Source organism: Pinus tabuliformis, chromosome J (genome assembly GCF_031772625.1).
Source record: "Pinus tabuliformis cultivar Carrire ecotype Pingquan chromosome J, CPIR1, whole genome shotgun sequence".
Taxonomy (NCBI): domain Eukaryota; kingdom Viridiplantae; phylum Streptophyta; class Pinopsida; order Pinales; family Pinaceae; genus Pinus; species Pinus tabuliformis.
The window spans coordinates 1,274,069,474-1,274,357,831 of NC_142295.1; positions in this window are offsets into that span (position 1 = coordinate 1,274,069,474).

The window sequence follows — 288,358 nt, forward strand, 5'->3', positions numbered from 1 at the left end:
GCTACAACTCCTCGAGCTTCCTTCTCTAATTTTATCAACCCGGTAGTTCGTAACAAACTTGGAAGCGACGGTGCTGTATGCACAAGTACTAGCTCTTGTCGCAGTTGTCACTTGGTCAGCTGGCACAAGTCCGCTAGGGCTCAAGCCAACTTCTATATGTTCTCAGAAGAATCTTTTTAAGTGATGAACGAAAGCTATCTCAAAGGAAATTAACCTACTTTGCAAGAATGAACTGAAAGCCAACAAAACATGGAAACCCTAGTAAACCCTAATTTTACCAGCTTAATCCTTATGTTGCAATGGTGGGAATGCAACTTCTAAAAGTGATGCCATTACTTCTATTGGGATGAGATGCATGTGTTTGAACTACTTTCATCTGAAGAGAACATGTTTTTGTATTTTTGCTCAAGTTGTTGGAGTTATTATGACTGTGCTTCTTACTGGGTCTTGACTGTGCAGGGGTAGATCAAGGGGAGGAAGGCTCAGAGAGGGTCTAAGGGATCCCTAGCATCATTCCATAGAAGTTCACAAAGTTCAGATGCCTGGCAACCGTGTTTGCAAGTTTCTACAGGATGTCTGTAGGGGATTCTACAGGAAGTTCAGGATTTCTACAGGAAGTCTGCTAACTTCTACAGGATGTTCTGCAATAGGATTTTTGGGTGATGGATGAGTGAATGAGCTGTGTGGGTTGATAGAGATGTAGGAGGGGAGCTTGTGATGGCTTATGGACAGAGAGATGAGATGGAGAGGGAGTGTGTAAAGCTGGTTGATCTAGAGGAGGGTAGAGGCAATGGAAGGCCGAAAAGATAAACCAATGTGGATGATAGAAGAGTTGGGAGGCAAATGATCTAACTGGGAGATAAGGAGATGGCTTAGGCACGGCTCAGAAGGATAAGGAAATGATAGAGTGGTGCTGCGCAGTGTAAATGAAACAAATCACCCGTGTTTTGCACAAAACCGAGAATTCATCAACCTATTCTAACTGCTTTTATAAAATCATAGAACAACAATGTCGTTTTTAAGGGAAAGTCGTGTAAGGTGATGAAACAACGAATTATTTCTCAAGATATAAATGCATTATATTACGTTAAAGCTTTCATGAACATGTAAAACTGTGTCTTTTTGGTGGTTGGCACGGTCTGCACTCCCAATCTCTAAACAGAGGTGGAAGTAAGTGTGCAATCAACCTTTTCTTGGAACTCTGATGGATTCTAACCCTATTACTCTAACTTAAACTACTGAAAGCACTTTATCCATAAAACTAACCTACTTAATCACATCAAGAAATTTGAATCAGCAAACTGTGTTCCCAAGTGCATGTAAAGGCAAAGAAATGAAATGCTGAAGGGAAAGACAAGTAACAGTACAAAGGAAGGAAGCCTTAGGCTCTCAGGTTGGGCCCAACCCTGAGAGCTTAAGCTCCTTTAAGAACTCAGAGCTGCCTCAAATCTGTCTGCTTATTCATTAAGAGATAATAGTCAAAAGTCTGATAACATGCCAAAAATGGCTTACAAAAAGCAAAACAGAGCTATCAGCTCATAGGCTAGAATGGACAACAAAGTTTCAAAAGTTTCCATCGAAGGCTACAGCCTCAATATTTATACATTATGAGAGCCAAGCTGGCTTCCTAGATTAGTGGGGCTTGGCTGACCAACTAAAAGTAAACTGTTGTTCCCTTAGAATCCGTTGGCTGCCTTCTAGCTCGGTGGTGATAGCTGTTGGAGCTCGGAGTTGGGGTGGAGATCACGAGGAAGGCCATTCAAGGTTGTGGACAACCTTCCTACAAAATCGCAATGCCACCTTGGCTGTCTCCTTGCCTCCATCTGCGTGGTTTTGCTCCATCTAATGTCAAAAACCTGAAATAAACATGTATTAGCCACCTAGGAATAGTGACTGCCCTCCCTCCTACAAATAACATGAATATACCAAGAAATGATGCACAAGTGATAAAAAATGAAGGCTTGAGCAAGGGTAAGTAGGCCAAATGAGCCCAAAATGTTACCAAATTTGGGGCTCATCAGCATGCAACAAAGATATTACCTATTGATGAATTCCATCACTATCTCAACCATCAATCATATGACCATCTTAGAATAATGGCTTCAAAGAAACAATAACATAATCATTAATTCCCACACACTGCCATTATCATTGTTCAATTTCCACATAATACTGACATATAACTTAGCAGCAAGATCCACCCCCTCAAGCAAGATGTATAGAATAGATGCTTCATGTCAAGTGACTTACAAAATATGTGCATGTGTGCTACTTCAAGCATAGTTGTTCACCATCAAATAACACATAGAAAAAGGTAACAACGTATCCATTATTGCATTAAGTTCACATAATCTAATCCTCTACTAATTTTAACATGGGCTTCATTAATTTGCCATAATTTCCACATGCTACCATAAAATTAGTTCATGAAATCCATTAACACCGATAATCTATAAGAGTCACATACAATTCCTTTAATCATTCTCATAGCCAAGAAACAAATGCAATTTCCTTAATAATCTAGCTAAATCTATAACAGAAAGGTGAGAAACCAACATACAGAACATCCTTCACAATGGATCTAACTAGATCAGTAAGGAGAGAAAGGACATCACTTGGAGAGCAGAGCACCACCACCCAACCATGAATCACCTTTGATTCCCCCAGACCCGAGGTTCTTTCCATGGATCAACTGCCTCCAATTTATCTATGCAATGGGTATTTAATACCTTCTTTCATGATATAGTTTCCATTAGCGGCGTCCCGCTTTTATGGATTTTTCCATTTGTCTAGGTCTTTTTCCAGAAAAGTTGGTCTTTATCTCCCACGAGGCTTTTCCTCATAAAATCCTGTCGTTATCTCCCACAAATATTTTATGTTTTCCTTGATGGAATTTTATCTCCAATCCATCCAATGGAAATTTATCTCCAATCCATCCAAGCTTATCTATAATCACATCTAGAAGATAAAAGATTTATCTCTATCCCTTTCCTCAATGGGATTTGGCAAGAATCTCATCTCTTAGTGTCTCTCTTTTCAAAGTCATTCATTTATTAATTTATTTAATAATATTTTTGCTTTCCATATTACATATCACCCTAGATTTCCTCATCTTAGGTTTACAATAGTTTAACACACAACGGAGGGGTGTTACATACTCCCTCCCTTACACTTTACATCATCCTCGGTGTATTACTACATCATGTCCTCGTCCACAGGTAGTTTTTTCTGAATCCACAACTCTTAGGGCCTTGCCATCTGATGCAAATCTTCTGATGTATATCGGTTACAAGGAGTGCTCCCAGCACATCTCCTTCCATAGCTACCTGTAACATTGTTTTCAACAATTTGTAAGAAATTTTAGATGTCGAATGTAACTTCATATTTTGTTTCTCAATATTACTTAAAATAGTTACGGCTTATATTGCCCATTATTCATTTTATTCAAAGAATTCATGTTCTGCCTCTGCATTCTTCCAAGGCTTTGTGTTCTTTCTAAACACTTGCTTCCTGCAGTTTTCTTTGCTTACAACAAGTCAGCTAATATGTGTAAAACATTATAACAGGTTAGCTCATATACCATCATAACTACATATACTCATCATAATCATATGTATGCCAAACTGCAACTAACCATGGTTACTTATCCTTGAACCACTTCTTAGTTTCCTTTTTCTATGCAACCTCCAGGTCAGTTTCCCTGTCAGACACCCACCCAATGTCTTTATGTATACCTGCACACAAGGTGTATTATACACATAGTTATACATATCATGTTTCAATCATGTAACACATGTAGTCATATAGGTACCATATGTACTGCTTGTACATAGTACCATTTGTGCTACTGCCCATCATACCATGCTCATGGAATCACCTGCATGACATAAACTTTATCCACATGTTTTCCACTATGTTAGTATCATGCCAAACATTCCTTTATCTATTTCTGGTAAATAGAACAACTGTGCTCAGTTTATAAGGAATTTTCATGAACATGGTTCATTTCTGCAACCAATTGGAAGTTTATATCATATTGTTCAAGTGCCATTATTTAGCAATCATTTTCCTATGTTATGTGGTTGCAACATAATAGTATCATAATAGTCATCCTACCTACTATCACTCAATCATACCCATAACTCTTAGTTTTGGGTTTTAATCTGTCACCTGTACCAGGTTTGAATAAAAATGAAATACATCATAAAACAGACTATGATATTCTGTCTATCATAGATACTTAAAGTCTCATGCCCATCAGAACAAATTTGGTTAGTTCTTAATTAATCAGGCCATAGAATTTCCTTCTTCCAACACCTTGTTGGTTCATGTAGGTCTAAACATTATGGTTAAATATTATGCACCTGCATATAACTCCCATGCTAACATCAAATTTTTAGATCATTATGAGTGATAATTCTGCAAAAATCTTTTGCTATACCCATATCCATCATGACTTGCATGTGCACTAATTAATGCAGTCATATTAAATTTGAAAGATAGTTTTTAAGATATTTAGTCTCATATTCAACCCAGCATTGTCCTTTACATCTCCCATCCCTTCTTAGGATCTTTTAGCATGACTTCATGGCCTTAATTTATGTACTTCCTTAGCTAATCATACAAATCATAATTTGATTTCAAGTATAGATAGGATAACATAACTTATCTCTATGTTACATTCATGAGTTGATATTTTATTTAGGTTTTTCCCTTTCATGGCAACCTTACCATTTAAAAACTTTAAATATGTTAGGCTCATAATGTCATCTATCTATAGAAATTATCATTGTAGATCACCTTATAATGAAATGTAACTAAAGAAAAATACTTGATCTACTTCTACAATCAAACTTTGTGGAAGCTTAATCAACTTGAGCAAGATCAATTGGAACACATATAACAGAGAAGATGAATTCATACACATGAAACAAAGAAGAATACTTTGGGGAATGCCTCAGCTAAAAACCTCACTATCTGTATTATCATACAAGTGGAAATATCTCAGGATTACACACAACTTTAGCTCTCACAATTATCCATCTCTTAGTACAATCCCTCACTTATGCTCATAGATATAATATACAACTCATATGAGTTTCCTTTGCCCTCCAAGCCTCTTATTTCCTTGTGCAGTTTTCCCTGGCTACTCCAATTGTAATCTTGTGTGACATTGATCTCACACACTGCTCCAACACATTGTAAAATTGCGGAAATCTCAAGGAATGAATTCATTCTGCATGCAAGAGATTTTCTTATAGGAAAATCTTGCAACTAATAGTACATTGTCCCTGCCTTTAATCTCAACTAGGTCTTTGTCTATACTAACATGCATGAGTTATTTATGAGAGAATATTCAGTTATCTGGAGTACACTAGTTTCATGCATGCATGCATTAACTAACTAAACTCACAATTAGTTCCAAAAAGTGTTTGGAACTAATATAATTGGATTTAACTCAGTTAACTGAGCTAACTAATTACAACTCAAATACAACTCATCCTTATCTCCTTAATTAAGGGATAACTTCCTCAATCAAAGGGATAATTGTTACATGACTTCACAAACACTTCATGTTTGAATTTATCCAACTAATTAATCCAAGATGAATTAATTAATTATTTATTCGAATTTTAATTCAAGGACAAATTAAAATTGGAATATTCTTGTTACCACATTTCAACACTCCCTCTCAATAGGAAATGGATTATCTACCACCGCAATCCTGTCTCTATGGAACTCGAATTTACACTTTGACAATGCGTTAGTCAAAATATCTGCATCTTGCTCCTCAATCGAAACATACTGCAACAACATGATCCTCCTCACCATAAAATCTCTGAGACAATGGTACCGAATGTCGATGTGCTTGGACCTGTCATGAAATACTAGATTCTCAAAGAGTTTGATACAACTTTGATTATCGCAATAGATCACAATTAGATCCATCCTCTGATCAAACAAACCAACTAGAATTTTCCGCATCCAAATGGCCTCACATGCTGCCTAACTTACAACCATGTATTCAGCCTTTGCTGGGCTGAGTGCAACTGACCTTTGTTTCCTGTTGTACCAAGAAACTGCAGCTGACCCAAGGTTGAAAATTCCTCCTGATGTGCTCTTCCGATCTGATGGACTCCTTGCCCAATCTACATCGGTGAAGCCCTGTAGCTTCACTCCCTTTGTCCATCTGTACCATAATCCATATTGAGATGTGCCTCTAAGGTATCTCAAAACATGCTTAGCTTCCTTCCAAAATAACTTGGTAGGTTGAACCATAGCTTGACTCAGCTAGTTCACGGCATAGCACAAATCTAGTCATGCGTTCACTAAATGGATCAGTGGACCCACAAGCTACCGATACATAGTATTTTCTACTACTTCTCCTAAAGTAGCATCCTCCTTCTTCCAGTTACTCGCTAGAGGAGTCTGCATGGGCTTGCACTTCTCCATGTGGAACCTCCTGCGTATCTCATTGTCATACTTGCCTTGAGACATAAACACTTCCCCATCCTTCTGCCACACTTCCATGCCTAGAAAGTATTGCATGAGACCCATGTCTTTCATCTCGAATTTTCTTGCAAGGTCCTCCTTGTAAGACATGATCAATTGATCATCACTTGTTAATATCAAATCATAAACATAAAGAACAATGATCAACTGCTTACCTTCCATCATGATGTGGTACAAGTTCGTATCTACTTCACTCTTTGTGAAGCCCAACCCGGTGAAGTAGTTTTCGATCCTAGTGTACCAAGCACGAGGTGATTGCTTCAGCCTGTACAAATCTCTCTTGAGTCGACACACATGCAACTCACAATCGAAGGTCTCAAAACTTTCTGGCTACTCTATGTACACCTCTTCCTCAATCTTGCCATTAAGGAATGCAGTCTTCACATCCGTCTGATGGACCTTCAAACCCATCTGTGCTGATAGTGCCAACATTGATCTGATAGATGAGTACCTTGCTACAGAAACAAAAGTCTCATCATAGTCGATCCCCTCGACCTGTGAGAAACCACAGGCAAGAAACCTTGCCTTATGCTTTTCCACACTACTATCACCAACTTGCTTTACCGTGTAAAGCCAATGGGAACTCACAACTGACTTGTTCTCTAGTCTTCGAACCACATCCCAAACATTGTTCCGAACTATGAATTCATACTCCTCTACCATAGCATCAACCAAAATTGGCTGCTACACCACTTCCTGAAAGGAAGATGGCTTGGTGTCAACACATTCGCCAACAAGGACCATGTATCCAGTGTACTGATCAGGTGACCTCCTCTATCTGTGCTGAGAAGATGGTTCTCCCACATTCTCTCTCACATTTGACAACAATTTGTCAGCTTCTCTTGTGTGCTACCGCCCCTCTCTAGAAGACTCTGCTTGAGTGGATGTCTCCACTCCCAAAACCTTTGCATGCGACTGCTCTGCATCAGTATGAGGCTCCTCCTCATTAGGAACCAAAAGTTCCTCCACAGCCTATAGTTGGAGCTCCCTCTCAAGGGAAGCTCGCATTGCCTTCTACTCATAAAACTTTAGATCTCTACATACCACTGTCCTCTAAGTGGTAAGCATGTACATCTGATAGTTGTGAGGTGTATCAGTGTAGCCCACAAGTATCCCCAACTCTGTTGTCAACTCAAGTTTCTTCCGGGCATCCTTGGTCACATAGAAAAATACCGATGAGCCAAAGATCTTGAAGTGACTCACATTTGGTCTCTTCCTCGAGAAAGCTTCTTCCAGTGTCTTCATCCCAAGTATGCAATCCAGGCTTCTATTATGCAAATAGACCACTGTGTTACATGCCTTAGCCCATAAATGAAGTGGTAGACCTTGGTCATGTAGCATTGCCTGAGCTTCCCCCACAATTATTCTGTTCTTCCTTTCGGTCACCCCATTCTACTGTGGGTTATGGGGTGTCGTCAAATCCCGTTTAATACCTTCCGCTGCACAGAAGCCCTTAAATTCTTGAGAGACATACTCTCCACCATTATCACTTCTCAAGGGCATGATCTTCTTCCCTGATTCTTTCTCAACCAAAGCTTTGAACTCACAAAAATTTGAGAAGGTTTGATCCTTCTTATACATGAAATAGATCTAGCATTTATGAGAAAAATCATCAATGAAAATCACACAGTACCTTTGTTTCACAGTGGATGCTATCGAGAATGGTCCACACACATCTATATGAACTCACTCCAAGATTGCTTCAGCTCGACTATCTTGATCATGAAAGGAAGATTTTACATACTTTCCCAAGGTACAACCTTTGCATGTGTCCACTTTCTCAAGTTTACCTTTGGGAAGTCCAGTAGAGATCTGTTGCATTATCTTCAAGACCCCATGATGCAAGTGACCCAACCTCCTATGCCATAACTTGCCAATGTCTTGGCTTTGCACCAATTTTGCTTTCAAACTCAATGCAGCATAGTCATCTACCTCAAGTTTGTAGAGGTTCTTCACTCAAATACCAATCCTCTTGGTCTGACCTGTGGCTATGTGTCTCAAGAATGCCTTTCCTTTACTGAAAACTACATCATGTCCTTTGTCTTCCAACATCATGTCTGATACCAGATTCTTCTTCAGTCCAGGCACATAATTTACATCAGTCAGGGTGAGAAGAGCTCCATGCTCCCTCTGAAAAACAACCTTGCCTTCACCTGAAACACGGTACTTTCCATCATCACTCATCTCTATGTGCATCTTGAGGTCTTTCTCCTCCAAGGTATTGAATAAACTCTTATCGTCGGTCATGTGGAAAGAGGCTCCACTATGTAGATACCAAACACAACCCACCATTGATGAAACCATACATGCGAAGAGGGTAAAATCCAATTCGAACTGAGAGGCTAATGCCTCACCTTCTCATCCCTTCGAGGATTCCTTCTTGGATTTATTCAATGGACAATTAGTTCCATAATGGTCGACCACATAAAAATTAAAGAATATCACTTTAGATTTGTCAATCTTCTTGCCACCATGAGAAGAACTTGATTTTAAATGCGAAGCCTTCCCTTTCCCTTTCCTTGCCTTACTGGCTAAGGCTAGATTTTCTTCATCATCATGCTTAGATGAAGAACCATCTCTGGTGCTTCTCCTAACCTCCTCCTACATCAGATCTGACCACAGTCGTTCCCAATCTGGCAGTTTCTCTCTTCCCTTCACCAAGTCCTAGTAGCTATGCCAACTCTTTGGAAGACTTAGGAGACCAAGACTCACCATGTCATCATCGGTAGTCATTATTCCTACACTACCAAGATCATCTCTATAGGTGGTGAGCTTGTTCAAATATGTAGAAATAGTGTTGCCCTTTTCACACTTGACTTTCCAAAGCTTGTCCTTGACTGCCAATTTCCTTTGTTCGATGTTGTTATGATATAGGTCCTTCAATGTCTTCCACATTGAATACAGAGTCTCCTTCCCATGGAGACTCGAGACAATATGGTCTCGAACTCCCTCCAGAAGAATCCTTCTCGGCTTCGCCACAGACTTCTTCCATTCAGCCAATTCTTGGGCATTAGCTACTATTGGCTTGGGGATTCCTTGACCAATGAAATCCTTCAAACCATTGTCTTCTAATACCACTTCCATGCGATCCTTCCATGCTATGTAATTTGAGCTCCCATCCAGCACATACTCAAGTCTCAAGCCATTAAATGCCATTGGTGAAATTTGAGGTGTGATAAGAAGTCGATTTTGTACCTGCAATCGAGAACTTCAAACTTCAAATTTTCCCTTCTTTAGTATATTGTTCACTGCTTTGATCACCTTCGCTCTGATACCATGTAGAAATTCTCACTGTAGATCACCTAATAATGCAATGTAACTAAGGAAAAATAGTTGATCTACTTCTACAATCAAACTTTGCGGAAGCTTAATCAATTTGAGCAAGATCAAGCGGAACACATAAAACAGAGAAGAAGAATTCATACACATGAAACACAGAAGAATACTCTAGGGAAAGCCTCAACTAAAAACCATGCTATTTGTATTATCATACAAGTGGTAATATCTCAGGATTATACACAGATTTATCTCTCATAGCTATCCAGCTCTCAGTACAATCCCTCACTATTGCTCATAGACAAAATAGACAACTCATATGCATTTCCTCTACCCTCCAAGCCTCCTATTTCCTTTTACTGTTTTCCCTGGGTGCTCCAGCTATAACCTTGTGTGACACCGATCTCACACACTACTCCAAAACACTATAAAACTGCGCAAATCTCAAGGAATGAATTCCTTCTACATGCAAGAGATTTTCTTATAGGAAAATTCTTGCAACTGATGGTACACTATCCCTTCCTTTAATCTCAACTGGGTCTTTTTCTATACTGACATGCATGAGTTATTTATGAGAGAATATTCAGTTATTCTGAGTACACTATTTTCATGCATGCATTCATTAACTAACTAAACTCACAATCAGTTCCACAAATTGTTTAGAACTAATCTAACTTGACTTAACTCAATTAACTGAGCTAACTATTAAAATACAAAGACAACTCATCCTTGTCTCCTTAATTAAGGGATAACCTCCTCAATCAAAGGGTTGACTATTGCATGACTTCACAAAGACTTCATGTTTGAATTTCTCCAACTAATTAATCCAAGATGAATTAATTAATTATTTTTCAAACAGCTAGTGAGACTAAATTCGAATTTTAATTCTCAATTTTAATTCAAGGACAAATTAAAATTGGAATATTCTTGTTGCCACATTTCAACACTATCAACCACTTATTTCTTACTCAAATAATTGTTTTTTGACTTTATTTCAAATAATGTTTTTCCAGGGAGTCTCTCTTCCCCATACCATACTAATTGGTATGTTTATAATTGGTGTAATGATTAGTTTTTTTCTGTTTTGCTCATATATTCATTTAATGATTGTTAATACATCATAGTTTAATATTTGATTCCTTATCCAAACCCATTTACACCCCCATTTCTCCAACATACAGGGTAACTTCTTCTTCACTTTGATCATAGTTTAACTATGAGAATTTGTGATTCCTTCACATTTTAAGGCACAACCATGCAACTCATTATATTTCCCCAAGGAGTCCTTCCTATAAGCCACACAGGAATACTCTTCTCCTATATGCATTACTTGTTTAACAGGATTAGTTTTGTGTAAACCCTGATGACTATGCTTTGTTCATCACTGTCAATTATTAAATTATCATGTTATAAGCCTCTCCTTCCAATCCTGTCATTGTATCCACATAAGAATGTTTATCCATAGTTTAAATTTTTGTACACTTTTAATATTACTAACCAAGTTATTTTCCCACTTTAACACTGCTTTAGGTAACACATCTAAGTACTTTTTCGTACCGATATACCAAATATTCTCCTTCCTAGAGAATCACCTTGCCATCAATATAAAATCACAACAATTTTGTGGATTTTTCTATATGATGGTAGTATTAGGTTAAAAATTACCTTCATGACTTTATATCATCGTCATTCTTAGAGAAATAATATTATTTATCTAATTTCAATCACATTTTAATAGCCATATGCATCATCACATACCATCCCTGCTTATTTTTGGCACATAACATCCCATGCATATATGCAAAAATATAACCTCAAATATAGTTCAAGTAACTCAAATCCATACATGGAGGAAAAATTCAAATCTCTACATGCTTGAATGGCATCCCAAGGAATAGACAACTCTTCAACAATTCAAGGTAGAAATAAATACCAAATTTTAATTATCTACTAGTACTAGCTTGTGAATAAGACTAGAACATAATCATTGCTGATTGTTAATTAGGAATATTGTTTAAATGAGAAGTTCAATGATGATTCTTCAATGTTATAGTCCAAGAGGTGTCTCAATTCCTTTTCCAAATTGGAAAGGTTCATGTTTGTTAGGTATTACCCACAGAACCTTATCTATATCTGCACATGTATGTACATTAAGGTACACCCTTCAGCTATAAAGTTTCATACTGTTAAGAAGGTACTTTATCTATATCTGCACATGTATGTACATTAAGGTACACCCTTCAGCTATAAAGTTTCATATTGTTAAGAAGGTACTTAACACGATAGAAGAATTAGGACTTGCTTCTTATTAATTACCGTGTTTTATATATTGTTGTACTCAAGGAAACTTATTGGTATAAGCATGCATAGGTTATGGTATATAATAACACGTTAAAAATAGATTCTCCTTGATCATTTTTCGAAGAACAAATCACACTTCAAAATGCATTCTATATAGATGCATTAACCAAAGGAATACATTGAAAAACAATTACCCATTTCATAATCTTATAATATAACATTTTTTTTATAATCTTAACAGTATTCATGGGAATCCTTACCATTGTATAACATATTACTATATTTTAGCATATCCTTTCAGGTATTAGGTGGGATTTTTATTTAGCCAAGCCCCTACATAGAAATTGTACCATTGAACTTTGCTTTTATGACCATATCACCAATCACTATTTGAAATTTTACTTTTTATAATAATCAATTTATTGCATTCCAATTTAGTTTTACAGGGGATTTTCTCTTCCCCTTTTCAAGTTAGTTATCTGAAAACTTGATCAGTTCAAGTTTGTTCATATTTATATGGATACTCATGTAAATTTTCACTTGATTGTAGCTTTAATTAAAATTCACATCGGAAAATTTGGCATGGGTGAAACTTATTTCATATCGGTGTTGAATATTCCGGTGAAGAATAATAACATGTGCGGGTAGATATTCATATTTCACTTTTGTCTGCGCATATTGACAGTCAATGTCAACAAGGAAAACAATTCCCAATCTGTACACCCAGTGCGCACAAAAAATGAACTCCCTATCTTGATATGGAGATAGAGTGAAACACGAAAACAACCTCTAACTCTGAAGATATGTATCTTGATTTTTCTACACATAATAATAGTTCATTTTACTGTGAAGTAAATGTATTGAACTTACTTTCTATAACCTACCCCATGATTATAATAACTTCGTATATGTAATCAAAAGGAAAATACAAATAATTAAAAGAATGGTGCCTTAGTAATTGGTCATACTTTGAACCGAGTTACATAGCTTTTACTGATGTAAATCTGTATATATACATGGTACTATTGTGTTGTGTTGTTCTGTTAGACCAATATTAATGCAAATAACGTGTTAAGCTTCGTCTTGGTTGAAGCTTTGCTTAGTAATGAAAATGAACATTGGGAAATCTGTAGAATAATTAACAATAAGAAATATCACTACAGATACATCCACCCTCATACAGCAGCTATGTCGTTCTCAGGATAGTAATGTGATGATTCCATGGACCATAGAACACTTATAGTTTCACCATCACTATGAAACCCAAATCCAGCATCTGGTTTCCTTTAATAAGTAAGTGGGATTCTAAGGACACACCCCACAGAACATGTGCTCCAGTCCTTCTCCTCTCTAACAACCCAGATTGGGTTTATGCTAAAACTGCGAGAATAGGTGAAACGATCCTCTTTCTCCAACCATGCTTAACTTTATGAGTAGTTGTAACGAGTTTACTCAATTCTCATACTTTTTGTGACATGTTCGGGTATGCTAAATTGTGGTGATAAAACGGATCTCTAGATATAACCATTTTAATAATCTTTACGATGGTGGAATTGTCTAATAACAACTATTTCACTGAAAACAATTGCTGACACATCAGTACATTGATGAGTGAAAGTGATCGGAAGGGATGAACGACTTACTCATTGTGGCTTGCCAATTTGTGAATCCTATCAGTTACAAAAATATGATAACGGAAACTTCATCATCATAGAGAACAAAGAGCTCGAATGCATTCTTAAGAAATTGTTTCTTGCGTTTGCGGCTTCAAGGGCTTCTTTTGGAAACCAAATCATTAGGTTCAATGATCAAACCCTCTATAGCTTAGAAAAGCTATGATTTTGTGAAAACACTTGAGCGTGTCTAGATTTTAGCGACATAACGAATCGAGGTTGCAGAAAGGGAGAATTTTCACCAAGTTAAATGCATATCACACTGATTTAATGCTTGGATTTCACAGCACAACAGAGCAAGATAATGAAACAATTGATAATCACAAGAAATTTTCAGAGCATCACAGATTTATTATGAACATTTGCACTATTCTAAATAAGTTTCCAATAGAAAAAACAAATATACTAGCTTACTCTTTTACCACTATAAATGACTCGGCCAAAACTGGGAGCTTTGGGTGGGTTAAAAAAAAAAAATTAGGACAAAAGAAACCCTCGACAAGTGGAATCTAGCAAGGAAATTTGCATAAGACGTTAAGGTCTTATCAAACTTATCACCTCTCATGGCAATATAAAGTACGGTGGTTGTTGTAGCAATGTTAACTCTATAAAAAACAATGCTACACCCTTTTCCATCATTAGTCAAGTACCATACCTGTCTTTCCTTTCCCTTAGAATATGAATGTAGATTATGAGGAATAAAATAACTACACAAAAGAAAAAGGAAGAAGGTGCATATACAAGCTCGTAGTGTTTGGGTTTTATAACCACTGGGTTGGTTTTACAGCAGATTTTGCCTAATTAGATGACTCAAAAACCTGCGACTTTTGCCATCACGTCGTGTTAAAACCGATATTCTCATACAACCGGCGTAAGAATTGGATTTGTCTATTCAGGATAATTATTATCCCAACTCAGCACTTACCCTAACAACGAACATTTGAATAAGGAAACAACAGTCGAGATTTTTGTGTGGTGATCTACACACTATCCTCATTGGTGTACATCCTTATTGATTCATTGCATGATACTCTCTCCCACACACGATGATAATGCCTCGGATGGTATTATCCACACCTTCATTTTTTTATTCCTTCACGCCTGTGGTAAAGAAAATAGAAAACAAGAAATAGCACTACTACTTTTCTATGACCCCTCCTAGAAACCTTATCATTTGTTTTGGCTAACTCGCATATTTCCTCACTATAATAAAGCAGACACGAAAGCAGTATTTAGAAAGGAAACATCAGTCTAGAAAGGAAATATTTTCTGGTGATGTTTCTAAAAGCTACAATAGGCATAGGCAACCTTTGATGGTGTGGATGTTATAGGACAAATTGACCTTCTAATCAACTCAGAGGTGAAAGATAAGATGACTGAAGAAATGACCACAATTGCAGGCCGAGAATCCACACTAACGCTCTTTATACACTGACAACCTGTTTTATAAATCTTGTTACCAAGCATAAAGGAGCATTAGTCATCTTGCTAACTCTTGTGGTTAGACTAGGGGGGAGCGTTAGTGAACTTAAGTGATGTTCAAAAGGTCATGCCAACGAATCTGCTCATAAATATATAAATATTAAATCCCTAAATTTGTGCAAGAAAAGTAAGGAAACTCCAAAAAACAAGATATTTGGAGAAATTCTATTCTGAGAATGAAGGCAAATGGGAAAAAGCTTGTAAACAAGGCAGGTTCATGGTTTTTACCCTAATGAACTCTAGATGGAGCTTGGAAGCCCTAATTCGATTGTTATATAAGCAACGAGAGGGTCATTGCAATAGGGATCAGAGCATTTGGAAGGATAGCCCATAGAGCTGTTGTGAACTGTCATATTCTTGAAGGAGATAGCTAAAAGAAGGAGAGAGAGAGAGAGGAAGAAGGGGTAAGGAAGGCTGATACAATGGATTGTTGTAATCACTCTTCCATTCTGAATATAGAACTGCAGTTTTGTTCCCTACTCCAAAGTGTTGGTGATATTGTGCATTTATTTGTTCAATCTGATGCTTATTGAATTGACTAGTTAAGTTATACATTTATACATGTTTGTTATGGATTCTTACATTAGTTTTCAGAAGTGTATGCTGTGATTGGTTTTCCTTGTCCTTTGTGCCAGAGCTGTCTTGGAGCTGGCTTATAAGGATTTCTTCTTGCCACACGGAGATCCCCAAGCGAATCTACAAGGAACCAAGGTGATCCTTTTCCATACTCTGTCAATTTATGTTTGATAGATGAACATGTGTGTAACTGGTAGCCTTTGCACATAATCTTACAGTCTGTCGAAGGTCTTGGGAAGGCCTTTGAGGGTAGTTTTCATCCTGTGAATTTTATCCCATAGCAGAATTGGCGACTCCGCTGGGGACCATACATCTAGTTCCCAGTTACCCAGACTCCTCTCATATATTCTCTTTCTTCTATGAGCTTCCCGCTTCTTCAAATCCTTTTTTGCTCCACCATCTATCTTGTTGCATCCTACAAATTTGCATTCTCCTCAGAAACTGATCCTAAAAGCCCTCTTTTTGAGCTATTTCCCTCACTAACGCAGGTTGTTAGTCTACACAGAGCTATAAAGCTCTTTGACTGTGCACAGTGAGTGTTAGTGTCCAAACTAACTCTTTGTTTACAAAGAAATAGAGCGTTAGTCTCCCATTTCCATGTTTTTCAAAAGATTTTGTGGACCAAAGGGGGGGGGGGGAACTTGTCTCAGGGACCAAAGTAAGATCTGCAATAGTATCATGTTAACAAATTTGGTGTCTTGAAAATTTGCTTTTAAGAAAATGTTTTCGTTTTTCTCTCTTAAAAGACATTTTTTTTTGAAAGAAAAGCTGATAAACTCTATATCTCCTTCTGTTGGAATAGTTGTAGGCTGCTTCATTTTGGTTTTCAATAGTTGTTAGGGAATATTGAGAAAAGAAACTTTTAGTTATGGAAGTTTTGAATGACTTTAGATGCACTGGTGAATCCATGAATATGTGAAATGATACATATGTAGAATAGGACTTGTTTGCATAAGAAATTGAAAAAAAAAAAAAAACAAAGCATTGTTCTACATGGTTTATTGAGTCGAGAGTCTCACCATATTCATACGTCAACGCCCCTCCAAAGACAAATAAGCAATTACACTAGAATTTACATTAAAATCAATCAGTTACTCTCTTTCAAAAGAGAAACATTAGCTAGATTAGGACCTTGGGATAAGCATGTTAGTGAACTTCCCAAGGTTGAAAATCAAAACCAGTGTCGTTAACGAGTGAAAAATCCTTCTTCACTCATATTACCAGGACAACTCCACTAACAACGGAGCGAAATATGAGACAACATCGCACTGTAATTGAACATAGCCCGCCTTCTCTTACAACTCCTTTGGACATTCTGTGTATTGGGGGTCCCTTCAGGAATTTCAGAACTGATCCGGCGACTCAGGTATCCTGCCCACACAGCATGCTGTCTACAACTATGTCCCCCTTGGTAATGTCTATGATTTGAGGTACCTCTAGTGGCCAAACCTTCTAGGTGCTTACACAAGGCGACTGGGACGGGCTGTCCTGGTACCTAAAATGGACGAATCTACTTTGTCTTCAGTTTTTGGGAGGGTGCTCATCTTCACGAGAGTACTTGGCCCCTCAATCTGAGGTTCGGGCGAAGCTCAAAAGTAACCGTAACCGTACATTTGGCCATCCTTCTTTTTTATTCATTGAGAGACTAGGTTTCATCTCCAGTAATCAGTTCTTATCAGACGAGGTATTTTCCCTATGATTTATTGATTCTCATATTTAGTCTATTCTTTTCTTTTTAGGTACGTGAGTCCTATCGTTTTTGAGACTTTAAATAATATCACATTAAAATCTATTTGATAAAACTTAACAGTCATTGTGGCTACATCTAGCCCTCATCGTCAATCCAAATGATTGTTAGGACTTCCTCCACTCGTTGTGGAGGATCCACCAAGTTCCATTGACTCAGATTCCTCATCTTCGAGGAATTAGTCTCCTAAATCGCACACGGATCTATGTGGATGACTCACGATTCTGGTTTGCCAAAGGATTTCTTTACGGAAGGATTTCTTCCTCATTTTAACACTCCTCTTACAGATCTATCAGAACCTATCATTACTCCCATAGTACTTATACTTCCTTCTTCAGTAGGTGGAACTTTCCCATCTATCCAGTCGACGCCTCAAGGGTTGTGGAATTATAGAGACCCTGTTGGTCCTCTACCACTTCCCCAGTCAACGGTCATTACAACACTGGTAATGTGGAATCCCGCTATCCCATTTGTCCCAGGTACTACAACCCACATAACACCCTCTATAAGTGGAACCCAACAGATGCTAGGTTCCACTCCTATGGTGCCACAAAGCATACCTTAGACTAGTGCCACATATGGTGCTCCATATAACACTCAATGTTGCACTATGGGCACGGTTACAGTTTACCAACACCAAGGTCAGCCGCCAATGTACATTTCCAACCCCTAGATTCAAATATCTGGGGCGGTTCCCAATATGCACATGTTGGCAGGGAATGTCACAGTTTCCCCGCCATTCTCAGGCATGCATGGACAGTCGTTGATTGACATGATTGTTCCTCTGTCAATCAAGGCCATACGGTTAGTCCTATGTCAGCTGGGAATCCACAAGAGATTCCTACCCAATCCATGGGGGCACCCTACTCACAAGCTCAGATGAGTCAAGGGGGCACCACTTATATTGGGGACAACTTCATACCCCTGTATCAAAATCTCATGGAAATCCAATCTACAACACCGTACTACAAAGCAACTGCTACACCATGCAGCCCATGTGCACCATGGGGGAAAAATGATGGGAGGAGCACAGAGCTCCTCAGGTCATCAGCCATCACCATGGTCCAAGTCGGGAACACCCACCAATTTTCCTTTTTTGGCAACATTGGATATTCCCAACTTATACAAGTTGAAAAATGACCCCATCTACCACAACTTACAATGGCTACTGATCCTGCATAAAATATCGATGGAAATTCCTATGTTCAACGGAAAACAAGGGGAGTATCCGGGCACTCATGTCACCACCTACCATCTCTGGTGTGTTTCTAACTCTATGGTGGATGACAATGTCTGGTTACGTCTTTTTCCCCGCACCCTCATTGGAAATGCATCAAAGTGGTATATTGAGTTACCACATGTGTCAGTAAATACCTTTGATGCTTCAGCGATGGAGTTCCTAAAGCACTTTCAGTTACCTATCCGTTGTGAAATAGGGACAGAGCTCCTTACCTCGTATCATCAGGATACTACCACCCACATCTCCAATCATATCCATGAATGGAGACGTAGGCAGAGGCTATTCAAAGCTCCCATCCTTCATTTTATCTTAACAGATTGGTTCTATAAGTCGTTACTCCCACAAATCGCTAGAGATGTCGCTCTAGGTGGTGCAGTCACAGAGGACCAACCCATATGTCATGCCCAGCACTTAGATTTGATTTATTCACAGTCTGGCACTCTCTATGACATTATCCCCTATGCTCCTAGTAACCCCAATCCTCCCACCAAGCAGCACCTTGGAGTGCACACTGATGAGATCGTCGGTGCAACCTCCAGGGTCACCATAAAAAAACTCAGTAGTTCTATTGCCAAGCTAGCAGTGGACCCCTCTACCAAAGCCACTACTCTTCCTGCCACCACGGTTAATTCTGTGCAGTCTACACAAAAATTTGGTAGCAAGAACAAGAAGAATAAGAACAAGACTTCTCCTTCTAAGGAGCAGTCATCTAAGCAGCCCAACCCAAAATAGAAGGCCACTACGCCTACTAATGCGGAAAAGGATAAAGGCACCAACTATTCATGCAAACTCTATCTTGAGGAACATGTAACCTGGCGTTGTCCACGTCTTCAAGAATGCACGGATTACCTTGCTAAGAATGATTCTGGTAAGGTCCCTGTTGTCCTTAGAAATCCTTTTCCTACTCAACAGCAGCAAAATCTCATTTCCAACCAACCACAACCACGTCAGGTGGCAGTGACAATTCGCAACATCCTTCAGTTGGTGAAAGAAGTTATACCATTTAAACATTTGAAACGGTAGAGAGCCAAATCTTATGGAGCTCCTGTCACTCCGATAGCAGAACCATCTGCAAGTCAAAACCCATCGCTGCCCAATGATTTGCATATCAAAAGGCCGGTTTAGGACTTTGTAATTCGACCCCCCAAGGGGGCACTTCAACGCACAACACACAACACATCTGGACGTGCCACCCAACACTGCAACATTGTAGAGGATTTGACGCAAGCGTCGTCAGCTATGTCAGCACTCAAAGTCTTACAAACATGCCCCAGCCAAAGGAAATCTTTGCTTTCGGTTATTGGGGGTATTGACCCTTCGGATTCCATGCTTTCTATCTTCGACATGGACAAGTGTAAACCTCCCCTTTCCCACCAGCTTGCATTTTAGGTGCATATCCCTTCAAAAAGTAAAGGTATGCATTGAACTGTCATCGAAGAAGGTGCTTCAACCTGCATCATGTCGGCTTCATGTTGGCTCGCCCTAGGTTCCCCAACCCTCTCCCTACCGTCGAACTCCCTTAAAGCTTTTGACGACCACACCTTTGACCCAAAAGGATACTTAGCCAGTTTTCCCATCACTTTGGCTGGGAAAACAGTAACAGTGGATGTAGAAGTCGTGAATAAGGAACTCAACTATAATCTGTTGCTGGGTCGTAGTTTGACATATTCCATGACAGTCATCGTGTCCATTGTCTTTCGTATCATCCAATTTCCATTGGATGGAAAGATCATTACCATGGATTAGTTGTCTTTCTACACCCCTAATTATTCCCCATTACCAAGTGGCTATGTACCCCTAGTAGGAGGTGGAACTGGCTGCTATGTCAGTTTAGGTACCAGTCTGTTGAAGGCTTCCTCCCTGATGGGTTTTTTTCCTCTACAGTTGCCCCAAGTCCCACAGTCAATCAATATTCTTTCATTTCTTCTTCATGAATAGACCGATCCATGGATCCTGCAAGCTCCTTCGGACCTTGACACATTAGGCCACCAGATGCTACTGTGACCAGCTGATTTGGCCTACCAAGCCATTCAATCCATATCCGAGCCTCCAGTCATGTTGGTTACGGCTCACGGTACCACCTCCCCTTCCACAAACACACCTTCTTTTGACCTCCTCGATCAAGTCCCACCTACAGATGAAGCTATCCGAGAGGTCATGAGTTTAGAAGATCGACCTTGGGAGGATCGGCATCATCGTGTTTCGATATCTTATTCAAACACTATGCCTCTTCAAATCCTGTCTCATGACATACCAGAAATCGTTTCCTCTCCTTATACCACCATCCAAACTTTGGATGCAGAAGGAAACATGGGCAATATTTGAAACACATTGCTCATCGATATTTCTGTCAAGGCAGACATCGTGGAAAACATCCAGGTTGGAGCAGATTGCAATCTTGAGGAAATTGCGAGCTTTACCTGCCTATTTAAGGAATTCCATGATGTATTCACCTGTTCTTATGATGAAATGTTTGGCATAGATCCTTCTATTATCGAGCATGAGATCAAGCTTTACGACAATGTAAAACCCATCCTTCAAAGACTTTGATTGGTCCATCCCTACAAAACAGTAGCAATCAAAACCGAAGTGGAAAAATTGTTACATGTTGGTTTCATTTATCTTGTTCCTTTAACAGAATGGGTTTCCAATCTGGTTTCTGTAGATAAAAAATAGGGAACCATTTGATTATGTGTCGATTACCGAGACTTGAATGCTGTGTGTCTAAAGGATAATTATCCCACACCGTTCATCGACCAAATCATTGACGACTGCGCAAGTTGTGAATCATTTTCTTTTATGGATGGATTCTCAGGTTATAACCAGATTGCTATAAAACCCAACGACCAGCATAAAACTGCCTTCGTGTGCCCATGGAGTGTCTTTGCTTATAGAAAACTCCCATTTTGTTTAAAGAATGTAGGAGCAAATTTTCAAAGAGCCATGGATTACACATTTCACGACATCGAGAATATCGTTCAAGCTTACTTGGATGACCTCCCAGCCCATTCCATGTTATGAATGGAGCACCTCAATCATTTAAGTGCCATCTTTCTAAGGTGTCGGTTTTACAACATCCGATTGAATCCACATAAATGTGTTTTCTTCATCAAATCTGGATGCTTACCTGGATTCATTGTCTCCAAGAATGGGATTAGGGTTGATCCTGATAAGGTAAAAGCAATTCTTCAATTTCCAGAACCACAATCCATCCTTTAGCTCCAACGTTTGTGAGGGAAAGCAAACTTTTTACGGTGATTCATCGTGAATTATGCCAAATTGAAGAAAGGATTCATGCGCCTACTCAAGAAAGAAGTGTCATATATATGGGATCAGAAAGCTCAACGATCATTTGATGCCTTTAAAAAGGCACTTATATCCGCTCCTCTCCTCAGCATTCCTGACTATAGTCACAACTTTCGTCTTTACCTGGCAACCTCGCCATCCTCTCCTCGAATGGTCTTGGTTGAAACACACAATGACCGGAGTGAACATGTGATTTATTATTTGTCCAAAGGCCTAGCTGGACCCGAGCTTAGATATTCACATGTGAGAAGCTGTCATTGGCAGTCATCTTTGTTGTCAACTTGTTCTAACACTATATTATGTTGCAACAGACTACTATCATTGCCTTGGAGAATCCCATGAGACATACTTTGTCTCGCCAAGTAATTGGAGGAAAATATTCAAAATGGATTATCATCCTTCAACAATTTGATTTGGTTTTCATAGCTACCAAGGCAATGAACTCATTAGTCTTCACCGAACTTTTGTCGGACCTGCCCATTGTTGATCCAAATAAGATAGCCCATGATCCTTTACCAAATGAAGCTATCTATCTTATCGACACCACTGATCCTTGGTATGGAGACATTCTTGTCTACCTCCAAGCACAAAGGTTCTGCCCCAAACACACGTCAGGGGGCCATCATTGCATCCATCACCAAGCGCGACACTATCTAGTGCTTAACAATACATTATATCGTCATAGTGCGGATACAGTTCTTCATTGGTGCCTCACCCATGAAGAGGCAGAGCACGTTTTAAATTACTGCCATGCTGGGGCATGTGGTGGTCATCTTTCTGGCATATCTACTGAATAGAAAATCCTGCACACTAGCTATTACTAGCCGACCTTGTTCAAAGATTGTGTTGAAGCCATTTGGCAATTCCATTGTTGTCAAGTATTCACAAAGAAAATGCGCACCCCTGCGGCCCTACTCCACCCAATGGTTTCCGCTAGCCCATTTGCCAAATGGGGGATCGACTTGGTCACCTGTAATACCATTTCCTCTACCGGACACAACTATATCATAGTAGATGTGGACTATTTTACGAAATGGGTCGAAGCCCTTCCTACCTACAGCGCCGATGGAGAAATTGCGTCTCTATTCCTATTTAATCAGGTTATCTATCATTTTGGTGTACCCATTACAATCGTTACAGACCATGGATCTCACTTCCAGATTCATATGATGTCTGATTTAATGTCGCTACTTGGTTTCCGTCAGGATCAATCTTCCTCCTACTACCCCCAGGCTAAAATGGCGTCTTCAAAAGCATGATCTGAAGGTTCGTAGGAAACCATAAAACCAACAAGGACCAAATGTTATATTCGGCGTTATGGGCATACCGAACTTCAGTGAAGACTGCCACAGGCTTTACACCGTTTCAACTGGTGTATGGCCTAGAAGCCATTCAACCCATTGAGTGTCAGATCCCTTCCCTGAAGCTAGCTGTTGAGCTTCTACCTGGCACTATTGTTGAAGAATAACACTTAATATACCTTGCTCATTTGGACGAAACTCATCGAGATGCCAAACTAGCACTGGAAGCTCACAAGCGCCAGGTCAAATCCTAATACAACAAAAAAGTTAAGCTTTGTTCTTACCAAGAGGGCAACCTTGTGTTAGTCTATGATCAAAAATACAATCTCTTAGGGGCAGGCACACTCCAACCATTATGGCTAGGTCCCTATATCATCAAGAAAGTCCTCTCAAAAGGGGCATACAAATTATAGGACTAGGAAAGAATCCTACTCAAGGAGCCTAAGAATGGGCTCTACCTAAAGAAGTATTATGCCTAATATTGCACTAGGCATATACTGTGTAATTTTAGGCAATAAAGCACTGTTAGGGATATTTTATTACTCTTTAAAAAATATAAACATCACCTAGTTTTCATCATTAAGCTCATTAAAATCTATCTAACAATGGTAGAGCACTTTTGGAGACATTTTATTGCTCTTTAAAAAATATAAACATCTTTGAGTTTTTGTAGTAGGGCTCATTAAACATCCATACCACAATCAGTAAAGCACTTTTAGGTACATTTTATCGCTCTTTAAACAATATGAACATCCCCGAGTTTTTCATCATTTGTACTCGTTAAGTATATGCAAACGAAGCTCTGAGCACCTCTTTCTTGATCTTGTTCCAGATCATAAACTAAAAAAGACCAATGAAGCATGCTTTTTTAGGCACTTTTTTCTCACTCTTTAAACTGAAAAAATCCTGAGCTGTGCCTTGTTGCTCGTTAAACATGTTAAAGATGACTCGAGCATTCTTCCAAGTACTTTTTCTTGCTCGTTAAAAAATGAAAAATCTTGAGTTTTTGTTACTGAGCTCGTTAAAGTGTCATGACAAAACATGATTTTAGTCCATCGCCTCGTGCTCGTAATAAAATGAGGTTGACATCTATTTGGAAAAGGTATCTCTTTATCCAGGTTCAATAGATTAAAATATGGAAAAGTAACTAATTCGGGTATACTATTAACTTTTTGTCTCCCCCAGTTAACAACTATGACAAAGGGACCACCATGGAGTCTCTCTTTGTGATCTTTTCAGACTCTCTAAATATGAAAAGACCACCGAGTTGTCTAGTCTGGAATCTTTAAATACATAGACAAGATATAGACCCCTTTGGGGTTTGAAATGTCGGCAGAATGAACTAGAAACTATGGATAATCCAGATCATGAGACTACAAGATATAGATTCGTTCTTTTTACGATACTTTTCGGACTCTTAAAAAATGAAAAAATCAACGAGTTTTCCTATCTGGACTCATTAAAATAATCAAATAGGGCAAAGAGTCATTCTTTTTGCGATCATTTTCAGACTCTTTAAACATGAAAAGATCGATGAGTTTACCCATCTAGACTCATTAAAGAATCAGACGGGGAAAGTGGACAATACAACTGTATCCTATATTCGAAAGTGTGGTTTCTTAGCATTCGTTCCCTTGAACATGGCACTCCCTCAGATAAACCGTCACTTTGATAACCTCTCAATATGAACCCTACCAACCTATGAGTTTTTAGCCTATATACCCTCATGTAATTGCATCTTTGTACATATCTTAAACACTTTGTAGCATTCATGAGTCTAGTGCTGTCTGGTTAAAACCGTTTTCATGCCTTCTATTGTTCAAGGGTTCCCATTTGTTTCCTCTATCAACCAATCCTGCATATCCTTTCATGATGCCCTTCGTTGTTTAGACCCAAAAGCTCAAAAAATTGTTCAAAAAACAAATTCATCCTTGTCCGGTTTCGTGTTGACTAATATAGGACATGTCATTGCCTACCTTTCGACAGGTTTCTTCCTATCGACTTCAACACTCTATCTAGGAAGATAACCCAAAAACACATTCAGTGCCTTGGTGCTTGCAGACATTAGTGGCAGGTTACCTTGTATTTGATCACAGGTTTTCATTATTGGCTCCTCGTTAAGCGATTCTATGATTGTTCGATGACAAAAAATCTTTCACACCCGTTAGTTTGCACTATGCATCTTGGAGACCATCACCATTATCGTTGGCCTTCCTAGCATCTGTTAACAGTCTCCATTATTGGTTGGTAATCAGATAATCAGATGATTTCGTGCATGTTCGACATCAACACATATTATCACATGTACCGATCTATGCTATTCGGTGAAGCGAGAATCAAGACCTTGGCTAGAGGCTTACATCATTCTGCCTTGTTTCCTCTCCCAAGCTGTGATATTATTCTTTGGAGATATCTATTTTAGGATGATCTATTATGACACTAGATCTGAACTGTGCCATATTGACGGCCAACATTGTTATATCTCCGAGGAGAAAATTACTCGGACATAGCTACTGAGCAACGGAATTCCCAACTCAGGACATGATTTTAGCAGTTTATATATATGTATCTTTGCTGTATTAAGTTTTCCTTGCCGCCCGAAACTTCTCTCTCTATACAAAGATTTTGACAGCAAATTACAGTGTCTTTTCATAAAGTATTTCGGCCATCCTCTCTACCTTTGATCTCATACTTTAGGGGGCATTTGTTATAGGACAAATTGACCTCCTAATCAACTCAGAGGTGAAATACAAGATGACTGAAGCAATGACCACAATTGTAGGCCTAGAATCCACACTAACGCTCTCCATACACTAACAACCTCCTTTATAAAGCTTGTTACCAAGTATAAAGGAGCGTTAGTCACCCTGCTAACTCTTGTGGTTAGACCAAGGGGTGTTAGTGAACTTAAGTGATGTTCAAAAGGTCATGCCAACGAATCTGCTCATAAATATATAGATATTAAATCCCTAAATTTGTGCAAGAAAAACAGGGAAACTCCAAAAATCAAGATATTTGGAGAAATTATATTCTGAGAATGAAGGAAAATGGGAAAAATCTTGTAAACAGGGCAGGTTCATGGTTTTTACCCTAATCAACTTTAGATGGAGCTTGGCATCCCTAATTTTATTGCTATATAAGCAACAAGAGGGCCATTGCAAAATGGATCAGAGCATTTGGAAGGATAGCCCATAGAGCTGTTGTGAACTGTCATATTCTTGAAGGAGCTAGCTGAAAGAAAGAGTGAGAGAGAGGAAGAAGGGGTAAGGAAGGCTGATACAATGGATTGTTGTAATCACTCTTCCATTCTGAATATAGAACTACAATTGTGTTCCCTACTCCAAAGTGTTGGTGATATTGTTCATTTATTCGTTCATTTTGATGCTTGTCAAGTTGAGTAGTTAAGTTTTACATTTATACATGTTTATTACGGATTCTTACATTAGTTTTCAAAAGCGTATGTTATGATTGGTTTTCCTTGTCCTTTTTGCAGGAATTGTCTTGGAGCGAGCTTAGAAGGAGTTCTTCTTGCCACATGGAGATCCCCAAGCGGATCTAGAAGGAACCAAAGGTGATCCTCTTTCCATACCTTGTCAATTTATTTTTGATAGATGAACATGTGTGTAACTGGTAGCTTTTGCAGATAATATTATAGTATGTCGAAGGTCCCGAGAAGGCCTCTGAGGGTAGCTTTCATCCTTTGAATTTTACCCCATAGCAGTGGAAATTATAGAAATCATCATTTCTTTTAGCATCCTTTCCTCGATTCATTAGTTTCCATGACTAAAAAAACGTAGTAGCTCGCCCACCGTGTCCTCTACGTCGGCATGGCTTTTAAACACCAATGACCATTAATCACTAAAGGTAGTTTAGTATTATCTAGGTCCTCTGACCCCTTACAATCATCGATATCTTTAACATGTTAGGCATGATCGTCTACACGTTTTATCCATAATCATAGGCAACAATCGATACAATTGGAGGTAATAATGTGGAAGGAGAAGAACGATAGTTGTATTGCATTATCCAAACTTAAAAATGATTGAACTTACTATTAAACCATCTCTTAAACATTCCTACTCCTTTATTTGTATATGGATTCTGATCTGATCCTTTCCACAAAATCCAATGATAGTCACTGTAAAACAGTAAGATGTTATTTCTCTCACCCACACAACTATATCGTTTCCTTGTACTCTGTCCACCTAATGTGTATACAAAACTAGTCAAAATAATTCGTCATCTTCAAAATATGATTGAAATCGTGAATTTAATAATATTTTTAATATTCTTTCCCCATAACGTTGTTCACTAAATTAAATAGTGAAATATGCTTTCCCTGGTAGGGTTCTAATAAGGTTCTGGTTTCCTTCCACTACCAACGGTTATCAATAAAGTAGGGTTAATTAATTTTCCCTTAAAGTTACAACTTTTGTTTTATACACTTTACTAGCACCAAACAAAGTGAAATTTCATATGCATGTTGTGTTGACCCGTTATAGATAACGGATATTCCAATAAACCCATTTTTATTGCCAACCCGAAAATTAGTTTCAATTAACCTTGCATGTATGATTAGTTGTTCGTATGAACCAGTTTTTAGTTTCTTACTTTCAATTTTTCTAGCGACATTATATAACTTAAATAGGAAAAAGCAAGAATTTATTTAGTTCTTAATCCCCATTCCTTTATCTAAACATTTTTAATATTTAGATTCCATCTTAAAAAATCCAGATTTAACACTTATACCTGGACCCTTTAGTAGACGTTGTGGTAATAAGGCCAAATTAGGGCTTAAACTTTTCCATACCCTATAGAAGCATATTGGCCCATAGGCTGCAAAGTTTGAACTAGAAGCTCCGATACCATTTTTAATGTACCTCTTGAGCCTAACCAGAGAAATAGCTATTAGGCTCCCATTCTTATAAAAAAAATCTTTGCTTATGGCTAATATTTGATCATTATCTTATGTAATATTTTTCTCGTGGCATAAACAAGTATTATTCCTGCCACTATACTCATTTCCTCAATAGTCAACCTGTATCAAGATATAGACTATTTGTAACATACCTCCTCTAAATTTTACCAAATCCATAATGGGGACCCTTACATCCATCTATATGAATTATAAGAGAGACACAATCATTAATCATGAATGACTAATCAGTCGCGCAACTTACAACATCCCTTGGATAATTTGTTAGGTCCCTATAATACTAATGATTCCCCCATTACTATTGTCATTATAGCCTTTCTTTTTATTATTGTGCCCCTATTGTCCCCATATTGTTATTAGTGTGGCCCATAGAAGCCCACTATTGTTATTGTTGTGCCTTTATATTATTATTGTTATGTCGGCTTTGATTATATTGTGGCCCCTTAGACTCCTATATATAGAAAGGAGGTTTAGTCATTTATATCATATAAGAATTGTTGATTTGTATAATGTAAAGGAGGTTCTCCCCTTGAAAAGGCTATTTTTGAAGTCTTTGATCTATATTTTCTATCCTTTTGTGAGTTAGTTCATAATGTTTGGTATCAGAGATTTGGATTATAGGGTTCTGCTACTCCAAACAGGTCATCGTGGAATTTTCACTATAACGTTTTTTTTGTGACATTTCACAAGACAAGAAAAAACCCATTTGATCTGAAATCTCAATGATCATTGGGTCCAAATTTCAGATCTTGTCTTGCTACATTATCAGCGATATGATCTAAGGAAGTTAGGGTTCTTTTAGGCTCCCGAATTACATGTAAAACAAATGACCTTGGGAAAATCCCCATAACTTTCTCTCTCAGTATCAAATTGAAGTTTCATAAGAAGTTACAGAAAGAGGACCAACTGTAGTTTTATGTGCAAAGTTTTCAAGTCTGAAGGTTGAAACATGGACACATGGTGCTTCATACAATTTCGCTCTACTGAACAAGTGTATAATCAAGTCATCTTGGGAGATTGGGCATAACACTTTCTTGGAGAATATAATTTCAGTCAAACTGGTGGCGTTCGAAATATAACTCAGAGGGCTACCACATTTCAAAATTTCAGACCTTGGAGATCCTAAATTTCATATATAAATAAGATTCAATATCGAGCTCATACAAAGTGAAAAAATGTCTGTAGCTTTTTTAAAAATTTAAGTAAGTTTTGGTTTGAAAAAATATTTTGAAGGAATTCAAAGGGTATAGTGAAGCATAATTATTATTAATTCATGCCCCGAAGAAAGAAAATGGAAGTACCTATTAAGAAACCTAATATCTCTAGCATGACTCATGAAGAAGAGGAAGAAATGCAACATGATATATCAAAATTATGATACCAGGTGCAACAAAATTCACTCTCACAAAAGGTAAAAGAAGCTAAGATGGATGGTTTAAAGAAAGGAATGGAAGTTAAGATGGATGGCATGGAAGATAAGATGGATGGTTTAAAAAATGCATGGAAACTAAGATGAATGACATGGAAGATAAGATTGATGGTTTAAAGAATGGCGTGGAAGATAATATGAATGACATGGAAGCTAAGATGGAAGGAAAAATGGAAGATTTGAAGATAGATTTGACAGAGTTGCTAAGAGAAATGTTTACTAATGGTGAAAGGGTAGTAAAGGAAACTCATGAAGAGAACAAAATAAATGTTAGATTTCATAGACTCTAACGTTGGATTGAAGACCCACCATGTTCCAAAGATTGATATGAGGAAGTTTGATGGCGAGGATCTTGTAACATGGATACTATAGATGGAGAAATATTTCAATCTACATAATTTACAAAACACAAAAAGGTACCTATTGCAACTTTACATTTGGAACCAAATCAGTTTGTATGATATCGATGGCTTTTTTCTCATAAACAAATTTCCACTTGGGCAATTTTTACAGAATAAATGATAGCACATAATTAGGATACAAAAAGAAACTCTTTTTAGCTAATTGATCAATCTCAAACAAAAGGGTTCAATGATGGAGCACGTTGAGGAATTCCAAAAATTGAATATAAGGGTAAAATATATTTCATAAGAGCATAGGATTGATGTGTCCATAGGGAATTTAAAGGATAACATCCAACATGAGGTTCACCTTTGGGAACTTGACTCATTGGAGAAGGCATTCAGGTTGGCAAGAAAAATGGAAAAAAACATTATGGAATAAGGAATCCTACCACTCACAAGTATAAAGATGGAAGTGTTGTTGCCACTAGCTTTCCACAACCTACAAGGTTGACAACACAACAATTGGAAGAAAAAAGAGCAAAAGGGTTTTGTTACAGTTGTGGTAGCAAATACACTAAAGTTCATAAGTGTGTTGAGAAGAAATTATTTTACATAGATTGTGAAGAGGAGGAAGAAAAGGAACAAGAAACATCAAAAGAAGAGGATATACACCAGGAACAAACCCAAGAGAAAGAAGAAATGAATCCATCCATATCTTGTAATGCATTAGATGGAATTACCACTCCTCAAACTATTAAGACGAAAAGGTAATAGTGTTGATTGATTCGGGAAGTACCCAACATTTTATTCATTGTAAGATAGCCAAGAAATTGAATTGATTCCTATATCCATCACCAGAGTGTCAAGTGATGGTTGCAAGTGGAGGAACCATAAATTTCTCTGGAAAGTGCCATAATATCAAGCTATTCATGGGAGAATATGTATTGAATAGCCCAATTCTTTCCATTCCAATGGGTGGTGCTAATGTTGTACTACGAGTCCAATGGCTACAATCCTTGGGTACTATAACTTTTAAAATTCAAGAACTTTTCATGAAATTTTGACCAGAAGGAAAATAAGTTGAATTAAGGGGTATCATAGAGAAACCAAGAAAGCTAATTAGCTCTAACAGAATGAAAAAACTTCTAAAGAAAGAACAATGAGCTGTAATTGCACAATTATGTTCGCTAGAGGTTCCCACATCGAAATCATCTATTTCTCCAGATCTCCAAACAGTATTGGACCATCATTCCAAGTTATTTGAGACTCCCAAAGGCCTCCCACCTATTTTTAATCATGATCATGCTATTCGTTTGATTCCAGGAAGTGCTCCTCCAAACATCAGGCCTTAAAGATATCCGTTACCCAAAAAAGTGAAATTGAACGTATGGTTGCAGAAATGCTAGAGGTTGGTATAATTCAACCTGGTCAAAGCTCTTTCTTTGCTACAGTAGTATTGGTGCACAAGAAATATGGATCATGGCGCATGTTTCTGGATTATAGGGAGCTCAAAAGGCTCACTATTAAAGATAAATTTCCCATTCATGTCACTAATGAATTATTGGATGAATTGCATGGATCAATTTACTTCACCAAGTTGGATCTTCATTTAGGATATCATCAAATCAGAATGAAGACTGAAGACATTCTAAAAATAACATTTAGAACTCATGAGTGTCATTATGAATTTTTGGTCATTCCTTTTGGCCTTACTAAGGCATGTTCTACATTTTAAGGTTTGATGAATTCCATTTTCAAACCCTTCCTTCTAAAATTTGTGTTATTATTTTTTGATGATATACTAATCCACAACAAATCTTGGAAGGATCATGTTCAACATGTTGATAGGGTTCTCAAACTATTGGTGGAGAAACAATTATATGAAAAAAATACAAATGTTTATTTGGAGTACAATAGGTGGAATATCCGGGTTATATTGTATCTCATGAAGGTGTTAAGGTACACCCTAAAAAAATTAAAGCAATTAAGGAATGGAAAATCCCCACATCCATAAAGCATATGCGAGGATTTCTTGGGTTGACAGGGTATTATCGCAAGTTTTTTAAGAATTCTGGGAGAATCGAAACACCTCTAAAATCTTTATTTAAGAAAGATGCATTTTCATGGACTCTAGAAGCAACAAATGCCTTTGAACATATTAAAGAGGCAATGTGTCAAGCACAGCTCTTAGCTACGTCGGACTTCACAAAAACCTTTATCATGGAATGTGATACCTCAAGAAATGGAATTGGTTCTGTTTTCAAGAAATACCCATTACTCTCGAAAGTCGTCCAATAAAATGAAATTATTTACATAAAGTTATTTATGAGAAAGAAATGTTTTCAATACTACATGCACTTTAGAAATGGCAACCCTACCTAATGGGATGACACTTCAAGGTAAAAATGGATCATGGTAGTCTTAAATAATTTTTAGAAAAAATATTATCTCCAAAAGAGCAGCAAAAATGGGTCAGAAAGATGTTGGGTTATGACTTTGAAATCATCTACAAAAAAGGGAAGAAAAATGTTGTGGTAGATGCACTCTCAAGAAAGGATGAGGATAATAATTTTATACAAAATCATCCAGAACTACTCAAGCAAAGGAGAGGGGAATGTTAGGTCCCTATAATACTAGTGATTCCCACATTACTATTGTCATTGTAGCCCTTATTGTTATTATTATGTCCCTATTGTCCCCATATTGTTATTAGTGTGCCCCATAGAAGCCCATTATTATTATTGTGGTGCCCTTATATTATTATTGTTATGTCGGCTTTGATTATATTATGACACCTTAGACTACTATATATAGAAAGAAGGTTTAGTCATTTGTATCATCCAAGAATTGTTCATTTGTGATGTATGAGCATTCGACTTAGAAATATCATTGCATTTTAGTAGACATAGGGGATCTTGTGTTTTAAGGAAGTTTGTTTCCTCAATATTAAATTAATGCAATTATTAAGGTTTTGAGTGATTTTAATGAGATGTATTTAGAATATTGTGAGGCATATTTGTAAGTGTTCTCGAATGTTGGAAAACATGAGAAATTTAGGCTAGTTAAGATTCCATAGGGATTGAGAGATTTGGAAATCAGTTGTAAATCTTAGATTAGGAATTAGATCATGATATTGGGGATTATAGAGGATCCTTAGAGATAAAGAAGAGATTTTAGGATTCTATTGAGAAGGTTATGGATCTAAACCAGGAAATGGGTTATAGAATCATTTTGTATAAATGTAAGCCTAAAAGGCATAAAAGAGGGTTAGCTAGTTAGAGAGTTACTAGTTAGTTAGTTAGAGAGTTTGACTATAAGCCTATGGGAAGGAAAGGGAAAAGGCCATTGATTATAAAATCAGGCCACAGAGAGAGAGAGAGAGAGAGAGAGAGAGAGAGACTCATTATGTAATTATTTTTTTATATATACATAGAGACTTCGATTCCTGAGTGTGTGATGTGTGTTGATTGATGGAATTATAGTTTGTGTGTGAATTAGAGTAATTCTGCATAATATTTGTATGCAGGTGGAATTGAAGTAGAATGCAAAGAAGAAGTGGAGGATGGAGGATAGTGTTGGATCGTTGAATACAATTGAAGGATCAAAGTTGAAGCTCAGGAGTGACAGCATTTGAAAGTACGTAGAAGTAAGTTTGGGAGGAAATTGTGTTGCAGAACAACCAAAGACCAAAAACTCTAGAGAACACCTAAACCACAGAAAAACAGAGAGAGGACAGTGCATAGAGGAGATAAATTTGAAGTGATTGAATAGTTTAGAAGGAACAAACGCACAAACGATAATATAGGCGAGTCAGGTAAATAGACCAGAACACTAAGAAATCACATAAAGACAAAGTAAAGGAAGGAAGGAGTAATGAAGTCTTCGATGTAATGTATGGATTGATCAAACGGAGCAAAGTCATTGAACAATCAAGTCACATACAGAAGATCAACGGTGTAGAAAGAATTAAATAGCAAAGAACATGAGTCGTTGGATCAGTCAGATCAACAGACGAGATTGTGTGCGATAGATGGTAGATATCTTATCATGCAAAATAAATTCAAGTGAAGGGATCAGATTAAGCTATGTGTTAGCTGAACAGTGGTGCGGTCTTCATAGGCAGTAATTAGTTTCTCGCGTGCCCTCAAAGCGTAAAATGGTATTTCTACGAGTTCACATGATTAACCTTATGGGCTGACATGTAACACACAAAGGAAAGAGAAAACCACTTTTCTTGTGTGCTCTTGGTCTAATATTAGTTGTTCATGTAATCTACACGAGATTATCTGATCACCGTTGAATTGAGATAGGAGAGATAAACGGTGAATATCGCTCGGGTAAGTTAATGATCAGGTGACACGATGACCATCGGATTAATGAATGACATCGACGACGAAGGTTGAACGCACTAAAGGTTGGGTGTCAGGAAATGTGTAAAGTCATGTGAATAAACAGAAAGGTAGGGTTTACATATTTTATGAAATATTTCTATTCTACAAGAGTTCTAATAGAAATAAGTGGGATTAGTGTATTATGGTCTAAGTTGAGTTAACCAAAGTATAAAGACTGTTAATATACGCAGGTAATAATAATTACCTAAAGGTTAAGAAAGAACCAAATATAAGGTTCCACTCAAAGGGTTATTAAAGTTTAGACTTTGCATAAGTTAAATAAAAAATTTCCACTTAAGGATTTAATTAAGGAATTAAACTTTGATAAAGTGATTTTTTATCAGATATTATATTTCCGCTGGTTAAACCTTGATTTGTGAAGGTTTCCCTAAGTATGGAATTTTAGAATTCCTGGGACATGTATATGACATGCATTTTATATGAATACTATGGGTATATGCAGCTTAGGCTAGCATCATTTGGTATCAGAGCTGAACAAATAAATTCTGTGTGAAAATTTCTTTGAGAAAATTTAGAAAAAAATTATGTTTTGAAGGTGTGTATATAGCTAAATGGTGATGAAAGCAGGCAAGAGGGGATCAGATTTTAAATCTAACAAATAGTAGCACACAGAGATAAAGTGTAGCAGAATATTGGGAGAATTTGCAGATGCAAAGGAAATAGAGAACAATCCATTCAAAGTGCAGGTGAATGGCAGAACAAGATCATGCAGAGATCTTGAAGGTGAGATGATATGTTCTTGTTTTAATTTGGTTTTAATATTGGAGAATTTGTGGTATTTATATTGTCACAAAGGTAGTGACATAAGAAGGTGAGAAGATTGCAGCAACCTAAAGCAAGAAGTGCTCATATGGTTCCATAGGAGAGAACCAGAGAGATGCCAAAAGACTAAGCTGATGGGATAAAATTTTAGTGAAGCATGTGTAGCAATAAGGAGACTTGTTAATGCAGAGGTTTTGTTGCAACTCATAGTAAGATCATATAGGCAATTCCACAGAGGATGTGGGTAGAATTTCTAAGGGACGAAGAAAGTTGGTAAGATTTTATGAGTGAAAGAAGAGGTGGTCATAACCTAGTATTTCATTTGTGATTGAAATACAAGAGGACAGTTGTGTTCTTAAAAGGTGCAGATGAGTTGAAGCCTAGAAGGAGCAGAGATAAGTGCTCAAAGAGGTTCTAGAGATAGAGAACCAAGTGCTTGCCAAAATACCAAGTACAGAGGAAAGCTTGGTGAGGTAAGTGGCAGCAGAGGGGAATTGCTATTGCAGAGGCTTTAATACAGCTCATATTCAATGCGTGAGGAGCTCATGAAGAGAGAGGAGAAAATGACTACTGATAGTCATACCAAAGGTTCTGAGGAAGATCACAGCAGAATAAAAGTGAAAAATGAGGATGCCAAGGCAAATGGAAAGAGAATGAGTCAAGAGAAGCTTGACAAGGAGATTGCACAGTTAAAATAACAACTCAATGTATTAAGGATGATACTAGAGGAAATCCAAAGACAAGGTTGGGTCTTGAGGAAAAAGGCATTGAAGTGGCATAAATTACAGAGAAGGCTACAACAGAGGCAAGTAAAGTGGCTATTGGAAAAACTCAGAGAAGCTGAGTTGGAAATGGAAGTTTCTATTTGTGAAGCAGAACAAGGGGGAAGTTCTGGGTGAAGATGAAGAATGGAGATCAGTGAACTATTGGGATAGTTCAAAAAAGCATGAGGAAATTTGGAGAAAGGTAGTAGAAGAGGCTATAAAACTTTGTATCTTTTAATCTAATAGTTTTCATGAGTTTGTAGATTCTGAAGAGGATTGGAAGTCTTATGAAGCTGTCATAAAAATTGATAAAAGTCACCATAGTTCAGAGGAGAACATGTATTAGCATATTGATGATCTGATAGAGGACGAAGAGTACTTCTCAGAAGATAAGTATTCTATAACAGAGTATGATGGATAATGCCTCTTGAATGAGGAAAATATTGAATTGTTGCAGTAGAAATGAATTATTGATGAATTGATATTTGGAGTTGTTACAAACAAGGACAATTCCTTGTGGAAGAAGGAGATGAAGTTCAACCTGAGGCACTGATATGTGAAAAATTAGTTGAGGCTGTTGATCCTTACATTTTTCAATCTGACAATTGTTGTATGAATCATTGAATACAGGGGTTATAAGTTTTGTAGGATGAGAGTTCTCAAATATTGTTACACAGCATGGAGTTGATGAAGTATTGATTTCTGAAAACATAAGGAGAGAACAGGAATTTATTTCTATGAAGATGAATGAGATAGAATTATCTATAGAAGAAAATCTAATTGAATCATTGGGAAATAGTTACCATGTAAAGGATCAAGCTAGAAATGAAGAGCATTGTGATAAAACACTTGCTAAATGTAAAGAGGAAATTGAATTGCTCGAGAACTTGCTAGGAGGAAATGGCAATAGAAAAGAAATGGTTATAACAGCACTTGACAGTAGCAGAGAGTCTCTAAAAGACATGGAGACAGAAGAGTGTTTTAATTCACAAACCAATAGTTTGTTTTCAGGAACAGTGAATAGAATGAATGAGTGTGATGTTGTGATTAAAGAAATTGAGCAGATGTTATTTGGAGATGAGTTGGAAGTTTAGAAGGAACAAGAGGGTAAGTATGTAAAGGTGGTAGTAAGGATCCAACAACTACAAAGTGAAGGTAACCATTAGAAGAATAAAGGAAAACTTGAAGAAGAGACTATGTTAGCTGAAAACATAGTAAAGGATCATCATTCCATCATGATGATAGGCACAATGAAGATAACCAGGGAAGTTGTTGAGGCAGTCAATAAAGAAGAAGGACTAAACTCTAATCAAAGGATCATTCGATGGGAGAAAGAATTGAAGTTACTAGAGAAATGGCTAAAATCACTAATAGGGAAGAAAGAGCCTGTTGAAGATTGCAAAGGATATGTAAGAGAGGAAGAGAAAAAATTCCAGCAAAGAATTGAGTTGAACATAGAAATTGAATTGATGATGGAATTGATGAGAAAAGTGTCTCAAAGGGAGAAGACAACAACAAGAAAGCAAAGCAACAAAAAGAAAAAGATAATAGCAGACTGTGAGAGAATAGCTAGTGGGAAACGCAACATAAAGTGTGGAGACCTAGAGAATAGAAACAAACAACAGCAGCAACCAAAGATAGACTACAGAACAAAGTTTGGGACCCTCGAGGTTTTCTATCAACATATGGGAACACATGATCAGGAGATCATGAATGTTTTCATCCTTGGGAGTTTGATGCAACAGCTTTCGGCTTAGGAATATCATTGTATTTTAGTAGACATAGGGGGTCTTGTGTTTTAAGGAAGTTGATTTCATGAGTATTAAATTAATGTAATTATTAAGGTTTTGAGTGATTTTAATGAAAGATATTTAGAATAGGGAATAATTAAGTATTGTGAGGCATATTTGTAAATTTTCTCGAATGTTCGAGAACATGTTGGGTCCCTATAATACTAGTGATTACCCCATTACTATTATAGTTGTATCCCTTATTAATATTGTTGTGCCCCTATTGTCCCCATATTGTTATTATTGTGCCCCATAGAATCCCTCTATTGTTATTTTTGTGGATTTATATTATTATTGTTAGGTCGACTAGGTTATATTATGACTCCTTAGACTCCTATATATACAAAGGAGGTTTCACCATTTGTATCATCCAAGAATTGTTCATTTATGTAATGTAAAGGAGGTTTCCCCCTCGAAGAGGCTAAATTATAAGGTGTTGATCTATCTTTTCTATCTTTTTTTTGAGCTGGTTCCATAACATTTGGTATCGGAGCTTTGGATTCTAAGGTTTCGCTGCTCCAAATAGGTCATCATGGCATTTTCACTATAACTTTTCTTTTGTGATGTTTCAGAAGCTAAAAAAAAACCATTTGAGAAGAAATCACGTTGAACCTCAGATCTGAATTTCGGAGCTTTTTGTGCTATATTTGCGGAGACATGATCTGAGGAAGTTGGTCTTTTTGCAAACTCCTAAATTACATTACAAACCGGTGACCTAGGGAAAATCGTCATAACTTTCTCTCTGAGCATCAGATTGAAATTTTGTAAGAAGGTACATAAAGAGGACAGACTATAGTTCATTTTATATATTTTTTTCGGAGCCAAAGGTTGAAACAGTGACTCGTGGCACATCGTACAAGTTCACTCTTTTGAACTAGTCTATAATCAAGACACTGTGGGAGATTTCGCATAACTATTCCTTGGAGAATCCAATTTGGATCAGACTAGTGGCATTGGAAAGAGGACACAGAGGGATACTACAAGTCACAATTTTAGAACTGGATGATCCAAAAGTACAGAGATACATCAGAGGCAATATCGAGCTCTTAAAAAGTGAAAAAAGGTGTGTAGATTTTTTTAAATTTTTACTTAAGCTTGGTTTGAAAATTTATTTTGAAGGAATTCAAAGGGCATAGTAGAGCATTATTATCAGTAACTGATACCCCGAGGAAAGAAAATGCAAACACCTAGTAAGTAACCTAAAAGCTCTAGCATGACTCATGAAGAAGAGGAAGAAATGCTACATGATATATCAAAATTACAAGACCAAGTGCAACAAATGTCACTCTCACAAAAGATAACAGAAGCTAAGATAAATGGCGTGGAATCTAAGATAAAGGGCATGGAAGCTAAGATGGATGATTTGAAGATAGATTTGAAGACATATTTGAAGAGAGACATGGCAAATTTGAAGACAAATTTGAAGACAGACATGGAAGATTTGAAGACAGATTTGACAAATTTTCTACAAGAAATACTTACTAATGGTGAAAAGGTAGTAAAGGAAACTCATGATGCGAACAAAAGAAATGTTAATTATGATTTCATAGACTCTAATGTGGGATCAAAGACCCACCATATTCCAAAAATCTTTATGAGGAAGTTTGATGGCAAGGATCCCGCAACATGGATATTACAGATGAAGCAATTTTTCGATCTCAATAATGTGCAAAACACACAAAAGGTACGTATTGCAACTTTATATTTGGAGCCGAATCAATTTTTATGGTATCAATGGCTTTGCTCTCGTAAACAAATTATCAATTGGGCAATTTTTTACATCAAAATTGACAGCACATTATGAGGATACAAAAAACAACACTTTGTTTAGCCAATTGATAAGTCTCAAACAAAAGGGTTCAATAATGTAGCACATTGAGGAGTTCCAAAAATTGAAAATAAGGGTAAAAAATATTCCAGAGGAGCATAGGATTGATGTGTTCATAGGGAATATAAAGGATAATATCCAACATGATGTTCGCCTTTGGGAACCTGATTCATTAGAGAAGGCATTCAGGTTAGCAAGAAAAATGGAAAGCAAAATTATGGCAACCAAGAAGCATACCACTCACAGCTATAAAGATGGAAGTGTTGTTGCCCCTAGTCTTCCACAACCTATAAGGTTGACACCACAACAATTGGAAGAAAAAAGAGCAAAAGGGCTTTGTTACAGTTGTGATAACAAATACACTAAAGGTCATAAGTGTGCTGAGAAGAAATTAATCTACATAGATTGTGAAGAGGAAGAAGAAAAGGAGCAAGAAAGGTCAAAAGAAAAGGATATACTCTAGGAACAAAGCCTAGATAAAGAAGAAATGAATCCGACCATATATTGTAATGCATTGGCATGAATTACCACTCCTCAAACCATCAACATAGAAGGACAAATCAAGAAGAAAAAGGTAATAGTGTTGATTGATTCAGGAAGTACCCACAATTTTATTCATTGTAAGGTAGCAAAAGAATTGAATTGCTTCTTATATCCAGCACCAGAGTGTCAAGTGATGGCTGAAAATGGAGGAACAATAAATTGATCTGAAAAATGCCATATTATCAAGCTATCCATGGGAGAATATGTATTTACTAGCCCAATGCTTTCCATTCCAATGGGAGGTGCTGATGTTGTACTAGGAGTCTAATGGCTACAATCCTTGGGTACAATAGTGTCACATGGAATGAGTCGATCTTGCGGACAAGATAGACCTTCCTAGAATCTAAAGAAGACCTAATGACAAGCAAGCTAATCACAAACTATCTTTCTGTAATATCCCTCCCCTTAATAATAAATAATAAATAATAAAAATAATAAATAATAAATAATAAAAATAATACAAAAATAATAATTAACCATAAAAATAATGAATAATAATAAATAAATCACTTAATAATAAATCATAAATATTAAATAATAAATAATATATATTAAAAATTATATAAAAAGAAATAAATAGTAATAACCATATTAAAGCTCTAAATAAGAATAAATAAAAATAAAACAAGAAAACTATCAAAAAGAAGGAAATAAAACAAGAAAGCTAAAAATCAAAAGAAAAGTAAAGAAATAAAACAAGAAAAAAAGTTGCATGCAGACACATGGAGTGTGTGCATGTGGTTCCCCTTCCAATGTTTTGTTCTATTTAATAGATGGTGAGGAAGATGAGAGGCATTTTGACATTCCATCTTTCCGAGATTCTGTCTTTCATTCTCTTGGGAGAATGGTATACTAAGACCTAGAAGTCACTGGCAGTAGAACGTTGATTGAGGGCTCAGCGGTGGCCAATTGTAGCAAGACGTTGCACAATTGAGCCTACGGTTGGGTGGAGAGTCGTCCCCAAAACCTTGTTGCAGATAGCAGACTTCAACCGAAATCACAGGTAAGTATTCTAATCATAGTTTTGAACTTGAAGTTAATCAGTTGAATTGCATGTTTAATATCAATTACTTGATTAATTACATGTGTTACTTCGGGCTGTTACATATGGTATCAGAGCGGAGGTTCAACCCTTAGGGCCTATGGGCATCTTAGAGAAAAAAAAAAAATTATGTGTTGGAATTTTTAACTTGACTTATTTTAAAGTTACAGGTTGATTACTTCCAGGAAGCCGCATATTTTTCTAAAAACCCTCACTATGCCATAAATTTTCTTATTTCAACTTTTTATTGGCTTGGTTATTATTTATAAGTGTTATGACTTAGAATACAAATGAAATACTATAACATGCTGATTGCACCTTTTAAAATATCGATGATAGATTTTGTTCTGTATCTTGTCTTTATTCAATATCATAAGGAAATTCCATAGTATTATCTTGAGGCAAGCTTTGGATTATGGTATGTACTTACCCTTGATTTTCCTCTGTTTCTTCCTTCTATTCCCATTTAAATTCAGCTTTTCCACTAATAGTGAGAAGAGATTCTTTTCATGAAATTGAATAAAGTGAACACTACTATATATAGGTGAACACTAGTACATGTTTATGGAAATTAACTTCCATGATAACTATTTTTCGCTTTGAAAGACAATCAGAATTAAAAATAGTTTATACAGTGAGAAGGTTCACTAAAAGCCGACCATATGATATAGAAAGACAATCAAAATTAAAATTTGTATTGTACAGAAGCAAGCCTGCCTGGGAATAATTAATTTTTTTTAAACAAGTATTTAGAGAACTGTTTCAGAGTCTTTTGGCTATTTCAAAAATGCAGATTCATGAGGGCTTCTATAAAAAAAAAATTGTCCAAATCCAGTAAAGAAAAGTCCAAATTCTTTGAACAGAAGTATACTAACTGTGCAAAGTCATGGAAATCCAAGACCATTGAAAATATACCATTGAATACTTAAATCTAATTTCTGTTGAATATATATATATATATATATATATATATATATATATATATATATATATATATATATATATATATATATATATATATATATATATATATATATATATATATATATATATATATATATATATATATATATATATATATATATATATATAATAAAGAACATAAAGCCCTCAAATTTAGAAGATCGTCTCAAATTTGGTTTTAGGGCATAATTCTCTTAATACTATTGTTTTGCGTTGGAAATTACAACCATACATATGTGACATTTAGTTTAAAATTTGAAGGAGATGTTCTTCTTTGGATGGTTGCCTGAATTGATTTATTTTATGCTAATATTTTCATAGTCTAAAATATATTCTAGTGGGTGATTTAGTGATTTATGGGTAACTACTGAAGAATTCAAATGACTGGCGCTTTATTTAGGAGTCACTACTTTTCTTTGTCGACTATACAAAATTCTCAAGAAGAGAAAAAGGTAAAATAATATATTGGTTGACTTGAAGCAAATGATTTCCTTGATCTTTGATTACTCTATATCCATTGATGTTTAGTTTCTACATCTGCTCATTGGTAACTAACATAACAAAGTTGTGTTTATATGGATAATTAATGCACTAAATAATGTAAATATTGTGCTATTGCATTTGTTTTATTTTATGCTCCACATTATTAACAATGATAAGAAAAAAATCATGAGATGCAATTAAAAGTATGAAATAATCGATCAACTTTTGTTAAGCTCTCTATAAAAAGTCAATTTTCATAAATAACGTAGGAAAATATTGAAATTCCCTTAGTAGATGTATCATTGATGAATTATGTAATTGGATATGTCAAAGTATTGGGAGTGAAACAATGTTTTATGGAACGTTGGTAAGGCTAGTAATAGCTTAATTAAAGGTTAAGGCTCTAGATGTTGAAACTTGCAAAAAAATAGACTACATCAGAATTGTAGCATACAAATTGTGTGATGAACTAATTAGGAGTGCTTACTTAGCTAAGACAGTTACCTTTATGGACAATCTAAATCATGTTTTATTGTTTAAACTTTATGATGCATCTAAATCGTACACTATGATTTTATTTTAGTTAATTGTTATGATGTTGAGTATAATGTTACATGAGGTAGTGATATAATCGTAGGAGGATATGACCTCTCTACACTGCTATACAACTGCTTTGTGTAACAACTAATAAAGTTGAATAATAAAGAAGATCATTTCAATGGCCTAAAGGGTATGATAACATTAGATTAAAGAAGAGAATCCATAATAAAAATGAGCAATTCAAGGACGATAAGTTATTATATTGGAAGAATAGTAGCAACATTTCAAGTGTAACATGTTTTAAATTGAGACTAAGGGAAAAATAAATTGTATCTATGAATATATGGTAGGAGGAAGTAAAGGATGTTTATGTCAAGAAGAAAATTCTCTTAATGATATTGATGAGTGAACCGAGCAACATGATTGGTAAGGTCAAAGTGATGGCCTATATAAGTGTCATTATAGGAAGTTCTAAGCACTTGTAATCGGTGAGAAAGGACAAATGATAAACTAGGAAAATGTTTCGAGGATGATAATTGTTTAACTTTTCGAAAAAGAAATACATGATGTAGACTAATGAGGAAACATTGAGCATGAAGTATAGGAAGAAATATTGTTGGAAATATAGTTGGAAATTCTATAATGAGACTTTGATAAGGATTACATATAAATTGGCAAAAGAAGTCAGATTCAACTAATAAAGGGTGCAATTGAATAAACTTCACTCACGAGGGGATTGATCATATATTGTTACCTCATACAAAACAACTTATTAGTGCACGTCATTAGTATTGAAAGAAGTTATGGTCAAAATACAATGGGCATACCAAATCATTCATAGATGATAATGATGGTAGTGGTTCCAGTCATTTCAAAGTCTAAACTGAATAATTAATGAGTGAAAATTAAAGTGGAAGAATCCCTATTCCAACTTGAACATGGGTGAATCTACGATAATAGAGATCAAGTGGAAACTTGATGAGAAAAGCAAATATTTTTAGGATGAACAATGAAAATTATGCAACTAATGAATAAATCATGAGGGGGCAACAAGCCCTCATGCAGGTAGATTAAGCATAAAATAAGACTTAAATAGGGATGACCTCTTGTATGTGCGCTATTTGGTTAAGAAAAATATGTATAGTGATCATGGAATTTTAACTTGATATTGATGATTTAAATGATTATACAAATGGGAAGGAAGAAAATATGACGAGAAATTAAGACTCAAGATGATGAGGCTCATGTGAAATTTAACAATGTATTTAGATAATTATACCTATGGTGTAAATGGTCAACTTCTTAGTTGAAAGAAGTGGAAATGGTTATTGAAAAAATAATTGGTGTCTTGATGAAAACGTCACACTAATAACATTGATGAGATAACATAAATCCTAGATGGATGTTGAATAACCTTAGTTCATAGTTGAATGTTTGTAAAGTAAATGAAATTCATTTTTCTAATGAATCATGATAAGAATGCTTATAGAGTATTATTCTATATTTGATAAGTATTGAGATGTTTCTCATATTGATGATGTTTCATAATATGATGGTATGAGGGTGATCATGCCCACGTGTTTCATATTTATATACTGGTTACAATAGTGATGATGTATACTTATGATGAGGCATTATGATGTTATGTCAAGGTAAATTGACATATACGTGATGATAGGTATTTAATGTTGAAAACTCATGATGGATATGATATGCATAACGTGGCATAGGAATTATGATGCTATAATATGAGGTTTATGGACATGTGGTTCATTTATTATGTGAAGTCATGATATATTTTTATATGTTGATGTTATAACTTATGATGGTATTTCATGAGGTGAAGCAGGTGATACTTCCGTAAAAATTTATGACATGCATGAGCATGTAGTTCGTTATTATTCATAATGTTACGATTAACAATGATGAATGTTACATGATGACATGCAAGACTTGGCATGTGGATTATTTTCTATGATACTATGATGGTAGAGCTAATGCATTGGTTGCATGTTGAGGTGTGATGATTCACAGGACTCCACAAATGGGTCGAGAGGGCCGGTTTATTTGATGATCTTGTGCGAGCCCATATGCACGAGGGAGAATAAGTAACACCATATGGGCTGGGGACAAACTCAATCAACACTACATATGCCAGTGGTTCCTTTGTCTTGTGTATAGCTCTTGATGGATAGCTCTAGAAGAGCTATGGGACCATCTTGAGGAGGCCAAGTGCCTGATGTTCTAGGCTTGGTGCCTGTTATTGGATTGGGATGCCGAAGTCTAGAAGGGATGTAAAGGACTTCGATGCCTGGAGCTGTGCGCCTTAGTAGTTGTGGAGGGAGTGGGCCAGCCTTGCTAGATGCCCGGGGTCATTGAGTACCGGACCGGATGCCTGCCTTGGGGCAGATGAGGTCTGAGTCAGGCGCGAGCCTTGGGGCGAGCCTTGGACTAGGATACAGACCGGGTTAGGCTTAGCCTGGTGCCGAAAGTAGGAAAAGGACAGAGATTCCTTGAGATTTCCCGGGGTGTTGGGGACTTTCGATGCCTGCTAGTTATATTAGTTCAGTAGAGGATGTTGGCAACATGAAGTTAATAAATAATAAATACTAAAAATAATAAGTAATAAATAATTCAACTTAACTTCGGGACGAAGTTCCTTAAAGTGGGAGAGTATGTAATATCCCTCCCCTTAATAATAAATAATAAAATAATAAATAATAAATAATAAAAATAATACAAAAATAATAATTAACAATAAAAATAATGAATAATAATAAATAAATCACTTAATAATAAATAATAAAAATAATAAATCATAAATATTAAATAATAAATAATATATATTAAAAATTATATAAAAAGAAATAAATAGTAATAACCATATTAAAGCTCTAAATAAGAATAAATAAAAATAAAACAAGAAAACTATCAAAAAGAAGGAAATAAAACAAGAAAGCTAAAAATCAAAAGAAAAGTAAAGAAATAAAACAAGAAAAAAAGTTGCATGAAGACACATGGAGTGTGTGCATGTGGTTCCCCTTCCAATGTTTTGTTCTATTTAATAAATGGTGAGGAAGATGAGAGGCATTTTGGCATTCCATCTTTCCGAGATTCTGTCTTTCATTCTCTTGGGAGAATGGTATACTAAGACCTAGGAGTCACTGGCAGTAGAACGTTGATTGAGGGCTCGGGGGTGGCCAGTTGTAGCAAGACGTTGCACAATTGAGCCTACGGTTGGGTGGAGAGTCGTCCCAAAAACCTTGTTGCAGATAACAGACTTCAACCGAAATCACAAGTAAGTATTCTAATCATAGTTTTGAACTTGAAGTTAATCAGTTGAATTGCATGTTGAATATAAATTACTTGATTAATTACATGTTTACTTCGGGTTGTTACACTTTCTCTAAATATGCATTTATAAACGAAGGCAAACAAGTGTTTTAGGCCTACCTTGGGTCCAACGCAAGTTTGTGGAAGCCTCGCTCCTTCGATCCAAATGAGCTCCCTTGTCGCGAGTCTTCAAACACAAACAAGCAAACAAATTAAATAGCACCTAAAAAGCCGATATCATAAAACATATTTAACGTGAAATTCAAGGAATTCATGAAACAAATGACATGAGACAATTTGTTGAGAAAAATGAATCTGATTGTATTAATTCAAATCAAAGAAGAACTTTACAACCTGTGCCTTGACGCTGTACAAGCTCCTCCCAGGGTCCAGCAAGAAGTCTCCTCTACTTTGACAAGTTTCACTCTCTTCTCAATGAAGCCAAAAAGGTATGTGATCTCTCCTCTTAAGCTCAACTAGGAAGTCTTAATTTCAGCGGCATTTACCCCCACAAATGTTCAGCTTCTAACCTCCCCAGCAACCAGCCCAATGCCTAAATTTATAGTGCAATGGAGGGAAGTTATTAGGTCCTCCTTCAAAGGGATAAAGCCCTCCTTCAAAGGGGTAGCTCCTCTCATCAAGGGATTAGCTCCTTCTCTTTTGGGATGCATGAACCACCTAAGAGCGGCCAATCCACGTCAAAATTCCTTCTAGAATCATCTAGAATTAACCCAAAGTGAGTTTTTTAGAATAAACTTGCGCCTTTTTTACTTTCACAGGGGTCCGCACCCACACCTTTAGGGACAGAGCGGGCAGGTCCGCAGTTTTTGTAAACAGAAGGTGCGGGACCGCAGGCAATAGTGAGAGAAAGTGCAAAACCAGAGCTTTATTGATTTTCAATGTCTTTCTCTCATTTTCAAAGCTTTACTTGAAGAGCTGAGGTCTGAGACTTGCTTAGGAGGTCAGTACAAGTGATGATAGACCCATACTGACTGCAAATAATCATGGTGACGATATTTTTGTGTAACAGATTTCCCCCTAAAGTGTGAAGTCTGTAGTAGATGAGGATTTCATTTATCATTTAAGAAGAGTGAAGTACTTTATCATTTCTAGGATCATCTTGTGGAGAGCCCAGTTGGAACCTGTAAAAACATTCAATGCAAGATATATATATGAGGTCATATCATCACTGAGGTAGGCATTCCCATACTCAGATCAAAACTGACTTAGAAAACTAACTACTGCTCTAATACATGAATGATATTGTAATACATCACAAGTATAGACTCATGTGGACACAGTATGGACGCAGCCATCTGCTTATGAATAGTCCATTATATAATGAATACAAAATTCCTCGCAGCCTGGATTATGGAAACTAGATCCAGGGTCTTCATTTCTACTTCCCGAAACAATACGATTCTATCTATGCGAATGAATGTGTTGTAGTCGAACATGGTAGAAACCACTTGATTACTAGTCAATGATTTAAAATGTTAACAAGTGTGATAGAAACCACCAGTGATGTCAATGGCTCTCAAAGTACCCAGTACAATCCATGAGATGTGAATAAATGTGTTGATGTCGAACATGTCACAGGATCCTTTGATCGAAGGTCAATGATGCAACCTATCGTCAAAGGCGAGAAACGTGACATTGAGGCATGCAGATCCCAAGCTAGTGACGATTTCTAGATCATCTTTCTAGATAATGAGTTGAAGTCGATAGAAAGTGATCCGTCGCAAGCAAGCCCACAACACGAAATCATAGATCCAGTTGAAGAAATTTAGTTGCAAGGACTAACTCAGGGATGGTCAAGATGGATGACAGATATTTTGCAGATGAATGGCTTATTGGTAGTGACCTCTTGAACACATAACGACACAACAGATGGCTTGGTGACAATTGACCCAAAGTTAATACCTAGAAACCTGCTGAAGACTTTCAATGTGCTTTGATCAACTGTTAGGCAAAGGATTTCCCAACCCAGGTGAAAAAAAGTTTCGTGTTCAAGAGTGGTTACAAAGTATGACAAACAGGCTCATTTTTTTCTCTTTTCCCCCACCATTTATGGCAAGTACCTCTTTATTTTTTACGAGCTTGAGGAGGATAACATTTGCTTGATTATAAGCTCATCCTTTGGATGAGTCCAACTTAGTTTAAATTCAAACCCTAAGGAGTGGTTCGTTGTTGTTTGTAATTGAACAGGTCCTTTACTATGAAATTTTAACGAGTCTAGTATAGGAGAAACTCGGCGTTTTTCAATTTTAGAGATACTGAAAAAACTTAAGAAGACTCCAGGGTTGACCTTCTTCGTAAATTTGTGTCTCCCAAGCTCGAAAAAGTATAAAATAATACTTGAGAGAACCGCTTGATCTTTACGACCAAGGAGTACTTTTCGTAATTAGTGCCGTTGATTCGAAAAAGTAAAAAAGCGATCAATGACACGTCATTTTATAACCAATATCGAATTTGAAACGACAAAAATCTGGCAATCTTTTCATTTTTTTACGGTCAGAAAAGAGTTGTAAGTGGATTGTCTTTTAGCTCCATTTTAACGAGTTTAAAAGAAAAACTTGGCAATCTTTTCATGTTTTAGGAGTCAGAAAAGAGCTTAAAGGTGACTCTAAATGTTTTTTCATCGAAAATGATAGATTTCGCCTCAATAATCCATTATCCTGAACAAAAATGCAAACATTACTCATACCTGTTTGAAATGGATAAAAATGCTGCAAAAATACCTTTCCAAAGTGAAACATAAACAAATTTGCAATTTATTTACTCAAAAAACTTATAAAAAGGGCTTTCGTCAATTCATTTTTACCGTTTGAGTTTTGGGTGAGAAAATATTGCTTTTGTTCAAAAAGCTTCCCGTGAAGATTGCGGAAAATCCAACCATCGGAATCAAATGTCGTCTTCTCCAGGTAATCCACATCATCCCACTCTTCATTTTTAACCATTTCATCTTTTGTTTTAGGTTTTTATTTCATTTTTTGGAGGGTTTTTAGGCTTAAAACCCGCGTGCGGGGGCCTGCAGGCGTAACATTGCCAACCCGCGGACCCTGACTTTTTCTCAATGGAGAAAAAGACAGGGGTCTGCACCTTCCATGTAGGCAAGGTGCGGACCCACGCACTGTGTCTAACCCAGAGGGTGCGGTCCCTGCCGCAAGGGTTTTTAACCCAAAATTTCTCAAAATTGACCCAAACAAATTAATTTCTAGCATTCTGATTTGTCTTTTTACTTGATGCAGAGAGTACATCATGCTAGATTGGCGTGAACGAGAGCATGAGGACATGGATCTAGCCACGTTGAATCACCAACCTTCGATCGATGCATTGAAGGCCTGCGGCTTGTACAAATTCTGGTCCATACCTGGCATGAGGGCGTAGGTGGATTTCTTACAGTGGCTGGTTGACAGATGGAGCGTACAGGACCAGTGCTTCTTCATTGGTAGCCACCAGCTCACAATCGAGCCGGCAGACATATATTTCTTCACCGGCTTCCCTAAGAGAGGCAAAGACTTGACTCTATTCGGGACTAGGCCAGGTGGCCAGTTTGTCGATAGCCTCCGGCTAGAGTTCTGCAACAGCCAGACTAGAGACAAATGGATAGACATAAAAACCATATCCCGTCCTGAACTCATGGTGATCGCGTTTACTGTCACCAGACTCTACGGGAGTGCCACATTACATATTGCCACCAGATCCCAGATGCGGATGGCATTTGACTACTTTCGAGGCACCATCTTCAACTGGTGCGATGCTGTGTTAGCCAATGTGAAAGGCCAACTGACCAGAGCCAAGAACGGACACCTAAAGACCTTTATTTATGGGGCTTTGGTTGTGAGATTTGGTCTGGAGAGGGTTCCCATGTTGATCCCGCAGCACCTTACTGTTGGAGCTGGGCTTCCTCGAGAGCCCAAACTGATGCGATGGGTCGCAGTTACGGCCCGTCATCCGGACGAGGGGACAGAGCTTGTTTGATTCAAACCTGAGTATTTCCAGTGGTTGGAAAACCAGGTTTTTTCTCTTCAGGACTTCCCTTATGCTGGGGTAGATTTTCGTGGTGACCCAGACATGGCTCTTCCACCAAGAGAGCAATGGGATGACTCAGGTAAAATCATTTTCAACATTTTTCCTATTTTAATTTTTTTTATTATTTTCCTATCGTCCCAAAATTGATAGTAAAAGTTTCAAATGCAGATGTGGGTCCACAGCAACTAGCCGCTCTCCGGCCTTACAAGAGGAAACAACCAGTTGTAGTCGTGCCAGCCCCACAGGACGAATCAGCAGAGGTTTTGGCCGAGTTGGAGAGTCATCTAGAGCGCTTGATAGGAGATATTCCGGAGACCACCATAGATGACATTCCTCGTCGACTTTAGCGCTGTGTGATTGGGGTCCCAGGACCTTTTAGGAGGTTCCTTTGCAAGGTGGCCCGTGTGGTTTCTTATCGAGATCATCACCAGTGATAGGATGATCGCCTATTGTGGGCACATATGACAATTTTTTTTTTGTACTTATCATTTTTGCCGATCATAAGGTGTTTTTCAACCTATGATCGAGGACGATGTATTTTTTGACACACTCCTATATATATATATATATATATATATATATATATATATATATATATATATATATATATATATATATATCACTATTACTGGCTTATCTTGTAAATCATGTTATGGAATGGTTTTAAATTTACATGTATGATTATTGCAAATGTCTACTTAACATTCGAGAAGCAATTGCATCTGCTAATGTATTTAAATATCTTAGAATATGCTGATATTCAATATAATCAAATTCACGTTCCAAGAGATGCACTCTCAAAAATAATCTCAATAACACTGGATTTCTAATGGCATACACTCTATTAAGTTGTAATACAACGAGTTCAGAATCTAACCTCACTATCAAACTCCGAATCCAAAATGAAATAGATTCAGATAATAACTCGATCACTGCACTATACTTGGCAATGTTGTTCATTGTTTGACCGAGGCTTACCCCATGCATAGCTACCAACTCTTCAGAGGGCGAATAGATAACCCAAGCTGCAGAAGTAATGTTCCATGTATTACGAAGAGCACCATCAGCGAAACCAATGTATGTTTGGAGAGGCATCGACATCTGCAATATCAAGAGTAAAACCAAGATAAGCAGGAATAATGACGAAAAACACTCTCTAAGCTAAGCACACTGTTTAAACTAAAACACACCAGTTAGAAATAAAAAACTATCCTAACTAAAAAATCTCCATACCCATTCTTTAAGCATAATACCTCTTCAAGTAAAGACCATTTCTGGGTTTACCCAAAGAGTCCCCGTCAAAGTATACCAATTCATAGGCCCCTTTTGCTAGCTTTCGCTTGACAACATAGGGACCATTCCACATAGGAACAAATTTTCCAGCACCTAACTTATCATTAGCTTGATCGTAAACTAAGACTAGATCTCCTTCCGAAAAATTTCGAGGGGTCACATTTTGATCATACTAAGCTTTCACATGTTTTGCGTGAGTCTCGATCGCCAATGCAGCATCACGTCGATTCTCATCTAATTGAGCCAAGTATAACAAATGCTTTTCCTCTTTAGAAGTGGCTGGAAGTAACTCGATGGCCATTTGCAATAACGGGATTTCGCATTCAATGGGTAACACAACTTCCAGACCATAAACTAGTTGAAAAGGAGTGAACCCTGTTGATGTTTTTACTGAAGTTCGATACGCCCAAAGCGCTGAAAATAGCATGTTATGCCAATTTGACCGATGAATCCCAATGATTCGTCGGATCATGATGACTAAAAATTTGTTGATGGATTCAACCAGACCATTATCTTGTGGATAATATGGAGTTGAACTATCGTGACGCAAACCAAGCTGGCCTGTAATTTCGGTCATCATAACGTTTCGAAAATGACGCCCATGATCAGTGATAATTTCTTGTGGGACACCAAACCTAGTAATTATATGATTGAACATGAAAATTGCAGCTATCTTGTCGTCTGCCTCTAATGTAGGCATCGCCTCGGCCCACTTGGTAAAATAATCTACCGCAAGGATGATATACACATGCCCCCCGGCCGAGTGAGGGTTACATGTAATAAAATCGATACCCCATTTGGCAAAAGGACCAACGACAATTATAGGGTGGAGAGGAGCAGGTGGAGCGCGCACCTTTCGATCAAAAATTTGGCAGTTGTGGCATTTTTGGACCGCGGTAATACAATCTTTAAACAAAGACGGCTAGAAGTAGCCAGCGCGCAATATCTTTTGGGTTGTGGCATACCCAGACATATGACCGCCACACGCTCCAGAGTGATAGTCATTGAGAACCCTTTCAGCTTCTTCATGAGTTAAACAACGTCAAAAAATAGAGTCCGCCCCACGGCGATAAAGAGTATCTCCAATAATCCTGAATTGTTGGGACTGGAATCGTATTTTCTGACGTTCCGACCTTGAAATTTCTGGCCGAAATGATTGGGTCTGGAGATAAACGATGATATCCCCATACCATGGATCTAAAGTGCTGATTAGAAACAAGGATTCGTCTGCAATTGGATCTTTCGCCACAGTTTCCATGTCAGCACGCGGGAAATCACACATTAACTCCGCAAAAACTAAAGATTTCTTAGACTTAGATTTTTCAAATTCCAAGTCGAACTCCTGCAAGATAACAATCCATTTAGAGTACTTAACCCGTAGCAATTGCTTGGTCAAAATGTATATCATAGGGTTGCAATCAGAAATTACTATAGTTTTATGTAGTAAAATGTAGTGACGAAAACGTTGGACATCTTGAACAGCTGTCAATGCCAATTCCTCCACATGTGAGTATTTTAGCTCAGTTGGATTTAAAGTGAGACTAAGGTAATATATCACATGTTCTTTACCGAATTCATCTTCCTGAATTAAGACCATTCCAATGGTGGAATGAGAGGCGGCGAGATACAAGAAGTAATCTTGGTTGTAGTTTGGAGGATGCAATAATGGTGCATGGGTCAACGCGTGTTTTAGTGCATCAAAAGATTTCTGAGCTATCTCATCCCAATAGAATGGAGTATTATGTTTTAACAACCGGGTAAAACCCTTTGTAACCTCAGCATAGTTAGGAATGAATCGTCGTAAAAAGTTTGCTTTCCCTTGCAAACTTTGGAGTTGGCGAAGACTCGAAGGAGGAGGCAATTTGACAATAGCTTTGACCTTCGAGGGATCGACGCGAATGCTGGCTTTCGAAACTACAAACCCCAACAATCGACCTATTTCTATATAGAAAAAACATTTGTGTGATTCAACCAAATCCGATAATGCCTACACCTCATAAATATTGCTCGTAAATGGACGAGGTGATCAGCTCAATGTAATGAATGAGCAGGCAAATCATCGAGATAGGGTTGCACAATGTGCTTGATGTCATGAAACGCATAAGACATGGCCCTTTGAAAAGTTATGTCGGTATTCTTGAGCCCAAAAGGTAATTTTCAATAAGCAAATTTCCCCCATGGACAAATGAAAGCCATTTTTGGTTGATCGGCAGGTAGAATATTGATTCGAATGTATCCGGAAAAACCATCCATGAAGGAGAATATTTCGCTGCCGGCACAATCATCAATGGTTTGATCGATATAGGGAGTTTGGTAATTGTCCTTTGGACAGGCTCGATTAATGTCCCTATAATCGATACATATTCTTATTGTCCCTTGCTTTTTGTTAACCGGAACAATATTCGATACCCAATCCGTTAACGGGATCGGATAAATGAAACCTGCTTTGAGTAATTTTTCAACTTCTGCTTTAATAGCAGCAACTTTTCTTGGGTGAATCTGACGCAAACATTGCCGGACGGTTTTAGCGTCCGGGTAAGTATTGATTTCATGAACAACAATCACGGGATCAATTCCTGGCATTTCCTCATAGGACCAGGCAAACACGTCGCGGAATTCTTGAAATAGGGCCTTATATATTTGAATTTCGTCATCTGTACACGAGGCACCTATATGAATGTTCTCAACAATTCCAGGTTTAACCGAAATTTCAATTGGAATAGTTCGAGAGATGTTTCCCAAATTTAACTCTGAATTAGGATGTTCCATTGGATTCTGAGGTTCCTTGACATATTCAGTCGTAAATATTGATGAAAAATCATTTTCAAAATGATCATTCTCGGGTAAAAATGAAGATCTGTGATGGAGATCTTCCCATGGCAAATCATCTACACATAGGATTTCACGAATTTTCTCATCAGAGTGAAAAAGTTCAGAAAACGTGATTGAATCCGAACTTGATGTGAAAAGTGATTCTTCAAGGACCACATTCATTAAGTCAATTTCGGTTGAAAATGGGTCGGTAAACGATTGCACGACCTCATACGCAATTTCATATGGACTCAAAGGCATGACATCACCAAATGAGTCTATCTCAGATTCAGAAGGAACGATCCAAGGATCATCATAAACAATGGTGTCTGATGTAATCATATGAATGGTTGCAAATGAAGACGATGCGTTAATCAGAGGAAAAGGAAAAGTTCCTAGTAAATCAGCATCTTTAACTAGTCCTACTCCAACATCCTTATACGGGATAGTCATGTTATCGACATGCTGAATACTTTCAGAAGAGGCTGGGTCGGATGAAAAGTAAGCCAGCTGGTCTATTGTTATGATCTTTCCATTATGAGGAAATTTTATAACCCGAAAGACCGATGAAACAACAGCTGTCATAGCATAAGACCAACTACGACCCAAGAGAAGGTTGTAATCTAGAGGGGCATCAACCACCTCCACATCTAGATTAACGGTTTTTCTTTCAACCCCTATAGGAAAATCCTGTATAATGCCAAAAGGATGAAACCCACAGCCATCAAAGGCCTTTAGAATCGTCGGGGATTGATTTAGCGAAGGAGAACCAAGCGATCTCCAACACTGTATCGACATAATACACGTTGAGGCTCCCTCATCAATCACAGTCCGATGAATAGGCCTGTTTTTTACTATCACTAGAATCTAGAAAGCCATTTGATGAGGTAAGCATGGTGTACTATTTTCTAGATTGAAAATTATTAGGTTCGAGTCCTGAACGTTAACAGCTCCTATAGCTGACAAAAGTAATTTACGCTGTGCTGGACATGATTGTAGCACTTCCAAAGGTGACATTGCTGAGGGTGAAATAGCTAAATCCTCAACAATGTTATAGTTATGAGCCGCTCTCGCATGTGGATTAAAAGCTGACTTTCGAAGTATACCCTTGGCGGGTGGTTTGATTACCAAGTCTGGATTAGGTTTCTCGATCTGTAGTGGATCGGAATCGGGAGTTGAGGTTGATGGATTAGAATGAGAAGATTCTGCTTCTTTACCATCAACAGGACTTTTACTACCATAATCATGTGATCGAGTCGCAATCCTAACATGGGAAATCATCAGTATGGGTTCTTCATTGGCACTCGAGGAAGAACCTATCATCTTACTGTCTTGACTTGGAAAAGGATCCTTCAAAATAGCAGGCGTTTGGGAACCTTTGACAATCTTCGCAACCTCTGCACGATGAGGGTAGTCTCTTGTAAAATGTTCGTCGTCACAAATGAGACAAGGATAACGAGGTTTGCGTTTTTCATCATTGGATTCCGATTTTTTAGGTTTCTCCTTCGAATTTTTGTCCGTTTTATTCTTCTTCTTCGCTTTCTTCTTCCCACCGGATTTTGATTTGGCTGTAGATGACTCTACAATGTGAATATCAGCGGAAATCTCCGTGGAAGAATCTCCTGTCGGGGAATCAGGCAAGGTTATAATAGGAGAATAATTCTTGGAAGACTTCTTCTTACTCTTAGTGTTAACCGTACCAATCATACCATCGGCGGCATGAGATCCCGAAGGAGCTGCAACGATTTGATTTTGCTTGGGAAGATCGGGGATTTTCTCATGTAACGTACCTGACTGAGTATAGAACAAGTCAAGGTAGTGTGCTTGAGTATTTACTTGCTCCTCAGTAACAACTCCGGCTTTAGCTACATCTTCAGTGATCTTTGGCAACAAAGACTTTACAAACCATTCGGCCAAGATCTGATCCGGAATAAAAACCTTCACTAAACGCCGGCGACATCTCCATTCATGAATATGATCTGAAATGTAAGTGGACGTCGATTGCTTTAATGAAGTTAGTAATTTCGTGCCATTGTCATATCGGACTGGCAACTGAAAATGAGTTAAAAACGAGGTAGCTAACTGACTAAAATTATAAAAAGTGCCTCGCGGTAACTCAATGTACCACTTGGCTGCAAGACCAATTAGAGTGCGCTGGAAAAGTCTTAGATGTATTGAATCGTCTGAAATGGAGTTAGACGCACACCAGAGGTGATAATTCATCACATGGTTCGACAGGTCCTCTCCTGATTTTCCTTCGAACTTAGGAATATCACTAGGCAACTTATTCAGCATTGGCGGCCAAAACGGAAGATAATTAATGGGATCGTTTGTTAGGCGCGACAAGTCAGGCAAGTCCAAAGTTGCGATAAATGGTAACTAATAATTAGGGTCTCGAAAACTCTGGGTCATGAGACCAGCCCCAGGAGGAGGATATCCAGGATAACTAGGAATAGGAATTGCATTTGGGATATTGTATCCTCCCGGAAAACCAGGATTAACCGGACCGTACTGGGGTTGTTGAGGTTGTTGATATGTGTACCCAGGGTACGGTTGATACTGATAGACTGGCTGTTGTACAGCAGGACCGAATTGGTAATGTCCCTGGTACGGTTGATAAGTAAATTGTGGTTGACTTGTGACAACCGTACTTGAACCAGGTTGTCCTACAAGCATCTGAACCAAAGTTTGAATCATAGATCCAGATGGAGGTAAAGATGTCTGAGGAGTAGATACAGGAACAGTAGAAACCGGAGCTATCGATACTCTGGAAGTAGGTGGGGTATATTGAACAGATGTTGCAGTAGTTGCAGTAGTCGTTTGAGGTGGAGTACGAGGTGTACTAGGCCGAGGCTGAGAAACTACCGAAGGTACAGAAGTTTGAATATTAGACTGGACAGGTTGTTGGGGTGTACCAGAAACTAATGGTTGTCTAGTTTGAGATGACAACTGTACATTTGGCTGCAACACCTGTTGAGTTTGCGATGGATCCCACACTAAATTCATTCCGGGGTACGAACCCATAACAGGTTGAGAATATTAAGGACCATAACCGAGTTGAGGCTAGAATTGATAATTCAAGGGTACATTTCCCGTTCCTTGAACACATGATTGACCGGAGGGTGGTTCGAAACCTTGGTACGAGTACTGACCTTGGGGTTGATACCCTTGAGGCACGTACTGATACTGGGGTTGACCTTGAGGTATAAATTGATACTGGGGTTGACCTTGGGGTACATATTGAGTCTGAGGTTGACCTTGAGGAATGTACTGTCCCGTAGGTATGCACTATCCTTGAGGTTGCCCCCCAGGCGCAAATTGGGTACCTTGAAGTTGCCCCCTAGGCGATGAGGATTTTCAGGCTGCCCCCCAGGCGGTAACCAGCCACCTTGAGGTTGAGGATTGGGAATAGATCCTGACATCATGAGAATATCTTCTACGCTCAACAGCTTAGTATCATTGCTTCCAGTTAATAACCCTTGTTCAATGGGTTGAGGAGATGCTCCCGAAAAAGTACCAAAAAGTGATTGATACCCAGAGGGAACAGAAGGACTGACATACAAAAACGATTCGGGCGATTGAGTAAACATGGATGACTGTCTTGACATATTCAATGGAGGATATTAACCTCTAGGTGTTGGGTGATAAGGAACACGAGGTGGTGAAAAACTTAACCCTGGGTTTTCTAAGAAATTATTCAAAGAAAGATACCAAGCATTGCTCCTAGGTGGAATGTAAAAAATTGATTCACGCTCCCTTATCTCAATAGTAGGTTGATTTTTAAGGATAGAGATGCCTACTTCTTCTTCCGGAGTAGCAAGTTCTTCGATAGCTATAAGTCCAGAAGGAATATTTTGGGTAATTATTCTTTCTACCATAGGTGAACCAGGACCACTAGAAGCTGGAGAAGCAAACCCTGATGTCAGAGTAGCAGCAAATTCACTTTCAGGTTCGGATATTTCAGGTTCCTCACCTATATCACTAGTAGACGAAAAGCTACCAGTAATTTCGGAAACAGACACTGATTGTGGATTAGAATTTGCTACTAAAGCTTGAAAATTAGGATGTACCACCAAAGAAGACTCTCCTTCTTCAGGTGACCCAACTCTATTGTCTCTAGGAGTTATGAGGACTTTCAACCCTTCAGGCTGGCTCAATGAAAACTCAGGAGGTTGGCCCCGAAGTCTACGAGACTTCCTCGGTAATTCAGCCACGGTTAAAAACTTTTAACTACTTCACATGCAAACAAAGTAAAATCTCAATGAAAACCACCTAAAGCCTCTAAAGAACCCAACAAATTTGAATCACACACCTAAAGAATATAGGAGATCAAACACGCACAAACAGTAACTTTCCGTACTGAAAACACTAGTTGGTGATGAAATCCAACATCGCAGAGTTCAATACAGAAATGGCGGTTGGAACAGTTACCCCGGCAACCTTCTTAATGAATAGACTAGCACAAGTTCCTCCACTTAACCGTCTCGAGTGAAGAGAACCCCCCAAAAAATCCAAGTGAGTCTAGCCGACGTCTGCTCCAGGTATAGTGGGATCTTCCCACCACTGTCACCTTAGTAAGAATCCTAAAGAATATGGTCACTAAGGCTACCAACTGAAATAAATATACCTGAGGGAACAGTCTACAATCCGATACGCACGCAATGGCAGAGTAGCAAGCTCAATCCCCTTGAAGGCTCCTTGACATAATCAAAGTTTTACCAACAAGTGACCCCAGTCTCCTCGACAATGGTTAATCCGAGGTTTACCGTTTTTAATATGTGAATATCTGGCGTCGTTCCCAATGAGGAAGGATTGATTCCCACACTGGTTCGGACATGATCTCATGCTTCTCCTTTAAGAGGAGCTTTCCCAGAGCATAAAAGAAACAACTGGATTTCTTCCCTACCACAAGATACAGCTACTTGTTTGTTTTTACTGTCTTTGAGAGTTAATTACTCTCCTACTCCAAGACACTAGCCTAAGCTATGTTGGTGCATCGGAGCCCTAGAAATAAAATGTTACTAGATGAATTTTACTTTAAGCATTATTTTTATTGGTTTTTGTTTGAGTCAAAAGGTGTCGAGATGAAACTCGTGGTGTGAAGACTCGACTCAAAATCACTAGAAATGCACCTAAGATGATTTAAACAATTTTTTCCCTTCAATGAAATTCTAGCTAGGAAAGAGTTTGAGAATGCAAATACTTTGTAAACACAAATATTTCTTAACAAACAAATTAAAAGAAGAGATTTTTTCCTTTCCAATGCACTCAAAACGAGACAACTAGTTATTTTCACAAAAATTTTCCTTTTCTTTTCAAAGCACTCAACCACTACAAAAACAAACTTTTGCCAAAAGATATTTTTTCTATTTTGCTTATAAAACACTCAAAATTATGAAAATGACTAACTTTGAGATTTATAAACTATAAAAACCTATGCGAAGTCAAAGCCTACAAGATGTCTTTTTTAAGGATGTTTTACTTAGCTAGATGTAAACTAAGGACAAATTTATGCATAATCACAAATCAGTCAAAAACAACCAATTTTGTTTTCTTTTTAAAAATGAAAATCCAAACTTTTAAACACAAGCTTTTTGAAGTTTTGGAAAGAGAAAACACAAAGTTGATTCCTCAACAAGGGTAGATTTCATAAATGGTCAGACTCATAAGAAGGCTGGTAGAGACCAAGGTGATCTAAGGTTCCTACAGCTTCTAAGCTCAGAGCTACTACAAGACCAAAATGAAAAACAAACCCAACAAGCAAAACTCCTAGGAATTTCTCCTAAAACCCTAACACCAATGAAATCAACCTAAGGAAAGCTTTTCACTGGTTATATGCAAGTCTAGGTAGCGGATAATAACTCTTAAACAAAAACTAAGCTGACTAACAGAGGAAATCTTAGGTTTTTCAAAATTTTGACAGGGTCCGCAGGCCCACAGTTAACACAGGTGCGGTACCGCTCTGTGCTAAAAGCAAAAGTGCGGATAAGTACGCACTGTGTCAAAAGGCTAGGGTGCGGTCCTCTCCCAAAGCTATGAAAAACGAAAAATAACCCTAGATCTACAAACTCTACCCAATTCCACACACAACAAGCCAAAAACAAAAACAAAAACACAGTTTCTCAGGTCAAAGTAAAAACAAGGAAAAAATCAAGTCCCCAGCGGAGTCGCCATTTTGTCACACGGAATGAGTCGATCTTACGGACAAGATAGACCTTCCTAGAATCTAAAGAAGACCTAATGACAAGCAAACCAATCACAAACTATCTTTCTCTAAATATGCATTTATAGACAAAGGCAAACAAGTGTTTTAGGCCTACCTTGGTCCAACACAAGTTTGCGGAAACCTCGCTCCTTCGATCCAAATGAGCTCCCATGTCGCGAGTCTGCAAACACAAACAAGAAAACAAATTAAATATCACTTGAAAATCCGATATCATAAAACATATTTAACATGAAAGTCAAGGAATTCATGAAACAAATGACATGAGACAATTTGTTGAGAAAAATGAATCTGATTGTATTAATTCAAATCAAAGAAGAACTTTACAACCTGTGCCTTGACGCTGTACAAGCTCCTCCCAGGGTCCAGCAAGAAGTCTCCTCTACTATGACAAGTTTCACTCTCTTCCCAATGAAGCCAAAAAGGTATGTGTTCTCTCCTCTTAAGCTCAACTAGGAAGTCTTAATTTCACCAGCATTTACCCTAAAAAAAATTCAGCTTCTAACCTCCCCAGCAACCAGCCCAATGCCTGAATTTATAGTGCAATGGAGGGAAGTTACTAGGTCCTCCTTCAAAGGGATAGCTCCTCTCAACAAGGGATTAGCTCCTTCTCTTTTGGGATGCATGAACCACCTAACAGCAGCCAATCCACGTCAAAATTCCTTCTAGAATCATCTAGAATTAACCCAAAGTGAGTTTTTTAGAATAAACTTGTGCCTTTTTGACTTTCACAGGGGTCTGCACCCACACCTTTAGGGACAGAGCGGGCAGGTCCGCAGTTTTTGTAAACAGAAGGTGCGGGACTGCAGGCAATAGTGAGAGAAAGTGCGAAACCATAGCTTTATTGATTTTCAATGTCTTTCTCTCATTTTCAAAGCTTGACTTGAAGAGTTGAGGTCTGAGACTTGCTTAGGCGGTCAGTACAAGTGATGATAGACCCATACTAACTGCAAATAATCATTGTGACGATATTTTTGTGTAACAAATAGCTTTTAATTTTCAAGAACTTTTCATGAAATTTTCTGTGGAAGGAAAAGAAGTTGAATTAAGGGGTATTGTAGGGAAACCAGGAAAGATAATCAGCTCTAACGATATGACAAAGCTTATAAAAAAGGAACAAAGAGGTGTAATTTCACAATTATGTTCGCTAGATGTTTCCACACCAAAATCGTCTATTTCGCATGATCTCGAAAAAGTCCTAGACAATCATTCCAAGGTATTTGAGACTCCCAAATGTCTCCTGCCTATTCACGATCATGATCATGCTATTCATCTGATTCCAGGAAGTGTTCCTCCAAAATCAGGCCATACAGATATCCCTATGCCCAAAAGAGTGAAATTGAACATATGGTTACAGAAATGCTAGAGGCTGGTATAATTCAACCTAGTCAAAGTTCTTTCTCTGCTCCAGTAGTGTTGGCACACAAGAAGGATGGATCATGGTGCATGTTTCCGGATTATAGGGAGCTTAACAAGCTCACTATTAAATATAAGTTTCCCATTCCTGTCATTGATGAATTGCATGGATCAATTTACTTCACCAAGTTGGATCTTCGTTCAGGATATCATCAAATCAGAATGAAGATTGAAGACATTCTGAAAACAACGTTTACAATTCATGAGGGTCATTATGAATTTTTGGTCATGCCTTTTGGCCTTACCAATGCACCTTATACATTTCAAGGTTTGATGAATTCCATTTTCAAACCCTTCCTTAGAAAATTTGTGTTAGTATTTTTTGATGATATACTAATCTACAGCAAGTCTTGGAAGGATCATGTTGAACATGTTGACAGGGTGCTACAACTATTGGAGGAGAAACAATTATATGCAAAAAGATTCAAATGTTTCTTTGGAGTACAGGAGGTGGAATATCTGGGTCATATTGTATCTCATGAAGGAGTTAAGGTAGACCCTAACAAAATTAAAGCCATTAAGGAATGGAAAGTCCCCACATCCATAAAGCATCTGCGAGGATTTCTTAGGTTGACGCAGTATTATCGCAAGTTTGTTAAGAATTATGGGAAAATAACAGCACCTCTAACAACATTATTGAATAAAGATGCATTTTCATGGACTCCAAAAGCAACAAAGGCCTTCGAACATCTTAAAGAGGCAATGTGACAAGCATCGGTCTTAGCTACCCAGACTTCACAAAAGCCTTTATTGTGGAATGTGATGCTTCAGGAAATGGAATTGGTGTTGTTTTAATGCAAGATGAAAGACCCATTACTTTTGAAAGTCGTCCAATCAAGGAAATGTTTTTACACAAAGCTATTTATGAGAAGGAAATGTTGGTAATACTACATGAAATTAAGAAATGGTGACCCTACCTAATGGGAAGACACTTCAAGGTAAAAATGGATCATGATAGCCTTAAATGCTTTTCGAACAAAGATTATCCTCTGAAGAGCAACAAAAGTGGGTCACAAAAATGTTGGGTTATGACTTTGAAATCATCTTCAAAAAAGGGAAGAAAAATGTGCTGGCAGATGCACTCTCAAGAAAGGATGAGGATGTGGAAGCATTGTTGTGCACCATTTCTATTATCCAACCAGATTGGATAAACGAAGCAAGGGAGGAATGGAAGAATGATGAAGTGTGGGTTCTTATTCGAAAGTTACAACAAGATTCCAGTACATTTGATACAATTAGCTGGCAAAATGATTCGTTATGGTACAAAGATCACTTATACCTCTGTAAGAATTCCCAACTCAAACAGAAGATTCTTATGGAATTGCACACTTCTCCCTCAGGAGGGCACTCAGGATTTTTAAAAACTTACCATAGGGTTAAGAAGGATTTTTTTTGGGATGGCCTTAAATTGGATATTCAAAAGTTTGTGGCGGAATGTTTCTTTGCCAACAAAATAAAGTTGAAACAATTAAGACCCTGGGTCTATTACAACCTTTATCCATTCCAAGCCAATGTTGGGAGGAGGTTTCAATGGATTTTGTCATAAGTTTACCCAAGTTTGAGGGAAAGAGTGTCATCATGGTGGTAGTTGAGATACTTACCAGGTATGCACACTTTTTTGCATTATCACATCCATTTAAAGCCAACACAGTTTCTACTGCATTTATGGAAATAATTCAAAAGCTACATGGAAACCCAAAGATTATTGTAAGTGATAGAGATCCCATTTTCATTGGAAATTTTTGGACAAAATTATTTTCTTGTCTTGGTACTCATTTAGCTCATAGCTCATCTTATCATCCTCAATCTGATGGGCAAACTGAGATAGTAAACAAATGTTTGGAAGGACATCTTCGTTGCTTTGTATTTGATAAACAGACACAATGGGTCAAATGGTTGCCTCTGGCTGAATGGTGGTATAACACTTCCTTCCAGACAGCAAAAAAAATGACCCCATTTATGGCACTTTATGGATATCATCCACCATCCATCACATCATATTGAAGAGAAAATTCTAAGGTTCAAGCAATGGAACATCACATCGAGCATTAACAAGAAGTCCTCCAACTCTTAAAGGATAACCTTGTGTTGGCACAGAATAGAATGAAACAACAGGGAGATCAACATCGCAGCAAAAGAAGTTTTGATGTAGGTGATTGGGTATTCCTACGGAGACAACCATATAAACAAATTTCCCTCAAGCAAGCTAAGAAGGATAATAAATTATCACCAAAGTATTATGGTCTATACAAAGTGTTGCAAAAGATTGGTATTATGGCATACAAATTGGAGCTTCCTGCAGCTTCTCGAGTGCATCTAGTTTTCCATGTTTCATGTTTAAAGAAGGTGATAGGCAACAAGCTCCCACTTCAAACAATCTTGCCAGTACTTGACGAGGAAGGAAAAATTATATTGGAACCGGAAGCAGTCATAGAAACAAGAACTCAACGGCTACGAAATCAATCAATTTTGGAGTATCTCATCAAGTGGAAGAACTTATCCGTTGAAGATTCCACATGGGAGGATGAGAAATTTATAGAGAATAATCCAGAACTACTCAAGCATTGAGGATAACAATTTTTTTGAAGGAAAGGGGCATGTTAGGTCCCTCTAATACTAGTGATTACCCCATTACTATTGTAGTTGTATCCCTTATTAATATTGTTGTGCCCCTATTGTCCCCATATTGTTATTATTGTGCCCCATAAAATCCCTCTATTGTTATTTTTGTGCCTTTATATTATTATTTTTAGGTCGGCTTTGTTATATTGTGACTCCTTAGACTCCTATATATAGAAAGGAGGTTTTATCATTTTAATCATCCAAGAATTTTTCATTTATGTAATGTATAGGAGGTTTCCCCCTCGAAGAGGCTGAATTCTAAGGCGTTAATCTATCTTTTCTATCTTTTGTGAGATGGTTTCATAACATTAGCCCAAGTATCATAATTTAGTAAGTGAGCAATCAGTGGGAAAGATATTGAATAACAAAATAATTTGGTAGACCCAGAATTAGGATATGGGAAAGTTTGTGTACAAAAAAATTTCAAGGACCTATAGGAGCCCAATAGGCTCATGTTGACTTTGAGCATAGGTTTGTTTGGGGTAGGGATTGGATGAATGGAAACCAATCAAATATGACAATAGAAATGGATATTTTTATAATGATAATAGCAACATGAAGTACAGGTGGTGGAATATGTGTGTGTGTGTGTGTGTGTGTGTGTGTGTGTGTGTGTGTGTGTAGTGTTCATGTGATATCTGATATGAGAACTAATCTAATAAGTGTTGATTTCTTGTAAATATCTTCTTCATTTTGTGTTATGATTACATGAATTAAGAATTATAACTCTTAGGAATAAAATGTTGTGAGTAGACTAATATATTTATGGCCATGTTTGATTTGTAATCAACTATCATAAATTTAGGATTCTACTTGATAAATGCAGCATTGAGGATGTTGATGGGTACTCAAAAGTGAAAGATAAGGACTAAGTAAATAAATAAACTCGTGCAATGGAATAGATTACATGTTGAAAAAACATGGTGTCTACCAAACTAGTACAGGATTATGATACTAAATGATATTCTTATGCAAGAATAACAAATGGCGAGGCTACAAGGGGGTGAAGATCGATATGAGAACTAATCTAATAAGTGTTGATTTCTTGTACATATCTTCTTCATTTTGTGTTACGATTACATGAATTAAGAATTATAACTCTTAGGAATAAAATGTTGTGAGTAGACTAATATATTTATGGGCATGTTTGATTTGTAATCAACTATCATAAATTTAGGATTCTACTTGATAAATGCAGCATTGAGGATGTTGATGGGTACTCAAAAGTGAAAGATAAGGACTAAGTAAATAAATAAACTCATGCAATGGAATAGATTACATGTTGAAAAAACATGGTGTCTACCAAACTAGTACAGGATTATGATACTAAATGATATTATTATGCAAGAATAACAAATGGCGAGGCTACAAGGGGGTGAAGATCGAAATTTTATGCAAAGAATTATATATAGGTTAGATTTCAAGAATAACAATGACATAATCAGGATCAGATGGTAATATGTTGACCAGTTAACAACTACCAAAGAGGACAGGCATATAACAAATTATAAGTTGATTTGATCACAAGTACCATCTAGATGTCACAGGCACCATGAGATGTCCCAAGATCTCAGCAGATTTGACACAATTTTAATAAAAATATTACAATATATTCATAACAACTATATGACAGGTTACCATAGTATGGTTTATCACTAGTGGGTAACCAAGTTGCAATGGATTATGACAAGTTATACTAGGTACATTACAACTATATCAAATTACTCAAAGGGAGGTGATAGGTCCCTTATAGGTTTCTGACCATCTTTTCATAGGTAGATGATGAGTATATTTATAGGTTGTGATAGAGTATTACAAGGAGGTTGACCAATGGTTAGTATCAGGATTATTTACAGGTTTATGATATACTATCATAGGTGGGTGAAAAACTTACTATAGGTACTACAACATTAATACCTATGTTGTCACAGGTGTGTTACATGTTAGTAACATAAATGATGGGTAATAATAGGGTTTTTTCATAGGTAGGTTTTAATATCATTGCAGGATACAACTGGGGAATTGGTCAAAAATGGTGACATGTTTTGAAATGGGTTTTATGATAGTTTTGTGATTGTGTTATCATAGGGTGAAAACATGATTGTAGTAGGTCTACAAAAGGATATCATGGTTCTATGGGAGATCCCAATAGATCTTCTGAAGAATCTTGTTGGTGTGATGATAGGACATAATAGGTGTAATGATTGGAGTATCATGTTACCATTTAAGATAAATTATGAATGGAAATTAAAATGCTAGTAGGTGTGAGACAAGTTATAATGATTTATAGCAGATTTGGTACAACTTTGGCAATAGAGTTGAATAAATTTTAGCTAGTAGTTCAACCTTTAATTAATCACCGCAATGAAGAAAATAGGCATCCTAGTAGGGATTTAGACAAAAAAAAATACTTAAACTTAAGCAAAAACAAAAAGAATTAGAGTAAATAGAAGTTCAAAGTGATTTTGAAAAGGATGGAAGATGAAAAGACAGATGTTTATAGAAAGAAAGAAAGCTTGCAAAGAGTTAATGAAAAATAGAAGCAAAATTAATGGAAATAATTAAAAGTGATTGAATTGCATGAGAAAATGAAACTTTTTCATTCAAGTAGACCAACAAAGGAATGATTGTTAAGGGAAATGTTCCCCTAGGGTTTTTGGGTTGAAACCCTAGCAGACTGAACGTTGTCTATACAGAGAAACACACATTCACACAGCCATTATGCTATTATAAGAAAATTCTATGATAAGGGGGCGTACCTTAGGTCCTTCTTCGAGTTCCTCTTGCTCCTTTGTCCTGCAAAACAACCAATTCTGGAGAACACAATAGTATATGGACAAAACCTTATAAAGAAACCATCTTCATGTTATAAAGAAAGGTAGTTAGTTATGAAATTTAAACAACCATTCACATATTAATTCCAACATGAATATAATAAACATAAAGAAGATTTATATCAGGAACCAAGACATGTGTTTCTTTTATTATAGACAAATAAAGTACAGAAAAGGAATAATTTCACCTGAGTCACCTTTCGTAGGCTCCAAGCAAAGCTTTCTTCCAGATTCATCCAACCTCAAGTCTTTAACAAAACTCCTTCCATGACTTACTCCATGATGTCACAAGTAGTGGATGAACATCAACACACAAGGAAACAAAGGTTTCCTGTACAAATCAAGGAAGTGCAGGAGGCACAAGGATCTTCATACCTGGTCAGGGAAAAATCTCAGCATAATAACCTTTCTCTCTCTTCTCTCTTCCCTTAGGCCTTCCCATTGAGGTCTTTTTATACCTCTCCCAAAGTATTTTTTTAGTTGGGAGTTGGTTGGAAACAGTTGGGCCACGGGCACTAATAGGTGATCAGCAGGTAAAACCCGCGATCTCCACCCAAAATTAAGGAGTTTTATATTTTTTTAAGTGTTTTAATACATAAACGCGGGTTGGGTATATGCCTACCCATGTATACACGCATTTAACTCAGGGAAATTTCGCGTATAAGGGATAACACACTATTTTTTTAATTTTGGACCAGGTCTGGAAGGAGGGGTTTCCCTCGGCCATGATTGCAACATCACAAACCATAAGAGTGAGATTTGGATCTATAACAGATGCCCCCTAATATATGAGATCAGAAGGGGTACATGATGGCCGAAATGTATTAAGCAAGTACATGTAAAGGAAATATGTCAAAAACCGAGAAGGACTTCACCAAAATCCAACCTACCAAGCCACAAAAGGAGATCAGAAAGAAAAATTGTCTGAGGAGGGCATACCCATGCTCAGAAAAAGTAAAGCATGTCTGCATAGTACAAGCGGATCCACTAGGTATACAAGTATAAATGACTGGAAATTACATAATGGATCATCTGGTCATGATCGAACAAGTACATGTCTGAATATCACATATGATACTGTCAATGATGCTGAAAGATCTAACGGATGATTGATACCAAAGGTTGATCCCAAAAGGTACCAACTGAACATGATGGAATAGGATGGTACTACACTACAAACTTAGGTGCCAGCATATAAAATGTCACCATGATTGACTGCAACATATAAGGTGGAGTAGTATCAACTAGCAGCAATAGGAGCAACTGTCAAGTGAACCAATGAATGCTGAGACAACCTGAGGTCTTCACTGACCACCGTGGTACATTTCTACACCATGGGAATAAATGATCTGAAGTCGACCATGTGAGAAATCGTTTGATTACCGGTCATTGATGTATACCATTAACAAACGCGATACTACTCACCGATAATGATAATGAGTGTCAAGGTACCCAGTACAATCTAACAAGTGTGAATAGATGAGCTGGAGTCTAACACATGTAAGAATCTATCGATCAGGAGACAATGATGGTTTCCCATTGTCGATAGTGAAGGATCTGCCACTAATGACTACAAACCCCAAGGTACTGCCAAATGGAATCTAGATCTTTGCCCCAGAGCAATGAGTCGGATTCGATAGGGAAAGATCCGCTAGAAGGAAGGCATTAAGGCATCCTTCATCAATCTAGCATGAGTGTAACCCGTAGGCCAATAATGTGGAAGGAATCAAATGAAAGAGATGTAGTAACCCAACCGAAGTACATTTCCGGCATACACAAGATGTGGCTAGCGCATGACAGAAACCCTCTGAACCAATCAATAATGGAAGCTGACATAGAGGCGAGGTATCAACCAATAGGGTCAAATGGAAACCAAGGTACTGCACGAATCATAATGTGTGATAATGTAAGCTGATGTCGAACACAAGGGAAACCACTTAGTCAAAGACCCATGATACTGATCGATGCTGAGCACAAGGTGACCTATTAATAATGAAAATAGGGCCAGGGTGCAGCTCTAGGCCTATCCTCAGAGCAAGGTGTCATCGTCGATAAGGACAAGACCCGCCATCAAGAAGTCAATGGAGACCTTCTCAAACCGGCACGAGTAAAGGACCAATATAGCTGATGTGATGATAGACATGATACTGACAACCATGGATGGCCGACTGAAAAACGAGTCAAGAGACACTGTAGAGAGGCCGACTTAGGTTAAATTTCTTTTAAAAAAAGCACAACTCAATGTGATTATGTGGCAGCATATGATGACTCTATATAAGTTCGTCATGTAGGAGGCACGAATGAACCCTCCATATGATTGGAAGAGATAACCGATCGGGGGAGAACTGACTCAATAACAAGGTTACAACATGCCTAAGTCAAACTAAATCCCACCCAAACGGAGGAGACTTTGCTTTGAGTGCTTTGTTCAAGGGCGACACGACTGACTCTAGCTGCCAACAATAAATGGAAATACTATCCCGTTCCTGCTCTTTTTGGAATATTTAATTTTTTTGTATTTTTCTATTAAGCTTGAAAAAGAATAAAATAATGCTATGGTATAGTGGAAATAACGAGTGTCGGTGAAACAGATGATCTAGTTCCTGGGAATGGAACATTCCTATGCTCAATGTAGGGAGGTGAAAACTGGTCAGTGACACTCAAAGGTGCATTCCTTCCATGGGTCAAGGAGTTTCAAGCTGCAGAAGTCAAAGGTATGCAAGGTTGATTTTGTAATCTTCATGGTCAAAAGTTGGCTTAAACATGAGTCCAAGTGAAGCTGGCTCCAGGCCAAAAGGTGCAAGTGGTCAACATGCAATGCAGTGGTACAACTCAACACAAAGGAGCCTCTAGGGTATAAGGCCAGAACGAAGCGAAGAAGAAAAGAGGAATGAGTCTTCAACACATAAGTCATGGTGGGCCTATAGAGGACTCCTGATCCTACTCAAATCGGAGCAGCATGGGCAAAAAATGTCAGTGAGGTGCTAACTACGATGCCCATGTAAAGGATGGCTCTACCATCGTGTCATGATTTAAAGAATCGGCGAGTGAATATGGCTTACGAACCATAACACGATGGGTTCGACCCTATGGCAGATGTATCGACAAATGGAGGCTAGTATGCATAATGCAACGGAAAAATGGTGTCCCTAACCTATATGCCAATGGGAAAACGATACCTGCATGACAGGTCGGCAGTCATGGAACCGTCTCGAAACTGTCGAAAAAACGTCCAAAATGTCCTGAAAAAAAACCATTCTCGACATTCCAAGCTCCCAAATTAAAAGTCACATGAGGCCAAACAAAATAAAATTTTGAAAAAATTTTGCATTTTCAAAACCTATAAAAGGGATTTTGGACTCACCATTTTCACCATTTGAGTTTGAGAGCAAAGAGTTGGAGCACAAGGAGCAAACTTTCCATACGCCAAATTCAACCATTCAAATTCTTAAAAAACCTCCATGTAACTCTTATACTTATCTTGCAATTGATTGTGACTAGTTTTAAGATTTTTTATTTGATGTTTCACCGTTGAATTTTTTGCCAAAAATTTCACCGTTGCGTATACGCGGGTTGGTAATATGAAACCCGTGTACACGCGGGCCCTATACGTGATTGTTTGCACAGGGACCCGTGTATACGCCGCGAACATTTTTAACCAAAAAATTAACGGTTGAAAATCATCTTTTTGCTCAGAATGTCAGTCACTTGGCGAGAAAGAGAGCATGCAGTGGTGGATAATGAAGTCATGAATGATTCTGATGCTTTGGAAGCCCTATGGGGATGTGGTTTTCTTAAATTCTTCAAACTGCCGAATATGAAAGCAAACACACGTCTGCTTGAGATGCTCATTGATTATTGGGATGTCGAGGAGGATGCCTTTATGATTGACCAGATGCCACTCAGGATAGAAGTGGAGGATATCTATTTGATCACAAGCCTTTCCCGAAGGGGAGAGGTAGTAATTCCCGAGGAAGGACACGGAGCAGTCTCATGATCGAGGACTACGTACAGATATATTGCCAGAGACATCCCAAGAAGGTTGGGAGCCGGATTTCCATCACACGCGTGGCGAGTTTATCACTGAGGATAATCTTGTTCACCATAGCTCGAGTGAATGGATCGGCCTCTCTGCATTAGGCATCACGGATAACCATGAGTGTTGCAGTTGACTGTCTCACCACTCTATTTGACTCGTGTACTCCTATTCTAGCCAACATGAAGAACCAGCTCACTTCTATCAAGAGGGGACAAACCAAAAACTTTGAATATGGGACTATCATGTGTTCTTTCTTTTTCGAGAAGGTCCCTGCACTCCGCCCTAGGGTAGCAGTTTCCGTCAGCACCCCACGAGATCCACGCATGGGCCGGTGGGCTGACCTAATGAAACGTCTAGGGGGTGGGGAGGTCCCACAGACTACATTTGATGATGACTTATTCACTTGGTGGGATCAGCAGATAATTGTCGTAGATGACTACCCCTATGTTGGGTTGGATTTCCGAGGAGATCCTGATCTAGCATTACCACCAAACGCAGCATGGGGCAACATTGGTAAGAATTTTTGATTTTATGATTTTTTTGGATTTTTCAAATATAATGATGAATTTTGAAAAATATTTTTGATGGGATTCAAATGACTAATATGATGATCATGTTCCAGATATTGGGCCGGTACGACCATATGGGTTCCCGCGGCATGGACGGCGCAGCCGAGGAGCCGAAGAGGCCGCTGCTGATACAGAACTAACTCTACATAACGTCCAGCGACACTTGGTGAGACTGAGTTGCCGAGTACCGATGGCTGCCATAGAGGACCTTCCTGAGGATATGCAGCATCATGTGGTTGGCATGCCACGTGACTGGGTTTGCACTTTTTGGCATCTGGCCAATGCGATAGTTACCTACTTAACCGCTCATCCTAAGCCGGGGCATTAGATATGCCGGACATGATTATGGGCATTTGAGCCCCAAGTTTGTATATTTTTTGGACAAACATATGTACACTTGAGATGCTTAATGATATACACACACACACACACACACACACACACAGATATATATATATATATATATATATATATATATATATATATATATATATATATATATATATATATATAGATATATATATATCTACAGTTCCACTTTTTGATGCTTGATTTTATTGTGATGAATGATAATGTGCCAGTCTAATGGTTGATTAGCGATAGAATTAGCTAACCAATTATGAGATCTTGGAATGTGAAAATAATTAATATAAGTAAATGATCTTTGCAGCAACCTCACCCTTAAATACTAGCGATATAAACATGGATCCCTTACCCGATAAATGTTGTTTAACTGTGACATTATCAATTGAGAATCAGGATAAACTACCGACGAGTCGATCTTGTGAGAAATTGCCTCGGATAGTAAATTAATAACGGTGGTATACTCAACCATATTATTTGAAGTGGGACTGATGCATATGCCTCTTGATACTATCAATTGACCAATTGGATAATAGAGTACCCAAGCTGCGGAAGTGAGATTCCAAGTGTGCCGACTAGCACTATCGACGAATCCAAAATAGACCAAGTCATCCATCAACACCTGCCACAGCAGACCAAAAAGTGCTGATATCAAAAAGCTCTCGATGATATATGTACAAATATACATAATGTAGAAAGAAGCCATTGCCTAACTCCTACTTAAGCAAAATACTTCTTTAGGTAGAGCCCGTTTCGGGGCTCCGCCAACTTGTTTCCCTCAAAATCAATTAACTCATACGACCCTTTTTCTAAAACTCGCTTAATAATGAAAGGACCGTACCACATAGGTTTAAACTTGCCTGCCCCCAAGGTGTCTTTATCTTGGTCATAGACCAAGACAAGGTCACCTTCAGAAAAAACTCGAGGACGGACAAATTTATCATACTGCGTTTTAACCCTTTTCTTATGAGCCTCATTCATCATGGCGGTATCTCAACGCCACTCATCGAGATGTTCCAAGTGAAGGAGGTGCTCTTCGAGACTCGAAGTCCCTAGAAGGAGCTCAATAGCTAACTTAAGAGATGGAATTTCACATTCAACCGGAAAGATAGATTCCATCACAAAAACCAACTGAAAGGGTGTAAAACCAATAGCAGTCTTTACGGAGGTTCGGTATGCCCAAAGAGCCGAATACAACATAACGTGCCAATTGGACCGATTTTTGTCGATTGTCCATTGGAGGATCGTCTTAGTAGTTTTATTGACTGCTTTGACCTGTCCATTGGCCTGAGGATAATAGGGAGATGAATGATCCTGTCAGAAACCCAATTTGAGGGCCAATTCAGACATCAGTTGATTCTGGAAATGACTACCATGATCAGTGAAAATCTCTCTCAGGATACCGAATCTTGAGATAACCTGATTAAAAAGGGACAACGCTGCCGTGTCACTATCATTTTTATAAGTGGGCATGGCCTCGGCCCACTTTGTAAAGTAGTCTACAGCCATGATAATGTACCTGTGATTCGTCGTTGAAGGCGGATTACAAGTTGTGAAATCAATACCCCACTTAGCAAAGGGACCGACGGTGACAACGGGAAAAAGAGGAGCTGGATGCGCATGCATCTTCCGAGTAAAAATTTGACAGGGGTGACAGCGTTTGACCGCTTCCACATAGTTTTTAATGAGTGAAGGCCAAAAATAGTCGGCACATAAGATGCGCTGGGCTGTAGCAAGCCCTGATATATGACCACCACAAGCTCCATTGTGGCAGTCATTTAGCACTGAATCTACTTCCTCTAAGGTTAAACAACGCCGAAGGATTGAATCAACCCCTCGATGGTATAATGTGTCACCGATGATAACATAATTTTTAGCTAGGTGACGTAATTTTTGACGTTCATCCTTGGAGAAAGTAGAGGGAACCTTTGAAGTCTGGAGATAGACAACGATATCTCCATACCAAGGGTCGAGTGAAGAGATGAGGAATAAATGTTCGTCGGGAAAACTTTCCTCATAAACAGTATCCTCTCCACAAGGCAGCTCAGAAATTAGCTCAGCGAAAACCATGGATTTCTTAGACTTGGCAGACAAGAACTCGAGATCAAAGTCTTTCAAAATGACTATCCATTGATTATATTTGCCCCTAATCACTCGCCTACTGAGGACAAATTGAAATGGATTGACCGCTGCTAAGACAAAAGTTTTGCGTAGTAGGATATAATGACGGAGCCGCTGGACAGCATGGACAACTGCCAAGGCCAAATTCTCAATCAGAGAATAGCAAAGTTCAGGACCTATTAACCCTTGGCTCAAATAATAAATCACATGCTTGGTGAGAGCATCATCCTCCTGAATGAGAACCATACTAATGGTTGATTCTGCTGCAGCGAGATATAAAAGGAAGTCTCTACCATAATCCGGTGGACTCAAAAGCGGGGCAGAGACTAATGCCTTTTTCAAAGCATCGAACGACCACTGGGCAAAGTCTTCCCACACAAATGGAACTCCTTTCCGTAGCAAACACATGAACCCTTTAGTGACCTCGGCATAGTTTTCTATAAACAGTCTTAAGAAATTAGCCTTCCCTTGAAGACTTTGAAGTTGTCGAATTGAGGACGGGGGAGGCAATTGAAATATTGCCTCAACCTTGAAGGGATCAACCTGAATCCCTTCATTTGACACAATGAACCCTAACAGCCGACCGAACATAACTACGAAAATGCACTTGTTGGGATTCAACCGGATTTTATAAAAACGACATCGCTCAAAAACCATTCGAACATAACTAGGGTGATCATTTCTCTTTCGAGAACGAGCAGCGAGATCGTCCAAGTATGCTTCGATGACATGTTTGATGTCGTGGAAAGCATATGACATGGCCCGCTGAAAAGTGGCTCCAGCATTTTCAAGACCAAAAGGCATCTTTCTATATGCAAAGGTACCCCAGGGACATATAAAGGTTGTCTTATGTCGATCTTCAGGACGGATAGAAATTCGATTATAACCAGAAAAACCATCCATGAAGGAAAAAACCTCATTACCCGCACACTCATCGATAATCTGATCAATGAATGGCGTGGGGTAATTATCTTTCGGACAAGCCTTTTTTAGGTCCCTAAAATCGATGCATACTCGGATTATTCCTTGCTTTTCATCCACAGGGGTTGTATTAGAAACCCAATCAGTAAGGAACAGGGTATATGAAACCCGCCTTTAACAGCTTCTCAACTTCAGCTTTCATAGCTGCTACTTCCTAGGGTTAACTGGTCGAAGCCTTTGACAAACCGGTTTGGCATTTTCATACGTCTTGATCTCATGTTAAACTATAGATTGGTCAATGCCAGGAATTTCTTCATAAGACCAAGCAAATACATCTCGAAATTCCTTAAAAAGGTCGGTGTAAATTTGAATTTCTTCAGGGGAACATTCAATTCCGATGAAGAGATTCTCGATCACATTAGGGTCTCTAGAGATGTTTAGAGGTATCATTTTTGAAATCATCGACATATTACCTTCGGCACGAATGTGTGTTGGAGCCAAAGGATTTGACACTGTACAAACATCACTATTAAAGAGCTCGGAGAATCTAGATTCTACTTCCTGCAATGGAGGAAGAAAGTATGAAGAATGGTGTAAGTCTTCCCAAGGTTGATCTATACCCATCATTGCTTCGAGGATTGCTTCTTCAGAAGGTAAAACCGAATCTAAGCAGTCCAAGGCAGAGGTAGAATCAAGGCTCCATGCCGGGGCCACATCACAATCTAACTCTTCTTTTGAAAAAGGAGTAGAGTGGTCATCTGCAGAGAACGATAGACTGATATCTAAGCTCAGCTGCAAATACAGGGAATGTCATTCCATTTACTTGTCCTTCAACTAACGTGGTCATAGGTGAAGGCAAGGTCCAAAGGTCTGAAAAATAACGAGTTCGGAAGAACTCTTCTTGAGGAGACTCCTTAGATGATGAAACGGCATTGATTCTAGCGAAAGGAGAGGGAAGATCAAAGGTACCCATCAATGAGGAATACATCCCCACTCCTAAATTCTCAGTAGGCGGACGAGGGTTATCCACTAAAGGAACAGTAGAGTCAGAGATTTCTTGAAGATCGACTGGACAATAATCCAATTGATCAACCTTAACGATTTTTCCCTCATGAGGAAAGCAAATGACACGAAACAGAGTCGAAACAACGACATCCATTTCATATACCCAATTCCTTCCTAAGAGGAGATTGTAGTCTAGGTTAGCATCTATGACTTATACTTCAATATTGATGACCTTCCCCCCAACACATATAGGAAAGGCTGGGATAATCCCATGCGGCTTATGAGAATGACCATCAAATGAAGTCAAGACAGTAGGTGAAGGAACAACCGAAGGTTATCCAATAGCCTTCCAGCACAACATTGACATGATGCACGTGGAAGCTCCTTCATCGATAACGGTATAAAAAATGTTAGTTTTCTGGTATGTAGACTTTATTTGGAAAGCCATATGATGAGGGAGTCGCTTTTTGACGTTTAACATGTCAAAAGGGAGCACTAAAGAGTTAGTTGGATCGACTGCCCCAATCGTGGAAAGTAAAGCACTTCATTGAGCCAGACACGACTAGAGAACCTCTAAAGCAGACATGGCACACGGACTCTGAGCCAGATCCTCAACAATGGAGTAATTTTGGGCGCCCTAGCATTAGGATTAATAATCTCATGTTTAGCGGAACCTTTCGGTATCCGTGGTATATTCTTGATAGGGGGTCGCTCAATACGAAGGTCGGTATTTCCGGGAGCAGTCTTGTCCTTGGATGTTTCGGCTTCATCATAATCACATGACTGAGTAGCCACATGGACGTTAGAACCCATCATGAAAACATTTGATTATTTTTCCCCTTCCTGGTTGCCCCCTGCGGAGGTTCCAGGGTTTGAACTCATGCCAGCAAGAAGTTGCTGCCCTTGGGGAAAAGGGTTGGTTAACACAGCCTGATAACTAGAAGTCCCTTGCTTCCCTAACAAGCATTGAGCATCTTCAATCTTGGGGTAGAGGTGAGTTAAATGGTCTCCACTGCACAACTTGCATGGAAACTTGACTTTCTTTCTAGACTCATTTCTACAACCACCAGTATTATTGCCGGATTTATTTGCATTAGCCTTCCCATCCTGGTTCTTTTTCTTACCTCATCCTTTCTTTTTCCCGTTGGGATTTTGATTTCCTTTGGGGTTATGAGATTGGACAGCATTAATCGAAGAGGTTTGGGAAGCCATAGGATTAGACGATGTGACTTAGTTGTTAGAAGCAGTTTGTAAACACAACTGTTGCAATTGGTTCAACAAGTTCACCGCATTTGTTTCTACCGACCCAACGATATAATCTGCATGGGGACCTGGCTTCGACTTGGCTATGTCAACCTTAGACCCAGGAGCATCCGACAAGTATTTTTGTAGGATCCCAGACTGAGAGTAGATAAATTCTACTCTCAGTTGAACCCCAAAATGATATCTAATATAATGCACTGCGTAAAACCCCCATACTTAAATTCAAAAAGAGTCAAGGGATCTCTACTTGAATGGTTCATGAGGCACAATACTTGCTAAGGTTTTGCAAATGGGGTAGCAAGCTAGGTGGGCTTGATTGTGGGGAAAACTCCACAGTTAAGCGCGATTGAGCCAGAGGAGTTCTAGGATGGGTGACCTCCTGGGAAGTCCTGGTTACCGGGTGCAAGCCCCAGAAGTGATGATTGATGCTATGTGATTCATTTCACTAGTTTCAATCCCACTTCTTCACCCCTGTGAGCATCACCCGATGCAATGAGTGATAAGTGAACTATTCAAAAATCATGAGAAATTAGTCAGTTACGACTACCTCTCATGGAAATGGTCATACATGAATGACTTACTTAACGCAGTTGAATCCCAAAATGATATCTAATATAATGCACTGCGCAAAACCCCCATACTTAAATTCAAAAAGAGTCAAGGGATCTCTACTTGAATGGTTCATGAGGCACAATACTTGCTAAGGTTTTGCAAATGGGGTAGCAAGCTAAGTGGGCTTGATTGTGGGGAAAACTCCACAGTTAAGCGCGCTTGAGCCAGAGGAGTTCTGGGATGGGTGACCTCCTGGGAAGTCCTAGTTACCGGGTGCAAGCCCCGGAAGTGATGATTGATGCTATGTGATTCATTTCACTAGTTTCAATCCCACTTCTTCACCCGATGCAATGAGTGCTAAGTGAACTATTCAAAAATCATGAGAAATTAGTCAGTTACGACTACCTCTCATGGAAATGGTCATACATGAATGACTTACTTAACGCAGTTGAATCCCAAAATGATATCTAATATAATGCACTGCGTAAAACCCCCATACTTAAATTCAAAAAGAGTCAAGGGATCTCTACTTGAATGGTTCATGAGGCACAATACTTGCTAAGGTTTTGCAAATGGGGTAGCAAGCTAAGTGGGCATGATTGTGGGGAAAACTCCACAGTTAAGCGCGCTTGAGCCAGAGGAGTTCTGGGATGGGTGACCTCCTGGGAAGTCCTGGTTACTGGGTGCAAGCCCCAGAAGTGATGATTGATGCTATGTGATTCATTTCACTAGTTCCAATCCCACTTTTTCACCCTTGTGAGCATCACCCGATGCAATGAGTGCTAAGTGAACTATTCAAAAATCATGAGAAATTAGTCAGTTACGACTACCTCTCATGGAAATGGTCATACATGAATGACTTACTTAATGCAGTAGAATCCCAAAATGATATCTAATATAATGCACTGCGTAAAACCCCCATACTTAGATCAATTCTAATTGTTGGGCCCTAAAAATGGCTTGCTCCTCAGAATATACTCCAAACATGGAGACATCCTTAGAGATCTCGGGTTGTAACGATCTCAAAAACCATTCAAGAAGGTACTCCGGAGGGATTTCAACTTTAATGAGCCTCTTTCTCCATCTCCAAGTGTGACGCCCTCGGGTCTCGGGCAGGCGTGCACGATGGGCGGGCGCACTCGTGCACGACGGAGAGCACATCTTGACACGAGCGGGCGGACAAACTGGACGACGGTCGGGTGGCGAGCTGGGTGAAGGCGCGCCCACCCACCGGGCAGACGCACACGGGAGTCGGGTGGAAGGCGAGCTGGGCAGAAGCGCGCCCACCCACCGGGCGAACGCACACGAACGAAATGGCGAGCTGGGCAGAAGCACGCCGGGCAGACGGACTCACAGCGGTTGGGCGGCGAGCTGGGCGAAGGCGCGCCCGCCCGCCGGGCAGACAGATGCACGACGGTTGGGCGGCAAGCCGGGCGAAGACGCGCCCACCCGCCGGGTAGACAGACACGAAGGCTGAACGCAGGTTGGGTTGTCGAGTGAGGCCGAGCAGATTGAACCGTGAGGACTGTTGAAACCACATAGCAAGTAAACGTTCGAGCGTAGTAAACAGGGAGGCGGATCTTGGTAACAACATCTTGCTTCGGGTGGCACGTCAAAGTACGCAGGTTGGAGGTAGAGCTCGGGCGAGCTACCTCGGGTGATAACGGTGCACAAAGGCGGAACCAGCAATACGACATTGGAGACACATTGGCTGGATATGGCCAAGTGTCGAACGAGATGTAGGAAGCTTTATATGAAGCTTATACACATGGGACAGCCAGTAAAATATGAAGGAGAACGCATGTAATGGCGATATGTGGAGCTTATGCAAATAAGCGGAACATATGTATAAAAATAATAACCATTTATATACGGGGCTGATATGTGTAATGGGACAGCCATTAAACAAGGAAGGACGTATATAATGGAGAAATAAAGATGTCATATGGAACCATGGAGCGAAGGATGAAATATGATATATGTGAAAAAGAATAAATATATTATATACGTGGCTTATGTGATATAATGGGGCAGCCATTATATTATAAAAATAAGTGCGTATATGGATGGAGAATAAGACGAAATAGTCACTTTACACCCAAGTGCATTACACATGGCAGCAAGGATGGGCGTAAGTGATAAAGCATGGGGCTTATATTGAGATAACCGACATACTTTATGGGAGATAACGTATGGAGGTTTATTTAAATAATGAAAATTAAAACAATACGTGGGCTCTTTATGTTAAAAGAGGAAGTCGGCTTTAAGGCAGTGGAGCTCCTTGCAAACATAAGGGAAACGTATAAATATGAGCGGATGAGAGCTCATTTAGAGGCATCGATTATTCGCTCAATATCTCTCCTTCGCCTACGGACAAGGAGTGCGAATAAGACTTGGAGAATGCGCATGTCTTATGCGCATTAAGTCAGAAAGGACTTCGCATGTTTCGGTGGCTGGTTATGTGGAAAGGAGATTCGGTTGGGGAAGATCTGGATTCGGTTTATGCAGGGTTCGAAAGGAAGTGATCCGGTGCTCAGGTTGAGTACGCTCCTTCCTTGAAGGAATCAGCAAACACTTATAAAGGACAACGCATATTTCTGTTCGATCTATGTGTCATATGCTCTCGGCGGTGATCAGGTTAATGGACTCGGTTGAGGACGGTTGCGGGCAGCTTATGGTCTTAATTGTGGACTGATAATTGCCACAGTTGAAGACTATTGAAGACTATTCTATAAGCCTCGGTTGAGGGCTGTTTGGAGGTCATGGCGGATACAGGTTATGAACTCGGTTGACAGAGATTATTGGTGCAGGTTTAGGCAAGCGGTTCGGTAAACCGGGTGGGTACCCGCTTGCATATAAACGTGCATAACTGTTTCATGACTACGGCATGGTGCACAGGTTTGCGCAGAGGTATCTTGTAAACGGTGGCACGGTTTTTATACATAAAGACTGAGGTCTGTGTTGTAATATTTAAGTGTGGCCGAAGGTTTGTCGGCACACTTGTTCATGTTGTAAATTCTGAATATTTGACTCTGTGCGGCCGTGATTAAGTCCGGCGCGCTGGTTGTAAAGTTTGGAAGTGGATTATAATAAAAAAAACAGTTGGGTGAACTCGGTTGGAGTTACCCTCTCACATATGTGTTCTTATTACTGTTCGGCTTGAGTTAAAATGTGAATAAGTTATAATTGTTTATGTGAAGAACAATGTTTAATTATTCATGTTAAAGTACGTTGGTTTATAAAGATTTAGATTCATATGGTGATCGGTTGATGTTATATAATCGGTTTGAAGAATGAGTTAAGTCGGTAAATAGATGGTTGTTTCGGTTAAAGGCGTAGCCCATATGCATGGTCGGTGAAAATTGGTCGTGCACGGTGGTGCCGCACCCGCCCAATTAGCAAAAAAAATATTGGGGGCGTGACAGATGGTATCAGAGCCCGAACGGACCCGGGCGTTGTAGCAGCTAGCAGTTGAAGATACGGTTATGGCGAACGATCAAGGTCTTGTAACCTTGAAGATCTGTGGCAGAGATGTTCAGGCGTTGGCAGAAACAGGTGGCTCGTATAACCTCATATCTTTGTGGTTGGTTGAGAAAGTGGGGCTGACATCTACCATGGAGAACTGGGAGTGCGGCTTGGCCGTGGGCTCGGTTCAAGGTGTGCCTGTACAGTTCAAAGGATATAGAGGGCAGCTGACTTTCGTGGTGATCAATACCGATGGTATTGATGTAATACTTGGGCAAGAGGGACTTCTTCAGATTGATCAGGCAATCGAACCGGATGGAGTTGCAGACCAAGAAGAGGAGGTCACGGGAACCAAGGATGCGGAAGACTTGACTATGATAGAGGATTGGCTTGGAGATAATCAAGCTAAGTCCGAATCGTGCAGTTTGGAGACATGGGTGGACCTTTATGATGATGAACCAATGGAAGTAGCACTTGAAGATGTTCAAGGCGAACCAGGATCGGATGGCTTATCAACATGGAGGAGTGAGGACACTCACATGGAAGGCAAAGTACAAGGTATGGCGGATCTTGAAGAACGTAAGGAGAACCTCTTGGACATCTTATACAGGTTGGAAAGGATGAAAGGAGGGCATCCCCGAATTCAGGATACACTTGAGGCCTTGGAAAAAGGTGTTAAAAGGGAGCTTCTTCAACTCGGTTGGGCAGTGGAGCAAGGTTGGGCAAACCCGGAAGAAGAAGCCGTGATGAACGATGTTGTTGCAAACATGATGGAGGATGGATTTGAAGCTGTTCAAATTGACCCAGGATCGTGTACATGGATGGAGGAACCTCATATTGGTGAAGTAAGTATGGGTGCTTGCTTTTCATTTGATCATTTGACAGATGGATTATGTGTAGGAGATGGCAGGACCAGCTTGCCTGAGCATGAAGACTTCTTGCCGTGGATAATTATGGAGCCTTGCATGGAGAAGCAAGGGTCGTTAGCTGATGGAGGACTTGTTGAGGATCCTTGCTACCTTGAGATGGAAAGGGCAAGACCTCCGGACAAGGGTGGAACTTGATGATCGTTGCAGGTGAGGCAGTCATGCTTTAGCCCCATGGCTAAAGTGCCCGGCATGACTCGTGGACAGATTGGAAGGGCACACCTGTGGGTAGACTTTTCATGGCCACTCGGTGGAGGAACTATGATGAAAGGAACCCGTGATGATGACCTCTCATGGTCGAGATCCAGAGATAGTCATGATGGACACCTTGAGGGAGTGTCACGAAGAAGAGATGATGGGGTTGGTGACCGAGTTCACTAAACCGACGAATGCAGTCTTAGTAGAGAGCTACTAGGATGACATGTTGTCGAGGTCGACAATGACTTTGGGTGGAGGAGAGTGTGACGCCCTCGGGTCTCGGGCAGACGTGCACGATGGGCGGGCGCCCTCGTGCACGACGGAGAGCGCATCTTGACACGAGCGGGCGGACAAACTGGACGACGGTCGGGTGGCGAGCTGGGTGAAGGCGCGCCCACCCACCGGGTAGACGCACACGGGAGTCGGGTGGAAGGCGAGCTGGGCAGAAGCGCGCCCACCCACCGGGCGAACGCACACGAACGAAATGGCGAGCTGGGCAGAAGCACGCCGGGCAGACGGACACACAGCGGTTGGGCGGCGAGCCGGGCAGACAGACGCACGACGGTTGGGCGGCAAGCCGGGCGAAGATGCGCCCACCCGCCGGGTAGACAGACACGAAGGCTGAACGCAGGTTGGGTTGTCGAGTGAGGCCGAGCAGATTGAACCGTGAGGACTGTTGAAACCACAGAGCAAGTAAACGTTCGAGCGTAGTAAACAAGGAGGCGGATCTTGGTAACAGCATCTTGGTTCGGGTGGCACGTCAAAGTACGCAGGTTGGAGGTAGAGCTCGGGCGAGCTACCTCGGGTGATAACGGTGCACAAAGGCGGAACCAGCAATACGAAATTGGAGACACATTGGCCGGATATGGCCAAGTGTCAAACGAGATGTAGGAAGCTTTATATGAAGCTTATACACATGGGACAGCCAGTAAAATATGAAGGAGAACGCATGTAATGGCGATATGTGGAGCTTATGCAAATAAGCGGAACATATGTGAATAAAAATAATAACCATTTATACGGGGCTGATATGTGTAATGGGATGGCCATTAAAACGTAAGGAAGGACGTATATAATGGAGAAATAAAGCCAACATATGTCATATGGAGCCATGCGTGGAGCGAAGGGTGAAATATAATATATGTGAAAAAGAATAAATATATTATACGTGGCTTATGTGGATATAATGGAGCAGCCATTATATTATAAAAGGAAGTGCGTATATGAATGGAGAATAAAACAAAACAGTCACTTTACACCCAAGACGTGAGTGCATTACACATGGCAGCAAGGATGGGCGTAAGTGATAAAGCATGGGGCTTATATTGAGATAACCGACATACTTTATGGGAGATAACGTATGGAGGTTTATTTAAATAATGAAAATTAAAACAATACGTGGGCTCTTTATGTTAAAAGAGGAAGTCGGCTTTAAGGCGGTGGAGCTCCTTGCAAACATAAGGGAAACGTATAAATATGAGCGGATGAGAGCTCATTTAGAGGCATCGATTATTCGCTCAATATCTCTCCTTCGCCTACGGACAAGGAGTGCGAATAAGACTTGGAGAATGCGCATGTCTTATGCGCATTAAGTCAGAAAGGACTTCGCATGTTTCGGTGGCTGGTTATGTGGAAAGGAGATTCGGTTGGGGAAGATCTGGATTCGGTTTATGCAGGGTTCGAAAGGAAGTGATCCGGTGCTCAGGTTGAGTACGCTCCTTCCTTGAAGGAATCAGCAAACACTTATAAAGGACAGCGCATATTTCTGTTCGATCTATGTGTCATATGCTCTCGGCGGTGATCAGGTTAATGGACTCGGTTGAGGACGGTTGTGGGCAGCTTATGGTCTTAATTGTGGACTGATAATTGCCACAGTTGAAGACTATTGAAGACTGTTCTATAAGCCTCGGTTGAGGGCTGTTTGGAGGTCACGGCGGATACAGGTTATGAACTCGGTTGACAGAGATTATTGGTGCAGGTTTAGGCAAGCGGTTCGGTAAACCGGGTGGGTACCCGCTTGCATATAAACGTGCAGAACTGTTTCATGACTACGGCATGGTGCACAGGTTTGCGCAGAGGTATCTTGTAAACGGTGGCACGGTTTTATACATAAAGACTGAGGTCTGTGTTGTAATATTTAAGTGTGGCCGAAGGTTTGTCGGCACACTTGTTCATGTTGTAAATTCTCAATATTTGACTCTGTGCGGCCGTGATTAAGTCCGGCGCGCTGGTTGTAAAGTTTGGAAGTGGATTATAATAAAAAAAACAGTTGGGTGAACTCGGTTGGAGTTACCCTCTCACATATGTGTTCTTATTACTGTTCGGCTTGAGTTAAAATGTGAATAAGTTATAATTGTTTATGTGAAGAACAATGTTTAATTATTCATGTTAAAGTACGTTGGTTTATAAAGATTTAGATTCATATGGTGATCGGTTGATGTTATATAATCGGTTTGAAGAATGAGTTAAGTCGGTAAATAGATGGTTGTTTCGGTTAAAGGCGTAGCCCATATGCATGGTCGGTGAAAATTGGTCGTGCACGGGTGGTGCCGCACCCGCCCAATTAGCAAAAAAAATATTGGGGGCGTGACAGGTGACCTCCTGGGAAGTCCTGGTTACTGGGTGCAAGCCCCAGAAGTGATGATTGATGCTATGTGATTCATTTCACTAGTTCCAATCCCACTTTTTCACCCTTGTGAGCATCACCCGATGCAATGAGTGCTAAGTGAACTATTCAAAAATCATGAGAAATTAGTCAGTTACGACTACCTCTCATGGAAATGGTCATACATGAATGACTTACTTAATGCAGTTGAATCCCAAAATGATATCTAATATAATGCACTGCGTAAAACCCTCATACTTAGATCAATTCTAATTGTTGGGCCCTAAAAATGGCTTGCTCCTCAGAATATACTCCAAACATGGAGACATCCTTAGAGATCTCGGGTTGTAACGATCTCAAAAACCATTCAAGAAGGTACTTCGGAGGGATTTCAACTTTAATGAGCCTCTTTCTCCATCTCCATTCCTGAATATGGTCAGAAATGTGAGTTGCCTTATCCTGACGAAAAGTGGCCAGAAGTTCAGTTCCGGCATCATAACGGACAGGCAACTCGAAATGATTTAATAAAATATTAGCTAAGTCAGCGAAAGATGTAAAGCTGCCCCCTGGCAACTCTATATACCATTTGGATGCATTACGAGTCAAGGTGCGTTGAAAAAGTCTCAACCTAATCGATTCATCGGTAAGGGAGTTCGATGAGCACCACAAATGGAATGTGGTTACATGGTCGCCTGGGTCTTCACCGCTTTTCCCTTCGAATTTTGGAATGTCCGAAGGGAGTTTGGTTGGGACCGGAGGCCAGGCCGGATTGTACTTGATTGGATCGTTTGTTAACTTAGTGAGATTTGGAAAGTTCAAAGTTACTAGAAACGGAAGCCTAGGAGGACCTTGGGGATTCCACCCAGACTGGGCGGAGCTCCCAAAGTTTTGAAAAGATCGGCCTAGATTTTGGAAGGCACGAGGCTGCTTGAAGTAACCAGCAGAACCAACTGAACCAAAAGGCAAGCCTTGTGATCCAGCAAAATTTGGAGTTTGACCAAATCTGGCCGCAAAGCCTCCATAACCAGCAAAGTTTCCTCCTAAAGGATTATAAGGAGTTGATAACCCCTGATACGAATTCCAAGCCGAAGCTAAGGGAGGAATACTTTGAAACGAACTAACTGTGGAGTACGGCCTATTCCCTTGTTGGCCGAAAAATGGATTCCCAGTTCCCGCGCCACTAACCCCAGGGTTAGTCCAACCTTGGAAAGGATTGTTGCTTTGTCCTATAGAAGAAAAAGGCATGGATCCTATCGTCGATTTGGAATGTGGTATATGACCACTTCTGAAAGGAAAACCCTGGAATGAAGCCAATCCACCCATCATGGATGTGGTGGCACTAAACAGAACTGATGGAATACCCTATGAATGGGTGCCAAATGGGAAGAATCCAGAACCAAAAGCATTGGTTTGGGAATTTCCACTCGTGGACAGAATGGAGGTAGACCCAACTAAAGATGTGCTAGCAAAAGATCCAAACAAAGAAGCAGAGGAGATGGAAATCGTTCCTCCCCCTTGTACCGATGTTGGAGTCTGCACAGTTGTAGCACTTGTAGTAGAAGGCATGCTTCCAGTAGTGGTCATCGATGGTAAGCGCGTAGCGTAACCTGGACTTGACAGTCTATGCATCAGAGTCCTAACGTATTGTAATACGTCTGGATGGCTAGATGGTAGGGGAAAATTCGGAGCCACTAACGACTCTGAGAGTTCTTCTACCTCTATGTTATTCTCTGCTTGAAAGAGAATTCGAGAAAGAACTGGAGTGTTCCTCTCTTGTTCTGCAGATGTGCCCGGCCTTGCTTGAACACTAATGCCCCCGAGAGGAGGATCAATCCCCGATGCGTCAACTGCCGTGGGAAAAAACCCACCATCAATATTACCTCCGCGCCTTCTAGGAGAAGGCTCTAAACTGGGTGGTGAAATACCACAAAGTCTTCGAGACCGTCTGGGTGATCGGTTAGCCACTTTGAATTTTTTGTTAAGATCTAACTAAAGACTCAAAAAATTGAAAGTTAGGCCAACTAAGAGCACAGATCACACACTATAAAGTCCCTAAGGATATCAGCCAGTCAAAAAACTTCCAAGTATTTCCGCTCCGGGTGATTAGGACCAGACACCAAAATAAAAGAAAGTGAATTAAGGGGCCTTTTGAGGATATTCTGGGATGATGAGTGCCCAGTCCGATCAGCGAAGGTAACAGAGGAAGTTACGCTGACCTCCTAACGACATCCTGCGTCGATGTAAGCCCCCAAGCTTCGCAAGGGTGCCCTCCAGTAGTACCGCTGAGAGTGATGCAACGTCGACCTCAGGTGCCACGGGATTCCCCTCTGTGGCCACCTATGTAGATCCCTAGGAGTAGCAACTATGGATACCAACTTGTCGCAGAAGCCAGGCGGAACAGTCGTGAGGTAAGTTCGGACAAGTAGGAGAGGGGGTATCTCTCTTCCCTATCTTCATAGACCCTCGTGCTTAACTCCAAGATCCGTAGCCTTCCTAGTCTCCCTAACGCTATTGGACTTTCACTCACTATTCAGACTCCTATGTTTGACAGTTTAAATGGCCTTGGAGAGTTAACTCTCCACTCACCTAATCCAAGGCCTTAAAATCCTAAAACTTTTTGTTGTATCTAACTTAGAAAAAAGGTTTTAGTGAATTTTAATTAGCGCTTGATTTTAAAATAGGTTGTTCTTTAAGTCACGGGATAAACAGAAGTGAAACTAGTGGTGTTTTTGACGCAAAATAAATTAATAAAAACCAAACTACATGCACATGCACTTGTTTTCATTTCTCGAAGAAAAGAAATCTCTACAGGGTTCAGAGGAACTTCAAATAAAACAATTTTTTCTTTTCTTTTCGTTAATTCATGCTTCACACTCACAAAAGTTAACAAAGCTATGGATGCCTAAAAAGATATGCAAATCTATCCTAATGCAACAAATATATGTTGATGCAAGATTCAAAACTACTCTAAAATCAAGAAATGTAAGTTGCTTGCTTATCAATTTTTATTTTTCCACTTAAAATGTTCAGATGGAATATGAGATGCTACCATTCATTTCATCTAAACACTAAAAACAAGTTTCAAGACAAACATAAAGAAATTTCAATCACTAAAAGGAAACCAAATCAAAACAAAGTTCAAGAAAGAAAAACTAAGTTTTCTTCAAAAGCAACAACAAAAGAGTCTTTTCAAAAATGCTCTCAACAAGACTAAAACTTTGTGATTGAAGAATAGGCAACAAACACTTTTGCAAGTTGACACCACACAAGGGATGAAAACTCAACAAAAAGAAATGTGTTTAAGGATGCTCTTAACAATCAAAAGCAGCAATGAAATCTTTGGCAACAAAAACCAAAAAGATCAAAAAGACAAATTTCAAGAAAGTATTAATCAACTTTCATGAAAGAAAGAAGTGGATGGTCACAAAAAGCGGTTTTCTCAAGCAAACAAAAAGTCACGAAAGGCAATATTTAACACAAAGATTGAGATCAATCTTCCTGTCCTGATGAATCAGAGCAGCCAAGATTCCCGACGACAAATCTTGTGTGCTTAAGCGAAAAATGATGATGCTTGCAACAACAAAAACAAGACCAATACTCCTTACAATCAGAGAGAATTTGGAACAAGATTCTTGTTGTACCACTAACAACTGATACTGGATAGTGACTGTTTCAGACTGAATCAAACCAGCAGACAAACCTTCAGAGGTAAAAATATTTAAAAATCTTGAAAATTGCTAGATATACGCGATTGTGCCTAAGGAAACCTGCGTATACGTGGGTTCACTTAAGGAAACATGCGTATATATGCCTCTGTAACTAAGAAAAACAGCGTATATAAAAGATTTCAAGAAAAATAAAAAACAAACTGAAGAAACTAGCAAAACTTAGAATTCAAGAATAGACCACACAACAACAGTAAGCAAGCAGGCAGCTGAGCCCTGATTGGCTTGAAAACACCAAAACTAGGAACAACAACAATGTTGTCCCTAGCGGAGTCACTAATTCTATTAAGGGAAATGTTCCCCTAGGGCTTTTGGGTTTAAACCCTAGCAGACCGAAAGTTTTCTATACAGAGAAACACACATTCACACAGCCATTATGCTATTATAAGAAAATTCTATGATAAGGGGGCGTACCTTACGTCCTACGTTTGAGAAGGACCTTTAGGGTCCAAACCTTTCTTCGAGTTCCTCTTGCTCCTTTGTCCATCAAAACAACCAATTCCGGAGAACACAACAGTACATGGACAAAACCTTATAAAGAAACCATCTTCATGTTATAAAGAAAGGTAGTTAGTTATGAAATTTAAACAACCATTCACATATGAATTCCAACATGAATATCATAAACATAAAGAAGATTTATATCAGGAACCAAAACATGTGTTTCTTTTATTATAGACAAATAAAGTACAGAAAAGGAATAATTTCACCTGAGTCACCTTTTGCAGGCTCCAAGCAAAGCTTTCTTCCGGATTCGTCCAGCCTCAAGCCTTTAACAAAACTCCTTCCATGACTTACTCCATGATGTCACAAGTAGTGGATGAACATCAACACACAAGGAAACAAAGGTTTCCTGTACAAATGGGGGAAGTGCAGGAGGCACAAGGATCTTTAGACCTGGTCAGGGAAAAATCTCAGCATAATAACCTTTCTATCTCTTATCTCCTCCCTTAGGCCTTCCCATTGAGATCTTTTTATACCTCTCCCAAAGTAGTTTTTTAGTTGGGAGTTGGTTGGGAACAGTTGGGCCACGGGCACTAATAGGTGATCAGCAAGTAAAACCCACGATCTCGCCCGCAATTGAGTTTTATATTTTTTTAAGTGTTTTAATACATACACGTGGTTGGGTATATTCCTACCCGCGTATACACGCGTTTAACTCAGGGCAATGTCGCGTATAAGGGATAAAACACTGTTTTTTAAATTTTGGACCAGGTCTGGAAGGAGGGGTTGCCCTAGGCCATGAGTGCAGCATCACAAACCATAAGAGTGAGATTTGGAGCTATAACAATGATATTTTTTTTACGGTAAGTTGTATGCAAGGTGAGTGCTTGTAATTAAAGCATCCAAAATCCAATTTTTACTCTATGCTTTTTATATTATGATTTCATTCTTCACAAAAAAAAATAAAAAATACTTATGATTGTATATATTTTATTGTAGATTTCCCTTGTTGAAATATGTGTGTGTGTTTATGTATGTGAGAGAGAGAGAGAGAGAGAGAGAGAGGGAGTGGTATGAAATGGCTCACAAAAGGATAGAAAAGATAGATCAACGACTTCAAAATCAGCCTCTTCGAGGGAGAAATCTCCTTTACATTACACAAATGAATAATTCTTGTATGCTACAAATGACTAAACCTAATTTCTATATATAGGAGTCTAAGGGGTCACAATATAATCAAAGTCGACATAACAATAATAATATAAGGGCACAACAATAATAATAGTGGGCTTCTCTGGGGCACACTAATAACAATATGGGGACAATATGGGGCACAATAGTAACAATAAGGGCTACAATGAAAATAATGGGTGAATAACTAGTATTATAGGGACCTAACATGCCCCTCTCCTTCAAAAAAGTGTTTTCCTCAACGCTTGAGTAGTTATGGATGCTTCTGTATAAAATTTCCATCCTCCCATGTGGAATATTCAACGGTTAAGTTCTTCAACTTGATGAGATGCTCCCAAATTGATCGATTTCGTAGCTACAGATTTCTTGTTTCTGTGACTACTTCCGGTTCCAATATGATTTTTCCTTCCTTGTCAAGTTCTGTAAATATTTTTTAAACTAGGAGCTTGTCACCTATAACCTTCTTTAAGCATGAAACACAGAAAATTGGGTGCACTCGAGAAGCTGCAGGAAGCTCCAATTTGTATGCCATGGTACCAATCTTTTGCAACACCTTATATGGACCATAATACTTAGGTGACAATTTATAATCCTTCTTAGCTTGTCTGTGGACATTTTTTTATATGGTTGTAGCCGTAGGAATACCCAGTCACCTACATCAAAACTTATTTCACTGCAATGTTGATATGCCTGTTATTTCAATTTATTCTGCGCCAAAATGAAGTTATCCTTTAAGATTTAGAGAACTTATTGTTGTTGCTCAATGTTACCTTCCACTTATTGAACCTTAGAATTTCTCTTAAATATGATTTGATGGATGGTGGATGATATCCATGAAGTGTCGTGAATGCGGTCATTTTTGCTGTAGTATGGAAGGAAGTGTTATACCACCATTGAACCTGAGGAAAACATTTGACCCATTATGTATGTTTATCAAAGACAAAGCAACGAAGATATCCTTCCAAAAAAAATTACTATCTCAGTTTGCCCATTAGATTGAGGATGATAAGATGAGCTATGTGTGATGAGCTATGCGTGATGAGCTAACTGAGTACCGAGACAAGGAAATAATTTTGTCCAAAAATTTCCAGTGAAAATAGGATCTCTTTCGCTTACAATAATCTATGGGTTTCCATGTAGCTTTTGAATTATTTCCATAAATGCAATAGAACCTGTATTGGCTTTAAATGGATGAGATAATGCACAAAGTGTGCATACTTGGTAAGTCTGTCAACTACCACCATGATGACACTCTTTCCTTCGGACTTGGGTAAACCTATGATAAAATCTATTGGAACCTCCTTCCAATGTTGGCTTGGAATGGATAAAGGTTGTAAGAGACCCGGGGTCTTAATTGTTTCAACTTTATTTTGTTGGCAAAAAAAATTCCGCCACAAACTTTTGAATATCTCATTTAAGCACATCCCAAAAAAATTCCTTCTTAACCCTGTGGTAAGTTTTTAAAAAACTTCAGTGCCCTCCTATGGGAGAAGTGTGAAATTCCATAAGAATGTTTTGTTTGAGTTGGGAATTCTTACATAGTTATAACCGATCTTTGTACCATAACGAATCATTTTTCCAGCTAAATGTATGAGATGTATTGGGATCTTGTTGTAACTTTTGAATGAGTGCCCACACTTCTTCGCCATTCTTCCATTCATCCCTTGCTTCGTTTATCCAATCTGGTTGGATAATAGAAATGGCACAAATCAATGCTTCCACATCCTCATCCTTTCTTGAGAGTGCATCTGACACAACGTTTCTCTTCCCTATTTTGTATATGATTTCAAAGTCATAACCAAACATCTTTGTCACCCATTTTTATACTCTTATGAAGACAATCTTTGTTATAAAAATTGTTTAAGACTATCATGGTTCATTTTTACCTTGAAGTGTCTTCCCATTAGGTGGGGTCATCATTTCTTAAGTGCATGTAGTATTTCCAACATTTCCTTCTCATAAATAGCTTTTTGTAAATACTTTCCTTTGATTGAACGACTTTCGAAAGAAATGGGTTTTTCTTCTTGCATTAAAACAACATAAATTCCATTTCCTAAGGCATCACATTCCATAATAAAGGTTTTTGTGAATTCCAACATAGCTAAGACTGATTCTTGGCACATTGCCTCTTTAAGATGTTCAAAGGCTTTTGTTGCTTCTCGAGTCCATGAAAATGAATCTTTCTTCAATAATGTTGTTATAAGTGTTGCTATTCTCCCATAATTCTTAACAAACTTGTAATAATACCTTATCAACCCAATAAATCCTCGCAGATGCTTTATGGATGTGGGGATTTTCCATTCCTTATTGGGTTTAATTTTTCTAGGGTCTACCTTAACACCTTCATGAGATACAATATGACCCAGATATTCCACCTCTTGTACTCGAAAGAAACGTTTGGAGATTTTTGCATATAATTGTTTCTCCTCCAATAGTTTGAGCACCCTATCAACATGTTGAACATGATCCTTCCAAGACTTGATGTAGATTAGTATATCATCAAAAGATACTAACACAAATTTCTAAGGAAGGGTTTGAAAATGGAATTTGTCAAACCTTGAAATATAGAAGATGCATTGGTAAGGCCAAAAGGCATGACCAAAAATTCATAATGACCCTCATCAGTTCTAAATTTTTTTTTTGGAATGTCTTCATTCTTCATTCTGATTTGATGATATCCTGAACAAAGATTCACCTTGGTGAAGTAAATTGATCCATGCAATTCATCCAATAATTCATCAATGATGGGAATGTGAAATTTATGTTTAATATTGAGCTTGTTGAGCTCCGTATAATACGAACACATTCACCATGATCCATCCTTCTTATGCACCAATACTACTGGAGCAGAGAAAGAACGTTAACTAGGTTGAATTATACCGACCTCTAGCATTTTTGCAACCATATGTTTAATTTCACTCTTTTGGGCATAGGGATATCTATAAGGCCTGATGTTTGGAGAAACACTTCCTAGAATCAAATGAATAGCATGATCATGATCAAGAATAGGTGAAAGGCCTTTGTGAGTCTCAAATACATAGGAATGATTGTCCAAGACTGTTTGGAGATATGGAGAAATAGATGATTTCGATGTGGGAAACTCTAGCGAACATAATTCTGAAATTACACCTCGTTGTTCTTTCTTTAGAATATTTGTCATTGTGTTAAAGATGATTATCTTTCTCAGTTTCCCTGAGATACCCCTTAATTCAACTTCCTTTCCTTCCGATCAAAATTTCATGAAAAGTTCTTGAAAATTAAAAGCTATTATACCCAATGATTGTAGCCATTAGACTCCTAGTACAACATAAACACCACCCATTGGAATGGAAAGCATTGGGATATTCAATACATATTCTCCCATGGATAGCTTTATATTATGGCACTTTCTAGAGAAATTTATGGTTCCTCCACTTGAAACCATCACTTGACACTCTGGTAATTGATATAGGAAGCAATTCAATTCCTTGGCTATCTTACAATGAATAAAATTATGGGTAGTGCCCGAATGAATCAATGTCACAGTCCAAAGTAAATATTTCCTTATTAAAATCAAAATCAACAAATAAGTACATACCTATATTATCTGTTATCAATGTCTGCGAGATGACAACAAGGTTTTGGGGACGACTCTCCACCCAACCGTAGGCTTAATTGTGCAAGGATTTGCTACAACTGGCCACCCCCGAGCCCTCAATCAACATACTACTGCCAATGACTCCTAAGTCTTAGGACTCCATTCTCCCAAGAGAATGCAAGATAGAATCTCGGAATGATGGAATGCAAGAATGCCTCTCATCTTCCTCACCATCTATTAAATAGAACAACATTGGAAGGGGAACCACATGCACACACTCCATGTGTCTACATGCAACTTTCTTTTGATTTTTAGCTTTTCTTGTTTTATTTCCTTCTTTTTGATAGTTTTCTTGTTTTATTTCTATTTATTCTTATTTAGAGTTTTGGTATGGTTATTACTATTTTTATTTTTATTATTTTTATTTATTTTCTTTGTATATATTTTTAATGTTGGCATTATGATTCTGGTATGACTCTATGATTCATGTGTTGAACTTGATGGCAACTCATACAGGTGGCAAAATCTCTGATCTGACTCTCAAAATGATAAAAATTAAGAGGTCCACATGTGCTCTGTGAAAAGTGTGCGTACCCGCAGGTACTCCGTGAAGGGGTTGTGGCCATACACGCAGGTCACCGTTCATGAGGTGCGTACCCCCAGTTCACTCACTTCAAGGCAAAGAAGCGCGCTCACGGGGGGTTTCTAATGTTTGGCCCATGGTATTTAGCCCGCCATTCTTGATTCTATGGTTTTGGCCCGTGGTATTGTTTTATATTATTATTATTATTATTGAGCCCCATGTTTTTGGGCCCCTTGTATTGGTTATCTATGGTATTGATCCATGATTTTAGGAAGAGCTTGCCTATATAAAGCAAAGGAGATCACTTGGCCATAGCATCTTTTGCAAGTTCAATATCTTAGTATCTGAAATATTGGGTTATTGTTTTAAAAGCTTGATCTATATAAAAGTGAAGTTGAAAGTGAATCTGTGAAGGGTGATCTCTCGAGCGCATGAACAGATCTGAGCATCTCACTATCTGTGGCACACTATGGGACTGCCAGTTTGGCCCTAATCAGAGGTACACAGGTGATTGACGGTGCAAGTGTGTGGGTACACAGAGCAGAAGAAGGAGAAGTGCGTGGGTACGCAGAGTAGAAGAAGGCGCAGTGCGTGGGTACGCAGCGCGATAGAGGATCAGGTGCGTAGGCACAGGGAAAGTACACGGCGCTTCAGAAGTCGCAAGTGCGTAGGTGCGCGGCGCGATAGCTCTGTGTATGTGTGGCTACAGTAGCAGTACATGGCGCGATAGTATCTGTGGGTGCGTGCCTACAGTAAAAGTACGCAGCGCGATTGAAGAAACAGTGCGTGGGTGCGCGGTGCGGCAGAAGGGTCTCTGCGGGTATACGCAGGGGAGCAGAAGGTGAAGTGTGTATGCACGTAGGCCAGAGAAAGAAAAACTGCGTATCTGTCTTAAGACCTTTTGTTGGCTGAATTTTTCTGTTGATAAGGTGTTCTGGGTTTTGTTTACTGTTAGTGTTGATCTGGTTACTACAGTTGACTGGGTGATTTACTTGTACTTGATGATCTCTTGATGTTTATGGATCCAGTTAGAAAATTGATGAAAAGTGGTCCTTGAAAGAAAAGAAGTAGGGGGGTTGTAGCTCCCTTCCAGGAGAGACTGGAAAACGAGAGAGAGTTGTAGCTCTCTGCAGGTTGCAGCCTGCGTACTGGTAAAGGACTGCACCAGTACAAAACCATTGTAAAAAGAGTTTCTAATTTGAAAGAAGATAGAGACATATTGCAGCAGGTGGTTTTCACCCACATTGGGTTTCCACCTTACATCTGGTGTTCTTTGGTGTGACTATCTGTTTTCTTTGTTCATGCTCATTATTTTATGGTACTAACATGCAAAAATAATTCAAAGTATAAATAAGGAAGATTTATTAAAAGAACTTGATAATACTGATTCACCCCCTCTCTCAGTATTATTTCCAACAATTGGTATCAGAGCAGGTCCTTCAGAGAAGCTTGATCGCTTGAAGGAAGATCAGTCATCATGAGTAATTACGAGAGGGAAGCATCAATCAGGCCACCAATTTTTGATGGGTCAAACTTAAATTATTAGAAGGTAAGAGTTACTGCCTATCTTCAATCTCTTGGTACAGAAGTTTGGGATATCATAGAAACAGGCTACACTTTTCCTTCAGCTACTCCTACAGATTCAGCCGAGAAGAATGAATATGAAACAAATGATAAAGTAGTCAATACTCTGCTGGGATGTTTATCTCAGACAGAATTCGTAAAGGTCATGTAATATAAATCCGCAAAGGAAATATGGGACAAGATTGTCTTGAGCTACGAAGGAGATGAACAGGTAAAGCGTGCTAAACTTCAAACCCTCAGGATTCAGTATGAGAATCTCAGAATGTATAATGATGAAAGTGTGGCTAACTATTTTCTTCGGGTAGACAAGATTGTTAATTGCATGAAAAACTTGGGTGAAGAAATAAAAGAGGCTATTGTGGTTGAAAAAGTTTTAAGATCATTGTCCCCCAAGTTTGAATCTAAGGTATCTGCAATAGAAGAAAAGGAAAATCTACGAATGCTTACTATGTCTCAGCTACACGGAATTCTAAGTGCTTATGAAATGAGAAAGGGAGGTCCATCAGGCAGGAGAGAAGCTGCTTTCAAGGCTTCAGGCAAAGGAGACTACTATGAAGCAAGTCACGTGCCAGAAGAAGAAGAAGAATCAAATTTTGTCAGAAATCTTCAACGGGGTACTGGAAGGTTCAGAGGTAAGTTACCTTTTAAATGTTTTTCTTGTGGAAGAGTAGGTCATTATGCTGCGAAATGTCCTCATAAGGATAAGATTGACAAAGGAAAGGAACCTGCTAGATGGAGCAAGAAAGAGAATGCAAATAAGAAAAGCTACTACACTCATGAAGATAGTGATGGTCTATCAAATAGTGATGAAGATGAACGAGGTAATGACTATAAACTTTTAATGGCATTTGAAGATGATGATTACATGGATGATATAGATGTTGATAGCTTTCATGAAGAAATTTCTAGACTCAAGACATGTATAGAAGAAAATAATATGATCATTGATACTCTACAATTTCAGATTGATGAAAAAGAAAAATATCTTGAAAAGTTAGAAGGTGAAATTGTTGGTCTTAGAAAAGAGATTGAGAAAACAAAGGCTATTTATCTTAAGTTTGTCAAAGGATCTGAACTCTGGATGAGATCATCAATGTACAATTTTCTCCACTAAACAAGACAGGTCTGGGTTATAATGGAGAAACTTCTCAAGCATCCACCTCAAAGAGTTATCTTGATGCAGTAAGAAGGAATGAGCAAAGGCACAATGGAGATCACCAGGTAAAGCAGGGACCAATTACAAACAAAGACTATCAGGTAAACCAGGGGCAATCCGTCTTAAAGATGAACAAAAGCTACAACCAGCCACAGGTAAAATCCTCTCAATTTGCTTCAAGAATGAATGACAATAGAAATTACAATCGTTTGGCCGGAAGATTTGATAACCGCAGAAATTTTTTAGATGGACAATACTTTTATTTCCATAAATTTGGTCACAAAGTAGCCCAATATGTTGCATATAAAACGATCATGACTAGAGAAGCTCAAAAACAAAGAAGTATGACCGGGATTACAAAAAGGACCTATAACAACTTTTCGGTTCTTGAAAATGAAGTTGAATGTTCTATTTGCAATAACTTTGGTCATGAAGATTCTGAATGCAGGAGCAGGTTTCAGCAAACAAAGGAACAAGCCTCAAGCACCAAAGCATGGAGAATAAAGGAACCAAAAACAGAAAGATGTGGGATAGAATTTTATGCAGAGGGAAAGGAAAATCTATGGTACATTGACAGTGGATGTTCGAAGCATATGACAGGTGATAAAGAAAAAATTGAATCATATTCTGTTTTAGAAAAGGGAAAGAAAGTTTCTTTTGGAAATGATACTCCTGCAGCTATAAAAGGAAAAGGCACTGCTCAGTTAAAAGAAAAGGTCAAAGCTAGAAATGTTTTGTATGTTGATGGATTGAAGCATAATCTTCTGAGTGTCAGCCAGATGTGTGATCAAGGAACCGAGGTGATATTTAGATCAAATGGATGTCTTGTTCGTGATCTTGATACAGGTAAAGCGGTGATCAAAGGTGAAAGAACTCCAAATAATCTATACATATTTGAAGAAGGGAAACAACAATGTTATCTAAGCAAGGATGATGAACACTGGTTATGGCACCGGAGGTTGGGGCATCTAAGCTTTTCACAAATAAGGAAAGCGTGCAAATATCAATCAGTTCACGGTCTTCCAGATATCAAAATTCCAGACAACACCATATGCAAATCATGTCAGTTTGGAAAGCAAACCAGAACTAACTTTCCAGAGAAGGAAGGATCAGCTACCATGCCTCTTGAGCTTGTACATACAGATGTATGTGCACCATTCAGGAAAAGGACACCTCGAGGAGAAGAATACTTGATATTATTCATTGACGATTTCTCCAGGTTTGTCTCGTTAGGACTTATGAAGCACAAAGATGAAGCATTTGAAAAATTCAAATCCTTTAAAGCCTTGGTTCAAAATGAATCAGGATACAAAATTAAGTGCCTCAGATACGACAGAGGTGGGGAGTTTACCTCAAATGAATTTTTCGATTTCTGCGAAGAACATGGGATAAGAAGAGAATTCTCTATGGCTATAACTCCTCAGCAAAATGGAGTAGTGGAAAGAATGAATAGAACAGTCCAACAAATGGCTTGTGCTATGCTTGATGAATCTGGAACTCCCGCAACTTTCTGGGGTGAAGGTGCATATTCCGCTGTTGTTATTCTCAACAAAACAAATGTCCGGGTGAACAGCACTCAAACTCCTCATGAGCTCTGGTATGGTGAGACTCCTTCGGTAAAGCACTTCAAAATCTTTGGGAGCAAATGCTATATTAAGAATACTGATGAGAAACTTGGCAAACTTGAACCTAGAGCAGATGAAGGCATTCTTCTTGGTTATTCTCCACACATCAAAGCGTACAAGTGCTACAATAAAAGACTTGGAAGAATTGTTGATAGCATTGATGTAGTGGTTGATGAGAAGGGATACATTCCTAGGCAAGTAAATCATGAAGATATTGAAGAAGATGAAGACTACCCTCAAAGACAAAATGATGAAGAAGAAGAATCTCAAGAAGAATCAAAGGAGCATATAAGGATAGAAGAAAAGACTCCATCCAGATATGTTCAGAAGAATCATCCAAAATCTCAGATTTTGGGGCAGAAAGAAGCAGGTGTACAAACAAGAAGAACAGTTGCAGAAGCTTCAAGCTATTTGGCATTACTCTCTTCCACTGAACCACAAAATGTGAAAGAGGCATGCAAAGATGAATGTTGGGTCAAAGCAATGGATGAAGAACTTGAGCAGATCGAAAAGAACAACACTTGGGAGCTGGTTCCTAGACCAAAAGATAAGAATGTTATAGGGACAAAATGGGTCTTCAAAAATAAATTGAATGAAAATGGAGAAGTAATTAGAAACAAGGCCAGACTTGTTTGTAAAGGGTATGCGCAACAAGAAGGAATAGATTTTGAAGAAACTTTTGCTCCTGTTGCAAGACTTGAGGCCATCCGAATATTCCTTGCTCTCTCAAGCTTTCAAAACTTCAAAGTATTTCAAATGGACGTGAAATCAGCCTTTCTGAATGGAGACTTCGAAGAAGAAGTATACATTGAACAGCCAGATGGTTTCATTCTTGGAAATGATCCAAATCTTGTATGCAGATTGAAAAAGGCTCTCTATGGTCTCAAACAAGCTCCAAGGGCTTGGTACTATCACTTGGACAAATATTTTCATCAACAAGGTTTTTCAAAAGGATTAGCAGATAGCAATCTTTATATAAAAGTTGAAAACGACAAATTGCTAATACTTGTTGTGTATGTAGATGACATTATCTTTGGGAGCAATGAAGAAGCTATGAGTCAAAGCTTTGCCTTGGTAATGCAGAAAGAATTCGAAATGTCCTTGCTGAGAGAACTGACATATTTTCTTGGTTTGCAAATCCAACAAAAAGAAGGAGGGATATTTTTGTCTCAAACCAAGTATCTCAAGCAGATTTTGAAGAAATATGGCATGGAAGATGCTAAACCAGTATGTACACCCATGGTCACAGGATGTAGCCTCAGTGCAAATGATGAATCAGAAGCAGTGCATCAACCAACCTACAGATCTATGATTGGAAGCCTACTTTATTTGATAGGTACCGAACCAGACATCATGCATGCAGTGGGAATAGTTGGAAGATTTCAAGAAAATCCAAAGGAAACTCATCTTCAGGCAGTGAAGAGAATATTTAAATATCTTCAAGGGACTCAAAATTATGGCTGATGGTATCCTAGAGATACAAATCTCACACTTCATGCTTATACATATGCAGATTGGGCAGGAAGCTTGGATGACGGGAAGAGCACAAGTGGTGGTGCGTTCTTTATGGGTTCTAGATTAGTATCTTGGTTCAGCAAGAAACAGAGTTCGATTGCCTTGTCTACAGCTAAAGCAGAATATGTTGCTGCAGCATCTTGCTGCACCCAACTCCTTTGGATGATGCAGACCTTGCAGGATTTTCAAATCACTTTTACACCACCTATCTCCATCTTATGTGATAACACAAGTGCAATCAACATTTCAAAGAACCCAGTCATGCATTCAAAGACCAAGCACATACTGATCAAGTATCATTTTCTCCGGGAACAAGTACTTGAACAAAAGGTCAAGTTGGAGTATGTTCCTTCTAAGGAACAAATTGTTGATATACTCACCAAACGATTGCCCAGGGAGACCTTTGAATACCTCAGGCAAAAGCTGGGGGTTTTTGATGCATCATCATGTTGACTCTCTTCTGATTGTTGGTTGTACACAAGGCTCATTTGGGGTATATGCATACATGTGCTGAGTTGCAGATTGGTCGAAGATTGAATGGCACAGGTTCAGGGGGAGCATATAATGCATTGTTGGCATTATCGAGGAAGTACAGAAAGAAATCATGGATGTTGGTCTGAATATTGCTGCAATATGTCTCTATCTCTTTCATGGTCATCTATGGTGGATTATGGTTCTTCTTTGGGGGAGCATGTTCTTAGGGGGAGCATAACCCTTTGCCCTTGATTTCAAAGGGGCAGAATGACGCTGAAGAATTTGAGGTTGCCATCAAGTCCAAAGGGGGAGATTGTTGGCATTATGATTCTGGTATGACTCTATGATTCATGTGTTCAACTTGATGGCAACTCATACAGGTGGCAAAATCTCTGATCTGGCTCTCAAAATGATAAAAATTAAGAGGTCTGCATGTGCTCTATGAAAAGCGTGCGTACCCGCAGGTACTCCGTGAAGGGGCTGCGGCCATACACGCAGGTCATCCGTTCATGAGGTGCGTACCCCCAGTTCACTCACTTCAAGGCAGAGAAGCGCGCTCACGGGGGGTTTCTAATGTTTGGCCCGTGGTATTTAGCCCGCCATTCTTGATTCTATGGTTTTTGCCCATGGTATTGTTTTATATTATTATTATTATTGAGCCCCATGTTTCTGGGCCCCTTGTATTGGTTATCTATGGTATTGATCCATGATTTTAGGAAGAGCTTGCCTATATAAAGCAAAGGAGATCACTTGGCCATAGCATCTTTTGCAAGTTGAATATCTTAAGACCTGAAATATTGGGTTATTGTTTTAAAAGCTTGATCTATATAAAAGTGAAGTTGAAAGCGAATCTGTGAAGGGTGATCTCTCGAGCGCATGAACAGATCTGAGCATCTGACTATCTGTGGCACACTATGGGACTGCCAGTTCGGCCCTAATCAGAGGTACGCAGGTGATTGACGGTGCAAGTGCGTGGGTACGTAGAGCAGAAGAAGGAGAAGTGCGTGGGTACGCAGAGCAGAAGAAGGCACAGTGCGTGGGTACGCAACGCGATAGAGGATCAGGTGCGTAGGCACAAGGAAAGTACGTGGCGCTTCAGAAGCCGCAGGTGCGTAGCTGCGCGACGCGATAGCTCTGTGTGTGCGTGGCTACAGTAGCAGTACGCGGCGCGATAGTATCTGTGGGGTGTGCCTACAGTAAAAGTACGCAGCACGATTGAAGAAACAGTGTGTGGGTACGCGGTGCGACAGAAGGGTCTCTGCGGGTATACGCAGGGGAGAAGAAGGTGAAGTGCATACGCACGCAGGCCAGAGATAGAAAAACTACGTATCTGTCTTAAGACCTTTTGTTGGCTGAATTTTTCTGCTGATAAGGTGTTCTGGGTTTTGTTTATTGTTAGTGTTGATATGGTTACTGCAGTTGACTGTGTGATTTACTTGTACTTGATGATCTCTTGATGTTTATGGATCCAGTTTGAAAATTGATGAAAAGTGGTCCTTGAAAGAAAAGAAGTAGGGGGGTTGTAGCTCCCTTCCAGGAGAGACTGGAAAACGAGAGAGAGTTGTAGCTCTCTGCAGGTTGCAGCCTGCGTACTGATAAAGGACTGCACCAGTACAAAACCATTGTAAAAAGAGTTTCTAATTTGAAAGAAGATAGAGACATATTGCAGCAGGTGGTTTTCACCCACATTCGGTTTCCACCTTACATTTGGTGTTCTTTGGTGTGACTATCTATTTTCTTTGTGCATGCTCATTATTTTATGGTACTAACATGCAAAAATAATTCAAAGTATAAATAAGGAAGATTTATTAAAAGAACTTGATAATACTGATTCACCCCCCCTCTCAGTATTATTTCCAACATTTAATATCATTTATTATTTAACATTTATGATTTATTATTTTTATTATTTATTATTTATTATTTTATTTACTTCCTGTTGCCAATACCCTCTGCTGAACTAGTATATCCAGCAGGCATCGAAAGTCCCCAACACCCCGGGAAATCTCAAGGAATCTCTGTCCTTTTTCCCACTTTCGGCACCAGGATAAGCCTCACCCGGTCTGTATCCTAGTCCAAGGCTGGCCCCAAGGCTCGCGCCTGACTCAGACCTCATCTGCCCCAAGGCAGGCATCCGGTCTGGTACTCAATGACTTCGAGCATCTCGCAAGGCTGGCCCACTCCCTCCACAACTACGAAGGTGCACAACCCCAGGCATCGAAGTCCTTTACATCCCTTCCAGAATTCGGCATCCCAATCCAATAACAGGCACCTAGCCTAGAACATCGGGCACTTGGCCTCCTCAAGATGGTGCTATAGCTCTTCAAGAGCTATCCATCAAGAGCTATACACAAGACAAAGGAACCACTGGCATATGTAGTGTTGATTGAGTTTTGTCCCCAACCCATATGGTGTTACTTATTCTCCCTCGTGCGTATGGGCTCGCACGAGATCATCAAATAAACTGGCCCTCTCGGCCCATTTGTGGAGTCCTGTGAATCATATGCATCCAATGCATTAACCATACCATCATAGTATCATAGGAAATAATCCACATGCCAACTCTTGCATGTCATCATAAGAACGTTCATCTTTGTTAATTGCAACATTACGAATAATAAGGAATTGCATGCTCATGCATGTCATAGATTTGTACGGAATTATCGCGCGCTTCAGTTATACCATCAACATAATTATATTAAAGACATATCATGAATTCTCATAAATGAACCACATGTCTATAATCCTCATATTATAGCATCATAATTCCTATGCCACGTTATGCATATCATATCCATCATGAGTATTGAACATTAAATACCTATCATCACTTAGTAAATGAATATGTCAATATATCTTGACATAACATCATAATACCTCTGCATATCGCTACTATCGTATGGATACCTTATCACTATAAGAACCATATGTACATCATTATCTTCCTACCATGATAGCATGAAACATTGTCAATATGTTTTCATCAAGTTGTCTATTACTTTTCAATAATCAATTCGACTTCTTTCTACTATTTAGTTGATTATTTACATCAATGGTATAATCATCTAAGTACATCATTAAATTTCACATGAGCCTCATCATCTTGAGTCTTAATCTCTCGTCATATATTCTTCCTAGTGATAGCATCATTATTTAAATCATCTATCTCAAAATTAAAATCCTTTGGTTTTACATCCATTTACCCTTTGGCTTACTGATTCCAATACCGCTATATGCAATTGCATATAAACATTTTTTCAGCATGATTTAATTTTATATCATGCTTAATTTACTTGCAAGGATTTGTTAATCCATGTTGACTTATTTAACAATCAGCACTTCATCCACAGAAATATTTTCTGATCTCGTCGAGTTCGTAAAGTTCGTATCTCAATACCACTTGATTGCTTTCTCATAGATTCAGTTTCATCAAGTTGAGAAAAAGACTCTTTCTTATTAAATAGTATCATTATTTTAGATTTTGAAACAGTTGGAAACACTACTACCATCATTGTCCATGAGAAACTTAAATGTGTAAACGACCTCTTTTAACGTTATGGAAAGTCCTACTCATGAAATATTGAGTCAAGTACAATCTCTATTAATTGACATTTTCTTCTTTTGTCACTATGTACACAATCCTTCTCAAGGTATCCGTCTAAAATTTCTAGCAACATTCCTTCCTATATCTTCCTTGTTTATTATCATTTGGTCATCATGCAACTTCACACCTTCACATTTTTAAAATATGTAGATCATCGTTATGACCATTACGAATGGTGTTTCTAGCTCTACTCATTAATACCTTTAAAAGAAATTTCTTCTTGATAGAACATCCCTTCATTTTCTCCTATCCAATATTCATAGATATATTTTTCTTTTTCTCCCTGTCTTGATTTCCTACTATTCCATGTTTATTGGCTTCAAAAATGAAAGTTTCTTCACTTCATTCTATTTTATTAAATTGACTTGAATTTCTCACCTCCAATCATTGTGGTTTTTCCTCCTCTCCTATAGCACTGATATACCTTGGAAATGTTGTTACTATTTCCAACTTGTGTAAGACCTGATAAATAAATTCATTAAGATAGCTACCAAGTGTAATCCACTTATCTTTTCCTGTTTTAAGACATCAACATAATAAAATCTCCTTATCGTACGTCTTGTTATCCATAATTCATTCATATAGTTAGTCACCTATGAAAAACTTTACAATGTGGCTCTCCCATTGTTATATATGTTGTTATGCACACAACTTATCTTCTCCAATCATTCTATTTATCATACCTTACAGGTTCCTTTAAATAACCTTCATTATTACCCTGAGTTTTCAAGTTCATTAGTTGATTGCCAATATTTTCTTCTTTATGTGCATCATCCTTAGATAGACCTTATAGTGATACCTTTAGAGTACCAAGTCATGATTATACCAACTCTTCCATTATGTTCTAAAATCGGTTGTTTCTTCTTATTGATTTCTTACCCCTGTTGTGATACTTCTTCTCTATGATCCAAGTTGGCCATAATCACATGAACTATCATTAGCAAGTTTCTCCTTTCCATTTCTCTTTCGACATATTTATCCACTATATGTAATTAAACTGAATCACGAAACCTCTTGTAACATTATACTCAACATCTAAACTGAAATCCAAGTCTGTACGATTCTCCATTGACAATATAGTAGTAAATGAGCAGATACATGTAATCTGAATGGCAATGGTAGTGTAAAATTAAATTTATTAGAAGATCATATTGAGAGAGTTGTGTTCTTGCAAAAATAGACCAGAGAAATGCCAAGCAACTGCTATTGCTAAAGGACAATGAGAAAAACAATCCAACCCAAATAATTAGTGAATAGTATGATCAACATTCAAGGAATGTTATCTCTGTGTTTTTAGATCAGATTGAACAATGAAATAATGAACAGATGCTAGTGAACAATAAGATATCAAAGTTTATCCATTGTCAATTGGAACAGATTTCACTATTTTAGACCACTTTAATTGGTGACAAATTTTAACTTCAATTATCCAAATACTTCAAAAACTATGTTGTAAAATGAACTAGTGGTGAGTGGTTACACTTGCATTAGAGAATTGTTACAAAAAACATGCCAGCAATTAGACATCGTTAATTATGGGTAGATTATCACCATCCAAGATTACAAGATTTTTTCCAATGAATCAATGAGTCATAACAAAAATATAAACCTTTAATTAGGTGACTCATTTAGAATTTCACTTTTTTATGTGGTTGTAATGGAGAGAATCGTTGTAGCACTTTTCTTTTTATGAAATAGTGTTTAGAAAATGTTAAGAGAATGCAAGCACAAACAACTCAAGAAAATGAGATAGTGGTTTTACCATGTAATGAGATTCTGTTGTCTATAATTATGCATGGGAAAACCAATGAGGAACTAATGAGTGCACCAAACTTATATCAGTTAAACATTTTTAGTTGATCTTCCAAAATAAATGGTGGTACCCTTAGAATTTTAGGTCTCACTTCCATAATTCAATATCCTACTTTTGTAATGATTTTAGAGAAATAAGTTGGTTGTAGCTAGTTTAACAAGTATATCAGAGTCTAATAATAACAAAGTTAAAAAGTTATTATCAGAGTTTATGAATTTAATAATATATATTTTATCATAAATTATCAATAATCACAATACTTAAACCATAAATTACCATAAATTATCAACAATCACAAATTTGTAGTATAAAACCATGGAAAACATGAGTTAGAAGGTCATAATGATTTCAGAATAAATCTTAGAGAATTGTCTCAATGTATAATCCAAATTCGAATGACTAAAGCTTAAGAATATTGGTGGCATTATTGTGCTAAGAAGGTACTTTCATCTTCGAAAGAAATTTATTCATCATTATATGTCACACCAATATTAATTTCACAGATTCATGATTTTTAAGGATCGAAATTTTGTGTTGTAGAGTGAAATATTTAAGTATATATTTAAGCAATCATAACTTATGTTGTAAGCACTAAATGGACTGCTTTTAACAAAATAAATCGTTAAACAAATTTATTGAATGTATCTTGAGATTTTTATGGCTATTAAATAATTACTCCTAGGAAATTTAAGAAATCAAACCATCAAAGAAATATTCCACACCATAATAAGAAGAGACACTGCCACCCGACCCAGAACCGGATCGGATGACTGGGAAGGTTATTCCTCCCCAACACCAAAATAAAATCATTTTATTAATTATATGGCCTACCTGCAAGCGCACCCGCGAAGGCAACACCATATCGAATACCTAAATTACAATACATTTAGCCATATTAATTGCCCGGATAAGAAATAAATTTCCTGCATAAGACATAAGATTGTAATATCCACCCACTCAAATAGCCAACTGCATACTCGGTGGCTCTCCATCTCACAAATGCAAAAGTTGTTGGCGCTTGGACCACGGTATTTACCAACTAGCAGCAATCATTGTAGAAGGGTGAGCAATTGTTTTCGTTCATATCAGAAGGAATGCAAATAGATTAGCGGACCTCCTTGCCAATAAAGGGGTGGAAGATAATATAGATTTGTGTTAGCTCACACAGAGTTCTCTCTCAATTGTCACCATGTTCTCTCAATGTCAAACCCTCATCTCTCAAAACAAGATGCTTCAAAAAAAAGAAATACCAATTCACTTGTAATCAATATTTATGACAAGATTATAGCTTACAACAATGATTCAATGAAGCATGTAAGGATTAATCAATCAAGCAAGTAAAGAAAATGACAATTAGATGAAAATGTTAGAACAATAACTCAAATGCCTTAATAGAAAGTGCTCTTAAAAATCTTCGCTTATAATATGTTATGAAAAATGGAGCAAGTGAGAATTATGCAGATGAAAGCACAAGTAAATGATCGTAGATGAGATTACTAATTAGGAAATTAAAGATATACTACTTCAATCTAAAACACAAGTGAGATAAAGACAAATTACTCAATGTAATTTAGACCAAATAGCCAATGAGATCAAACAATTAGCAATGAAGTCTAGATTTATTAATGACCAAGTGAAGCAATCCAATAAATTAGATATAAATACAATGAAATGAAAATTAAATTAAAGAGTTAGTGACTTCCGCAAGAAATCCTCCCCTTTAAATAAGGAGATGGGATACAATAGAAATAAATCTGAAACTCACTCAAGAAAATGTATTTTTATTATGAGATTACAAAGGAATAATCCCTTAAATAGTAAAAGAGAATTTTCAAATGAACGTTTAAATACCCCTCCTGAAAATATTAATGAGAGAAAATACAAGGACTAATATAAACTTTAAGAAAATGAATTTCCAGCATATATTCTACTGGCAAGGAACGAAAAGAGGAATAACGCATTCCCGCATCGTGATTAGTAAAACTAATAATCCCACTTTGAAGATTAAAAATATGGGGCATAATAACTGAAATCGTTGAGTAACTCCAAAATTTAATACCAAAATAGCTTCAGCAAAATAATAGTCAAAATTCACTTGTATTTGGGTTCGGTAAAGTCAAAATAATCTGACTCAACGACAGTTGGACAATCGATTTAACTCAGCGACAACTCGAGTTATTAAATAATAAAGAAAAATAGACTTCGTCATTTATGACAAAGCTTGATAACCAAAACTGCTAAGTAGACTGATTGTATTAATTTTAACCATGAGTGAACTAGGCCATGGTGGGCACATGAAACTATATTCGAAGTAACAATTTAAAACAACATGAGCTTTCTCAAAATTTAACTTCCTTCTCAATTGCATCAATTGAGGGGTGGATCACATCAGGATAGAAAACTTGAAAATTAAATTATTTGACTATCTTTCGAAGAACCCAAAATTTAATAATCCATAACTCCATTCCCTTTGCGTGGAGGCGCCCAAAAAAATTATTGACAGTACCAAAAGTTACCATTAAATAAATCTTATTGCATTTCATTCTTTCACGGAAGAGAATCGAGTATCGTAAATTCGTTTTCATTAAAATTCACATAATATATTAAGAGGAAACTCCCTAAGGTAAAAGGAATAATTTATGGGCTATCACGCAAGGGTTTTAATAATCAAGGAAAGAGGGGCTTTACAAGAATAGAGAAAATCTGGGGTTATGGACAACTACTACTTGCATGCATTCTTTTTTTTTTCTATTTAAATTAAATTATTTCACTTCATTAAAAAAAAATATGGATTAATTTAATTAAGGTAAAATAAAAAATTTATCTTTTAAAACCCCACGTTGTGTACAATTACAAAGCTTTCCATGCCTCCATGGGCTCTACTTGAGAATCCCCAACAATTCCCAAGAAATTTGATTATAAATAATTGGGTGGTATCTGGATTAAGAAAATTGGAATTAACAACCGGTAAAGATGCAGGGGACAATAAGAAGGAGCCCGGATATGAAAATATGTACATGATAAGATTAGTTGTGGAGATTACTCATAGGAATGACTTTAAAAATGAACACCATCAAAATATAACTATGCAGTAAGTATGCACTGAATAAAATATTTACGTGTATAGCGAGGGTTTGTAGAAAAAATATGCGGCCTCTTGGAAGTAACCATCCTGTAACTTCAAAACAAGTCAAGTTAAAAATTCCAACAAAATAATTTTTTTTTCCTAAGATGCCCATAGGCCCTAAGTCAAAAAATTCCAACAAAATAATTTTTTTTTTTCTAAGATGCCGATAGGCCCTAGGGGTTGAGCCAAAGCTCTGATACCATATGTAACAGTCCAAAGTAAATATTTCCTAAGTAAAATCAGAATCAACAAATAAGTACATACATATATTCTTTGTGATCAATGTCTGCCAGATGACAACAAGGTTTTGGGGACGACTCTCCACCCAACCGTTGGCTCAATTGTGCAAGGATTTGCTACAACTGGCCATCCCCGAGCCCTCAATCAACGTACTACTGCCATTGACTCCTAAGTCTTAGGACTCCATTCTCCCAAGAGAATGCAAGATAGAATCTCGGAATGATGGAAGGGGAACCACATGCACACACTCCATGTGTCTACATGCAACTTTCTTTTGATTTTTAGATTTTCTTGTTTTATTTCCTTCTTTTTGATAGTTTTCTTGTTTTATTTCTATTTATTCTTATTTAGAGTTTTAGTATGGTTATTACTATTTTTATTTTTATTATTTTTATTTGTTTTCTTTGTATATATTTTTAATATCATTTATTATTTAACATTTATGATTTATTATTTATTACTAATTGATTTATTTATTATTATTTATTATTTCTATTATTAATTATTAATTATTAATTATTTTTATTATTTATTATTATATTACTATTTATTATTTATTATTAAGGGGAGGGATATTACAATCAACACTATTACATTTTTCTTCTTGATATGTCCTTTTATATTGATATTTTGAGTAGTGGTAACTCCATCCAATTCATTGCAAGATATGGTCGAATTCATTTTTTCTTTCTCTAGGGTTTGTTCCTAGTGAATATCCTCTTATTTTTACATTTCTTGTTCATTTTCTTCCTCTTCTTCACAATCTATGTAAAATAATTTCTTCTCACCACACTTATGACCTTTAGTGTATTTGCTATCACAACTATAACAAAGCCCTTTTTCTATGTTTTCTTCCAATGGTTTTGGTGTCAACCTTGTAGGTTTTGGAAGGCTAGGGACAACAACACTTCCATATTTATAGTTGTGAGTGGTAGGCTTCCTTGTTTCCATAATTTTTCTTTCCATTTTTCTTTCCAACTTGGATGACTTCTCCAATGAATTAGGTTCCCAAAGGCGAACCTCATGTTGGATGTTATCCTTTAAAGTCACTATGAACACATCAATCGTATGCTCCTTTGGAATATATTTTACCCTTATATTCAATTTTTATAAGTCCTCAATGTGCTCCATCATTGAACCCTTTTTTTTGAGATTTATCAATTGGCTAAAAAAGGTGTTCCTTTTTGTATCTTCATAATGTGTTATCATTTTTTCATAAAAATTTCCCAAGTGACAATTCATTTACGAGAGCAAAGCCATCGATACCATACAAGCTGATTTAGTTAAAAATATAAATTTGCAATGCATACCTTTTGTGCGTTTTGCACATTATGGAGATCGAAATATTGCTCCATATGTAGTATCCATGTTACCGGATCCTTTTTCATCAAACTTTATCATATCGATATTTGGAACATGGTGGGTCTTCAATCCAGTGTTAAAGTCTATGAAATCATGATTAACATTTATTTTGTTCTCTTCATGAGTTTGCTTCACTACGCATTCACCATTAGTAAACATTTCTTGTAGAAACTTTGTCAAATCTATCTTCAAATCTTCCATTTTTCCTTCCATCTTAGCTTCCACGTCATTCATCTTAGCTTCCACACCTTTCTTTAAACCATCCATATTATCTTTCACGTCATTCATCTTAGCTTCCATGCCTTTCTTTAAACCATCCATCTTATCTTTTGTTACTTTTTGTGGGAGTGAATTTTGTTGTTCTTGGTCTCGTAATTTTGAATTATCATGTTGCATTTCTTCCTCATGAGTCATGTTAGAGCTTTCAAGTTTCTTACTAGGTGTTTCCATTTTCTTTCTTCGGGGCATAAATTAATTATAATTATGCTTCACTATGCCCTTTGAATTCCTTCAAACTAATTTTTCAAACTAAACTTATGCAAAATTGAAAAAAAAACTACACACCTCCTTTAACTTTGTAGGAGCTCTATATTGAATCTAATGTATCTTTAAAATTTTAGATCGCCAAAGTCTAAAATTGAAAATGCTAGTATCCCTCTCTGTTCTCTTTCCAAGGCCACAAGTCTGACTGAAATTGGATTCTCCAAGAAAGAGTTATTCCCAGTCTCCCAAGATGACCAAATTATACACATTTTTATAGAACGAACTTGTATGAAGTGCCATGTGTTACTCTTTCAACCTTCGGATCTAAAAACAATATACATAAAACTAAAGTCCTTCCTCTTTCTATAACTTCTTACAAAATTTCAATCTGATACTTAGAGATAAAGTTATGACAATTTTCCCAAGCTCACCTATTTGGGATGTAATTCTGGAACCTGCAAAAACCCTAACTTCCTTAGGTCATATCTCAGAAAATATAACGAGAAAAGATCTGAAATTCAAACTCGAGGATAATCAATATTTCAACTCACATGGGTCTTTTTTTAGCTTTTGAAATGTCGCAGAAAGAAAAATTATAGCGAAAATGCCACGATGACATTTTTGGAGAAGAAAAACCCTTGGATCCAAAGCTCTCATACCAAATGTTATGAACCACCTCACAAAAAGATAGAAAAGATAGATCAACGACTTCAAAATCAGCCTCTTTGAAAGGGAAACCTCCTTTACATTACACAAATGAACAATTCTTGGATGCTACAAATGACTAAACCTCCTTTATATATATAGGAGTCTAAGGGGTCACAATATAATCAAAGTCGACATAACAATAATAATATAAGGGCACAACAATAACAATAGTGGGCTTCTCTAGAGCACATTAGTAACAATATGGGGACAATATGGGGACAATAGGGGCACAATAATAACAATAAGGGATACAATGACAATAGTAATGGGAAAATCACTAGTATTATAGGTACCTAACAGAGAGGGAATTGATTACATCTAGGTATTCATACTATTTGTTTGATATATTTTAGGTGTAACGATATTGGCAATGTAGAGAGTGCATGCTCATGAACTTGGTGTAAGTACCTTCATATCTTCATGTTGTGCAAAAAGCGTTGAAAACATAGGGGATGCCCCATAATGAATAAATACATGGAGACATGTATTTTCTACAACAAGTTCAGCATATGGGCATAAGATGCACCGAGAACAATGCATATCATAAGGGGTGAAGGAATGTAGTACCCCAACCCATTTCTGACGTAAATATATGTACTCATTATTAGTTTGGTGAGTTGAATTTATATCATAGGCCTTCGATGAGCCCCAGAAATGGGTAATTATATGGGCTCATTTTGCCTCTTATTTCGACTTAATCCACCATTCTCATTAGTTTATTGCATGTTTTTTATTATATTTATGCTAATAGAGTGAATTGGATTAGTCACTATGCCAAAAAATCTACTGTGTGCTTTATGCAGATTTTTGGTCAATTTTGAGACAAAATCAAAGGTTTAATGGGAATTTGGCAGCCAAATTCAAGGAAGAAAAAAGGAGAGGATTTGTAAGAGGGTGTCCCCTTAATTATGAACCCTTACCTCAAATTCTCCATCAGAAACTCGTAGCACAAGCAGCCACATTGATGATTCCAAGGGGCAGCTGAGCAAGTCAAGTAGGATTGTTTTTATCTTCAGTTCTAGGAAGCCAAGTTCCTTAATTTTAGGAGGACTGTTTGGAGTCCCCATTTGTATAAATAAGAAGGCTTAGGGCCTCAATTTTTTTAGTTAGATTTTAGCTATTGAACAGACTATTTTCGCACTTTAGTGTAGCTCTACATTCAGCTCATTTTCGAGCTCTTTTTGTAGACAGTTTTGTGATGTGACTATTATTTTTTTATCAATGAAGATGAATTCAGCCTTGAACCAGCACTGATCTTTCTAAGGGGGCTGTAGCTCTTGGGGTTGGTCCCAACCCAAGCGCACAGTACCTCCTTCTTGTATTTATGTGTGTTTTTGTTGCATTCATGAAATAATTTCTGTTGTTTAGATTAAATCTTGCTTTGTTGTTTAGGTTGTTTTTGATGATTAGAATAGTTGTTTCAGTTTCAAGATTAATTAGATAGTTTGCTGCAATAATAGAAGAAGATTCACAAAAAGGCCACCAAGCAGGCTCGGATCTCCTTTCTCCTTCTGTGGGACCATGAATTGAGAGCAAGGCACTCTTTCTGCCACCAAAACATTGTTTTTGCTTTCCAATGCAATTGCTAGTGTGTGATTTCAAGTTGGAGAAGTTGATATCAATTGTATTTACATGCTTAGATTTTTCCTTGATCAGTTTTCATATCTTTCTTGCATCATTTCCTGTCCATAAAATTGTGTTCAACACTTTTCTGGTTTTTAGGGCAGAATTAGGTTAAAATAAGTAAAACTATGTTCTTTTAATTCTCCTTGAATCAATTTTTAGAAGCAGGTGTGTAGCTAACTTGATTACCATCCCATCTTATCATCCTTTTATCACCCAACCTACTCCATTCCATATCTCAAGGTTTTCTCCACTCATTTGCCACACTTTCCCAAACAGCCCTAATTTCTACGTTTTTGTCCAAAATCGCTTTCTTATCCTTTGAACCAATCCAACCATCACCTTCATGTTTGATCTTCATTTACAGAGTCCTAGACCCTCTAACACCCTCATCCAACCTTCATTTCCTTTTTTCCACCATTTTTCCTCCTCCAAACCTTCAAAAATCACTTTCGGCCTCCTCCTGTAGAACTTCCTGTAGATCCCCTGCAGACTTCCTGTATAAGTTCATGTGAATGATTTTTCGAAATCTGATCACAAGGGAATTCTCCAGAAGGATGCTAGGGACCACTTAGGTCCTCTCCACACCTTCCTCATCATCTGCAATAGCCAACTCCATCTCCTTTCGCCACCAAACCTTTTCACAGTCACAAATAACTAAAACATAAACACAATAATTTTGCATAAAATTGCTCAAAAGGAAAACAAGATGCTTCTTCCACATTTTCCTTCAGAAGCAGCTTAAATACATGAATTTTACCTTGACAGTAGTCCATGGCATCCATTTCAGTAGTTTCATCTCTTTTTCTTGCAAAAGTAGGGTTAGTGGGTAAAACTAAGGTTTGCTAGGGTTTGCATTTCCTTTCAACTTTCATCCTCTTTCTGCAAGGATAATAGCCTCTTTTCAGTTATCTTTCTTCCATCACAATTAAAAGCTTCTTCTGAGAACTCATAGAAGCTGGCTTGATCTCCTAGCGAAGCCAGTTGATCAAGTGACACCGTGCAGTAAGATCTAGTACTTATGCATACAACATCGTTGCTTCCAAGTTTGTTACGAACTACCGGGTTGATAAAAGTAAAGAAGGGAGTCCCAGGAGTTGCAGCATCATTGCTGCAATACTGGAGCCCACCATCTTTTTGGTGCCATTATCGGGGAAGCATCAGAGTATTTGTGATTACTGATTTTCTTCTATTTTCTATTGCAACATTCTACTAAGTAGTTTATTTCAGCAAGAGTAGAGTAGTTGTTGCATTTCAATGCTGCAATTCCATTTCTGCAATAGTAGATTAGACATTTCCTGCTTTCATTTCAATTCTGCAATTTCATTTCAGCAAAAGTAAATTAGACATTTCCTGCTTTCATTTCAATTCTGCAATTTCATTTCAGCAAGCATAGATTAGACATTTCCCGCTTTTATTTCAATTCTACAATTTCATTTTAGGAAGCATAGATTAGACATTTATTGTTTTCATTTCAATTTTACAATTTCATTTCAGAAAAATAGATTAGTCATTTCCTACTTTCATTTCAATTCTGCAATTTCATTTCAGCAAAATAGATTAGTCATTTCCTACTTTCATTTCAATTCTGCAATTTCATTTCAGCAAAATAGATTAGTCATTTCCTTCTTTCATTTCAATTCTGCAATTTTCATTTCAGTAAGGTTTATTTTAGTTAGTTGCAATTTGTTGTTCAATCAATTTTAGTTTTTCACGTACAAGAAGAAAAAAAAAATCAACCAAAAAGATTTCCTTTCATGGCTCATAGGAGTAGAGATAATTCAAAAAAATGTTTGCACGACACCCCCACTGCTTCACACAGCCAACCTTCTCTTTTCTTCGGTGGCTGAAATCAAGAAACACCCTTAGGTAACACTAGACATAATTGAAGAACCTATAGGGGAAGAAGAAGAAGAAAACATTCCTATGGAGCCCATGGCTAAAAACAGAAATGTTAGGAGCAGTACCTTTTCTTCCAACTCATCCCTTAGAGGTAAATGTGAAAATATGCTGGAAGATTTCAAGAGCGAGATGAGGCAGATTCTTGCCATGCAAATGGATACCTTGTGGATCCAAAAGAAGCAAGAGGAAGCCAAGAGGGCTTTGGCCATCTTTTGTTCTAGGTGCACTAGAAAGCATCCTAGGAACAAATGTCCATTGCACTCCATAGAAGTGTGTTTTTTTTTTGAAGAAGACCATCCTATGAATCAATGCCCTTCCTTGCCCGAAATTAAAGCTGCATATCAGAGGGCCAAAGGCGCCACTGAACCACTCTATTTCATAAAGCAAAGGAGGCCACATGGACCCAAGCCATACTAGTAGGGGATGCAAGGGACATCTCAGACATACTACAACCCCAACCAAGTAACATTCATACCTTCTTGGGGCCCCCCTACTCATCCTTCCTAGTCCACACCCCCTCCTTGGTCATATCCTCCTCAATAGCATGCTCAACCAGCTACTTATCCGTTTCACCCATATGCTCAACCACAGCCTCAGTGGAATGCACCTCACCAGGGGTGGAGGCCCCAGTACAACTCTCCTCCCACTCCTTTACCTCCACCACCTGCTCAACCACAACCATTGCCTCCTGCTCCACCAAGGAAACCCCAAATACCTGCTCAACCGAACCTGAATCTGAACAACAGGTAGGCTCAGCAAGTATATAGTGGGGAACCACCTGCCCAACCACAACCCCATCCACATCCATCTCAAATATACACTCCCACTCAACTGCCTGTACAACCATTTTCAAACCCGCACATTGGAGTAGCTCAACCCAATTACAACGCTGAGGCACAACATTTCCAAACAACTGCTCTTGAGCTCAATGATATTCACCATAGCTCAGGAAGAGTATTGCAAGAAAGAGATTATATTGATATCATTGAAGGACCACATCTAGCAGATGAAGATGTAAAAGAGAAGATCAAAGAACCATGGGTTGCACTTGATAAAGAGAAGACAACAGAATCAGCGATCGAGAGAGCTCCCTCATGGTTACTGTTAACACCCAGGTTGTTCCCTTTGACTCCCAAGGGAATACGGCCGAGGTAACCACTAACCAAGCTTTGGATTATAGGTCCTAGCCTACCTATAATCAGAGAGGGCTCTCTCTTTAAGTTTTAGCTCTGTTTTGTGAAGGATTTTAGGCTAGTTGTGAGTTTCAGTTTTTATTCAAGGTTTTAGTTGAATGATGTCTTTTAGTACCTAGGGTGGAAATCTTCAGATAGTATTAGTTCATTGGGCAATGGAGTCTGTGGCTATAGGTTGTTTGAAATATTGGGTGGGGATGTTGAAACTGCAAGGCCTTTTAACTATTTCATGAAACAAACTTGAAATTGTGATGGTGAAACATGTTTAACCAGTGAAAAGCAATTAAGAATTTTCCACTAAGCTAGGGAGTGAGAAAGAGATCTATTGCACAGGAGCAGATTTGAATTCCTGAAAAATAGCCCTTGTGAAAGATATAGTTTGAAGATGCAGCAATTAAGAATTACACCTTTATAACTGTAACTGAAGAAAACATTTATAACAGCGGAGATTGAGTTCAGGGTATTCTATGAATAAATCCTAGAACTATTCTTTTTCTCTGCTATTAACTGTGGAACATAGCATATGATTGGGTTATGAAGAAGTGATAAAAAACACATAACGAAGAGTTTAAAGGAAACTTATTGAGCCATGAAATACGCAGGAATCATGTAGCATTCAACAAACACACTACAACGCCTCAGACAACACAGAACTTCAGAAATTCCATTAGACTTTGTATTAATCCTCTGAAAATTTACAGCATAAGATCTCTAGAAGAGAAAATCAACAGCCCCTGCAAGCTTATGCGAGGGGGAATATATACAATCGGTTACACAAAATATCTGAACCACTGAGTCACTTGAGAAGTAAATATGTTTACCAACTTTACAGAATAGCAGATAAGGAAGTTATTGCTACTCTAAATACAAAATGAATGCTTTTTAATTATGTCAGAAGACTTTTTGACCTTTGGAGGCCACTGAGTCGGTTGAGCGTTCTGAATAAATGCTCAATGATGTGTCTTTATGCTCTGTCATGCTGTAGCTTTCTCGGCCCTGTCATCTGTAACTGTCATTGCTGCTCTAGTGACCGAATTGGTTTGCTGAGTTGGCTCAGTCCTTTCTTCTCCATTCATACTGAATGCATCAACTTTTCCTGTACATGATAAGTTATGTTTTTTGATGAAAAAACTTGATGAGAGGCTCTTGTTCACAGTATTAACTGTATCATTTTGGTCCACCATTCCTGTGTGGGCAATTGATGTCTCAAAATTGCATCTAAGGTCTCATCTGCCTCTGTATATTTGTAGAAATTTGGAGGCACTTCAAACAAATGTTTGATCTCATTCATAATGAAAAATAAGTTCTCTACTCTGTTATCGAGACTTTTCCCAGATGCTAGCCCTGTTTCTTCTGAGGTACTTGGTCTTTCAGTGATCTGATTGGTAGCAAATGTATTGACCCTTTTAGCATAGTTCTCATGTGAAAGTAGTTTCCCTGCACTGTTCAGTAAGCCAGGGAGACCTCTGCTTTGTAATGCTACAAACTTGTCCATGAATCTGTTTACTTCTGTCTGCATGTCCTGGCTTCTTCTTTCCAGTGTTTGTACCAGGCTTCTCAATGTAAGGACCCTCTTTATCAGCAGGATAGTTTCAGTTCTATTAGGGATTCCTATTGCTGCCAGCTGAGGACCTGTACGGTTATTTAGCACGTTAATCATTATGTTGGCTATCTCAGGCATATTGCCTAGAGATGCCCTTGCTCTCTGGACTTCCCTGTGTGCTTTTACTATGAGCTCCATTTTCTCATGTATGGTCTCTATATACTGCCACTGGTCTGTGATTGATTGGCCAATGTTGGCCCATAAGACTGTTTTGAGCTAAGCCACCACTTTGTCAAGGGTGAGCTCTTTCTCCAACTCCTTTATCTTCTCTTTGAGAGCCTTCACTTCTCTTCCCTTTTCAGCTATGCTTTGCTTTGACTTGTCATATTTTTCATTGAGCTTAGCCAAATTCTCCCTGGCTTCATTTAACTCTGCCATTTGGGCTTCTAAGGCCTGAATTTCATTCTTCAGCTTCTGCATATCAAGGCTTGGAGCCTGCTCTGTTGTTGGTGCTGGTGCTGATGTAGAGGGCGTTGTTTGAGCTGTCTGCTCTGCAGGAGGGGCAGTAGTTTGAGGACATTCGTCAAGGTTAATTATTTGTGGAGGGGGCTGTGATGTTTGACCTCCTTCCTTCTGTTGTAGGGCTGCCTGCAGCGCAGCCTCTGACTCTCCCAATTTCTCCTGTGTCTGGATCAGCTGTTTGTATAATGATACCAGCATAGCTGTTGCATCTTGGTCATGCCTTAGCTGGGCAACCTCTTCTGTCTGGGGATGAAGAGTTGCTGGGATCTTGATCATTTTTCTTAATGTTGCCATGTCTGCATCTCTTAATTTCAGCAACGCTTGTATAGCCTTGGTGTCCTTGGGATCATGCCCAAGCTCTATGATGATATCCTCCAATGCTTTGATTCGGTTGTCTTTTGCCTGGGAGGATGCTTTCTCCAACTCAAGTTGGGCAGCTGTGTTGTTTAGGCTATTTTCCAGCCTATAATTAACCAAAGTTTTGTCTACCAGAGTGGCATATACCATCTCACTCGTTTGCTTGTGTAATTCAATCTCATCCATGGGGTGGATGTCTTTTGCAAGGACCTCAAGGTTGGTCCTTATGTAGTCTGCAGCTGACTGTGGCTGCAGCATGGTTGGCATAAAATGACTCATTATCATTTTGCCCTCATGTACATCATATGCAGACATTAATCTCTGCTGGTTTGTAGGAGCCATCTTTAATAAGTGGTTGTAGAGCTGCACCTTGAGGGGCTCATTCCTCTTTTTGATATCAATAAATTGTTGTTTGATGCCTGTTTCAGCTCCCCTTTGGTGGATTGAGGAGCTGACTTCTCCTCCAACTGTCCTTTCTTGTTCTTGCTGAAAGGAACTTGCAGATGCCTCCATACTCGGTGGGCCCATGCCCAAAGATTGCCTAATAGGCATTTCTTCCTCAGAGAGGGGATTCATTCTGTGCCTTTTCTCCCCTTGATTTGTGGATGTGGTGAGGGGAGTCTCCTGCTCTCTATCCCTCTTTTTTCCCTTTTCTTCTTTTTGTGGAGTTTGTAGCACTGAGGCCTCCACTGTCTTTTCTTGCCTAGGAGGCACATTCTCTTGAGCCTGTTGCTCAGTGGATATTGGGGCTTCAGCTGTTTGTTCTTGATGTTGTATTGGCTGCCCCTCTTTTTGCCCTTCTTCTTGTTGTTCTACTACAAGAGGTGGCTGTTCTGGCTCCATCTCTTTCTCTTTGCCTTTGCTGGAAGCCTGATCAGTAGCTTTGGCTGCTTGCTGATGTGCTGTTGAAGATGAGGCAGCTGCTCCAAGTTGCCTTTGATATGAAGAGGAAACTTGTCCACAAGTTTCCAAGTCATCCTCCTTTTCAATATTCTTTGCATTTCTTTGTATCATTTTCTCTCTAGTAACTGCCTCTTCTAGGGTGCCCTCTTTCCAACTCAATAAGTTAGCATACTTCTCAATGTGAGGCAATCTGACATGAGCATAGCCACCCCGTTTATGTTTTACCCTCCTGAGAGAAATGAAATGATTGGGGTCATAAGGTACCCAGCGAAAGCTGGTTTCCAATCGAAGGCGTTCTAGCATGCCATCTGCTTCCTTCCATCCCTCCTCCCTTATGTTGTAAAGAAAAGGGCCTAGCTGGTTCCTGACTTTTAGTTGCACTTTCTTGTTTTTACTATGGAAATGGATCATGTCTGCATTTCCAAACTGCCTGAAATACTCCAAGGCAAATAGTCTCATAGGGACATATCTTGGCAGCCTATAAGGGTCCAACTCACAGCCATATATTCTAATTACTGTATGGTGTTGGTAAAAGTACCAATCACCAATGTTGTAGGACTTAGAGAGATGGAGAATTCTTTGCATTTCATCAGTCAATCTTGGAGGAGGAACACCATATAACAAGGTCAAAGCTGGATGAATGAAAAGGTCTATGAACTCACAGTATGTGTATGGTGAGCAAGAGGTGTGATGAAAAACTGAAGTCCAAAACACAACCGACCTTGGATTTCCCTGGGCATCAAGTTTCTTGAGAGGAATAGGGAAACTGTCAGGTTAATAAAATAAGAACAGATGATATATGTATGAGGTGTATCTAAACACCTTTTCCCTTTCTAGATTCATCAGTTGCTCATGAATCTTGTTTGCAATGTATTCAGCATAGTCATAGTGCACAGCAGGAGGCTTCCTAGGAGAAAATATGGACAGCATGGCCATAATGGTGTCATCAACATCCTCAACTCCCTTGTAGCCCAGGACATAGCTAATAAAATCTACAAGCATTTTTCCCAAGTCATTGAGATATGGATTTCCAATAGGTGGCATTCTCACAGTTTTAGAGCTTGGCTTAATGAATAACTGATTAATTTTGATGATTTGGGCACTGGACAGGCTGCCCCCCTTCTTTAATAAATCCAACATGGAGAGAGGAGTCAATGGTCTTGCAGAGTGAAAGTGCAGCATCTCATTTATGGCCTCAGGGGTGATGTGGAATAAGACTGAGCCTGTGGGACTAAGAACAGCCCTCTGACATGGATCATAGCATCCACAGCATCTATGGATCAAGTCTGAAAGGGAATTGACTTGAGGAAGGTTAAAAATGGGCAAATTGGAGTCCCAAATCCCCAATATATCAGCTCCACTGAGGTGTTGGGCCTTTAACTCATTCAGGAGATGGATGTTAAATTTGGAATTCATTGGAAATGAGTCTATCATCTGATAATCTTTATCCCCCAGGGCCTTCCATTCTAACTCTCTCTATGGGGCATTGAGGGGTGCTATATTTAGTGCTATTGGTGTTTCCATGGCTAATAAGGCCTCTGATTTGTATGTGAACCGGTGTTACTGAACAGAGCAACAAAGGGGTATTTCTGGAATAGAGAGGTGAATTGCAAAGGAACAAAGGGTAACTGGTAGTGACAGCAATTGAAATACTGCACAGAGGACTGATAGAACAAATCCCAGGCCTGGTAAACTCCCTCCAAGGTGAATTAGTGGAGCTCGGGTCTTTTAAGTTCACGAATGCATGAACTAACTGTGAATTTGGGTAAATTTGATTAAATGCAGGCTCTGTAGATGAATTTCGACCCAACAATTGAAAATAGGCCTGGTTACTGGGATTTGCTGGCAGGTACAGTGTTCTTCATTGGTTTTAAGCTATCTTTGGAGAATTATGGACAAAACCAGGCACGAAGGGAATGATTCGGATAAATACCTTGTGAATTGCCGGCAATGGTCACAAATGCAGGTAGATTGGATGCGCCCACTGTCTTTGTAGTGATTTCTGCAGGTTGGCGACAGATTGGTCGTAAAATGCATGCAGAGCAGAGAAATAGTCTTTTTGGCAAAAGTGACAAAAACACGGTTTTTTGGCGAAAATATGGACTTTTTGGGATATTGGCGCTTTTTTTGGATGACGTCAGCATGACGTCATCAGGTGGGGTTAGGGTCGGGTGACGTCAGCATGATGTCATCAGGTGACGTGGCGGCATGTGAGTGGTCCACGGGGACTGGTGAGGTGGCGGACAGGTCAGAGCATTGTTGGACGGGGGCGCTGATGCGACGGCGATGTGGCATGACGTGTGCACGACGTGGTGATGACGAGGACGTGACATGAACGCGACTGGTCAGCAGTAAACGGTAGGCGGTAAATGGTTTTCTCGGACCGCTCCGGATACGGAAGCAGTATTGTCAGAGGGCGGCCCGAGAGAATGTGGGGGTGACGCGTGGCAGAGGCCTGACGTCACCCTCTGACAGTTTCTCGGGCGATAACGGTAGTACATCGGGACCGACCCGATATGGATAAGGGCCGTCAGATGGGAGGGCCCAGATCCGACGGTCGACGGGTCATCAACTTGTCAGGGCGATACGACAGCGGGCGGGAGAATAAAATAATTCTTTTTGTGAAAATGCGTGCCCGGCGGAAACTTTAGAAAAGTGGGTTTTCAAGCTGTGTTATGGGCAAAATGTATTATGCGCGGGTTTATTAACAAAGCCGGATTAAGGTTATTAATCCAAGCAGATCTTGGATTAATCCCAGGATTTTTGGGTCGCGCTCTAATGTTTTAGCGCTTAAATCATTTAAAACCAAACTTAGAGCTATAATGCTCGAGGAAGGGGATACATAGGTATTTTTGGGTTTTTTGCATAATTTACATAGTAATAGTGGGAATAGGGGGTATAGGGAGTTAAATAGTAGAAGTTAGGGGTTAATATGAGTGGAAGAGGTGGATGAGGAGTGGAAACACTAAGTTCTATATGGAATCAACTTAGTTTAGGGAGTAGATCAAAATGAAAAGAATTTTACACAAGTAATGTGGCTTTTAAAGAAACAAGAACCACCATAAGACCTTGACTTTCTTTCATGAACATAACTGGTAATGGGATGTTAGTAATGAATGTGAGGGGGGGGAAACAGGAAGTTAGACATGCTCCTTTGTATTGCTGCAAGATGATGGAGAAGAGGAACTTCTCTATCCACTGATGTTTCCTTTAGACCAGCAAAATTCCATTGAAAGGAATGACATTTCTACAACCCCCTCTACCTACCCATTAAATTTGCCTAGCATTTTTTGTTTCTTCATGGAGGGTGCACTTAGACTTGCAGACCCTCATGTGCCTTTTCTTTTCTTTTGGCTTTTTCTTTTGATTTTCTATCTAGAACTACCCTTATTGCTTCCAAGGTCCCAGATTAAACATTTGGGAACCTTAATTCTCTACCTAACTACTGGTCTGCCAAGATTTAACAGTTTGGACAGACTTCTTTCTCTATTCTACAACAAGAAATTGAAACATGGCATGATCCAGATTAAGCTGTTGGATCACCCATCCAATATTGAGTCAACATCAAGCTATGTACACATATTACCTTCTCTTGAAAATATGGGATCTTTGCATCACCAAAGCAGAGCATATTTGGAACTTTCTTTGCCAATCATGAAATATGAAACCTATTGGTATAGGTATCTAACAGTTACCATCAAATCCTCCATGTATTCAAGAGAAAAATCAGCAAAAAGAGGAAGATGTGAAGGTCATGATAGAAAAATACATGAAGAATGACCCACATCAGAAAAAGGACAAAGGACATCACAACTATATTGAGATATGGTTCCAAACGGTCACTAGGTTGTAGCAGTACTCTTTTCCTCAACTATGCTTGATCCCTTCAAAGTCAAATCATTTGGTCTCTGAAATTTGGATACTTGTCAAAGCATGCATTTCAAGCCTCCACATCATTTTGTCTATCATCTCGATGTGCACATGGATCCATTGGAAGTATTCTTATACTTGAAAATCATTTTGTTTTTTCAAGTAGGGTAGGGTAGAAAAAAAATGAAAAAAGTTAAAAATAATATAAAAAAATAAAAATCTAAGGTGAAAACCTCCTCGAAGGTGCCTCAGATTGGTTCATTAATTGAAAACCTCCATGAGGCAGTCAATGGGTTGGAAAGAAGAGAAAAGAAAAAGAGAATAAGATCCTTGGGTGAAAATCTCCCTTAGAGGCACCTAGGGTAGGCAATTAGGGTGAAAACCTCCTTGAGGCGCCCTAGTTGTTTCCAAAAAAAAAAGAGAAAAAGGAAAAGAAAAATGAATTTCTAGTTGTATTGCAGGTCTGAAAGAGAACTTGAGGAAGCAGCAACAGGTGCCAAGAAAGCTCTGAAACCACTAACAGCACCTATCCTACCTTCCCTCACCTTTCTCCATCATCCTTGACATTCTTCCCACCTCATTGTGCTTCTTTTCTGAAAACTGTGTTTTCTACAGGAGGCTCCTGTAGAAATTACAGAGAGCTAGAAAGGGATTTTAAAAGAAGTTTGGTGAATGGGGAAGCTTCATAAAGCGTTTATAAATCCCCCTGCAATCTTCAAACCTCTCTTCCATCATTTCCAAGTCTATTTTATAACCCAAGCTCATTTTTTCTTACTATGCAAAAACTACAAAATGCTCTGATACAAAAATACATAGAGCAGAAATTTGTTTTTTTCCCTAACTTGAAAACCATGCATCCATTTAAAAAATTGTTTCATAGGGAGTTGTATAGGGATGATGGCAACATTCCCAAGCAATTTCAGTCAATCCCAGTGCACAGTCTCCAAGAAATCATCCTCCATCACCTTTAGCCACTTTTTCATTTTCTCCATATCAATCCATCCATTTAAAAACCTATTTCATGGGGAGATGCATATGGGTGATAGTAACCTGCCCAAGCAATTTCAACCAATTCCGGTGCACGATTTCCAAGAAATTGACCTCCATCACCTTTAGCCATTTTTAGATATTCTCGAAAGCCATGCATCCATTGACCACAATTTTTCTATTGGAGGTGCATAATGACGATGGAAACACGCTCAAAAGATTTCAGGTCAATCCAATCTACCATTTGGGAGCTATGGACAAAACAAGTGACTTTCCTACAAACATCTAGCATCAGTAGCATGAGGGTGCAAATCTGGAGGTTAGAGCAAACTCCTGAAGATCAAATCCAGCCAGAAAGGAACCTGCACAAAGCACAACCATATATCAACAACCAAACAAGCATGCATCCACAGAAACAAAGGCATGCAACAGAAGGAAAGGCCACAACACCTCACAGCAAACGCATTCGACTTCCAGGTAAGTGACTAAACCTGTTCCTCTATTGCATGAATGTAATTTAAAAATTTCATGGACAGTGAGATGGTTATGATTAAACGAGATCGGTGGCTAGCTAACTCACCACCCTCTTCTAGTTCAGATAGCACCTCATCCAGTTCTACAGCGCTCAACCGGAAATCATACAGCACATGTGTCTAGTCAACTCACTGGAAACTTAAAAAATAGGTAGTGGCAGATGTTTTGAACTCCAGCACAGATAATGGGAAGTTTTATAGGCCGAAATCGTAAAGTCTCATGATGGCACTATAGTAGGGACCAACAGTCCAAATAATGCCAACGCACATTTTTGTCAGCTCACCATCAACAGAAATATTTCACAGAAAACATAAGTACTCTACCTCGAACTCATTAACCATCTTTGTTTCCATTTTATCATCATCCTTGTAGATGCAACAAGCTCTATACCACCTCCATAGCCTTGAATATTGAATATTGAATATTGAAATACTTTACTTATGGTTGTGAGTAAAATATTTTTTTTTTATAAATATATATTTGTTTTAAATATCTCATGTAAATGGAACATAGAATGAATTACACATAATCTACTGTCAATAATATTATTTCTTGTCATGTGAAAAAATTACATTTCTTCCTTGTAGTAAAATGTAAATTATAATTGCTTACTCATTACCTTTCTTCCTCATAATAAAAGCTAAATTACTTTTTTTACTTTCGGTTAATTTATATCTCTATAAATTTATATAAGAGTAATGTTTAAATTGAAGTATTGTAATAAATTTATAAAAGATGAATGTGTAAATTGAAGTATTGTAATTATTTCCAACATTAATTTCTTTTGTTATTAAAATATTTAATTTGTTAATTTAAATTATTATTTTACTATTTTTAAATGTAACATCACGTCACAACATCTTGCCCATTATGACTTATAGAGTGCCCGTGGACACAATTAATTTATATTTAATATAACATAAAAGTTTCTATTTTTATACAATTTAATTTATTGCTAAATTTATGAGATTGTCAAGCAATTTAAATCTAATATTTATTGCAACTCTTACCAATTTAAATTAGAAATGTCTCTCTAAATATGAGGATAAAGAAATGTAACATGATAAGGCTTCATGTGAAGTTACTTGCAGTTGGATATTTCACCTATTAGGCGTTCTCCCTTAAAGGGGAGAATGAATATTTTTCAAGTAATGAAGATATAACCATTTGATGTTATTTTGGTTCTTTATTTCATGTTATCATCATCACTAGAATCCTAATTTCAAACAATATTGAATGGCACTAGCACAATATCAATTATATTAGTAAGCATGTCAATGCAATTTGTTTGTTGAAATTACATTATACCAAACAATTATTAGTAAACAAAAGTAAAAAAAGATATCATTAAAAAAGCGAAATAAAAAATGAAATAAAGAAAAATAAAGAGAAAGAGAAAAATAAAATGTGAAAAAAAATTGAATAAAGATTACAAAAATTAAAAATTTATCCCTACAGTGAGCTAGCCAAAATGCCTCTTTATGTTCAATAAAATCAAAATGTATAAGGTTTAAAAAAAATTATCTTGGTGTTTAGGCTCTATGTGATTTTATTATCTATTTGATGTACATAAGACAACAAAGCTAATTTGTTGCTTTGCAAATAAAATTCACTCTCGAATCAATGATGGTGATCTACTTTGCCCAGATCTATGGAGCTGGTGTTTTTTCACCCCTCGGCACCCTCACACTCATGAAAGTTAATGCAAGGGCGAGGCGGGGAAAATAGTTATTTCCACCCACACCCCCTAGGTTAACGTGGGATCTGTTAACGCATTTTGGGGGGTCCCCTCCCTATTCTATTACCACCTACACCTGCCCCCCAGAAATACCACTTCAACTATCCCACTAATGGCTCATGTATCTGTTGCTCGCCTCCCACCATGTGTCTCCCCCTTCACTACTCATATCCCAACAGATATCCATAGCCCTCCTAACTCTGCCTCTGCCACCTATCCTACAACATCACTCCCCCCATGTCATTTCACATTCAATATTTGAATCTCTTGTGAACTAATAATTGAACATTATGTTATTAAATCTCTGCTCCCTACCCATTTTACCAATAATGCCTCCTTGCTCCATAGTGGTTAATGATGTCGTTATGCAACTAATTGCATTGTTATGATAAATATTTGGGTCCAATAATTCATTAATGTTTGGTTCGCCAATGATCCTACATGGAAAAGAATGAGGTACTACCAACTGTCAGTCTTGAAGAGAAAATACGTTTTCTACAATATCCATTTTTCCCAGTAACCGTGTTCTTCAGACCCTTTTTTATCAAGTTTTCTTCTATCAAATTTTCATCATTTTTTTCATTCCCTATGTTCCTTTTCTAAAATGTCAAACCATAAAGGAAAGAAAAATAACACAATGCAAAATTCCCTTATGGACCGAGTCCCATATTTTCATGAATCCCCCTTAGTAGATGCCCAATATAAAATTGTTAAAGCTCAGTGAGAAGTCACTCTCTACGAGCTCCATAATTGGGCAAAGCAAAAGTAATTGGAGAAAAGTGATGAATTAAGTGTCTCGGAATCCTTTCTCCCACCATTTGTTTTCCTCGAGACTCACTTTCTTCTTGAGTTCTCTATTTGGTGCCACCTTAGATATTTTCCAAGCCAAATAGCTACCATTTCCCATGAGAATGAGGTCATTTTTTCCATTTCACCTGAAACCATCCCCGATGCCCTGCAAATTGACTATGAGACTTCTCACCATTTTTTTGTACTGATATTTTAACGGAATTATACAAAAAAATAATGATCCCTTAGAGAGCCAAAATTTTTGAGTATTCTGTTCGAGTAGATGTTGAATTACCTAGGATCAATCCCCCATATCTAGTTTCAATGTTTCCTAAAATGTCCAAGCAGGCGATTTCTATGGTAACCCGACTTCTAGGGTACAATAATAATGAGTTGGTATATGAGATAGTGTTAGGATTTTAATCTACTTCTGTAGTTGGAAAACAACCCACCGTCCTATTCTATTATAGTAAGTTTTGGCGAACTCTATCCATGACGAGTTTGTTAATTTCAAAGAATAAGGTGAATTTAAGTATCAGTGGGTCCTTGTTTTCCTTATGTTATCTTACGGGTCAGAAAAACTTAAGTTCCCTTTAGGGAAGATACATAGAAAGGGTAACCCCTAGTGAGTCATTCACTTGACTTCTCTGGTTAGAAATTATTCAAAGGAGTACTCTTATACTGATTATGTTGATAATTTTTTATATACCTCAATATGTTTGCTCATGATCGGTGTCATCCCACGGATATCACCAAAAATAAAGAATTTTTTACATTTATGAGATCAAGCTAAAGTTGGAGACTCGTATTTATGCCATAACTACACTTTGGTTAGACTTTATAGATGAGAGTTGCCTCGTTACCGACTTCTAGTTTTAGTACCTATTAGGATCTTTGGATTGGAATACACTAGGAAAATGCTTAATATCGATGAGTTGCATTTTGTCTCCCACAAGAAGAAAGCACAGTTTAAGCTCAAAGCTAAAATAGGGCCCTATATGATCAGCACCATAGCTGCAACAAAAAAAGTGGATGTTATCTTAAGTGAGATGAAATTCAATCTTAGTTTCTATTGCTCCTACGATCCCCTGATAGTTATTTCAAAGCTTAGATTAGAACAAAAGAGTACCTCTTATGCACACACACAAAGGCCTGAAATTAAATAATATGCGAATGAGGAGGAATGGATAGAGGGTACTATATAGGAGTACGGTTGTGCCTCGCAGCATTGGTCACCTTCAACATTTCAAAGGAAACAACGACAAAAGGTTTGATTAAGGCATTGGAGAAACTATATGAAAAACCCTCGACCTCAAACAAGGTATTCTTATAAAACGCTTATTTAATATGAAGATGTCAGAAGGTGGATCTATTGCAGATCATTTAAATGATTTTAATACTATTACAAGCCAGTTATGTTCTGTAGGGGTAGACTTTGATGATGAAGTTAGAGCTCTGTTATTCTTGTGCTCATTGCCAGAAGGTTGGAATGGTTTAGTAATGGCCATTAGTAACTCTGTGTCTGGATCTAGTACTTTAAAGTTTGATGATGTTGTTTGTGCTATCCTTAGTGAGGAAATGTGACAGAAAAGCTTCGTTGAGACATCGAGTAATGCTCTGAGTGCAGAGTCTAAGGGAAGAAAAATGGAAAGAAGAAAGAGCTTAGGATATCGCAGTAAATCAAGGAAAGGCAGATCCAAGTCTAGATCAGGGATAGTGTGCTGGAAATGCGGAAAGAAATGACACCTAAAGAAAGACTGTAGATCTTGGAAGGGAAAAGAAGGAGATGCACACTAAGAAAACAATCATGAAGCAAATGTGACAGGTGAGGTGTTACAAGATGCTTTGATTCATTTTTTTTAAAATATTACTGATTCCTCGGTGGTAGATTCAAGGGCCTCATTCCATGCCACACTTGATAAGAAATACTTTCATGACTATGTTCAAGGAGATTCTGGACAAGTTCATTTGGGTGATGATAAACCCTGTAAAATTGTTGGAATGGGTAAGGTTATTATAGAATAGCAGAATGGAAACCAATGGCTACTAAAGGAGGTAAGGCCTGTTCTAGATCTAAAGAAAATATGATTTCAACAGGGTAGTTAGACAGATAAATCTTGGAAGGTAACCAAAGGAGCCCTGGTAATAACAAAAGGCGAAAAGGTTGGTACATTGTATTTATGCAATGGTATTTCTAAATCTATTAATGCTTTAACTTCCAAAGGAGTAGATGCAGCATTATGGAATCATAGGCTCAGACACATAAGTGAAAAGGGGATGAAGATTCTTCACTCAAGGAATTTGGTGCCAAGTTTGAAAAATGTTGATTTGGACTTCTCTGAGAATTGCATTTATGGAAAACAGAAGAGAGTCAGATTTCTTAGAGTTGGGAAAGAAAAGAAGAGCAAAAAATTAGATCTTGTGCATACAAATGTATGGGGACCTGCTCAGGTATCATCTCTCAGTGGCTCTCATTATTATGTTACTTTTATTGATGATGCAACTAGAGAAACTTGGATTTATTGTATTAAGAATAAATCTGATGTATTTTATACTTTCAAGAAATGGAAAGCTTTGGTTGAGATTGAGACAAGAAAGAAATTGAAGTGTCTTAGATTAGACAATGGAGGTGAATATTGTACCAAGGAGTTTGATAGGTACTATTCAGAGCATGGAATTCGTAGAGAGAAGACAGTTCCAAGAACACCACAAGAAAATGGTGTGTCAGAAAGGATGAACAGAACAATCATGGAGCATACAAGGTGCATGATATTTCATGCAGGATTGCGTTTACAGTTTTGGGCAGAAGTTGTAGATACTGTTCTTTATCTAATAAACAAAGAGCCTTCAATTTCCTTGGATGGTGATGTTCCAAAGGAAGCATGGACAGGTAAAAAGGTAAACTACTCGTTTTTAAAGCCTTAAGGTTGTGATGCCTTTGTCCATATTGATAAAGAAGATAGAACAAAGCTTGAGGCAAAGTCAAAGAAATGTACCTTTATTGGATATGGTGTTAATTATTCTAGTTATCGCTTATATTGTTATGAAAATCACACAATCATTAGGAGCAAAGATGTAATATTCAATGAAAAGGTCTTGTATAATAATCAATTGCAGGAAAAGGAAGAGGAAAAAGAAAACAAGGAATATGTAGTTCTTGATGAAATCACTGAAAAAGTAAAAGTTCCTGAAAATAATAATAATCAAAAACCACAACAACAACAACCACCACAACAGCAACATGCACCCCAAACACCTGAAGGTGGTGTTATAAGATCTACCAGGATAAATAGACCCCTTGAACGATACAATCCTTCATTATATTATTTATTGTTGACTAATTCTGGTGAACCCGAATGTTATGAAGAAGCAATGGAGGTTGAAAGCAGGAAGAAGTGGGAGGAAGCCATGGAAGAAGAGATGGACTCCTTAATGCATAACCAGACTTGGGACTTAGTCAGGTTGCATGCAGGAAAAACTACATTGAAGAATAAATGGGTTTACAGGCTAAAGGAAGAAGATGGAGGAAAACAAAGGTACAAAGCTAAACTTGTGGTGAAGGGGTTTTCACAAAAGAAAAGTATTGATTTTGATGAAATATTTTTTCTTGTTGTTAAAATGACTTCAATTAGAACTATTTTAAGTCTAGTAGTAGTTGAATATTTGCATCTTGAGCAGTTAATGTAAAGACAACCTTTCTCCACGGGGATTTGGAGGAAGAGATATATATGAAGCAGCCACAAGGATATGAAGTGCAAGGGAAGGAGAAACTAGTGTGCAGGTTGAAGAAGATCTTGTATGGCTTAAAACAGGCTCCAAGGTAGTGGTATCTAAAATTTAGCAAGTTTATGTCCGAACAAGGTTATACTAGATGTCACTCTGATCATTGTGTTTATTTGAAAAGGCAAAATGATGGAAGCTATATTATATTGTTATTGTATGTATATGACATGCTTGTTGTAGGGTCTAACATGCAGGAAATAAATGTGCTCAAAAGAAAATTGGAAAATTCATTTGCAATGAAGGATTTGGGAGCTGCAAAACAAATCCTTGCTATGAGAATAACTAGAGACAGGAAAAATCGTAAATTAACATTGTCTCAGAATGAGTACATACAAAAGGTGTTGAAAAGATTTAATATGCACGATGCAAAACTAGTTAGTACACCTTTTGCTAGCCATTTCAAACTTAGTAAGGAAATGTGCCCAAAGACCCAAGAAGACATGGATTATATGTCTAAAGTTCCATATGCATCAGCAGTTGGAAGCTTAATGTATGAAATGGTCTACACAAGGCCTGATATTGCACATGTAGAGGGAGTTGTAAGCAGGTACATGAACAATCCATGGAAGAAACCTTGGATGGCAGTGAAATGGATTCTCAGATATTTGAAAGGTACCACAAATCAAGCATTATGCTTTGGTGGTTCAAACATTTCCCTACAGGGATATGTTGATGCAGATATGGCATATGACAAAGATAACATGAGGAGCACTACAAGATATGTATTTACTATTGGTTGAATAGTTGTCAGTTGGGTTTCAAAAATCCAAAGTGTTGTTGCACTTTCAACAACAGAACCAGAGTATGTTGCTGCTATAGAGGCTAGTAAAAAAATGATTTGGTTACAAAGGTTTATGGGTGAATTGGGTAAGGAGCACGATATGGGCACGTTATACAGCGATAGCCAAAGTTCCATTCATCTTGGAAATAAATCAACATTTCATTCCAAGACTAAACACATACAACTCAAGTACCATTTCATACGATCAGTTGGAAGATGGAGAGTTGAAGCTGGAAAAGATACACACTAGCCAAAATCCTGTAGATATGCTAACAGAAGTTGTAGCCAGGGATAAACTGAGAATATGCTTAGTTTCAATTGGTGTTCAAGGATGACGATGAAGATGAGAAACAACCAGGTCCAAAGAGGGGTCATTGTCCAGCAAATGAAGCAACGGTGGAGTTGCTACAATCATTCTCCAAGTGGGAGATTGTTGTGTGTAGAGCATGATTGTTCAGAGGTATTTGTTTCAGCCGGATGTATACCCAGGAACTTTGTTCACCCCTCCACGCGGGGGGGAATTGTCCCCCCCATGGGGGTCCGGTGGGGCCAATCCCCTGGCGCTTGGGGGCCAGTGGTCCCCCAACGGGGGCTCGGGGGCAATGCCCCCAAAGCTAAAAACAAATGTAAAATTGCCTTGTAAAAGTATACAAATTTCTAGTCAATCTTGGCTATTCATTAGGTGGATGATCTCACGATAGAACTTATGTTTAGTTTAGGGTTTTTTCCCTAGAAGGCAACCCCTCTCTTTGTATGAGGGAATTGTATTTGAGCCTGTGTAATAGATGTGTATTCTCTGGGAAAAAAGTAGTGAGGTGAGGCTGTGAGAGAAAATAGTGGATATTACAGCAGATCTGCTACAGGTTGTGTCTCTTCATTTTTCTCGATAATAGAAAGGAAGGGCTCGCTTTTCGGGGTGGATGTAGCCCAAACTGGGTGAACCATGTATATTTGTGCCTCTCTTGTTTTATGTGTTTATATTTCTGCAATATTCTATGTGTTCCATTGCTCCGTAATATATATAATTTTATAACAAAAAGGGTGAGGACCCACATCTAGATGTAGATTGCAAAATCTAAAGGAGTTGAAGATATAGGGCAAATGGAAAATAAGTTACAAGAGTTGAGCAAGGAGTTGGGCATGGTAAGACACACTGAGAGCATTAGAAGAGCCCAACTACAGGAAGAAAATGAACTGTTGAAAAAGCAGTTACAGGACCGGTAGCCTCAAGGGGGAGATAAGTTGCCAATCTTGGAAGGGCAACAACAATAAGAAGTACCCCTAACAGATAATGAAGCAGCAGATAAACAACAACAAGAAGAAGAACCACAAACTGATGTTGAAACACTGATGAAACAACAACAAGAAAGAGAGTCTTAGGGAGCAACTGAAGTGTTGATTTTGAAAAGACAGTTGTAGGAAAAGGAAGCCTAGATGGCCTGCATGGCCCGCTGGGCAGTGGAGGCCTTGCAGTGCAGACAACCAGCTAGATCCTATGCACTGTATCTCAAAGACTGGTGGCTCCAATTCTAGAATAAAACATTGGCCCAGAGGGGCACCATCCCATTTCAAGATTATGGCGAGTTTATGCATTTATGTGATAATAGTTCAGCTGAGGATAAAGCCAAATTAGCAAAATGTTACCTACAAAATATGGGACTACTAGACATGAACTTATGGGACCCAAATGCTGCATTGGGAGACCTACAACTCATGGCTATGGGTTCTTGGTTGAGCCATGAACAAAAGAGAGCAATAGAAATTCAGAAGATCATGACAAAAGAGCTAAGTGAGCCCCTCATGATAAGGGCAGAACCAGCAGAACCATTAGCTCTCATTTATGCCCACCAACACCTAGCAGCCAATCCTCAAGTTCTTCCTGACTATGTTGACAATCAAGCACATCCTATCGCTCATTTTTAAGATATGGAGAGATTATTTGGCGATGACTACCTTCATGCTTGTATGAGAAGGTGGAATACATTGTCACATAGCCTAAAGATCAGGGAGTATCACTGCCCAACTTGAATGAGGGAAGCTATGATGAGAGTGCCTCTATATAAACAATCAATGAAAAAATTAAAATCCAACTAGATTGGTCTTAAGTTTAGTCCTCCATTACTGTTAGGATTGTTGGAAGGGGTTAAGGAGGAGGAAGAACAAAAACAATGGGAGGAAGTGGACAAGAAAGTAGGTTTTCAAGATAGAGAAGACGACATCACCTCAAAAGCTTGGGATGTCAAGAAAACTATTAAAGCTATTAAAGATGAAGAACTATATTAGTTTCTCAGAGGATGAGCAACCCATTTAGCAAGGGGGCGATGATGAGACCCAGAAATGGGTAACTATATGGGCTCATTATGCCTATTATTTTCATTTAATCCACTATTATCAATAGTTTTGTGTATGTTTTTGAATATATTTATGTCAATAGAGTGAATGGGGATGGTCACTTTGCCACGTGGTCTAATGAGTGTTTATTGCATATTTTTTGGAAAAATTTTGGACAAGGACTAGGAATTTATGAGCAAAATGATAGCCAAAATCAAGGAAACAGGGATATGGACTTATAGGAGGGATGCCTACTTCATTAAGTGACCCATTCCTCGAATTCTTCATCAATAGCACAGAGTGCAAGGGCCCACATTGATGATTCCATGTGGCAGCCGAGCAAGTCAAGTAGGGTTGTTGTTATATTTAGTTCCACATAGCCAAGTTCCTTAAGTTTATGAGGACTGTTGGGATTCCCCACTTCTATAAATAAGAAGGCTTAAAGCCTCAGTGGCTTAGCCATTTCATATTATATTTTTGCTCTGTTGCGCACCCTTGTACTCAACTCATTCTTGAGCTCTTTTTGGAGACAGTTTTGTGATGTAATTGCTATTTTTTGATTAATGAAGATGAATCCAATTTTGAACTAGCGCTGATCTTTTCTAGAGGGCTAAAGCTATTGCGTTAGGGCCCAACACAAGTGCCCAACACCTTTTTGTGTATTTATATCTTTTGGTTGCATTCATAAGATAATTTCTGTTGTTTAGGTTAAATCTTGCTTTGTTAAATTAGATTGATTTTGATGGTTAGCATAGTTGTTCTTGCTTCAAGTTGCTTAAGTAGTTTGATGTAGTAATAGAAAAGATCCAAAAAGGCCACCAGTAGGTCTTGATCTCCTTTCACCCTCCTTGGGACCATGATTTGAGGTCAAGGCACTACTGCTGCCACCAGAAACACAATCTTTGCTCTTCCAATGCAATTTCTAGTGTGATATTTCTAGTTGGAGAAGTTGATATTAGTTTGGATTCACATGCTTAGATCCTTTCATGTCCATTTACCATGGATTTCTCACATAATTTTCTATCCATAAAGTTATGTTCACCATTTCTCTAGTTTTAGGTCATATTTTAGGTTAAAATAGACAAAACTTTATTTATCGATTTTTCCCTTGGTCAGTTTTGAGAAGTGTGCAGCTCACTCGTAGAACATTCCAGCTTATCATTCCTCCGTAGCATAACCTGTACAAGTTCATCTCTCAAGATTTCCTCACTCATTTTGCCAATCTGCCCTAATTTTTGCATTTTTTTTACAAAGTTGTTTTCTTGCCCTTTGAACAAATCCAACCAACTCCTTCATTCCCGATCTTCAATGACAGAGTCCTAGACCCCTCAACACCTTCATCCAGCCTTCTTTTCCCTTTTCCCATCATTCTTCCACCTTCAAATCTCCAAAAACCATTTTTGGGTTCCTCTTGTAGATCCTCCTAAAGAACCTCCTGTAGATCCCCTGCAGCTTCCTGTAGAAGCTCATGCAAGTGATTTCTCGAAGTCTGATCACAGTGGAAGCCTATAGAAGGGCACTAGGGACTTCTTAGGACCTCTCCAAAACTTCCTCACCATCTACAAAAACCAACTCCATCTTCCTTGGCCACCAAACCTCTGCATAGTCACAACAAGTCAAACCATAAGCATAATAATTCCACACATAAATACTCAAAAGAACAAAAAGATGATTTTTTCTCATTTCTCTTCAGAAGTAGCTTGAATAAATGCAATTTACCTTTTCAGTAGTAAATGGCACCCATTTCAGTAGTTTCCATCTCTTTTCTTGCACAACTAGGGTTTGCTAGGGTTTTCTAGGGTTTCCATTTCCTTTCAGTTTTCCTTCTCTTTCTGCAAGTAGAATAGCCCCTCTAGAGTTAGCTTTCTTCCATCACAGATAAAAGCTTCTTCAGAGAACTCATAGAAGTTGGCTTAAGCTCCTAGCGAACTTGTGCGAACTTGTGCGAGCTTATCAAGTGAGAGCCTACACTAAGAGCTAGTACTTGTGCATACAACACCGTCGCTTCCAAGTTTGTTATGAACTACCTCATTGATAAAAGTAAAGAAGGAAGTGTGAGGAGTTGCATCATTATTGCTTCATATTAGAGCTCACCATGGAGATATATTTAAGTGCCACTTTTTTGAGTTTAGGGCACATTTCTAGTAGGAATATGGCTAAAACATTTGTTGGCAAATTTTGATTTATGTTGCTTAATTTTTTTTTAGGGTATGTATAGATTCAAGACCCTCAAATACCTCTTGGGTGGCTATATTGTTAATATTTCTAGTGTCAAACTTTTGATTTTAATGATTCTAAACAAATTGTCTAAAAATGAAACCAAAAACTTTCAGAAAAGTAGCACTTAAGAAACTATCTTATTTTTTATAAAAATAATTTTATAAATCCACCTTATATCAATCCAAGATCTTTGAATTACAAAACCCCAAAATATTTCAATAGAATTCAAATGACCCAATAGATAAAAAGTGTTTCATATTTCGAAAAAATTGTAGTGTTGTAATGTAATGTTTAATATTTGACTAAATTAAATTGCATAAAAATAAAAATAAAAATAAATAGATAAAAAAGTTAATGTAATGTAAACATTTTAACTCAAAATAAAATAGAATAGATAATAATAAAGAAATAAAAATAATGGTATAAACATACGTTAATAATTAAAAAAAATGGTTATGATATTGGAATTGAGAAGCAAAGTTATTGACCCATGGTATTCATGTGGATTGTTGTGAAGATGTTGTAATGTAATGTTTAACTTTTTTGACTAAGTCAAATTACATTAAAAAAAAGGAGTAAGGTAATCTAATGTAAACATTTTAACTTGGTCAACATCAAATTAAAAAAGAAAATAAAAAATAATGTTATAAAACTAAAATAATAATAAAAATAAAAACGGTCCATGGTATTGAAAAGACATGGTATTGATCCATGGTATTCATGTGGAATGTATCCTATTTAAAGGGGGAATGTATCCTTAGTTCTATGTTAATTGGTAATCTACCTAACTAAACTAAGAGATTGAATCTCTTTATTTCATGGTTAGAACTTGCAAAATTTGAGTTAACCTCCATCTAGATTAGTTGTAAAAGAACTATCTTTCTATAAATATTTTTTCTAATATTTTTTCATATACATGTTTCTTCAATGTTACCCTTAATTATAATTTAGCTATTTTTAGAAGGTAATTTTTTTGAAGTGCATTTTTTTCTAAATTCTTAGTATTATTTCTTCATTGGAATACTAATTGCAAAGTTAAATGATAAAAAATTGTATATAATATTGCCTTTACAATATTTAAAATTGTAAATTCTAGTTAATATGTGGATAACCTTTATATTAAATGGTAGAATTCATGTGTGTTTTTCTTACTAAACTATCTATTCCTAGAGCAATGTAGAAGATATCTATGTCTACACACTTTAACAAAACATTGGTTTGCAAAAAGTTTGACGTATGTGGATTGATTATTGTGGAGAACATGAAGTGATAGTATAGAAACATTCATGTTTTGTTTATAAATGAACAATAACTAGAACATGACATGAGTGTACTAGAATGTGTGGTGGAAAATTTCACTTCTCATTAATCTTGCTAGCCATTACCACATGTCATGCTAGGTGTAGTTGATAAAAGTGAAAACATAAACATGAATTTAGATATCATGAAAATTAGTAATGAAAATGCTAGTCATTGATTAATATTTGTAATTAATAGGGAGATTATTGTTTATTTTTAAGAATTATATCAAAAATATAGATAATGAAGTGAATAGACTGAAATTACCCATTTTGACCAAATAAATGTGTTTATGAAATGTGTTGATAATATTCATGCCCATGAACTATCAATTTTCTCATTTTGTTTTTTATGTATCAAGATTGGATTTTCCATTCAATAGTAGTTGTTGACACTCAAGGCATGGAACCATTCTGCTAATTCAATACATACTTTGGGGGTTCTAATTATAGAGAAAAAAGGATCCAATTCATTGTATTTTGGGGTTGCCTTATCAATCTTATTATTGATGATAATTGTGAATCTACCCATAGAGATAACTTTCATATGCTCTATTGTTATGTGATAAAAGAAAGTTGACTAAGGCTTGTGCCTTTGAGTGTTCTCCATATTGCAAAAAATTGTTATGTGGCAAACATATAATCTAAGATTGTTAGAGTAAATAACTAAGGCACCATCCTCCTAATGATTATTTTTACTAGTTATTAAAGTAATGAAAAACTAAGAAAATTTCTTAATGGGTACCCTTATCCCCTCCCCATAACAATAATCACACCCGATACCCATAATAAGAGTTGTCTATTTATTTTTAAATGATTGGGCTACTAATTAGGTCTATAGAGCAACAACTACCACTATAAGCTAAATATGTGGACTCTCAGGAAATTCCTGGTACATAACAATTTCATTATCACTGTTATGCTATCACCAATTGGCCTTGGGAGCATGGTTGTAGTAGTTGTACTTGTAGTAGTTGTTGTTAATAATAACTAGATTAATTTAAGATATGTAAGTAAGTTTGTTTAATTATATATTTTTTAAATATTTGATTATAAATAATGTTTAACCAAATTATTGTCTAAAGGGTGAATTTTATTTATCCTATGTCTTATTTATGACTTCTAGAAAATTTCAAAAATGACGTACTGCAAGATTGTTGCATGCATTAATGGAGTTCTTATGGTCTTTAAGTGTTTGACTAGCTTTGAGCTTCTCACTTACTCATAAAATTTGTTAGTTAAAAACACAAAGGATCACCTGCTTTCCCTCCTCTTGGATCTCTAAGTTGTGAGATAGTTGTGAGTTGGTTGATGACTATGTCTACTTGACCCTCTCACTAATGGATCAGTTGAAACAACTAACATTTTTTCAAGAAGTTAATCTTAGCACATGGTTTTTTGTGCATAGTTTTTTTTCCTTTACAGTAATAGCCCATGTTATTTTAATAGATCCATTTACTTTCGAAAAAGTGATTTTGTCATACCTTTAATGTAGCACATGGTATGAGCTCATGGTTACACTATAACCCCTGGTCTGTTTAATGGTGATTTATGAGGTCTTTCTTCTTATAAAAGAATACCATGTTGCTCTCATTTCTATTTGGTCTATAATAGATACTTAGAGCTTTATGTCTCATTAACTTAGTGTTTGTGTATAAGATGAGTATCCCCAGAAATATATTGAAGATACTATATCAATTTCATGGTAATCTAATAGTTTTGTGTACATCATTTTTTTTCTTTACACTAATAGCCCATGTTATTTTAATAGATCGTGTTGGCCACTACTAGTCAACCGCCCATAGTAGTACACCCCCTTTTTTTTTGCAAAAAAAGGGTAGCGCTTTATCGACATGTCCGTGCCATCCTTCAGCCATCGACACCTTGATCAATTTATGTTGTAAACCCAGTCTGCATGTATAAGTTGTAAATAATCTTAGCAAATATGAGTCATGTCTGTAAATTTCCTAGGTAGACCTAATTTCCTAGGTGATAATCTACGTCTTGGAAGGTTTTTCGTCTCACCGATCCATGATCGGCAGAGTTTTCCTTCAGCCTAACCCCAAAGCCGGGATGGATTTTGTCACTAGAATCTTAGGAGAATCCTAGTGTGTTAATCTGCTAGATTATAGTTGTGTCGTAGAACTGGGTGGTTTATGAGGGTCTATGTCAAAAGGGTTTTCCCCCCTTGGGATGTAAAATTGTAAAAGTCATGATGTAAAGTGTCTTGAGGGTTGGAAAATGTTGTAAATCCCCTCATGAGTCCTAAGTCGTAGGTCCTAGGTGATTTTTCCAAAGGCTAAGTTCGAGGATTGAGTTAAAAATAAATTAAAAATTAAGAAAATAAAAAAATAAAAAATAAAATAAATAAATAAATAAATAAAAATTTAAATAAAAATAAAAATAAAAATAATAAAATAAAGCAAAAACCCTAAAAATAATAAAATAATAATATTTTTTGAGTAAATAAATGCAGAATTTCATTTTTTAATAAGTTAACTAATTCGACGGATGAGATTAAGAGATATCTTGATTCTCATCGACGGTCGAGATCATTTCAACATGGATCACTCGAACTAGCCATTGGGATTTTTTTCTTTAAATAGGGTCCTAGGGGGTCATTTGAGACATGGGATCTGTGAGTCTTGTGCTGAAGAAGCTCTCTTGTAGTTCATTTTTTGTGCAATAAAGAAGACTTTGGGGTTAAAAATCTTGCTCGTGTTACTCTTCTGAAAATGCTGTAAGATTGTTCTATTTGTTCTGCATAATTTTATTTTCAGCCATTAATGATAGCTTAATGAAGATTGATCTAGGCACAAGTATCTTGTCTCATCTTTGAGGTTTGAATGATAGTTTAGATTCTAAAATATATTGGCTGGTATCTCCATTTGATTGGGCTTTCACTATTGTTTTCTCCTTCTATGTTGATGGTTGATTTTAAGCTGTACAGGAAATCCTTTTTTTTAGATTACCGGACGTTAGGGGAAGTTCTCGGCTGAACGAGCAAGCTACCGGGTTGTGTTTTCTGAAAGAGCCCAACCAGTTCTTGATCCCAGGCTTATCATTCGAAATATATTTTCTATGAATGCATGTAGGGTTTTCTGAAGCGTTTTATATTAAAATTAAATTCTGAAACTTTCCATAATAGTTCTGCTGTTATTACTAAATCTGGCTGTTCTAGAGCTGTAAATTTTTGCGATTTTAGATTACTTTTGAAGGGTTTTACTTTCAACCTTTGCATATATCTACCGGGTTTTTGTTTTCCATTTGGAGGTTACAGGCCTGAGATAAGATCTGGAGGAAAATTTATTTTTTGTAGGGTTTACTATTCTGCTCTCGAGAGGTTTCAGATATCATTTGTTTTTCAAGGTCGCGGTTCCATTATTTAAAAGAAGAGAATTTTATTGTGCTCCCATCAAAATTTAACTCAGACTGGTCTTAGTTTTGTCAAACCCCATCATCTCTTCATCATCCCTACATTCATACATTACAAACCCTTCCCTCTCCCATCAAAAAAAAAGAAAGAAAAACTCGTGCCGTCAAAATCACAGATCTGATCAGCGTGGTTCTACATGGTTGTCGGTGGCCCTGAACTCACAAACGATATTCAACCACCATTGAAGATACATTTCACTGTTCAAAGCCCATGATCACATTTTTATTGAGCCATTAAAAATCTTAGCGTATGGTTCAGCGTGAAGCCGCTTGCATTTCCCCTCACATCGCATCCTCATTTGACAATTATCAATCTGCCCACCTGTTCAGCCTTCTGCCGCCGAATACCCACAAACCTTTAGCGATAAGAGATTTCGATTCCTTTTCTTTTGCGTATTTTTTTTGCTAGCTTCCCACGCGGGATCACACAGGGTGTGATTCTAAATCGACTGCAAGCATTTTTGGTGTAGCTTTAATCAAAGGAACACATACATTCATTTTCCATGCGTATGGTGGTTTAAAAAATTCAGGCATCCATTTCCGCAAATCCTTGCCGTATACATGCAGAAAATCGCTGGAGCCATTTTTCCTCATCAAAATTGACTGCGAAACTGCTTGTGAGTGTCACTGTTGAAACCTTCGTGGCCCTGCATTAGCTTAAACGGAAGATCCAGATAAAATCTGTGTTGGATTCTTTAGGATTGTGGCGTGAGTTTCTCGGTGATTTGCACTAAAATAATTCCGCGCAGACTCCTCCAGTTTGGAATACGACTCGAGCGTGTTCTGTAAGCTTCCTTTAATTTTTTGTTAGGGTCAGCATTTGATTAGTTTCATTTTTGATTGCTTTAGTTTTAATGGTATACGTTTTCACAGTTACGTGTTAGGTTTTATTAGGTTTAGGTTCAGCATGGTCTCACTATTTTTTTATTTGAGGATTTAAGGTAGAGTTTAAAGTTAAGTTTTCTTTCATTTTAACATTATTTTAGGATTTGTTAAGTTTTATTTTCGTTTAGATTTTAATTTAATTTTACATTAGTTTAAAAAAAAAAAAAAAATTGAAAATTTGCCAGATTTAGTCTCAGCTCGTCGCATTTTATTTTTCCAGCTGAGATTCAAATTTGTTGATGTGGAATGAATGTTTATGATTTTAGACAAGTCTGCACATGAATGATCATCTTAAATATTAGCTGCATATGATGTCTGGTAAATGATTTATAACTGCGTGGTTGTTTAAAGCATTCATCTCTTCAAAAATTTTAGTTACTGGATATCATTATTGAGCATCGGTCATTATAAGAACTTTGTGGTTTGAGCAGATATCTTGCACTGTTCTAGTTATTTGATGAAAAATGATTGCTATTCATGGTTTATATTTTTACATCTTCTAGCAAGTAATCGTTTAAACATCAATCTCATAAGGCACTGGTCTTTTAACTTCACAAAATCCATTTAGTGCTTATCATATCGTGTCTCCCAACTAGTTCACAGTTGGTCACTCATTTTTCTATAGGGTCCATCCCCCTTAGCCGTGGGAGATAGGCTTAAACGGAGAGATCGGGGATGAAGGTGATAGCCCCCGGTCTGAGCATTGTCATGTCAATCTGTGCGACAACATTTTTTGGCGACGTTGCCGGGGATAGAGTTTTTATGTCCTTGGTTCTTTCATCTCAAGCTATTTCATGTTTTACTTCTTGTTCAGGTGGCGACTCCACTTCATATATTATCTTCAAGAGTGTACACTAGAATACATCCAAGCAGTCTGTGCAACCCTACTCCTGATCCTCAAAAGGTCCTCAGGGTACAATTACACAAACTCGCTTCTCGTACAGTTCTTGTAGACCTTGGACAAGAAGCCCTCTTTGATATTCATTTGCTATTTAAAGGTCAAGCTAGGCACAACATCATGGATATGTATGCCCCTTGTGATTTTTCTAACATTCCAAGATATCCCAACGATATTCCATCTATTGGGATCGATAAATTGCCTAATTTTCAAGGAAATAATGTGATTAGTGCTAACTCTCATTTGCGAGATTTTAGCATATGGATGGCTAAGTACGCAAGGTCTGTTGATTTTGATCATGAGGATGTCAGAATGACTCTTTTCATCTTAACTCTAGGAGGCGATGCTTATGGTTTGTTTGCAGAAAAACCTCAGAATTCATTTAACTCCTTATAGTCGATCATTAATGCATTTAAAGAAAAATATGGAGATAAGAGAGAAGGAAGACACCTCGTAAAAGATCTTAGCCTAATAAAAAAGAGAGAGGATGAAAATGTTGAAGAATTTAATAAAAGGTTTAACGGTATTGTTAGAGAACTACCTCAAGACTATAAACCTACAAATAAAACTCTCCAAGATTTTTACATTGATGCCTTTTAGTCCTGAACCATCTTATGAATTAAGGCGTGCTAAACTTAATGATTATAGAGATTTCCAATCCTTAGCTATAGAGCTTGAAAAGGACAAGGGCGCATCTGGAAAGTCTCAGATCCCAGGTTTCGATAGGGCTGCTACGAACCTAAAGGAACCTAAAGGAAAAGGAGTCCAAGAACGTGAAAGTGAGCTTGTTCTCAAATTGCTTCAAAAAATTGAAACTATGGAAATTAATCATAATAAGGAGATAACCACTTTGCAGAATAGGTTGATTCAAATGGAAAGATCGCAAACGCAGAATTTTCAACCTCGAAACAATAATAATAGAAATAACAATTGGCAGAAGGAAGGGTCAATCTAGTGAGCAGAGACCTCCTAATCCGTTGACTAATTTGGTTGATAATGCTCCTCCTTAATGTCGGGTTTGTGATGCTCTTCATGAAGAGGCCACTTGTCCCATCATTAGAAGAATTTTATATAATGGAATGTTTGGAACACGTGATCAAATAAATGTAGTAGGCAACAAGTTTCCTTTTTCTATGGATGATTTGATAGAGGTCAAGGAAAGGAGTCGTGATGTTGTAAATCCTTCATCAGCTTTTAGTATAAATAACCTTGAAAATGAAGATAATATTTTGGGTAGTTTATATGGTGAAAAACCCTCTCCTAAGCAAATCTTGGAAATTGCTAGAGATAAGGGTTTGACCTATGAGAGAAGGGATAAAGATCAAAGCGGGAATCAAATGCCCCTTCGAACCTTTAACCATGGTGTAAACTCTGGAATAGATGTCGATTTGGAAAGTTGGTATAACAATGCTAAAATCTGGGTTCCGGTCTTCGAGATTGCTAAAATCCCTTCCCAAAGAGACAAGTTACTAAAAGCGATTCAAGGTCCTCAAGTCAATACTTCTCAACATAAGACTCGGGAAGTTGACTATCATGATGCTCCCATATATCTGCAAAGCTTATATGCTAATAACAAAGATCACTAGCCTTTCTTTATCACCTTATTAGTTAATGGGTATAAATTGAATGATTGCATGTTGGATTCTGGTGCATCCGCTTGTGTAATGACTAAAAGGGTCATGGAACAACTTAACTTAAGAGTTTCTAGACCCTATTATAACATATGCGCCATGGATTCTAAGAAAATCGAAGTGCATGGTTTAATCAAAGATTTGCAAGTTCATCTTTCAGTTTAGCTAGACATCATGGTTGTTATGGATATTGTTGTTGTGGATGTGCCTGATGTGTGGGGTATGCTGTTATCTAGAAAGTGGGCCTCCAATCTAGGAGGAAGTATTCAAATGAATTGGTCATATGCCATGATTCCTTCTCCTAGGGGTGATGGTTTTGTCGGACTAAATAGAGAGCCCGAAATAAAATTTCATGTTGAAGATCCTAAAAGACCTCATAATGAAATAATCAAAGAGCAATCTGACATTGGGAACTATGCCATCATGTCTAATTTTATAATTCCTCCCAATGATCAGATTAGGGGTCTCAAGGATAAAGTTTGGTATATGTACTTCGATGGTGCATCATCTAGGGATGGTAAAGGTGCGGGAATAGTGCTTAAATCTACCCTTGGTCATGTTTTCAAGTTTTCCTATCGATTAGAATTTGAGGCAACCAACAATGTCGCTGAATATGAGGCTATATTTTTGGGTCTTGAGTTGGACAAGACCTTGAAGGTTAGATTCCTTAGCATTAAAGGGGATTTTGATTTGATTATCATGCAGCTTAAGAATAAATTCACATGCAGAAATCAAAGATTAAGAAACTATAGAAATGTTGTGTGGGATACTATGGAGCACTTTGATGCCCTTGACCTTGAAGCAATTCCAAGAGAGCAAAATAGTTTGGCAGATGAACTTGCCGTAGCTGGTACTACTTTCTAGTTGTCGGATGAACTAATTAATGATAAGATTAAAATAGAAGTAATATTCAGACCATCTGTTCCAGAAAACTCAGAGCATTGGCAATTTTTTAATGACGAAAAACAAGTCATTCGTTTCCTTAATAGTTTGGATGAGTTTGAGGATTTCCGAATAATTTCTGAGGAGGATGGAGTTTTAAATCGTGAGCATATCATAAATCCTACTCCTAGGAATGTGGTTGCTCTAGAGCAACATGTTGATCGGCATGATGCTATGAAGCTGAAAGAAGAAAACAAGATGGAACCAAGTGAATATCTTGAGATTAACATCGGTACTTCTGAAAACCCGCAAATGGTTAAAATTGGTAGAGGTACTAGTTTGGAGGAAAGAGAGAAGTTAACTGATTTAGTTCGCGAATATCGAGATGTTTTAACTTTTTCTTATAATGAATTAAAGGGCTATAGGGAAGATGTTATGGAACATACTATTCCCCTAAAAGATGAAAATGCTAAACCCTTTCGACAAAAACTTAGGCAAATTAATTCTAAGTTATCCCCCTTAGTCTAGAAAGAACTTGCAAAGATGCTTGCAGCGGGGATCATCGCTCAAACTGGGCATTCGACATGGTGTTCGAATTTGGTGATTGTTAGGAAGAAGAACAGTACAATAAGACTTTGTGTTGATTTCCGAAACCTTAATCTAGCATGCAAAAATGATAATTACCCTTTGCCAAACATGGAAACTTTGTTGCAAAGAGTAACTGCGTTTGGAATGATGTCGCTGCTAGACGGTTTTTCTGGGTACAATCAAGTATGGGTTAAAACGGAAGATCGTCACAAAACCACATTCACAACGCCATGGGGTACCTTCGAATACATCACAATGCTGTATGGATTAACAAACGTGGGGGCTACTTTCCAAAGGGCTATGGATTATGCCTTCAAAGGGTTAATCACAAAGTTTATTGAGATTTACCAAGATGATCTTATTGTTTTCTCTAAAGATGGTATCAGTCATATAAATCATCTTAGGCAAGTCTTCGATAGATGTAGAGAATATGGGATTTCTTTGAATCCAGCTAAGTCTGTTTTTGGGGTAACGGAAGGGAAATTACTGGGCCATATTATTTCTACGGAAGGAATCAAGATTGATCGTGAAAGAATTGAAGCAATCCAAAATATTCCTCTCCCTCACAATCTTAAATCCCTTCAGTCTTTCCTCGGAAAGATAAATTTTATTAGAAGGTTTATTCCAAATTACGCAGAAATAGCTAATCCTATTCAAAATCTTCTAAAGAAAGATGCAAAATTTGTTTGGCAAGAAGATGGCAAAAAGGCTTTCCAAGAAATCAAATGTGCTATCGCAAGAGCTCCTGTCTTAGTTAGTCCCGATTATTCCAAGGATTTCATGATTTTTTCTTTCGCCTCCGAAGATACCATTGCTGGTGTCGTGCTTCAAAAGAATAAAGATGGTCACGATCAGCCTATTGCTTTCATGAGTAGAGCACTTCAAAATTCGGAATTGAAGTACAATACCATGGAAAAGCAGGCTTATGCCCTCGTCAAGTCTCTTAAGCACTTTAAAACTTATGTGGGTTATTCTAAAATCATTGCTTTCATCCCAAATTCTGTTGTCAAGGATATATTAACTCAAGCTCATTGCTTAGGGACACATGCTAGGTGGGTTACTAAAATACAAGAGTATGATTTAGAGATCAGACCCACCAAGCTGGTCAAAGGCCAAGGTTTAGCTGAGATGTTAACTGAAGGTAATGAAAAGACTCTTGGTTTGTTTTGTCTTAGCGATCTATCTTCGCGAGAGTTGCAAAGATTAGTAGAGCATGAGTGGTACAAGGACATAGTTTATTACTTGATGAATCTTGCATGTCCTAACCATTTAGTCGCTCATAAGAGAAGGGCTCTTAGACTAAAAGCCGCTAAGTATTGCCTTATGAAGGATGGCCTTGGATGGAGAAATCCTGAGGGCATAGTGCTTAGGTGTGTTGACGACGTTGAGTCCAAGAAATTAATCTCTGAGTTTCATTGAGGATTTTGTGGTGGTGATTATGCTACTAGAACTACCGCTCACAAAATCGTGAGAGCTCGCTATTATTGGCCTTCAATCTTTTCTGATGTGCACAAGTTTGTTAGAGCCTATCAAGCCTGTCAACTATTCACTAGGAAATAGAAGCTTGCTGCCCTCCCTCTACAACCTGTCATTGTAGAGGCACCTTTTCAGCATTGGAGTCTGGACTTCATAGGGAAGTTCCATGAAAATTCTAGCAATGGCTACTCATGGATTTTGATTGCTACAGATTAGTTTACTAAATGGGTTGAAGCCATTCCTGCTAAGAATGCCACTGAAAAGGTTATTATGGATTTCATTGAAAATAACATCATTACTAGATTTGGTGTCCCCGCTAAGATCACTACTCGCAATGCCAAGGCTTTTAGTTCCTTAGAGTTTTCATCTTTTTGTTTCAAGTATGGCATTGTCTTATCTCATTCATCAAATTACTATCCTTAGCGTAATGGTTTGGCTGAATCAAGTAACAAAAATCTCATAACCATTATCAAGAATATAGTAGGAGATAATAAGAGATCATGGGACAACAAAATCAAGTATGCTTTATGGGCAGATAGAATCACTAAAAAGAAAGCTACTGGTAAATCTCCCTTTGAATTAGTTTATGTCTTGGATGTTACTTTACCTGTGCACCTCAAATTGCCGGCTTATCAGCTCCTCTAAAATTTTTCTAGTAATAAAGATGTTGTTCAGAATAGAATAGATCAGATTGTGGAGATAGATGAAGCTAGTAGGACAACTTTTGATGCCATATGTAAAAATCAATCTAACATTAAGAAAAGCTTTGATAAATTTTCTCGATCTAGATCTTTGCACGTGGGAGATATGGTATTGCTTTGGGACCACAACAATGAGAAACCAGGAAAACATAAGAAGTTTGACACTTTCTGACTCGGACCTTACATCATTCGAGATATAGCTCGACCAAACTCATTGCAGTTAAGTAGACTCGATGGCGAACCACTTGATCTACCGCGAATGGCCAAATGCTCAAGCTGTTCTTCAAAGATGATATCTAATGCCATAGGGCATCCTTTGTATTGTATTTCTATCCCTACTCCTTGTCATTTCAGCATTTCATTTCTCTTTTAGATTAGATTTACTTTTCATAGTTAAAGAGCTTCTATCTTTTATGTGCTTAAATGTTATATGATGATTTTTGAATGGACGCTACTTATTTCTGTTGTGTGTTGCATGGATGCAGATTCTAGATTCTCACATTCCTACAGTGTAGCAATGTGTCCCCAAGTAGAGCGAGTTGTTGACCACTACCGGCCAACCCCCATAGTAGTACACCAATTTTTTCTTTGCAAAAAAGGGTAGCGCTTGATCGACATGTTTATGCCATCCTTTAGTCATCGACAACTTAATCAATTTATGTTCTAAACCGAGTCTGCATGTATAAATTGTAAATAATATTAGCAGATATGAGTCATGTTTGTAAATTGCCTAGGTGGACCTAATTTTCTAGGTGATAATCTACGTCCCGGAAGGTTTTTCGTGTCACCGATCCATGATCGACACAGTTTTCCTTTAGCCTAACCCCAAAGCCGGGATGGATTTCGTCACTAGAATCTTAGGAGAATCCTAGTGTGTTTGCTAGATTATAGTTGTGTCGGAGAACTTATGAGAGTCTATGTCAAAAGGGTTTTCCCCCCTTGGGATGTAAAATTGTAAAAGTCATGATGTAAAGTGTCTTGAGGGTTGGAAAATGTTTTAAATCAATTAAAAATTAAAAAATTAAAAAAATAAAATAAAATAAATAAATAAATAACTAAAAATAAAAATAATAAAATAAACCAAAAACCCTAAAAATAATAAAATGATAATATTTTTTAAGTAAATAAATGCATAATTTCATTTTTTAATAAATTAACTAATTCGACGGATGAGATTAAGAGATATCTTGATTCTCATCTAGGGTGGAGATCATTTCAACATGGATCAGTGGAACTAGGAGTTGGGATTTTTTCTTTAAATAGGGTCCTAGGGGGTCATTTGAGACATGGGATCTCTGAGTCTTGTGGTGAAGAAGCTCTATTGTAGTTCATTTTTTGTGTAATAAAGAAGACTTTCGGGTTGGTGTTACTCTTCTGAAAATGTTCTGCACAATTTTATTTTCAATCACTAATGATAGCTTAATGAATCTTGATCTAGGCACAAGTATCTTGTCTCATCTTTGAGGTTTGAATCATAGTTTAGATTCTGAAATATATTGACACTTATATCCATTTGATCTGGGTTTCACTATTGTTTTCTCCTTCTATGTTGATGGTTGATTTTAAACTGTGCACGAAATCTTTTTTAGATTACTCTGGGTTACTGGAAGTTCTACGCTGGGAAATCGTGGGTTGTGTTTTGTGAAATTAAATTCTGATACTTTCCATAATAGTTCTTCTGTTATTGTTAAATCTGGTTGTTGTAGAGCTGTAAATTTTTGGGATTTTAGATTAGTTTTGAAGGGTTTTACTTTCAATCTTTGCATATATCTGCTGGTTTTTTGTTTTCCACTTGCAGGTTACAGGCAGATAAGATATGGAGGAAAATTTATTTTTTGCATGGTTTACTATTCTTCTCTCCAGAGGTTTCAGATATCATTTGTTTTTCAAGGCTCGGGTTCCATTATTTACAAAAAGAGAATTTTATTGTGCTCCCATCAAAATTTAACTCAGCCTCCTCTTGTCAAACCCCATCATCTCTTCATCTTCCCTGCATTCATACATTACAAACCCTTCCCTCTGCCATAAAAAAAAAGAAAGAAAAACTCGTGGAGTCAAAATTGCAAATCTGATCAGCGTGGTTTTACATGGTTGCTGGAGGCCCTCAATTGACCAACGATATTCAGCCACCATTGAAGATACATTTCCCTATTCAAAGCCCATGATCCCATTTTTATTGAGCCATTAAAAATCTTAGAGTATGGTTCAGCCTGAAGCAGCTTGCATTTTCCCTCGCATCCCATCCTAGTTTGGCAATTTTCGTTCCGCCCACCAGTTAAGCCTTCAGAATACCCACAAACCTGTAGCCATAAGAGATCTCTATTCCCAAGCTGGATCACACAGGGTGTGATTCGAAATGGACTGCAAGCATTTTTGGTGTAGCTTTAATCAAAGGAAGGCATACATTCATTTTCCATGAGTGTGGTGGTTTAACAAATTCGGGCATCCATTTCAGCAAATCCTTGCAGTGTACATGCACAAAATGGCTGGAGCAGTTTTTCCTCTTCAAAATCCACTGCTAAACTGCTTGTTTGTCACTGTCACTGGTGAAACCTTCCTGGCCCTGCATTACCTTAAATGGAAGATTAAGTTAAAATCTGTGTTGGATTCTTCAGGATTGTGGCATGAGTTTCTGGGTGATTTGCCCTAAAATCATTCAGCGCAGACTCCTCCAGTTTGGTATAGGACTCCACCTTCCTTTAAATTTTTGTCAGGGTAGCATTTGATTAGTTTTATTTTTGATTGCTTTAGTTTTAATGATATACTTTGCCGAGTTAAGTGTTAGGTTTTATTAGGTTTAGGTTTAGCATGGTCTCTTTATTTTTTTATTTGAGGATTTAAACTAGAGTTTAAAGTTCAGTTTTATTTCAGTTTAACATTTAGTTTAAGATTGGTTAAGTTTTATTTTAGTTTAGATTTTAATTTAATATTTTTCAGGCATAAACTAACAATTATAAGAAAAAGAACATGTTAATAGAGAAATTTAATTTCTTTAATATTGGGGTGAAGGACAGGCGGACAAAAACTCAAGCATTCTAATAAAAAGCATTCTAATAAAAACTCTGATGTCCACAACTATAGTGGGAGTAAATGCATAGCCAAAAGGTACATGGAAGTGAACATGATGCCAATAAGTCCAAGTCCCATTATGAATTAGAAATAAAAGGTGCAGAACTAGTTAGAAATATTTTAAGCAACATAAATTTAAAATTTTATAAATTTAGCATTTTACAATTATACCAATTAAAATATAACATGATGTTTTTAGAACACTCTAGAATAAGAATAACGTGATGTTTTAGAACATGCTAGTATAGGGTTTAGTGGACAATCATATATATATATATATATATAAAGAATAAAAAGAGTAAAGATAATTAAGTATATAAAGAAAACCCTAATCGAGAATAAAAAAGAATAAAGATAATTAAGTATAAGAAGAAAACCCTAATCGGGAATAAAAAGAGTAAAGATATTTAAGTATAAGAAGAAAACCCTAATGATATAAATAGAAATAGTAGGGCAAGAGGAAGGAGAAGCAACTCTTTAGGATTCTCTGGAGAAAGACTCAGAGCTTGATGATGGAGAGCTTGATGATGTTCTTAGAACAATGCCCAACTCACAAAAAGAGTAGTTGTATAGATGCATTATTTCTCCTAACATTCAAGGCGGAGAAAAGAATGAATGCAAACAATATATGAGGGGCTGTTATAACAACTCCTCCTCTGGAGGTTGAAGGTAAGTTATTGAGAAGAAATTGATATGTAGAGTAACTTGTATATTGTGATTGTGATTTGGATTTAGATTTTAGCCTGAGAATTGAAAAAATAAAAATCTAAATAGAAAGCATTGTAATGAAATTTAGATCTACACATTCTTAGCTCAGATCTATGTTCTGATTTTAGAGTTTATTTACTAATGCATAGATCTGAGCTAGAGTTTATCTAATAATGCATAGATCTGAGCTAAGAATGTGTAGATCTAAAGTTCATTACAATGCTTTCTATTTAGATTTTTATTTTTTCAATTCTCAGGCTAAAATCTAAATCCAAATCACAATCACAATATACAAATGTTACTCTACAGATCAATTTCTTCTCAATAACTTACCTTCAACCTGCAGAGGAGGAGTTGTTATAGCAGCCCCTCATATATTCTTTGCATTCATTCTTTTCTCGGCCTTGAATGTTAGGAGAAATAATGCATCTATACAACTACTCTTTTTGCGAGTTGGGCATTGTTCTAAGAACATCATCAACCTCTCCATCATCAACCTCTGCGTCTTCTCCACAGAATCCTAAAGAGTTGCTTCTCTTCCTCTTCCCCTACTATTTCTATTTATATCATTAGGGTTTTCTTCTTATACTTAAATATCTTTACTCTTTTTATTCCCGATTAGGGTTTTCTTCTTATACTTAATTATCTTTATTCTTTTTTATTCTCGATTAGGGTTTTCTTTATATACTTAATTATCTTTACTCTTTTTATTCTTTATATATATATATATATGATTGTCCACTAAACCCTATACTAGCATGTTCTAAAACATCACGTTATTCTTATTCTAGAGTGTTCTAAAAACATCATGTTATATTTTAATTGGTGTAATTGTAAAATGCTAAATTTATAAAATTTTAAATTTATGTTGCTTAAAATATTTCTAACTAGTTCTGCACCTTTTATTTCTAATTCATAATGGGACTTGGACTTATTGGCATCATGTTCACTTCCATGTACCTTTTGGCTATGCATTTACTCCCACTATAGTTGTGGACATCAGAGTTTTTATTAGAATGCTTGAGTTTTTGTCCAATGATCATCTTAAAGATTAGCTGCATATGATGTCTGGTAAATGATTTATAACTGTTTGGTTGTTTAAAGCATTCATTTCTTCAAAAAATTTAGTCAGTGGATATCATTATTGAGCATAGTTCATTATAAGAACTTTGTGGTTTTAGCAAATATCTTGCACTGTTCTAGTTATTTGATGACAAATGGTTGTTGTTCATGGTTTATATTTTTAGCCCCCGGTCTGAGCGTGTCAATCTGTGCGACAACAGATCCATTTATTTTTGAAAAAGTGATTTTGTCATACATTTAATATAGCACATGCTATGAGCTCATGGTTTCAATATAACCCTTGGGCTGTTTAATGGTGATTCATGAGGACTTTCTTCTTATAAGAAGACCATGTTGCTCTCATTTCTATTTGGTTTGTAATAGATACTTATGGCTTTATGTCTCATTAACTTAGTGTTTGTGTTTAAGCTGAGTATCCTCACAAATATGTTGAAGATACTATATCAATTTCATGGTAATCTAGACACTAGAAAGATAGTTATTTAAATAGGGTCAATAAATTTCAGCTTTATTAAGCCATATTCAATAATAGAAAGATAACACTTTTTAATGTTCTTGTTTAACTATTATTAGTGTGCAATATTTGATAGTACAAATCAGCGTAACAATGCTTTCCCTTCCATTGTTTTCTATACTTAGTTTTCAGAAATTCTTATTCTTCATATTTTGTTTTTCATTTAGGCTTTCTCTATTTTCTATATTTTCTTTTGTAATTTTGTATTATTATATTTGTGTATTGTTGCATGAAATGGAGAATTGGAGAATAACATTTCAATTCACTTTAAATTGTTATAATTAAATGAATCTATTATGTGAAGATATCAAACTTGTATAGATTTAAGAGAAATTAGAGGGCAAGATCTTATTGCCCTATGTGTGTAAGTAGACTAAGTGAAATCAACGTGGGTATAAAGAATAAAATTTTCCAAACTACAAAAATTAGTTGGAAATAAAGATTAAGAATGTCTAGTATCATAGTATGGAATAAAAAACCATAAGTTAATTGCATTATCCATGATCACACTGATTTGTGTATATTCTCTGCCCTTTAGTTTTTTCAAATAATCCTAACTCCAATTCAATCCTACTAACTATGGCCAGAACCCAATAATTTTTTGTGTACTAGTTCAAATCTTATGGCTTTTGAGTAGTAGGTACTAAACTTAGGCACAAACAAGCTGCCAATAATGCCTATGCTCCATAGAAATTTACAAGCACGGGTGGGTCACCTCTGTGGACAACTTCCTCCTTCGTCTTCCCATTCCCCCTCCTCAGAGAACCCTCCCCTTTTCCAATCTCCCTGGCCTTTCTTTTCCCTTTCTCCAATCTCCCTCGGGAGAAACGAGAGACCATGGAGATGGAAAATGGCAGACTTTTGTGAATGCAAAGGACAGATTATGCAGCACAAAGAGTTCTGTGAAGCTGCAATGAAAGGAGTCAGCGATGAGGAGAGTTTATGCATCAGAAAGGGTCTCCATGGTAACCAGAAAGAAATATTGATCCAACTCAAGAAATGTCACACCAATCCGATTCAACCCAAATTCATAGTACTATCAGCAAACAGCGTTTTGATGCGTCAAAGAATGTGGGTTGGACTACGTGCATCACTCCATTCTCCACCACATTCTCTTTAGCCCGCAGATCTGTGAGGTCTTGAGAGGTCAGGTAACGTCCCTAGCTTGTCACCACACTATTTAGTCCTCAGTTCATAGATATTTGATCAAATAAACGATGATAGGTTTTCCTAATCAAATATGTGATGAAAGGCTTCTGACGACGAAATAGTGTGGTCCCAAGATAGGGAAGTTAGTTGAGTTCTCAAGAGGTCACAAATCTGCAGGCTAGAGAGAATGTCGTGCAGAATGGAGTCAGGCAGGTAGTGCAACCTGCATTCCTTTGAAGCATCAAAGAGCTGTTTATTAATAGCATTATGAATTTGCGTTGCATGGGACTCAGGTGACAATTCTTCAGTTGGATCAGTTGGACTGCAGCTATACAGAACCCATTGTGGTGCAGCGCCATGTGAAAGGCCATTGGAAATGGGAAATTGAGAAAGCGGCAGTATTATTTCATTTTGACGGTTTATCTCTTTGCATCATACTTATTTCTTCGATTGAATGTAGTGAATAATTCATCAAATTCCAGAATCCTATCATTGTTGAGGATGGTAGTGTTAAACACGACCCATTCTCGTGTAAGGCCTCCAATTGAAATTCTTAGTTGGACTGCAGCTATACAGAACCCTTTGTGGTGCTGCCTGATGTGAAAGGGCATTGGAAATGGGAAATTGGAAGAAGTTGTGCACAAGGGCGGTGTCTCCTCTGGAGCCTGTAAATTTCTATGGAAAAAGTGCACTGGTTATCTATGTTTGGTCGCACCTTATCTATGTTTGGTCGCACCTCATTTTACTTCCGACCGCGCAGGAGCTTCCCTTTTTGCGTCCAAAGTCTATAAGCTCCTGTTGCGTATTCAACAGTAAAGATGTCCAAAAATTATGAAAAGGATTTTGATTCAAGGCACCCTTTGTTCAAACAATGATAATAACAGTTTTACCGACCGTACGCAGCGGGGGCATCAGTTCAATTTTCTTCTGTCCCTCGTTTGTTTGTGTATCTCATTCAATTTGGTTTGAAAATTGACAAAACTTACGTTTTTATTTTTTAATTTTTTGGGAAAATCAAATGTTTCTGTCCATTAAAGTTTCACCAAAGTTTTATGTTTGCATCCAAAAATCATCAGAAGTTTTTCCCTTGGCTCTTTAAATACGGCTACAAATATTTGTTTATTAAAGTTTCTACTCTGACCAAAAATGAATAGGTTTTATGTAACCTTTTATGTTTGCTTCCAAAAATCAAAAGTTTTTCTTTTGGCTTTTTAAATATACGAATATTCACATTTGATTGAACATGGCAATGGCAAATATTCATATTATGTCCAAAATAAAATAAAAGTTTGTTTTTTTAAATTTCTGGTCTAGTTTTTTTTTTTACATATATTACATTTGTATTTTGGTATTAATGGTAATTTTTCAAAAATTATTTGTTATTTTTATTTTAATGCAGCTATGAGAGTAACACTGTTGTCTTCACTAGATTATTGTAGTTTTTTCACTAGACTTGATACTTGATATCCCACCATAAATAATAATGCAATATAAATATAAGAAATTATGTTCAGAGATAGTTTACCTATCTTGTACATACAATAATAATACAATATAAATATAAGAAATTATGTCTAGAGATAGCTCATTTATCTTGTACATACAATTTCTTGGTTGTTGGAGAGAATCTCCAAACAAACTAGACCCACAAAATCTCCCAAATACTAGTAATAAACTCTTATGCTTAGAAAGAAACAAAGACAAGTAAGAATTATATTTTCCAAGTCCTAGCTTAATATTGTCTCAATCTCAATAAAAAACTTCTACATCTTGTGCAATCTCACAATTGCACTTTGTATCTTATTCAGGTAGACATCATGAAATTTCCATATAAAATAAGAATCATCTACTAAAATGCATGAGATAGAATATCTTTCACTTACAACAATGGAACAACTCAAGGCTAACACACGAGTCTATGATCCCACTTCTCCTCTACCCGACTCGAATCAGCAAAATCTTAAATCCTTCGGAATACTCATTTACCATACGTTCCACTAGCAACTCTAAGCGGCCTTTCTCACATGCGCCCGTCACTGATGGCAACTCCACGCCCCATATTGACGTTGCTCAACAGGCCACAGCTCCACACTCACGATCAAGTCCATGCTCACCACTTTTCTGCGTTGCAATTTTTTTTTAACACTACAGCCAGCTCGGCCACCAGCTCGGCCATTATGCAGCTTCGAAAGCTTTCAGATCCTTCACCCCAGACCGGGCATTATGCCTCTCATGATCCTAGTACGATAGATTCGAGCGACCATACACTCAACTCAAGTGACTCTAGTGCCGATGCTGGGCACTGAATGGTTATACCAATCTCTTCGCACAAGATCTTAGATTTGGCACGGATCAACCAAATGCTAGGCATTGCCAACGAGGCTCGAATGATCCAGGTCACAACCAATATGGGTCATACACCTCAGGTCTGTCGTCTGACTGCCCAGTGATCCATTTGATCGATTAACATTGCAAACAAAAAGATCTTTCAACAAAAGATGGCAACGTTCACACCACCTAGCCTTCACAACCCTCATCTGTCATCTTTGATTGATATCAAGTTAAATATGCCCAATGCACTCAAAATTCTATTATCACACCAAATGATAATACAATATTAGTAGAACAGATTACGTTTATAAATAGTTAATTTATATATAATTTTTTAGTTAAGTAAATATCTCAATTACATATTAGTATAAGAATCTAATTAGTTAGAGAAAATCTTTCAAATAAATCTCAAAAAATTCTCAAATACTAAAAACAAACTCCATGGATTAAAAATCATTACATCTAAGACAAACACTTCTCCTCTATGATCCCACTTCTCCTCTACCCGACTCGAATCAGCAAAATCTTAAATCCTTCGGAATCCTCATTTACCATACGTTCCACTAGCAACTCTAAGCGGCCTTTCTCACATGCGCCCGTCACTGATGGCAACTCCACGCCCCATATTGACGTTGCTCAACAGGCCACAGCTCCACACTCACGATCAAGTCCATGCTCACCACTTTTCTGCGTTGCAATTTTTTTTTAACACTACAGCCAGCTCGGCCACCAGCTCGGCCATTATGCAGCTTCGAAAGCTTTCAGATCCTTCACCCCAGACCGGGCATTATGCCTCTCATGATCCTAGTACGATAGATTCGAGCGACCATACACTCAACTCAAGTGACTCCAGTGCCGATGCTGGTCACTGAATGGTTATACCAATCTCTTCGCACAAGATCTTAGATTTGGCACGGATCAACCAAATGCTAGGAATTGCCAACGAGGCTCGAATGATCCAGGTCACAACCAATATGGGTCATACACCTCAGGTCTGTCGTCTGACTGCCCAGTGATCCATTTGATCGATTAACATTGCAAACAAAAAGATCTTTCAACAAAAGATGGCAACGTTCACACCACCTAGCCTTCACAACCCTCATCTGTCATCTTTGATTGATATCAAGTTAAATATGCCCAATGCACTCAAAATTCTATTATCACACCAAATGATAATACAATATTAGTAGAACAGATTACGTTTATAAATAGTTAATTTATATATAATTTTTTAGTTAAGTAAATATCTCAATTACATATTAGTATAAGAAGCTAATTAGTTAGAGAAAATCTTTCAAATAAATCTCAAAAAATTCTCAAATACTAAAAACAAACTCCATGGATTAAAAATCATTACATCTAAGACAAACAAAAATTATATTTTCCAATTATAATATCTTATCAAAACTATTACAATGCTATTAGATTTATAAACTAAGAATCTTTATCATCCCTAACAACTTAAAAAATCCTTCATTATTAAAAGTTATGAAACTGAAAGCAATTTGTATTTCCCACATTATAAGAATCTCCACATGATTTTCTGTGATTGAACCCATTTTGGTTGTTTAGCACAAGAGATTGTTTGGGGAGATGGACCCTTCAAGGAAATTGACAATCTAACACAGAGGCAACTTCTTGAGTGGAAAGAAAACTAAGAGTGCCCAAATTCTAAATTCCAATTGTTTTGCTAAGGGAATGATAACCCATTTCTCAAGGGAGGGATAATCTATTTTCTGTGTTGATGATAGTGAATGCATGGAGCTTAGTGAAACCATATTATTCACATATTGGTTGATTTTTTTATGGGTAATTCTATTTTTCCATCCCAACTATATGTGCTACTTATAAAGTGGTTTTTTCCTACCTTCTCCATGGATGATCAAATGTGGGTAGTGTCTAGTAATGATGTTTGTCTAGGTTGAAAAACCTCATGGTGAAGGAGAGGGTTAGATGTTGATGATTTTGTGGGAGTTGAACAAACAAGAGTGCAACAAACTGGTGGAGATGGAATGAACCCCTATAGGGAATGGACTAAACAACAATTGATTTATTATGGATTAGATTTAATTTATGGATGTATTTTCTAGTGAATTTCTTATCATAATGGGCATGAGTAAGCGATGAAGTGTGTTTCGTGACCTAGTGGATCATATCATCACCAATGATAAAGTTGGTTTTCTTAAATTTAATTTTAATTCATAACATGTGAGAATGGCTTACCCATTGTCCCAAAAGTTATTTCCAAGAGGAGAAGACATGTATTGAAGATAATTATATAAAACTAAGGTGTTGTTTAAACATGTTAAGTTTTACATTTTTTTGCTAGAATTTCAAGAATTGTTTTTGGTCTAAATCCTATTTTTTGTTGTCTAAAATGAGCTTTTCACTTTATATATCTATTGAGAACTCTCAAAACCCCCCATAAAACTAAGCTTAAATTTCAACTCAAACCTTTCATTCCAAAAAATTCCTATTAGATTTTAACCAAATTAGACCTTAAAATATATTAAAAACCATCCAATTTATGTATAGTATAGTTAATTTGGAAATATAAATACTATCATGTTGGATATTTTGTTTGGATGGAATGTTGTGTCTCCTTAATTTAAAAGAAGTGTTGTTATGGGTTTTATTATCATGTTTGATATTATGTTTGGCTAGATTGTGATGTCTCTTAACTTTAAAAGAACTCTTACCATGAGCTTGATTTTATTTTTGAAATACTAATGATATAAATTTTTGAAAAAATAAAACAAAATAGATGAGAACTTTTTTTCTTAATTGCAATATTTAAGAAGTTTTATAAAGTGTATTTCTAAAATATAGAAAACAAGAAACAGAAAAAAGAAAATAAGGGACTGGTGAGATATCTTGCTTCTAAGAAATGAATAAATTTTAATGAAAATATCTATTAACATGAATTTCATATAAATTGTACTAAATTTTTTTACTCATAGTTATGGTTTATATGCTGTTCCAGATGACTTCCATCTTGCCTCCCACAAAAATTTAAACAAGAAATAATAATTATCATGACATAATTAGAATATAGCATGTATTTTCATGTACAATAGGTATCACAAATATCTCTAGTTGGAAAATATGTTCTTGGAAAGAACATGATGTTGCATACAAAAGAATAATATCTTTATGATATCTTTCCCTTTGAAAGGTTATGCAAATGTAGAAGAAATAATAATTATCATGACAAATTTACTCTAATGGAAAAGGCCCAATTTCTTGCTCTAAGGATGGTGTAGTTGCAAGTTTATCTTTGAAATCTTTAAATTTCCTTTGAGATGGATCTCTCCAACAAAATTCTAAGCCTTTTGTTAGTAGAGAATACAAAGTTGAAGCAATCTTGCTAAAAACATAATGAATCTTCCTTAATACACAAAATATCATAAAAAACTTGTAACATACTTCCATTTTTAGGGACAGGAACCTCTCTAAAGATGGCTATTTTCTTAGGCCCAACATGAATTCCATCCTTAGAGAAAATTTTCCAAAAAAAAATCCTTTCATTCATGAAAAATTGGCATGGAGAGATTTATCTCTCAACGTCTTCTCAAAACATTATATAGGTTTGGGAGAGCTTGTTGGAAATAATTTCCATAAGGTATGAAATAATAAATGTATATCTATTGTGAGTAATGTACAAGGTCAATGAATATGATCAATACATCAGTTTGTAATAGATAAGGGGAGTTATGGGCCAAATAAGAGAAAAGTCATGAATCCCTCCAAAAAGGAAAAACATTTCCTACTTACAAAAATGAAAAACATTTCCTACTTACAAGAATGCCTAAAAAATCATCAATAAAAGGAAAGGGATAATTATCTTTTGTGGTGGCTTCATTGTCTTGTGTGTAATTAATGTAGATTCTACATTACCCATTTTTCTTATGTTAAATTACTAAGTGGGACACCCACTCACTATCTAAAATTGTATAGATAAAACTTGCATCTAGTAATTTTTGCAATTCTTCTTTTACAATATCTTTTACTATGGGATCTATAACCCTATGAGTTTGGTGAATAGGTTTTTGTTATTATCTAATGTATAAATGATTAGTTGATATTGAGGTGTCCACTTCATTCATTTCATTGTAGTCCCATGCAAAGGAATCAATGCTTTGCCTCAAAAGAGTGAGAAATTTTTCTTCATGATGAGTTGAAAGAAATGGCTTGATCCTCATAGTTTTGGAGGGTATGGTTTATATGGTTTTTTTGTCACTTTTTCTACTAGCACCTCCCTCTCAATTGATTGTAGACCACTCCCTAGGACATATTAGATAGAGGAGTGCTTTGGAAGATTATTAATGGGGCTTTCTACACTCGAATTGTTATGTAGTTTGAAAATATAATAAAGGGGGGATTGGTTCAATAGTATTTCATCAAGGTAAACTCAAGCACATACATGGATCCAAATATTCATGTAAGTAAGTTTGTTTAATTATATATTTTTTAAATATTTGATTATAAATAATGTTTAACCAAATTATTGTCTAAAGGGTGAATTTTATTTATCCTATGTCTTATTTATGACTTCTAGAAAATTTCAAAAATGACATACTGCAAGATTGTTGCATGCATTAATGGAGTTCTTATGGTCTTTAAGTGTTTGACTAGCTTTGAGCTTCTCACTTACTCATAAAATTTGTTAGTTAAAAACACAAAGGTTCACCTCCTTCCCCTCCTCTTGAATCTCTAAGTTCTGAGATAGTTGTGAGTTGGTTGATGACTATGTCTACTTGACCCTCTCACTAATGGATCAGTTGAAACAACTAAGATTTTTTCAAGAAGTTAATCTTAGCACATGTGTTGGAAATAATACTGAGAGGGGGGGTGAATCAGTATTATCAGATCAATAAAACCTTTTCAATTTCATACTCAGAAACATATACGCGACTTCAGTTAAGTGAATCCGCGTGTACACGCGACTGTGTCTAAAGCAACTAGCGTATATGCAGATATCTTATGATTCAGTTAGTCTTATCTTCAGTAAATGCATCAGAACATTATTAAGCAATTTAACAGTAAACAGGTGCAGTATAACAGAACAGAACATAACACAAGAGCCACACACATGAACACCATGATATAAGGTGGAAACCCAATGTGGGTGAAAACCACCTGCTGCAATTCGTCTCTTTCTTCTTTAATGAGAAACTTCTTTTACAATATACTGGTGCAGTCCTTTACTAGTATGCAGGCTACAACCTGCAGAGGGCTACAACCCTCTCTTTCGTTTTCCAACTACTTCTGGAAGGGAGCTACAACCCCCTCAGCTCTTGTACTAGCTGATCCATTTACTAGTACGTAGGTGCTGACCCTACAACCTTCAGGGACCACGTTTCATCAATTTTCAGACTGGATCCAAGAGTACAAAGCAAACATTACCGCAATACAATCATCAACTTATACTTGCATCATAATTCATTAAACAACCCAATACCGAATCACTGAAACCCTGTCATCAAGAACACAGAACCCAAACCAGAATCTAGAACTCTGCAACAACCACCAGAATCAGCAACAACCTGAAATATCAACCCTTATCATGCATACGCTACTTCACTGTACCAAAACCGCGTGTATATGCGCTTTCTCCAAAGGCAACCCGCGTGCAGATCTAGAAATGATTACTTCTGCCTTTGCTGTCAGATCCGACCCTTGTCAAGCGTCCCGAACAGATAACCAGCAATACCAGATCCTCTCACTGCGTCAGACACCCACACACACTTATCTTTGCCTAGTGATCTTCTCCTTATATAGCCTTAGGCCTTGTTCAATACCAAGAGCCAAAACCATAGAAACACAATACCATCAACTTCAAAACTAGGGATCGACACGCCCGTCGAGACACAATGGTCCGAAACCATAGGCACAACTTCCAAGGACTAACCGCCATGGACCAAAGGTACTTTTCCACATACACGCGCTTTTTCTGAAGTCAACCTGCGTGTACACGCGACTTGGGCTTAACAAACCTGCGTGTATGAACTTCCTTGGCAAGTTGTACTAGGATCTGTCTTCTGAGTAAGTTGCCATCACCTGAACCAACTTCTGAGCATCTGTACCAACCTCTGAGTGAGTTGCCATCAAGGACAACACTTGAATCATAATGCCAACAATCTCCCCCTTTGGACTTGATGGCAACCACTACACCAAGTCACTCTCCCCCTTTGACATCAAGGGAAAAGGGCGGACCAAGATATTCTCTTCTTTGGTATACCTTCTGCTGTCCATACTCCCCCTGAGTACTTGCTGAAATCTCCAACTATGCTCCCCCTTTGTGTATGCCAAAGTGTACCAATCTATCCATCCTGCTCTTGCTGAATTGTGCTGTTCATGCTCCCCTTGACTGTAGGCAAGATCTGCAAAAGATGTTCTTCAAGAAGAACAAGGACTTATACATCATAGAAGACCTTCCTATCACCAAAAGACTCAACATACATTCATCATTCATCCCAGGCATAGTGGGGAAACCAACATAGGCTGTTACATGACCTTGACACCATAAAAGAGATATTACAAGAGATACATGACATAGAGACGAAATATCTAGACCAAGACTTATGAAAGCCACCAACAGCATCATGATATAAGCATCAGCCTGCAATACCATTCCTAAACAGTAAGATGTATCATTTAGCTTCATAGACTTTATCAACAACTTCTAACCATAATGCCAACAATGCATTATTTGAAGAATATTCTCCCCCTGAGTGTGAGCCAACCATGTCTGAACCATTTCCTGAGTCTGTTCTGCTCCCCCTGAGCCTGAGCCAACCATGACTGAACCTGGGTCTGTTCTGCTGCCCTTTCTCCATATACGCGACTTTGCAGCCTGTAACTCGCGTATATACGCGACTTGTCTTCATTATCTCAGCGTATGCAGGATGGAATACTGAATCTCATCACTTTCAGATTCCCCTGTGTCTGTTATGTCAGCTGACTGAGTTGTCCCACACCTTTCTGTCTCTGTCTTCTTCAATTCCTGCAACTGTGATGATGTATGGTCCCCTTGTCTTGAATTTTGAAATCTGCTTCTGCATTCCCTTGCTTTATGCCCATAGTTGTTGCATGTATAACACCTTATATTTTTCATGTTCCTTCTATCACAATCAATTGCTTTGTGTCCATATGCATTGCAGGCAAAGCAATACCCTCTGAAATACTTGGGATGCGATGATCTTTCTTGAACCATTCTACTTCTGCATCTGGCTGCAACATGTCCAAAATTATGACATACATAACATTCAACATTATTCAGCGGAGGAAATAATCGTCTATCACATCCATAGTTAGGAGTAAAGGATCTTCCTTGAGGAATTTCTTTCCTTGGTTGTTCCTTGAGCATTTCAGATTTCTCATTAGAGTTTCTTGCCTCACCTTGTGAACTAGATTCACCTTCACCATATTCATGAAAACCAAGACCAGTCTTGATAGCAGGAGATCTTTGACTATTAAGAATATCATCCAAGACTTTAGAACTATCTTGAAATCGTAAGAGCTTATCCTTTTCTTCTAGTTTACCTTTCAAGATATTTACCTCAACCTGATGTTGTTCTTCCTTTTTCAGATACTGCTTCCTTAGGTCTTCTTCAACTTTTCTCCCTTCTTCCACTTGTCGCTTTAGTTTGATCACTTCATGTTCTTGATCTTCAAGATCTTCTTTTAGAGAGAGGATCTTTGATTCAAGTCTCTGAATAGTTGTGCTCTGATCTTTTGCTATATCCTGCAATCTCTCCCTTACCCTGGTTTCTGTTTCCAATAGTTCTTTTAATTTGGCAGCTTCTTCAGTTTCTGCATTCTTCTCTTCATGTCCCATGAGACTTTTAATATCCTCGCTATTATTGGATGAAGCATTCTTCTTCTTGTGCGCCATGAGACTTCTAATATCTTCACTATCATTTAATGAACTTTTAATATGGGAATAATAGCTTCTACCATCTTCTTCATATATCCTTTCTTTGTTATGAGGACATCTAGCAGCATAGTGACCAACTCTACCACATAGAAAACATTTGAAAGGTAGCTTATCTTTGAACCGTCCAGTTCCCCGTTCAAGATTCTTGACAAAATTTACCTCATCTTCTTCCTCTGACACTTCGAATGCGGCCTCTGGTGGTACCTCTTGTCGCATTTCAAAAGTAGTTAAGATCCCGTGAAGCTGTGACATGGTAATTTTCCGCACATTCTCCTTTTCTTCTATGGCAGATACTTTAGAATCAAATTTAGTAGACAGAGATCTCAAAACCTTTTGAACTAAGACAACTTCCTCAAATTCTTCACCCAGATCCCTCATACAATTCACAATCTCATCCATACGCAGGAAATAATTAGCTACGCTTTCATTACTTCGCATCTTAAGAGTTTCATACCGGATTCTGAGAGTTTGAAGCTTCGCTATTTTTACCTGATCATCTCCTTCGTAGCTTGTAACGATTTTGTCCCATATTTCCTTAGCTGATTTGAGATGCATGATCTTCATAAATTCTGATTGAGTCAAAGTACTCAATAGGACATTAACTACTTTGGCATTGAGCTCATATTGCTTTTTCTCTGCTGGATCTGTAGGAGTTGCTGATGGGAATTTGTATCCTCCTTCTACGAGTCCCCAAACTTCTGCTCCAAGAGACTGTAGATATGCAGTGGTTCTTATCTTCCAGTGAGTAAAATTGTTCCCGTCAAAGACTGGTGGCCTGATGTGTGCCTCTCTTTCTGGATTAGCCATCTTGATGGATCTTTTCCTTCAAGCGATCAAGCTTCCTCTGAAGGACCTGCTCCGATACCAATTGTTGGAAATAATACTGAGAGGGGGGGTGAATCAGTATTATCAGATCAATAAAACCTTTTCAATTTCATACTCAGAAACATATACGCGACTTCAGTTAAGTGAATCCGCGTGTACACGCGACTGTGTCTAAAGCAACTAGCGTATATGCAGATATCTTATGATTCAGTTAGTCTTATCTTCAGTAAATGCATCAGAACATTATTAAGCAATTTAACAGTAAACAGGTGCAGTATAACAGAACAGAACATCACACAAGAGCCACACACATGAACACCATGATATAAGGTGGAAACCCAATGTGGGTGAAAACCACCTGCTGCAATTCGTCTCTTTCTTCTTTAATGAGAAACTTCTTTTACAATATACTGGTGCAGTCCTTTACCAGTATGCAGGCTACAACCTGCAGAGGGCTACAACCCTCTCTTTCGTTTTCCAACTACTTCTGGAAGGGAGCTACAACCCCCTCAGCTCTTGTACTAGCTGATCCATTTACTAGTACGTAGGTGCTGACCCTACAACCTTCAGGGACCACGTTTCATCAATTTTCAGACTGGATCCAAGAGTACAAAGCAAACATTACCGCAATACAATCATCAACTTATACTTGCATCATAATTCATTAAACAACCCAATACCGAATCACTGAAACCCTGTCATCAAGAACACAGAACCCAAACCAGAATCTAGAACTCTGCAACAACCACCAGAATCAGCAACAACCTGAAATATCAACCCTTATCATGCATACGCTACTTCACTGTACCAAAACCGCGTGTATACGCGCTTTCTCCAAAGGCAACCCGCGTGCAGATCTAGAAATGATTACTTCTGCCTTTGCTGTCAGATCCGACCCTTGTCAAGCGTCCCGAACAGATAACCAACAATACCAGATCCTCTCACTGCGTCAGACACCCACACACACTTATCTTTGCCTAGTGATCTTCTCCTTATATAGCCTTAGGCCTTGTTCAATACCAAGAGCCAAAACCATAGAAACACAATACCATCAACTTCAAAACTAGGGATCGACACGCCCGTCGAGACACAATGGTCCGAAACCATAGGCACAACTTCCAAGGACTAACCGCCATGGACCAAAGGTACTTTTCCACATACACGCGCTTTTTCTGAAGTCAACCTGCGTGTACACGCGACTTGGGCTTAACAAACCTGCGTGTATGAACTTCCTTGGCAAGCTGTACTAGGATCTGTCTTCTGAGTAAGTTGCCATCACCTGAACCAACTTCTGAGCATCTGTACCAACCTCTGAGTGAGTTGCCATCAAGGACAACACTTGAATCATAATGCCAACAACATGGTTTTTTGTGCATAGTTTTTTTTTCCTTTACAGTAATAGCCCATGTTATTTTAATAGATCCATTTACTTTCGAAAAAGTGATTTTGTCATACCTTTAATGTAGCACATGGTATGAGCTCATGGTTTCACTATAACCCATGGTCTGTTTAATGGTGATTTATGAGGTCTTTCTTCTTATAAAAGAAGACCATGTTGCTCTCATTTCTATTTGGTCTATAATAGATACTTAGAGCTTTATGTCTCATTAACTTAGTGTTTGTGTATAAGCTGAGTATCCCCACAAATATATTGAAGATACTATATCAATTTCATGGTAATCTAATAGTTTTTTGTACATAGTTTTTTTTCTTTACACGAATAGCCCATGTTATTTTAATAGATCATGTTGACCACTACCGGTGAACTGCCCATAGCAGTACACCACCTTTTTTTTTTGCAAAAAAGGGTAGCTTGATCGACATGTCCGTGCCATCCTTCAGTCATCAACAACTTGATCAATTTATGTTGTAAACCTAGTGTGCATGTATAAGTTGTAAATAATCTTAGCAGATATGAGTCATGTCTGTAAATTGCCTAGGTGGACCTAATTTCCTAGGTGATAATCTATGTCCCGGAAGGTTTTTCGTCTCACCAATCCATGATCGGCAGAGTTTTCCTTAGCCTAACCCCAAAGTCGGGATGGATTTTGTCACTAGAATCTTAGGAGAATCCTAGTGTGTTAATATGCTATATTATAGTTGTGTCGTAGAACTCGGTGGTTTATGAGGGTCTATGTCAAAAGGGTTTTCCCCCCTTGGTATGTAAAATTGTAAAATTCATGATGTAAAGTGTCTTTAGGGTTGGAAAATGTTTTAAATCCCCTCATGAGTCCTAAGTCCTAGGTCCTAAGTGATTTTTCCAAAGGCTAAGTTCGATGATCCATTTAAAAATAAATTAAAAATTAAAAAAATTAAAAAAAATAAATAAAAATAAATAAAAATTTAAATAAAAATAATAAAATAAAGCAAAAACCCTAAAAATAATAAAATAATAATATTTTTTGAGTAAATAAATGCAGAATTTCATTTTTTAATAAATTAACTAATTCGACGGATGAGATTAAGAGATATCTTGATTCTCATCGACGGTCGAGATCATTTCAACATGGATCACTCGAACTAGCCGTTGGGATTTTTTCCTTTAAATAGGGTCCTAGGGGGTCATTTGAGGCATGGGATGTGTGAGTCTTGTGCTGAAGAAGTTCTCTTGTAGTTCATTTTTTGTGCAATAAAGAAGACTCTAGGGTTAAAAATCTTGCTGGTGTTACTCTTCTGAAAATGCTGTAAGATTGTTCTATTTGTTCTTCATAATTTTATTTTCAGCCATTAATGATAGCTTAATGAAGATTGATCTAGGCACATGTATCTTGTGTGATCTTTGCGGTTTGAATGATAGTTTAGATTCTTAAATATATTGGCAGGTATCTCCATTTGATCGACGTTTCACTATTTTTTTCTCCTTCTATGTTGATCGTTGATTTTAAGCTGTGCAAGAAATCCTTTTTTTTAGATTACCGGGCGTGAGGGGAAGTTCTCGGCTGAACCAGCGAGCTCCCGGGTTGTGTTTTCTGGAAGAGCCCAGCGAGTTCTTGATCCGAGGCTTATCATTCGAAATATTTTTTTTTATGAATGCATGGAGGGTTTTTTGAAGCATTTTATATTAAAATTAAATTCTGAAAACTTCCATAATAGTTCTGCTGTTATTGCTAAATCTCGTTATTCTATAGCTGTAATTTTTTGCGATTTTAAATTAGGTTTGAAGGGTTTTACTTTCAATCTTTGCATATATCTGCAAAGTTTTTTTTTTCCACTTGCACGTTACAGGCGTGAGATAAGATCTCGAGGAAAATTTATTTTTTGTAGGGTTTACTATTCTGCTCTCGAGAGGTTTCACATATCATTTGTTTTTCAAGGATGGGGTTCCATTATTTACAAGAAGAGAATTTTATTGTGCTCCCATCAAAATTTAACTCAGCGTGCTCTCACTTCTGTCAAGCCCCATCATCTCTTCATCGTCCCTGGATTCATACATTACAAACCCTTCCCTTTGTCATCAAAAAAAAGAAAAAAGAAAAGAAAAACTCCTCGCGTCAAAATCGCAGACCTCATCAGCGTGGTTATACATGGTTGCTCGAGGCCCTGAACTGAAAAACGATATTCAACCACCATTGAAGATACATTTCACTGTTAAAAGCCCATGATCACATTTTTATTGGGCCGTTAAAAATCTTAGCGTATGGTTCAGCGTGAAGCCGCTTGCATTTCCCCTCACATCGCACCCTCATTTGACAATTTTCGATCCGCCCACCTATTCAGCCTTCTACCGCCGAATACCCACAAACCTGTAGCCATAAGAGATTTCGATTCCTTTTCTTCTGCGTATTTTTTTTGCCAGCTTCCAACGCGCGATCACACAGGGTGTGATTCTAAATCGACTGCAAGCATTTTTGCTGTAGCTTTAATCAAAGGAACACATACATTCATTTTCTATGCATGTGGTGGTTTAGCAAATTCAGGCATCCATTTCCGCAAATCCTTGCCGTATACATGCACAAAATCGCTAGAGCCGTTTTTCCTCATCAAAATTGACTGCGAAACTGCTTGTGACTGTCACTGTTGAAACCTTCGTGGCCCTTCATTAGCTTAAACAGAAGATTCACTTAAAATCTATGTTGGATTCTTTAGGATTGTGACGTGAGTTTCTCGGTGATTTGTGCTTAAATCATTCCGCGTAGACTCGTCCAGTTTGGAATACGACTCCAGCGTGTTCTGTAAGCTTCCTTTAATTTTTTGTTAGGGTCAACATTTGATTAGTTTCATTTTTGATTGCTTTAGTTTTAATGATATACATTTTCAGAGTTACGTGTAAGGTTTTATTAGGTTTAGGTTTAGCATGGTCTCGTTATTTTTTTATTTGAGGATTTAAGCTAGAGTTTAAAGTTAATTTTTCTTTCAGTTTAACATTTAGTTTAGGATTTGTTAAGTTTTATTTGCGTTTAGATTTTAATTTAATTTTACATTAGTTTAAAAAAAATAAAATTAAAATTTGCCAGATTTAGTCTCAGCTCGTCGGATTTTATTTTTCCTGCTGAGATTCAAATTTGTTGATGTGGAATGAATGTTTATCATTTTAGACAAGTCTACACATGAATGATCATCTTAAAGATTATCTACATATGATGTCTGGTAAATGATTTATAACTGCGTGGTTGTTTAAAGCATTCATCTCTTCAAAAATTTTAGTTACTCGATATCATTATTGAGCATCGGTCATTATAAGAACTTTGTGGTTTTAGCAAAATTCTTGCACTGTTCTAGTTATTTGATGACAAATGATTGCTGTTCATGGTTTATATTTTTACATCATCTAGCAAGTAATCGTTTAAACATCAATCTCATAAGGCACTGGTCTTTTAACTTCACAAAATCCATTTAGTGCTTATCATATCATGTCTCCCAACTCGTTCACAGTTGGTCACTCATTTTTCTATAGGGTCCACCCCCCTTAGCCATGGGAGATAGGCTTTAACGGAGAGATCGGGGATCAAGGTGACAGCCCCCGGTCTGAGCATTGTCGTGTCAATCTGTGCGACAACATTTTTTGGCACCGTTGGCGAGGATAGAGTTTTTCTGTCCTTGGTTCTTTCATCTCAAGCTATTTCGTGTTTTACTTCTTGTTCAGGTGGTGACTCCACTTCATATATTATCTTCAAGAGTGTACACTAGAAGACATCCAAGCAGTTTGTGCAACCCTACTCCTGATCCTAAAAAGGTCCTCACGGTACGATTACACAAACTCACTTCTCATAAAATTCTTGTAGACCTTGGACAAGAAGCCCTCTCTGATATTCATTTGCTATTTAAAGGTCAAGCTAGGCACAGCATCATGGATATGTATGCCCCTTGTGATTTTTCTAACATTCTAGGATATCCCAACGATATTCCATCTATTGGGATCGATAAATTGCCTAATTTTCAAGGAAATAATGTGATTAGTGCTAACTCTCATTTGCGAGATTTTAGCATATGGATGGCTAAGTACGGAAGATCTGCTCATTTTGATCATGAGGATGTGAGAATGACTCTTTTCATCTTAATTCTAGGAGGCGATGCTTATGATTGGTTTGCAGAAAAACCTCATAATTCATTTAACTCCTTAGAGTCGATCATTAATGCATTTAAAGAAAAATATGGAGATAAGAGAGAAGGAAGACACCTCGTAAAAGCTCTTAGCCTAATAAAAAAGAGAGAGGATGAAAATGTTGAAGAATTTAATAAAAGGTTTAACAGTATTGTTAGAGAATTACCTCAAGACTATAAACCTACATATAAAACTCTCCAAGATTTTTACATTGATGCCTTTAGTCCTGAACCATCTTATGAATTATGGCGTGCTAAACTTAATGATTATAGAGATTGCCAATCGTTAGCTATAGAGCTTGAAAAGGACAAGGCCGCATCTCGAAAGTCTGAGATCCCAGGTTTCGATAGGGCTGCTACGAAACTAAAGGAACCTAAAGGAAAAGTAGTCCAAGAACCTGAAAGTGAGCTTGTTCTCAAATTGCTTCAAAAAATTGAAACTATGGAAATTAATCATAATAAGGAGATAACCACTTTGCAGAATAGGTTGATTCAAATGGAAAGATCGCAAATGCAGAATTTTCAACCTCGAAAAAATAATAATAGAAATAACAATTGGAAAAGGAAGGGTCAATCTAGTGAGCAGAGACCTCATAATCCGTTAACTAATTTGGTTGATAATGCTCCTCCTTACTGTCGGGTTTGTGATGCTCTTCATGAAGAGGCCACTTGTCCCATCGTGAGAAGAATTTTGGATAATGGAATCTTCGGAAGAGGTGATCAAATAAATGTTTTAGGCAACAAGTTTCCTTTGTCTATGGATGATTGGATAGAGGTCAAGGAAAGGAGTCGTGATGTTGTAAATCCTTCATCAGCTTTTAGTGTAAAAAACCTTGAAAATGAAGATGATATTTTCGCTAGGTTATATGGTGAAAAACCCTCTCCTGAGCAAATCTTGGAAATTGCTACAGATAAGGGTTTGACCTATCAGAGAAGGGACAAAGATCAAAGCGGGAATCAGATGCCCCTTCGAACCTTTAACCATGGTGTAAACTCTGGAATAGATGTCGATTTGGGAAGTTGGTATAACAATGCTAAAATCTGGGTTCCGGTCTCTGAGATTGCTAAATCCCTTCCCAAAGAGACAAGTTACTAAAGCGATTCAAGGTCCTCAAGCCAATACTTCTCAAAAGAAGACTCGGGAAGTTGACTATCATGATGGTCCCATATATCTGCAAAGCTTAGATGCTGATAAAAAAGATCACCAGCCTTTCTTTATCACCTTATTAGTTAATGGGTATAAATTGAATAATTGCATGTTGGATTCTGGTGCATCCGCTTGTGTAATGACTAAAAGGGTCACGGAACAACTTAACTTAAGAGTTTCTAGACCCTATTATAACATATGCGCCATGGATTCTCAGAAAATCGAAGTGCATGGTTTAATCAAAGATTTGCAAGTTCATCTTTCAGTTTACCCAGACATCATGGTTGTTATGGATATTGTTGTTGTGGATGTGCCTGATGCCTGGGGTATGCTGTTATCTAGAAAGTGGGCCTCGGATCTAGGAGGAAGTATTCAAATGAATTGGTCATATGCCATGATTCCTTCTCCTAGGGGTGATGGTTTTGTAAGACTAAATAGAGAGCCCAAAAGAAAATTTCATGTTGAAGATACTAAGAGACCTCATAATGAAATAATCAAAGAGCAATCTGACATTGGGAACTATGCCATCATGTCTAATTTTATAATTCCTCCCAATGATAAGATTATGGGTCTCAAGGATAAAGTTTGGTATATGTACTTCGATGGTGCATCATCTAGGGATGGTAAAGGTGCGGGAATAGTGCTTAAATCTCCCCTTGGTCACGTTTTCAAGTTTGCTTATCGATTAGAATTTGAGGCAGCCAACAATGTCACTGAATATGAGGCTATATTGTTGGGTCTTGAGTTCGCCAAGTCCTTGAAGGTTAGATTGCTTAGCATTAAAGGGGATTCTGATTTGATTATCATGCAGCTTAAGAATAAATTCACATGCAGAAATTAAAGATTAAGAAACTATAGAAATGTTGAGTGGGATACTATGGAGCACTTTGATGCCCTTGACCTCGAAGCAATTCCGAGAGAGCAAAATAGTTCGGCAGATGAACTTGCCGTAGCTGCTACTACTTTCGAGTTGTTAGATGAAATAATTAACGATAAGATTAAAATGGAAGTAATATTCAGACCATCTGTTCGAGACAACTCAGAGCATTGGCAATTTTTTAATGACGAAAAACAAGTCATTCATTTCCTTAATAGTTTGGATGAGTTTGAGGATTTCCGGATAATTTCTGAGGAGGATGGAGTTTTAAATCGTGAGCATATCATAAATCCTACTCCTAAGAATGTGGTTGCTCTAGAGCAACATATTGATCAGCATCATGCTACGAAGTTGAAAGAAGAAAACAAGATGGACCCAAGCAAATATCTCGAGATTAACATCGGTACTTCTGAAAACCCGCAAATGGTTAAAATTGGTAGAGGTACTAGTTTGGAGGAAAGAAATAAGTTAACTGATTTACTTCGCGAATATCGAGATGTTTTAGCTTTTTCTTATGATGAATTAAAGGGCTATAGGGAAAATGTTATGGAACATACTCTTCCCCTAAAAGATGAAAATGCTAAACCGTTTCGATAGAAACTTAGGAAAATTAATCCTAAGTTAGCCCCCTTGGTCTAGAAAGAACTTGCAAAGATGCTTGCAGCACGGATCATCGCTCAAACTAGGCATTCGACATGGTGTTCGAATTTGGTGATTGTTAGGAAGAAGAACGGTACAATAAGACTTTGTGTTGATTTTTGAAACCCTAATCTAGCATGCAAAAAGGATAATTACCCTTTGCCAAACATGAAAACTTTGTTGCAAAGAGTAATTGGGTCTGGAATGATGTCGCTGCTAGACGGTTTTTCTCGGTACAATCAAGTATGGGTTTAAAAGGAAGATCATCACAAAACCACATTAACAATGCCATGGGGTACCTTTGAATACATCAGAATGTCGTTGGATTAACAAACACTGGGGCTACTTTCCAAAGGGCTATGGATTATGCCTTCAAAGGGTTAATCAGGAAGTTTATTGAAATTTACCAAGATGATCTTATTGTTTTCTCTAAAGATGGTATCAGTCATATAAATCATCTTAGGCAAGTCTTCGATAGATGTAGAGAATATGGGATTTCTTTGAATCCAGCTAAGTCTGTTTTTGGGGTAACAGAAGGGAAATTACTGGGCCATATTATTTCTAAGGAAGGAATCAAGATTGATCCTAAAAGAATTGAAGCAATCCAAAATATTCCTCTCCCTCATAATCTTAAATCCCTTCAGTCTTTCCCCGGAAAGATAAATTTTATTAGAAGGTTTATTCCAAATTACGCAGAAATAGCTAAGCCTATTCAAAATCTTCTAAAGAAAGATGTGAAATTTGTTTGGCAAGAAGATGGCAAAAAGGCTTTCCAAGAAATCAAATGTCCTATCGCAAGAGCTCCTGTCTTAGTTAGTCCTGATTATTCCAAGGATTTCATGATTTTTTCTTTCGCTTCTGACGATACCATTGCTGGTGTCCTTCTTCAAAAGAATAAACATGGTCACGAGTAGCCTATTGCTTTAATGAGTAAAGCACTTCAAAATTCCGAATTGAAGTACAATACCATGGAAAAGCAGGCTTATGCCCTCGTCAAGTCTCTTAAGCACTTTAAAACTTATGTGGGTTATTCTAAAATCATTGCTTTCATCCCACATTCTGGTGTCAAGGATATATTAACTGAAGCTGATTGCTTAGGGACGCGTGCTAGGTGGGTTACTAAAATACAGGAGTATGATTTAGAGATCAGACCCACCAAGCTGGTCAAAGGCCAAGGCTTAGCTCAGATGTTAACTGAAGGTAATGAAAAGACTCTTGGTTTGTTTTGTCTTGGCGATCTATCTTCGCGAGAGTTGCAAAGATTAGGAGAGCATGAGTGGTACAAGGACATAGTTTATTACTTGATGAATCTTGCATGTCCTAACCATTTAGTCGCTCATAAGAGAAGGGCTCTTAGACTAAAAGCCACTAAGTATTTCCTTTTGAAGGATGGCCTTGGATCGAGAAATCCTGAGGGCATAGTGCTTAGGTGTGTTGACGACGTTGAGTCTAAGAAATTAATCTCTGAGTTTCATTCAGGATTTTGTGGTGGTCATTATGCTGCTAGAACTACCGCTCACAAAATCCTGAGAGCTCGCTATTATTGGCCTTCAATCTTTTCTGGTGTGCACAAGTTTGTTAGAGTCTGTCAAGCCTGTCAACTATTCACTAGGAAACAGAAGCTTGCTCCCCTCCCTCTACAACCTGTCATTGTAGAGGCACCTTTTCAGCATTGGGGTCTCGACTTCATAGGGAAGTTCCATGAAAATTCTAGCAATGGCTACTCATGGATTTTTACTGCTACGAATTATTTTACTAAATGGGTTGAAGCCATTCCTGCTAAGAATGTCACTGAAATGGTTATTATGGATTTCATTGAAAATAACATCATTACTAGATTTGGTGTCCCCACTAAGATCACTACTCACAATGCCAAGGCTTTTAGTTCCTTAGAGTTTTCATCTTTTTGTTTCAAGTATGGCATTGTCTTATCTCATTCGTCAAATTACTATCCTTAGGGTAATGGTTTGGCTGAATCAAGTAACAAAAATCTCATAACCATTATCAAGAAGATAGTAGGAGATAATAAGAGATCATGGGATAGCAAAATCTAGTATGCTTTATGGGAAGATAGAATCACTAAGAAGAAAGCTACTAGTAAATCTCCCTTTGAATTAGTTTATGGCTTGGATGTTACTTTACCTGTGCACCTCAAATTGCTGTCTTATCAGCTCCTCCAGAATTTCTCTACTAATAAAGATGTTGTTCAGAATAGAATAGATCAGATTGTGGAGTTAGATGAAGCTTGTAGGGCAGCTTTTGATGCCATATGTAAAAATAAATCTAACATTACGAAAAGCTTTGATAAATTTTCTCGATCTAGATCTTTGTAGGTGGGAGATATGGTATTGCTTTGGGACCGCAAGAATGAGAAACCAGGAAAACATAAGAAGTTTGACACTTTGTGGCTGGGACCTTACATCATTCGAGATATAGCTGGACCAAACTCATTCCACTTGAGCAGACTGGATGGCGAACCACTTGATCTACCAGCGAATGGCCAAATGCTCAAGGTGTTCTTCAAAGATGATATCTGATGCGATAGGGCATCCTTTGTATTGTATTTCTATCCCTACTCCCTGTCATTTCAGAATTTCATTTCTATTTTAGATTAGATTTACTTTTCATAGTTAAAGAGCTTCTATCTTTTATGTGCTTAAATGTTATATGATGATTTTTGAATGGACGCTACTTATTTCTATTGTGTGTTGCATGGATGCAGATTCTGGATTCTCACATTCCTACAGTGCAACAACATGTCCCCAAATAGAGCCAGATGTTGACCACTACCGGTCAACCGCCCATAGCAGTACACCCCCTTTTTTTCTGCAATAAAAGGTAGCGCTTGATCGACATGTCCGTGCCATCCTTCAGTCATCGACAGCTTGATCAATTTATGTTGTAAACCCAGTCTGCATGTATAAATTGTAAATAATATTAGCAGATATGAGTCATGTCTATAAATTGCCTAGGTGGACCTAATTTTCTAGCTGATAATCTACGTCCCCGAAGGTTTTTCGTCTCACCGATCCATGATCGGGAGAGTTTTCCTTCAGCTTAACCCCAAAGCCGGGACGGATTTTGTCACTAGAATCGTAGGAGAATCCTAGTGTGTTAATCTACTAGATTATAGTTGTGTCGCAGAACTCGGTGGTTTATGAGGGTTTATGTCAAAAGGGTTTTCCCCCCTTGGGATGTAAAATTGTAAAAGTCATGATGTAAAGTGTCTTGAGGGTTGGAAAATGTTTTAAATCCCCTCATGAGTCCTAAGTCCTAGGTCCTAGGTGATCTTTCCAAAGGCTAAGTTCGAGGATCCATTTAAAAATAAACTAAAGATTAAAAAATTAAAAAAAATAAAAAATAAAATAAATGAATAAAAATAAAAATAAAAATAAAAATAATAAAATAAAGCAAAAACCCTAAAAATAATAAAATAATAATATTTTTTGAGAAAATAAATGCAGAATTTCATTTTATAATAAATTAACTAATTCGACGGATGAGATTAAGAGATATCTTGATTCTCATCGACGGTCGAGATCATTTTTTCAACATGGATCACTCGAACTAGGAGTTCGGATTTTTTCCTTTAAATAGGGTCTTAGGGGGTCATTTGAGACATGGGATTTTGAAGAAGCTCTCTTGTAGTTCATTTTTTGTGCAATAAAGAAGACTTTGGGGTTAAAAATCTTGCTGGTGTTACTCTTCTCAAAATGTTGTAAGATTTTTCTATTTGTTCTGCATAATTTTATTTACAGCCACTAATGATAGCTTAATGAAGATTGATCTAGGCACAGGTATCTTGTGTCATCTTTGAGGATTGAATGATAGTTTAGATTCTGAAATATATTGGGAGGTATCTTCATTTGATCGGGGTTTCACTATTGTTTTCTCCTTCTATGTTGATGGTTGATTTTAAGCTGTGCACGAAATCATTTTTTTTATATTACCCGGCCTTACCAGAAGTTCTAGGCTGAACAAGCGAGCTCCAGGGTTGTGCTTTCTGAAAGAGCCAGTTCTTGATCCGGCGCTTATCATTCGAAATATATTTTTTATGAATGCATGCAGGGTTTTCTGAAGCGTTTTATATTAAAATTAAATTCTGATACTTTCCATAATAGTTCTGCTGTTATTGCTAAATCTAGCTGTTGTAGAGCTGTAAATTTTTGCGATTTTAGATTAGTTTTGAAGGGTTTTACTTTCAATCTTTGCATATATCTGGAGGGTTTTTGTTTTCCACTTGCATGTTACACGCATGAGATAAGATCTGGAGGAAAATTTATTTTTTGCAGGGTTTACTATTCTGCTCTCCATAGGTTTCAAATATCATTTGTTTTTCAAGGCTGAGGTTCCATTATTTACAAGAAGAGAATTTTATTGTGCTCCCATCAAAATTTAACTGAGCCTCATCTGAGTTCTCTCAAACCCCATCATCTCTTCATCGTACCTACATTCATACATTATAAACCCTTCCCTCTGCCATCAAAAAAAGAAAAGAAAAGAAAAACTCCTACTCTCAAAATCGCAGATCTCATCAGCGTGGTTTTGCATGGTTGCTGGATCTACATGGTTGCTGGAAGCCACTTGAATCATTGAAGATACATTTCACTGTTCAAAGCCCATGATCTAATTTTTATTGAGCCATCAAAAATCTTAGTGTATGGTTCAGGGTGAAGCCGCTTGCATTTCCCCTCACATCGCATCCTAGTTTGACAATTTTGGATCCGCCCACCTATTCAGCTTTCTGCCGCGAAATACCCACAAACCTGTAGCTTTCTGCCGCGGAATACCCACAAACCTGTAGCCATAAAAGATTTTGATTCCTTTTCTTTTGCTTAATTTTTTTTGGGAGCTTCCCAAGGGGGATCACAGAGGGTGTGATTCGAAACTGCAAGCATTTTTGGTGTAGCTTTAATCAAAGAAACGCATACATTCATTTTCCATGTTTGTGGTGGTTTAACAAATTCAGGCATCCATTTCTGCAAATCCTTGCATTATACATGCACAAAATGGGTGGAGTCGTTTTTCCTCATCAAAATCCACTGCAAAACTGCTTGTGAGTGTCACTCCTGAAACCTTCGTGGCCCTACATTAGCTTAAATGGAGGATTCAGTTAAAATCTGTGTTGGATTCTTCAGGATTGTGGCGTGAGTTTCTGGGTGATTTTCCCTAAAATCATTCAGGGCAGACTCCTCCAGTTTAGAATACGACTCCAGCCTGTTCTGTAAGCTTCCTTTAATTTTTTGTTAGGGTCAGCATTTGATTAGTTTCATTTCTGATTGCTTTAGTTTTAATGATATATGTTTGGGCAATTACGTGTTAGGTTTTATTAGGTTTAGGTTTAGCATGGTCTCGTTATTTTTTTATTTGAGGATTTAAGCTAGAGTTTAAAGTTAAGTTTTCTTTCAATTTAAGATTTAGTTTAGGATTTGTTAAGTTTTATTTTCGTTTAGATTTTAATTTAATTTTACATTAATTTAAAAATAAATAATTGAAAATTTGCCAGATTTAGTGTAAGCTCGTAGCATTTTATTTTTCCTGCTGAGATTCAAATTTGTTGATGTGGAATGAACGTTTATCATTTTAGATAACTCTGCACATGAATGATCATCTTAAAGATTAGCTGCATATGATGTCTGGCAAATGATTTATAACTGCTTGGTTGTTTAAAGCATTCATCTCTTCAAAAAATTTAGTTACTCGATATCATTATTGAGCATCGGCCATTATAAGAACTTTGTGGTTTTATCAAAATTCTTGCACTGTTCTAGTTATTTGATGACAAATGATTGTTGTTCATGGTTTATATTTTTACATCATCTAGCAAGTAATCGTTTAAACATCAATCTCATAAGGCACTCGTCTTTTAACTTCACAAAATCCATTTAGTGCTTTTCATATCGTGTCTCCCAACTGGTTCAATGTGCAGCTCTTGATTGTGGCAGAGGATATTGACAAACATCTCGGAGGTAATATTTTGTTGGTCTAAACACAACAAAGTGTCTATTTAGATAAATGTAAACTTACTAGAGTTTTTTGGCTAAACATTATTCGATTTTTTTGTAAAATATATTTAATGAATTCTACATTGAAGGCTACATGTTGTATGAAGTAACATAAATATTGATCAACACAGTCATAACACATCAAAAAAGGGGAGAAGGAAAGTTCTTTGTAAATTATTTATAAAATTAATATTTTTGAGATATATTTAAGTTTAGCTAATATGAATTGGTTGGTGTCTACCCTGTAAAATGAACAAGGTCGATAACATGATTTCTAATCTAAGTGGAAAAGAGAATAAAATCGTGATTGAAAAATTACAGAATGAAGAAACAAGAGAATGAAAAAATACTATTCAATATCAGTTTTTTTTGTATTTTCATTTATAATATAATTAAGAATATTTAAAAACATGTTTCAAAGAATATATTAATTCATATATGTTTAAGTTTCTATCAGGAGAAAAAACAAAAGAAAACAGCAATGCCTTTCTAAGAAAAGAGAAATTATAGAACATGTAAATGACGATGAATTGGCCCTTTGCTCATCTAGTGCGGTGTTGGAGATTAATGAAAGGGGGGAACAATTTACAAAACTATGAGGGATCTAGTGGAACAAACATATAGAATTACTTTCCACTTACAATACAAAATTAATCCAATGATTCTAAGAAGAAAATTATATCTAACTTGCACGAAGTGTTTCAAGAGCAATGGTCAATGGGACACGTCAAACATACAATAGAAAAGACATAAAAACCAAAAATGAATCATTTAAAAGGTGACATTCCTAATTATATAAAATTATTTTCTAGAATTATATGTATATATTACTACAAACCATTAATTTATTAATATTGATTTTGATATATTTATTTTTCATACATCAATGTCAACTAGTTTGTCACTGTTTTTAGAAATATTATGAAAATCCCAAATGATCAATGTGTTGATATGCGAAACATGCCAGTAGAAATGTCCAAAGACGTGTATAAGGAGATGGTCAAAAAAATTGACAAAATTGCATTACACGAGGAGTCATGTCAATAAAAGCGTCCTTCAAGTGTATGTAATCATGATTGACGTTGTACAAATAAAAAAATAATTTAGCAATAAATATTATTTTTCAAGTATTTTCTTGTAGAAAAGAAAATGAGATGGAACTCGTTCAACACATAAATGAGGACGACGAGGAAGAAAATGGTTCATTTAAAAGTTTGTGTGTAATTGTTAATATTTCCTTATAACAACTCAAGGTTTCATTTTTGTATACTTGAGTTGTTTTACAATAGAAATTGTTGAATGTCTTTGAATAGGTTCTAACATACAAATAAGAGTCATTGAAAGAATTGATTTACATTGGGTTAAATAAGGGTTGTCGGTATATGTTGGCATATCAAAAATTAATTGTGGAATTTGTAAGTATATATGTTTTTTTTCTTCTGTTGGTATATAATCAATAAAACAAAAAAATCCTTTATCTTAAATATATCATTTATAATGGAGTTTAAAACGTAAAAGAAACAGATTATGGAAATACACCAACATAAGACATGTTGCAACAAGGAATGGGACTTGGTTTTCAAACCATGTGCATATTTTATGAGTCACTTCTTGCTATGGTACATTTATATTCAATTTAAAATTATCTATATTATTTACTCGAATTTTAGTTATTCTCACCAATATAGATACACTCGTTACACTTTATATTTATGTTTTTTGATAGAACTACAAGATAAAGAAGAAGAAAGAAATTGATGCAATAAAAAAAAACTCCAAATAACCAAAGTCATGGAAGCAGCTTGAGCTATGACAATAGTTCTAGCGAACAATGATGATAGATTTTGGATATCAATGCGGCCTCTTGTATTTTTTGAAATAAGTTTCTATGAAAATCAGACATTTTGTTTAATATAATGGACATCAAGTTGTAATTGAAACACGATGTGATACCAATAACAATCCCATTTTTTATGACAAAGAGCCTCTTATTGATATATAATAAAACACATTTTAATTTATCCTATTGTGTTATCCAATGTCGTTTTGAAATGTTACACCACTCATTAAATCTATGGATGATTAAATATTATAATGAAGATATGTGAAATATAATACTATATCAAATCAATCCAAGCACCATATACAAATACACTAATAAAATTTTAATTTATATGGACATTGTTATAAGATATATGTCAATTTTTCAATGAATAACAAATTTAAAAAATTATAATAATTGCACTGTCCCAAATCGATCTTTCCAAAAAAGATAAATTCTCATTCAATAAATTGTTGCATCTATAACAGAAGAAGGCATTTTTGCATTGTGTTATAGAAAAGAACCATGACATGATAATTTTTCATACTCAGTGGATTTTAAGGAAACGAGAGCACTAATCCTTTTAAAACTTGAAGCAATGGACCTATTTGAATTAACACCTTGGTGCATAGTAATTCTTAATTCATTAGTGCTTTAATGTAACTAAGTCCTCATTCCTAACATATATTATTTCCAAACTCGCATTTTTAGAAAACTAACATCGCTGGTCATCTTCTATATCTAAAACAATGGGGTCTTTGTACTAATGATATGCATTGAAATTACAAGTTTAAGAAAAGCACTAGCACGATAACTAGGGCGATTTACAGTTCTGTTTGTACATTTCTTGTTATAGACTTGTTCTTTCAATGTCTCTTTTTTCACTTCCTTAGAGTGTAGCCATACCTTTGGTACCATGTTGAAGAAGCTAGGGCATTGATTTCCTAAGATTATTCTTAGCATGATAACTATTAATTCTTAGTTTATTAGCATATTCTTTGATGTTATTGTTTCTTCGTTATCTCATTAAATAGCTATATCAACAAAGAGACAAGAACACAATATGTTGGCTCCAAGCCTTAGAAAAACTTCCCCACCTCATAGTAAAACCCTTGAATCTCTTCTTATAGATGTTTAGATGATGAATAACAAGAACTTGACCAAATAAACAAAATATTACCTCCAAGATGTTTGTCAATATCCTCTGCCACAAACAAGAGTTGCACATTGTCCTTGTATACATCTCATATGTTCCACCAAAGAAAGAAGAACGTTGTTGTTCTATATATTTCTTATACAATCCAACATCGAAATCAGAATTTTTTCATTGTATATATCTTATATAGCCCACCACTAGAAGCATAATGTAGACATTGTGGATATATATGCAATAATTTGATGACTTTTGAGGCATATCACAATGTATAGATACAGACTTCCGAGAGACTTTTGAGACCTTCACATCATTTATGTATAGTAGGAAGACTTCTTGCCTCATAAACAGATCTAAGATTTTTTTAACGTCCCTTACTTCCTTTATTGAGACCTCACAGAAGAGCATGATGTCATCTACAAACTGCTGGTGGGTGATAGGCAAATTGTTACCAAATAGCCTTAATCCTTTAATTTTCCTTTCCCTCAACTCTTTTTTGAAGTATCTTCCCAACCCCTTCGTTGCCATTATAAATAAGAAAGGGGATAGTGGACCCCCCTGTCTTATTCCTCTAGTGGAATTGAAGGCTGACAATGGCACCCCATTTATCATGACGAAAAAATAGGAGTTGATATCATATTGTAAACCTAGTCTATCCATCTAATGCTAAGTCCAAAGGCCGCTAGAGTTGCCATGACGTATTTCTAATTCAATTGGTCATAAGCTTTAGAAAAATCTAACTTAATCATCATTCCTCTCTGTTTTTTCTGTTTTAGAGAATGGATCACTTCCTCGATGACTACTAGTCCATCAATAATTTGCCTTCCCTCTACAAAATCGGTTTGCTTTAGGGAGATTATGCTAGGGAGAATGGGTTTTAATGTTCTAGCTATCAGAGTGGCAATTATTTTGTATATTACATTGCAAAGGGTAATTGGTCGAAAACCTTGGGCAGTTTCTGAATTTGTATTTTTAGGGATCAAAGTGAGGAAAGTGGAATTGAGACCCGGCCATACCTTTTGTTTTATGCGAGATTCCTCAACTGCTTCCAGAATCTCTTCTCCAAGAAAATCACATCGTGCTCGATAAAACTCCGTTGTGTATCCATCTAGTCCTCGTGCTTTGTTTTTCTTCATACCCTTCACAATTTCCTCCACTTCCTCTAAAGTGGCTGCCCTCATCAGTGCCCTGTTTTGTTCCTCTGTTATTATTCTAGGGATCTCCTTACAGATAAGGTCTGTAGTTGCTTCTCTATCTACTTGTGGTTCTGTTAATATATCCTTATTGTATCCTACCAATACTTGCTCAATTCATTCGTGATCTATTATCCTTTCTCCTTCTTCATTTTTTTTGGAAAAGATCTTGTTCCTTTGCCTATGCTGAATCATAACTTGGTGGAAAAAATTAGTGTTTCTTTACCCTTCTCGTAACGAGTTTATCCTGGATTTTTGTTTCCATAGAATCTCTTCCTATTTCCTCCGCTCTTCAAGTTGGCTCATTATAATTCCTTCTTCCTTACTTCTTTCTTCATCTCTGCCCTCTGTAATGATTTTTTTCGGTATCTCTTCCATTTCTTTCTCTAGCTTTTGTTTTTCCACCATTATATTTCCAAACTCATCCTTATTCCATTTTTTTATTTTCCCTTTGAGTTCTTTGAGTTTTAACTGAGAGATATGCATCTTTCCTTTTCCTTTTTGTCTAATTCGAGTCCACCATTCCTCTACCTTTGATAAGAATTCAGGATTCCTCAACCAAAAAACTTCAAATCTAGAGGGTCTTTTGCGGGAGTTTTTCTTAATATCCAGTTCCAACCTGATCGCCCAATGATCTGAACCCGTTGCTAGCATGATTTTGGCTTCAATGAATACATCACAGTTCATTATATGTTCTGATATAAGGAATCGGTCTAATCTGGAAGCTATTTGGTTTCTTCCTCCCCTCGGTTATTCCATGTGTGGATGTCGTTGATTGTTGGTATATCTACTAGTTGTTGTTCTCTAATCATCTCATTAAACTCCTCCATGTTTTGATCCGGTCTACTTATGCCTCCCCTTTTTTCCTCTGTTGTTCTGATCATATTAAAACCTCCCCCTACTATCCACGGTATTCCAGGGAAGATCCTCCTTGTGGATTGCAGGTCCTTAAGGAAAATTTTCCAATCCCATGGTATGTGCGCCCGTAGACTCCTGAGATGAGTGACCACTCCATTGATCCTATCCTTCTGAATAAGCCTATAAGGATTCTGCACAAGCTTATCCAGTTCTCAAACACCACCTCCTCAGGGTTCCAGAGGATTGCCAGACCCCCTGCTGTGCCATTCGCATCCTGGCCCATCACTTCATATTGTATTTTTTGTTTTTTGATTATTCCTTCTAATTGCTGGGAGCTAATTTTTGTCTCTTGGATTATCATTATGCAGGGCTTATCTTTCTTTATCCTCTCCTTTAGATACCTCTACTTTCCTTTTCTGTTGAGTCCCCTAATGTTCCAACTTGTTACTATCATTTTATAACTTTTTGGATGGTTGTTGAAATACCTCTGAAAGAGGTATAACCCTTCCTGAGTTGACCAATATTTCCCCAACCACTTGAATGGTTTCATTCAATGTCTATCGACCTCTTTTCCTCCTCCTTTGCCAGAAGTGTCCATTCCCATATTTTGAGTTTCTTACGCTCCTGTTTGATCTGTCCAATTTTCTAAATTAATTCCTTTCTTCTCCTTGTATTTTTGGAATGTTTCTTTATACAAATTCTTTTTGGCTTCCGGGATAAACCTTTCATCGAGGCTTTTCCAGTCCTACAAAAATATTCTCATGATTCTTTCCTCCTCGTTCTCGCTGCCCTTCTGTGTATCTTTCCCCAACTGGGTTTGTTCTATTCTCATCTCCATAATCTCCTCCGTTCCTCCTTTTGCTTTTCTATTCTGGTTCAAACCTGGTTCTTTTGTCTCCTTTGTAAATTCCATTGGTTCCTTCGCGTTTTCCTCATCTCCGTGCTCCTGTTCTTCCTCTTGTAAGGCCTGAAATTTATTTTGGCATTGTACTGTTACTACTTTTGTGGGTGTTGCATCCCTGTTATTTCCTTTCCTGGCCTTTTTTTCCTATGGACTTCTTGGAAACCCTATTCCCCTTCATCTGTCCCTTCTGTCCTCCTTTGCTCTTCTTCTTGTTCCTTTGTTATTTCCTCTTCTTTATTCAGTGGACATTGTTTGAAGAGGTGTCCATATTCATGGCACCTTGTACATCTGAACGGTATATGCTCATAGTCCATTGGTTGCTGCCATATTTCATCATGGTACTCTAGCTCTATATACTCCGGCAATGGTTCTGCTATGTTCATATAGATGCATATCCTTGCATAGGATGTATACTTCCCTCTTTTTGTTGAATCTGCTACTTTAACAAAAGTCTCAACTGTATTTCCTATGCCTTCCAGGATATCAGGGTCCCAGAACTCCATTGGTAGACCAAATAGTCTTACCCAAATGGGTGCTGCTAGCATCCTTTCATGGTCCGGGTAATATATGTCCTACCAATGTCTCATAAATAAGCCAACATTATTCATAAAATATGGCCCTCCTACAAAATTTCTTTCCTTATCCTTTAGGTTTGCAAATATCACTGTAAAAAAACCCTTTGCCCCTAACTTTAGATCTATATGCCCTTTCGGCTTCCATCTTTGTTGTATCCACCTAGCTAGGTCTCTTTTTGATGGCCAGAAACCTACAAACTTGCATATAAAGGCATGATCTCTCATATAACATCTGTATTCTTCAAGTTTGTTGTTGGGTATTACATACCTTCGTTTCTTCTGAGCTCTGGGAAGACATCTGCCTCGAAGTTTTGTTTGTCATCGTTTTCCCAATACTGGTGCATTTTTTCTATTCTCCTTTGGGTTTCTCTGCATCCCTCCCCCACTTGACTCTCCCGCCACCATATTTTTGTAGGACGGGATCTCTCCCCTCCCCAGCTCCCCTTCCATGGTTTTTTTCAGTCCTGATTTGGATTATTAACCTCCTCTTCGTGTTGTGTCTTCGTAGGTCTGTTTGCGCGCAAGCGATTTACCCTTCTACCCTTGTCACCGATGCTGCTCCTCTTCCAGCTTTGTCTCTATTAAACCCTAGGTTTTCAAAACCCTTGCCCGACCTTCCTCGCTTGGCCGTATAATATAAACTATTTTAATTCATGTGGATGAATTCAAATGGATAATTTGAAATTAATGTTCCATTTTAGGAAAAAATTAATAATATGTTATCATATGGGTGCTCTTCTACAAAAAGTACTAATGTCTTTAAAAAATAGTAACACCTATATGCACCTATTTCTTGATTTAAAAAATTGAAAACAAATTCAACCAACTTGGCGCGATTATAACAATTACAACATAAATTCTTTTAATCAAATCATTTCATGATTTCCACATAAAAAAATATTGTATCATGTGAGTGAGTTGAAAAGCTTTGCGCCTTGAAAATGTGGATGGACATTTTTTATAAACGCATTAATGTGTGCAGAAATTGAAAAAAAAAGGATTTTGTTCTCTTTTTTGAAAATAAAAAATGAGTGGGGGAGGGTGAAAGAAACAGAGACTGCGTAAGGCTAGGGTTCGAGCGAGTTGCAGACGATGCTCCCCATGGAGGGGCATAGAGGAGGAAGAGCTTCTCCCTCCTTCAAGGAAGTCATGGCTAACAGAGGTAAGAAACCTCTAGAGACCACCAAAATGAACTTTTGGAGGAGGAAAAGAAATCATGGAAGAGGAAATAGCAGGAGGCCATTCCGAGGGAATCAATGGCACAAAGGACAAAGAGGGAGAAGACAAAAAATAGGAAACCAAAGAGAAAAAACAAAAGGGAACCTGCAAAACCAAAGCTGAAATTCCTCCTAGAGTTGTTTTAAATGATCCTGGGCTGCAGGCATATAGGGACCACATGCGGACATATGTTATTATCTGTAAGTTTATGGGACTATGGCCCACTAAAAAAGTGTTATAGATTTGGATCAAATATCATTGGAAACCTAAAGGGAGCATAGACATTCATCTTGGGTCAAAGGGTTTCTTTATGGTGGTATTCATGAATATTGAATACAAGGACAAAGTCTTTGAAGCTGGACCCTACTTCTTTGTGGCAACTGGACTCTATATGAGGCCATGGATCATGAATTTTGTCCTAGAGTGGGAAACTTTTACATAAGTACCGGTCTGGGTAAGACTTTATTCCTTACCTATTGATTACTGGTAGAATGAATCGTTAATGGCCATAAGCAATAAATTAGGACGCATTGTCAAAATTTCTGAAGCCATAAGAAGAAGGAAATACACTTCATTTGCTAGAATATGCATGGAAATGGATCTATGGGGAGCCTTACTAGATGAAGTGATCTTAGAAGTCTTTGATGAAGAATGGGTACAAATAGTAGACTACGAGCATATTCCCTTCAGATGTCGTAGATGTCATGAGCACGAGCATCTATTTAGGGACTGTCCACAAGGGAAAGTAGAAAATAACAGTAAGGCAAACACAATGAAGAAAACAGACAGCTTTTAGAAGGTAGTCCATCGAGGAAAAGGAAGAAAGGAAGGAACAAAGCAACATCAAGATGAAGGACATATAGGTAGTCAAAATAAGTTCCAAGTTCTAGAGGGATAGGAAGAAATCTCAAAGGAAGACCAAGCCATAGAAGGAAAGGCTGACGAAAAGAGAACATAATATGAAGATGACCAAAATCAGAAAACTGGGCATTAGACAGTAACAATAATGAGTGAAACAAAACGTGAAATGGATCAGGAAATGACTCCGAGTGAGATGGATCTGGAAGACCATGAGTTGCAGGAGATACTTTATAAGGAAAACCTAGATCTGGAAGGGTTCTTGTTCCAGGGAACCACGGGAGGAGTGGATTCGGTACCCCAGGAAGAAGTTAATAAGATCAGACAGTTGTTCTTATGGAAAACACAATCTAATGCATTGGGAAAAGGGAAAAATTTAGATAAACAGGAAAATAGAGGAGTGAAGGTGCTAAAAGAAATTTCAGGACTAGTCACAAGAAACCCACATAAAAAAAGAGGCAGGAAAAAGCAGAATTAACTCTTGATGGAGTGTGGTAAGCTAATGATAGAGTCAGGTAAGATAAAAGATCTTGCCAACTACCCCTTCACAAATATTTAATTATGAAGTTTATTGCTTGAGATATTAGAGGTCTAGGGAGTAAAAGAAAGCAACGAATACTCAGCAATAGAATGAAGCAAGAAATGTCGGACATGATATTTATCCAAGAAACAAAAAGTTCCATTTAAAAGAAAGGAAAAATCCACAATAAATGGCTTAGTAAATTTGAGCTTCTAGAAGTTAAAGCAGAGGATACTGCGGGGGGAATCCTCACTCTTTGGAACCCTCACAAATTAAGTGTTATAGATGTTGAGGCTACCGGGAATTATTTATCAGTTATCATCCAAATGGAGGGAGACAGGCACCACTATCTTGTAACCAATGTTTACGGTCCTCAAAGAATAGATGATAAACTAAAGTTCCTAGATTCATTGGAGGACCCGAGAGACAGACATATAGGGATTCCTTGGATCATGGGAGGGGATTTCAATGTGATCAAGTCTTTTTCTGATAAAAAAGGAGGAATGAGGATCATCAATAAAGACTCATTGGAATTTCAAAAGTTTATAGACAAGACGAACCTAGTAGAGGCTGAAATGAATATTGGCCTCTTTACTTGGAATAATAAAAGAGGGGGTGATTCTCAAGTAGCTTCAGGTTTGAAAATATATGGCTCTCCAACCCAGATTTCTTCAACAATATCAAAAATTGGTGGAAAAAAGACTTACAGATTCAAGGAACAAGAATTTTTCTTCTGCATAAAACATTAAAGCATATCAAACTCAAACTAAAAGATGGAGCAAAAATGAATTTGGCAATATCTTTGCAGAGAAAAAATCAATTGAAAATAAAATGAAGGAACTCAACCAGACTCTAATCAATGAAGGTTTTGATAAAGACAAAAGCAATCAAGTATAGAAATGCCAACACGAGTGGGATAATCTGTGCAAACAGGAGAAATTCTTCTGGAAACAAAAATCTAGAGTCCAATGGGTGAAGGAAGGGGAGCGTAATAAAAAGTTTTTTCATAGGCCCACTATGGAAAATAGAAGGCATAATAGAATATCTTCAATTAAAAAGAATGAAGGGAATATTCTTACTTCTCATGAGAATATTGAAGCAGAGTTAGTGCGACACTTCCGAATTATTACCGAGGAAAATAACTTGTACAGAGATCAGTATATTTGGGAGGTAACTAGAAATTTACCAAAGATGGTATCGAGAGAGGATAATTTTAATCTAAATAGACCAGTTTCTGAAAAAGAGATAGATGATACCCTCAAAGAAATGCAGAATGGAAAGGCACCAGAACGAGATGGGTTCAATGTGGACTTTTTTAAGGCATGCTGGAGTATTGTTAAACACGATATCTTGAATGTGGTGGAGGATTCCAGAGTTAATAGTACCATTTTGAAAGTGTTGAACACCTCCTTTATCTCCCTTATACCCAAACAAGAGGATGCTCAAACTCCGGATAAGTTCAGACCGATCACTCTGTGCAATGTGGTCTACAAGATTATATCCAAAGTAGTGGCAAAGAGACTTAAGCCTTTGCTTCCAACCCTAGTTTCAGGGGAACAATCAGGATATGTCGAAGGCAGAAAAATTTTAGACAACATCATTCAATCTCATGAGGTAGTTCACCCGCTAAAAAGAAAAAAGAATGCCGGCATGATCATGCAATTAGATATAGCCAAGGCTTATGACAAAGTAAACTGGACCTATATGAAACAGGTTCTTAGTGCCTTTGGTTTTGATCATAAAGGGATTAGACTGGTAATGGCCCTTGTCACCTCCTCCAACTTCTCTATTCTCATGAATGGCTCTTCCTCAGACATTTTCAGTCATTCTAGAGGTCTCAGACAGGGAGACCCTCTCTCTCCTTTTCCTTTCATTCTTATGATGGAAGGACTTGGCAGGGCCATTAAGCAAGCTAAAGATGAAGGTAAGATAAAAGGCCTTCTACTTTCTGAGAATGGTGAAGCTCTTACTCATCAACAATTTGTTGATGACACAATGCTTCAAGGAATCCCTACTATCAAAGAAGCTTCAACTTATAAACATATTCTGAATGCTTTCAGCATGGCCACACGTATGGAAGTAAATCTTTCCAAATCAAAAATCTTTTTCTTTAACACCAACTTGGCAATCCAAAGGAATATTTCCAAAATTCTAGGCTTTCAAAGGGATTCCCTTCCTTCAAAAATTATGGGTATCCCTCTTACAGATAAACCATTGCTCAAAATCATTTGGGAACCCTTGATTAATAAGTTGCAGGATAAAGTCAGCAAATGGACCTTCAGATCTATGAATTTATCAAGCAGGTTGGTTCTCACTAAGGCTATTCTACAGGCCATCCCTATCTTCATGTTATATACCCTCCCAGCTCTGAAAGGAGTCCTTCGCAACTGAGAAATATTCAAAGAAACTTCCTTTGGGCAAAGGAGGAAAATAAGAAAAAAATGGGCTTCAGTGTCTTGGAAGAAACTATGTAGACCAAAGGACGATGGAGGACTTGGCTTTGATGACCAGGAAATTCTCAGCAAGGCTTTAGGGGTCAAGCTTTGGTGGCGCTGGGTTCACAACCCAGAGACTCCTTGGGCTAGCATCTGGGAAGAAAAATATGCCACATCTTGGCAAACAAATGATCTTATTAGAATGTCAAGGAACATTAAGGGCTCACATATCTAGAACAAGGCTTGGGAAAATAGAAGATTAGTTCAATAAAATAGTTTCTGGGAAATCAGAGAAGGGAATCATGCTCTCTTTTGGGAAGATAAATGGCAACAGGAACCAATTATGTTAAACGATAACTTCCTTGAGCTTAAACAGGAGACATAATTACAAGGCTTATTTAAAGACATGGACTTCTCAGATAACACCCAGGAAATGGGGAAATGGAGAAGCTGGAAGAATATAGAGTGTAGCAATAATAGACTCTTGAACATTAAAGCAGAGGAACTAAAAGAAATTGTGGAATAGAGGAAAATATTAGCTTCCAAAGGGCAAGACCAGTTAAGATTGGGCAAGAATCAACATGGCACCATTAATCTACAAGAAGCCAAATGTATTCTACTAGAGGTGAATCCCACGCTCTGGATAAAATCTGGCAGAAACTTTGGAGGCATCTGGGGTGGATGAAAATCAAACTCTTCATGTGGTTGGTTTATCCCAAGAAAATTCTGACTTCGGAAAACTGATCCGGATTTAAACAGGAACGCAACAAATTACAGAGATAACCATATACACAAAGATGCAGCGGAAATAATACTTCATTTCATTACTGGAAAATACTCAAATATGCTTACAACAGAAATGGAAATAAACTAGCTAGGGCGATGGTAGCTTATCTCTGAGAAGAGATGTGATGGCTACATGCCTCTGAACTGTCTTACAATGAGGCTCGGATGCCTATTTATTGTTGAGAAACAATAGAAAACCCTTCACATTCCAAAACCTAACCCTAGAAGATGAAACGCCAAATTGTGGGCCCCGTTTTTGGGTAAGTTGGTACATCAACTTCCCGGGGTCGCGAATTGGTCATACTATCTCCGTTTGACGTGCATGATAGCCCGTTGGAAAGATCTCTCCGAGGACTACGACGAAAAAGACGATTTTTATCAGAAAAATCGCTAGCAGTAGATTTCCCAAAAAAACGTCGTTTAGGGCCTCAAAACGGCTCCGGAAGTTCAGGACCCGAAAAACTGCTAAAAATAGTAAGTTGTGCTACAATTAAGGAAACTGAAAATGCTGAGAAAGACAATGGTGGGGGTCCAGGTGGACTTGGCAGGTGGCCACCAATATCCACCTGGATCATTCCTCCCCCCTTAGGAAGCAATGGTCCCCATTGCGTTGAGATCCTCCATGAGACGAGGAAACTTCTGCTGAACTTGTTCCCTGGTGAGCCACTTGCCCTGCTGAAGGAGTTGGCCTGCTTTGACAACTCGATACAGTTGGATATTCTGTTGGCGAGTGTTCTTGATCTGTGTGTCCATGATCTGATCAGTTGCAACTTGTTCAATGCAATCTGGATTTAATTCTGTGGGTTTGAGCTGTTCTGCAATGTCGGATGTGTCTAGCAATGGTGGAAAGTATGGCCGAAGGCGGTCCACATTGAACACTGGGTGCAGGCCAAGGAATGGGGGAATGCTGAGCTCAAATGCATTGTCTCCCATAGCCTTAGTAATGGTGTAAGGACCATATCGGAGTGGTCTCAATTTCCGATAGGCTCCAGTAAGGCGTTCCTTTTGCAAATGCAACCAGACTTTGTCGCCCACCTGAAACTTGTGTGGCACCCGATGTTGATCATGTCGCTGCTTGTACTTGGCATTTGATTTCTCAAGAATTTCATGGACCTGCTGGCGAATATGTTGGATGCGCTCAATGAAGCTGGTGGCCTTATCTGTTTCGGACTGGACATGAGCTGAATTCATGTGAGTAGCTGCAAGTGGCATGGCCACATCAATGGGGCATAGTGGCTGGAATCCCAAACCCACCTGAAAAGGGCTATGGCCAGTGGAGCTGTGAAGAGCTCGGTTGTAGCTATGCTGAACATAGGGGAGGCTCTCGTCCCATGTGCGTGGATGCTTTGAGTTATACATGCGCAGAATGTGCACAATCATCCTATTGACAACCTCTGTCTGGCCATCAGTTTGAGGATGGAAGGCTGTGGACTTCGTGAGTTTGGTGTCCATCATTGACCAGAGACTGGACCAAAATGTGCTGAGAAACCGACTGTCCCGATCTGAGATGATAGACTGTGGGATCCCAAAGTGCACCCACACTCGTTCAAAGAAGAGTTTAGCAGTGGCTTCTGCTGTGATATTCTTCTTGCAGGCCATCATAATGGCCATCTTTGAGAACCTGTCGACGACCACAAAAACACAGTCATTTCCATGCTTAGTGGAAGGAAGGCCTGACATGTAATCCATGGAGATGGATTCCCAAGGTCGACTAGGGGTAGGCAACGGGGTGTAGAGGCCTTGCTTCTTAATGGTCGGTTTGGCAATGGCACAGGCAGTACATGATCGGATGTACTTCCCAACATCCTGTCGAAGATTCGGCCAATAGAAATAATTTTGCAGTACTGCCACTGTTTTCTCGACCCCGAAATGCCCAGCAGCCCGACTGTAGTGTGCTTCCCAAATCATCTTGGCACGCTCGCTTGAAGGAACACAAAGGTGACCAAGGTGGCATAATAGGGCATCCTGGAGGTGAAAATCTGCAACCTGCCAACCCTCCAAGAGTGTCTGGTATGTGTGGCCGAATTCTGGGTCTCTTTTGTAGAGAAGTGGCCAATCAGAAGTCTCGTGCCCGCAGGAGTTGAGCACGGTGGTTAGCGCCATGATCGGTGGTCGACTGAGGCAATCTGCAACATTATTGGTGCTGCCCTTTTTGTACTTGATATTCAAGTGAAACTGTTGCAGGTATGTAGACCACTTCTGATGGCGATCATTTTGCAATTTCCCTTGGGTCTGTATGAACTGCAGAGGTCGGTGGTCTGTGTGGATGACCGTTTCCTTCCCCAAAATGTAATGCTTCCATTGTCGGCAGGCCTGTACAATGGAATACATCTCCTTATCATAAGTGGGGTACTTCCGGACTGTGTCTGAAAGTGTTTCACTGTGATATGCCACTGGATGTCCATGTTGAGTAAGGACTGCCCCAATAGCATAGTCAGAGGCATCTGTATCGAACTCAAATGGTTGTTGTAAATCTGGTAACGCGAGCACTGGTGCCGTGCAGAGGCGATCCTTCAACTCCCTGAATGCCTTCTGTTGAGATTCAGACCAAAAGAATTTTGCTTTCGCCCCGCCCTTGGTGACTTGACTCAAGGGCCAAGAAATATGAGAAAACCCCAACACAAACCTGCGGTAGAAGTTGGCAAGACCTAGAAAGCTGCGTAGCTCTGTTAGAGTGGTTGGAGAGGGCCAATCCCGAATGACTTGGACCGTGGCTGGATCGACATGCACCCCCTGTTCATAAATGATGTATCCCAGATACTGAACCTCGGTCATGCCAAAAGTGCATTTCTCCAAATTGGCACATAGCTTGTGTTGCCGCAGTGTTTGGAGAACCTGTCGGATGTGGTGGAGGTGCTCTTCCCAACTCTGGCTGAAGATCAGAATGTCATCCAAGTATACTACTACAAAGGAGTTGGTGAATGGCCGCAAGATGTCATCCATTAGCCTCATAAAGGTTGCAGGAGCATTCGTCAATCCGAAAGGCATGACCAACCATTCGAAGAGGCCCTCCTTGGATTTGAAGGCAGTCTTCCACACATCTGAGGGTTCGATTGGTACCTGGTGATATCCTGACTTCAGATCAATCTTGCTGAAATATTTCGCCCCCTTTAGTTGGTCTAGGAGGTCATCAATCCGTGGGATCGGGTACCTATTACGGACAGTGATCTTGTTCAGCGCCCGATAGTCAATACAGAGTCTCCACGTCCCATCCTTCTTCTGTACCAACACGATCGGGCTCCCACAGGGCGATGAACTCGGACGGATGTGACCTTTCTGCAGGAGCTCCTGAATCTGCCTCTTGATTTCATCGTTCTCCAGAATGGAGCGCCGATAAATTGGTCCATTGGGTAGCGGTGCACCTGGGGTCAGATCGATGGAGTGCTTGACTTGACAGTGCAGAGGAACCCCTGCCGGGGAGGTGAAGATGTCCTCGTACTCCTCCACAATCTTGTCCATCTGTAGTTGTCGTGTAGAGGGGCCCCGTTTAGAGGCCGCAGCCACTGTCTTCTTCTTTCCTTGAGGGCGTATCATCAGGAAAACAAATTTCCTGGTTTTGGAAATGATCTTACTGCATTGTTTTGCAGTAATCAAAGAGAGGGCGACAGGTGGTGCTACCTCTGGTATCCTGAACAACTTATTTCCCAATGTAATAATAACTGCATGGGGCCTCGATTCATACACAGCATGTCGCTTCCACAAGTATGGTTGTCCTAGTAATACATCACAAACTTCAAGGGGAGCAATGTCACACAATACCTCATCCGTGAAGGGCTTGATGTTGTATGGAAGGCGACACTGCTGGCTCACGCGAAGATCTCGTCCTTGGTGAAGCCACCCAATGGTGTATGGTTGTGGATGTGATGTGGTCGGTAAGCCCAACCGCTTCACGACCTCTGCCGAAATGAGGTTCTTTTGACTCCCGCTATCAACAATGAACTGTATCGGGGAGCCCTTTACCCACATCTGGGAGTGGAAGAGACGCTCCTCCTCCTCTGGATCTTCGGGTTCATTTTTCTGGATCCTTGCGGTAGCAACAGTGGCGCTGGGGTCCGCATCAATGATCTGCTTCCCTTTTTCATACCCCTTATCGGGTTCTGACTCCGTGTCGGAACATGCATCTGATTCTGAAACCTTTAGCTCAGCCACCAGTGACTGCTTGGCCCGACACTCACTTGTGTTGTGAGTGGAGCTCTTATGGAACTCGCACCATTTTCCAGTGTCCTTTCTCGGCTTCGCGACGTTGTTCTTTGCTTGCAGCTTCGGCTGGTTGTCTTGGGCTGTCCCGCCTTGGATTTGCCCTTTGTTCTGTGGTTTAGGGGCACCTTTCCCCTGCTTTGGATTCACAGATCCAAAGTCTCGCTTCTTTTGTTTAAACTTCTGCTCGACCTTGACGGCATACCGGTATGCTGCGCCGAGCGAGGGGATGTTTAGGAATTGTATTTCTTCCTGGATGTACTTGTGCAGGCAGCCACGGTATTTGAGTATCAAATGTTGCTCCGAATCCTTGATACCCAACTTTGTGTGAAGGGTATGGAAAAGATTGGTGAACTCCGGCACGTCTTGGTCCCTTCCCTGCTGCAGCGTGGTCCACTTTATGTATTCATCCTCATAGCTCCCGACAGGGTAGTACTGCTCCTTGATAGCATCCCGGAACGAATCCCAGGTGGGTGCGGCTGAAAATAGTGAGCCAGTACTTTCATCCTTCTGCTCGCAGTAGGTTTCCCACCAGTCCTTGACGTGGGGGGCTGCTTTGAGGAGAGCAAAAACAATCTTTTCCCGACTCGAAAATTCATGAACAGAAAAATAACCCTCTAGCAGATTTAACCATTTATCTACGGCATCTGCGTCTATCTGACCTTCGAATATGGGGATTTCAAAATTAACTTGTACCTTAAAGGGTGTGGCATTTCCAGAGTAGCTGCTGGAAGCCGATGCGTTGCTTCTCGGTAGCCACTGAAGGATCTGGGCAAAACTGTCCATCATCGCGTTCCGTTGTCGCTCGAGGGCTTCTTCGAGCAAGATTTTGATGGGATCTCCTGCCCCCTCGTCTTTCTTCTCGTCCGCCATGGGAGGCCGTCGGGATTTGCGAGGCTGGTCTTGCAAAGGTTCAACCAGTTCAAGCCCTAACTCCTTATATCCCGACCTTGTTGGGGACATGCAAAGAAAAACAGAGAAAAAGCAGACCGCTCTGATACCACTGATCCGGATTTAAACAGGAACGCAACAAATTACAGAGATAACCATATACACAAAGATGCAGCGGAAATAATACTTCATTTCATTACTGGAAAATACTCAAATATGCTTACAACAGAAATGGAAATAAACTAGCTAGGGCGATGGTAGCTTATCTCTGAGAAGAGATGTGATGGCTACATGCCTCTGAACTGTCTTACAATGAGGCTCGGATGCCTATTTATTGTTGAGAAACAATAGAAAACCCTTCACATTCCAAAACCTAACCCTAGAAGATGAAACGCCAAATTGTGGGCTCCGTTTTTGGGTAAGTTGGTACATCAACTTCCCGGGGTCGCGAATTGGTCATACTATCTCCGTTTGACGTGCATGATAGCCCGTTGGAAAGATCTCTCCGAGGACTACGACGGAGAGGACGTTTTTTATCAGAAAAATCGCTGGCGGTAGATTTCCCAAAAAACGTCGTTTAGGGCCTCAAAACGGCTCCGGAAGTTCAGGACCCGAAAAACTGCTAAAGATAGTAAGTTGTGCTACAATTAAGGAAACTGAAAAATGCTGAGAAAGACAATGGTGGGGGTCCAGGTGGACTTGGCAGGTGGCCACCAATATCCACCTGGATCAAAAACATTAGTAAAAGAGGTGTTCTAAGGCCTTCCAGATGTCCTCTATGTGGAAAGTAGGAAGAGATGATGGAACATCTTCTTAATTACTACTATTTCACCTCCTAGTTATGGGACATTTTTGCTAAAAATTTTCAACAAACTGATAGGGATAGAGGAAGTATCTTCAAAACCCTAATCAGCTGGAGGGGAAATTTATTAGAACATGAAATTCTCAACTCAAATTGGACCCTTACACCAAGCTTTATCATATGGATCCTCATATTAATCCTCCCTCGGATCGGGAAAGAAACATTCTCATTCAATTAGGGCTGCAGGATCTTACTCTTCAGGGTCTTAATAGAAGGGTTATAGTAAGGGTCAGAGAGCAAGATTTTTGGCAGCCTCCGCCGGCTCGATACTTAAAATTCAATATTGATGGGGTAGTTAAGGGGAATCTGGGGTTGGCCGGCTATGGGGGAGCACTCAGGGACAATAAAGGAAGTATCATCTTCATTTTCGATTTTCATCTCGGCACAACGACCAATAATTTGGTTGAACTCATGGCGTTGGAGCAATGCCTTGAGTTTCTAGGTCAGGAGAATTGTTGCAATGTGATCGTGGAAGCAGATTCAAAGATAATCATTAACTCAGTGAAAAGAATTAGTAATGGATCAACATCAGAGAAAGTCACCAAGCACTGGAAGTTAATCGGTGTTTTCCAAAGAATTCAGAAACACCTATAGAACTTGCACACGGTCACCTTCCAGCATGTTAGCAGAAAGGCCAACAAGCTGGCTGGCCTGCTGGCCAATTAGGGGATTAGTAATACAGGCGTCAATATTATGATAAGATGGTTGGACTTGAGGAAAAGTAGCTTAAAAACTATATGCAGTGAACAACAGGAGGAAGACATGAGGCTCTTCAGTCATATAGTCCTAAAATCTAGCACTTAATATTGAAGCCTCAGCATGTGTTTTCAGAATCTTACTTACAGGTCCTTGAAGAAGAGTTGATCGCCGAACGGGGATAGATACCTGAGAAGAGGTAAGAATGTTAGAATTGATCTCCAAGGAATGCAAGTTCAGGTGAGAAAGACAAGAAACCTTAATGGGGTTTTCAGGGGGTCCTTACGTTGGAATTTTCAACAGTGTCAGTGGTTACTTCTGCATCCTATACTCTATGAACAGGTCAAGGAGGATAGAAACTGGAACAGGTCCTAAGCCGGAGTCCACTGGTTGCCACGAAGCCCGAGGATTTATGGGTTGGTTCTCCATACCACGCCCCGAGCTGTTTCTCGTAATCGCGATGCGCAATAGTGTTAAGTGGTTTTGTAGTTTGGATGCGATACCATGCAATGTCTGCCACATGGCAGTGGAGGCAGATGGAATACTACCCTCCCCCACAAGCTAAAATGTACAAAAGTAGGTGGTTGCAATATTCATTTCAACCGTTGGATCATCCATGCCAACTCAATGATGGGGATTAGTCGTGTAAGTCCATGGGTCCCTTTGGTAATTAGCAGAGAGTTTGCCAAAGGGTTCTGGTTCCATGCCATTGGATCAGATGGATAGTTTCATTAGTTGAGATCAAAGATCTGTGTTGATTTGACGTGAAGGTTTTGGTGGGAAGGGGATCTCCTAGGTTACGTTTGTCTTATTTTTCTCTAGCCTTTGTGTAGCGGATGCAAAAGACGGGAGGAAATTAACGCACATTATTTTAACTCTATTTTGTCTTTGGCTCTGTTTCCTTGCTCACTCTTATTTCTTGAGAGATTTGTTGGGTATGGTTGTAGGAAGGTAGGCCTTTTTTCTTTGCCCGGTTTTCAGGTTTTGATGTGTTCTCTTTATGGTCAACGAACATGAACAAAATCTTGTATTTTATGTTCTTTTGTGGATTATTAATGAAATTGAAGGTCTGACTCTTGCATTAGCAAAAAAAAAAAAATTAAATAAAAAATGAGTGACAATTGATTTTTAAAGTGTTTTAAATAGTAAAAGTATATTCACCATTTCATTGTTTTACACAAAATTTCAAGTTAGTGATTTTTGAGAGAAACAAACCAGGAGCAATGTGGAGTAACAAAATAAATTTGAGCACGAGAGCTATTTAGAAGATCAGAAGCTAAAAGGTATGGTGATTTAGCCAACAACATGCATAATAAACATTTTAAATTCTATTATTTGTTACTAATAAAAAAATTTACAATTTTTGTTAGAGTTTAATTAAAAGAGATACTTTTGAGCACGAGAAATATTTAGAAGATCGAAAGCTAAAAGGTATGATCATTTAGTCTAAAGGCTGCATAATAAGATTATTTATGTTACTAATAAAAAAATTTAAGATTTTTTTTAGGGTTTAATTAAAAGGGATATCATTAGCATGAGAGACATACACATAACACTTTAAAGCTACAAAATATTTTGGAAGTCTCCAAAGATCAGAGGTTGAAAGGTGTCGCTCTTTACTCTAAACTTTAGATACAAAAAATCTTAAATTTTATTGTTAAGATATTTTACATGTTAGATTTATTCCAAATCTAAAAAAAAAGGCATATAATAAAAAATTTACTCTGGATTTTAACATCTCGTTCAAAACTTTTACGATCTAATTTCCTATTCAAATTTATTTAAAATTCATTCACAAAACAAAAAAAAATTACCGTAAACAATTTCTTCTTCAAAAATTCCACTTTAGGGTTTAACTTCATCTACCACTTCACAATTGGGGTTTTGCAATTTAGGGATTTTATATTTAATGGGTTTCGATACTTACTATGTATAGGGTGTTTTAAATGTAAAGTGGGGGGTTAATTATGGAATTAGATCCAAATGTTATCAATCATCTCCATCCTTTTTGAACATAGCCATATGTTATGTCGTGCCCCATGTGTAATAGTATGCACTATTGCTACCTATTTAATACAACACACTGGTATATTAGAACAATCTATATTATGTCTAGTTGGTTAGTCATTGCTCACACCATTTTAATGGTCTAAACACACCAAAGTGTCTATTTGAATAAATGTACACTTACTAGAGTTTTTTGGCTAAACATTATTCAATTTATTTGTAAAATATATTTAATTAATTGTGGATTGAAGGCTACAGGCTGTATGAAGTAACATAAATATTGATCAACACAGTCATAACACATAAAAAAGGAGAGAACGAAATTTCTTTGTAAATTATTTACAAAATTAATATTTTTGAGCTATATTTAAGTTTAAATAATATGAATTTGTTGGTGTCTACCCTGTAAAAAGAACAAGGTCGATAATATGATTTCTAATCTAAGTGGAAAAGAGCATAAAATCGTTATAGAAAAATTATAGAACGAAGAAACAAGAGAATGAATAAATACTATTCAGTCTCAGTTTTTGTTGTATTTTCATTTACAATATACTTAAGAATATTTAAAAACATGTTTCGAAGAATATATTAATTCATATATGTTTAAGTTTCTATAGGGAGAAAAAACAAAATAAAAGATCAATGCCCATCTAATAAAAGAGAAATTATAGAACATGTAAATGACGATGAATTGGTCCTTAGCTCATCTAGTGCGGTGTTGGAGATTAATGAAAGTGGGGAAATAATATACAAAACTATCATGGATCTAGTGGAACAAACATATAGAATTACTTTCCACTTACAATACAAAAATTAATCCAATGATTCTACGAAGAAAATTATATCTCACTTGCATGAAGTGTTTCAAGAGCAAAGGTCAATGGGACACGTCAAACATACAATAGAAAAAACATACAGAACCAAAAATGAATAATTTAAATGGTGACATTCCTAATTATATAAAATTATTTTCTAGAATTATATGTATATATATTACTACAAACCATTAATTTGTTAATATCGATTTTGATATATTTGTTTTTCATATATCAATGTCAACTAGTTTATTACTTTTTTTAGGAATATTATGAAAATCCCAAATGATCAATGTGTTGATATGCGAAACATGCCACCAGAAAAGTCCAAAGACGTGTATAAGGAGATGGTCAAAAAAATTGACAAAATTGCATTACAAGAGGAGTCATGTCAATAAAAGCATCCTTCAAATGCATGTAATCATGATTGATGTTGTACACATAAAAAAATAATTTAGCAATAAATATTATTTTTCAAGTATTTTCTTGTAGAAAAGAAAATGAGATGGAATTTGTTCAACACATAAATGAGGACAACAAGGAATAAAATGGTTCATTTAAAATTTTGTGTGTAATTGTTATATTTCTTTATAACAAATCAAGGTTTCATTTTTGTATACTTGAGTTGCTTTACAATAACAATTGTTGAATGTCTTCGAATAGGTTCTAACATATAAATAAGAGTCATTGAAAGAATTGATTCACATTGGGTTAAATAAGGGTTGTCAGTATATGTTGGCATATCAAAAATTAATTGTGGAATTTGTAATTATATATGTTTTTTTACTTTTGTCGGTTTATAATCAAGAAAACAAAAAAATCCTTTTTATTAAATATATCATTTATAATATACTTTAAAACATACAAGAAACACATTATGGAAATACACCAACATAAGACATGTTGCAACAAGGAATGAGACTCGGTTTTGAAACCATGTGCTTATTTTATGAGTCACTTCTTGCTATGGTACATTTATATTCAATTTAAATTTATCTATATTATTTATTCTAATTCTAATTATTCTCACCAATGTAGACATGCTCGTTACACTTTATATTTATGTTTGCTGATAGAATTAGAAGATAAAGAGGAAGAAAACAATCAATGCAATAATAAATAATAAAAAAGCCCTCCAAATAACCAAAGTCATGGAAGGAGCTTGAGCTATGACAATAGTTCTAGTAAACAATGATGATAGATTTGGATATCAATGCATCCTCTTGTATTTTTTGAAATAATTTTCTATGAAAATCATACATTTTGTTTAATATAATGGACATCAAGTCGTAATTGAAACACGATGTTCTACCAATAACAATCCCATTTTTTATGAAAAAGAGCCTCCTATTGATATATAATAAAACACATTTTAATTTATCGTTTTTTGTTATCCAATGTCGTTGTGAAATGTTACACCACTCATTAAATCTATGGATGATTAAATATTATAATGAAGATATGTGAAATATGATACTATAACAAATCAATCCAAGCACCATATACAAATACACTAATAAAATTTTAATTTATATGGATATTGTTATAAGATATATGTCAATTTTTCAATGAATAACAAATTTAAAGAATTATAATAATTGCATTGTCACAAGTCGATCTTTCCAAAAAAGATAAATTCTCTTTCAAGAAATTGTTGCATCTATAACACAAGAAGGCATTAGTGCAGTGTGTTATAGAAAAGCACCATGACACGATATTTTTTCATACTCGGTGGATTTTAAGAAAACGAGAGAATTCATGCATTTAAAACTTGAAGCAATGGACCTATTTGAATTAACACGTTGGTGCAAAGTAATTCTTAATGCATTAGTGCTTTAATGTAACTAACTCCTCATTCCTACGAAATATTATTTCCAAACTGGCATTTTCATAAAACTAACATCACTCGTCATTTTATATATCTAAAACATGGGAGCCTTTGTACTAATGATATGCATTGAAATTACAAGTTTAAAAAAAGGTACTAGCATGATAACTACGACGATCTGAAGTTATGTTTGTACATTTCTTGCTGTAGACTTGTTCTTTCAATCTCTCTTTTTTTCCCTTCCTTAGACTATAAGAATAACTTTGGTACCATGTTGAAGAATCCAAGGCATTGATTTCATAGGATTATTCTTAGCATGATAACTATTAATTTTTAGTTTATTAGGGTATTCTTCGATGTTATTGTTTCTTCATTATCTCATTAAATAGCTATACCAACAAAGAGACAAGAAAACAATATGTTGGTTCCAAGCCTCAGAAAAAATTCTCCACCTCACAGGAAACCCTTGAATATCTTCTTATAGACGTTTAGATGATGAATAACAAGAACTTGACCAAATAAACAAAACATTACCTCCAAGGTGTTTGTCAATATCCTCTGCTATATTTGGTTCACAATTCACTATACTCCTCCTTATGTCTTCATTGTCAAGTCAATATTTTCAATTCTTTCTTTTATTTAATGCCATAGTTATTCGTTTATGTTGTTTTCGTGAGACACTCCTTCATGCTCTTTGTTTTTTTATGACACTAACAAGACATGCCACCACCAAGAGTTACATGTTTTCATTGTATATATATCATATGTTCCACCAAAGAAAGAAGAACACTGTTGTTCTATATATCTTATACAATCCACCATCGAAATCAGAATGTTTTCATTGCATATATCTTATATAGCCCACCACTAGAAGCATAATGTAGACATTATGTATAAATACACAATAATTTGATGACTTTTGAGTCATATCACAATGTATAGATAGAGACTTCCGAGAGAATTTTGAGACCTTTACATGATTTATGTCTAGTAGGAAGACTTCTTGAGATATCATCTGAGCTTACTGTGTATTTTTCTATTTTTTTCGCTACCTGTTTGAAGAATGATTTGAAGACTGGTTTCATTTGACTCAATGTCACTCTTTTATTTATATATATCTGTGTGTGTGTGTGCGTGTGTGTGTGCGTCTCAATAATGATTCATTGAGCCAATGCCAGTGCCTTAAAGTTGGGTCGACATATCATCTCTATCATCAAGGGTATCACTGTCTTTTTCTATGGCCGACTTGCACGAGGATAGTGACAGTATTCTTAGAGCGTAAACCTTTGACCTTATGACCTTTATAATGCTTATAGTAAAGCATAGAATCCTAAAGGCATAGAGAATAATTCTTTGACCTATGGTAAACACATCTTGTTGATTAAGCCCATGATGCAAGGAATAATAACTTGTGTTTCTTCTTTTACATAACATTATAATTACAAGACATAATGAAAACCGAACCTAATTAAATTTTCTTCAACACAGGTAATAGAAGTATTGAGTGCACAACGAATCTCATTCTGACATCGTTTTACTGTGGGTGCACTTTAAAATATATTCTTAACTCAATATTATAAATATCTTCTTATTTCATTATTGTGAATTTTCTACGTTTTTCAAAATGTTTCTAGCACATCAGAAAAGTTGCAATGGAGAAAATGGAAGCCCAAATGAGCTCACTTCACAACTCCCACTCCTGTTCCGGTGAGTATTTGCGTATCTAGTTGCTTCATCATTTAAATATAGTTTAGCTTGTACTAATTCTTTGATTTGTTGTCAAATTTAGCCTTATATCACTTGTTACTCAGAATATATTTTCCACTTATCTACACATGCTCAACTCCCTCCACAATGGTTCTTCATTGTGATTGATGTGACACCAACAACTCAAGTACACTTTCTCAGTAACCATGGCATTAGTTCAAATTTTCCTTACTCGGTTGGCTTATGTTGCCAATTCAATGGATTTTCTAGGTGAAGGCATACGAAACTTTCCAGTGTGCTCGTTACAATGGATGTTTTAAATATCAATACAAATAGTTATTAATGTTGATAGATAATTCAATAGATACTTCTCAACCTACCCATTTCAATTAATATTTCCTCTTATTTTGTATTTAGGGTTCATGATTAAGGTGAATCTATCTTCTTGCGGACATAATTATTATAGATGATTGTGTATTAAAGAAAGGATATTCATGTACTCTATACTAAAGATAATTTTATTATTTTTCTTATATTTAAGAATTATCACTTTTCTCTTTGCAATGCACCCTCTCATTCCTATTACAGGGAGTGACTTGCTGTAATATATTCTTATTTCGAGTGCTATGCTATGGCACAACATAATTCTATCTTCACATGTATTTATGTTTCTCGCCGCTCATCTTCTATACTATATGGTTTTTCGTATCTACATATCCCCACATGAGTGACACCATTGTTAGGTTCCTATAATTTATAGGATCAATTGATTATTATGTATTGACTTTCATGTTTTGATATGTAAATAATGATTTCATTCTGTAAATTATTTTCAAAAGTTGAAAAGAATAAAAAACAAAAGTAAAAAAAGATTTGATTAAGAAAAGGAAATAAAAAATGAAATAAAGAAAAAGAGAAGGGAAAGAGAGAAATAAGATGTGAAAAAAAATTGAATAAAGATTACAAAAATAAAAAATTGATCCCTACAGTGAGCTAGCCAAAATGCCTCTTTATGTTCAAGAAAATCAAAATGTATAAGGTTTAAAAAAAAATATCTTGGTGTTTAGGCTTTATGTGATTTTATTATCTATTTGATGTAACATAAGAAAACAAAGATAATTTGTCGCTTTGCAAATAAAATTCACATTGAAATCAATGATAGCGATCTACTTTTCCCAGATCTATGGAGGTGGTGTCTTTTCACCCCCTGCCAACCTCATACTCCTAGATTGATGTAAAATATTGTACCTCGGTGCATCACACCTCGTTCATTTATATTTACCAAACCTACCACAAACTTAATATTTAAGAATATAGCCATAGATTAGTGTGTTCGATGCTTGAACGTTCCATAATTGTGTGAAATGGTTATACAGGTTCATTGTTGCACAAGTGTGTCACATCACTACACAAATTTCAATTTGTGAATGAACAACGGTGCATCATACTTATATGTGCACTCATATGAGTGCATTTATAGTTGAAAGTTATCCGATGTCGGTGCATGTCTATGTTTCGTGTGCACCAGTAACTTTTATTATTTATTTCTCAATTGAAAATTATGTTTCCATACTTTTAAATACTTGTTTCATTTAATAAAAAGAAATTGTATTTTGTGTATGAGGCTGACGTATTTTATATGTCAATCATGTAACAAATATGTGAGTAGATGGAACAATAGGAGGAGAAGGAGTAGCAGGTGGACCCATACAATATTTTCTGAACATGGTCGGCTAATGAGAGGGAGAGGGATTCATATCTTTCTCAATTACTATAACGAGCCAAGTGATGTTTAGGATGTAGGCATCTTTAAGTACCATGATGAGGATACATCCTTCAAGGCACATGTTGTTTATTGGCACATCTAATTTGCCGATGGAGTTCCTAGGAGTAGGGTTTCCATGTCAATCCTACGGTGTGGTATAGGCCCATTGAGGAGGACATATACTTTATCACTTGCCTATCTAAGAGAGGGAAGGATTTTTCTCACGGTGTCATCCTTGTTCTCTTCAGTGACTGTATCATCTGAAGACGAAACCTCTGAAGGAAAGACCGGGTCAATTGCCTCCTCGACCCTTTTACTTTCGTCTGGTATGGATTCAGTTGATTTATCTTTAATGATAGGCGCTTCAGACAACCACGTGAGCAGACCAGCTGGATTCTCAACTAGTGACGGACTCGGCAAGAGTTTTTTATATCCAGGAGAAAGTCGTAACGGTGAAATCGGATGATCATCCAAAACCCTTTTAGCTTCGTCTAAGAAGGGACAAAGGTGGAGGGCATGATTGCCTTCGCACAGTTTACAAGGAAATCTAGCTTTCCCTTTTTGTCGTGGGGCTTCACTTTCACTAGTTGACGGTGTGCTTTCAACTTGATCACCAAAGGTTGATGACACCGGGTTGTGAAAACGAGGAGACCAGTCCCTTAGTATCCAGGGGATGCAAGGACAATCTCTGTGAAAGTGGTCTCCTTTGCAAATGACACATGGCGATTTAGGCCTGGTCGGTGCAGTGTGTGGATTTTCGTTAAATGACACTCGTTCTCCCCCATTCACCTTTGGCTGCTTCTTCTTCTTCTCTTTCTTCTTCTTTTCCTTCTTCTCCTTAGGAACATGGATTTTAGCTTTACCAGTTCCATCAAGCGAAGAGGAAGGAGGAGAGGAAGAATTAGAGGAAGTAGAAGGCTGGTGGGAAACTCTGGACTCGTCTAATTGTTGATTCGATTGTTTAGGAATGGTGGTGTTCTAAACGACATTGGTTGAGAAGAGCTATACTGGCAAGCCAATTGTCAGTCCTGGAAGCGACAATGTGGCCATATGGGGCGCACCAACATCTCGCCAAGAGGAGAAGGGACTAGGATTTCTACCAAGGGGAATTCCTTGGTTGGTAGGCTCCATTTTCTCAACCCAAGATCAACGTAGGAAAAGGGTATGAATATTCCGTTTAAAATAAATTTTAACACACTTTGACACAACTTGTTTTTTTAGTTTTTAAGAGTCGAGAAAAAACAAAAGATGACTCTAGTCTCCTTCGATTTTTAATGAGCCTGAAGTGACAAGTGCTCAGATGGACCTTTTCCGTTAAGGAGTCAGAAAAGGAACGAAAGGGACTGCTCTGGAGGTATAGGTAGAGGGAGTACCAAACCAATCGCAAAACTGCAGAATACTTTTTACGGTACAGAAGTCAATCTTCGCAAATGCTGTGTTCGGTGCATTGCGATCAGTAGGGCGGCCGACACGGCTTCCTATGGATAAAGGATTTAAGCCTATAGGGGTCTCCCAATATATACTCGACGGTATGTGGGAGCACAAGTCCGTACTGGCACTTATCGTCTCAAAGTGGAGGAATCACCCAACCATCAGTGAGGACAACAGTTACGAGGCTTTACGACGCTGGAATACGTCTCTAGCCTAGACCTCTAAACGTTGTGCGTTAAGTTCCAAAGCATTGTTAGGTTCATTGAATTTATTTTAAGTTGATCTTTATTATGAGGTTTGCCTTTTGGGTTCACCACGAGATGTAGATGTAATTCCTAAAATGCAATCTAAAGATGATAAACAAACTTTTATCTCTTTTCAGTAATGAAAATCCTAGCTACTAGGGGAAAAGAAAGACAATCTTTTCGCAAAGAGCAAAGAGCACACTGTAAATGCACTTTTCCTAAATCAAGCCAAACAGACTGTCAAAATGCAAATGCACATGCATGTATTTGTTTTTCACTTTCTTAATATTGATGCCTAAAAAGAAATTTGTTGTACAAATTTGAATTTTCTTTTAAGCGACAAACACAAACAAGCTTCTTTTCAAAATCAAAAGGTAGAGATGATTACGACACTTTATGATTTTGAAATAAATACTTGTTTCGAAACTAGAAAGTCACAAATTCAAACCAAAGGCAAAATTAAAAGCATAATCCACTATCAACAGCAAATAAACTTTCTCCTATGATCAAAGTCGACACTTGCAACAGATCTAAATCAAAGGACGACACTGCGACTATTCTACTTTTGTAATGGAAAACTGTAAACGACTCAACAAACACATAAAAACATCTATAGTTTTTTTGTACAATTAAGCCGCAATATCATTAAGGAAAAGGGGTTTGAAACAGTCAAATACTGATCACAGGGTGCAAAAATCAGAGACAAAACTGGAAAGAATGAAGCAAATAACCTCAGCTGCACAAGGCTAGGCTGATCAACGCACCTGTTACTCAGAGAAACTACATTGCAACGCAGGTAGCATGCTTGGGAAGTGCGTTAAAATGTAGAACCTCTTCACAAAGCCTGCGCTGGGGCAGAAACAAGAATTCTATCCAGGTTCTGGGTCACGGTTTGCAGTTTAATCTTTGGTTTTTGGCCGAGTAAAAGCAATCAGTAATGCACAATCAGAGGTAGATCTAAGGCGGGGTCTAAGAGCTATCACAAGGGAAATCAGTTAGTTTATGAATCAGCTGTTGAAATCATAAACAGATCGAGTGAATGGATTGAAGCAACAGATGTCTACTTTGCATTTGTTAATGGCAAATGTAGTTCGATTGCTACTTCTAAGTTTATGAAACAAACAACAAGAGAAACACAAACAAACTAACTAGACACGATCCCCAGCGGAGTCGCCATTTTGTTATCGGGAAAAGTGTGTATTTAGAACTACTCTATCCCACTAAGGTGTGACAGCTACCTTAGAAACAAATAGAGAAAACTACTTTTGTATTCTTCTTTATGAACTATAAACAAAGAGGAATAGGATGAACCAACCTGTGTCTTGCGCTAGTCCTTCGATCCAATCTCTCTCCTCTTTGACAGCTTCCAGCTACCTGCTCCCTTACTTGCCCCGCTTCACCAAGTACCTGTAAGATCACAGAAGAATGAAACTATACAAATACATGGGTTTATATTCATAAATAACTTAGGATCAGATTTAAGTTAACCATACAAATGTAACAAGCATGAATGAAACACAAGCATGGAGAAGAAACTCAAATAGTTTTATTGATATTCAAGAAGATCTAGGAGGACTTACAACCGATGATTCCTGACCCAGCATCAACCTCCCAGCAAAGAAGTCCCCTCTTCACCCCCAATAAAGCATAGATCACCCAATTCTCTAATATGTATCTCAAAACCAACAGCAATTCCTTACAATGTGCAAAATTCCAGCCTCTGGATCTCTAGGATGAGGGATCCATATATAGATGTATGCAAGGAGGATGAGTCATCTCATGATTTGATTAGTGGCTTCTCTCTGTCAGTTCTTGCTTCCACTTGGAGACTAAAAGCCTCTTACTCATCCTTGGTCGAATTGAGTGAGGCAAGTGTCATTGGAGAAGTTTCTGGAAGCTTCCATTGTCTCTCCACCTCGTGGAATGACACTGCCACTTCTCATTTCCTGCTCAATGCACCCTGGTAGTGCATTTAGGTATGTTGCAACGCACCTAGCTAGTGGACTTAGGTGCTATGCAACACACTTGGCTAGTGGAGCAGCTGAAATGATCCTGTTTTGAGTTATTCTAAGCAGTTTCTGGTGGAGAACTTTTGGGAGAGGTTGTAATTTGCTGACCTTGTTCCTTTAGGAGTTAGAACAACACTTTTAGGGAATTAGGAGCCCTTTTTTTATGGAAATTTCATGCTTAGAGCTGTAAGGCACAAAAATGTCTATAACACATGGGTCTGTACAATGATTATACACAGAAGATTATTCCTCTTATGTGGCTTATCATCAGAGCTATTAGGGTACTAATCATGATCACGAGGGTGGTGATCATGATACCACCATATCAGATCATGATCATGAGGGTGGTGATCATGATACCACCACATCATATCATGGCCATCAAGGTGTGAGGGATCCATTTCAAAGTACACCTCCATAGTCACCTGATGATGAGATGCCATAGGTAGAGGATGTGACTCATATTTCTACTAAGAGAGCAGACCAAACATCTCCTTCCCCACTGCTAAGTTTTCTAGACCATGTTGAGGGCACATATGTAGTTGACCATACATTATCTTCTACTGTACACAAGCATGGCACTACAACTATTTTATTTGATATTTGATTGCACTGACCATTTTATTCATGTTTATGTATTTAATTTATATGTTGGTGTTTGATGTGTGTGGTGATCATGTTAGATTATTATTTTTTTGTTCTAGGAAGCTCATGAAGATGCCCTATTAGGTAATTAGAATTGTGTGCTACCTAATGAAATTTCTATGTTCAAGAGGTGTATATAATGAGATGATTGTAGTGAATTCAAATGCGTATCATAAATGACGTTTATGATTTTTAGATGATTATCATCATGATGTTTCTTTTATGAAATAATATTTGTTATATATTATGTACTTGTGAACCTATATCAAACTTTTATATATGAAATTCCATGCAGAACGACTTAAAAAAATGCAAAGATAATTTCAAAAATTACAAAGTTTATTATGGTTGAAACTATGATTGTAAAATTAGGCTAATATAATAAGGTGATATGGATTTTTCTTTCTATAATATATATGTAGTTCACATTGAAATATTTTATTTACAATTTCTATTCTCCACATTAAAATGTTAAAATATGTCCCCTCATAATAATTTCATGTATGTATACATTTAATTATTTCAATTATTAATATTGAATAAACTATTACACATGAAATTCATACTAAAGATCGAAAATTTTACAAATATCCCCCATACATTGTATTTGAAAACAACTATTAACGGAATGAGAATTTTCTCAATCTTTCCCACTAAAGTGAAAATATAAGAAAACTCTCAATTTAAATTAATTTAGTTTTCTTCATATAAAGTATCTATAAATTATTTTATTTGATATGAATATTGAAATACTTTACTTATGGTTGTGAGTAAAATATTTTTTTTTTATAAATATATATTTGTTTTAAATATCTCATGTAAATGGAACATAGAATGAATTACACATAATCTACTATCAATAATATTATTTCTTGTCATGTGAAAAAATTACATTTCTTCCTTGTAGTAAAATGTAAATTATAATTGCTTACTCATTACCTTTCTTCCTCATAATAAAAGCTAAATTACTTTTTTTACTTTCGGTTAATTTATATCTCTATAAATTTATATAAGAGTAATGTTTAAATTGAAGTATTGTAATAAATTTATAAAAGATGAATGTGTAAATTGAAGTATTGTAATTATTTCCAACATTAATTTCTTTTGTTATTACAATATTTAATTTGTTAATTTAAATTATTATTTTACTATTTTTAAATGTAACATCACGTCACAACATCTTGCCCATTATGACTTATAGAGTGCCCCTGGACACAGTTAATTTATATTTAATATAACATAAAAGTTTCTATTTTTATACAATTTAATTTATTTCTAAATTTATGAGATTGTCAAGCAATTTAAATCTAATATTTATTGCAACTCTTACCAATTTAAATTAGAAATTTCTCTCTAAATATGAGGATAAAGAAATGTAACATGATAAGGCTTCATGTGAAGTTACTTGCAGTTGGATATTTCACCTATTAGACGTTCTCCCTTAAAGGGGAGAATGAATAATTTTCAAGTAATGAAGATATAACCATTTGATGTTATTTTGGTTCTTTATTTCATGTTATCATCATCACTAGAATCCTAATTTCAAACAATATTGAATGGCACTAGCACAATATCAATTATATTAGTAAGCATGTCAATGCAATTTGTTTGTTGAAATTACATTATACCAAACAATTATTAGTAAACAAAAGTAAAAAAAGATATCATTAAAAAAGCGAAATAAAAAATGAAATAAAGAAAAATAGAAGAGAAAGAGAAAAATAAAATGTGAAAAAAAATTGAATAAAGATTACAAAAATTAAAAATTTATCCCTACAGTGAGCTAGCCAAAATGCCTCTTTATGTTCAATAAAATCAAAATGTATAAGGTTTAAAAAAAATTATCTTGGTGTTTAGGCTTTATGTGATTTTATTATCTATTTGATGTACATAAGACAACAAAGCTAATTTGTTGCTTTGCAAATAAAATTCACTCTCGAATCAATGATGGTGATCTACTTTGCCCAGATCTATGGAGCTGGTGTTTTTTCACCCCTCGGCACCCTCACACTCCTGAAAGTTAACACAAGGGCGAGGCGGGGAAAATAGTTATTTCCACCCACACCCCCTAGGTTAACGTGGGATCTGTTAACGCATTTTGGGGGGTCCCCTCCCTATTCTATTACCACCTACACCTGCCCCCCAGAAATACCACTTCAACTATCCCACTAATGGCTCATGTATCTGTTGCTCGCCTCCCACCATGTGTCTCCCCCTTCACTACTCATATCCCAACAGATATCCATAGCCCTCCTAACTCTGCCTCTGCCACCTATCCTACAACATCACTCCCCCCATGTCATTTCACATTCAATATTTGAATCTCTTGTGAACTAATAATTGAACATTATGTTATTAAATCTCTGCTCCCTACCCATTTTACCAATAATGCCTCCTTGCTCCATAGTGGTTAATGATGTTGTTATGCAACTAATTGCATTGTTATGATAAATATTTGGGTCCAATAATTCATTAATGTTTGGTTCGCCAATGATCCTACATGGAAAAGAATGAGGTACTACCAACTGTCAGTCTTGAAGAGAAAATACGTTTTCTACAATATCCATTTTTCCCAGTAACCGTGTTCTTCAGACCCTTTTTTATCAAGTTTTCTTCTATCAAATTTTCATCATTTTTTTCATTCCCTATGTTCCTTTTCTAAAATGTCAAACCATAAAGGAAAGCAAAATAACACAATGCAAAATTCCCTTATGGACCGAGTCCCATATTTTCATGAATCCCCCTTAGTAGATGCCCAATATAAAATTGTTAAAGCTCAGTGAGAAGTCACTCTCTACGAGCTCCATAATTGGGCAAAGCAAAAGTAATTGGAGAAAAGTGATGAATTAAGTGTCTCGGAATTCTTTCTCCCACCATTTGTTTTCCTCGAGACTCACTTTCTTCTTGAGTTCTCTATTTGGTGCCACCTTAGATATTTTCCAAGTCAAATAGCTACCATTTGCCATGAGAATGAGGTCATTTTTTCCATTTAACCTGAAACCATCCCGGATGCCCTGGAAATTGACTATGAGACTTCTCACCATTTTTTTCTACTGATATTTTAACGGAATTATACAAAAAAATAATGATCCCTTAGAGAGCCCAAATTTTTGAGTATTCTGTTCGAGTAGATGTTGAATTACCTAGGATCAATCCCCCATATCTAGTTTCAATGTTTCCTAAAATGTCCAAGCAGGCGATTTCTATGGTAACCCGACTTCTAGGGTACAATAATAATGAGTTGGTAGATGAGATAGTGTTAGGATTTTAATCTACTTCTGTAGTTGGAAAACAACCCACCGTCCTATTCTATTATAGTAAGTTTTGGCGAACTCTATCCATGACGAGTTCGTTAATTTCAAAGAATAAGGTGAATTTAAGTATTAGTGGGTCCTTGTTTTCCTTATGTTATCTTACGGGTCAGAAAAACTTAAGTTCCCTTTAGGGAAGATACATAGAAAGGGTAACCCCTAGTGAGTCATTCACTTGACTTCTCTGGTTAGAAATTATTCAAAGGAGTACTCTTATACTGATTATGTTGATAATTTTTTATATACCTCAATATGTTTGCTCATGATCGGTGTCATCCCACGGATATCACCAAAAATAAAGAATTTTTTACATTTATGAGATCAAGCTAAAGTTGGAGACTCGTATTTATGCCATAACTACACTTTGGTTAGACTTTATAGATGAGAGTTTCCTCCTTACCGACTTCTAGTTTTAGTACCTATTAGGATCTTTGGATTGGAATACACTAGGAAAATGCTTAATATCGATGAGTTGCATTTTGTCTCCCACAAGAAGAAAGCACAGTTTAAGCTCAAAGCTAAAATAGGGCCCTATATGATCAGCACCATAGCTGCAACAAAAAAAGTGGATGTTATCTTAAGTGAGATGAAATTCAATCTTAGTTTCTATTGCTCCTATGATCCCCTGATAGTTATTTCAAAGCTTAGATTGGAACAAAAGAGTACCTCTTATGCACACACACAAAGGCCTGAAATTAAATAATATGTGAATGAGGAGGAATGGATAGAGGGTACTATATAGGAAGATGAAAAACAAGTTGTGATTCAATAATATATCCCAACACCAATTCCTAAAGGGAAGGAGATGAATAGGATAAGAGAGCCCATGTCCCCTACAAATTTGAAAATCTAGATTCATAATTTATTGTTTTTAAAAGGAAAAAGAACGAACCAAATACTACTAAAAAATTAGATTCTCTAATTAATCCTCCATTGAGGCCTCAAATAATTACTATTGAATATGAAACTTCAGAGGAAGGGACACAATAGATAGCAACGTTGATTTTGTTAGGGACTCCTATCACTCCTTCTACTCAAGTCGAAGAAACAATACAATCACCTAGGGTAGAAAAAAAAGTCCATTATAAAGTATCATTGAGCTCACAAATTTCAACTCAACATAGTATCTTCTCATGATACATGGAGATAAAATTAAAGAATGAAGCTTTGAAGGATTCCACCTGCTCTGAATTTTCAAAGCAGACAACTAGAAAACAACACAGATTAATTATTGCATTTCATTCAAAGGAAGGATAGTTCCAGATGGCCTTCGTGGAACCCCTAGTGCTATCTTGCACAAGTACTCAATACTATAAATCCTTCATTTTCTTAATAGGTACCAAGAAAAATACATGAAAGCGATCAAATCGACTTACATAAGAAAACAATGGATCCAATCCTCTCAACACTTACCACTTCAACAATGATTGCTTCAAAGTTACAATCATCTTTAAATAACTTGAATTCTGAGTTAGATAATGAGAATATGTCATCCTTTTCTAAGGAAAATATCATATAATATATGGAATATTTTATCATAAAGCTAGGACATGACCCTAAGGTCATTCAAGCGTTGAGGAAACAATTGAAGCTTCTCTCCATAGAACATTATCAAGCTAAAGAGGTTTCCAATATAGAAATGGAGAAAGAAAAGCTATTTACTTTATTGATTGAGACAAATGCATAGATACAAAACATGGAGTAGGGCATGGAATCGTTGTTGAAATAAAAATAACATTGGGAAGCATCATGGGCATCTACATCAAGCACAGGTACAATTTCATAGACTTTAGAAAAAAATATAGTTTCATAATCTACAGTGCATCTTACTAGAGCTTTGGATGAGTTAACAGTAGTTAAGGTCGAGAAATAAAGATTGTCAACACCATTGGCCAAAATGGAGGAGAGTGTTCTTAAAACTCAGAATGCAAATTTGTGTGAACTATAGAAAAACTACAAACTCATCGAGAAGATACAAAAATATGATGAGCGGTCCTTTATCATTGAGATTTTGGTAGAGGCTAAGAAAAATATTTGGTAGAATATAAATGGCAAGATAAAAAACATGTATAAAATGCAAAGGTATATTTTGAGAACATGCTATAAGTGGCACAAAATATGATCAAGATGTTAAATTATAAAACCAAGGAAGAACTACAAGACGTGAACATTCGAGACACAGCATCAATGGTCATGGATGTTAAGAAGATCTTGGAAGAAATAAATTTGATGATAGAGTTGGGAAATAAATATAAATATCTTGATTTTTAGTTGAGAAGGTCAAGAGTAAATTTACATTGTTGTAGGAAAAAGGCTTTCCTACTCTCAAGAATTCTAATGGAAAATTGATCCCATTACAAAACTACCAAGAACAACTATGCAACACAGGTGTTCAAGATTTGAATTTTTCAAAAGATCCACCACCTTTTTGTAAATAAATAAACTAACTTTTGACACTTATATCAATGTGGATGAAAGATTCAGAAATATGATTAGATTTTGTATTACAAGCGAATAAAGGTGGGACCAATTGCTAGAATTAATCGAGTGAAGTGTAACTAAAACAACAAATGTAGTTAACCGTTCATTATCTTCTACTCGTGTTGACCAACCACCTCCTTATCAACCTCAACTAAGTCCGATAGAGGTTGATCACGCAGTATTTTACCATCCATTGTCTTCTATTGTACACGAGCATGGCGCTATGTCCGTTATATTAGATATTTGAATGCACTTATTTGACTTGATGTAGTTATTTGACACACACACACACACACACACACACACACACACATATATATATATATATATATCATGCTCCCCGGATGCAGGGGTTAATTATGTTAATTAAGCTAATGAGATGGGGCGACGGTGGATGGGGCGATCACATGGCCCTCTGCAACCTTTCCAAGGTCACCATGAATGGAATTCATTGCACCTCGCAGTAGTCATTTGTTTCCTGTTCATGTTGAGGCAAGGTCGTTACTTGCTTAACCATGGAGCCGGAGAACCTTTATGTTACCCCTGATTCACTGTGTATGCCCTCCATAGGCAGGAGAGCTAATTGAATGCACCAACACTGGGCACATATTTTGGCATGTGAGCTTCATTGATTAGGGTAATGGCTTCCACCATTCCCACATAAACCACTGCAATTCGGCTCAAGACCTCCACCCTCTGTAATTTCCACGCAAAGCTCTTATGTCAATTCCTCTTCTGCTCCTCCTAACTCTCTACGTGTTCCCATATCCACCATGGTCCGCCACCGTATGCACAGCTGATGTGGTAGCACACAAGGCAGAAGTTCTCATTCCCATGCTTTGTGTAGCCATGACTCTCCTTCCCCTACCTCCTCTGTTGAAAATCCCCACCATCACTGTTTGGCAGGTCGGTATTTGGATACAAGAAGTGGCAGAGGTAGAGCCTGCCTCCACAGCTCAAGTCATGAAGCTGCTTCTATTCCCACTACAACCTTTCATCTGCTTACACATCATGTTCCTCACACAATGTAGTTTCGGTTTCACAGCTCTTTGGACCGCCCGGTTATTGTAGCCATTGTCTCAATTTCCATTACAAAAGAGACTGAGCAGCATATTCCCATGACCATTTCTACGGAAGAGGCAAACAGAGCTGGCTCGAGCACGAATAGAGGCAACAATGATGAGTAGGTAGTTGATGGTGATTGGAACAGAAGGCATGGTAAAGCCATTGTTGGTATTTTGCAAGTTGAGATGGGAATTCACAGTGACACACAGGCCTTAGAGAGCCATCTGGACGACACGTCGTGCCTGTAGGTTGAGGTTGGCAGCATGGAGGAAGGCCATCAGGCATTGGGATGTGGCGAGTCAGACAACTCAGATGACCGGGTGTGTCCAATTATGGAGGAGCCTGCTCCGAAGGACTTTTCACCGCGTGTCATGTTTGCGAGGTGCCATTTCCTCTAGTTCTTGGTTTAGTTTTGTCTATTCTTATGTGTCCTAAGGATAATATTTTGGTGAGTTGGTCTAGTCAGGATAAAATGTTGGTTTTGTTGATGGTTTGGTCGGTTGGTCTAGTGAGGATAAACTGTGGGTTAATTTTTGGATATATTCTGGACATATCTTTGGACTAGTTTCCCCTTCATTGGGGCAGTCTCAGAAAACTATCATGGACGCGTGTTGATTGAGGTCGGGTTTCTTTGTGGCCAAGAATCACTGTAATTACTCTTTTTGTATCATATTAGTAGATTAACCTTACTTAGAAAAAAAAATTATATGTTGGTGTTGATGTGTATATTGTTACTTCATTTTAGATATGTTCATTTAATTTTCTTGCATATATATGTATATGTGATAATAGTTACTTGACGTGAGATTTATATTAATTTGTGGATGTGTGTGGTGATGATGTTAGATTAGAATATTTGTGTTTAGTTAGATGGGATGCTAATGAAGATGCCCTATTAGATTATTAGATTTGTGTGCTACCTAATGTCATTTCTATGTGCAAGAGATGAGGTGTATATAATTAGATGATGGTAGTGAATTCAAATGTTTATCTTAAATTATGTTTATGATTTTTATATGATTATCATCATCATGTTTTTCTTTTTATGAAATAATATTTATCATAGATTATCTATTGGTGAACCTATATCAAACTTTTAGATATGAAATTGCATGCAAAACCACTTTAAAAAAAATTGCAAAGGTATTTTCATAAATTACAAATATTAGTATGTTTGAAGCTACGATTTAAAAATTAGGCTAATATAATATGGTGATAAGGAATTTCCTTTGTATAATATATATTTAGTTGACATCCAAATATTTTATTTACAATTTAAGTTCTACGCATTAAAATGTTAAAATATGTCCCATGATAATAATTTCATGTATCTTTACATTTAATTATATCAATTATTAATACCAAATAAATTATTACACATGAAATCCATATTAAACATTGAAAGATTTACAAATATCGCCATATATTGTATTAATGTGAAAATATAAGAAAACTCTCAATTTAAATTCATTTAGTTTTCTCTATATAAAGTATCTATAAATTATGTTATTTCATATGAAGAGTGAAATATTTTACTTATGTTTGTGAGTAAAATATTTTTTGCTATAAATATATATATTTGTTTTAAACATCTCATTTAAATGGAACATAGAATGAATTACACATAATGTAGTATCAATAATACTATTTCATGTCATGTGAAAAAATTATATTTCTTCTTTGTAGTAAAACCTAAATTATAATTTTTTACTCATTACATTTCTTCCTCATAATAAAAGGGAAATATTTTTTTTTTACTTTTAGTTAATTTATATCTCTATAAAATTATATAAGATTAGTGTGAAAATTGAAGTATTGTAATTATGGACAACATTAATTTCTTTTGTTATTACTATTTTTAGTTTGTTAATTTAAATTATTATTTTACTACTTTTAAATGTAAGTGAAAACATCTAGCCCATTATGAGCTACAGAGTGCCTCTCGACACAATTAATTTAGATTTAATATAACATAAAATTTTATATTTTAATACAATTTAATTTATTGCTAAATTTATGAGTTTTTAAAGAAATTTAAATTTAATATTTATTGTAATTCTTACCAATTTAAATTCCAAATTTCTCTCTAAATATGAGGATAAAGAAATTTAACATGATAAGGCTTCATGTGAAGTTACTTGCACTTGTATATTTCCTCTATTAGAAGTTCTCCCCTAAAGGGGCTACTAATAAAGATATAACCATTTTATGTTATTTTGGTTTGTTATTTGCTACTATATTGGTTGGGCTGCTCATCATCACTAGAATCCTAATTTCAAACAATATTGAATGGCATTAGCACAACATCAATGATATTAGTAATCACGTTAATGCAATTGGTTTTTTGAAATTACATTATATCAAACAATTATTACTGTCATTTGTCCAAGATTGAAGAGGAAGATGCCATGCTCCAATTGGTAAATGTTTTCCATCTTCATCTACCAATAGTTTGAGACATGTTTCTCTTGATAAGATATTTTGATGTTTTTAAAAGTATGGAGTAAATTTTTTGGCAACTGAACTCAATTATGAATCACGTTCTTGTAAATTTGAATACATTTTTAATGAAATTGACATGGAATAAAAAAAATAGATAATTAATATATAATTAAAATATAAACCTACTGAAGATCCAAAGGGACAACTGGCTCAATGACTTTTATCAACAATATGGAATGAGAAATAATTTGTAGAATTTTACATTTGCATATATTATTGAGATTTTACCATTGCATTTGAGAAATTTTATAAATAAAAACATGTATGCATATTTGAAATTAATGTCTACAATCATATAGTCACAATGAGGAAACAAATAGGCTCTCTTCAAATTAGAGGAACAAGATACAAACATGTCCATGGAGCTTGGTGATGATGGCATTTCAATATAGTTTTCAAACCATTTATGAAGAATAACCTCACCTTAAGAAGAAAGTGTATGCTATAAACTATTTTAATTCATGTTGATGCATTCTAATGGATAGCTTGAGAATAATGTTCCATCTTACGAAAAAATTAAAAATATATTATCATATTGGTGCTCCTCTACATAAATGTACTAATGTGTTTCAAAAAACAGTGATGTGTATGCACCTATTTTTTGATTTAAAAAATTAAAAACAAATTCAACCAACTTGGCATGATTATAATGTTAGAGCATCAATCCTTTTAATCACATCATTTCATGATTTCAAAATAAAAAATTATTGTATCGTGCCAGTAAGTTGAAAAAATTTGTGCCTTGAGAATGTGGATGTACCTTTTATATAGACCCATTGATGTGTGGTGAAATTGGAAAAAAAAGCATTGTGCAACAACAAAATACTTTGTAGCTGTAGAACTATTGATCAGAAACTAAAAGGTATAGTGATTTAGCCAAAAAAAATGCATAATAAACATTTTAAGTTGTATTATTCGATATTAATAAAAAAAATTACAATTTTTGTTAGGGTTTAATTAAAAGAGATACTTTGGAACAAAAGAATTATTTAGAAGATCGGAAGCTCATTACATCATTACACCTTCAATGATTGAATCTCCAGTGAACTAATCATTGACCATTATGTTATTAAATCTTTACACCCTATCCATTTTACCAATGGCTCATGCTTTCGCCATAGTCGATAATGTCGTTATGCTAACTAATTGCATTGTTAAAATAAATCTTTGGGGGGAGTACTTCATTAATTTTTCGCTTGACATTGATCCTACAAGGAAAATAATGAGCTACTACCAACTGTGAGTCTCAAAGAGAAAATACCTTTGGTGCAATATGTATTTTTTCACAATAACTATGTTCTTTAGATTTTTTTTAACAAGTTTTCTTCTATCAAATTTTCTCGAGCATTATTTTCCCATTCCCTATGTTCATATTCTAAAATTTCTAACCATAAAGGAAAATAGAAGATCACAAAGCCAAATCCCCTTATTCCCTTGAGTACCATATTTTCATAAATCCCCCTTAATAGATGCCCAATATAAAATTGTTGAAACTGAGTGAGAAGTTGCTCTCTATGATATCCATAATTAGGCAAAGAAAAATAATTGGAGAAAAGTGATGAATGAAGTGTCTCGTAATCATTTTTCCCACCATTTGTTTTCCTTGAGACTCACATTTTTGTTGAGTTCTATGTTTTGTGCCACCTAGATATTTTCCCAGTGAAAAAGGTGTTAGCTCCAATGGAAATGAGGTCATTTTTTCCATTACCCTAAAAGCATCTGCGAGGCCATGCAAATTGACTACGAAGCTTCTCACCATCCTCTTTCTGATCATATTTTAATGTAATTATATAAAAAAATAACATTCCGTGAGAGAGACCATATTTTTTAGTATTGTGTTTGATTAAATGTTGAATTACTTAGGACCAACCCCCCATATTTAGTTTCAATGTTTCATGAAATGTCAAAGTAGGTCATTTCCTATGTGTTACAGGGAAAAGTGTCTATGCAAAACTGCTAATCCCACTAAGGCTGGTAGCTACCTTAGAAACAAACAAAGTAAAACTACTTTTGTTTTCCCTTATGAAAGATAGATGAGAGAAGAATAATGGAGACCAACCTCTGTCTTGCGCTTGGTTCCTTGCTCGATTCGTCTCTCTTCGTATAGTCCTTTGCTACTTGCTTTCTCGTATACCTGGCTTCACAGAGTACCCTTAGAATCAAAGTTGCATAATACTATGCAAGAACATGGATCTATTATCATAAACAATCTATTATCAGATGTAAATTGACCATACAAATGCATGAAACATAAATTACACAAGAGTATGGAGGAAAGCTTGAATAGATTTATTGATAATCAAGAAAGAGCCAAGAGAGTTACAACTAGTTGTTCTAACCCAACATCATCCTCTCAGCAGGTAATCCCTTCTTCACCTCATGAAAAGCTTAGATAACCCAACACTATGATGTTGCCTCAAGAAACTAGCAACAATTCCTTACAAGATGCAAAATTCCAGCCTCTGGATCTCTGGGATGAGGGATCCATATATAGATGTGTGTAAGGAAGATGAGTCAGCTTGTGATTTGATTAGTTTCTTCCCTCTGATAGTTCTTGCTTCCACTTGGAGATTGATGATCTCTTACTCATCCCTGGTCGAATTCAGAGAGGCAAGTGTCACATGAGAAGTTTCTGGAAGATTCCATGCTTCTCCACCTCATGGATTGACACTCCCATTTGTCCCTTCTCGCCCATCGCACCCCATAGAAGGGCTTTTTGAAATGCAACACACCCACTGTGTGTATTTAGGTGATATGCAACACACTTTGCCTATGGAGCAGGTGAAATGATCCAGTTTTGACGAGTTGTGAGTAGTTTTTCATGGAGAACTTCTCAGAGAAGCTGTAATCAGTAGAACTTGTTATTTTAGGGGTTGGAACAACACTTTTAGGGACTTAGGAGCCCTTGGTTTATGGACATTTTATGCTCAGGGTTGCAGTGCCCAATAATTTCTATAACAGTTGCCCCCAAAGCATGAGGTCGTTAATCTTTTTGATGTCAGGTCAAATGCTTTATCATGAGGATGCGAAGTTCTTTCAAGCTGGAAGGAGACCTGTAATAAGATATAGTACAATACATTATCTTCATAATATTTTCATGATCTAGCTGAGGCGGGCATTCCCACGCTCAACTTTATAGATTTATTTTCATGTACATAGGACACACAATCGTCTGAGTGTAGACTGATCATTCTGGTAGAGCCATCATCCCTTAGATTGGATGATTATCTGTGTAACAACGATGTACATTTGATGTCTTTATTTCCTGAATATATATCGCAGCCCGGATGGATGAAACTGGATCCGGGGTCTTCAATCTCGTTCGATCTTCACTCAAAGTACAAGTCGATCCATGTGAGAGATGTTCTGGAGTCAAACATGGAAAGACATCGCCTCATTACCAGCCAATGATGTAAGCTGTTAACAGGCACGGGAGGAATCACCGATAATGATAATGATCCTCGAGGTACTGCAGTACAATTCACGTGGTGTGAATAAGGGACTTGGCATCGAACACCACGCAAAATCTTTCGGTCAAAGGCCATTGATGTAAACCTGTCACCGGAAGTGAGAAACTTGCCATTGAGGCAAGCAAGTTTCAAAGTACTAAAATGGGTGTTCCTATATCGACTTCTTGGATAATGAGTTGATGTCGACAAGAACCGATCTGTCATAGGAGGGCCTTAATGAATCCCGCATCAATGACACGGAAGGGAGCAAACGATTTAAATGGAGGTGAAAACGGTCTGCTGATATAAGGTTCAGGGTGGTGGTCATGAAAGAATGGAGCGTAAATGTATTGCAGCGGGTGAGACATAGGTGGATTCTCTGAGTGACTTCTCTTGAACATATTAACGACACTAACGTGATGGATTGGTAGGATTAACCTCAAATGTGGATGGTGTGATGTGACCATGGTGATGTGACCGGTGAGTGAAACAACCCAACACGACTTGGATGCGGAGTGAAAGTGTCTTGTTCAAGAGCGACTTGCTACCAACAAATTTTTTCAAGATTTCTTCCCAATTTTTCCCCAGTCATTGCTGACCAGTACCTATTTATTTTTGTCAAGCTTGAGGAGGATAACATATGCTTGTTCTATAATTTTACCTTCAGGCAAACCCATCGCTATGTTTTAACAAGCCTAGCAATACTGAAACTCGTTCTTCTCAGCTATGGACAAGTTTGTCGCTATTAGGTTTTAACGCGTTTAACGACAAAGGTAACTCGGTCCTTTTAAATTTTAGAGATTCAAAAGGGACGTAAAGGAAACTCCAAAAATTCTTTTTCATCATTTAATCCCTTAAGTCTGAAAAACTATAAAATAATATAGAAGGGATGAATTTTCGATACTTTTAATGAGCCGAACAAAACAAGCACTCGATCTTTTTGTGTAATAATCCCTCAGGTCTAAAAAGATTAAAATGTAAAGGAGGGATAACACTTCTGGTTCCTTTAACGAGCTGGAGAGGCCAATGGCTCGACAATCTTTTCATATTTTACGAGTTAGTTGAAAAGAGCTTAAAGGAGACTCGTCTTTGAGGAACAAGTGATAAATTTGGGTAGCGGCTAATTCCAGGTAACATTTGGAATTTTCCAATCACGGCAGTGTTACGAGGATGCCTAACAGGATCACTCTTCGCAGCTGTTCCTCAAAAGGGGTAAACAATCAAATGGATGTGCATGATTGGCCAATACAGAGTGGAGGTGATGATAAGAACAAGACCAAGGCTTTAAGGCTGAAGTACTACATTCACGACGGTTATTTACCAGAAATTGGTTCATTTTTTATTGAGCTTAAACACTAGGTGAAACATTTGCTCATTGCTTATGTTTATTTTTTAACGAGCATGAAGTTCGCGTTGAAACTGCTCGATGCAGGTTTATTTTTTATCGAGCCTTAACCCTACAGTAACATTTCTCATGGCGGGTTTATTCTTTAATGAGCTTGAACCCTGTGGTAACACTCCTCATGATAATTTTGCATGCCCCCATCATAATAACTCAAATCGACGTGCATGCCCCCCAAGCTTCATTGCATTCAACTCGGTGGTTGGAATGAAGGTTTACCTTTAAGATTTGGAAAGGGGATTTGTTTCATTTTTTTAATGAGGTTGACACAGTAAAAGAACTATCCTCATGACTCCTTGTTTCATTTTTTAGCGAGGTCGACACGAGACAAGAATTGTCCTCGGAATCCATGGTATTTACAATATTTCATAGAAACTCAAAATTGAAGGATGATTAAGGTTGTTGGAATAATCTCCGTGGTAATCCGGAAGATGGGAGTGATGGTGGTAATCTTCCCATGGTGCCTCTCCTATCATCATTGATTAAATGATTCCTTCGTATGTAGAATCTACATGCGACCAATGATCTGAAGAGGTGCCATATTCCTTAGACATATTTATCCAAACACTCGATGAGCGTTGATTTGGGTTTGCCCCCCAGGACAAGAAAATTGATTGCCACGATATTTCTAAAATGGTGATGATACATGCTCACAAAATGTTTAGGAATCTTTTGAATCCATTATATATAGAAGATTTCATAATTTAGGTTTCCACTCTCGCCACTTCCGCCAGATTATTTTGTGGTGGTAGGGCAAAAGTACCCATTAAGGTAGGGTCTTTTAGGAGGCCTACTCCAATATTTTGAAGCGAATGATTGCTTCCATGGATCATTGGAATGCTTCCTATAACTTGTGAACTTTTGGGGAGAAATGTTTGTTGTTCGATGATTGTAATTCTCCCTTGGAAGGGAAATGCAATATTCCTGAAGCAGGTCGACACAACTACAACCATGGCATACATCCAGGGCCTTCCGAGTAGGATGTTGTAATCTAGGTTTCCGTCGATTACTTCAACATCAATTTCTATTGTTTTTCCCCCTAGTTCAACTTGCAAGTTACTTAAAATCTCGTATGGAGTGTATGATCGCCCTTCAACTACTTTTAACATTGTTGATGATTGCCACAAGGGTGGTGAGCCTAAATTTTTCCAGCAACTCATCGACATAATACATGTAGATGCCCCCTCATCAATAATTTTTCGATGAACAGTTTTGTTGACGGCTTTCACTTGAATAATGAAAGCTAGTTGAGCTGGTAACTCAGGGTCATATCCTTTGTGATTAAAGGATACAAGATTGGAATCCGTTGGGTCAATCCCACCTATTACTGATAATAGATCCTGCTTTTTGGAGAGGCAATTTTATGGTACCTCAAGTGTCGACATAGCAGACGGCGATTGGGCCAGGTGCTCTACTATATTATAATTCTATGCTACTTTTGCACGAGGATTAAATGTTGATTTATGTACTACTCCGTTTGGCGACTTTATCATTGGTTCAAGAATGATGGGTGGCACAACTTCGGTCAAAGTCGTTGTCGAACTACTAGTTTCTTCACTAGCCTTGTTATTCGACAGTTGTGGATTCCCATAATCTTTATTCCTTGTTAAAGCATCATTTTGCTGCTTTGAGATAGACAACAGAAGAACTTGGGCTCGGGAAGCATTTTGATCAGCAACCAGTTTGGTTCCCGTGTTTGGAAATGGATCAGTCAATACTCCTGAGGTTTTTGAACTCTTAAAGAGTTTCTTAACTTCAGCTTTATGTGGACAATCTCTCATCCGATGATCCTCATCGCATATCTGACACCCCGCAAGGGGTTTTCTTTTCCCAAAAGGGTTTGCAGAAGGTTTTTCAGGAGATGACTTATCCTTCTTCTTTTTTCTCCCTTTCTTTTTCGTCTTGCCCCCTTGTTGCTTCAGTTGTTTACCCTTATTAGTTGACAAGGCATTTACCTCCGAGGCGAGAAGTTTTTCATTTGCATTTTGATCAAAAATCTTATGGGCTTTCTTAGATGTAGCCTTTGTCAATTTCGTGTCTGTCACACCAATCTCACCATCGTCGGCATGAGAGTCATTGTTTGATTTAGGAGGAGTAGGAATCGAAAATTCTGGTCTGGGAGCATTAGGTATTTTAACGTAGAGCGTGCCACACTGAGTGTAAATCAAGTTTAAATATTGCGCATGAGCAATAACTTGCTCTTCAGCGACAACTCCTCCTTTTGCCACATCTTCTGTAATGGAAGGTAATAAAGACTTAATAAACCATTCAGCTAAAATCTGATTAGGAACATACGTTTTTACCATTCTATGATCACGTCGCCACTCATGAATATCATCGGATATGTGAGTGGCCGTTGTTTGCTTGAAATTGGTAAGAAGTTCCATTCCCGTTTCGTACCTTATCGGTAACTGAAAATGGGTTAAAACGGTTGTGGCTAGGGCATTAAAGTTGTCAAACAAAGCTCTGGGTAATTCAATATACCATTTTGCTGCTGGCCCAGTTAACGTCCTGTGAAAAAGTCGAAGCCTAATCGAATCATCGTTTAGGGTGTTTGATGAACACCACATATGAAAGGTCATCACATGATTCGACGGATCTTCACCTGGATTTCTATTAAATTTAGGAATATCTGACGGAAGTTTATGCAGAATCGCCAGCCACCAAGGGAGGTAAGAAATTGGATCATTCGTGAGCTCGTTTAGATCTGGTAATTCTAGAGTTGCTCCAAAGGGAAACTGTTGATTCAAGTTAGGCAAAGAATATCCAGGATAAGATGGAATCGCCTGAGCAGTGGGTCTTTGCATACCAGCATAATGTCTTTGATGCTGGTAAATTTGGTAAGTTTGATGGGCATAACCATTATAGTATGGTTGTTGATAACCGCTTTGAAAATTCGGTTGCCCATTACTTACAAAGACTTGTTGCTCAGGTCCTTGATATGATTGCTAGAATTGCAGTTGTTGAGATTGAACCAGCCATGGTTGTTGGACCATTTTCTGTTGCCCAATATTGGATGATTGACCAAGATGAGGAGTCATAGTACTTATTTGAGCCTGAGTCACTCTAGATAAGGAGGCACTAACCTGAGGTTGTGATTGAGTCGTTGAGGCAAGAGGCTGTTGTATTGCAACCTAAGAAACTTGGGGTTGACATACAACAGGTAGTGCTTGTACTTGCGACACAGTCACCATAGTAGGTATAGTGGGAATATTCGACACAGGGTGGACTTGTTGCATTGAATATACAACCCTTGGTTGCTGAGGCAGTATTGGTACCCAACCACTGGATGTAATTCCAGTTTGACCTGAACTTTGTTGTAAACTCCCACATGGTTTTTCTCTGGGAGGGAACAATGGAAAGGCATAGTGCCCTCCATATGGTGGCAATCCAGTACTTAAAGGGTAGATTGGCCTTTGAAGACACATTGGATCAATTTGTTGAGTTTCAACATAAGAAATACCAGATGATAATCCAGATGAGGAAATAGGAACTAACCATGTCGTCGAAACAGCCCCTGATTGGACTCTGGCTTGTTGTTGATAACTTGTCACGACAGATGGTATACGAGTGAACATCGTTGGAGTAGCAGAAGGAGCCTCTGCCTCTAATGCATCAGATGACACAGTCCTGGATGTCGACGTTTGTTCAGACATATCTAGTCTATCCAAAAGATTTCCTAACGATTCTACAAGAACATGCGATGAAGGGAGACTATCTTCTACGACCAACGAGGGAACAATGATGTTATTCTGATTAAAATAAATTTTAGACACTTTGACACAACTTGTTTTTACAATTTCTAAGAGTCGAGAGAAAACAAAAGATGACTCTAGTCACCTTCGATTTTTAATGAGCCTGAAGTGACAAGTGCTGAGATGGACCTTTTCCTTTAAGGAGTCTAAAAAGGAAGGAAGGAGAATACTCTGGAAATCTAGAGAGAGGGATTACAAAACCAATCGCAAAACTACAAAATACTTTTTACGGTACGACAATCAATCTTCCCGAATGTTGTGTTTGGTGCATTACGATCGATAAGGCGGCAGACACGAATTCCTATGGATAAAGGATAAAGCCTATTGTGGTCTCCCAAAATATACTCGACGGTACATGGGAGCACAAGTCCGTAGTGGAACTTATCGTCTCAAAGTGGAGGAATCACCCAACCAACAGTGAAAACAGCGGTTACCAGGCTTTACGACGCTGGAATACATCTCTAGCCTAGACTTCTAGATGTTGTGCGTTAGGTTCCAAAACGTTGTTAGATTCATTAAATTTATTTTATAGTAGATCTTGCTTAAGAAATTTTCCTTTCAGGTTCACCACGTGATGTAGATGTACAATTCCTAAAATGCAATCTAAGATGATAAACAGTCGTTTTATCTTCTTTGTGCAATGAAAATGCTAGCTACTAAGGAAAGAGAGACAATATTCTTTCAACAAAGAGCAAAGAGCACACACTATATGCACTGTCCTAAATCAAACCAATCAAATATTCTAAAAGAAAATGCACATGCATGTATTTGTTTTAAACCTTCTTAATATGTGAATGATAAAAAGAAAGCTAATGCGTAAATCTGAATTATTTTTTAAAGCGACAATTACTAACAAGTTTCTTTTCAAAATCAAAATGAAGACAATGACAAAACTTTGCGATTTGGAAATGAAAACTTGCTTTCGACACTAGAAAAACTACTAATTCAGATCAAATACAATAGTAACAGGTTAATCGACTATCAAGAACAATGAGGTCCTCTTCTATCACTGAAAACGACACTTGGGACACATTCAAATCAAGAAACGACAGTACAATTACGTTACTTCTTTGTAAAGGAGAACTGAAAATGACTCAACAAATACGTAAAAACATTTATAGTTCTTTGCACAATGGAGGTGGAATAATAGCAAGGAAAGGGGCTTCAAACAGAGGTGTACTAACTACAGGCAGCAAAACTCTTGAATAGATCTAAAAAGAATAAACACAGAAACCGAAATTTAGGAACAATTCCTAGTCTGATTAGCGCACCTCTAACACAGTGAATTTGAAATGCTGCGCACCTACTACACTCGGGAAGTGCGTTGAATTTGAGATTCCGAGAACATACAGTGCGCTGGACGAGTGATGAGACTTTGATTGGATTCGAGGTCACAGTTTGCAGTTCAGTTCAGGGATTTTGGCCGAGCAAGTGGTAATCAATAAATCAATCACACGGGTAGATTTAAGTAGGTTACTAGAGCCACCACGAGGGCAATTAGAAAGCTTGTAAATTTAGTTGTTTAATTCATAAACAAAACCCAGAGATTGACTGAAGCACCGCTGATCTACTTTGAATTTGCATAGAAAATGCAGTTCGAAGGCTAGCTCGCTTGACGTCAGGCTCCATCTGTAAGTTTATAAAGTAAAAAAATGTCGATAAACAATCAATCTATTCACTCCCTAGTGGAGTCACCATTTTTTTACAGGGAAAAGTGTCTATGCAGAACTGGTAATCCCACTAAGGCTGGTAGCTACCTTAGAAACAAACAAAGTAAAACTACTTTCGTTTCCTTTTATGAAAGATAGATGAGAGAATAATAAAGGAGTCCAACCTCTCTCTTGCGCTTGGTTCCTTGCTTTATTCCTCTTTCTTTTGATAGTCCTTTGCTACTTGCTTTCTCGTATACCTCACTTCACAGAGTACCTGTAGAATCAAAGCAGCATAATACTATACAAGAACATGGATCTATTATCATAAACAATCTAGGATGAGATGTAAATTGACCATACAAATGCATGAAACATAAATTACACAAGAGTATGGAGGAAAACCTGAATAGCTTTGTTGATAATCAAGAAGGAGCCAAGAGAGTTACAACCACTTGTTCTGACCCACCATCATCCTCTCAACAAGTAAGCCCTTCTTCACCTCATGAAAAGCATAGGTCACCCAACACTATGATGTTGCCTCAAGAAACTAACAACAATTCCTTACAAGATGCAAAATTCCAGCCTTTGGATCTCTCGAATGAGGGATCCATATATAGATGTGTGTAAGGGAGATGAGTTAGTTTTTGATTTGATTAGCGTCTTCCCTGTGATAGTTCTTTCTTCCACTTGGAGATTGATGATCTCTTACTCATCCCTAGTCAAATTCAGAGAGGCAAGTGTCAAAGGAGAAGTTTCTGGAAGATTCCATGCTTCTCCACCTCGCGGATTGACACTGCCATTTTTCCCTTCTCGCCCATCGCACCCCATAGAAGGGCTTTTTGAAATGCAACGCACCCACTGTGTGTATTTAGGTGAGATGCAACGCACGTTGCCTATGGAGCAGGTGAAATGATCCAATTTTGACGAGTTCTCAGTAGTTTTTCACGGAGAACTTCTCAGAGAAGCTTTAATGAGTTGACCTTGTTCTTTTAAGGGTTGGAACAACACTTTTAGGGACTTAGGGGCCCTTGGTTTATGGACATTTTATGCTCGGGGTTGCAGTGCCCAAAAATGTCTATAACAATATGGTAACCAGACTTCTTGGGTAACATAATTAGTAGTAGGTAGATGAGATAATGTTAGGATTTTTATCTAATTTTGTAGTTGGAAAACAACCCTCCATCGTGTTGAACTCTATCTATGACTACTTTGTCAACTTCAAAGGAAAAGGTGTCTTTAAGAATAAGTGAGCACTAGTTTTCCTTAGGCCATTTTAAGGGTAAAAAAGAATTAAGTTTCCTTTACACAATATAGATAAAAAAGGTAACCCCTAATGAGTTATTCAATCGACTTCTCTCGTTAGAAATATACTCATTACATTGGTAATTTTTGATATGCCTCACTATCTTTGGTGAGGAGTAGTGTGATCCTAACGATATCACGAGAAATAAAGAAATTTTTACATTTATGACATCCAGCTAAAGTTGGAGACTCGTATTTATGCAAGAAGTGCAATTTGGTTAGAGTTTATGTAAGGGAGTTGCCTCACAAACTTTGTATGTGTTAGGATCTTTGCATTGGAATACACTAGGCAAATGCTTACTATGGATGAGTTTCATTTTGTCTCCTACAGGAAGAAAGCATAGTTTAAGCTCAAAGTTGAAATAGAGCCCTATATCATCAACACCAAAGTTGCAAGAAAGGAAGTGGGTGATATCTTAAGTGAGATGAAATTCAGACTTAGTTTCTATTTGTCCTACAATAGAGTGATAATTATTTCAAAGCTTATAGAGGATACTCTCTAGGAAGATGAAGAAGAACTTGTGAGTCAATAATATATGCATACACCAATTCCTAAATAGAAGGAGATGAAAAGGGAAAGAGATCCCATGTCCCCTACAGATTCTCAAAATCTAGATGCATAATTTATTGTTTTTAAAAGGAAAAACAAGGAAGCAAATATACTAAAAAATCAGATTCTCTAATTAATTCTTTGTTCAAGCCTCAAATAATTACTATTGAATATGAAACTTGAGAGGAAGGGGACACACAATAGTTAGCCACACTAATTTTATTAGGGACTCATATCACTCCTACTGAAGTAAAAGAAACAATACAATCACCTAGGCTAGAAACAATAGTCTAGTCTCAAGTATCATCGAGCTCACAAATTTAAAATCAAGAGAATATCTTCTCAAGAAACAAGGAGATAAAATTAATTAATGAAGCTTTGAAGGATTCCACCTTCTCTGAATTTTTGAAGCAAACAATGAGGAAACAACCTGGAATAATTTTTACATTTGATTCAAATAAAGGACAATTCTAGTTTACCTTCATGGAACCCCTAATGCCATCTTGCATGAGTGCTCAAGGCCATAAAGCCTCCATTTTCGAAATAGATACCAGAAAAATAAATGAAATAGATCAAATCCATTTACATAAGCAAACGATAGAGCCATTCCTTTCAACACTTACGAGTTCAACAATGATTGCTTCAAAGTTACAATCATATTTGAATAACATGAACTCCCAGTTAGAGATTGAGAAGATGACATTCATTTCTAAGGAAAATACCATAAAATATCTGGAATATTTGATGATAAAGCTAGGACATGACCCTAAGGATACTAAAGTAGAAGAAGAGTTCATCAAGAACAAGGAATGAGACATTCAAGCATTTAGGAAACAATTGAAGTTTCTCTCCACCTAACATTCTCAAGCTAAAGAGGTTTCTAATAAAGAAATGGAGAAAGAAAAACTATTTACTTTAGTGATTAAGCAATGTACACACATACAAAAGATGGAGTAGGGCACCGAATCATTTTTGAAATAAAAAGAACATTGGGAAGCAACATGAGCATCTACATGAGGCATAGGTACAATTTCATAGACTTTAACAAAAACCATAGTTTCATAATCTACATAGGAGCTTACTAGAGGTCACGATGAATTAAGAGTAGTTAAGGTAGAGAAATAAAGATTGTGAGCACCATTGCCCAAGATGGAGGAGAGTAAGCTTAAAACTCTCAATGCATATTTGTGTGAACTCTAGAAAAACTACAAACTCATCAATCATATACAAAAATATGAATACTACTCCTTTATCATTTACATGCTGGAGAGGCTAAGAACATTATTTGGAAAAATATAAATACCAACATAAATAAAATGTGGTCTTCAATATAGATTACTTTTGAGAAGGAATAACTTGTGGAGAGAGTCAAAACAACAATATAAAATGCAAAGGTAGATTGGGAGCAACCCTAGAAGAGGCACAAAAGACCATCAAGTTCTTAAATTCTAAAACCTAGGAGGAAATAGAAGACATGAACATTCCACACAAAACACACGTCATGGAGGTTAAGAGGATCTTGAAAAAAATAAATTTGATGATACAATTGGAAAATAAAGAAAAAGATCTTGATTTGCACTTCACAAGGTTCAACATGAAATTTACATTGTTGTAGGAAAAAGGCTTTCAATATTTGTAATGGAAATTTGATCTCATTAGAAAGCTGCCAAGAACAAGTGTGCAACATAGGTGTTGATGCTTACAAGTTTGCAAAAGATAAAGGAGTTATGAGTGGGGAAGCATTCATGGATGGAGTCAAGTTTGATTTGAATATCTAGTATGAGACCCACCACCATTTTGTAAATAAATAAACTAACTTTTGAAAATTATACCAAAGTGGATGAAAGATTCAAAAATATGATTAATTTTTGTATTCCAAGTCAGTAAAGGTAGGACCCATTTCTAGAATTGATCTAATAAATTGTATCTAAAACAAAAAAATATCTAGCATCAAAAGAAACCCCTTTGCATAGAAGTAGCTAAAATCATGACCATGCTCCTACAAAGCCCGAACAAGGCAACAAGTTTATAACATATTTTCCTAGTTTATCTTCTTTTATCTCTAAAAATATATGCATCTTAAACAAATATTATTGTAAATATATTTTATTTTTTAAATCTGATGTGAGATGTGATAGTACTCTATAAACATTCATAAACGAGAATTGGATAGCTTTGAAACTTGTATGAAGGAAGCACACATTTTGATGTAAGCTCTGCATGTACTATATTTAGTTGGATCTAAATCATTTTATCCTATTCACTCCACTAATTCTTTAAAGATCCAAAATCTTGCCTACCTTGCATTGTTAGAACTACTTTGTCATTTTAATCACCCAAAAAACCATAACTCCATACTCAATGGACATTCCCTATAGTTTTCAACCAAATTTTTGAAAAAACCAACCTAAGAACTCAATAACTAATATCATAATACAAAATTTAAATCATATAGAGAGATCCCTCTTTAAAGATAGAAGGACTAGATCTAGCTTTGCAAGTGATTTTGTGGTTACTTTCTTCAACTTTCTTCATGGCCTTTTTCCACCAAGACTACTCACACAATTCCATCTAAAAAATTCATTACATCAACAAGGGTATTATAATTCCATAACTCTCAAATCCATAGGGTTCCTTAGATAGCCTGATATTTTGTCCTCCATTGATAATTCAGTTGAGTTTTGCTGGACATGCCATCTAATACTCATCTAAACAATCACTGATTTAGATTGTAAAAAAGTCACACTATTTCTATATAAGAGCAAGATTTTTTATGTTTCTCTACAACAAGTTAATTAGAAAGTTAATTAGATGGCTGATTTAGAGAATATTTGAGAATTAAGTTGTGATGGGAAATCGACCTCCCCTTTAGTTCTTATTCTAAATAATTTCAAGATAGCTTAACTTTTATTTAAGATATTAATCCGCTTTCATAACTTTATCATCATTATCCCCTGGTTTAGTTGTAAAATTTATAATGGAAGAGTCTATCACTCTTTTATCGGATTTATTTTGTAAATTTTTTTACATTCACTTTTGGATGTATTTTGCGAATCAGATTGCTTTGTAAATGATATTGCTGATAAATTTAAGACATGGTTTCAGGAGGCTTCCAGCCCTGAAATAGTCCCCTTGTTTAGTTGTAAAATTTATAATGGAAGAGTCCATCACTCTTTTTTCGGATGCATTTTGTAAATTTTATTGAGATGCACTTGCTAAATAATTTAAAAAAAAAATTGACATTCACTTTTTGATGTATTTTGCGAATCAGATTGCTTTGTAAATGATATTTCTGAGGCTTCCAGCCATAAAATAGTGCCCAAATACAACACTTTGTCCAAAAATTTATGTTGACGCACTTTAAAGTTCTCTTGAAATGGAAAATCTTTATGGGCAAATCAATTGGCTAGGATCTTTGCACCAAAAAGCTTATGTACATTTGATACGACTTTTGTTGGTGCGTGTGGATATTAGGAGAAATTAGACGGGCGGATGTCTGTTTGTAGCACATTTTAGTGCGGACCGTGCCCGCGCGGCCAATCTATCAAAGCTTCTGTCAAATATTTGGCAGTAGAGGGTTAAGAGGCAATGAAGAGTGCGTGGTTTGGAGCAGAGGCAAGGACCTTGCATCCTACCCATGGATGCATCTCAAGAGTAGCAGCCATGGAGCGATAGCTGCATGAATGAATCTTATGAGTAGCAGCCATGGAACGGCAGCTGCAGTAGGAGGTAAGTTCGCACGAGAGTTACGATTTAATTGGATTTCGATTTTCAGTTTTTATTATTCAGTTTTAAACTTTATTGTTTCGTTTGCATACCTTGCAGGCGTGGTGATTTGATAATAATGCAAAATAATGATGATTTTGGTGCACGCCGATGAGTTGCTCGCAAAAAGCATGCAGTCCGAAGCATGCAGGCGTCTCATAGTTGTCCAACAACAACAAGAATTAGTTGAACAACCTGAAAGATTAGTTTGGTGACGGAGAGGGGTGATGCCATTCCACTCTTGCTCTCAGGCATTTCATTTGTCACAGCCACTGCGTCACCAAATGAAATGTTCACGTTGTTCAACCAATTGTTGTTGTTGTTGCAAAATGATGAGACGCCTGCATGCTGCGGACGGCCTGCAGAATTTAGATATCCTCGAGGAGCTGCGTTTTTGCAGGCAACTCGGCGGCCTGCACCAAAGTCATCATTATTTTGCATTATTCTCAAACTACCACGGGTGGAAGGGTTTTGGAGGTCTCTAAACGAAACAATAAATTTTAGAAAAAACTACTGAAAATCGAAATCTAATTAAATCATAACACTCCTGCCAACTCACCTCCTGCTGCAGCTGCTCCTCCATTGCTGGTATTCTTAAGATGCATCCATGCAGCTGCCGCTCCATAGCAGCTATTATTAAGATGCATCCATGGATAGGATCCAAGATCCTTGCCTCGGCTTCAAACCAGAGACTCTGCATTGTTTCTTGACGCCTTTCCAGACAAATATTAAAAAGAATCTTTCATACCTTGGCAGGGCCGAAAATTCAGTGCATTTTCTCATAAGATATATACATGCCCCACAGGGGGAACCATTGCTCACACCTTCCTCCTATAACATCCGATTTTCCCTTTTTACAGAACTCTACCTTCCACCTCAACTATGAGACTCTCGATGTGCTATGGAAATAAAAATCTAAAACATAGGAAACACATTAGTTGTATCTGAAATCTCTACTCACAAGTTGAAGCTAACTTGCTGGGAGCGCTAACGAAATCTCCATTCACAAGTTGAAGCTAACTTGGGGGAGCTTGAAGCTAACACAGGCTAGGCTGTGAATCTTCCACATGGCTGCCTCCGTCTCTCCTCTACATTCATGGATGTGGCTGTCTCTCCTCTACATTCAATCAACCTCAAATATTGCCTTACCTAAAGTCACAACTAACCATCATTAGTTTTCATACAAAATTAGAAAAGGAAATTAATTTGCATCCAGGGTTGTGGACCTGATTGTAATTTTTGGTCCTAAATTTTCATTTCACCGTAAATAAAAATAACAAAAAAATATTCATGGAAGTTTTGATAAGTTTCTTTTTTTTTTAATATATTAAAGTTATTATTAAAATTTTAATTCATGATAAGTAGATTCGATTCAAAAAATCTTCACTTAAATTTATAAGTATAAAACTTATGAAACACCAATTACATTAAATCTCACATAAGTTTTGAACTATAAAACTAATAAAACACCAAATACATATGAATCTAAATATCTAACTTAAATTTAAAATTGTAAACTAATAAACACATCATATTCTTAAAATCTAACTTGGTCACAAAGCAAAACATTGTATTTTCAAACAATACTACAATAAATTTTAGACATTTTACCCTATTAGTCAAATATAGTAAATACCAAACAACAATTGCATTTCTCACGAACCCTAAACAATAATATAAAACAAGAAAGACACGTTATCAAAACATCCAGGCCACCTGCTTAAGTTCTGTCTACACAACCATACTCAAAGTAATCATGTACTCATCTCAAGTAGTGGGAAAGTAATCATGTATTCATCTCAAGTAGTGGGAGGCCAACCACAAATAACAAACTAGAATAATCAATACACTCAAACTTCAAACTTCTTTGACATGTATCAAGTGGATTTAAGATTTTCTTTAAACCCCTACAAAGGAAAGAGGGTAATACTAAATTTTCTTTCAAAGAATGAAGAGAATAACAACTATGGAAATAAAAATCTAAAGCATATAAAACACATTATTTTTAACTGAAATATTTACTCACAATTTGAATCTAACTTGCTAGGAGCCCTAACTAAATCCCTATTCACAAGTTGAACCTAACTTGCGAGGAATTTGAAGTTAACAGAACTTGCATGGAGGTTGAAGCTAACAGAGGCTCCGTGTACCTGTCTCTCCTTACATTCAATTAGTGTCAAATACCGCCTTACCTAAAGCGGCAACCATCATTAGTTTGAATACAAGACTAAAAAAGGATTAGTTTGAATACAAGACTAAAAAAGGAAATTAATTTGCGTGCGAAAAGCCAACTAGGAAGCAGGTGAAACTAAAACGTTCTAAGAGAAACAAATGAACTTTTTGCATGATCCCCATTAGAAACCACCTATTTTGTGTGAATCTTGTTTCTGGCCAATGGAAACTAAAATGGCCAGAGGAGGTTTCCTGTGCAATCTATTTTTTAGAGCTGTTTTTTCCATAAACAATGTACATCTTACCTAGTTTAGTGATTGTTGTAATGGATATGCTTCTTCTTTAAATAGAATATATTTTATATGAATACCAGGGGTCAATACCAAGGTTAATATAAGACTATATTCCATATGAATACCAGAGATCAATACAATACAACCATTAATATAAAAGTAAACTCAAAAACTACTAATAATTTGACTAATTCAATTTTAAATTAATTACCAAACTAAAATTAATTTAATATTAATGTATAATTTTTGTTTTTTATTTTATTTTATTTTAATTTGAATCTATTTTTATTCTAACTTATTATTATTATTAACTAGTCAAAGTACCTACACCATAAAATTTACTTACTTTAACCACATTTAAAATAAGATAAGTTATAATAAAACCTTGAACTAATACCATAAAATAATATGTTATGTTGAAACCATGAGCTAATACCATAACATACTAGGGGTTATGGTTATACTGCAACCATTAGCTAATACCATGGGCTACAATTAATTATTTTTATCTTTTTGACATAGTCAAAATGTTTACCCTTTTGACATAGTCAAAATGTTTATAATTTAAGATTTTCCGAGTTAAATAATATGAAATTCTATGAGCTATAATGAAACCATGAACTAATACCATGTGTTACAATAAAGTTGAGAGTATAAAACCATGTGGGGAAATAATTATGTCACAACTAATTCTTTAGTCAAGGAGATTATCATTATACTCATTACTAACTAAACAACAACTCAAAATTGAGAAAGGAGATTATCATTGTACTCATTACTAGCTAAACAACAACTCAAAATTGAGAAAGGAGATTATCATTATACTCATTACTAACTAACTCAAAAATCAAGATAGAAAAAAAAAGATAACAAGTAAATTAAGTGAAAGTATCAAAACCCATAAAAAAATATATATATAACTATCCCACTTACAAATTGGTTTAATTTATGTAACTACCTTGGAATGCTTTTAAGAGATTATAGATATTAATAAAATAGACCAACATATATAATAAAAATTTAAATTATATTATATTATTTTTAATAGGAGTAGTTTATAGAAATTGAGTTATAGTGGCCTAAATCCTCTCAAGGAATCTTCCAATAGCATTGTCTTAATCATTTTTTATGGTGGTAATGGATTTAGCACTAGCATTGTCTTAATCATTTTTTTATGGTGGTAATGGATTTAGCACCATGAAAAACTTTTCTGGCAGCCAAAATCTAAAATTTCACAACTATAATCTAGATTTAGAAGAATACTTCTTGATTTTATCAAAATATTGCATAAAGGGCAAAGAAATACTTTTCTTAGACTAAAACTTTTTAATATAGAAGATCATTCAAATAGAGTTAAAATGTACACTTGAAAAATAATAAAATGTAACTTTAGAAAATAAGTCATTCATAAAGTAGATTTAAATATTTATAAAGATATCCTTTGAATAAATTTAACAATTTAAATTTATTAAATAAAACTAAATTTAATTAATAATAATAACATACTTATTACTAATATATGTGATTTATTTGTGTAGATTTTTTCCTTATTGATATACCAATGGAATTTACTATTATTATCTGATTTCACAATTATCATACTTCTCACACATAAGCTAATTCTCACACATGTAAATGATCATATATTAGTTTTAACTTTCAATTTACTAAGTGGGATTGAATCACCTTTCATTGTGAACCAGGTTTGCAAGAGAGATGTCTAGTTTGCCCAAGATATTTGATTAGTCTATATGGATGTTATATGATGGATCTAGGTTGGGTTAATTAATAACTAATTATATATACTAATTTTATTTTGTTATAATTATTTTTGTTTTTATATAAGTTGATCCACATGAAGGGATAGTAGAATAAATTACCAAAAATCTTCTATAGTCCATCATGTAATACTTTATGGACATGACTATTGTGAGCACATTTCATAAATAGGTGTTTCGTCAAAATGAGACCTTCTAGTGTACTATGAAGAAAAATATTTTGTCTAATATTCCCATAGACATGACATTAGTTGCCCATTTTGTTATACTTTTTTTATTCATTTAAGTCACATTTTTATATTAGAATAAAACAATATGTGTGTGTGTGTGTGTGTCTATATATATATATATATATATATATATATAAACAATTGATATCAAATTATAAAACATCCCCATAGTACCTATTTAAGTAATTAGGAACATAAGATATTCACATTAGATTGTTGGATTAAGAAGAAAAAATATGAAACTCAATTAAAGTCGAAAATAAATATAAAACGTACTTAGTGGCATATAATTTCATATATATATATATATATATATATATATATAAACGACCCTCACAACCAATATAGTTAAATAGAGATCAATGACATTAATAATAAAAAGTCCTACATAGCAATACGTTATTTTCCCCCATTAATTCTAACTTCTATAAGAAGAAGAATCTAGATAAAACTAACCCTTACAATGGTTTAGAGAATGATACTTCTAGCCTAACGAATGATGGTAATATCCTTTTAATAGGTGACTTTAATGCTCGAACTTCGAACAACCAAGCTATTATTGTAAGCAATCATTCCTACCCTAATCCTCTTTGGTTAGACGAAGACCCTACTCTCGCTAGCACGTACAAAAGGAACTCTGAAGATCTCGGGGAAAATTTGTTTGGGTCGGAGCTCGTCAAGCTCTCTAGTGCTCACGATCTCATAATTTGCAATGGTCTAAAGAAGTGGCCCAATTCTAGCAAGTTGACCTGCATCCATGGACTTGGTAGCAATGTGGTAGACTACGTTATTTCCGATCTCCCATTATACAACGAAATAATAAATTTTGATATCACAAACGACCACGAACCTCACTCTGATCATAGGCCTTTACTTATAACTCTCAATTTTGTCATGCATAGAGTTCCCATAGAAAATAATACTTATAGCCAAAAGAACTTAATATTTGATAGAAATAAAAATGATCTCTTTCTAAATGAATTAAAAACTAATTTGCTTCCTTTATCTAATATAGACAACATAGAAGACCTCTATCATAATTTTACTACAACCCTCTCATATTCTATTAACAAGTTCTCAATTGAAGTTTCAAATAATAAAAGAAATAGTAAAACCAATCCATGGTATGACAAAGATTGTAAAAGTGCAAGGAGAGCAATTAAGGAAGGTGTTGATGAATCTCTTAAAATGGACAAGATAAAAATATACAAAGCCCTAACTAAAAGGAAAAAAAGGCAGTACATTTGTCAAAGACACAAGAATCTCTTACACCTCTCTAAGGTAGCTCCTAAGAAATTTTGGAGGGAGATTCTAACTAGGAAGAGTAAGGATAATAATAAAATTGCTCTTCACGATTGGAATTCCTATCTTAAAAAGCTTTATGAATCTCCGAATGTCATGGATAATTTGGAAACACTTCTCACAACGAAAGAGGTTTTCTCTTTAGAAGACATTAAGTTTGGGGTTAATCACCTCGCTAAGGGGAAAGCTAAGGAAATTGAAGGTTACCAAGTGGAAATCTTAAAAATTGGAGGTCCTGTCCTCATCCCCCACATCCACAAGCTTTTCAATCAAGTAGTCAAGCAAGGGTTCCCTAAACCTTGGACTGAGAGCCTCATTATCCCTATTTTTAAAAGTGGGGATACAAATAACCCCTCTAATTATCGAACAATTATGATCAGCCCTATCTTAGCCAAGTTATTTGGTATTATTTTGGAAAAGAAGTTAAGCATATGGCTTGAAAGTGAAGGTAAGCAGGCTAAAGGCCAAGCAGGTTTCAGAAGGCATCACTCAACAATAGACCACCTTGTTATGCTTAGGATCATTGTGGAGGAATGTCGTAATGATAAATCCAATTTATTTTGTTGCTTTGTGGATTTTAGAAAGGCTTTCGATACGGTTCCTAGATACAACCTTTGGAATAGATTAGAAGAGCTAAAGGTTCCTCTCGAGTTGAGAGCTGCCGCTATAAGCTTATACGAGAATGCAATTGCCAAGTTAGAGAGAAATGAAGGGTGGTCGAAAGATATTAAGTGTAACACGGAGTTAACATGGTTGCCCCCTCTCCCCTACCCTATTTGGCATTTACATCGATAAGCTTGAAGGCTATTTAGACGAAGCAGGATGTGATGGCACGATCTTAGCTGGGATAGTCATCATCCTTCTTCTTTATGCTGATGTTATTGTTCTTTTCGCAAGGTGCCCATCTCATCTTAATAAGCAACTCACGCTTTTTAAGGATTTCTGCTCTACCATGGGTATGATTGTTAACAGTGACAAAACAAAAGTTATCATTATCAGATCCAAGAAGGACACTTACGGTAATTTTATGTATGACAATAATAACTTGGAGGAAGTGTATTCTTACAAGTACCTAGGAATTGATATTCATCACAAGCTCAACTGGAACCATAGCATTTAGAAAAGGATTAATGGGGGGTCGAAAGCTTACTTTGGTCTTGAAAATAATTGTAAAATAACAAAACTTGTAATGTGGGATAAAAAGAAGTTCCTCTTTGAAAGAATAGTCACTCCTGTTATATTATATGGCTGTGAGGTTTGGGGTTGCAGGATCTATAGAGAATCATGGAGAAAGATTGAGCAAATCCAGAAGCGTTATATAACTTATAACCTGAAAATTAAAAGTAATATACCCTATCCTATTCTCCTTATAGAAGCAGGTCTTTCCCCTATTGAGAGCCTAGCTATGCTTAGGTTTATGTTGTACAAGCACAAAATGAGTAACATAGACGATCATAGACTTCCTAAGCTAGCTTTAAATTCTAGCCAAAACCACCTAAGGCTCAATCGAGGGTGGCATAAAGACACAAGGTCCTCGTTAAACTATTGGGAGATCAACGAAAATGATGCATTGCAAAACATAAATAACATTAAAGATATTGTTACTTCTAAGTTCAAAGAAAAAATGTGGTGTGAGAAAGACTTAGCGGCTAAAAGAAAATTAAGTTATTATAAGAAGCTCATCAACCCCACCCTAGAAGATCAAAAGTATCTCTCTATTTTAACTAGCTCAAAGAAGAAAATTAATATAGCAAAGATTAGAACGAATTCTCATGAGCTCCATAGTGAAACAGGTCGTTGGGCAGTTCCTAAAACGCCATGGACAGAAAGGATCTGCCATATATGTCAGAATAGGAACATCGAGGATGAAAACCACTTCCTCTTAGAGTGCCCCGCGTATAACAACATTATATCTCACTTTCACAATCTTTGTTACAATATTGACCTTCCTAGGCTTTTACAATGTCAAAATTATAGTGAGCTCGGGAGGTTTCTCACGAAGCTTTTTGAGCATAGGAATAAAATCTTAAATCAAAATAGATAATTTGTTTCTTTAGGTCCGATAGACCATTATTTGGTCTCACCAGACGTTAACCATAATCATCATCATCATCATATATATATAATCTGTGTGTGTATGGGGGGGGGCACATCAACAAACAAATTAAAAAAAAAATTAAATAAATGAGGAATTGAGGAATTTTTTGAGTGGGGTGGGATGTGCATAAGTATTTAAAACTTGTATGGATTACTCAAACATTCATAATGATCAAAGTAATTATGTACCAATCACATTTAACATATGAACACACAACCTTGTATCTCGAAATCCATAACCTAGAAAACTACAAAGTCCTTTTGATTATAATGTAAATGTAAGAACCAAATTCATATTACATCAAGTTATGTAGGAAAAAATGTAACAAATGCTATAACCCCCTTTTCTTTGCAAGTACCAACTCCTAGATTTTTAATTAACCACCTTGTAGGAATCTCCAACCCCTTCATATTTCATGCACCAACTTGAAAGAAACATCAAATCCATGAAGTGGTTACAGCAAACATGGTCAAGGAAGCACACAATCCTTGAAGGTTATAGGAAGCAACTTGAAGGAAGCACCCACTCCTAATGTTTATAGGCACAAGCACGAAAGAAGCACCCATTCCTTCATATGAAGGCACCAAATTGCCTTTCCTAGAAGATCCCTTTTTCATCTCAATTTCAAACTCACATGCATAGGTCCTTTACACATAGTTTCATAACGAATTCGTTAATTATTATATCTATTGGGCTATCATCTCTAAAAAAAATCTCCTATTCATATCTCATCTCACCACTCAAATCTACTCTCTTATCTCTTCTTCGAATATATGTTTCTTTCCCTAGTAGGAATATTTTTAGATCTTATATATTTATTCATATTTTACTTTAGATCTTATACTGAAATTAGTATTCTATAATCTCTCCAAGCCCCTTGAAAAGTTTGGATTTATTTATAAGGACCTTGTCATTATTACAAGTTAATCCATATCTACGTAAATCTAGAATCTCAACAAAAATTATATTCACAAGTTATGGTTCCTATCTTCAGAAGTAGCATCTTCTCCTTGCTACAACTCCAAATCACCTAGTAGTAAGGTTTCCTTCATACTCTAATTAATATGTTCTTCTCCACATCAATAGTAGCTCTCACTCTTAGTTTCCCATGAGATTAGGCACATCCTACATGTACAAATTGAAGTAGTTGTTTAACATGAGGTGAATAGTATTTCCCCCAATTTGTTTTCAATTTACTTGATTTCGCCTCTCTTATTTTTGCATGAGAAGCACACATATATGCACTAGAACACACATAATTACCTAGTTCCATCTTCTTGGTTTCTTTTTCTGAGACAAATTGTGATACTCACATTCCACACTAGCTACAACACATTTTCTTCCATAGGAATTATCCTACTTATGTTATAACCACTATCTAAAAATACTCCTTCAACCTATTCAGTCTCCATTTTGTTGACGGTGCTCTACCCGCCAACATGTGAGGGTATCTCTGCGGTAAGAAGTCCCAACTAGACCTCAAAACATTTGGAGTAGGATTCCCAGGAGTGGGTAGTAGTATATCGCCTTGACTGCAGTTTCCTGCATAGGTAAGCAAGATGTCCTTATTAGTAGCAAGGGTGTGACCTTGCCGCAAATCAAGGAAGGTGCATGGGAGGCTCTAACACATGGAAGGGGGAGTGAGTGCACCCCTTAGAAACATGTGATAGATCAAAACTTGAAAGGGAACACATGAGCATAACTACATCACGAGATGGAAATTAGGATAGTCGATGATTCAAAGTGATGGGTTATATCAACAACACACTTTGATAAGATTCATACAAACACATACAGAATAGTCCATACATACATGCATAAATAATAACTACATACATCATTAACGTAACCAGGATAACCAAACTACAATAAAAACATATGCATGAACCATGTTTCCTCTATTATATTAAAGAGTGAAAGGTCCAATCATACATACAACCATGACTTCCACTAGCCCCGATAGCAGAACATTGCAGTCACTTCTGTCTGCTCCTCTAAAGAGATGTACTAGCTCTGCACTATGGAGAAGCCAAGGCTCGTTACAATACACTCCAAGTTTTCTCTAAGTTACATCGATAGGAAGCTTGGATCCCAAATCATGTCTAATGAGTTATGAAATTCTATAAATAGAAAAGAGTGGGGTGACCCTTGACATTCCCCTTTGTGAGTCGTAATGTACCCTCATAACTCTTCAACTACTACATGACTCTTACATTCTACTATTGAAACTTGGTCTTTCACTTTTACAACATGTTTACATTAAAATCTGCACATGTACCCATGTGAGAAAAAAATAGGCTTGAATAATCCATGCAAGACATCACTAAGACTAAGACGTTGTGGGAACAGTAACTCTTCGACTTCCTCATGATGATCGACGGTGGCAAACTAATCGCAAGCTTCCTATTATGTTGTGGTGTCCTGTTGTGGCCAGCAACACCCCCCCTAGTTCATTTAAGTATCAACCAAGATGCTAAATGAATGGGGACCCTTAGTTAATTTTTAGGAAAAGCAAGAGTTTCTTTTTGAGGTTACAATCATATGCTTAGAAAAAGCCTCTTTGATATTTTAAGCCTAAGTTTATGATGAGAAGAAAATCTTTAAAGTCGCGTTGCAAAAGGATAGGAAATATCTTCATTTCGCTTTAAAAATCGATATGGGCACGACCCTCGTGTTAACAATAAAATCGCATCGAAACAAAGTAGTGCCCATAAAGAAAAACTTAAAGATTTACCAATCTGCGATAACACCGATCGCTAGATCGCATATCGCACAAATGAGCCAACATATTTGACAAACATCAAAATTCTGCGATTTGCGATGATGCGATTAGCGATCGCTGCGATGCTACATCCTTGTGATTTGCGATGATGCGATTAGCGATCGCGCGACATGCGAGGTTACGTCAGCAAATCATAAATCACTCCAGTACGAATCCTTCAGGCACTCCATTCAAAGAAAAGCCACTCAGTATAATCTGACCCGAAATCATGTGCTTTTAATGATAGTAAATGAATTAGTTGTCAGTTATTAAATGGGTTAAAGACGCATGCCTTGCTAGAGATTTACTTCACGTAAGGTGGCATGTGTGATTGATCTGTTGCATTTAAAACTCTCCCATCACCTTTCTGGATCAGTCATTTCCATTTCACACGTAATCTACAGGAACAAAGAGCTAAGACGACTTAGACAGAAACAAAAAGAGAAACGGGAAAGAAAAATAAAGCTCAAGGCTCCGAAGCGAGGGAGAAGACTAAGGAGATGGTGCCTCTGTATACAGACATAGCTTGTAACAGAGACGTAGGGATATCAACATGGGAAGGCATGTACAAGCTGCTAGAAGAGGAAAAACCTAGAATAATGAAGGTTGCTGTTGTCGCAGGTGCACCACGCTCTTCTGAGGCGTCCTTAGAGGACCTAGCATGTTAATTCCTTCACAGAATAGCGGCAAGACCCAAAATTCTACCATATACAGACATGATCAAGTGGATACTGTATGATGCAGACTTGAACAACAGACAATTCAAAGTTCATGGACATGGGCTCATCGGATCGTTTGCTGCACAAGATTTGAAGCTTATGTATCATCTTCCATAACCGCAAGCGACCTATAACGCACAATTTGTTAAGAAGTTCGCGGCGGAGAATCCAGATCTATCAGACACCACTAAAGAATGGTCTAGAAGAGACGAGACACTAAAAAGGGATAAAAACGGTATGTACAGCACTGGTTCCCTCACCTCTCCATATTGTTTTGCTGTGGCCATGCTCTGTAGGTTATTTGGGATGCCAGATATCAACAAGTTTTCATCTGAATGGCTACCATTAATTGATGCTGCCACTAACGCCGACATCATAGATTGGGCCAAAATCCTTTCTGATACTATATACACGGCTGTTGTCAATTACCGGTCTAAAAGATCCTTGTCTCAAAGGGTCTATCCTCCTTTTTATCTAGCTACATATGTTATGGATTATGTTTGTCCTGTATCTAAATTTCTTACTATGGGTTGGAAATGGACTACCCAAGACCCATTGCCCATCCATGTTTATCATAAGGTATTATGGGATTCCCAGTTTGCCCCTCACTTTTACCAGATTTGCCATGGGCTTATTTTGCCCCTATATAAAATAATCTATGACAAAGACCCCCTGAGGTGCTCTCCCGAGGCACAAATTGGCATCATCCCCATCGCGAGATGGTTCGGGGAAGAATGGTTTACTTACATGAGAGTTTTTGGAAGCACTGTACCTCCACATGTCCTACCCCTATATGTCCCTAATAAACTTTTGGCTCGGGAAATCGCTTATCAAACCTGTTCTGAAGGCGGCCTGACCGAAGACCTAAAGGACAAGAAGAAGGCCATATGGCCTCCATTTCCTATAACTTGTGGGGACTTCTCTTTGTTCGATGTAGGACACGCTTTTGGCGAAGTGGAGAATGTGACGTGTCTTCAATTATTTAAATTCCCAGCGAGGCCATTCGACCCAAATGATGTGGCCCAAGAATTCACAACGAATGTCAAGATAAGAGTGTTCTCTGGAAAGAAAGATTTGTTTGATGATCTGTTATAGACATTTTTGTTCCTTACAGCATTGAGCATGAAATGTCAATAATTCAAGGGATCCAAAGTCCCTAAATGAGTTGTTCCTACCCCTAGAGGAACAAGGTCAACCAAAGACAACTTCTCCCAGAAGTTCTCCACCAAAAACCACTCAGAAATAGTCAAATCAGGATCAATTCAATGGCTCCACTAGTTGTCTGCGCTGAAATGCAGAGGCTACACTGGCCACTTGCACTGCAACGCAGGTAGAAGCACTACCAGGGTGCGTGGAGCGGGAATTGACAAATGGCAAGTTCATTCAACGGACCCTGGAAGCTTCCAGAATCTTCCTCAATGACACTTGCCTCAATGAATTCGACCAAATGATGAGTAAGAGGTTCTCGACCTCCAAGTGGAAGCAAGAACTCACAGAGAGAAGCCACAAGTCAAAACATGAGCTGACTCATCCTCTCTGCTCACATCTATATATGGATCTCTCACCCAGAGGTTCAGGAGGCTGGAATTTTGTATTTGTAGAGAATTGCTATTGGTTTGAGATTGAGATTAATACATTGGGTGATTTACGCTTTGTTGGAGGAGAGGAAGGGATTCTTTTGCTGGGAGGTAGATGCTGGATCAGGACTCACTTGGTTGTATCTCCTCTTGAATCTTGTTTATCATATCAATAAAGCTACTTGAGTTTCTCCTATATGCTTGTATTTCAATGGTGTTTTGTCGTACTTGCATATTTAGTTTATATCTGATCCTAAACTAGTTATGAATGTGAATCTTTATCTTTCGTGTAGTCTTCCGCTCTTGTGATCTTGCAGGAACTGTGTGAAGCTGGACCAGTGAAAGAGCAGGCAGCGGGAAGTGAACGAAAGAGAGAAGGATTGGATCGACAAACTAGCGGAAGACACCGATTAGTTACATCCTTCTTTCTCTATTTGCATCTCATAAAGAAGAACACTCAGATAGCTTTCCTTGTTTGTTGCTAAGGCACTATCACCTCTTAGAGTGGGATAGGGGCATTCCGTATTGGATACTTTTCCCAACAACAAATTGGCGACTCCGTTGGGGACAGTATCTTGTTAGTTTACTTGTGTTTCTATTGCTATTCATTTCATAAACTCAAGAGTGCCGAATCGAACTGCATTTGCTATTTACAAATGCAAAGTAGAGATCAACTACTCTAGCCCTCTCACTGGGCCTGTTTATGATCTGAGAAGCTAATCCACAAGTGCTCTAACAACCCTTTGTGATAGATCTTAGTCCTCCTATAAATCATCCTCCTAATTGTACCTAATTGATAGCTTTTATCCGGCCAAAAACTGTAGAAAAACTTGCAAACCGTAACCCAGAACCTAGAAACAACTCTCGTTTCTGCTTCAGCGCAGACTCTGTGAAGAGGTTCTGCATTTCAACGCAGGTCCCGTGACAGATACCTGCACTGAATGTCAAAATCTCTGTGTTGAGGGTGCACTGATCAGTCTTTGCCTTGTGCAGCTGTGGTTCCCTACTTCCTTTTGCTCAGTTTTCATCTCTGTTTTTGCAGCCTGTTATCAGTCAGTGTACCTATCTGAAACCCCTTTTCTTTACCTCAATTCCACCTTGGTTATGTAGAGAAACTATATTTTTTCTTTGTGTATTTGTTACATCATTTGCAGTTTCCCATTACAAAAATAAACTAGTCATACTGTCGCCCCTAGATCTAGACCTGTTGTAAGTGTCGTTTTGATCTTAGGAGTGAGTTTGTTTGCTGTTCATAGTTGATTTAGCTTTTACTTTTGTCTTTTTGTTTGAATTTATGCATTTCAAAGTGTCGAAACAAGTAAATCATAAAGTGTTGTAATCGTCTTTTTGATTTTGAAAAAGGAACTTGTTTGTGTTTTCACTTGAAATCGAATTCAAATTTATATAACAGCTTTCTTTTTAGGCATCAATACTAAGAAAGCGAAAACAAATACATGCATATGTGCATTTGCATTTGACAGTTTGTATGTTGATTTGGGAAAAAGTGCATTATTGTGTGCTCTATTCTCTTTGAGAAAAGATGGTGTCTTTCTTTTCCCCTTGTAGCTAGGATTTTCATTGTTGAAAAGGTATAAAGCTTGCTTATCATCTTTAGACTGCATTTAGGAATTGTATCATACATCTCGTGGTGATCCAGAAAGGCAAACTTCTAAAAAGATCAACCTAAAATAAATTGAATGAAATTAACAACGCTTTGCAACATAACGCACAACATAGAGGTCTAGGCTAGAGACGTGTTCCGGCGTCGTAAAACCTAGTCACTGGTCGCCTCACTGATGGTTGGGTGATTCCTCCTTAGTGACGATTAGTACCGTTACGGATTGTGGTCCCACGTACCGTTGCATATATATTGGGAGACCCCTATAGGAGTATAACCTTTATCCATAGGAAGCTGTGTCAGCCGCCCTACTAATCGCAATGCACTGAACACAGCATTCAGGAAGATCGACCCCCCGTACCCTAAAAAGTATTCTGCGGTTTTGCGAAAAGTTTGGCACACCTTCTGCCTAGAACTCCAGAGAAGTTCATTTTGGCCTTTTTCAGACTCTATAACAGTAAAAGTCCATCCGAGCATTTGTCACTTTGGGCTCATTAAAACATCGAAGGAGACTAGAGTCATCTTTAGATTTTTCTCGACTCTTTAAAATTGAAAAAGCAAGTTGTGTCTAAGCTTCGTTAAAAATTTATTTTAAACGGAAAAATCACCCTTTATCCCTGCGTTGATCTTTAGGTTGAGAAAATGGAGCCCACCAGGCAAGGAATTCCCCTTGGTGGAAATCCTAGTCCCTTCTCCTCTTGGGGAGATGTTGGTGCACCCCATATGGCCACATTGTCGCTTCCATGACTGAAAATTGGCCTGCCGGTCTGGATCTATTCAACCAATGTCGTTCAGAACACCACTATTCCTAAACAGTCGAATCAACAAATAGACGAGTCTAGAATTTCCCACCAACCTTCTACTTCTTATAATTCTTCCTCTCTTCCCTCCTCTTCGCGTAATGGAACTGGTAAGACTAAAAACCAAGTTCCCAAGGAGAAGAAGGAAAAGAAGAAGAAAGAGAAAAAGAAGAAGGAGCCAAAGGCAAATAAGGGAAAACAAGTTTCGTCTGATGAAAATCCACACACAACACTGACCAGGCCTAGATCGCCATGTGTCATCTGCAAGGGAGACCACTTTCACCGAGATTGTCCCTGCATCCCTCGGATACTAAGGGACTGGTCTCCCCGTTTGCACAATCTGGTGTCGTCAACCTATGATAGCCATGTTGAAAGTATACCGTCAACTAGCGAAAGTAAAGTCCCTGGACAAAAAGGGAGGGCTAGACCTCCCTGTAGACTGTGCAAAGGCAACCATGCCCTCCACCATTGTCCCTTCTTAGACGAGGCCAAAAGAGTCTTGGAAGATCGTCTGATTTCACCGTTATGACTTCCTCCTGGATATCAAAGACTCTTGCCAAGTCCTCCGTTAGTTGAAAATCCAGCGGGCCCGCTCAAGTGGTCAGCTGAAGCGTCTATCATTAAGGATAAACCAGCTGAATCAATACCAGACGAAAGTCAAAAGGTCGAGGCGGCGGTTGACCCGGTATTGCCTTCAGAAGATTTATCTTTGAATGATACAGTCACTGAAGAGGATAAGGATGACAACATCCAGATTCTCCTCATCAACACAGACTCCGACGAACACGGGGGAAATGCACCCATTCCTTTATCGCAGGAAGGAAGTTCGTCAGAGCAATATCCGGCCTTCTATTCGGTCCCACCACCAAGCAACCTGGTTGTGTCCTTCGACTGGAACCAGCTAGGCAGACCTCGGTTTCCAGCCAGTATACCATTCAGAATTATCGTTCAAATATACAGAATGGTAATGGCTGGCACAATCATTGATGAGGGGGCATCTGTGAGTATCCTTTCCTCTATTGCTTGGAAAGTGCTTGGTTCACCAGCGCTTTTGCCTGAAATGAGAAATCTATCAGGCTTTGATAAAGGAACCAATCGACCTTTAGGGATCCTCCCCAATGTGCCGATGACATTGAAAGGGAAGACCGTTCAAATGAACGTGATGGTCGTTCAAGGACCCTTGGATTATAACCTACTCCTTGGACGAGACTATATATATTGCATGGGAGCCATCGTCTCCTCACTCTTTAGACTAATGTGTTTTCCGCACGAAGGAAGAGTGGTCAAGCTCATGGACCAGCTTTCATTTCCCGGATCACGCATCGCAAATAGTCATGTACCATCCCTAAATGGTCTCTTCGCGCAAGAAGTGTCTCAACCCACGGTCCGTCCTCCCGATGAGCGCGAGTGATTCGGAAGGACACGACTGGAACCCAGGGGGCATGCGTCCTGGTCTGCTTCGGCAGGAAAACTTTGGGTATAGGGTAGGTTTCCGTGGGAGAATATGACTAGTCTGTACCCCACCCATGCTGGAAGAGGGTTATTCTAGAATAAGATTCTTTTGTCAAAGTTATGTGTTTGACAAAACAGAGTCACTCACCTTTGTCTATCTCGGTAGACATCGCCAAAGAAGTCTTTTGTTTGCTCTATGAATAGGACAATCTTTGGGTAACCTAAAAGAGGTAGGCCTCTCTCGGTAAAACAAATTCTTTGGCGGAAGTGAAGTAGGGGTAACCTTCAAATCATACTCTATACCTGGAGGCATGCAAACCTTTTAGAAGTGCAAGGAAGGGGCGGCTATTTATTTTTTTAATTTTTTAGGTCCTCCCTTTGAACCTGTAGGTCTAACCCTTTAAACTCGTAGGATTAGTCGTTTCCAAACTTGCATAAAGAAAGGATGTGGGGAAAAAATCTAAAATTTGCCGTTGTTATATGAGACATTCTTATCATTTGACTCGATTAATCAAGCAGTTTTATCGTATAGTTCATGCTCGTTAAAAAATAAACATAAAATCGAGCAGTTTTAGCACATAGTTCATGCTCGTTAAAAAATAAACATAAGATCGAGCAAGTGTTTCGACCCGTGTTTAAGCTCGTTAAAAAATGAACTACCCGGTAAATAACCACTGCGAATGTAAATTATCATCCATTAAAGCCCTGGTCGTGTTTCCACCATCACCTCCACTTTTCCATTGGCCGATCATTCACCTCCATTTGATTGTTTACCCATTTTGAGGAATAGTTGCGAAGAGTGATTTCACTAGCCATCCTCGTGACACTGCCGTGATTGGAAAATTTCAAGCCTTACCTGGAATCAGCTGCTAACCCATTTCATCACTCGTTCCTCAAAAGACGAGTCTTCTTTAAGCTCTTTTCATCTGACTCGTAAAATATGAAAAGATTGCCGAGTTTTGGCCTTCCAGCTCGTTAAAGCGACAGGAAGTGCTATCCCTCCTCTATATTTTAATCTTTTTTGACCTGAGGGATTATTGCACAAAAAGATCGAGCGCTTGTTTTGTTCGGCTCATTAAAACTATCAAAAATCCATCCCTTTTGTATTGTTTTATACTTTTTCAAACTTAAGGGATTAGATGACGAAAAAGGAACTTTGGAGTTACCTTTACGTACCTTTTCAGACTCTCTAAAATTGAAAAGGACCAAGTTATATTTGTCGTTAGACTCGTTAAAAAGCATTAATAGTGACAAACTTGTCTTTAGATGAGAACGAGTTTCACTATCGCTAGACTCATTAAAACATAGCGATGGGTTTGCCCGAAGGGAAAATTATAGAACAAGCATATGTTATCCTCCTCAAGCTTGACAAAAATAAAGAGGTACTCGTCAGAAATGACTGGGGAAAAATTGGGAAGAAACTCAAGGAACTTTTATTGGTAGAAAGTCGCTCTTGAACATGACACTTCCACTCCGTGCCTGAGTCGGGTTGGGTTGTTTCATTCACTGGTCACATCACCATGGTCTCGCCATACCATCCATCTTTGGGGTAAATGCTACCAATCCATCACACAAGTGTCGCCGATATGTTCAAGAGAAGTCATCCAGAGAAGTCAGCCGTGTCCCATCCACTACCATACATTATCCTTCATCCTTTCATGACCGCCACCCTGAATCATACATCATCAGATTGTTTTCACCTCCATCAAAATCATTTGCTTCGTTCCGTGTCACTGATGTGGGATACATTAAGGCCCTCCTTTGACGGATCGCTTCTTGTCGACATCAGCTCATTATCCAAGAAGTTGATCTAGGAACACACCCTTCAGTACTTTGAATCTTGCATGCCTCAATGGCAAGTTTCTCACTTCCGGCGATAGGTATACATCAACGACCTTCGACCAAAAGATTTTGCGTGGTGTTCGACGCCAAGTCCTTTATTCACACCACGTGAATTGTACTGCAGTACCTTGAGGGTCATTATCATTATCGGTGATTCCTCTCACGCTTGTTAACAGTTTACATCATTGACTGGTAATCAAGCGGTGTCTTTCCATGTTCGACTTCAGAACATTTCTCACATGGATCGACTTGTACTTAGAGTGAAGATCGAGTGAGATTGAAGACCCTGGATCTAGTTTCATCCGTCTGGGCTGCGATATATATTCAAGAAAGATAAAGACATTGACATGTACATCATTGCAGCAGATAATCATCCTACCTAAAAGGATGATGATTTCATCAAAATCATCAGTCTACCATCAGACGATTGTCTGTTTTATGTACAGAAAAATGAATTTATAAAGCTGAGCATGGGAATGCCCGCCTCAGCTAGATCATGAAAGCAGTATGAAAAATAATGTATTGTATTGTATCTTATTACAGGTCTCCTCCCAGCATCAGAAGAACTTCGGATCATCCTAATAAAGCATTTCACCCGATAAACGGCCTCATACTTTAGGGGCCAACTGTTATAGACATTTTTGTGCCTTACAGCATTGAGCATGAAATGTCAATAATTCAAGGGATCCAAAGTCCCTAAATGAGTTGTTCCTACCCCTAGAGTAACAAGGTCAACCAAAGACAGCTTCTCCCAGAAGTTCTCCACCAAAAACCACTCAGAAATAGTCAAATCAGGATCAATTCAATGGCTACACTAGCTGTCTGCGCTGAAATGCAGAGGTTACACTGGCCACTTGCACTGCAACGCAGGTAGAAGCACTACCAGGGTGCGTTGAGCGGGAATTGACAAATGGCATGTTCATTCAACGAGGTGTTTGCCTCAATGAATTCGACCAGATGATGAGTAAGAGGTTCTCAACCTCCAAGTGGAAGCAAGAACTGACAGAGAGAAGCCACAAGTCAAAACATGAGCTGACTCATCCTCTCTGCTCACATCTATATATGGATCTCTCACCCAGAGGTTCAGGAGGCTGGAATTTTGTATTTGCAGAGAATTGCTCTTGGTTTGAGATTGAGATTAATACATTGGGTGATTTATGCTTTGTTGGAGGAGAGGAAGGGATTCTTTTGCTGGGAGGTAGATGCTGGATCGGGACTCACTTGGTTGTATCTCCTCTTGAATCTTGTTTATCATATCAATAAAGCTACTTGAGTTTCTCCTATATGCTTGTATTTCAATGGTGTTTTGTCGTACTTGCATATTTAGTTTATATCTGATCCTAAACTAGTTATGAATGTGAATCTTTATCTTTCGTGTAGTCTTCTGGTTTTGTGATCTTGCAGGAACCGTGTGAAGCTGGACCAGTGAAAGAGCAGGCAGCGGGAAGTGAACGAAAGAGAGGAAGATTGGATCGACAAACTAGCGGAAGACACTGGTTAGTTACATCCTTCTTTCTCTATTTGCATCTCATAAAGAAGAAAACTCAGATAGCTTTCCTTGTTTGTTGCTAAGGCACTATCACCTCTTAGAGTGGGATAGGGGCATTCCGTATTGGATACTTTTCCCAACAACATGATCTGTTTCAGAATAAGAGTTCACTCCAAGAAATTTTGCAGGAAGCTCAGTCGAGGTTGTCTCCAGGTGACCTCCAAAAATTCACATTATACAGAGAAAGAAGGCTGGCCAGTATTCCGCTAGAGAAGCTACGACTGCCTGCTAGAGAACCAACTCCAAGCATCAACCTTAGTGAAAACTCTATCACTTCGAGATCTAAGTCTAACGCCGTGTAAGAAGTATCTGAGCATCCTGAAGAGTCTCTTTATGACCAAGAAAAAAACGAAGAAACAACCAAAGATACAGCTGAGTCAAGTGCAATGTCTCAACAGCAAGTTATCGCCTCCCCACCAAGAAATCTCCCCCCTCCTGTCATCAAGCACCACTTGTCACAACATAGCTAGATAAAGAGTGGGAAACCTTCATTGAATTGATCAATCTTTAAGGGAAAGCCCCGAAAAGACCTGTGAATAATACACAGGTGGTGCAAGAAGTGGTTTCAACCATAGTCAGTAGTGCCGCAGAAGCAGAACACCTTCCTATCGCTCCACCTTCAAAGCTTCTACTTAACGTAGAAGAAATTCCCCCACTGGATGTATTCTATAGTCCCCAACACAAAGCAGTTGTAAGGAGACAAAGAAAGAAGAGAAAACTAGAGAATACAGTGTCGCAAGATGCTGAACATTTAGACGTCTTATGGAAAGACCCCAATAATAATCCGACTCAAAATCTCACGAAGTTGTCTCAGATTGCAGGAGCATATGCTTCTGCAACTATTGACAAGGCCTCGGAAGTTCAGCAACTATTGAAGGAACAAGAAAATCATATACAACTACTACAACAACAGTTGCAACAAGCCAACGCTAACACTGAAGCTTCCAGACAGCTCGAGAAACTACAGGAAGACTTTCAACAAATGCAGATATGCTATCAAAGGAGTCTCGAAGAGAAAGAAAAACAATTGCAGACTTTACAAGAAATGCATAAAGATGAGCCTAAGCTAGCAGAATTTATTTCAGAATCTATTTGGCTTGAACGAGCAACTACTGTGGCAACAGGAAGAGTTAGAACGTAAAATATCACAGTGGAGTCACTATTGTGAGCTGAGCGAGAAAATCACGAGTCAAGTGGTGGACTTCTAGAGTGACTATGGTCAGAATGACAAGAGGGTGACAAAATATTTGAATTGGCAGGATGATGATGTAGGAAAAAGAGCAGGTGCACCCAGGATAAATGAAAATCATAAAGAGTTGCTCTTTAATAAATGGGACGATCAAATTAGGCAGGCGGAGCAAGCAGCAGAGACAGCGGAAACTCAGGCGAGTATTCTTATCGACTGTGTAAATGAGAATTTAGACAGGGCCAATTTAATTGCAGAGACCACCCCGAGGTACCTACCAAACAAGTTGCAACTGGAAACAGAATGGAGGCAGAAAGCGCAGGCAAAAGGGAAAGCAATCCAAGCATTGGCCAGGTTGAATTGGGAATGTTACTCGACATACTTGGTTAAACCGCACAGCCAATGGATGAAGGTGAAATGCATTACAAACGCAGACGAAAAGGTAGCTCCAACTCTCGTATATGTCATTTTCGCAGCCGAGCTCAGTGCATAAATCAGTCAGCCGACTCTTCTCAAGCCTATGCTAAACACTTGCAACTTTAAGGACCAAGTTCATAAGTGACTTCATTTAGAATGTTGTTTTTTCCTTCAACTAGATTAGAAAAAGGACGGTCGTTTGAAAACCACATCCTAAATTTTGTAATAATACTATTATTAGAATTAGGAAGTAGTATTTTAACCCTTCTCATTGCATTGGAGAAGGGTCCAGAAATTTGTCAAAAACTTGTCCTCGGAACATGCACTTCTGCACCCTCAGAGAAGGTTTTGATAAATGGATGGATCGAGACTTATTTTTGTTTGCATTTTAATATCTGCTACTGATGTTGCACTTGTGTACTCTTAGTAGATGTTAGAACAAGTAGAGATAAATGGTTATTGCTTGAAGTTTGTGAGTGAAATCAGTCATAAATGGTACTTTTATCTCTTGACCGATTTCTGCTTATATTCTTAGAGTGATATGCAGTTTTAGTTGTTTATATGTTAATGTATGAATCTGTGGGTTACCATTTGGCACTTTTGTATGGTGGAGTCATTTATTTGTGCTTGACATATGAATAACTTATTATGCGATATGTTGTTCACAACTGTTTTGCCTAACTTTTTATGCAGAATGGTTTATCTTAATTGATTTCTATTCTTATGATAGCTGAATGATCTTTATTACCAGTTATTGTTCGAAATCTTTTTAGATCGCATAATAGAAGAAATATACCCCGGGTCAGCATAGATTAGATGTGTTGTTTTCATTAGATTACAATAGCATATAGTCAGTTTAGGAGTTAGAACTGAATTAGCTCTAAAATTACTTCTAGATTTGCATCATCAAACTCTACACACACACACCCCTTACACTGGGAAATTGGTCCCATTATCCCCAGTCGGACCCGCTATACCAAACGGACAAGGAGCTGCCAACCAAGTTCTATACCGGGTGGGTATCCCCCTCGTTGTTGACCCGATTTCAGGGCCATCAACATATTTGGCGTTAGGAGGGCCTGAACATAGTGTCTTTTGGAATGATTTCCAAATTGTAAAATTTGAATCAGGATGGCTGCTCATAAAATTCCTATTTGGAGTTGCATCCATGTTCCTACCTCTTCCAACACTCCACCAGATGTGGTAAGACTCTTGTCTCAGGTAAAATTCAATGGTAATAATAATTCTTCTGCCTGTAATCATGCCCTTCAATTTATTCAAAAAGTTACAGGTTTTGATATTCAGAGAATTGATGAAGGCGTTTTGTTAAGGATTTTTACTCTCACATTCACAGCGGAAGCTAGAAAATGGTGCAGAACCCTTCGAGTTGCATCAATTCACAGCTGGGACCAATTCATCAAGATTTTCATTTTGGAATTTGATTGTTATGACTACGATCGGGTATATGATGAAATTGATTATCTACGGAAGCAAGATGAACCCGTAAGGGATTTTAATATGCGATTTCATCATAAATATCTAAAGTATGATCTTGAGAGTGAGCTCACGGATGAAGAATCTTCAGATCATGATGAGTATTCCCTACCTCCTATGTCTGATCAAGCAGAAATTAGTTCAACCTTTCTTTCATTTTCTTCTAATATGAATGAGCATTCCAAGTTGAATACACAAATCATCCATAACGAAGAAAATCTACAAAGCCTAGGAGTCATGCATGCTCTAATGCAAGAAGAAAAAAACGAGAATGCTGAAGGAGAAACTACCTTGGAACCACAAGATGACTCTGATACAAGGTCAGACAATATCATTACAAATCAACAAATGCAGATGCCAAGGTTAGAACAGCAAACTATTTCTCTTTCAAAATGTGTCAGCACACAAAGGTATGATCTAAAACCCGATGTCTATGATGAATCTGATGAACAAAGTTTTTTTCATGATGTTTTCAAATGCATTGTTTCAGATTCGCATTTTTCTCTTTATCCCGATGTTTTTAGTGATGATAATTTCTCCCCTCTCAATATTAAAGATATCTCAAAAAACACAGAGGGTTATTCAAATGACTCATCATTAGATTTTCAAAATAAAGAGACAACTATAAAATGTCCTTTGACCAATCTCAAACAACAGTCGCTTGACCTCCCTTGTCTGAAAATATATAATGAAAAAGAGAAGCCTCGGGAAATCTGTAAAATCATTTGTGATAGTTACTTTGACAACGATGATGTTGTTGAGTTATCCCAAGTAACTCAACTAGGTTCAGATAATGAGAAACATCCTAAATCAGAAATCATATCAGTTGACCCTCATTTCAAAGTAAAAGATCATTTGCATGATTTTACTATCCAAGACAACACCCCGATCTATGATTCATATCATGAGGAAAACTCCATACCTGTTCGCAATCATAAGTCATCTCCTGATTCACAAGACCTGGCCAGTGCTTGTGAGGAGCAAGATGTTACAAGTAAATCCTAGTTGTGCTGTAACACTATCTATACAAATAGTCATTCCTTTCTTTCTCACTTACACTCATTTTGTACAAAATCGGATTTCGTTTAAAATTTTCAAACTTTTGATAGACTATGTTTTAGCAATTTATATGTGGGAAATTTCATTTCAAACGAAATCACTAAAAGCTCAGCGTTAACAAACAGTAGGTTAGAAGCCATAGAAACTAAAAAATCATCTTCACAACCTCGCTTTTTATCCTTCCTATTACGAGATCGTCAATTCATAACAGAAATTCATCCTAATTTTTATGATCCAATAGGTATCCAGTTGGAAAGAAGTTCTCATGAGAAAGGAAAATCAGACATAATTCCAGCTAAGGTTATATATTCTTATTCCATAGCCAACATTTACGGTCCAAGGAAAATTTGGTTCTTTACACTGATGTTTGGAAGTTTCATACGGTTAGGAATAAAAATGAATAGATGGTTCCATTGGAAATATCATTTCACATAGTTTATTTTCTATATATAGCTAGAATAGGAGTAGGAGTAATTTAGCTAAGTTATTAGGTTTGCTTTTGATAATTGATAGGCAAAATTATACCTATTCTATGCATAACCCTAGGGAATATCTACCTCTCATTGCATTAAATATTCTTCTCCATAATAACATTTGCTATGGTTAAACGGCATTTGACATTTACTAAAGACACCTTTTCTCTGTCAAAGATTTTGAACTTCTACTTCTATGAACAACAAATCTTTTAGAAACTTGATCTTTATTATCAATAGAACTTTAACCCAGATATGATGATAGTTTCAACTCCAAGAAATTTGAAGAAAGCTACCTCAGTGAAGAATTTGTTTTAGGTCAGCACAATGAAAGGTATCAATAATAAAATAAAGATTCCCTGTAGAAACAGCCATTACCAAAAAAAAAAAAAACCCTATCATTGTCGTCCAGAACTTTCTTAAGGAAAGAAAATTTGACTTCCTCCCTGCTAAAGGAAAACGCAGCATTCAGAGGAACAATCCAAAAAAAAAAAAAAACGACACTATATCTCAAAGAATAAGAGGTCTCATCACGAGCCGGCTTATCATGATCACAGATATTATAACTTGCTGAGTTTGCCAAAACTGTCTATCAAAACAGGGCAATGACTCAAGATTGTTGCAATCAAAAGACAAGGGGTTTCATCACGAGCCAGCTTGTTCAGCAAAAGTGTAAATCAGGTGAATGACTGTGTCATAATTTGTCCACCAAACCAGGACATTGTTCTTTAGAGAATAAAAAAGGAAAAAGTGTCAAAAAGGGTTTTTCACTGAAAAAGTTGTAAATAACCTTAAGCAGGATAAAGGATCATTGTTGGGTAATAGGTAACCCTGTCGAGGCCATGGACGCCTGCTGGCAGCAGAGGCTCTACCTGCGACAAAGGAGCATATTTAAAAGAGGTTGTTACATAGGGAAGACTTTATTTTATGTTTTACAAGACCAGGTAATGACTAATTTAAATGCAAGGACAAACTGAGGATGCAAGTAATTGAAATAGAAAGGGGTTGAAACAAAACATCATTGACAATTTGAAGTATCATTTGCTTTATCTTTTTATAATAAAGTTCAAGTTTTCTGAAAAAAAAAAAAAAAAAAAAAAAAAAAAATTCAGGAGTTTGAAGGTGTCAATAGAAAATCAGAGGTAACTGGTTCTCCCAAGTGAATCGCCAATTGTTGTGGCCAGCAACACTCCCCCTAGTTCATTTAAGTATCAACCAAGATACTAAATGAATGGGGACCCTTACTTAATTTTTAGGAAAAGCAAGAGTTTCTTTTTGAGGTTACAATCATATGCTTAGGAAAAGCCTCTTGGATATTTTAAGCCTAAGTTTATGATGAGAAGAAAATATTTAAAGTCATGTTGCAAAAGGATAGGAAATATCTTCATTTCTCTTTAAAAATTGATATGCGCACGAACCTCGTGTTAACAATAAAATCGCATCGCAAAAAAGTAGTGCCCATAAAGAAAAGCTTAAAGATTCACCGATCTGCGATAATGTCGATCGCTAGATCGCATATCGCAGAAATGAGTCAACAGATTTGACAAACATCAAAATTCTGCGATTTGCGATGATGCGATTAGCGATCGCTGTGATTCTACATCCTTGCGATTTGCGATGATGCGATTAGCGATCGCGCGACATGCGAGGTTACGTCAGCAAATCATAAATCACTCCAGTACGAATCCTTCAGGCACGCCATTCAAAGAAAAGCCACTTACCATAATCTGACCCGAAATCATGCGCTTTTAATGATAGTAAATGAATTAGTTGTCAGTTATTAAATGGGTTAAAGACGCGTGCCTTGCTAGAGATTTACTTCATGTAAGGTGGCATGTTTGATTGATTTGTTGCATTTAAAACTCTCCCAACACCTTTCTGGATTAGTCATTTCCATTTCACTCGTAATCTGCAGGAACAAAGACCTAAGACGACTCAGACAGAAACGAAAAGAGAAATGGGAAAGAAAAGTAAAGCTCAAGGCTCCGAAGCAAGGGAGAAGACTAAGGAGATGTCGCCTCTGTATACAGACACAGCCTGTAACAGAGACGTAGGGATATCAACATGGGAAGGCATGTACAGGCTACTAGAAGAGGAAAAACCTAGAATAATGAAGGTTGCTGCTGTCGCAGGTGCACCACGCTCTTCTGAGGCGTCCTTAGAGGACCTATCATGTTAATTCCTTCACAAAATAGCGGCAAGGCCCAAAATTATACCATATACAGACATGATCAAGTGGATATTGGATGATGCAGACTTGAACAACAGACAATTCAAAGTTCATGGACATGGGCTCATCGGATCATTTGCTGCGCAAGATTTGAAGCTTATGTATCATCTTCCAGAACCGCAAGCGACCTATAACGCACAATTTGTTAAGAAGTTCGTGGCGGAGAATCCAGATCTATCAGACACCACTAAAGAATGGTCTAGAAGAGACGAGCCGCTAAAAAAGGATAAAAATGGTATGTACAGCACTAGTTCCCTCACCTCTCCATATTGTTTTGCTGCGGCCATGCTCTGTAGGTTATTTGGGATGCCGGATATCAACAAGTTTTCATCTGAATGGCTACCATTAATTGATGCTGCCACTAACGCCGACATCATAGATTGGGCCAAAATTCTTTCTGATACTCTATACACGACTGTTGTCAATTACCGGTCTAAAAGATCCTTGTCTCAAAGGGTCTATCCTCATTTTTATCTCACTGCATATGTTATGGATTCTATTTGTCTTATTTCTAAATTTCCTACTATGGGTTGGAAATGGACTACCCAAGACCCATTGCCCATCCATGTTTATCATAAGGTATTATGGGATTCCCAGTTTTCCCCTCACTTTTACCAGATTTGCCATGGGCTTATTTTGCCCCTATATAAAATAATCTATGACAAAGACCCCTGAGGTGCTCTCTCGAGGCACAAATTGACATCATCCCCATCGCGATATGGTTCGAAGAAGAATGGTTTACTTACATTATAGTTTTTGGAAGCACTGTACCTCCACATGTCCTACCCCTATATGTCCCTGATAAACTTTTGGCTCGGGAAATCGCTTATCAAACCAGTTCTGAAGGCGGCCTTACCAAAGACCTAAAGGACAAGAAGAAGGCCAGATGGCCTCAATTTGCCGTAACTTGTGGGGCCTTCTCTTTGTTTGATGTAGGACACGCTTTTGGCGAAGTGGAGAATGTGACGTGTCTTCAATTATTTAAATTCCCAGCAAGGCCATTCGACCCAAATGATTTGGCCCAAGAATTCACAACGAATGTCAAGATAAGAGTGTTCTCTGGAAAGAAAGATTTGTTTGATGATCTGTTTCAGAATAAGAGTTCGCTCCAAGAAATTTTGCAGGAAGCTCAGTCGAGGTTGTCTCCAGGTGACCTCCAAAAATTCACGTTATACAGAGAAAGAAGGTTGGCCGGTATTCCTCTAGAGAAGCTGCGACTGCCTACTAGAGAACCAAATCCAAGCATCAGCCTTAGTGAAAACTCTAGCACTTCTAGATCTAAGTCTAACGCCGTGCAAGAAGTATCTGAGAATCCTAACGAGTCTGTTTATGACCAAGAAAAAAACGAAGAAACAACCAAAGGTACAACTCAGTCAAGTGCACTCCCCCACCAAGAAATCTCCCCCCTCCTGTCATCGAAGCACCACTTGTCACAACAGAGCTAGATAAAGAGTGGGAAAACTTCAATGAATTGATCAACTTGAAGGGAAAGCCCCGAAAACACCTGTGAATAATACACAGGTGGTGCAAGAAGTGGTTTCGACCATAGTCAGTAGTGGCGCAGAAGCAGAACACCTTCCTATCGGTCCACCTTCAGAGCTTCTACTTAACGTAGAAGAAATTCCCCCACTGGATGTATTCTATAGTCCCCAACACAAAGCAGTTGTAAGGAGACAGAGAAAGAAAAGAAAACTAGAGAATACACTGTCGCAAGATGCTGAACATTTGGACGTCTTATGGAAAGACCCCAATAATAATCCGACTAAAAATCTCACGAAGCTGTCTCAGATTGCAGGAGCATATGCTTCTGCAACTATTGACAAGGCCTCGGAAGTTCAACAACTATTGAAGGAACAAGAAAATCATAGACAGCTACTACAACAACAGTTACAAGAAGCCAACGCTAACACTGAAGCTTCCAGACAGCTCGAGAAACTACAGGAAGACTTTCAAAAAATGCAGATAGGCTATCAAAGGAGTCTCGAAGAGAAAGAAAAACAATTGCAGACTTTACAAGAAATGCATAAAGATGAGCCTAAGCTAGCAGAATTTATTTCAGAATCTATTTGGCTTGAATGAGCAACTACTGTGGCAACAGGAAGAGTTGGAACGTAAAATATCACAGTGGGGTCACTATTGTGAGCTGACCGACAAAATCACCAGTCAAGTGGTGGACTTGCGGAGTGACTATGATCAGAATGACAAGAGGGTGACAGAATATTTGACTTGGCAGGATGATGATGAAGGAAAAAGGGCAGGTGCACCCAGGATAAATGAAAATCATAAAGAGTTGCTCTTTAATAAATGGGACGATCAAATCAGGCACGCGGAGCAAGCAGCAGAGACAGCGGCAACTCAGGCGAGTACTCTTATCGACTGTGTAAATGAGAATTTACATAGGGCCAATTTAATTGCAAAGACCACCCCGGGGTACCTACCAAACAAGTTGCAACTGGAAACAGAATGGAGGCAGAAAGCGTAGGCAAAAGGGAAAGCAATCCAAGCATTGGCCAGGTTGATTTGGGAATGTTACTGGACGTACTTGGTTAAACCGCACAGCCAATGGATGATGGTGAAATGCATTACAAACGCAGCTGAAAAAGTAGCGCCAGCTCTCGTAGATGCCGTTTTCGCAGCCCAGCTCAGCGCAGAAATCAGTCAGCCGACTCTTCTCAAGCCTATGCTGAACACTTGCAACTTTAAGGACCAAGTTCATAAGTGACTTCATTTAGAATGTTTTTTTTCCTTCAACTAGATTACAAAAAGGACGGTCATTTGAAAACCAAATCCTAAATTTTGTAATAATACTATTATTAGAATTAGGAAGTAGTATTTTAACCCTTCTCATTGCATTGGAGAAGGGTCCAGAAATTTGTCAAAAACTTGTCCTCTGAACATGCACTTCTGCACCCTCAGAGGAGGTTTTGATAAATGGATGGATCGAGATTTATTTTTGTTTGCATTTTAATGTCTGCTACTGATGTTGCACTTCTGTACTCTTAGTAGATGTTAGAACAAGTAGAGATAAATCGTTATTGCTTGAAGTTTGTCAGTGAAATCAGTCATAACTGGTACTTTTATCTCTTGACCAATTTATGATTATATTCTTAGAGTGATATGCAGTTTTAGTTGTCTATATGTTAATGTATGAATGTGTGGGTTACCATTTGGCACTTCTGTATGGTGGAGTCATTTATTTGTGCTTGACATATGAATAACTTATTATGCGATATGCTGTTCACAACTGTTTTGCCTAAGTTTTTATGCAGAATGGTTTATCTTAATTGATTTCTATTCTTATGATAGCTGAATGATCTTTATTACCAGTTATTGTTCGAAATCTTTTTAGATCGCATAATAGAAGAAATATACCCCGGGTCAGTGTAGATTAGATGTGTTGTTTTCATTAGATTACAATAGCATAGAGTTAGTTTAGGAGTTAGAATTGAATTAGCTCTAAAATTACTTCTAGATTTGCATCATCAAACTCTACACACACACACACCCCTTACACTGGGAAACTGGTCCCATTATCCCCAGTCGGACCCGCTATACCAAACGGACAAGGAGCTGCCAACCAAGTTCTGGACCTGGTGGGTATCCCCCTTGTTGTTGACCCGATTTCAGGGCCATCAACATGTCCACGTACTATGAGTTGACATAATTCTGAAAGAAAACTCTTGCCTCTATTTCATCTCGATACACTAATTTGTAACCTATGTCCAACTCACCAGATAACATGTGAAGTGTGGTCTTGAGTGTAGCCAAACAAGCAACATACTCATTCATAGTGTATGTGGTCATTTGCAAGTGTGCACTCACGGCTATGCTCATCAACTGACCAAAGTACATGTCAAGCTCAAGTCGGACTTGGTTCTTTGTTTTTACCTTGGTTAGTGTGCTAGTGTATGGGATTGCATGCATACATGAAGTGATATCCATGCTCCTAAACACCCAAGCATGTGGAGCCTGCAAAATCGTGATGAGTTGTGGGAGTTCCTCATAGTTCGACATCTAACTCTAGATGTGTGCATTCAACTCTAACACATTTGGTTCATCATATTTGGCAAGTGCAATGGGGTTATTTTGTACCTCATTGCCCATATTTTCATGCGATCTACAATAGTATTTACGTTTGAAAAGATGCATGCTCTCCTATTCGAGAGTTGCCCCAAACCTTCTAAAAGGACAACTAACTTATGCACAGTGACAAATCTGAAGTAAAAATTTCACATGACCCTCTTGTGAGAAAATACTTCATACAGTATCACTCTCCTCAACTCTTCTTTCATAGATGTTGTAACCTCCTCATCCCCCTACTTCGTTGCCTGTAACTCCTTAGCCATGTGCTCATTCTCAGCTATCAAGAATATAACACTATAGCTAGTGGCTTCGGCATATGCTTTGGTAGCATTGACCAATCCACCTTGATGTCTGCGCACATCAGAAACAATTACTCACTCTTCAAATTGTAGAGGAGATACATGGGCATTGAGAGTATACACTCTGTGCAATTGAGTAACTCTATGTTACGACTCATCCAAAGATATGTTGTGCATCTCTGCCTCCAAATTGTCTTCAAGGAGGTTAGTGTCTCCTTGATCGCTTGGTACTTTCTCTTCTTCTAGATCTAGTGAAGTTGGTGAGGTGACCTCTTGGTTCTGAGACATGAGGTCAATATCCTCATCTGATTCTAGTTGAACCATATCCATGTCCATCTGGTCTAGTATTTGGTCAATGTCTTGATAAAAGTCTTGCCCCTACGACTCCTCACCTTGTCTACTTTGTGCCAACTACTCGGATGAATTAATAACCTGCATGGGTGCAGTTTCACCAGTATGTGCATGTTGTGCCTCGTGTTGTTCTTATTCCTACTATGCTTCCTTCTTTCTTCTTCACAACTCTTGTTCTTCCCTGAGTTGGTGCTTCAATTTCTTCAACTCCTTTTGTGCTTCCTCTAGCTTTTTCTTTTTCCTTTTCCTTTGCACAATCCTCATGTCACATTGTCACCTCTTAGAAGAATATCCAAATTTTCTCTCAACAAATTGTGTCTACTTTGAAATTGCAGCTTTTCTCTACCTCTACACTATCAACAACCTTTATCTTGCCTTTTTCAAGTGCAGGTTTGTTGCCCTCTACTGCTATTGATGATGCTCCGCTCTGGGACAATGCTAGCTTCTACTTTCCTAGCCACTCTACAACTATGTAGATAGGTTCATTGAGCCTTGAGAAGTGAGAGGAACATCTCCATGGGTATTCCTTAGGCCAATGACATGCCCCGTGGATCAAAGGATGGTGCACTCTCATATAGTGGCCCTTCATTAAAAAATGAAGGTCATACAGATTGAAACTTCTGGTGACGAGGGTTAATCTATTGAATTCATCCGTCTTAGCCTCAACATGCTTGATATTCTGGAACTGATACAACTACAACTTGATTCAGAAAGGAAGAGTGGTGTACGATGGCTTATTCTTCCTCTATAGTGTAGTTGACAACCCTCTTGAAATGTGATATGATAGTCCTTACATGACAAGCTTATCCATGGAAAAATTTGGTAAAACATGTGGAGCTTTATCCGCTTTGTACATCTAGGTGAAGCTCCCAAGGGGTGAGGCATAACAATCCTCTATGTCAATCATTGCCTCCATCACTGTGTACGACATGCAAGGTGGACCCTCCCCAAAGATCATAATGTACAACAGGGTGATGAAGTGGTTTGATCAACTATAACTATTGCACCTCTATCCAACTCATAAGATAACATGCACATCATAGTCTTGAGTGTAGTCAGACCATCAACGTACTCATGCATAGTGTATGTGCTCATCTGCATGTCTAAACTAGTGGCTATGCTCATCAAGTAATCAATGTACATGTCCAGCTATAGTCAAATTTGGTTCTTTGTTTTTTCCTAGGTTAGTGTGGCAATGGATGGGATTACATGGAGGCACACAATTAAATCCATGCTCCTAAACATATGTGTATGTGAAGCCTACAAACCCATGATTAGCTATGGGAGTTCCTCATATTTCTAGATCTACCTCCCGATGCACGCCTTTATCTCTACCGACTTTGGATTCATCATCTCTCACAAGTGAAATGGGTATCCTTTGTACCTTAGTGTTCATATTTGGATGTGATCTATAGTAGTGTGTATGTCTCACAAGGTACGTGCTATTCTAGCACGATGTTGCTGTCAACTCTTCATATGGACAACTAACTTATCAAAAGTGATGAATTTGAAGTACAACTTCTGCATGGCTCTCTTCAGAGACAATACTTCATCTAGTATCACTCTCCTCAAATCTGCTCTCACGGATGTTGTAACCTGCTCTCCTCCATGCTTGGCCACTTGTAACACCTTATCCATGTGCTCATTCCTAGTTATCAAGAATCTAACACTCGAGCTTGTGGCTTTGGCATATGTTCTATAGCATCAGCCAATGCAGCTCAATGTATGTGCACATCGAACATGATCACTATTGCCTAAAATTGTGCTGGAGATACATGGACATCTCGAGTAGGTACTCTACATAATTACAAAACTTTTTGTTGTGACCCATCGAAAGATATGGTGTGCATCTCCACCTGCGTATTGTCCTCAATGATTTTAGTGTCTCCTTGATCACTTGGGACCTCTTAGTTCTGAGGCATGAGGTCAATATCCTAATCTGACTCTCGCTAAACCATATTCATGTCTATCATCTCTATGCGAGTTTCTCGAATGAGTCAATAAACTGTATGGGCATAGCTTCATTAAAATCCGCATGATGCACCCTGTGTGGTTCCTATTCCTATTGCGCTTTGTTATCGAGAAATCTAGTGTCCACTCAAAGCTGCTAGTCCCACTAAGATTGGTATCTATTTTAGAAACAAACAAACTAAAACTACTCTCATTTTCCTTTATGAGAAGTAGATAAGAGTGGAATGAAGGGCACCAACCTGAGTCTTTCACTTGGTTCCTTGCTCGGTTCCTCTCCCTTTTGACAGATCCTTGCCACTTCTCCTATGTCTACCCGGCTTTAAAGAGCACCTGAGGAATCAAAGCATCATAATACTATCAAGGAACAAAGATCTATAATCATAAACAATATAGGACCACATGTATATTGACCACACAAATGCATATATCTTCAAACATACAATAATGTGGAGGAAAACTTGAATAGCTTTATTACTACCAAGAATAAAAAAGAGGATTACAACCAATTGCTCTGACCCGACTTCATCCTCCAACATGAAAGCCCTTATTTCACCTCATGAAAAGCTTAGATCACCCAACACTATGATATTCCAATGCGAAACCAACAACACTTCCTTACAAGATACAAAATTCCAGGCTCTAGACCTCTAGGATGAGGGATCCATATATAGATGATTGCAGGGGGGTGAGTCATCTTCTGGGATTTTGATTAGTGTCCTCTCTCTGATAGTTCCTGATTCCACTTGGAGATTGATGATCTCTTCCTCATCCCTGGGAGAATTCAGAGAGGCAAGTGTCACAGGAGAAGTTTCTGGAAGATTCCATGATCATCCACCTCGCAAACTATCTCTACCATTTTTCCACTCTCGCCAATCACACCCCATAGAAGGGATTTTCAGTATGCACCGCACCTTCTGTGTTCCTTAGGTGGGACGCATTTCACTTTGACCATGGAGCAGGTGAGATGGTCCAATTTTGACCAGTTCTGATCAGTTTCCTGTGGAGAACTTCTCGGAGATGATGTAATGAGCTCACCTTGTTCCTTTAGGGTATGAAACAACACTTTTAGGGACTTAGGAGCCCTTGGTTGATGGAAATGTTTGATTAGGGTTGCGGTGCCCAAAAATTTCTATAACAGTTGCCCCCTAAAGCATGAGGTCGTTAATCTTTTAATGTCGGGCGAAATGCTTTATCATGAGGATCTCAAGTTTTTTCGAGTTGGAAGGCGACCTATCATAAGAAACAATACAATACATTATCTTCATAATATTTTTCATGATCTAGCTGAGGCGGGCATTCCCATGCTCAGCTTTATAAATTCATTTTCATGTAGATAAGACAGACAACCGTCTATACGGGAGACTGATGATTCTAATAGAATCATCATCCTTTGATTCAGATGATCATTTGTGCTGCAACAATGTACATTTGATGTCTTTATTTTCCTGAATATAATGCAACCTGGATGGATGAAACTAGATCCTAGGTCTTCAAACTCGTTCAATCTTCACTCGGAGTACAAGTCTATCCATGTGAAATATGTTCTAGAGTTGAACATGGAAAGAAATCATCTGATTACCAGCCAATGATGTAAGCTATTAACAGGCACGAGAGGAATCACCGATAATGATGATGACCCTCAAGGTACTACAGTACAATTCCCATGGTGTGAATAAGGGACTTGGCGTCGAACACCGCAAAAAAACTTTCGCTCGAAGGCCATTGATGTAAACCTTTCATCGGAAGTGAGAAGCTTTCCATTGAGGCATGCAAGTTTCAAAATAGTGAAGGGGTTGTTCCTAAGTCGACTTCTTGGATAATGAGCTAATGTTGACAAGAAGCGACCTGCCGTAGGAGGGCTTTAACGAATCCCACATCTACGACACGAAACAAAGTAAATGATTTTGGAGGTGAAAATGATCTGATGATACAGCGTTCAAGGTGGTGGTCATGAAAGAATGGAGCGTGAATGTATTACAACGGATGAGACATAGGTGAATTCGCTAAGCGACTTCTCTTGAACATACCGGCGACAGTGACATGGATTGGTAGTGCTAACCTCAAATATGGATGGTGTGATGGACCAATGGTGATATGACCAGTGAACGGAACAACCCAACCCGGCTCGGATGCAGAGTGAAATTGTCATGTTCAAGGGTGACTTGCTACCAATAAAGTATCTTCAAGTTTTCTTCCCAATTTTTCCACAGTAATTATTGACCATTACCTCATTATTTTTGTCAAGCTTGAGGACGATAACATATGCTTGTTCTATAATTTACCCTTCGGGCAAAACCGTCGCTATATTTTAAGGATCCTAACAACAGTGAAACTCGTTCTTGTCTGTATGGACAAGTTTGTCGCTATTCGGTTTTAACGAGTTTAACGACAAAGATAACTCAGTCCTTTTCAATTTTAGAGAGTCTGAAAGGGATGTAAAGAAAACTCCAATAATCCTTTTTTTTCATATAATCCCTTAAGTCTGAAAAAGTATAAAATAATACAAAAGGGATGAATTTTCGGTAATTTTAACGAGCCAAACAAAACAAGCGCTCGATATTTTTGTGTAATAATCCCTCAGGTCCAAAAAGATTAAGATCTAAAAGAGGGATAGCACTTATGATCACTTTAATGAGCTGGAGAGGCCAATCGCTCAGCAGTATTTTCATGTTTTATGAGCCAGGTGAAAAGAGCTTAAAGGAGACTCATTTTTGAGGAATGAGTGATAATTTTGGGTAGCAGCTCATTCCAGGTAAGGTTTGGAATTTTCCAATCACAACAGTGTCACAAGGATGGCTAACAGGATCACTCTTCGCAGCTATTCCTCAAAAGGGGTAAAAAATCAAATGGAGGTGAATGATCGGCTAAAATAGAGTGGAGGTGATGATGAGAACATGACCGCGGCTCAAAAGTTGATGATAATGCATGAAAAATGGTTATTTACAATAAATTGGTTCATTTTTTAATGAGATTAAACTTTGGGGGAATGTTTTCTCATTTCTTATGTTTAATTTTTAACGAGCTTGAACTCCACATAAAAACTGCTCGTGACTAGGTTTATTTTTTAACGAGCTTGAAATTTGTAGAAACATTGCTCATGATAAGTTTGCATGCCCCCAGCATAATAATGCAAAAAGACGTGCATTCCCCCCAAACTTCATTGAATTCATTGCGGTGTTTGGAATGAAGGTTTACCTTTGAGATCTTTGAAATACTCGACTTGGATTTTACGAGATCGTAATCAAAGACTCGAATTGGAAAGGGAGTTGTTTCATTTTCTAATGAGGTTGACACAAGATAGGAACTATCCTCAGAATCCACCATACTTATAGTATTTGATAGAAAATAAAAAACTAAAGGATGATTAAGGTTACTGGAATAATCTTCGTGGTAATTCGGAAGATGGGAATGATGGTGGTGATCTTCCCATGGTGCCTCTCCTATCATCATTGACTGAATGATTCCTTTGTTTGTAGAGTGTATATGCAACCAAGGATCTAAAGATGTGCCATACTCCTTAGACTTATGTATCCAAACACTCGATGAGTGTTGACTTGATTTTTCCCCCCAGGCCAAGAAAATTGATTGGTACAATATTTCTATCAGGGCGATGATCTATGCTGAAAAAATGTTCAAGAATCTTGTGAATCTAGAAGATATCATATTGCAGGTTCCTACCGTGGCCACTTCCGCTAGATTGTTTGGAGGTGGTAGGGAAAATGTCCCCATCAATGTAGGGTCTTTTAGTAGGCCTACTTCGATATTTTGAAGTGAATGAGGGATTCCATGGATCATTGGAATGCTTCCCGTAACTTGTGAACTGTTGGGGAGAAATGTTTGTTGGTCGACAATTGTAATTCCTCCTTGAAAGGGAGATGTGATCTTCCTAAAATAGGTCGACACAATGGCTGCCATAGCATATATCCAGGGCCTTCACAGTAGGATGTTGTAGTCGAGGTTTCTGTCAATTACTTCAACATCTGTTTCTACTGTTTTGCCCCCAGTTCGACTTGCAAGTTACTTAAAATCCCGTACGGGGTGTATGTTTGTCCATCAAATGCTTTTAATGTTTTCAAAGATCATGTCAAGGGTGGAGATCCTAAAGTTTTCCAGCAACTCATCAACATAATACATGTAGATGCCCCCTCATTAATAATTTTTCGATGAACAGTTTTGTTCAGGGCTTTCACTTGAATGAAGAAAGCTATTTGAGCTGGTAACCGAGAGTCATATCCTTTGTGATTAAAGGACACAAGATTGGAATCTGTTGGGTCAATCCCACCTATCACTGATAATAAAGCCTATTTTTGAAAGGGGAAATTTTGCAGTACTTCAAGTGTCGACATAGCGGATGGCGATTGGGCGAGATCCTCCACTATATTATAATGTTGTGCTGCTCTGGCACGAGGATTAAATGTCGATTTTTGTACTACTCCCTTTGGCGGCTTTATCATTAGTTCAGGAATGATCGGTGGCATAACTTCGGTCGAAGTTGTTGTCGAACTACTGGGTTGATCATTGGCCTTGTTGTCTAACAACTGTGGATTGCCATAATCTTTATTCCTTGTCGATATCAAAGCACCATTTTGCTGCTTTGAAACCGACAACATTAGCAGTTGGGACCGGGAAGCATTCTCACTACCAACCAGATTTGTTCCTCGATTTGGAAACGGATCAGCCAATACTGCCTAGGTTTTTGAATTCTTGAAGAATTTTCTAAGCAGAGCTTTATACGGACACTCTCTCGTCCAATGATCCTCATCACATATTAGGCATGGATGATTTGGTTTCCTATCTCTAGAAGGGTTTGCAGAAGATTTTTCAGGTGACGACTCTTCCTGTTTCTTCTTCTTCCCTTCCTTTTTATGCTTGCCTCCTAGTTTCTTGCTTTATTTGCCTTTGTCAGTCGATATGGAATTTACTTCCGAGGTGAGAAGTTTTTCATTTGCATTATGATCAGAAATCTTACGGGCTTTCTTAGATGTAGCCTTTATCGATTTAGTGCTTGTCATACCTATCACGCTATTGCGGGCATGAGAGTCTTTGACCACCATATGATCATGCGTCATGGCTTCTGTGAAATTCTGAAGCTTTCGCAATTTCTCCGCATGTTCTCCCTGAATATCCATTACTTTCAAAAGAAGGGTCTTCATTCGCCAGCTCTCAGCTTGGATTCTGACGAATTGAGTAGCGCGAATTCTGACTGTTCCAGTGTCCTGGATCCAATCCACTTCTTTTCCAATTTGTTGGTCTGAAATCTTGTTCTCCTCTTCCTGGACTATGGCTTCTAAGTCGATAATCTTACGCTTATTCCTTTGCGAGGTCTGCATTTCATACATCTCTCTCGCTTGCCGAAGGTCTTTGTTGGCAGACTTATTGCGGCTGCCCTCCCCTGCCATTGTATTTCTTACTCTCCTAGCATTTTCCTGAGCTCTATCTGCAGAGTGAAGATGATCCATCTTGCTACACGATAAAACAATGCTTTTCCTTTGGCCTTTGATAGTGGTTAAATATCGAATTCTGGGGAAATTACCGGTGTATGATCGCATATCTCTGTGCAACTTGCATGTCATATCATCATAATTGCTATGTGATGGTATGTTGGTTGGGTTATGGAATAATTGCACCCCCTTACGGTCACCACTCCCTGCTTGCTCCATATTTTGCCAAGTGTCCCTCTTCCTGATTATATTCCGGCGTCTCATGCCATCACAGATCATGAAACTGCAAAAATATTTGTCACCTGCTTCTGTCATAGTTTCCCTTATCTCGCTTGTCCTTTGAGGACTGCTGGAATTTAATGGAGCCTGCCTAGTCAGCCTATCTAATCAATTATGGTGCTGAGTTATTCGACCCTCCGGTCGGACTCCTCTGCCCTCACCAAATCTAACCCGGAGAGTTGCATGCATTTTCCTCTTAACTCTGGGTTGTCAATATCTTGCCAATAGCTGTCCCACATTGCGTTGGGGTGTTCAATCCCATGATTCACCAGGTGGTCAGCAACCGAGTTTTCATTTCGCCTTACCGCCTGAAAGATGAGGTATTTTATTTCTCCTAATAGTTTGGCAATATTGTCTGTAACCTTGGCCACTCGCCAATGTCTTGTAGCCTTGCTGGCTGGCATTCCCCTGTAGATTTTCTTGGCCAATGTTATGGCCACCTCTCAATCTCCTTCCACCATTGCGTTGCTTGTTTGGTTCATTTTGAGAATCCTTAGTCCTTTTTCCATGGCTGCGAATTCCATTTCATTGTTGGTCCCTTCCCCTAGTGATTTAATTTAAATGTAAAGAATTTCCCCTTTATGATTCCAGATGATTCCTCCAATGCCTGCCGAGCCAGGATTGCCTCTCGAGGCTCCGTCAAAGTTTAGCTTTAGGAACCCTTTAGGTGGATGACTCCAACCCCTTGGCACAGTGCTTGGTTTTTGCTGGCACTCTATGGTTCCCACGTTTCGTGCATTGTCCAAATTGAAGGCATTCAGAATTCTCTGGTCCTTGGTTGAAGCTTGATTGTCAAGATCAGCTCTGCATTTTACCAAGATTAATTGTCGAATATTTTGGGTTAAGGTAATTTGCAAGTGCTCTATATTTCTGTGCTCATTTTGAAAAATTATTCTATTTCTTTCTTTCCATATGGTCCAAGTTATGAAGCTTGGTAAGACTTTCCATATACTGTTGATTCTTAAATTGTTTGAATACTCACTTGGAAAATTCATAATAGTGTTTTGAATAGAGTCCCTATCCCTGTTAGTTTGTTGCATTATAGTTTCCATCCATCTCCAAAGGTGATCAGCCCATTCATAGGTGTTGAATAAATGGTTCATATTTTCTTCAACTTGATTGCACATAGGGCATTTAGAAGGGCCCTTAAAACCTTTTTTTGCACAGATTCTCCCAGGTAAGAGTTTTTCTCCACATTAGGAGCTAGAGAAAGGTTTTTATTTCAGGTCAAAACATCGGATCCCAGACCTTGTTGCTCCATTGCATTACCTCCACCTGCTCTGAATGCTCTAGCTGCTCTCTGGCCTCTTTGAGTGTAAAATTACCACTCCCTTTCATACCCCATCTTAGCATGTCGTTTTCTGTGGTATTTCTGATTTTTCTTTTGTTTTGATGGTTTAGCAGATCACTTATATTATTGTTTTCCTCAATTGAGTTTTTAGTGTCATGGATTAACCATTCCCTCCATTCCTGGTCACTATTGTTGTCGCTCCAGTAATGGTGGAAAATAAACCTTCCCTTGTTCTGGCATTCTCTTTTAAAATCTTTGAGCTCTAGTTTTTCCAGCTTTGGGAGTTGCTGCCAAGCATCTTCCCAAAAAAGGGTGGTTTCCCCACTGCGGATTTCCCAGAAACTATGGTCCTGAACTAAGTTGCGATTCTTTCTAGCTAAATTCCATATTGGAGAACCCTCAGGCACTTCCTGTAACCTTATTAACTCCTGTTCGTTGCAGTCGGGAGTGTATTTATCCTTCTAGTGTCTGGCCCATGGCAGATTGGATTCCTTCAACCAACGCCACCACAGCTTGGCTCCACATGTCATGATGATGGTGTAGGGATCTACTAAATTTAAGCCCCCTACTGCTTTCGATTTCCATAGTTTGTTCCGAGCCAGTAGTGCCCATTTCTTTTTCTCAACATTACCACTCCATAGAAAGGATGTTTGTATAGCTCTAATTTTCCGGAAGACTCCACTAGGAGCCGGCATGATGGAAACCAGATACTGCGGAATGGCTTTCAATATTGCTTTAGTGAGGACCAATATTCCAGCAAAATTAAGAGCCCTGTGAGTCCAATGTTTACATCGTTTCTCCATTATCACCAAGATTTTTTCCCAATGAATTTTTTGCCAAGGTTTAGTCATAAGTGGGGCTCCCAGATACTTAGAGGGCACACTACACTTTCGAAAGCCTAGAATATTGGATATATGCTTCCGAATAGCTAGATGGGTATTAAAGAAGAAAATAGTAGATTTAGCATGATTAATCTCCATACCTGAAGCTTTGCTGAAGAGGTTTAAAATGTTTTTGAAAGCCGTGGCTTCTTTCACATTTGGAGAGCCATGCAACATTGTGTCATCTACAAACTGTTGGTGCGTTGTTGCAGGTATGTAGGGAAGTGGATGTAAGCCTTTGATTTTTCCTTCATCTCTTGCTTTGTGAATGAGTCTGCTGAGCCCTTCCATAAGGATCACAAAAAGGAATGGGGAGAGAGGGTCTCCTTGTCTGATGCCTCGGGAGGGGGAGAAAGGTTCAGAGGGGGAGCCATTGACCAAGATAGAAAAATTGGTGGACTTAATCAGAGCTAGGATCCATTTGATCCATTGTTTGTCAAATCCAAAAGCATTCAGAATGGCTTCCAGATAATTCCAGTTGACCTTGTCGAAATCTTTGGAGAGATCTAGCTGCATTTGCATACCTGGTAATTTTCTTGTCTTAAGGGTATGAACCATGTCCTAAGCTAATAGGATGTTGTCCAAAATTTGTCTGCCCTCTACATTGCCTGACTGCTCTTCTGAAATTAAGTCAGGAAGAATAGGCTTAAGTCTGTTAGCTATAACTTTAGATATGATTTTATATATCACATTACATAAAGCTATAGGTCTAAATTTTTCTGGGGAGTTGGCCTCTTCCTAGAGCTAGGAAGGTGGAGTTCAGCAATTTGAGAATGGAACAGGAGCGTCTGGAACCTTCTACAACTTCCCAAACCTCTGTTTTAATAGTAGGCCAGCTGCAAAGTAGCGTGGCTTCCCAAGACTTCACCTCGCGCAAGTGGGATGGAGTTATTAAGGCTGGATTTGGTAGGATATCTTCATTTATGGAGTGCGCTGTTCAACGCAACATTATGGCTAATATAATCATGTAGACCCTGTATGTTTTCCTCACACCTTGCGCTCCGTCTTACGGTGACGGGAGTTGGTTAGCTGTGGTCTATGGTGACGGGCTGATTCTTGCACATAGAGGCAAGCTCCAGGCCGACTCTCTGTATCTCTGAAAGAGGTATGGCACGGCTCTCAGGGGTAAGCTCTAGGCCAGCTGCAAAGTAGTGTGGCTTCCCAAGACTTCACCTCGCGCAAGTGGGATGGAGTTATTAAGGCTGGATTTGGTAGGATATCTTCATTTATGGAGTGCGTTGTTCAATGCAACATTATGGCTAATATAATCATGTAGACCCTGTATGTTTTCCTCACACCTTGCGCTCTGTCTTACGGTGACGGGAGTTGGTTAGCTGTGGTCTATGGTGACGGGCTGATTCTTGCACATAGAGGCAAGCTCCAGGCCGACTCTCTGTATCTCCGAAAGAGGTATGGCACGGCTCTCAGGGGTAAGCTCTCCTCAGTTCTTGACTTCAGCATTGGAAGTATTGTGTCTCCGTCTTGGGCTTTCCCTGTGCATTCAATTTTGTATCAGTGTTATTTCTACCATCCATGTATTGTTGTCTCTCGTCTCCTTAGTCTCTCTGCGCCCTACCCTTTGTCATTCATAATGGTTTGATAGGGTAAAAGACGTCGCTCCGGGGGGCATCATGATAGTGGCTTACACTCAGATGCCAATCACTCTGTGGAACCTGAGCAGTCGCCCATCAATCTTCCCCCCTCTCATGAGGCTGTGCCACCTTTGAGCTCTGGGCGCAAGCCAATTCCTAACAACACTTTCCAAACCATGCATTTTAAATTTCAAAGCAATTTGAACAGGCCTCTGATTACTTCTCACATTACTATAATCCTTTCTGAAGAAGAAAATCAAGTCTCCTGTCTCGCATGCATCGCTCCTGATCCTTCCCAAAGTAGTGAGCATTCCATGGATAAAGATAGCACGGAGAATTGGAAAAGTGATTGTCTGGTGAGGAGGAAATTCCTAAAAGCATTCCACCCCTTGAAGACATAAGCCCAGTTGTTGAGGAAGGGACTCTTGGCACAACAAGTCACTCCATGGCGATCCCTCTCAACAAGACGGATGGCAATGAGAGTCTGGTTGAGGAGAAGACTCCTGGTAATGTTAAGGAAGTTTAGCACCACCTCGGACCACTTTTTTCCTTTTTGTTTTTTGCTACTACTCAGATGACCACCTACAGGCATCTTCGCTCACAGTCAAGGTTCAACGTTTATGGCCTGTTGTTTTGGCATCCCATTGGGGAAATGGTGGTTCACTTACTGGCTGGTTTGCAATGATTTTAAGCTTCTGTTGCCAATGTCTCTATCTCTGCTATACACATCATCCTCTAGGTTTTATATCTCGTTTCTAGCCATATGTAACTAGTCTCCCCAGCTTCTTTTTGTAAGGGGGTAGTTCTACTATGTTGAGTGCCCTTGAGCTCTTATCTCTGAGCCCTCAACTCTATGTAAAAATATTCTTCTTTTCAGTTAATAGAATTTAGTATTTACAGAGAAAAAAAAAGAAACATGTCCAAGTTGTTGGAACCAATAGAGGCTATTAATAATCTTAAAAATCTCATAGGTTAAGGAGATTAGACCGTAGAATTTTTTTTCAATTTAATAGCCATCTACTTTCAGGGGTCATTTTTTTTTTAGGGTTACAAACGCCACATGGATTATCTAGCTTCATACTCACGGTTTCAAAAGTCTTTTTTATTTTTTTATTTTTTGGCACATTAATACATTCATTGAAGGCTCTTTCTCTTTTGTAGATTTATGAGATAGTCGCAGGCCATAGAGAAATTGTTTTTCTCTTATAAGAAATCCTCTAATCCTGCATGAAAATTTCATCCAATCATCTAGAAAGATTGCGCTTGATCTCTGAAATGCGACAATGGGCTTCGTCCACAGCCTCGTGATCTGGCCGATATCCAAGGGACGATAGAATAGATCTGGTCTGTGAAACATCAAAAACAACACCAGTCATTTTACCCACGAAATCTAGCTATAGAATATTAGGCATCTCTCTAACCAGAACCTAGCCATACTACTGATTGGCTTCCAGATCAACTTCAATGGTGTTCAAACCACAACAATGCACAAGAGATTCATAAGATAAAAAAATAAAAAATAATAATATAACTCTATCAAGGTTCCTATGATCATGAAGAGTTTGATCTATATGAAGGTTTACATATATGAAATTTTGAAGTTTGAAAATAATTATAAGTATAAGTAGCATATAAGGAGTTTGTGAAGCTTGTGATCTTGAGCACTCTGTTTGTGCTGTGTGTAGTCTTTGTTTGGTATTTTTTTATGTATATTTCTTTGTTTGTTTTTGGTTGTTAATGTTGTGGTGTCTTTGCATGAGAGTGTGATGGTGTCTACGTGAGCATGATATCATTGACACGGGAAAAATTGAGATGTCACGATCAATGTTCGAAGGTAAATAAATTTTTGACGCTAAGAAACGAGATGTTGATTCGATTAGGGACTAGTACGTTAAAATATTTGTCATCGTTTTCATTTTCATCCTAATAGATCGATTTTTTTTTTTTTTTTTTGCATTTTGCAATTCAGCTTTTCAATTGAAATTGAGTTTTGATTTTTTATTTTCTGATATTAATTTGTAACCACACAAAAAAAATTGTATCGGGCATGGCTGGGGGGGCTAGATAGCAACAACTTCAAGTGATCAGTGGAACCTAAGATTCATAACAATCTGGTAGCTAGCGTTTCTCCATCAGATAACTATTATTTATTTTTAAGTTTATTTGATCCCTTTTCCTCTCCAATTCCATGCTCTAATTAATATCCATTTTATATTTATTGTTAGAAATACATTTTGAGTGCTATAGTTTCTTTAATTTAGATTTTCAGCAAAAGAAAAAAATTATCGAGTGTCCCAAATATACACTCTATCGTGGAACAAATACATGAGTCTTTTACTTTAATTTTTTATGCTTTTTGTCATCATCTAAGGGTGGGTGGCTGATATCAATGATATCTACACCAAAAGAGTGGGGAGCCCTTAGAAGATGCCCACATTTTTCAAATAGACCCATCGCATTATGTTATGAGTTTCATGTCCTTTCTTAATCTAATAATATTGTAGAATCCATCCATAAAGATATTGATATAATAAGCACTGATAATTATAAGCACTATAAAGGAAATAATAATATTCAGAGTAAAAGGTAGAAGCACTCTAAAGGCACTACCAAAGCTTGTTAGATATTGCCATAGTTTAATATCCTCTTGTTGTAGATTTCATTGAAGCCACAAAATAAACATTACCTTCTTACTTAGAGCAAGGACGACAAAACCCCAACAATACGACGAGAAAAATGAGAGCAAGTATCAGTGGTTTAAGCAGCAAAGTTTGAAGCTAGAACATGGAAAACATAGTTAGGGGAGGCAATTAAAGAGATAGAGGTGGCATTAGGGGGAGAATTAGTTAGTGGATTTTGTTGTTTTATTTATTGAACAATGAACTGTTGTTTTATTTCACAAAGTGGCACTCAGGGCTTAGTATCTATCTCTTTCATAATTTATTCTCCAACGTTGTTTAGCAAGTTTTCACAATATCGATTTCATTTGTACGAGGAAAAATCAATTATTATTGTGTTTATGTTCAATGTTGATGTGATATTACCATCCGCGATCTAGAGAGAAAGACCATAAAATAGAGGGAGAAGTTACTAAAAATGCACAGAAAGGGAAAATTCCTAAATCAAAGACATGGTTAGAAAACATGGCTATGTTCTTTACCCTAAGAGATTACACCTCAAACATCAAGGCCAAGGTGGGTATATTCCATTTAAAAATAAAAAACACTACTTTGGTGGAATACATTATTACCCCAATTGGGAATGGATATCTCAGAAGTAACGTGGGAGCCATTTTCTGATGATATGTTAATGGTTCTATGCACAGATTAATATCTTGGACGAATGAATCATATATGGGTTATGGGGTTGTACAATTGGACAACACTACATGGGTGGGATAGTGTCCCTCATCTCAATCACTAGTACTCCCGCCATGACTTAGGGTGGAAAGGTTGAAACGCCTTCACCTTGAAGATCACAATGTCATGCGGGAACATCCCAAATTTGGGTTTCCCATGATGATTTTACAGGGGGGCATGCATCAAGGTAGGTTCCTTGATCCCCAACACCATTAGTCTCAATATAGCAAGAAAAATAAGACATGATAGTGGTTTTTGTCATTGCACCTATAATTTCCCCTCATAGCCACTGAATTCTTGAAGAACAAGTGGCATGGCACCATTGGAACCTCAAGGGAATTTCTTGAAGGGCACGACTAACTTGTCACACTTGGCATTACAAATAAATTGTTAGGCGTGGCACCCTTGGCATAGAAAATAAACTATTAGGCGTGGCACCCTTGGAACTTCAAGGGAATTTCTTGAAGGAGACAACCAACTTGGCACCCTTGGAATAAAATATAAACTGTTAGGTGTGACACCCTTCAAACATTAAGGGAAGTTATTGAAGGGCACAACCAAACATGGCACCCTTGGAATCATTAAAAATACATAAATTAATAAATATAATCAAGATATGAAAACTAGGTAAATCCACATCAAAGGTAAATGATGTTAGAAACCAAGATAATTAAATCAAGAATAAAACTTGGGTTAAGAGGACCATAGGAAGAAATAAAATATTTTACCTTAAAAACTCTACCTTTGCATTTTCGGAAAATATTAGCTAGATAATGTAGCTTAATTAGGTAAAAAGGGGAAAGAGGGACATAAATGTAAGGATAAATATTAATCCTAAAATAGCTAAACCTAATTAAGAGAAGAGAAGCGGATGGTGAATTAAAATAAGATCAATAAATTATATTTTAGAGAAATTTAAAGCACGTCCATGTGGCAGCAACCAACATAAGAATATCCATCTAAGAGATTACATGAGTTAGATTAGTTAGTAGATAGGGGATAGAATCTTGACATATGAATTGACTTTAGTAATGAGCACAAATTAAGGAGTAAAAGGGGGGATCAAGAAACAACTAAGAGAAGAAATATGAATCTTTTTGAGGTGACAAAAAATATTACCTTTAAATTAAAATTTAAGTAAATAATTTTTGCAACCCTTGATGAGAGAGTGAAACATGGCCACGTTAATAATCAAACTTATGAATTATCAAAAATAATTAATTATGCATGATATTCCAAGCGTCACCTATGAGGACTCCTATAAAATAAGGGGTGGGCCATGGGAGAAGGGATTTTTCTTTACCCTATTGTTGGATGGATGAGACTATGTTAGAGTAGTGACTATGAGATATAGTGAGTTTCGTGAGGTGGAGGACTTTAGAGAGGGGACTCTTGAGCCAAGGATTTCTCCCCTCTACTAGCTAATACACTGGTCCATTGTAGAACCCCATTACAGCTCAGGGGTCAACCAGTGGGTCATTGCATTCAGATTAATCACTTTGACATTCAAACTTGGAGGGGACTCAGAACAAAGGAGATAAAATAGTGGCAAGTCAAGATTGAATCTTCTCTTGAGGTGAATGGTGCCTATTTTGTTATAATATTCTTTTGTATGACTTAATTATGGTTTTAGTTAATAACATGTAAATTATATGATATGAACAATAAAGCGAAGTTCAGGAAAGTTTTATATATTGCTTAATAATTTTTGAGTCCCAATGCTATTTGTTATGGTTGCATTTTTAGTATTTTAAGAAAAAAATTAATAAGGTTGGTCCCTACAAAAATGTCGATGTAATGTCTATGATTCTTTGTAATTTAATGTTTTAGCGGATTAGAATTGTAAATTAGGTTAGATTTTCTACAATTTTTCAAAATAAGAGTCTCTATGTGGTGTGTTCATTACCGTTAGCTTGCACCGATAGTGCTGCACCCAGTAAATTTATCTGGTGCACCAAAATTCAGTGCATGAACATAATGTGCCACTCTTATTGAGGTGTATTTTGTGAACTAAAACACACCTAGATTGATGTGAAATATTTTATGTTGGTGCATGACACCTCGTTCATTTATATTTACCAAAGCTACCACAAACTTAAAATTTAAGAATATACCCATAGATCAGTGTGTTTGATAACATGAACGTTCCATAATTTTGTGAAATGGTTATACAGGCTCACTGGTGCACAAGTGTGTCACATCACTACACAAATTTCAACTTGTGAATGAACAATGGTGCATCACACTTATATGTGCACCCATATGAGTGCATTTATAGTTGAAAGTTATCCGACATCGGTGCATGTCTATGTTTCGTGTGCACCAGTAACTTTTATTATTTTATTTTTCAATTGAAAATTATGTTTCCATACTTTTAAATACATGTTTCATTTAGTAAAAAGAAATAGTATTTTTGTATTAGGCTGATGTATTTTATATGTCAATCATGTAACAAATATGTCAGTAGATGGAACAGTAGGAGGAGAAGGAGTAGCAGGTGGGCCCATACAATATTTTCCGAACATGGTAGGCTAATGAGAGGGAGAGGGATTCATATCTTTCTCAATTACTAGAACGAGCCAAGTGATGTTTAGGATGTAGGCATCTTTAAGTTCTATGACGAGGATACATCCATCAAGGCACACTATGTTTTATTGGCGCATCTGATTTGCTGATGGAGTTCCTAGGAGAAGGCTATCCATGTCGATCCTATGATGTGGTATAGGCCCATTGAGGAGGACATACACTTTATCACTCACCTATCTAAGAGAGGGAAGGATTTTTCCCAATTCCCTAATGCCCCACATGGTGTTAGAGTTGAGAGTCGGCATACATACACTCAAAGATATGTAAGGACTCATGCGGTTCGTCCATCATATTCTCCAGTACATGGTGGACAACTAAATATTTTTTCTCTTTCTGCAGAGGACATTAGGTGCCTCTCATTTTTAGTCATGACCACCACACACTAGAAGTGATGGGAAGCGCATTGGCTTCCCTCTTTTGTAATAGGTTGATTCTTTGACTTATATGCCATGTTGCATCACATGGTCTACCATTTTTTGAGGCATTTTTGGATTTTTTTAGATTTGATCTCCTGCATTGAGACATGTGAGGGAGACCTTGCCTTTCGATTTTGATGTTTTTTGTTGATTTTTTGAGAGGCTTCAAGAGATGAGGACCACATTTGCAATCACCCCCTTAGGTCAATCACTGAGGCTCAAATGTGCATGTCGGGGCACGTGATCCCCACAAGGGGCTTTCCGGTGTTTTTGGCCATGATTTATCCCAAGGCATTGGCACTATGGGGTAGTGAGGATAACGATATGTTTGTCACATTGGTGTTTTCATACG